This window comes from Pelobates fuscus, chromosome 12 (genome assembly GCF_036172605.1).
Source record: "Pelobates fuscus isolate aPelFus1 chromosome 12, aPelFus1.pri, whole genome shotgun sequence".
Lineage (NCBI taxonomy): Eukaryota > Metazoa > Chordata > Amphibia > Anura > Pelobatidae > Pelobates > Pelobates fuscus.
In genome coordinates, this window is record NC_086328.1 from 80,564,681 (window position 1) to 80,853,038 (window position 288,358).

The following is a 288,358-nucleotide window of genomic DNA, read 5'->3' on the forward strand; positions in this document are numbered from 1 at the left end:
ATGCGCTCTCTTATATTGTTATTGTATTGTGTCAATTTGATACTTGCACAATTTGAGCCTCTGTCTTGGAATACAATTACAAGATTTTGCTTGTGCATCACGGAGAGTCCTTATTTTTCTAAAGTCACTGATGTGAGTATTGTCCCACCCTCGGACCTTCTCGGCTACTGCTCTTTTCCATCCCCTTTTCTTCCTTCCTCAAAAGGTGATACTGGCATGGCACTGGTATGTTCATGGGGGTAACTATTTATATGATGATATTACGTTTCATATTACCTTCTAAGGTTCATATGTTTCTCCATGTTTACATGTTCTGTTCTGTATGTTTCCATGTATGGGTTATGCTCAGAATGTCTGTAGCCTAAGTGTTTGGCCTTCTGCAGCTATGTCAATTGGGATGCTGTTTGAGTTGAAGTAGGGTTTCTTGATTGCTCCTTTTTGATTGTAACGGATTCCATGTATGGTCTTGTGCTATGTGCTTTTCACCTGATGTATATTAGTCCATAGCTGTCCCTTTAACATCTAGCCCTTTCTTCTTCTTCCTTTTCAGTTTGAGACGTCTTTACTGACACCTCGTGGTTGCCATTTGGTTCTGTTCTACCTATTCACTACCTTCTTTTGTTGATGTGAGAGGTGGACTCTTCAAGTTCCGTGGATGGTTCTTCCTCCTCATTGGTTTTGTTGTTGTGGACGCTTCTTACAGTTGCAAAGAAAGAAGATGTGTATGGACATGTTAAGGGTTTATGGGGCTGATGTCATGGTGGGAAGGGTATGTGGATCATTGTATTTGTTTATATTTTTTTATATATATTAATTTCTTCGCTGCTATAGGAGAATACTTGTCTCTGTGTCTTTCATAACATCATGATTTTCTTTCACGGACAAGCAAAATCATTTAATTCTTTTGCATAGAATTGAATGCCAGGTGGGAAAAAAATGTTTTTAAATAGGTTTTCTCCCAAACAATACATTTGCTAGCAGACTGTTTAGATGAAATTGTGTGCTCTTTAAAAAGAGCATGATTATTTGGACAGGTGACAGTTTCCCTTTAACCTTTTTTAATATTTTTCAACCACTGAACTGGATTGACATAGGCAAAGATCATATTAATGATGGAAACCTTGCAGGGTCCATATTTTGATTGAAGGTTAACATATATTTTTTTGGCCATAAGAAGAAAAGTTGCAGACAGCGTTACTTGATTTTTATTCCAAAATCCTTAGTTTGCAGCCTTTCTTAATACATACATCTGCTACTAATTTAGCTATCTCAATGTGTAGATTAAAACTTCAATAATGATCTAAACACATTTGATAGTTGAAAATTAAAAAAATTGATATTTTTTACACTTAGTACTTTTTAAAAATCAGACCTTCTAAAGGACAAATAGTCTAACCCAATCCATACTTTATAATGTGTTATAATGAGAAATACTCATCCTCCAAAACAATGTTACCTTAACCTTTCACCCACTTCATATTTATTTTCCGTTTACTGTAAAATGTGTAATTCCTTACAAACGTATTAATCTATGAATATACGTATATATTTTTTCTGCCCATGTAACATATGGTAACTATTTAGTCTTTTTATTGGCTATACCACTGCAATCAAGGAACATTCAAAGCATTCTTCTTGCCTAATCATATAGAACTTTTGATCACTGGAACCAATCTGGAACTTTAACGTTCTGCTCATAGCAATATAGACTCGTTTTTACCATCCACAGCTTTCATCATTTGCCTTCCATGGTTCATGTGATCAGACAATGACGGGACATAAATAGCAGCAATGGCAGACGTTTGAGACCTCGTATTAACAGATGCTTCATTGCAAATGTTATCTTCTGAAATTAAATGATAGATTTCAGAAATATTAACTTTAAAGGGACACTGTAGGCACCCAGACCACTTCGTTGAAGTGGTCTGGGTGCAATGTCCCAGGTCCCTTAACTCTGCAATGGTAATTATTGCAATTTTTGATAAACTGCAATAATTACCTGCTAGGGTTACACCACCTCTAGTGCCTGTTTACCAGACAGCTACTAGAGGGACTTCCGGGTTGTTAGGCGACTTTTGGTCACCTAACCAACGCTGGACATCCTTACGCTATGCATTAGGACATCCAGCTTCACCCAAAACCTTACAGGAAAGTATTATACGATGATTTTCGATATGGGAAGTTCTAATGACACGCATGCGCATTGGGTCCCTGTCCTCCACCCGGTGACTGAAGTTGATGAGAGGGGAGCAAAGGCGGAGCCTAAACCAGCGCAAAGAGACATCAATGCTGGAACCAGGAAGTGACAGAAGGGGTTTTTAACACTTTCTGCACCATGAGGGTAGGGGGGAGCAGCGAGGAAGTGGGGCACCATAGGGAGCTTCAGTGAGTGTGAAATCTCCAGTTTAAAAGGACACTTAGTGTTAGTGTTGTCCCATAATGAGCGTTGATAGCTGAACTACAAGTCCCAGAAATCCTTACCGCTCTGCTTTCAGGAGTACAAATACTTGTGTAGACAGGGATAAATATGACTTCAATCTGTGACATATTTGAGTTTGATTGAGCTTATAGTTGCAGTGAGTGATTGCTTTTTTGAATACAATAGATACAGTGAGAATGGGACAAGTGAGCCCCGACTAATCAATATATTAATTATTGAAGCATCCAGCTGTTTTAAGATTTCCTATTACTTAAAGAAAGGGGTCATTAACCACTTTTCTCATCTCCCAACCCCTTTTGTCATGCAGTCACTACAAGGTTTGGGACATGTCTCATATGATCCTATGTTGTTTGCTGTGCTGATATCGGTGTAATCCATAATGTCCCTCTATTGCCTCTTTCTGAGGGCATAGAGATAGCATGAAGACAGTATTATATGTTAAATAGCAATATATTCTGCAGAACTGCATGAGTGTGGGATAGTTTACAAATGCCATACAAAACCATAATCACATACAATGTTAGATTAGTATCACTAACAGGGTTATTTGCTAAAAAGAGCATTCAAAGTTAATTTCAATTTCAAGGCCAGAGTAGTAGAACCGAAAGGCTAATTTTCCCAGTTCAATTATTGTGACCTTAAATTTGAAATTCACTTTGAATTGAGACTTTAGTGAATAACTCTGTTAGTAATACTAATGCAATATGCCTTGGAAAGTGTGTCCAAATGCTCTCAATTATTACTTCCTGTTCCTTTATTCCACATATTTTGGAAAAGTAAAGTGTAAGCCTCAGAAGCTACTTAGAAAAATGCTGAGGGGGCGTGGCTTGGACACGGAGCGCGCTAGATGCGTTTGCCTAGAGCTCCGCTCCGACCGCACCGCGAAACAGCTAACTTTAGCAAATAATTATACCTAAGAGAAGCCGAAACTGCTCCCGGGGATGGATAAGAGGCCCCCCAAGAAGAATCCCAAAAAGGGCCATGACTCCGGTGCCTCTGAGGCAGAGTTTTTTGCTGCTACACGTGCGGTAACCACAGACCACCAAGATGGCGGCGGCGGTGAAGATGGGGGAGAAGGGCCCGCTCACAAGACTGCAGCCACGGGACCTTAGAACACGGCTGACACAGCCCAAATTCTTACCACACTCGCAGAGGTAAAATCATTCCTGGCTGGGGAAATAGACCGCTCCACCAGGCTCCTCCGCGGTGAAATCCAGGCCCTGGGAGACCGCACCACGAGGCTGGAAACTAGGCTGGAGGCCACAACAACGGCACACAACACAGCCATCGCACAAGTAAACCAGCTAACGGATAGAATGGCGGCGGCTGAACTAGCCATTGAAGATATGGCAAACAGATCGCGCCGGAATAACTTACGCCTCAGGGGCCTCCCAGAAAACGCGGGAGAGGGACCAGTGGCAGCCATAGTGACCGCCATATTAAAACCACTGCTACCAGATATCCCCGACCACCAATGGCACATTGAACGAGCGCACAGAGCTCTGCGGGCAAAGAGATCAGATGCCAACTACCCCAGAGACATCATTATCAGGTTCCTGCACTACCAAACCAAAGAAGCCCTCCTCAAGAAAAGCAGAGGGGCCCGGATCACCTTCCAGGGTGCCGACTTATCTATTTTCTGGCGACCTGGCGACGGCCACTTTACAGAGGAGGCGGGAATGGAGGCCCATCACGAAGACACTGTGGGACGCAAGTATTCGCTATGCCTGGGGCTACCCCTTTAAGCTCTTAGCGTTCAAGGAGGGAAGAACACACGTCCTTCACCCAGGAGCAGATGCACGATCCTTCTTCACGGCCCTAGGGCTACCTGCCCCTGAGGGGACTCCGGGCACGGCGACAGGTTCTGGAGATCTACAGCCCCTACCAGGAGAATGGCATTCAGTCGGAGAGTAAGGTACAGGGGCACAGATACCATCAAGGGACAGTGACTTGTCCACATAACGTTAAATGGGGGACGATGGGAGGTCTGGGGTGGCCAGCTTTGGGAGGAGACTGGGATGGGGAGAGACACTTCAGCAACGGGACTGGGAGATCGATTGCATTGACCAGGAGGGGACGCTGAGCGTTGACTGCACCATACAGCATTCTTTGGGTGGGGGATGGGGGGAGGTGGGGGGTTCACTGGGGTCTACTAACGTGCCCTACATGCACCGGTCCATCGGGGTGTGTGGGGCAGAGCTGGCCCTATAAATGAGGTATCTGACAACACTCCCGAGTCCTAAAGCAGGGGAGTTAGCATCCAGGTAATCAGCTGTCCCAGCTGTTAGGGTTTCAGCGTAAAGCTATGCGCACACCTAGGGGGAAATGCTCCATCCTTCCCCCCCCCTCCAGTCCCCCAAACCGACAAAAAATTATTTTTTTTTTAATATATACATATATAGCTCCATTCTTCAGACCCTACTGCTGGGCCCCAGATCACTACGCGCGATGCAGTCAAAAGAGGCGTAGCACAGGCTAAGCGCAGGCGTTGCACACAACAGATAAACCCAGGAACCTTCCCACCAGCAAGCTAACACAGAGAGGTCGCAGCCGGCGACAGCCCTCCCTTAAGGGTCCAGGGGCTCTTCCACCATGCTCCTCGCAGCACTCACCACACCTGCGCACGATAGTATGAGTAATCACCCGGCCCGACCGAGCACAGGGCCATCTTGAGTGCATTAAGGTAGACAGGCCAAAGTGTAGGCGAGGGATACCTGAGCAGGACCGCTGCCATATACGCAGAGGGGTGCGGGGAGGGAGCCGGGACAACTTGATGTCTCGGACAGGCCTATAACCTGGGGGTGTGGGGGTGAGGTGCCGGATGGCTGGGTGGGGTGGGTTTTTGGGAAGCAATGTATTTACCATACCTCTGTCGTATATATGTATATGCTATGTATGTTTACCTGCATGTGAGCTTAGCCCCACCACATACAAGTGTACACATTGTAGTCCCGCAACGGAAAGGCGTACAACCTAAATGTACGGGGGGTGATAGCCCCCTAGCCAGATGGGACAAGTCCGAGGGAAAGTAATGTATGTCTTCCACCTTAACTAATAACATGTATTGGTGATGCCTATCCTCTCACACAGGCGCTTCTCCCCACCACAAACAGGTGTAGGTACTGTAGCCTCGCCACTATTGAGGCCGTAGATGAACGTGCCGGCCTCAGTCAGGCCTATAGACTACTGACACAGGGGACAATAACCCCCTAACCAGTAGGAGCGGGTCAGTGGACACAATGTATATAATATGCCTCATATATGTGTGTATATTTAGTGATGGCTATTTTTTCCCATACATGCGCCTATCTCTAGACATAAACAAGTACGCATATTGCAGCAATGCCACAATGAAGGCGGTAGGCGGGCACGCAGAATGATAGCCCTCTTAACGGATGGGAATGGTCCATGGGAAGTGATGTAACACACCTCAATTGGGTATATGTAATGATAATGTTTTATTTCCCACACCTGCGCTCCCTCTCACTAAGAACAAGTACACATGCTGTGGTCTGGGCCACAGTGGAGCCTGTGGTTGGGCGCCACCGCAGAGGTGCCCCCCCATGCTGGTCACCGGACACTCCCCCCCCCTCAACCCCCACATCGAAGCTACGATCCTAACCCCTCCCCGGAGGAGAAGCGGTTTTCCCTAGAGGGAAGACCTGGTACTGACGAACCCGAACAGTCTCACGAATGATTCTAACCCCACGGGGTCACATAACTCAGTCCTTCTTTGGGACGCACACGTACATGCGATACATACATAGCGGCAAACGCGGTGCGGTCCCGCCACGGCACTGTAACCCGAATTCCATATAGAACCCGGCGTGATACGGGATATGGACTCGGGGACGACACCCCTCACAGGACTGGCGATTAGTAAGGCCAGGCATTATTTTTCTCTGCATTTAATCCTTTTTCTCTTTTCTCTCCTTGCCTTATCCCTTACCCTCCCCCCCCCTATCATATGCGACGGTCTCAGATGCGGAGGAGCACTCTACAAAATCAGTACTCAGTAGTTATTATAGCAACAGTGACGGTGGGAGTGGGAGGCCATTAGCCGGTAACGAGCGACCAACACCACGATGGGTATGGCCCTAAAACTGCTCTCCATAAATGCCAAGGGCTTAAACGCCCCTAGAAAGAGACGCCTAATGCTCAGGGAGATCAAAAGGCTCAACCCCGAAAAAAGGCTCATACAGGAGACACACATCTCTAAGAACACGACACTCCAAATCAGGGACCGTATGTACCCCACATCCTATGAGGCTAGATCACACCGGAAAAACAACGGGGTGGCTATCCTGGTGCACAACAGGTGCGCGATACAAATACAGTCCAAGGACATAGACACCGACGGAAGGTACATCATCCTGTCAGGGACATTGTATTCCCACCCTGTGCATTTAATTAATGTATACGCCCCCAACACACCAGATTGAGCATTCTGGGGGACAATGATGGAAAAAATTAAGACCCTACCTCACGGTATGATACTCATGGGGGGCGACTTCAACGCCACACCGTGCCCAGCAGTTGACAGAAGCACCAAGGGAGGTATGCCGAGGTCACAGGGCAGGGGGGGACAAGATAGAATACTTCATAGCTTTCTCCAGAGTACTGGTTTGATTGACGTGTGGCGGGCCCAGCACCCCGGAGAACTCGATTATACATTTTACTCTGCACCGCACGGTACCTACTCGAGGATCGATTACTTCCTCGTCAATAACACAAGCATGGCAAAGGTAAAAGAGACAACAATCGGCTCGTTCACGTGGTCAGACCATGCCGACGTCACCCTGACGCTAGACCACCTATGCACGGCGGCGCCATGGAACTGGAAGATGAGCGCCCACCTGTTGCGCAATGAGGGAACCAAAGCTGAACTGCGCGCCGACATACAAAACTACTTCGACGAAAACGAAACGGATGATGTAGCCCCGAACACCGTATGGGCGGCCCACAAAGCTGTGATTAGGGGCACATGCATTAAATTGCCAACAAGGAAAAAGGCACACAAGACCAAAGAGGTGAGCAGACTTCTGGAAGAGCTGAGGAAAGCAGAGCAAAAACATAAAACTGCCCCAACCCCCCATCTCACGGAGCAAGTACAGGAGATCAGACGATCCATAACCACTTTATTAATGGATGACACCATAAAAGCTCTCAATTGGACGAAGAGAACATACTATGAACAATCAAACAAAATGGACACTCTATTGGCCAGAACCCTACGACCGAGGAGACAAAACCGGGCCCCGATCACCACGATCAAACACAGAGACGGGACGATAAAAAACACCCCAGCAGAGGTCGCACAGGTCTTCACCGACTATTATATGAAACTCTACAACCACACACCGCGAACTCAAACATCTCAAGAAGAGGCTATTACGCAAATGCAGAACTTTTTACAGGACCTTGACTTGCCAAAACTCTCGACAGCATCAGCACAGCTCCTTGACAAAGCAATAACGAGGGAGGAAGTGGATAGGGCTATAGCGGGCCTGAAAGGTAACAGGGCGCCGGGACCAGACGGCTTTGACGGGAAGTACTACAAGGCCTTTAGGGAGGAATTATCCCCGCGCCTGGTACGTTTATTCAACGACCTCATGGAGGGCGGTAACACGGAAAGCAGTATGTCTCTAGCTAACATAATACTCCTCCAGAAACCTGGCAAGGACCCACTACTCCCTGACAATTACAGACCCATATCGCTGATTAATCAAGATGTTAAGATACTGGCGAAGATATTGGCAGACCGACTGAACCCCACACTAAAAACTCTGATCCACCCTGACCAGGTGGGATTTGTGCCTGACAGACAGCTATTTGAGAACACCCAGAGGAACATAGACCTCATATGGCGCCAAAAGACCTCCAACACACCTACACTACTAGTATCACTTGACGCGGAGAAGGCCTTTGACAGGGTCGAGTGGCCGTACCTGTTTGACCTCCTGAAACACCTGAACTTCCCTGAAAGATACGTAACATCCATCAAGGCCATGTACAACCATGCTTCCGCACAAGTCAAGATTGCAGGAGCTGGGCCCCAACCCTTCTTTCTGAGGAATAGAACCAGACAAGGCTGGCCCCTCTCCCCCCTCTTGTTTGTACTGTCACTGGAGCCACTTATGCAAGCCATGCGGCAACACCCTCAGATTACTGGGATAAAAGTGACGGGGCATGAGTTCCTCGCCTCCGCCTACGCGGATGACGTTCTGGTGACCCTCACGAGTCCCACAGAATCCATGGCAGCGCTCAGAGGCCTACTAACACAGTTCGGGGCCTTCTCCGGATACAAAGCGAATCTAGATAAATCAAGTGCCCTCACCATCGGCATGACAGCAGAGGACATAACGACCCTAAAGGAAACCCACAACATTCCGATAGTAAGAGACCATCTAAAATACCTAGGGGTATGCCTACCTGAAGACCCAAACAAACTACACCTCTTGAACTACACCCCCTTGATCAGGACACTCATACACGACATGGAAAAATGGCAAGACAAACCCATATCCTGGATAGGGCGCATCCACACAGTAAAGATGAATATATTACCAAGAATCCTGTTTCTTTTTCAGGCGCTGCCTGTCAAGTTGCTCAAATCCGACCTGGCACACCTTCAAAAAGCGATAGGCGATTTTATATGGCAAAACCGCAGACACAGGATCTCCAGGAATATATTATTTAGACAGAAACAAAGAGGGGGGTTGGGCCTGCCACACCTCTACTCTTACTACCTAGCGGCGCAACTGGCACAGGTCGCAATGTGGCATGCTCCCCTAGAGGTTAGAAGGTGGGTAGACCTGGAGTCACTCATGACAGGGACCGACCTCCCACAGTACCACATGTGGGTACGCAGAGAAGATAGGCCTATCCTGAGAACGACATGCCCAGCCATACTGAACTCCCTGACCATCTGGGACACCTATGCCCACAGGTATAACCTAACATCCAAACACTCCCCCATGACCCCTATACTGAGGAACAGGGCATTCCCACCAGGCTTAGCAGCTAGGGAATTCACTAACATAGAGACAGCAGGGATCCAGAGGATCTGCCATATGTATGAACATAAGAAATTAGTCCCCTTTGACCTACTCCAACAGAGAACGCACCTCACCCCTACCGACTTCTTTCGTTATATACAGATAAGAGACTATGTCCAGCAGTCTGACATTAGACAGGCAGCGACAGCCCCCCTAACATTTTACGAAAGAATGTGTCTAAACGAATCTACGCGGAAGGGCTTAATAACCACAATGTACGCACACATATGCTCGGAATCAAAAGAGTGGGGTCCACTGACGTACACGGAGGCATGGGAAAGAGACCTGGGAGAGGTACTGGAGGGAGAGGAATGGAGGGACATCTGGGAGGCAAACCATAAAGTGTCTATATGTGTAACACTACAGGAGCAATCCTACAAAACAATGTTTAGATGGTACACCACCCCAGTCACACTACACCGCATGAGACAGACACCCACTGATGACTGTTGGAGGGTGTGCGGACATAGGGGTACATACCTCCACATGTGGTGGGACTGCCCCAAAGCTCGAGCATTCTGGGCAAAGATACACCAAGTAGTCAATGGAATATTCCACAAGGCGCCCGACCTAAACCCGTGGACATACCTCCTGAACAGACCCATAGATAACTGGACGAGAGACGAAAAATTACTCCATAAAATTACGCTAGCAGCTAGGAGATCGATGGCGCAAACATGGTTACAGGCAGATTTACCCACCACCCAGAGAGTAATAGGTAACATAAAAGAGGTACACCTAATGGATAGTCTAACGGCCAGATTGAGAGGAACCACACCTAAATTTGACAGATTGTGGGAGCCATGGCACAACTATATCCTTCCCGGTCCCCCCTAGAACAACCACTTAACAAAATATCCAGAAAAATAAACAATAACACGCTGCGCTGGGTCGTCGCATATGATCCATCCCCTCCCCCTCCCTATCTTTCCTTCTTGTCCTCTCTCTCCTTTCTTTGCTTTCTATCCCCCTCCTAATCCCCCCGTTCCAGCAAAATAGGGACGGGGAGAGTATGGGGGTTCTACACATAAAATCCAAAGCAATAGTGAATAACCACACAACACAAACCAAAACACACTATACACTCAAATCGAGTTACAAGATGGGTACACGGAAAAGTATACTAGGGTGAATCCCTATGTTAAGGGACAAGACAAACCTGTCTATTATGTTACGTTACATAAGGTTATGTTTGATATTGTTTTCCAATGGTTACACCTGCACAATGTAAAGAGGGAATAAAGGAAAAATCCCCTGACGGACTGTGACAAAGATGACATCAATACTCATGAGGTCTTGTTATAGCATTTCTGTACAGTCAGCGTGGATGTACTTACACTGAATATGTTTCGTGGCTTCTGCGTAAGCCCGCGCAATGTTATCATGTCACTTTGTCCGGAAGGATGCAAAAATAAAGTACTTAAAAAAAAAAAAAAGAAAAATGCTGAAAGACAGGTAATTGAATAATTACACATAATTTCCCATTTCTGGCTACAGGCCACAGTTCTGATGAGGTGAAATTCTCATTTTGTTGTACGTTTGTGTCTACACTGCCCAACAGATACATTTACCAGCTCACCTGGACAGTGACAAAGCAAAGATTTCTGACCCCAGGTAAATATAACATGTTTAAACAAAATAAACAGGAACATATGTCAACAAAATCTAAATTGTGCTTTGCACTGAAAGGGTTAAATGTTACTTTAAAATAAGCTTGTTGATTCATTGTACATATTGGAAGAGTATCTTGTAGCATCTTTAAAATAAACTGATAGTTTTATACTATCCATCTGACCATCACTTAAACAAATCATAATTTAGAATTTTGATTCAAGATAGCTTCCGATAAGGTTTTGGTCTGGTGATCAACCTATGCAATAAATTGTCAGTCATGCTATATATCAAGTATGAGATACATACTGTGTGATTTGATACATAGAAATTGCGACACATCAAAGCATATATGTGGAGTACTGTACCCTGAACTATTGTATGCACTGTGTATCAATCTGCTGTAACTACAGCTAGCCTTGCCACAGTGAATTAGATTTAGAGAGGAGCTGTCACTTCCAAGGAAATTACACCATTGAGTAAAACTTTGGAAACTATCTAGGGTTGAAGGACTGACATTTAGCATCTCCACACTCTGCATGGAGATGCTGAGAGCTCCCCATAATTAGATGATTAATTAATGCATCGCTATAAAGAGATGCTGATTGGTGCAGCACTGTCATTTGTAAACGAATGCTGTTTTGTAGAAACTGCAATGTCTACATAGAAGGCTTAAACAGACCTCTGTTGGTAGTCTTCCTAAAAGCCACTAGAGTTGCATCCTCTACAACAACCAAGTTAAGATTACAGCTGATAGGCGAATCCGGCAGGCAATTTGCAGAATTCGGTTTGTATTTCAGCCGTTTGGCGGCGTTCGGTTTTGCTTTAATCTGAACCAAATTCAGGGCCTCAATTGCAAAATCGAGACATTGTTCAATAGCATGAAGAATGACTAGATTTTGCAGTTCTAATGGACCCATATGCAACCAGATGGTATTGCCCATTCAATTTGGGGTCATTCGGACTCTAGTGAATAAACCCAAATATAAAAAATCTTGTACAGTGAAAGTCCAACTTTAATCAGGCTGAAATCAAGTAATGTGTGTCACCTCACCTCCAACTATACAGGGTCACTCACTAAAGTGCAGGAATTCAAAGTGAATTTTGGGCCAAAATAGCTGAATTATAAACATAGGTGACTTGGAGAATTTTTTTCCATTTTATCTATTGTGGTCTGAAATTTTAAATTCACTTTGAATGTCCAACAATTCAAGCCATCAGTGAATAATCCTAATAGTATCAATATAAATAGGCATCAGGCAATTCTGAAGACTCTCAAGGTTAATTCACTATGTTCGAAATTGAATGCTTGCATATTTTAGAAATCTCTACAGAATTTGATTAAAACACTTCTTTGAGCCTCAAATTACACACATATTTTCATTCTTATTGTACAGAAATCACTGTAATGAAATTTCCTTTCCAATTCTGGAAAGGTGCAGACCTATTTGTAAAGTGGACAGGTTGCCGGATAAGTGGTTGTGCTAGACTGCTGTGTGTGCACACCACACTAACGCATTTCTTAGGTCAAAAAATACCCAGGACTTAAGCCTAAAAAATAATTTAGTGACCCCTTCTTAATGCCTACCATGGGCCCTCTCTGAAAACCAACCCGTAACACGCCTCTTGAGAGACCCACAGTTACTTATAGACATACACATAGATACAGACAAGTAGACACAGGCGCAGAAAGAATAAGACGGGTACAGCCATGCTAAAAAAACACAAACAGGCATATAGAGATACAGACATACACACAGATAGGTAGATACAGGCACAGTCAGGCGCATACAGAGAAACAGTCAGGCACACATAGATACAGACAGGTAGACACAGACAGTCAGAGACATGTACACCTAGGCACACAAACAGGTATACAGAGATACAGAAAGGCACACAGACACAGAGAGGCATACAATGATACAGACAGGTATGCGCAGGCACAGGCTGGTACATCCAGGCACACACAGACACAGGCAGGCATAAAAAGATAAAGACAGCCACACAAAGTTACAGAAAGGTCGATACAGGCACACACAGACAGGCGTAAAGAGATACTGACAGATTCATACAGGCATACACACATGTATACTTACATGACATAAAATATTTAAAGGATTACAAACCCGTTTTCCTGACACTATAGTGCCCTAAGGTTGCCCCCACCCTCAGGGTCCCCCTCCCTTGGCGCTGAAGGGGTTAAAACCCCTTCAGCAGCTTACCTTAATCCAGCGCTGGGCTCCCTCGGCGCTGGTGACCTCTCCTCCCCCACCGACGTCAGCTCCCAAGTGGAGTGGAATGCGCATGTGCGGCAAGTGCCGCACACGCATTCAAACAGTCCATAGGAAAGCATTTCTCAATGCTTTCCTATGGACGTTCTGCGAATTTCGCATCCAGCGTCGCAGATGCGCCTCTAGCGGCTGTCAGGAAGACAGCCACTAAAGGGTTGGATTAACCATGCTATGTAAACCTAGCAGATTCTCTGAAACTGCTATGTTTACATCTGAAGGGTTAAAACCTGAGGTACCTGGCACCCAGACCACTTCATTGAGTTGAAGTGGTCTGGGTGACTATAGTGTCCCTTTAAAGTAAATTATAGTTACATAGCTGAAAAGAGACTTGCGTCCATCAAGTTCAGCCTCCCTCACATATACTTTTTTTCAGAAAATTATCTAAATGGCATTTTCGTCTGTGATCCTTATACTATATCCATATGTTCCGTTCTCGTGCAGGGTGTGGGAGAAGGCAGGAGCAGCAGGCAAGACCGGTGAGAGTTTCAGGATTGGAAGGCTTTTATAGGAAGCAGTGGCATAGCTAGAGCTTTTGACTTCTGGGGTGCTCCCTGAGTTTGCCGCTCCTCTGAGGCTGTACTCATCATTAAAGTCACTGCCGCGCCAGCCGTACTGTGAGGAATACAGCAAGCAGGGATATGACGTGATTCATATCCCCTCCACACAGCCTGCAAAATGTGTATTTTCAAGCAGTTGGAATGCAGGGGTGTATTAGTATGTAATATTGGTGTTGGAATGCAGGGGTGTATTTGTAAGCAGTATTGTCGCTGGAATGAAGGGGTGTATTTGTGTGTAATATTGGGGTTGAAATGCAGTGGTGTACTTTTGTGTAGTATTGGTGTTGGAATTCAGTGGTGTATTTGAGTGTAATATTGGTGTTGGAATGCAGTGGTGTATTTGAGTGTAATATTGGTGTTGGAATGCAGTGGTGTATTTATGTGTAGCATTGGTGTTGGAATGCAGTGGTATATTTGTGTGCAGTGTTAGCAGTGGATTGCAGGGATGTATATGTGTGCAGTGTTAGCGTTGGATTGCAGGGGTGTATTTGTGTAGAGTGTTAGCGTTGGAATGCTGAGATTTATACATTGCCGCACACATATGCACACACACTTAGAATCACACAGATACACATGCACACATGTACAGATAAACACACACACAGGTATACACACACTGACACACAGGTACATATACATACAAGCAGGTACACAGACACACTGGTACCCCCACTGATTCACAGACACATTAGTATACACAGACACACTGGCACACATGTACATATACACACAGTCAGATACACACACACACAGTTATGTACACACAGACCCAGGTACACATACACACACATTATAAAGAACAATTTACATATTTTAGTTACCCTTCTGTTTCCTTAGTTTTAGGGTACATATGGGTGGTTTCCCTGGGGTCCAGTGGGAGCTGGCTTACCTAGACTAATGGGAGTCAGACTTCAGTCTTCCTCTGTCCCTGTCCTCCTCCTCCGTTTCTGTAACTCCCTCTCCTCCCCACACGGCACCCTGTTTGCCGGGAGGAAGTGATCTGAACCCACCCAGTCCAGTGCAGTATTTAAGCGCCCGGCCCCTGATCACACTAAAGCAACATTGGCATCCAGTAACTGCACAGCCTGGTCCGGCCCACCGGGGAATTTCCTATGCTACGCCACTTATAGGAAGAGCAGGCAGTGTTCTGCCGACCCTGGTCTTCATTTTCCAGATGACCTGTCCGCTCTGCTGGGCTGCTCTCCACTGTCTGTGCGGCACCTGAATTGGTATCAGCTAGGACTGGAAGCAACACAGTAATAGAGATACAGGGAGTATGATAGAATGTAACATTCCTTGCATCTCTATTACCTTTTTTTACTGGGCCCACTCCAAGACCAAAGTGCCCCACCATTGGGGCTATAGATCTTGCCATCGGTGTCTTTGGTTTAGCAGTCTCTCTGAGCAGTCCCACTCTGTAAAGACCATGTGCAGAGTGCTTGTGCTATTCTCTAAGCATGATAGTCCTGGGGTTACACTAATAAAGGGCTTGTGCCGTTCTGATTTGGGACAGAGAACTGGTGTCCCCAGAGTACCAGGGAACTTACACAAGATGGTAAGACAGGACCACAAATTTGGGACAGCCCTGCCAAATCCAGGTCTATTGGAAGGTATGACATTGTTACCTTGTCTGTCTATAATTATTCCCAGGTCCTCCTTACTTACAGTTTTTGCTAAGTCATGACCAATAATAGCATAACAGTATAGGTGCTTGTGGGTTCCCAAAGTGCATAATTTTGCATTTATCTTACTTGAATCTCATCTGCTACTTGCCAGTGCCATCTCCTAATGTATCCAAATTTCTCTGAAGAGACGTAAAACCCTGTTACAGGTGACCTTATCTAGTTTTGTTAACAGAAAGTGGGCCTAAGACTGTGCTCCGAGGAACTCAACTTTACTCTTGTACAACTTGTACAATTTCCATAAAATACCCTCTGCACCATTTGAAGGATGGCAAAGAGGGTTAGGGGAGAATTACCATTTAGCCACTATCATAGGAAGGCTGCCAAGGGGATTGTGGGTGGCAATCTCAAACCAGTCTAAAAATGTAAATAGCATAAGGTCCCTTAAGATGTCTGTATGTGTGAAGAGAGTCCTCTATTATTTTATTTTACAAGCGCTCAGATTTAAATAGAACCTTGTTTACACCCCCTTGGTTGTCAATCAGACAACATGGTCTGTTATTTCCTGGTTTGGTTAGCTCAGTGGAGTTAAACTCAAGAGGAAGCAATAGCTCAGAGCACCTGCCTTGCAAAGACTTCTTATTAAGCTGCATTGAGAGGTCTATGGACTGTCACAGAAAATGTGGGCGGGATTATAAGGGGAGGATTGCAGTGGCTGTAGACAAAAGAAATCTGCAGCTTTTGTAAGCTGTTTTTAGATATACCCCCTAAATGATAAAATGCAGAATTAAATGCAAGCATGTTTCCATTGGGGTAGATCTACTAAAAAGTGATTTTTATCTTTTTGTTGTATTTAAGCAGTGATGTATCAATTTTGATCACTTTTGGTGAATAATTGAAAGGATTAACATGCTATGCTATCTGTTCCAGTAAACGTAAGCTGAAATTTTGAAATTTGCTCTTGTAACCTCTGTTCTTGAGAATATATGTCTCATATGCATTATACAGTAACCTCCTGTTTTTTGTGTGCATATTCTCTTGCAAGATTAAAAAGCTTGTTTTGAGATTTAATTGCAAGCAAAAGATGTAAGTTTATGTAATCTGTACGCTTACGCACAATAAATTATACCAGTGATTCAGCGTACCTTAGTGTCTGTCTTATGTATTGCCCCCCCCCCCCAACCCCAGAGTTGAATAAGGAGAATAGCTGAAGTGTCCTTCATCGGGTCTGAGAATAGGAGCCCCAACAATAACCATGAAAAAAAAAAATTCAGTCTAAAATAAAATTGTTATTCACATTGCATTTGTAGCGTGACAATTTAACAGACCAGACCAGCCTATGTTAAAATAAAGTGAAGTTGACATGATGAATGCCAATCTCTTGCAACATGCTATGGGGGCACCATGTGAGTGTTTTGGTTCCAGTTTTGGAAATAAATCTATGCCTATAGGAATAACAGGCTGATATGAGCAGGACCCAGTGAATAGAAAAGGATGGCAGACATTGGATTCCACAGGTTTTGTTTTTTTTATTACTACAACAACAACAAAAAAGCCTCCAACTCCAGTCAATAGACTCCATGGTCTTTGTGTTGACATTCAAGACAGCTACAACAATCACAACCTCTCATTCAAGGAGCTTTACTCCCCAACCTTTCCCCTGTTACCAAGGGATGCCCGTGACGTCACCAGCGCCGCCCACTGGCCAACTTTGCAAGTAAAAAAAAAAAAAAAGACAACCTTGGAAAAGATGGGCGGGGCCAACATGTCATAGGGGGCGTGTCCGAACGAAAACTCGCAGATAATGCTTCGCTGCCAGACTAAAGAAAGGATACAGCCGGGTGGGCGTGACTTTTTTTTTGATTGACAGGCTCTCTGCCAGACCAAGGTAGCGAATAAAAGCAGGGTATGGGCGGGGCTAGTGGGGTGGGCGTGGACGTGGCCGGTAAGGTGTGTATGGAAGGAGGGGGTGTGCCCTGTGAGCGGCTGTGGCAAGGGGCGGGGCGTGATCAGCGATGGGGCGGGGCTGCAGGAGGAGGTGGGTGCGAGGACATGGGAGCTGCTTGAGACAGACCCGGAGCGGACGGAGGGGAGGACTTGAGGGGAAAACACGACCGGGAAGAACATGGGAGTCCCTCTTGGAGCCTCGCTGCTCCTGTGCTGCTGCCTGGGGCTCAGCCGGGGTGAGTTCGGGCTCTCTCTTTGTGTCAGCGCTGCTGGGAGGGAGCGAGCGGAGCCTGCCATGTGCCCCTTGCTGGCTGAGAGGGGGGAGATCGGCAGCTGCTGTGTGAGGGCAGGGGGTGTCTGCACAGGGCCATAAAAAGTAAACTATGCAAAGCCCAGAGCAGCACCTCCAGGAGCCCTGCACTCACCCCGTGCACGCACTCACTCTGTCAGACAGCACTTTATATAACTTCACACTCACAGAGCTCCCTCACAGAGCTCACTCTGTTCCCAAACTTTAATTCTATCCATTGAAAAGCTCCAAGCACCTCCAGGAATCTTGCACTCAGGCTTGCTCTCAGGTCACTCTATCAGACAGCACTGTCTATAACTTCACACTATCACAGAGCTCTCTCACCCCAGCTCACTTTGTTCCCAAACTTTACCTCTCCCCATTGAATAACTCCAAGCACCTCCAGGAGTCCTGCACTCACCCTCTGCCTTCAACTCCCTCTATCAGACAGGGGTTTATATAACTTTACACTCTCACAGAGCTCAATCCAAGAGCTCCCTCCCCACAACTCACTTTGTTCCCAAACTTTACTTCTCTCCATTGAATAGCTACCAGCACCTTCATAAACCATGCACTCAGGTCACTCCATCAGACAGCACTTTCTATAACGTTACAAAGTCCCAGAGCTCCCTCCCTATAACTCACTTTGTTCCCAAACTTTACTTTCTACCCATTGAATATCTCACAGCACCTCCTGGTCACAGTCCTGCACCCTGAAGCTGGTCTCATGACATTCTTAAATCAAAGGGTGAGCAAAAAGCTAGAATCCCCATTATTTTTGTCTAAAAAGTCCCTTGATGCTTTGCCAATCTTCACAATGGCAAAGCATTGTGTGAGTTGTAGTCCTGCAACAGTTGGAGGGGCTACCTATTTGCCTATGATTGCCTTAACCCCTTAAGGACACATGACATGTGTGATAAGTCACGATTCCCTTTTATTCCAGAAGTTTGGTCCTTAAGGGGTTAAAGGAAAAGAAGACTTTGTGTTATGTAGTGGTAACCCAGTGGGTGCCACATCTGTGTACTATTTTATTTTGCTATTCCATTGCACACTCTTATTGTATTTGGTTAAACCTGATATTGTGGGAATAAAATACATTTTATTGGACACATAAAATACTTTTATAGAATACAGCCGTTTAAGACCTGAGATTTGTTCATGTCTACAGAGATTTTTAGAATTAAGAATTGCAGCTATAATAAAAATGATCTGTGTTGTTTAACTCATGCTTTCTAGGCAACTAGTCTGTAGAGAAAAACCAAAGTTGTTTTTGAAATCTTGAGTAGTTTAAAGATGCCATTCGGTGATCTGCTTACTGTTTTTCTTAGATCAAATACGGTTGTGCCATAATTTTCAAAATATAGATTGTAAGCTTTTGGGTGCTATTTTAGCTTTATCCATAACACTATTATACACGCATACTTATAAATTTGAACCGGCATTCTCTTATATTATTATGCTACATCCCTTTTGCGTATATGTATTCTGCTAAATATATAGATGGCTGGTATGCTGTTTGTGTTGTAGTACCTGGAAGGGTTAACACCTCATGTTATCTTAATACTCGTAATGCATTTTACTTATGTTTGTTTAAAACCCTTATAAGATATTGTGATTTTATGAAAACCTCAAACTGTGCCTGAAGGTTCATTGTGCTATTTATTTTTATTTTTTTTAATGCTAACAAATTGTATGTATTTATTTTGCTGGAATTCTTGTAAGATTTTTTAGGGTGCGTCCTTTTTTCTTAGGTAAACTTAATGTATATTTTGCAAAAATTCAATTTCTCTTTATATATAATTTTAATACTTGCATCAAGCAGCTTCTTCAGGCTTATTCCTTCTAAGGTCTACTTGCTTTCATCTGGACAGTGTAATTGTAGAAGTGTCAACCGAGCGATAAAACAGTTGCACTTTGTTTAACCACCCAGCACTTCTTGGCATTATCTAATTGTGTTTTCCTATTCTTGCACCCAAATAGATGTGTTCTGTGAGTGCTCTGGCTCTACTTATAGAGGGTGATGTGTATATGTGTGAGTCTTATATGTTTAAGAAGTTCTGGATAAATCCCAGCAGCTTAAGGAATATCTAATGTTACAATTCTGGCGCCTGGAAATGTTATGTATGGTGACTGTACTGCACAGTTGTAGTCTTCTACTGCTGTTTCTATGCATGTGCTGAGCGTTTGTGTGTGCATGTATTTTTATAAACATTGATACAGAGGAAGGCATTTTGTATGTGTGACAAAAATAAACTAAAATATCTAGGGGTTCTAAAGACCTAAACTAATCCGAACACTGATAGACTCAAACGATTGATTATGATGTGTCTTTTGTATTGCATTGTGTTTTTTAGGCTAGGGTTAGGGGTAGTGTGTTAAGATGCGGTGTTTACTTGTATGACAGCGTGCATGTCCCAGTGCTGCCTGAGATTAATTGGAGTTATATTCCCTGTCATCAACTATTTCAGATGAAACCATCAATTCATCACTAAAACGATATAACACTAATTTCGGGCAGTCAGGGACATGCATGTCCTGTTTCTTTTGAAAATCATGCCCCCTGAACTAGACCGAAGTGAACCAATTATTATTTTTAGTATTTACTGGTATTTATGTATTGCCAACATGTTCTGCGGCGCTAGACAGAGTTGTTTCCACCGTCATCCATGCAGTACAGCATTTGAAGTCATGATCAGTCCCTTATAATAATATCCAGATCACGATATACAATGTAAATTGTGTGTGTGTGGATGATTTGAAAACGAAATTCCAAACTTTAGGCCCAAACAGCCAAGATTAAAATATAGCCGAATTGTAAAAGCGTTTAATTGTTTCTGTTTTGTACTGTTGCACTGTTAAGTTAACAATCTGTTTTTCTTACTCTAATTTCTTCATTTCTCTCCATTATTTCTTTCTGTTATTCCTCTTGTCCTTGTGACATACGTATTATGCAGAATTTGATGCGATATCAATAAATTATGATAATTTATCATTCCTGATATTTGGCAATAATTTTTTTTTTTTTTTATCACTTTCCATGTCTATAGAATAGTATTTTTTATTTTTTAATATTGAAAAGTTTGAGGTTGTTTGTTTATAGAATGTCAATCACTGATTGAGTTTCAGTGATTATCTTCTCCCATCCTACTGACCATATACAGCAAACACAGTTGGCATGTTCATTCCTCAACTCTTATTTTGGTTTCACTAGGCAAACAAATATTTTCTGTTCTTTTTCCCAGCATGTCTAATCTAAAATTATTTTAACTGCGTTTCGAGCGTTCAGGTGGTTTTTGCTAAAACATATAAAAAAGGGCAAAGCGGTTAAAGCGAAGAGATACTGTATTCCCAAATTATTGTCCAATGTTTTGATTTGTTATATGGGATCTTCAGAGATCAGGGTTATCTCAGAATGCATTCATACTTATTACGTATCCTGCAATAGATTGCAGGGCTTGGCTGAATCCTGAGTTTAATCCCTTAAGGACCAAACTTCTGGAATAAAAGGGAATCATTACATGTCACACATGTCATGTGTCCTTAAGGGGTTCAAGATTTGGAAATGTAAAATAGTATTAGTGTGACACATACAAGTAAATAGTAAATGAGTTCTCTTTTTCTAATATATTGTTAAAACGTCAATATCCCTACAGCACTGCGGCTATATGTTGGCACTTCATGAATACAAAATATTTGCAGGTTATACATAAAATATAAATGTTCTAATATCTGGATGTTTTTTTTTGTGTTCATTTTGCTTGCTCATCACTTTATTTTCCTGAGTGGTCTTACCCCCTCCTATTGTGCTAAACATTCTATGTGGCAACAGATGTCAGGAATCTAAAGTGAATTTTGAATTTTAGTTCAGAACAGCTGGATTGGAAACATTTAACTGTGTTGTCATTAAAGGCATCTTAGTTTTTTTTTTTTTTTTTTTTTTAAATGAACACACTGCATAGGAAATCTAATTGACATGTATTGTTTCAAAAATAAGAAATGGCACAGTATTTTAACTTTGAACGTCATACAAATATTTCCCCATATTCAAATTTATTTTAGTGTTTTGTTACCGGTACTTTGTATTTTTACATTTTTGTTTGACAGTAAAGTTGGGTAATAAAATGTACATCATACTGTATTCTTTCAAATCTGAAGAATTCTCATTGTTTTCTTCTTGGCAAAATATTTAGACTTTTCTTGTCTTTTGCAGAGTATGTGGCTGATTTTATGAATTTTGGTGATATTGGCGCAGTTTTTACTTAAAGTGATTTAAAGTAGTCATAGTGCCTCGATTCTCTATGTGCAGTGTTTGCTGCCAGAGTTGCTTTAAAGGAATACTATAGTCACCAGAGCAACTACAGCTTAAGGTAGTTGTTCTGGTGAGTATAATAGCTCCCTTCAGGCATTTTCATGTAAACACTGCCTTTTCAGAGAAAAGGCAGTGTTTACATTGCCCCTAGGGACACCTCCAAGTAGCCACTCCTTAGATGGCCACTGGAGGAGCTTCCTCGCTCAGGGCTGCACAGTAAGCAGCCCTGCCGTTCAATGCATCTCTAAGAGGAGGTCCTTATTGGCCAAAACAGCATTTGGCCCCGTGACGATTCTAGCCAAACCATGTGGGAAAGCAATTTGGCAAAAAATCGGCCATTTTGATGTCACAAAGGGGCGCAGCCAGCACAGGCTGACACGCGCAGCGCTGGAAATGTGAGTTATTTTTTAAACTTTTTTTTTTTAATAGGGGGGGAAGCCACCTAAATGGTGGGTTTAGCACTATAGGGTCAGGAATACATGTTTGTGTTTCTGACCCTATAGTGATCGTTTAAGTCGATTTCGTCCTCATCCTTTTTATTTGACTGAATTTTGTATTGTTGCATAAACCATAGTTAGGGGTCTGGTGCATGCCTCCTTTTTAAATATTAATGGTAATTAAACCAATAAAAAGGAGCACACCACATACACATTGAGATATGCTGAATAAGTGGTTGCAGTTGTCTCACCTGTTTGTCATACAGCCTATTTGTTTTCTTTTTATTCCGCTAACTATGAGCATACTTGATGTTTTTCCCTTTCTTTTGCGTACAATAAAATTATTTTAAAGGGTAGCTGTCTTTTCCTTATGTAGTGCATCATTGAATAAAACATTGAAAATCACCTGTACATGAGATGTTCCTTTTTCTTTGAAATTTATATTAAAGATTTAGCAAATTACAACATAATCAAGTTCAGACAAGGCACAACCAATACACACAGTGCAATGAGAAGTAGAAACCTTGTTTAATTTGTACTGCTTTCTAGACTGACTGTGAGGCACTTAGGACAGATCTTGTATACGAATTATTGACAAGGAGCTAAGATGGAGGTGCCCAGTTGTAGGATTAAATGGTTTTGATTGTCACATTCAGCTTTCTCTTTCGCACCTCACAAACACATATTTGTTAACTATATAGGATCAATAAACCATAATAATAAAAATACTGGGAAGAGACATTTCCTCTTTAACTAAACCAGATGGCTCCCTTTTATTTTTTCTATTACATAAATGTTAGCAAGGGAAGGGGCCTTGAAGGTTGAAGGTTCTTTGTGCAGAGCATATTGTGTACATACATTGTAATCATTTTATATTCCTAGACAGTGATTTGATAACATTTTTGCAATGCATTTCTATGCCAAGTGCTGAAAGTTGTGGCATTGTGTGATATATCCGTTCAGTCTTCGGTGCTGGGGTGATACAGAACAATAAACATCATATTTAGCCAGGGAAGGCACCTTTTTAGCTAGTCGTTGGTTTCCGTGTAATCCCGGAATCTAGATATTTGTTATTTTAGAACTTTTAGTATACTAGAAGATTGTTTAAGGCATACAAACAAAGTTTGTTCAGTATTGTCTGCAGAATTTTTTTTAAAATTATATTTAAGCACAGCATATATTTTTATACATATTGTTTGTGTGTGTTTTTACTGCCACAGGTTAAAAAAAAAAAAAAACACAATAAAAAAACCATAATTTGAAGTCTACATTGTTTACGTCCTCTACAGTGTGTTTGTAAATTTTATCAAATTAATTAAAGCCAACTTCTTTGAATTTTTTTTTTGATAATTCAGACACACTGTTCTCAAATTATGTTTGCTTTTTTTTGTCTGTGCGGTGTTTATAAACAGGCACATTTTGTACTTTATCTTTTATTAAAAGCCAATATATATCTAAATTCCGCTTACATGTTTTGAGGATAAGGAGTGGAATCAGGAAAATCCTTTCAAAAATGCCTTAATGCAACCAATTAAAGTGTTAAACAGTCTTTTTGATGTACTGCTGCAAAATATCACGATTGCTGTTTGAAAAGAAACATAATTTTACAACTCCAAGCCCCCCACCCCCTATTCTTCTTTTTTACAGGAAACAGGACCCAGACGTAACGTGGTTTTTATTAACTTTGTCACTTTTTAAATGAAAAAGTGCTTTGTTACAGATGCTTAAAGGGTACTGTAGGGACCCAGACCACTTCATTTGATTGAAGTGGTCTGGGTGCACTGTACCGATTACCTTAACCCTAAATATAAAATATTCAAGTTTTAGAGAAACTGCAATGTTTACATTGCAAGGTTAAAGGGACACTATAGTCACCTGAACAACTTCAGCTTAATGAGGTTGTTCAGGTGCGAACTATAGCTCCCTGCAGCCTTTCTCATGCAAACACTGTATTTTCTGAGAAAATACAGTGTTTACATTGAAAGCTAGGAACACCTCCAGTTGCAGTCACTCAGACTGCCACCAGAGGGACTTCCGAGTTGATTGAGGCATAAAACTCCTCAAACCACTCAGATCTGCTGTCAGCAGAGCACAGGGCAGCACTGTGTCTCCTCCCTTTGCATGCAGACACTGAACTTTCCTCATAGAGATTCATTGATTCAATTCATCTCTATGAGGAGATGCTGATTGGCCAGGGCTGGGTTTGAATCATGCTGGCTCTGCCCCTGATCTGCCTCTTTGTTAGTCTCAGCCAATCCTATGGGGAAGCACTGTGATTGGATCATGCTACCACTTCTGATGATGTCAGCAGACTGTTTTTTTAAATTATTTTTATTTTTAGGCAAACAGCATGCAGAGTTACAGCTTCTGGCTTGAATACAGTAAGAGTTTTACTATATATATATATATATATATATATATATATATATATATATATATATATATATATATATATATATAGGCATGAGGGGCCCAGGGGGGCTAGATGGTGGTGTTAACACTATAGGGTCAGGAATACATGTAGTTGCACTGGTGACTATAGTGTCCCTTTAAGACTGCCTCTAAATGGCCACTAGAGACATTTTCTGCCATTGCACGGCGTTTAATGCCGCCATTAAACAACACTGGATGTCCTCACTCTTTGCATGAGGGCATCAAGCGTCTTTAAAATCCATATAGGAAAGCATTGATTCATGGCTTTCCTGAGGGAAACCCTAATGCGGGCGCGGTTCTCGCAGTGCATGCGCAATAAGTTCCCAGATCTCCACGACGCCGGTTGAGGGATCCAACACCAAAGGACATGTTTATTGAAATCAGGTAAGTATTTAAAGAGTGTTTTAACATGATGTTAGGAATACAGTTTTGTATTTCTAACAATATAGTGTTCCCTTACCCCTTAAGGACCAAACTTCTGGAATAAAAGGGAATCATGACATGACATTTCATGTGTCCTTAAGGGGTTAAAGGGAACCTATAGTCCCGAAGATAACTTCTGTCTAGAAATTATGATTGTTTTCATTATGTCCACCCTCCTTTGGCATTAAAAATAATTACCGTATTTATTCGAGTATAACGCGCAAAATTTTGTACCAAAAAAATAATTCAAAGTTTGGGTACGCATTATAAACGAGGGCTGGGGTAGGGTGGCAGTGGCGGCCGGTGCATTGAGGGCGCAGGCGAATTGTGAGTTCGCACTGCGCCTTTTCCGGGCTGCAGCCGCTCACTGTACGGCACAGAGAGAGAGAGAGGGAGGAAGGAAAGGCGGCAAGCGGCGGCGGGTAAGGGCAGCTGCAGAGAGTAGGCAGTCTGTAGTGGAGGTGGATCCCTGCATTAGCCGATAATACCTCCCAGGACCGCCGGGCTCATTACAAGCCCGGCGGTCCTGGGAGGGCGGGCAGCAAGCGTTTACGCAGCTCCTCCAGCTCCCCAGTGTAAATCTCGCGAGACCCGCGCCCAGCTCTGACGGCTGCGGGTCTCGCGAGATTTACACTGGGGAGCTGGAGGAGCTGCTGGGAGGTGAGTAAACGCTTGCTGCTCCCCCTCACAGCTAAGCCAATGCCACTGGACCCCCCTCCCTGGCAAGGCAACAAACAGGGAGGGGGTACAACAAAAAATAAATAATAATAATTAAACATATAAAAAAATTATTAATTTAATATAAAAAAAATGTTTTATGCATTTTAAATAAATATTGTTACTGGTAATTTTATTTCGGTATTGTGTTTATACCAGTTTAGGTTGTCAATAAAATGATTTTTATCATGGCCGCACGTGTTCAACAACGTTTTTTTGTCAATTACAATGCTTGGTGTGAAACAAAATTTTATACCGATTTTTTTTTTTTTATTTTTTTATTTTTTTTTTTTATCGAAAATTAGGGGTGCGCGTTATACACACGTGCTCGTTATACTCGAATAAATACGGTAACCAAAAAAGAGACTACTTGCCTCCTTTCCAGTGCTGGTACTCCTCTGCTGCAGCCACCCATTTTGCTTCCGAAGACCTTAGCATACCTGCTGACGTCTTCGCGATCTCTTCAATACACATTAGCGGCTAACTTCTGTGCTCCTCAGATGATCCCTGGTTTTACTCAGTCTGGAAGGGGAAGTGCCTCTAGTGGCTGTTAGGAAGACAGCCACCAGAGGTACTTTAACACTGCCGATTTTTAAAAAGCAAAACAAAAAAAACCTGCAATGTTTTACCTTGCAGGGTTAAAATGACAGGACAACTGCACTCACACCACTTCATTAAGATGAAGATGTCTGCGTTACTATAGTGTTCATTTAACATCTGCAGTTTAACTGTGCCTAAAGACATGAGAATCCATATGGTTCCAAATACAATATGTGACGATTCGTTTTCTCGTGTAGATGAATACTTTGCTTATGTTAATTATTATTATTTTTATTTTATTATTTCGTTAATGGTCTGCTCTCACTTAGGGCTTGAGTTTCTCCTTTTCATTGTTCGCTACTGTGCTCTGACCTCTCCTCTGATAGTCATTAAAAAGTTGGCGGGGAGATGAAGGCAAGTTCAAAAACACAATAAAATGCATTCTAGAACTTGCAGAAGTGTATTTAGTAAGAATGAAGACTAGAATAGGGCGAGGAAGGAAAAAAACAATCCTAGAAATAAGCATTCTCCTATTCGTATGGGTCATCGGAGTGTTTGGTTTCGAGGGTACTGTCATTTCTCAGGAAATCGATGTGACTGATGAAAATTGTGTTCCTCAAACCCAAGCACTGTGTGTGCCTTCTGGAAATGTTTCTCCCTTTTGGATATTTCTGTGCTCATAATTCTAATAATTTATTGTATCACAGCAGGCCACAGATAATGTAACTCATTGCCCTAAGCAATTTCCTGCACACTAAGTAATAACATAATTATATGTTTTAACCCCGTCAATGCCATGGGTATGCCACTCCTGTTTTTATGCAATACGCTGGTCATATCTCCTGCTGTCAAATGAAATGATATGAAGTGTTGTTTTTTTTTTTTTGACATTTATTTTATATATTTTTTTGAGTCTAATCTGTCAGGAGGTGGAGATTCCAGAAAGGGGGGTATAGTCAAATGCTAAATGGGGAGACTGGCACCCCACCGGCTTAAATATTCACCGGCTGCCACTGTTTGCAGCTGTCATTATCCTCAGCCAACCAGAGTTTGTCACTGTGCTTACTGTAGAGTTTACCTACGGCGGGTTTGGAACTACTATCATTAGCCTCAGCCAGCCACAGATTAGCAAAGATTGTGCTTGTTGTCAAATTCAAATACAGTTTGTTTGCAGTTATCTCCCTTCAGTCAGCCAGAGGTTTGCAGCTGCCCGGCTTGTAGTAAAGTTCAGCTCTCCAAGTTCCGGGCTCACACTGTTTAAATTTAGTCTAGACCGTAGTAGCAATGCGTGTGAGAACACAAGATTCCTATTAAACAATGACGGATACATATGTAGCTATGAATGCCATTTGTTAAAGTCAATCTATGCATTTCTTGTAGTGCCTTACAAACATGCTATTATATCCCAAGTTTTTTTTATCGCAGGGGAAATTGATAAAAATAGCGTGTACTCATACTCTGCAGAACCATTAAAAAAAAAAAAAAAAAAAAGTGCCTTTATATTTCTATATCGTTCATTTACTAAAGAATGAAATAGTTTCTTATATTCACTGCGTTTGTTAATCCTGTGTTTGTAATGTTGTTTATAGGCATGTTCACTTGTTGCTATACTGCTGGCAATGCCCATGGGAATCCTTCCTCTCAGAAAGGGAGATTACCTTTTCTTGAAACTGAAGTTCAGTTTTGGAAATGGCAAACAATAGTCGTCTACATCAACTTTACCCCACTGCTGGGACTGCAGGCCAAAATAAACTCAAGATCAGACTTCACATGGGGGGGAAGGGACGTGCTCCTCTTAAACCCAGCGGAGGGAGTGTTTTGAAACCAGAGGTAGTGCACTTTGAAATAGAAGCAAGCATAAGCTCCGTAAACAAAAGAGGAAAAATTGTTGGGTTGTAAAGATTTCAAAGTACTTATGCTGTGAAGAACATAAAAGCATAGATTTGTATTCAAAATCTACATTTTCACACTGTAAAAAAAGTGAATTTTTAGTGTTAACTCCAACCCTTTTTAACTAAACTATTTTTATGTAATGTAGATTGCCCTATTGGAAATTATTCACGAAGTCTCCTCCCGCTGTAGGTTTTGAAAAAAAAAAAGGAAATAAAATTTAAAAAAAAATCTTAATAAACTTTAAACGCACTGGGCAATGCTGCCCCATATGATGTCACTTCTTCCCTCTCCGAAGTCCAGTCAATTTAATTGGACAGTTCTCACAGGCTCAGAGCGCACTCTGAACCAGAGAGGAAGGTGTGGATGGTATTTTAAGCCTTTAAAAACAAAACAAAAAACAAACAAAAAAAAAAAAGTAATAATTAAAACAAACAAATTGGAGGAAATCGGTAAAAGCTGACCATGTCTGTCACCAGCCCACGGACAACCGATTACATTTTTGCGCAGATATCAAGTACAGGCAGCCCTGAACAGATTTATAATTGGGGATAGAAGAAGCACCTACTTGAATGTCAGCGGGGCAGTTTGGGAGGGTTTCTTCTGCTTTCGTGAGCTTTGCAGAGCATAGAAATGGCAGACACACTAAACTATTGCATGCCTCTCTTCCCCCACTTCTGTATTACAGCTCATTGAAAAGCATAGGAAAGCTATAATTGTAATTTGAAAGCTTCTGGCTGAAGTATCACTGAAAGTCTGTGTTGAGTGACAGCAGGAGGGCTGCAGCTCTTGTAAGCAGTCCCCCCCCCCCCCACACCCACCCACCCAAGAAAACATGCTGAAAAATACATAAATTTTTTGTTGGGAGGGGGGGGGGGGCTTTCAATAATAATTTTAGCTAAAACATGCCTGTGTCCTCAACACTTTTTTTTTTTATGCACGGTTGATGTCATGAGGTCATAAAATGTTTCTTGATCTATTCTTTTGTAGTGTGTGCATCCAGTCAGTTTTTGAATCTTTGAATTATCTGTATTTTATTTATTTGTTTGTAATTTCTTCCATATGAACATTGGCTTGTGTGTCTTCTGACAGGAACACAGGCACATCTTAACAAAATCTGAATTTACGAAGTGGGTGAAACCCCATGCTCCGATCATCGCTGTGGCTTGACAACACGTGCAGCTGTTTCCACTTTTGTATTTATGGTAGTAGTGTTTATATATAGGACCGACCCACAGTGTAAGCTGCACTTACAAAATGACAGCCCTGTGACAAAATAAGCGCAGAACATGAAGTCAGGCAAACAAATCTTTCTTCGCTGATAGAACAATACAGATTTTATTTTGTTTAGTTTTCCAAATCGGAATGGGATTGGATGATGCCTAGCTCTTGCTAATATAGGGCATCTTCATCTGTTTGGGAACCAGTAATGTGATCTACCGTAAGTGTATTATCCAGATCCGGGGTTTATAAATATTTATAGAGTTCAGAACAATTTTAGAAGCCAGACAAGATGCAAACTGTTTTTTATAACACCCTAAAATGGTAGTAGTATTATTAGTAACACTTGTTTGGGAAACTTTGCATACAAGTTTGTGTTGGTTAAAATTCATTTTCTGCTGAAATTAATAGGGAACCCTTATTCAGCCCTGTTTTCGAATGGACTATTTTGGCTTAAAACTGTAAATTTGCTTTCAGTACACTTTTTGAATTTCACACAATTCACTTTTTTAAATCATTTAACATTGCTGGGGGTTGTGTTCATTGTTTCCTGCATTCTGGTACTATTCCTGCTATACTGCTTAATAGTCACCAGAACAAATGCAGCTTAATGTAGTTGTATTTTACAAATACTGTGGAATGAACTGACAAAATTCTAAAATGATGACAAACTTCAGTAACCGTGAGCAAAATGTTATGAGGGCAGGGCTGGTCCCTGAGACTAGAAGTGACCCCACCCCCATTGTCCGTATGTACATATGTCCGTGTATTGTGTGTGCTTGCAATATAATGTGCATGCTGGGGTTCACGTGTTTTTGCATTGTCATTGGGTATGTTGGTGCCCTTGTGTGCATGCCACATAAGTAATTTTTATATTGGTGTTCCTCTGTGTACAATGTCAGTAAGTGTTTATCACTTCATTTAGTAGGTAAGCCCCACAGCAAATTTACACAATACAGCATGCACGTGATATGTCAATAAAATCTTTATTAAATACTGCTTCGGAGTAGGCATGTTTCACTCTAAGAGTCTAACTCTTACCTTTCTCGATAAATGATGTGAATTTAACCGTTATTTCAGCTGCATTATATTGGACTGCATATTGCAGTTCCTCTTTTTGGTTTTATTTTTTATAAAAAAAAAAAAAAAAGCCCTTGGTGTAAATGTTGATTTTTATATTGTTTAGTGAATACAATGAAATTAAACAAAAAAGAAAAGATGTACAGAAATCTAAAAAAAACAGATCAACTTATAAAAACACATGGGTTTAATTAAATTTGCTTTAGCTAGTAACACCTGGGTTTAATTAAGCTTTTTTTTAATTTTTTTATTTTGTTGCGGTAATGTATAGAAAAAAATTCACACAAAAGAACACTTTTTTTTGATGATCTGCCTTTTACTCTTTACAATGTGCCTTTGCCATTACAAAAGAGGTCTTGGGCATTATTGGTCATGTGGGGTCACTGCACTCATATTTGTTGAATAAGTGTCACTGCATGTAGTAGAGAGAGCATGGGGAGTCATTATCAGTGCATGTCTGAGTACCAAATCAACAAGATACTTGTATGACCTCAAAACAAGTGATAAAAGACAAAATGTGCTGTGTTCAAATGTTGGTCATTGGCATGTTAAAGGGAAACCCCTTTAACATGCTCACCATGGCAACTAGCAGTTCTCACCTGACTCCTAAAAATCGCTGTGACTATCACACCTTAAGTTCCCGCTGGCACTGTTCGTTATTTGCGGAATGGATGCAGGTGGCGTTCGGTACAGGTATGACGAAAATAACACACAAAGTGCATCGCTTCCCGATACTCCCTCCTGTTTCTCCTTGTGGTCCGCTCTCCAGGCAGTACAGTGTAGCAGATGCTTGGTGAGTAATGGATATGCAGAGAGTGCTGTACCAGAGACCAGTATATGATAAAGCATGGCGGGCAATAAACATGGGAAAGGGAAGAGTTTGTTGTAACCACACAGGATGAGTTTATCTGGGAGTCCGTGAGGGGAACCAGTCATGCAAAATTGATATCGTTCTCCTCTGTAATTGCTAACATTACAGCAGAGAGAAGGATCTCGAGATAATATGACTGTGTTACAAATTTCACCTGGTTCCAACTTGTTAGCTTTTTGCATTTGTCAGATGGTAATCCTGGATGGTTTATGTTTGTGGCATCTTCCCAAATACAGCCTTTGTAAAGTCATTGTCTGTGCAGAGGGTGATCCTTATGATATCAGTTGTATTAATACATTTTCTGCAGCACTGTCATTGAAAACACACCTAGGTACTGCCTTCATCCTGCAGAAGCTGAGAATATGAAAGAAAGTAGAAATTAATTTTATTTATTTTTTAATTTTGTTTGTTTCTCCTTTTACTTATATTCTTGCAAATTGCGAATAGTTGCTCATTACATGTATCCCTTCATCAAGATCTCCAAGCTTGCATCATCTATACCTCCAAATGTTAGGAGGTAGGTTATCAGGACTAGAGAGGGCGTAATATTAAAGGAGCTGACAGGAAGCCTTGCTGTTACTATTTTTTTATAAAACACCAGACGATTCTGCGGAAAACATACATTATAGCAGGATTATGTATAGAAGTTGTCGAAACACTCTCATCCCATAACCTCTAAAGCTCATTTAAACAGTTTAACATTTAACACTAAATCATGTATGTGTGCAAGGGGATTCCAGACTCCATAACCACTTTAAAGAGCTAAAATGGTGATAGTGCTTACATTGCCACTTTAATTATATGTCCTTCTGTGGTTTTCAGGGAATTTTCTGATATTCTCAGTAGTAGGTGACTACAGAAAACAAAAGGAAGCCCAATGCACTGTTTAGGTGAGTTGGACAATTAATACCTTGCATGCCTATCTAAGATCGTTTGCAAGGCTGTAGGGGATTGGATAACTGGATTTTTAAAAATGTTATAAATGTTGCTAGGGTTCTGGGCAGCAGATAAGTTAGATCTTCATCTTCACACCTTGCTCTGTGAATTAGAAGTAGTGTTTACTTATAACTGCCCCCCGGACGTCTGATTTGCTTGCCCAGTTGGAGGAATTTACCCATACCCATGGTGCTGTTGGACAGGGCTGTGGTATTTACTTGAAGGATGATGGGTTCTGCCACCTCTCCACCTGTGGTGGAGGTCAGGAGGAGGGCTTCCAATGAGATGGGACTGGTCTCACCTTAATGACCTTAGTCTTGACATATTAAATACGGGATTGCAGACGGGGATTGAGAGGGCACTGTCTGGTCCTGTCAGGGTCCAGACAGGCTGCAGTGGTGAAAGTTCATCCTGACCAGCGCCTGTTGAAAGGAGTAGCCCTGATTTGAAAAACCTGCTTGTGGGCCAGTTCCCTTCAGCCGGCAGTGGCTTTACCTTAAAGTGGTTTATGTTGATAGTTGGTTGGATTTTATAAAGGTGTGGTCAAGCATTTTACCCCTTAATCAGTGGCCTTGTTTTATATGTGGGAGGACAGTTTGGGGGTTACACATTATGTTTTAGACATGCCTTTGTCAATCATGGAATGGTGGGGAAAAGGGCCTTTCCAAATCTAGACTCTTCTGTGTGATCTTGGACTGTTGCAGTTTACATCTGCTCTGAGCAGATCGTAATATTGTTTTTTGAGTTTATTATAATTATCAGGCCAAAAGAATACAATTTTACATATTGCTTAGCTACAGCATGATGAATCATGGTTTGTATATATTTCTAAACATTCATGAATGTATCAGTTTGGATTAGAGTTGAGTAGAAAGCACTGCAGACCATGATAGACCTTCTGTACTGATTCACAAAGTGGAATAGTGCTTTCTTATATACATTAGTCTATTAGACATTTTTTTTTTGTAAGACTTCTTCTCAATATCAAAGCTGTTACTTGGCTACGACTTGACATCCAGATGCCAAGAAAGCACCTCCTTGCATTTACTTCTGTCACTTGTGACCTTTAAAGGGAATTTGTCAATAGTAAGACATGACAAGGTCCCCTTTAGGTAGATGTAGGAATGTCATAAAATGCATTGTCTCAGTGAAATTCCACCAGAGGTATTTGTAGATTGAACAGTAAACTTTACATGAAGACGGCAACAACCTACTCCAAGTTGACTACCACCGATGTGAGTGACGTGTGCACCTACCTACATGTATGACCTGTAAACTTGAAGTGCAATAAATGTCAATGACTACATTTTGAAATTTTTAACAATTTTCCGATCACTGTATAAAGATAAAATTAAAAGTGATTTTGTTTTATTTATAAAATAATTATATAAAATTACTATGTATAAAGAAACACTATCAGCTTAAAATGATCCACTATTTTTAATGCATTATGTAGATAATTCATTAAAAAGCCAGCCAAAAAATTAAAATGTATATTTTCAATTTTCTCTTGTTTAGCCTTTTCTGTCCCATAAACTTCTCTCCAGCAGAGATTTATAGGAAAATTAGCTTGTCCCTCCAAGAGCAGTTTCACTCATCACTTGGGACAGTGCTGCGGATTTGCTGGCAATATAAATAATAATAATAATTGGAACTACTGTGCACACTGATAGCAGCCATTCCACAGCTACTATCAGTTTACACATCGTTCTGTGCACTGTTCTGCAGAGCTATGGTCCTCGTACATCCAGTCCAGCTTGATTGACATCTCCAAGGGGCAGTCCGAAAATTCCAGTGATTGATTTATTTGAGCCGAGAGATTTTGCAGGGTACTTACTGCAACGTAAATGTTTAAATAATTTACAAATTGCAATTTGTGATGTACTATAGTTTTTTTTCTTTTTTTCTGGGTCTTACGCCATTAAAGCGCTCATTGTCTTTAGATTTCCTTGACAGCCTTTAACACTGTATCTTGTAAATCTGGTTCGGCTGGCTATTGCTTGCTGAGAATAGCCTTGTTGATGCACAACTGTGCTTTTATGTCTGTCAAGCTGTGTTAATTAAGCCATTTTAAAATCTCTCCTCAAGACACCCCAGTCTATCCAAGTCTAGTTTGATTTCACATACTGCATTTTTGAATTGTCACATCTGTACACCTGGCAAGAAACAAAAACAAAAATTGCAATCCGAACTTGATTAGCTGCTAAAGCATGTGTACGGATGGCGGGCCTTCTGAGAGATTTGGGAAACAGACCTGTGGTGTAGCTTTTCTACAAGTTATCACTAAAGCAGGAGCTGTGGACAATCGAAACGTTTGTTGTAAATTAAGGCAACCGAGACACAAATGATTGGAATTGGCTATTTTTCCAGCTTGGTTAGTTTGTTAAAAACGTTTTTCCTATGATTTGCCACTCTCATATTAAAAAAACAAACCCTAAACCAAGCATGCAGGCTTATGCCAGTCATATTGTTTATTTCTAAAATGTGTCTTTAAACAGCGCAACATATAAAGACAAACCTGAATGCACAAAGCTCATAATTATACACACAAACGTTAAAGTGTGGGATATTGTTTTTTACTATGTGGGAGGAGTTTTGAGCCAGCCTTCTCTCAACTAATTCTGTCCTTTTATGCTGCGAAGCTCTAGCTGTGGGATGTGGGCATTCCAAGTCTCCATCAAAAGGTTCTTCATGTCTTTTGCATTGTGAAAGAAAAGTGATTAGCAGAGGTGAGGATCATGCTTTGCTTTCCCTCCGGAATTCTATACGGAGCACTCCCACTGCTGGACTCGGTACTCCACCTGCAGTGATATACTGTACTAGTCATCACTGAAGGTCAGGCTCATAATGGCAGAGTGCTGGTTCTTCAGTGATGCATTTCAAACCTTGCTCCGAGCTGGCTGGCCACACAGCAGGGCACTTGAGGCTAGCAATAAATCAGACCCCGCACTAAAACAGTGTCCATTGCCAAGAGTACTCGCAGCAATGCAGAATGAAGTCTGAAACACGGTGCCTGTCTGCTCATTTACATGTCATGTTGGGAATTCTGGGATAGTTGTGACCCAAGTAGGACTTTCCAATCTCCAACTTGAGATATGCAGGTGATGCACAACATTAATGCTGTAGTAGCTGTGAGAGATTGTTTCCATAACTCTCCCAGGTTGCCACACAAAATTCTCATGTAACCTTGCACCATAACAACTTAATTTAGATGAAGTTGTTGTGGTACCTGAAGTGTTCCTTTAATGAAACAATACTCATGCCTATAGCTCTGTATGTAAAAGAACATAAAGCTCTGCGCACAGGTGTAGAAATTGCTTGCCAGTTCTATTCATTTTCATCTGCAAGTTTCACGTAATCAAACATGGTAAAAAAAAGATTGTACGCGCCCTTGGCTTATACAGTTGTATTCATTGTAGGAAATTTTGCTGTGTCTCATGTGAGAAATTTATTTAAAGGGACATCATAGCAATCAATGCTTCTTGCCTGTCCTGTCCATTACTTATAACTGCAGCAATTTGCCAATGTACAAGGGATATTCTTCTCCCCGAAATACAAGTAACAGTTCAAAAACTCCTGACTGCTTCCTAGCTTTGTTTGTAATAGCCTTTGTTGTGGACCCAGTTAACTCCATTCATGAAAATAAAATATAAATGGAGCTATTAGGCAAGGTGAAAAAGCTTAATTTATCTGTCTCATGATTGCCGTTTCTGTCTTTACAAGAATGTTAACTACATTTCCCATAATCCTTATGGGCCAGAGGTTTCTGGGATATGCTTTGTATTCCCGCAAAAGTTTCATTGGAATCCCAAAGACCACGCACCAACATTTTTTTTTTTTTTTTGGTAAATATGATTATTTATTGAATGGTTGTTGTAGTATACATAGACTTATGCATGAGGATCAGACAGCGTGTATGGAGACTCGCAGGTCTATATAATATATACCGTGCACCATATGCCTTTGTGTGTGCACGCAGGCACACCAATTTTTCCCTTTTAGGTTTATTTATTGTTATATCACAAGAAGAGTTCTGCATGGGGATCATATTGTGTGCATGGAGACTCGCAGGTCTCCATCGTATTTTCCGCATACCATATGTATCTGTGCGAGCACGCAGGCTCCATGTTTTTTATTGCTGTGATTTGGCTTGCGGGCCTCCTGTCTTGTGTGGTCTGTGTTCTCTCGTGCCCATGCTTTGCAACCTTCCCTTTTTGCTATCTGTGACGTGTGTTTCTTCTGTTGCTATGTAGGGTCTGCGTGACTATATGCACGTGTCCGGTGGCCTCTGTTTTATCTTTGGGGTCTGGTATTCCCCTGATTAATTGCTCTATTGCGGTCTGGTGTGTCTATCTCCCCACCTCCGTCTCCCTGTGTTCTTCTTGACTGTGAGTTAGTCTGATCAGCTATCGTCTATGGGTGTCTGGCAGTTTGTTATTGTGCGTGGGCGGTGTCGTGACGTGAGGTAACGTCCCTATTCTACTCGTCGTCCGCCTCATAGTTTTGAGCTGTTGTTGCGTTTCCTGCGTGTGTTATCTTTGTCTGGGAATCTGCTATTTTCGCCTCTGCCACCCTGATGTCTTCTACTCTGCGTGTCAGTTCTTCTATCGTGGGTGGGTTTTCCTGTTTTCAGTGCAGTGGGATCAGGGACTTGGCAGCGTTTAGCAAGTGCCTCAGTATCGACCTCCTGTGCGAGGGTATTGGTCGTTCTGTATGATGTAGAAGGGCCGCTGCCATCGTCGGGTGTGTGGGTTTGTCTATTATCTGCTTGATTTCCCGGTGGATGGTCTCCCAGAAGGGTTTTATTTTATTACAGTCCCACCAGATGTGTCTTAAGGTGCCGGGTTCCTCCCCGCATCTCCAGCAGGTGTTTGGTATTGTCGGGTTGTATCGGTTGATCAGGGACGGTGTACGGTACCAGTGTGTCAAGAGCTTATAATTTACTTCCTGGTAGGGGGAGCTGGAGGCACTTTTGTGTTGTAGGGTTAGTATCTTCTCCCATTGGTCGTCTGTGAAGGTCTCCTCCGTCCAGTCCTCCCATTGTCTTTTGTATAAGTTGTTGGCAGTACGGTTTGACGTCAGTAAATTTTGATATAATGCGGAGACCCTACCCTCCAGCTCTGGTGTCTGTGTGCATAGGTTTTCGTACCATGTTAGTTCTCTGTGTGTCTTGCTTCTGTGTGATAGGTTGTGATAGTAGTGCTTAAGCTGGATGTAGTGGAATTGGTGCATGAGCGTGGGTGTTGCTTCACCCGAGATTTCCCTTAATGGTTGGACTCCCGTATTGTTCAGGACTGTGTGTATTGGTATGTATCCATCTCGGTTTTCTGTTGGCCAGGCAGTCGGCGGAAGGCTGTCTCCCAGGTTCGGGTAGTATGTGATGGGTATCAGGGGACTGGGTTTGGGTGAGATCCGCTGCTCCTTTCTAATTGTGGACCAGTGCGTCAAGGTGTGCGTGAGGGGAGAATCTTCCCCCAGTAGCGTGTGGGCGTCCCTTTCCTTGTGCCACACCAGTGTATGCAGTTTTTTGTCTACAGTGTCCCTCCAAAGCTGGACCTATCGTTTGTGTGGCGTGTCCGTGTGTAGTTCTTTGAGTCTCTGTAATACCGTTGCCTGATGATATCTTTTGATGTCAGGTAGAGCCAGCCCGCCCCAACTCCTCGGAAGGCAGAGCTTGTCGTAGCTGATCTGTGTCCGTTCTCCCTTCCAAACATATTGTATGAATGCTGTTTTGAGCGCTGTGAAGAATGTGTTCGGAATTGTTTGTGGTGCTTTGTGTAGGATGTATAATATCCGTGGTAATATGTTCATCTTTAAGACTGCTATTCTCCCGATCCAGGTAATGTGGGTATAATTCCATCGTCTGAGGTCTTCTATGACGTGTGTCAAGAGTGGAGCGTGGTTGTGGGTGTAGATGTCCTTTGTTGTATGCGTTATCCATAGTCCGAGATATATCTCATTCTGTCTGTGCACCAGTGGAATGGGAACTGCCGCTTTAGTTGCTCACATTCATCATTCGGGACCGTGACATTGAGAATTTCACATTTGGTCAGGTTCAGTTTCAGTCCGGACATTCGCCCATAGTTTTCGAATTCTTCCATTAGTGGTGTAATTGAGTCTAGTGGATTTTCGAGAAAGAACAGCATATCATCAGCGTATGCTGCGACTTTGTGTTCCTGTTCTCTGTGTCTCAGACCCGTTATCCTCTCGTTTCTCCTAATGCTTTCTGAGAGAGGTTCCAGGGTGAGGGCGAATACCAGGGGCGAGAGTGGGCACCCCTGCCTCGTGCTGTTTTTGATGTCGAAACCGTCTGTAAGTGCACCATTCACCCTGACTCTGGCGGTCGGTTGTACAGCGCGGTGATCCATGTAAGCATACCCATGCCCATACCTGTGGAACGTAGTGTTTCCGTCATGAAGCTCCAGTCCACCCTATCAAATGCTTTCTCTGCATCCGTGGAGAGTAACAGCAGTCTCGACTCTGTTCGTTTGGCCAGATGTTGTATGGCAAACAGTCGTAGGGTGCAGTCTCTTGCTTCCCGTCCTGGTATGAAGCCTGTAGGTCTGGGTGTACTAATCGTGTCATCTGGTTTTGTAGTCTCAGTGCCAGGATTTTGGAGAAGAGTTTGATGTCCGTGTTGAGGAGCGATATTGGGCGGTAGTTGCCGACTTGTTTGGTGTTTTTTCCTGGTTTGGGGATCACTGTGATGGTGGCTGCCAGTGCTTCCCTGTGGAAGGTGTGTCCGTCTCTTGCTGTTGAGTGCCTTGGTCAAGTGCGGTATCAGTATGTGTCAGAGTTTCTTAAAGTATTCCACTGGGAAGCCGTCTGGTCCCGGGGCTTTGCCCGTTTTTGCTGTTTTTAGTGCCTGCCGTATTTCCTCCTCGGTGATGGGCGAGTCTAATTCCTCTGCTTCATCCGGTGTGAGGGTGTTTTGTTGTAAGTTGGTCAGGTATTCGGTCATGGCTGCCTGTCTAGTGGTCGGGGATTGTCCATCAATGTCTCCTCGTGTGTTGTACAACTTTGTGTAGAATTTCTTAAATTTGTCTGCGATTTCCTTTGGGAACTGCGTCATTTTACCCTGTGCCGTTCAGATGGTGTGGACTTGTGCCCTATGTTGTGTGCCTCTCAGCATCCGTGCGAGGAGTTTGCCCCCTTTATTAGCGTGCCTGTAAAAAAATGCCCGCAATCGTATCGTTCTGGCGTGTTTGCGTTCAAGGAGCTCTAGCAGTTGTCTTCTGGTGGACATTAGGTCTCTGTAGGTCTGCTCCTGTTGGTTGCGTTTGTGGGTTAATTCCAGGTCGCTGATCTTCTGTGTGAGATCAATGATCTGGCGGCTAGTTTCTTTCTTTCTTTCTTTCTTTAGGTGGCTATTCTGATGAGGTGGCCTCTGATGACGCTTTTATGAGCTTCCCATACCGTCTTGTCTGATGCTCCTTCTGTGACATTTTCAGTAAAGTATTGATTAAGGTGTTCCGTCACCTGTGCCAGTATTGTTGCATCTATCAGCAGGGAGTCATTTAGCCTCCACAAGGTTCTTGTCGGTCTGAACAATGGTGATGTCATACACACTTGCACCGCGCTGTGGTCCAACCACATCGTGGTGAGGATGTCAGCCCTCTGGAGGTATGTGAGCCCCTCTTGTTGCACGAATATATAGTCAATCCTGGTGTATCTGTGATGTAGCGTGGAGTAGTAGGTGTAGTCCCTTCCCTCTGGCTGTAGCGCTCTCCAGGTGTCTACCAGCCTTATGTCTCTAAGAGCTTTACGTATGGTTTTAATTGCGGAGTCTGGAACGCTGCTGCTTCCCGTGGTGGTATCTTTTCGAGGGTCCAGGGGTACGTTGAGGTCCCCTCCAAATAGAAGGGTTCCTTCCGTGAATCAGGATAGCTTCGCCATTGTTCTCCTAAGGAAGCTGGCCTGTCCACTGTTTGGAGCGTAGGCCGTAGCGAACGTGTACATTTTCAGCGCTATCTCTCCTTTGATGAAGAGAAATCTACCCCCCGCGTCTCCCATCTTATCCATGAGGGTGAATTGTAAGTGGGATGCCAATAATATCGCCGTCCCTGCTTTGCGGGAAGATGGGTGATTGCTATAAAAGTTTGTTTGGTAGTAGTTGTCCCTTAGCAGCTTGTTAGTTTCTGGTCTGAGGTGCGTTTCCTGTAGGAGGGCAACTGATACATGTTGCTGCTTGAGGTTGCGAAGAAGGTGTGATCTTTTCTCCGGGGTGTTAAGGCCCCTGCAGTTTTGTGTTTGGATCACTAGGGGCGTCTGTTTGTACGCCATTTTGCTAGATCACAGGATCTCCTTCTGGTTGCTGTTCAGTGAGTCCGCCTCTGCGTCCGCGAGGGCAGCGGTTTCCACATTCGGCAGGCGCGGGCGCCACTCCGAAGGTGGCCACTCTGGACAGAAGGGAGTGGGGGTGCGGGCTGCACTGGGGGGAGGGGAGCTATAAGTTGAGGAGTAGTGTGTGTGTGTGAGTGGTGCGGCTATGTGTGGGTGGTAGGTTGCGTCGGAAGCTGTGTGTGTCCCCGATCCGCCGATGGGTCGAAAGGGTATGTCCCGTGCGGTCGATCAGGGGTGTTAGGGGTGTCGCGGTGTCTGGGTAGATAGTCAGTGCCGTACCACCGTTCAGTTCTCCCTGCTAGGCTTCGGCAGTGGTCTCCCAGTGGGTTTTCTACACGGGTCGTGTGTCGGGTGGTGGCCTGTGCCTTTCGGGGTGTATCTCTCCCGTTATGTCAATTGGTGTGGTGTGTGGTAAATTATGTGTCCCGCGGGTCTGCGTTACCGCTATATTTGTCGTTTGTGAGATGCACATATGCTATTTCGTTTTGTTTCCTGAAGTATAACCTTGTCGATGGGGTAGGTATCTGGTACGCCGTGTGTGGATGGATGGCTCGCTTGTCTGCTATTGAGTGTCTTTATTGAGGTATCGTCTCCCTCCGTGTCAGGTCGTCGTCAGTCATGGTGTGTGTGCTGGCGGTCTGGTTTGCGAGTGGTGTGAGTCCAGTAGAGCATGGGATGTCGCAACTGTGTGCACGGTGGCCTTCCTTAACACTGGCTGAGCCGTTCCAGGGGGGCCGTCTAGCATGGTTTTCCTGGGTCGTCTGTGTCTGCCTACAGGTGGTTGGCCAATCTCTATGTGTCCCTTTATGTCGGGGTTGGGCAACAGCTTGGTGTGGCTACACGTATGGTGTGTGTGCTTCAGCATGTTTAAACAGTTTAAAAGAGTTGCAAGTTTATCCTTCATAGACATTCCAGGTATCCCGTGGCTTCCCTCCCCTCCCCCCCTTTCTTTCTTCTTCCTCCCCCTCCCTCTTCCCCCTCCCCCTTCCCCCCCCCCCCACCACCAAACTCCCAGGATTAGTAGCATATTATAACATTATGTGTCCCTTCTCCCTTTGTATCATCTAGTTGACTGTTGGCCACTTATTCCCAATGGTAGGCATCCATTCCTCATGTCTTCCTCTTCCCTTCCCATCTCTTCCCTCTCAGCCAGCCGGCTTCTTCCTGGGTCTCTGTCCCCTCCCTCCCTCTCCCTCTTCCCCCCCCTCCCCCCCCCCGACCACTGAACCTGTTGTTCCTCGTCTCCCTCTATCTGGTCGAAAGCCCTGCCTACATACAGTGTCTCATTGTCTCATGGTCCCCGCTCGAGAGTCATGCGTCTGCGACCGATTGTAGTCAGTCCATGCAAGCGGTCCATATGCTCTGGTCCCAGCGTTTTTTTTTTTTGTCTCTCATGTCCCTCATTTGAATGCCCCCTGCCCTGTCCCTCCCAACCTGCTGTCGTTCCCTGTGGCTGCTCGGGAGACGAAAGTTCTCGGTGACGGTAGGGGTCCAGTGTCTCTATTTGTAAGATGGGGGTTGATGCTTATGTCTCTTTGAGTCTAGGAGGTACTATAGGCATTCTACTTTCTGGGATCATATGCCATTGTCACTGTCGTTGGGTGTCCAAAAGTCAAAGTGTGTATAGTACTTATCTGTGCGTCCTAGGTCTTGAAGTTCGTCTGTTGTCTGCTGCGGGAGATTGTATACCTCTGCTGGTTCGTGCCATGGGGTCCATTTCCTGTTATGAGGACTATTCCACTCCGGGGCGTGCTTGTTGTATCGCTGGCTGTTGGTGTCTGCGCGCTTGGCGTCCTTGTGGCGAATCTTCTCTGCGGCGTCTCGGCGCTCTGGGAGCCATTTAGTGATTTCTCTGCTCTAGTGGGCCTAGGACCCAGTCTGTTACTTCAGTGTGGGGAAGACCCATGGTTAGTAGGAATGTGGGTACTTTTTCTGGCCAGCGTAGGGATTTCCATTTGTTGCCACTTTTAGCTGTCAAGCAAAAGGGGAAGCCCCATTTATATGGTATATTTCGGCTTCTCAGCAACTGCGTCACTGGTCTCAGGGCTCTTCGGGCCTCTAGTGTGAGGGGCGAGAGATCTTGGAACAGGGACACATCAGCTCCTCGGAACCGCCAGGTTTGTTTGGTTCTAGCCTTGTTCATTATAAGTTCTTTTATCCTGTATTCGTGGAGGCAGCATATAACGTCCCTTGGTGGGTGTTCTGCAGTGCGGGGTCTCAGCGCCCTGTGTGCTCTGTCAAAATCGAAGTGCTGCTGGGCGTCTGGTCCCAGAATTTCCCTGAACAGGTCTGTCAGCATGGCCTCTACATCTTCTTCCCCAGGGGCTTCTGGTATATTGCGGATCCTTATGTTGGATCTGCGCCCCCTATTGTCTAGGTCTTCTGTATGTCTCCTTATTTGCAGTAACATTGCCCCCTGTCTAGTGACTGCTGTATTTGTGGCCTCTATTCTGGTTTCAGCTGTTTGCTGTGCACCTTCTAGGGTCTGTATGCGGCCATCTTGGGCTGTGAGGTCTCTCTGCAGTGTGGCCACCTCTGATCTAATGACTTCATGTAAGTTTGCTGACAGTGCTTGAAGGTCAGATTTTGTGACCATGGCTGCTGTGAGGGCCCTAATATCTGCCCTGATATCTGCTAGGGAGGGTTCCTGTGTTTCAGGTACCTGTGCTGGAGGTCGTCCGTCGGCCATCTTGGATCCCGGTACAGCGCCTGGCTGTCTGGTCGGCGTTCTCAGGTACCCGTCCAGCGTACCAGTGTGGTGTGATTGCTGGGGTCCTGTCTCCGTCGGGTGAGAGTCGGACCGTTTATTGCGGCCCATCGGGTAAGGTATGCTGCCGTGTGTGCGCTGTTAAGTTGCTGCGCGGGACGGAGCTCCTCTGTTAGGCGGCCATGTCCGTCGGCGTCCAGGCCACGCCCCCCACCAACAGTTTTTAGATGTAAAACGTTTCACACCTGCTGAGTAAGAGATTTGAAAGATGTTCGGAGACCCTTAATTTTCCATTAGTATGTCCAACTGTTTTATGCATTCGAAGACCTGCGATTACCTAGTTTAACTATGAATATCCAGTTTTGTCATACACATTCTTTGAGAGAAAAAAATAAATACAAAATTTGCTTCTCAAATAGAAGTGGAATCCCGAGGTATTTGAAATATTTGCTATTTGCTTCTGCAACCAGTGTTTGCTGAACATTGCCTTGGGGTCTGTTTTCTTTCACATTGGGCCACCCAGTTTCCAGACAAGACCTGTAATTAGCAGAGCTGTCATTTAAAGCCGGCAGACTTGACCATGTTTATACGGACAGCCTGCTGCTGTATGTTCAATGGCAATGAGCAGGAGGGAGTGTTACTTTTGGGTGACATTAAAAGTGGTAGTTTTTTTTGTTTTTTAAATTGTCCAGATTTTCAGATTAATCACACGCACAGTCAGACCATTCATTGATGGTGTGTAGAAGAGGGGTCATTTCAGTTGAAGTGGTTGGATTGGGATAAAACTCTAGCTCCAAAGTATGCGCAATCATGTGTGGTAATGTATTTTCTAATTTTCTTTCTATTTTGTGCGTGTGAGATAAGGCCGCCTTTTATCCCCTTGAAGCATTTCCTCATTATTTTAATCTCTTTATATATTTTTTCCTTCCTGTCTCTCGATAGCCTCTCATTGCACCGCGTGACAGTGTGGTGTTGGAACACTTCTCTAATGGTGGTCTTTTATTACTTTATTCATAAAGCAGCAACCTATTCTGTGCAACTGTATAAGGTATAAAGAAATCTACAGTCTGCTAATCAGTTTAAATCTTCGATGCTTTCAACCCAAAACGCAACTCAATCTAAAACTTCTTCCATGCTGATTGTCACCTTAACATCTTGTGTTGTTCAGATTGTAACTTAGGGCCATACTATAAAGACGTATTGTATAAAAATGGAACACGAGCTTCTAGATCTGGACACTTAAATGGGGTCTCCGCACCAGGTTGTCAAACTCCACCAACACAACAAAGAATTTCTCCACTACAGCTAGGTGGACACTATTACAGCAGAACACTTCTCTTACATACCTGTAATGTAGTAATACTTCATAACAAACCAGCATTTAAAGACCCACTCATTTAACTAATGCCGGACTATATAAAGCTGCAAATGCACAAAAAAGTAATGACATTGAAGGACCTGATAATGATCTCTAGGGGGGTTATAAATGTAACATTTTGATTTATGAAGCAAATACATATACACACAGAGGAAAGGTAAAGGTGAGTTATAATTACATTATTATGATTATTTTACTATTTATATAGTGCTGTACATGAACCTACCCCTCACTTCAGCTACTCAGAGCCAATGTCAGCGCTGTAATATTACACATGCGCATTGAGGTCTGTGCAGGATCCTACACAGAGCATTTTCTAGGGGGACTTGACAAGCTTTGACTAGGCTTGGCTTTGCCTTTCGTCAAGCAGGGAAAAAATGCTAAGACAAAGTAGTCACTACTTTGTTTCAGTATATCTTTTGATTGGATTGGAATTTCAGCTAAATTCCAAGAGCGTCAATGTGAGTGATTTATCAAGATGTTATCTTCATGAAATACTCATTTTGAAAGAAGGGGGGCGGTTTGACAGAGCCACTTTAAATGTTCGTCTGAGCACCATAACCACTTCATATCAATGAGGTGATTATGGTGACTGAAGTTCCCAACTTATATTCAAATGTTAAACCGTTTGGACAGTTTAACACTAAAGAAGGGCCAGACTGCTACCCCTCACCCAGTACTTGGGCTAATGTGGAAGCACTAGTTTGAACAGTATAGAAGTAAGAGTTATAGTAATATCACCTGTTTATTTTTTACTTTAAATGCTAGTGGGCATTACATGTAAATTAGATTAACCCAGGCACTCGTACAGAATTTCTCTTTAGAGGAATCATGAGTGATGAATCTGCTGATTGCCGTGGAGGCAAATACGTCTTTCCAATCCTTAGTTCCCCAGTAAATTCTTCATTTAATAGTAAATGCTGCTAACGCATGTCAAATGTAAAGTAAAAAGAGAGTATGAATTATAGGGCCCTACTCTGGTTGGATTCTACACCTCCCAGAACTTTACTTTCCCTTCAGGTGCTGCATTTTAATTAGGATCCTCTCCCTTTTTACAGCTATGGTTTCATCTCCAAATCTGTCAGAACAGTATTATTAACTGCATTGCATAAGCTGTAAGGTGATGAAGGACAAATTTAATGCAGAATGCTCAGGGACTAACGTTTCTCTGTACTGGCATTTTCCATTTGCTTGCTTTATGCAGGCGATATATATAATATATATATATATATATATATATATATATATGTATGTATGTATGTATGTATGTTTTCTAATGACCCAACCTATATTATGACCCATTTTTATCCATTCGTTTACCAGGGAATTGACTGTTGGCATTTACTCTTGATTTGTGATCAAGAAATGGCTCTCTATAATGCTGTGTGCGCAACAGGAGCAATGATTGTTGTAGCTGAAAGTACTGTGCTCAATTGTTTTATTGGATCTAAGACAAGCTATTGAGACCTCCCAAGATTTCATCTGCTGTTTAAATCTGCATGGTTTGGAAGCCTAGCGTGTAGTTTGATCTGCGGAGTTCTTTTAAGTGTGTCCAGTCAAATGCATCACAGATCAGTCTCACAGATGAAGTCTCTCGCTGTCAGGTGTGGGCTGCAATGCGTTACAGTTAATGGTGTTATTGTTGAAATTATGTTTGAAATTTACTCCCTATTGATTGATAGGGAACTGCTTTGCATTTGTTTTATCCCCAATACATAGATTTCTGACCAGGTGAACCATTTATTTGTTCCCCTTATTTTTCATTTTTTTTTTTTAAAGGACCACTATAGGCACCCAGACCACTTTAGCTCAATGAAGTGGTCTGGGTGCCATGTCCCCCCTAGGCAGAGGGGTCGGTTGACAGAGGGACACTGTACTGTGAGGAATACAGTTTTGCATTCTTAACACTATAGTGTTTTTTTTTTTTAAGGTTAAATTAACCTTATAACCTAAGTACCAGTATAGCTGACTTAGATAATGTTTGCAGCTTGGATTTTTTTTTACATTGAATTTAAAATTCACTTTATATTCTCACTTTAGTGAATAACCCTGCCTATATTCACTGTTATGTTTATTTTCCAGTCTGTCTCTCTGTTCAAAGAGCCTTTGTGTCCTTTTGTATTTTGCATCCAGTAGTGCTATGACTCCACGGATCCATGGGTGTATATTTTGTCTCATATAAATCTTTACACCCTTTTAGCTCCATTGTGTAACCTGCAGCTGGCACAGAGGTTTGCCTTCCAGGCTCACATTTAGATTTGAATAGTATAATTGAATGCTAGCAATAATTACTGTGTTATTTTGTATGTATTGAATCTCTGTGGAAATCACCTTTCACAAAACAAAATAAACAGTCACATTGGGTCATTTTATTTATTTTTTCTCTCTCAAAAGTGCATTCAATATGCAGTTTATTATCTCCATGTTCTGATCTGTGGTCCCAACATTTAAAATATTCTCCCAGAATAATCCTTCTCATTCAAACGGGTCCCTCTCCTCCCATCCTTGTGCAACAAGGATTGAGACAGAATGAATCTGAACTAGAAAATTTGCTGTAAAATTTATAGACTTGAGTTAACCCCTTAAGGACCAAACTTCTGGAATTAAAGGGAATCATGACATGTCACACATGGTTTTGGTGTGTAGATCATGCAGGTAATAAAACTTCTAAAGCAAGTTAACATTTAGAGACTCCGTTACAAGTAAATTAGTCTGGAGAGTTTTAGTTAAAGGAAGACTATCGTCAGGGGCGTATTAGCCGCGAGGCAAACAAGGCATTTGCCTTGGGCGGCATTTTCCAGGGGGCGGCAAAAAACGCCGCCCCCAAATGCCCAGGACAAATGCCTTGTTAGCCTCGCGGCTAACTGACATGCTGGGCGGTCGGGCGGCGAGGGAGCACTTCCAGAGGTGTGTTTCCCTGGTGGTCCAGTGGCTGCTGGGCGGCGCGGCCGGCGAGGGAGAACTTCCTCTGAGCTCTCTGCTCAGCTCCCTCGCGCGCCGCCCGCAGAGTGAGGCTGGAAGGCGGAGCCGGAATATGACGTCATATTCCGGCTCCCAGCCTCACTCTGCGGGCGGCGCGCGAGGGAGCTGAGCAGAGAGCTCAGAGGAAGTTCTCCCTCGCCGGCCGCGCCGCCCAGCAGCCACTGGACCACCAGGGAAACACACCTCTGCAGAGACACCCCCCCCAGCATTCCCAAAGGTAAGGAGGCTGGGGGGGTGTTTAAATAAATTTAAAAAAAAAATGTTAATGTGGGTGAGTGTGTGAGTGTGAGAGTGAGTCTGTGAGAGTGAGTCTGTGAGTGTGAGAGTGAGTCTGTGAGTGTGAGAGTGAGTCTGTGAGTGTGAGAGTGAGTCTGTGAGTGTGAGAGTGAGTCTGTGAGTGTGAGAGTGAGTCTGTGAGTGTGAGAGTGAGTCTGTGAGTGTGAGAGTGAGTCTGTGAGTGTGAGAGTGAGTCTGTGAGTGTGAGAGTGAGTCTGTGAGTGTGAGAGTGAGTCTGTGAGTGTGAGAGTGAGTCTGTGAGTGTGAGAGTGAGTCTGTGTGTGAGAGTGAGTCTGTGTGTGAGAGTGAGTCTGTGTGTGAGAGTGAGTCTGTGTGTGAGAGTGAGTCTGTGTGTGAGAGTGAGTCTGTGTGTGAGAGTGAGTCTGTGTGTGAGAGTGAGTCTGTGTGTGAGAGTGAGTCTGTGTGTGAGAGTGAGTCTGTGAGTGTGAGAGTGAGTCTGTGAGTGTGAGAGTGAGTCTGTGTGTGAGTGTGAGAGTGAGTCTGTGTGTGAGTGTGAGAGTGAGTCTGTGTGTGAGTGTGAGAGTGAGTCTGTGTGTGAGTGTGAGAGTGAGTCTGTGTGTGAGTGTGAGAGTGAGTCTGTGTGTGAGTGTGAGAGTGAGTCTGTGTGTGAGTGTGAGAGTGAGTCTGTGTGTGAGTGTGAGAGTGAGTCTGTGTGTGAGTGTGAGAGTGAGTCTGTGTGTGAGTGTGAGAGTGAGTCTGTGTGTGAGTGTGAGAGTGAGTCTGTGTGTGAGTGTGAGAGTGAGTCTGTGTGTGAGTGTGAGAGTGAGTCTGTGTGTGAGTGTGAGAGTGAGTCTGTGTGTGAGTGTGAGAGTGAGTCTGTGTGTGAGTGTGAGAGTGAGTCTGTGAGTGTGAATGTCTGTGACTGTGACAGTGTGTCTGTCTGTGACTGTGACAGTGTGTCTGTGACTGTGACAGTGTGTCTGTGACTGTGACAGTGTCTGTGAGAATGTATGTGTCTGTGACTGTGACAGTGTCTGTGAGAATGTATGTGTCTGTGACTGTGACAGTGTCTGTGAGAGTGTCTGTGAGAGTGTCTGTGAGAGTGTCTGTGAGAGTGTCTGTGAGAGTGTCTGTGAGAGTGTCTGTGAGAGTGTCTGTGAGAGTGTCTGTGAGAGTGTCTGTGAGAGTGTCTGTGAGAGTGTCTGTGAGAGTGTCTGTGTCTGTTAGTCTGTGTGTGTGTGTGTGTCTGTTAGTCTGTGTGTGTGTGTGTGTCTGTTAGTCTGTGTGTGTGTGTGTGTCTGTTAGTCTGTGTGTGTGTGTCTGTTAGTCTGTGTGTGTGTGTCTGTTAGTCTGTGTGTGTGTGTCTGTTAGTCTGTGTGTGTGTCTGTTAGTCTGTGTGTGTGTCTGTTAGTCTGTGTGTGTGTGTGTGTGTGTCTGACTGTGAGTGTGTGTGTCTGCTAGTGAGTGTGTGTGTCTGCTAGTGTGTCTGTTAGTGAGTGTGTTTGTCTGTTACTGAGTGTGAGTGTGTCTGTTAGTGTGTGTGTATCTGTCAGTGAATGTGTGTGTGTGTATTTAGAATGCGGGGCGGGGGGAAGGGTTGGGTGGGGTGGCGCGGGGAGGGGGCGCCTGATTTTGTCCTGCCTAGGGCAGCACAAAACCAGAATACACCACTGACTATCGTGACATTATAGCTTTAAAAAAAAAAAAAAAACACTTCGGTGTTCTGCCCCCTTACCCCAGTTGAAAAGGTGTTAAACTCCCCTTATTTCAAGCAGCACCGTGCAGGTTTTGTTGGGAATGGCCCCGCCCCCTCCTTCTCCTTGGCCAAACTTGTAGCCAATCCAATGCTTTTTCCATAGGAAAGCATTGGGAAGCTATTGCGCATGCATGGCAAAACGTTGCACTGCACCAATCCGTATCTCTGAGGAATGTTTAGCCCCTCCGTGCAGACCGTGGTCTCCATGAATTGCCCACTTCAGAAACATGGGATGGCGGGTAGGAGGGAGAGGGGCACTGCAGGATTCTGCAGTGCCAGAAAAACGGGTTTGTTTTCCTGGCACTGTAGAGTCCCTTTAAGCTGTAACAAATATGCCTGTTTAGGTACATTCTTATTGAAGGGACTGTTAGGTTATTTAAATGCAAACCAACCATCATCTGTACACATACATCCCCTGTTGCCATGCTTCTTTCTCAAATACTGTTTTGTTTTGGTTCCGGTGATCTTAGACGTGAATTTCTTTATAGAGGAAGCTACTTTGTAAGAGCAGTTTGTTGTATATGAAGCAGGTTAGGACAGGAATAGTTTTGCAGAGCATGCATTTACATTTGTTTCATTCTGTGTACAGGCACCTCCAGTTATCTCCTCACTGAAAGGGCTATTTGTTTTAGCATCCTAAACACTGACTTATTTCTTAGTGTAAATGTGTAAATTGTACTCACAGTAAAATGTGACAGATGAGTAACAAAGTTCAAAGGAACACTATAACGTTGGGAATACAAACCTGTATTCCTGGCGCTATAGTGTCCCTGCTCCCTAGTTCTATATAGGTCACCTCCTTGTGCCGTAAAAATATCATAAAATCAAAGTTTGATTTACCTCTTTCTAGCGCTGAGGCTCACTTGGTGCTGCTCACCTTTCTGCATCCTTCCAACTTATCGAGGAGGCATGACTGGCTCCGCGATGGCCCAATTGCATTTATTGCATTTGGGATCTGATGCACATGTGTGGAGATTGCCATTTGAACAAGAGTGACAGCTTAAGTTTTCGACTTTTAAAATTACGCAGCTTAGTCCTGTAGTTTACGTGTCAGTTAAGTGGATAGATATTGTCAAATAAAGAAATGTGAGCTTGTTTCCATTTGCATTGTTTTCATAGTTAAGAAGAATATTGTAGTCCATATGGTAACCAATAGCAGTGCTGTTGTCTACTCACCATTTATATAGGCTATCTGATTACTAAACAACGAGTTGAGCAGATTATATATGGCCAGATTGTTTTGCACTGATCATAAACAAAAAAGGAAACTATACATTCAGTACCGATACCTGTATATTGATGTTGAGAATACATAGTTTGCCTTATTTGACAGCAAGTTTCTGTAAAGCTTCACGGGTGGTCTGTCATTTATGAAGTCCCTCCAGTTTTGAAATGCGTTCCCCCAATGCAGAAGTGGCTTAAATATGCAATTGGTTATCGTGAGAGACCCCATTAAAATGCAACAGCCCCTAAGGACACGTCAACAGGTCTTCCGTAGAGTGTGAGGGAAGATATTGAAGTTCTTCTCAAAATAAGTCTGAATGACAAGTACAAGATGTGTTGGCTGTGTGCTAAGAAAGAAAATACAGACTCTTGATGTAGGATATTAAACGCAAAACCAGTCAACCAGTTGGCATGAGCAAGATGTTGCTTACATTTCCTGAGGCGTGTATCCTATCCACATGTGGTACCTGGGGAAAAGTCCAGACAAGGGTTGAACGTGAATTCTGTCTAAAAGATAAGGAAAAATCAAATGTAGGTTCTTTACAAGAAAAAAATAAATTTCTTGATTGGTAACTGTTGCAATTTTTCACACACCCATGTCTTACGGGGAGATGATCATTAAAAACATAGTTTTGTACTTTTAATAATGAGCATATGAAAGAAAACCTGTTTATAATGTGTGTTTTGGCAATCTTTTTATTTTTACATTAGCTACTCTGCTGTTCTGTACCTTCTACTGACGTTCATAAACAAATAGTAACTAGTCCTGATTTGTGTGGCTTGTGTGCTAAATGCACAGCTGTATGCTAGGTTATATATGGCTTGCCATCACAATGTCCAGATGCTTAACTATATAGGTTGCACATATGCAAATGGCCTTTTTTTATTATATATAAAATCAACTTTAACCCCTTAAGGACCAAACTTCTGGAATAAAAGGGAATCATGACATGTCACACATGTCATGTGTCCTTAAGGGGTTAATCATATATGTATTTGCATGTACAGGAGAGACACTCTTACGACATTTGCTATGACATGATTTCAAAGCCAAGCAAACACTTTTGCTGATAGTATTTTTAGGATAGTTCAGTAAATATGTATGTGTGTAAAAATAAATAAATGTTGGTGTGTGTTTTTGGCCCATAGATATTCAGAATCTATGGTACTCTGGGTGTGTGTCTATGTTGTTTTCATTTCTACTTATACTTGTGTAGTCTAGCCATTTTCATTACACTGCAATATAGAGCCATCTCTTAATGTGTATCAACAAACCTCCAACTGTATATAAGGAAAGGAAGCTTGCCTTAAATTATATATACAGTCTTCATCCTGCATTTCCTCAGGCATTTTTTAGCAATGGACTGGTGTTTTAAACACCGCTCTTTCTAATCTATTGCACGAAGACTGATCCAAAAGGGCCAATCACTACAGATAGACTGTGTCGTTTTGACTTTTTGGTGACACACCAAATATTGATTAGTTTTATATTTTCTTTCTGCTTAATATTTTTTTGGTCAGTTGACAAAATGCAAGGCACGTAAAGGAACACTATAGTGACAGGAGTACAAACATGTATTCCTGCCGCTATAGCTGTAATTACACTATTAAGGCCCACGTCAGCTAAGGGAAAGATGATTTTACTTGCATTTATTCCAGTGGCACGGGGGTACTTTGTGGATGGCTCTGACACAGCTCTGCCATTTTGGCTAAGATCATCAAACCTAATGATCTCTGTCAATCCAATGCTTTCCAGTAGGAAAGCATTGGGAGGCTGTTGTACATGCGCGCAAAAACACTGCACTGCGTCAATCAGCATCTCCTCATAGGTGCGCATAGTCTGGAGAGTTTTAGTTAAAGGAAGACTATGGTGTCAGGAATACAAACATGTATTCCTGATACTATATGTTTACAAAACACCATTTAGGTGTCCTGCCCCCCCCCCCCCCCCCCCCCACGCAGTGTAAAAAGGTGTTAAACTAGCCTTATTTCCAGTGCCATACAGGTCTCGTTGCGGCTGGCTTCGTCTTATTGGCTGAGGTCATCAATCTTCATGAATGCAGCCAATCTAATGCTTTCCCATTGGAAAAGGCAGAGCTCTATGAGGAACGTTCAGCGCCTTCATGTAGAGTGTGGAGAAGCTGAACGTCAGTGGTGCATATTGTGCACATTATCCCAGGAAGCACCACTAGTGGCCATCTGAGTGTGTGCACCTAGAGTTGTTTCTAGGCAGTAATGTAAACACTGTCTTTTCTCTGAAAAGGCAGTGTTTACATTGAAATGCCTGCAGGGACAGACTATAAACACCAGAAAAACTACATTTAACTGTAGTTGTTCTGGTGGTGACCATAGTTTTCCTTTAGTTTTAACAGCACTTGTTTTCCACTCCTGCCTAAACCAGGGGTGGGGAACCTTCGGCTCTCCAGATGTTTTGGACTACACCTCCCATGATGCTTTGCCAGCATTATGTGTGTAAGAGCATTAAAGGGGGATGTAGTCCACAACATCTGGAGAGCCGAAGGTTGCCTATCCCTGGCCTAAACCAATGTTATTGTGTGTGTGTGTGTATATATATATATATATATATATATATATATATATTATATATTATATGCAGTGCTTGACAGCAGAATTATAGAAACCGGTATTGAGATAGCACTTCAGGACTTATTTCAGTTAGTTAAACTATAACTTGTATTACTATATAAAATAACAATAAACGTTTGTTTGACAAATAAAACTTTGATCAGAACAGTTTGATTTGACAAACTGAAATGTTGATTTTTATTTTTTGAGCAATAAGTTATATTTTAAGAAATTAAAGGGAAGGCTATCTCAATAAATGTTTTTTTTTAATTTATTTAATATATATATATATTTACATTCTAAGAGTTTCCACCCCCTAAACAAAGTAGAGACACATTTTCATACAATGTGCAATTTAATTGGAAAATTATTACCTGGTAAGATTTTTCTGTTTCTACCATGACTGTTGCCAGACTGTGTTCTGAGCCACTGTTACAATGTATGATAGCCAATGTGTAATATGATTGTGTGTCGATTTTAAATGCACATTTCATGTGAGTTTGAGAAGACTGGTGTATGTTAATTCTTCAAGTACGTCTACAATGAACTGGTCTCTTGCTTTTTTTTTTTTTTTTTTTTTTGAGTATTTTGTAGCCATTTTAATTTTTTCCTAATCTAATAATGAATACCATTGCTGCCTGGGCTTGTGACGCACATTATAATGAGAAACAAAGATTCCTCAGGGAAGGTTTGTGAGCATTTTAAGATGGGGCAGCGTGTTACCACACAAAGGCTGTCAGCGTTTAGTTGAACAAGCCTATAAACATAGTGGCATTGCTGATTCCTGCTGTATTTTTAGACAATGTGGTATCCTGTTTTACTTTCTGGGACACAGACCTTGCACAGATGTTGCTTTTAATAGATTTACTTGTTAATGTAACACAGATATTATGGTTTTGTTCCCTTCAAACACACACTCTGAATGTGTTACTGTGTAATATGCAGCTGAGAAAGAACGTACAATTTTAATATAGATGTTGCTTGCTAATATTTCCGCCATCTTTAGTTTTTTGCTCCACGTGTTTTGTTTTATTTTTTGCTAACATCAGACAATATGTGTCAATTTTCTTGCCGTTTACCACAATGTAAAATAAATTCCGGAATGCTGTAAAATGGGACACAACTATGTTAAGTCCCTCTTAACAGGAACTGTCACTTCCCAGGATATTTTAATATTATGTTTATCTCCCATATTTAACAAATGTCTTTCTAAGAGCTCAACAATAAAATGAAACGCAGAATTCCACAATTCTGGGTGTACCTCTCTCCTCCATCTTGGCTCCCTGTCAATAATGGTTATATACTATGCCCTTTGCACTTGCCAATCTCCATGGAGAAAGCAAAGAATGCCCAGGACTGAACTGGTTTGCGAAGTCTATTAAATAATTAGCAATTGATATTTTGAATTAAACCAGCGCATCACATTAAAAATGGTTAACGAAACCTAGGGATGTTCTTAAAAATAAGCTTTGTTCAATGGTGGAATTTCCACAGAAGGTACCCTTAAAGATTTTTTTTTTCTTTTCTTGGTTTATGTATCCTACAAAACTGTCTTCAAGTTTCAGCCTGTCCGTAAAACAGTTAAAACCCGCTTGGGACGTATTTAAATCTACACCGATATTAAAGTAAGACCTATGATTAGGCTCCTATGTGCAAGCAGTTAAAGAGGCTTGAGCTTTTAAAGTGTTTTTTAATGCACCGGAGAAACTAGATTGGCTGGTTCCTGCTTGCCATTAGGAAGCTAACAGTAATTTGATGAGCTTCATTCTTGCTCAGCACATTGAGCAGTACAATATGCTTTTAAATCCCGATCTCTTTCCTTTATTGTTCTTATGTTTGCTCTGTGAATCACAGTGAGGTTATTCATATGTAGGGGCTGCGTTAAAGTAAGCCTGCCAAACAAATGAGTTGCCGAAGCTACCCACCGTGACTGTGTGTTTAAAATGTCATTTATATGTTTGTGCTGCAGAAATTGGCAGCAAATATATTGATTGTAATATTTACTTGAAGCTGCCTGTTCAGTGAATCGTGCTAACATTCCCATGCATTTTAATGTGCTGTGGGAATATCCAGTGGCGTACACACAACCCATGGGGCCCCGGTGCGAAAACTGATCCGGGGCCCCCCCCTTCCCCCGCGCGAGCGCTTACTCTGCGCAGGCTGGGGCCGCAACACATGGCGGCGGGAAACTGGTCGCAGGGCTGCGACCCGTGCGACCGCGGTATGTATGCCAGTGCATGCATAAACACATACACTTAAAGGACCACTACAGACACCCAGATCACATCAGCTCAATGAAGTGGTCTGGGTGCCAGGTCTCTCTAGTTTTATCCCTGCAGCTGAAAACATAGCAGTTTCAGAGAAACTGCTATGTTTCACTGAGGGTTAATCCAGCCTCTAGTGGCTGTCTCATTGACAGCCGCTAGAGGATTTTCTGCGATTCTCACTGTGAAAATCACAGTGAGAAGACGCTGAACGTCCATAGGAAAGCATTGAGTAATGCTTTCCTATGGCGGTTTGAATGTGCGCGTGGCTCTTGCCACGCATGTGCATTCGGAGCTGAGAGGCGGATGGGGACGGAGAGATCCCCAGCGTTAAGGGAGTCCGGCGCCGCGTACTGATGCCGGCGCCGGAAGATGACGTCATCTTCCGGCTCCGGTTTCAGTGCGGTGCGCGAGGGAGCTGAAGAGGGAGCACCCAGGGGACAGTGCTCCCTCGCGCGCCCGCCAGCCAGCCGGGTGACAGCAGGGCCAGCCTCGGGGGGCCGGCTCCTGGGCCCCCCAGCAGAAGAGGCTGGCCCTGTGGGTACATACCTGGGTCGCAGGGCGGCCGGGCCCCCTGGTGGGCCGGGCCCGGTCGCAGCCGCGACCCCTGCGACCCCGGTATGTACGCCACTGGGAATATCTGTGGAAATCTATTGCTTTCGGCCCTGTGGCATGTATAAATCACATGTGACTTTTCTAGAGAGCATGATGTATCTGTCAGAACTGTTCTCACACCTGTTGTTTTTTTTGTTTGTTTTTTTAACCCCCTCCACCTCTTCTTTTGTATGTATTCCATCTTTCTACCTGTTTTATAATTCAACTTTTGTCTGCTACTCCCACAGCTGTCTGTTGTCTTCTTACACATCTTCAAGTAGGTCTTTCTCCCACCTCACATTCTCTACCCTTTTGTGCAATGTCACCCTCCTAAGTAACTATAATTATATTGACCGCATTCACTGCATCCTGTGTTTTAACCCCTTTATCTGAATGTTGGTAGAAACCTATTGTATGATAAAATAGAAATAGAAATTAAAGGCAGAATTGCCTTGATGGAGAGTATCTAAAATCTCTCCATATCAATCCCCAATATGTCAACCCACTGTCCATTTCATCTGGAGCCTTCCCTTTCGATTTTGACCTTACATGCCTCATTGATGATATTGAACTGTTGTGGTCATTAAGTCTGAGGATTTACTGCTTCATATGTCTATATAGTGCTGGGCATCTTTCAGGATATGACAAAATACACTGACACACTTCTTTTTGACAACATGCACAATATAAAGTATTTAAGCTATAGCCATTGAGAACTCCTAAATCTATGACATGTTCCCTTAAATTGTCTTGCATAAACACATCCTGTGCAGAGGTTTTGCCTGTTTCTCCTTTTGGAAGCTAGAAAGGTCTTAAAGGAGACCAAATAGCATTTGGGCAATACATTTTGCCATACAAGTTAGAACACACCTGCACTTGGTAGCGAAACACCTGTAATCCCCATTGACTTTATGTGATTCCGGCACCTATGCTTGTATGGGTAACATTAAAATGGATAAGAGAAGACTACATGCATGCATTTCCAGTGTGTCTGTCTTAGAGTACGATGACTGTAGTTGGTAGACAAAGTGATCGTAGACATGTTTGTGATAGGGCGGTGCTGGAATGATTTATGTGCAAATTCACAAAGTACTTTTCACCTGTTCGCATTGTAGCAGTATAAAAACAATAATATTCTCGTTGACAAGTGTCTCTCAACGGCAAAGAAAAGAGGTTCTAACAAAAATGTTGTTGTTTATTGATCATTAATGCAGAAAGAAAATCCAGCGATCAGCTGGGATAATTCTGGTCCAAACTCTGCAGGATACAGTCTCCAGCAGACTGTTATACAACAAAAACCACAAGCTTCGTCCAGGGATCATGTCATATCTAATGATGCTTAGATCAGTGTTAATTAATATTCGTTTTAGCTCAGCAACTTAAACCTTATGCTTCCCCAAAATTATCTAAGCACCAGCCGTTATTTTTCCCTTTAAAGGGAACTGTATAAGCATCAAAACAACTAATTAAGTCATTTTAATGTATATATTCTCAGCTATTTAGAAGTTAAATCACACCTAGCCTGGCTGTCACACTTCCTGAATGAAAAAGATGTATCAGATCAGATGTTAGCTCGCTTTAGAAGTTTTTTATTTGGTTGAATTTCTTGCTCTGTAAATTAATTAAATTAATCACACACATGAGACTCCTGCAAGGTCTAGAAGGCTATTAACAGAGCAGGGAATAAGAAATTATAAATTAAACAAAGTATAAGAAAGGAAGTTTAAGGGAACACTTTATAGGGTCAGGAACACAAACATGTATCCCTGCCCGTATAGTGTTAGAAACACCACTGAGCCCCCTTGGTCCCCCTAAATATAGTAAATTCTTACCTTTATTCCAGTCTGCTGCCGCCTCTGCCCCTGCCTCCTTGGCTGACATCAGAAGTGGTGATCTGATCCAATCCTAATGCTTTCCTATAGGAAAGCATTGGATTGGCTGAGACTATCAAGGAGGAGGAATTTCTTATAACATCAGGGGCAGAGCCAGCATAAGCCAATTAAAATTCTCTGAAAAACAGTGTTTACTGCAAAAAGCCTGAAGGGAATGATTATACTCACCAGAACAAAAACAATAAGCTTCAGTTGTTCTCATGACTGTAGTGTCCCTTTAAACATTAGATGTCCCTTTGCAGGAAGTGTAGAGGAAGGCTGTAAAAGTCACATGGAGGGAAGTGTGATCATAGCTGTATAAACAAAGTGATTTAATATCTAAACAGCAGAAAATCGAACAGTAAGACTGCAGAGGCATGATCTAAACACTAAAACCTCTCTGTTAAAGTACCACTATAGTCACCCAGACCACTTCAGCTCAATTAAGTGGTCTGGGTGCCAGGTCCTCCAGGTTTTAACCCCGCAGCTGTAAGCATAGCAATTTCAGAGAAACTGATATGTTTACATTGCAGGGTTAATCCAGCCTCTAGTGGCTGTCTTCCTGACAGCCGCTAGAGGTGCTTCCCCGACGCTCAATGCGAAAATCGCATTGAGCATGCAGAACGTCCATAGGAAAGCATTCAGAAAAGCTTTCCTTAGGCCGCTTTTAATACGAGTGCGGCTCTGGCAGAGCATGCACATTCGGCTCCACTTGGGAGCTGACGTCAGAGGAGGAGGAGAGGTCACCAGCGCCGAGGGAGCCTGGCCCTGGATTAAGGTAAGTGGCTGAAGGGTTTTTAACCGCTTCAGCCCAGCGAGAGGGGGGCCCTGAGGGTGGGACCTAAGGATTATATAGTGCCAGGAAAACGAGTAAAGTTGTTTTGGTGCCTATAGTGCCACTTTAATATTGCAAACATGAGTGATATAAAATGTATTTTGGACCCATCTAAAATTTCATAATGTGTATCTTGCACATAGTTTACTTGGTTATTGATATAAAAAAATACATACATATATTCTACCATCCCATCCCATCTAACCTAACAATCTGCAACTACTTCCAGACCCAGTTTTTAGATAGTCACATGTTGTCAGTCTTGAACATCCAACGTTCCAAATTATTTCAGTCAGTACAAAAAGTGGTTAAAGGTATAAGGATTGAGTTCAGAGACAAGATGCAAGTGCCTTAGGTCGCAAAAGTCATGCAAGCATAGAATCTTTCATTAAATACAAACAAGGTAGACTAACAATGAGCACAGATCATAGTCCCGACCAATACTTAAGGTTGTCCTCTATCCCTTACTAGTGTAGTTTACCTTTAAGCAAGTCTAATAATTCAAAATTAATTTTTATTTTTGTATTTTATATATATATATATATATATATATATATATATATATATATATATTCTTTATTTATGTTTTTCATTTTTCGGTGCATCCGTAGTAAGGTTACAGAATGAAAAAAGGAGGAAAGGGGACATTGATTAGAAGCTTAACCGTTACTTTGAACATAAATAACATATATAATAAGGCATTTTGCATTATTATATATGTTATCCATTGTAAACGGGCACATGAAGGTTCAATGGATGCCCTATTTGGTTGTGGTGCCGGCTATACGGTTCTGCCTCCCATCGGGAGAAAAGATGAGGGAAGGGAGTTGGGGTACACCTTCTCGTGCCATGTTTGTTGCTAGTGAAGCAGTGTAATGGATAGGCGTTTGTATGACAGATCGTGGCATTTCCACCTCAAGTTTGTGTCTATGTAATTAAAGGGTATAAATATTCTGGACTTTTGCCTTGACAATGTTCTGTGGTGTATAACTTGAGGCTTTTGCCCCGTGTGGATTTACAATTCTGTGTCTACTTTTTTGTCGGTTAAGGGCACCTGATTTGTTGTGTAGAGTTTGGGTTTGAATGTTTAAATCCATTGTTGGAGGTATGGGTTTGTGGCACAGTTTAGGTTGTCAGAGTGGTAGTGCAATCTTGTTGGTCGATATATGGAGTAGCGGGTGCCGTTTTGTTGTCCTCCTTACTTGTTGGGGGTGAGGCATCACATCTTGGGATGATGGTCAGATGGCATGTCTTCGTTTAAGGTCGTTGAGATCTGTCTGATTGTCATGAGGTGTGAGTAAGAGATGAGAAAGATGCAAGGGGTTAGGGAGGCCAAGGCCTCCGGAATGTCTGGGGACATATAGTGTATCCCTTCTAATTCTGGGTTTGGAGCCATTCCTTACAAAGTTATTCACTGCTGCTTGTAGTGCCTTGCAGTTCGATTTATGGAATGGTATTGGGATGGTTTAAAAGACGTAGAGGAATCGAGGAAGGAGGTTCATCTTTATGGAGGCGACCCGGCCCATCTCCAGATCCCGAATTTTTCCCATGCTTTGAGGTCTAGGTAGGCCTGCTTTAGGAGGGGGGTATAGTTTTCTTGATCTAGGCTGTGCACATCATTGGGTAGCTTTGGTTGCGGGGCTTCCATCGAAAAATTGAGAAGGCCAAGTTCCTCAGCGAAGGGTTGCACATTCGCTACATTGTGGAGCGTGTAGGTGCAGTTGTCTCGGTGCACAAATAATTTGAAAGGATGGCCCCAGGCATATCTTTGTTGCGCAAGAGCTTGTGTCAGGGGCTGGAGATCCCTCCTTTTGCGAAGAGTGCTTGGGGCTAAGTCCTGGTAAAACTGGACCTGGTGCCCTTCCATTTGCAGCGGTGTTTCTCTGGCCACTTTCATGATAGCCTTCTTAACATGGAAATAATGAAAGCGCACAATGACATCCCTAGGTTGTGCGGCTGTTGTAGATTGGGCACAGAGCGCTCTGTGTGCGTGGTCTAAGAGCAGCTCAGCAGGTGGGGCCTCTGGTAGTAGGCCACAGAAGGTCTCTCGCAGAAGGTCTCTCTTAATGTGGTGTGGAGCATTTCCAGCCTAACGGTTTCTGGGAGCCTCCTGATCCGGACTTTGTTTCTGCGAGATCTGTTATTGAGATCATCATGTGCGTCCTCTAGGGTGCTAATGCGGTCCCTTAGGTCCTGCAAGGTTTGGCTGAGGGCTGAGGTGGTTGTCTAGTAGTTCCTCCGACATCTTTGTGCATTTGGCTAGGTCTTTTAGGCTTTCCTTGATAGGGGCAAGGAGGTTCGTCAATTCTGTAGTCATGTTTGCTCTAATGTCATGCAGGAGGTCTATCAGGTCCTTCTTTGTGATAGGAGCCAAGTCAGGCATTTGTTGCGTCTCGCTTCCTACCGATTCATAGTTTGATTCAGTCTGGTCAACTGCATGTGCCGGATCCTTCTCCGTGCGAGGTTGGAATATCGGAGCTACGGAGGAGCCCTGTTTGGATTTTCGGCCTCCACCCCTGCTGTTGGGATGTGGGTGTCTTTGGGGGAAGTTATTTGCAGTAAGGTTGACAATTAGTGCTGTAGATAGCTAAAGTGTCGCCTGTTGGTGCGGAGCTTTAACAAGAAGCCGCCATCTGCACCGGAGGTCAGGCGCCGCCCCCTGTTTTGTATTATTTTTAAAACCCTCTGGTGTATTTTTCTTGTTTCCTTTTTCTTATTTTTACAATTGACAATCTCCTCCCTTTTTTGTTCCAAAAAAAAAAATAGATAAGCATTTCTAACCACCATTCAAGAGTCAAGCTAATCTTTTTTTTTAGGAACTGTTTTTATATTTCATACATAAAAATATTTAAACAACTGTACCAGCTTATTTTATTAATTCATATTGGAGAAACATGCATTCATTTTTTATTCTTTGATAATTTGCCAACCCATGATGCATTCAACATGATCTTTAAATTCTCCTATTGGTAGGATTTCAATTCCTGCCGTTTTGTTATTGCTTTTACTACTATATCTATCAAGTGTCAACATACTCCTCAACCCTTATATTCACTTAGAGGCCTGTGTGAGCCTAAATTAAAAACTCCTTGCAGTAAATAGAAACGTCACTGTTTTCAAAAACCATCCACTTGCTTTTCTTACCTAAAATTATTTCTTTATTCTCCCTCCCCCATCTCCCCCCCCCCCCCCTTATTCTTACGTTTACTCTGTATCATTTTCACCTTCTGATCCTTAGAGGACATGGGACTATCGGATAGTTGCTATGTATCCGGCAATTAATCAGATAGGCCTTAATATGGGCTCCAAAAATATTTATTCAAGCAGGTCTTTCATCTCATGTACGTAAAAATAACAGCTGGGCCCCATTTTTGCATCAATATGTGGCGGTTCTGTCTCACGCATAAGCCTTTTTGGTAATCCAAGAAGCTGGATATTTGATCAATTCCGTCACTTTGCTGAACGGGTCTGTTAGAAAATAAGATAAATTCCATGATCCATTATGGTGGTCTTACCTTCTTAACTTGATTGTTCAGATTGCCAACTTTTTTATTTTAAATAGTGTAAAACTATTAAAGTGCAGTTAAATAATTCATGGTAAAACACACTTAATGTATCTTAGGGTATCCCTGTATGCATCAAGTTATACAAGAAGAAATACATAAAAAAAAAAAACACAACTAGTCATCCTGTGTGTGTGTGTGTGTGTGTGTGTGTATATATGTATGTATGTATGTATGTATATATATATATATGTGTATATGTGTATATGTGTAGCACTCAAAGGACTCAAAATTTATTTAAGCATCAAATCTTTGGATACATAGTGTAGACGTTTCAGTCCCACTGAACTGGTCTTGATAAAAGTCCAGTGGGACCGAAACGTCGACACTCTGTATCCGAAGATTTGATGCTTAAATAAAAAGCACTATTTGAAATACATTTTGAGTCCTCCTTTGAGTGCTCTCCATCAAGATATCGTACATATTTAAGCCGGGGATTGCACCAAGGCAACAACAAGACCGGGAACTGTGAGTGCGGGACACGTGTGTGTGTGTGTGTGTGTGTATATATATGTATATATTTGCACTCTAGATTTGTTGGTGTGATAGGGTTAGACCGAGATTGGGTTCTGATTATCAGAGCTGATATTTGGCATATTTCTGATGAATGGTATTGGCCTTGTAATTTACCGACCTTACCGATAACTTGCTCACCTCTACCAGTAACTGCATGCCATCTTCCTCATCTGGAGACTACAGCCGCCAGCCAATGAATCTCTACATTACGACTTTATTGTAAATAATCAACTGTAAGGTACGGGGCTGGCTCAGAGAGAGTGATTGGAGTGTGATTTATATCTGCAATCACACTCCTATCAGTAACCGCACTGTATGTTCTGGGATTCCAGCATGTGCTGGCTTCCAGAAAGTGATAGGAGTGTGGATTCTAAATACAGTCCCACTATCGGTAACACCAGTGTACATGCTGGGATTTCACTGATCCCATCGTGCATTGGCTGCCTGACAGTGGTAGGAGTTTGATTGTTGTCAGCAGGTTTGTGTAGAAATTGTGTTCCTTTTACTTTAAATGTACAGAATATCGTCACCATTGACAATTGGCCCGAAAGGTGACCTATAGCATCAGCTCTGGAAAAATGATATTGGTCAATCCCTAATATATATATATTTTCCAGACCAGACTAAGATGGAGGCTATAGTGTGTTTAGATAAGAGTTCAAAATAACTTTCTCTCCATACAAACAGTAACAGGAAAAAAGAAAAAAAAATATCAAACCAACAAAAAAAGACTATGACATAAGTAGGTGTTTTAACTAAAACAAAAATAGTAAAATATTATGTATCCTTATGGGGGAAAAAAGGTGACACATCCAACTGATCCATACAACATCCATTGGATAGTAAAGGATAAAAACAAATTAAATATCAGACCAACTATAAAAAATAAAATCTTGAGTGAGAAGGATTACATTGATAAATAAAATTGTAGTCAAAGTAAAGAGGTCTGTATAATATCAAAGCCACAATAGGATCAGAAACCAAATAATACTGGTGTGTGGATGATCGTTTATAAAGTTAGAGGTATGCATTAGACTGAGTGAAGTTGAAGTATCATATAGTGAATTCTTTTTCTGTTGTCCCCTTTCTTTCGTGTTTTCCTGTTGAATTTTTCAGTCTCTTCATAGTGAGCTAGAATTTGGCAATTAGGTGTGATCTTCGACAGGTTTTATTTTCTAAGGAAGAGTGACCAGAATTTATATAAGGGAACATTGTGTTTTTTTGAATTTTTTTTTTTTTTTGTGGTTTTTCCAAATCAATTTCTGAGAGATATCATATGTCTGAAACAATATGTCCTACATGTCTATCAATATTGAATAGTGGTATTGTGCAAATTCTTTTGAAAACATTCACAATGTTTAAAAGAACACTCCAAGCACCATATTTATTGCATGAGGAACACTAAATCTAAAATGTAGCTACTTTGTATTAAAAATAAATACAAAATTGCTAGAATTTCACTGAAATTCCAATGCAATCTGAAAACATTACCTTTTTCCATAATTCTATTTTTATGGGAACACTTTTCTTGTGCCAAAACCCAGTGCCATCAGCCTCTCTTTGCTGGACAAATGGTGCTGGTAATAGTGGGTCATTTATAACGCGTGTGTTGCTCCTCTAATTAACGGGGGGAGTGGCCTTATCATCTAAATATTTGTGAGTCCATTTTATTTCAAAGGTTCCCACACTATACTGTCTACAGAGGCAGTGAGACACTTTAGTGTAAGGAATACAGTCACTATAGTGTTTCCTTTCTATTACATCTCCTGTATCCTTGTTAATCCCTGGTGGTCCAGTGGTGCTCAGTCTGAAGCATTCATGGGTTCAAATGTCTTCTTAACTGTGGTTTTTGTGCTAGCCTGGGTGCAGAGCGTTACTGTGTAAACAGTGGCAATGATTCTTCTCACTGAGAAGCGCTGGATCACCCCATCTTAGCCCATTTGGGTTGGCAGCCTCACGTGCCATGTAAGGGCACCCCATGTGACATGCATGGCACGCATGCCATATATTGCACACTCCTGGTCTATACCAAGGGCAAGCTACAGAGCTTTTGTCAGTTCTGTTTTCACATAAATTATGTTTTGGGTCATGTACTATTAAGAAAATGTTGATGTGGTGCACCAAGAGTTGTATATAATAGCAAAAGTAGATATTTAGGTTATAATCTCATCACAAATATTACTTGTACTTTTGGTTACATGTTTCTTGTAAATATTGAACCCCGAGCTTAAAACCGAATGAACATTCCATCTGATGGAATGCAGATATTTTGAGAGGCATAACTTGCCCTCTGTCCTATGCAGCTACTACCTAGGCTTCTGCCGTGCAGAGTAGTTCTGCATAGTTCCTGCACTGGTCATTGTGACGGACTACCTGGCACCCTGACCGGGTATCTCAATCACTGCTTCCTAGTACTTGCGAGTGCCATCAGCACTGCACTGGAACACCATATCCACCGTAAACCTCACGAACCGTTGCAGATTGGTTGGGGTCTCGCCGTCCTCCACCCACCCTGGACCTATGCCCAGGATCCAGCTTCCAGTAGGTAGACCTCTCCTAGTCCAGAGAGCGTAGCAGGAACAGCTTTTACAAGAGCTAGTGATTATAATTCCTGGGGAGTATAGTGATTATAGCAATCCCCAGGGTGTATGTAGTTCTCCAATCCCCCAAACATGAGCCTATGCTTCATGAAGGGTAAAACAAGTGTGTTTAATGGAAGCCACTGCTGGCCTTTTATGCAAGTCCCTAAGCAAGGTATACGCCCACATGGACCTTGTGGGGGACACGGACTCAAAGCTTACAAACCAATCAGAACAGTAATTAAATGTACAACACTCCCACATACAGCACACAATCCCTCCCCTCTGCATGGGAGATAAGTGAGTAAAGAACATTATGTAACTCCATTATCTCCAGGCAGAAACCCCCCCACATATTTTTTTATAAAGTCTCATAAGTAACTCAAAACACATATCCCCATAAATGTCACATTCCCTAATAGCCCTGATCTGGGTGAACAACATATCAACAAATCACCCAGAGCAGAGCAGGGGTTCAGGTAATTCCTGAAAGTCTTTTTTTTTTTTTTTTTTTTGACCCACCGTGCAAATGGTCCCATGCCCTAAACAATTCCAGAGAATTAGTGCTAACGGTAGGTCTCTCTGTCTAGAGTACAAAAGTACATACTTCACATGGACAGAGCCTTTTAAAGTATTTTAGCCAGGTCTATTGCAGGGTCATAGTCACAGGGTAGGAGGCTGGCAAACATGCCCCTCCAAAAACTCGTGGCAAACTCACAGGAAAAGGGGAGTTTGTGACCGTCCTCTTACTCACAACCAAAAATGTTTTCACTTTGTGTGCCCTCTAATGCCAATTAAAAGGGTGCACTGAGGGAAAACAAAACCTCTTCTCCTCTACTTTCATGAATGTCTGCCGAAGCTTTCTGTATATTTTAACAAGAATACAAATAAAGTTAGGATAATGTTACCATTATTTTGTGTCACGCAAGAGGGCTTACAAATGTTTTTTTTTGTTCTGTGTGTTCACATATGGATTTGAGAGTCTCCTTCATCGAGCTTTCTGCAGGATCATGAAAAAACACGTTTGGTAACAGCTTTACTAACATGCTATAGGTTTCTCTGATATATGCAGCCCTTTTGCTTATTTATAACTAAACTCCATTTGAAAATGTATGTAAATATATTTAGCAATAAAACTTTATTTAAAAAAAAAAATGATGTCACTACTCTACTCTAAAATTATATTTTCAGGCTGGAAAAATTAATTGCATGCTATATATATTTGAATAAAGGTCCATTTGTTGACTAGAACTTACTAGTTCACCTTTGTATTATGCGGGAACTTTACTTGGTTAATTGTATGCAACCTGCTGGATTTAAGCACCAGGCACATGATAGATCTCTTAGAACCTGTGAGTGAACTATCCTTGCGGATTAATTTATTATTATATAATTATATACGATTATTATTAATAATATATATAAAATTGCAAGAACTAGATCCTTAATTACATGCAGGATTTTGGGACACTACCGGCACCCAAACCACTTCAGTGGTTTGTGTATGTGTTATGTATTATCCTGCATTTTGATTCCCTGGAGGAAGTCATATTAAAGGAACACTATGGTCACCTAAATTAGTTTAGCTTAATAAAGCAGTTTTAGTGTATAGATCATTCCCCTGCAATTTCACTGCTCAATTCACTGTCATTTAGGAGTTAAATCACTTTGTTTCTGTCTATGCAGCCCTAGCCACACCTCCCTTGGCTATGATTGACAGAGCCTGCATGAAAAAAAAACTGATTTCACTTTCAAACAGATGTAATTTACCTTAAATAATTGTATCTCAATCTCTAAATTGAACTTTAATCACATACAGGAGACTCTTGCAGGGTCTAGCAAGCTATTAACATAGCAGGGGATAAGAAAATCTTACTTAAACAGAACTTGCAATAAAGAGAGCCTAAATAGGGCTCTCTATACAGGAAGTGTTTATGGAAGGCTGTGCAAGTCACATGCAGGGAGGTGTGACTAGGGTTCATAAATAAAGGGATTTAACTCCTAAATGGCAGAGGATTGAGCAGTGAGGCCGCAGGGGCATGTTCTATACACCAAAACTGCTTCATTAAGCTAAAGTTGTTCAGGTGACTATACTGTCCCTTTAATAAGACAAAACACATAGGGCAAACCTATTGTTCTCCACTGTTAGTTTTTTGTTGTTGTTGTAGTATTTGTGTTCTTTTAAAAAAAAAAAAATATATATATATATATATATATATATATAAATAATTTTTATTCATTATTTATTGAAGCATACCGACAGTTGGCAATCGAAATACAAAAAGGAAAGCGTACTACAGTTACAATATGGTCACAAAGACAACAGCACAAATATATAGAGGCATTTAGTTCAATTACAGGTGACCCCAACTTGAGGTTGAAGTAAATCAAGAAGGCAGTATGCGCAATAAACTAACCGTCAGCAAGTTTTTGTTTTATATGAAAGGGAAAGGAATAACCAGTATGGTTAAGAAAGCCTCCAGTGGCTTGAGGGGTGCTTCCTAGCCTTTCACAGTTTTGACTGAGTTTGACTATCAAACGACGCTGGACATCCTCATGCTTTGCATGAGGACCTCCAGCGTCTTCCAAAAACCTATAGTACCCTATAAGACCTAATGCGCACACTGACGTCGGAGGAGGATGCAACAACAGATCCAGCGCCAAAAGACCTCGGCGCAGGAATCGGTAAGTATTTAAAACATTTTGTCACTTTTTTTTTTTATGCCTTTCATATCGATGGGGGCAGTAGCAGAGGCAGTGGGACACTGTATTGTTAGAAATTAATCTTTGCATTCCTAACCCTTACATTTTACTTTATTAAAGAATTTGCTGTACAGAAAATATTTGCCTTCCTATTGTTTTATACTTTTTTTTTGTTAATTGTATATGTAATTTTATTCTCTATTATGTAAACTTCATTCCACATATTTTACTTTAATTGCTTTTTTAACTGTACCTCTCTATTTTCACCATTCTTTTTACATTTTACCCTCTCCTCTAAGCAGTTCTTCTTCACTTTTCACTCTTAATATTATGACCCTGGACCTTTGGTTGTGTCCTTTAGTCCTGTGTTTCTCTTTGTTCTCCCTTATCTTGTTCCTTTATTCTGATTTGTCTTTGTTCTGTCATCCACCCCCATTCAGGCAGTCTCTTTTCTCAGTTTTATTAACACTGCAACTATCCCCTGTCCCTACCGGCTCACTTCTGCCATTCCCCAATATTTTGCATTTTCTTACCTTTCAATCCAATATCGGGTTTTCATCCTTTTACTCTTCCATTTATCTATTCTTCATTCATCCTCATATCAATGATCTTTTCTCCTCCTCCCTACACTGCTATCCTGCCTAAATCTTTCCCTCCATCCATAACCGTCTCTCCATCTTTTGCCCGTGCGTCCCTTCCACCATTCTCCTTTTTTCACTTTATCACTCAGTTCTTTTGCTCACATAGTGTTTTTTTTCTCACCCTGATCTCCTTTTTCTTACTCTGGCTGTATTTTTGTCTTACTCATTCACACCTCCTTTGTGCTTCAGGATTTTCTTACTCCTCCATCTGATTCTGCTGTTTTCACAACAGTTAATTTCTAAAGTTAATAATTGCTTGGGGATTAAAGCTTCCTGTTGCTATTACCAGACGCGCTTTTGTCCTACTGTCAGTCTCCCTTTATAACTGCATATAGCATCTTTATTATTTTAAGCAGCACTCTAATATTAAAGGAACACTTTAGAGTCAGGAACACAAACTTGACCATTTAGGTGGCCGCAGCCCAGTTGCTTCTGACAAAATTACTAAGTGCATCGATGATGCTTATAGGTGACAGGTGTGTTTAATTGTTAGAAATGTGTTTTCAAATATTTGTAGCTGTTGAATTTGCAAAGTGTCCAATGTTTCCATTAAAGTGTTAATAACCTTTCTTCTGAAGGACTGTGCTGGCTAAACCATTGTTGTTTAACATAGGATATAATCGCCCCATTCATTGATAAGATAACGATAGAACTGTCAAACAGCATTGGTATGATGTGACTATGATCTCATCATCTTTGTTATTGACTCATTGGCAGTCATAAATATCTCTGTATATTGAGCATAAGATTAAAATAGCCCCTTTTTGATAACCGTTCCTTAGTAGTCTCCTTCTCTCCACCATATCAGCCTTAGACATCTTCATTATATCATTTCCTTTTTCCAAAATTTGTCCCATCTGACCTATTCTTCACCATATTAGTAGGTCTGCTCTTTTTTCCCCCTTTTTCTATCTCCACCAACATTGGGTGCCCAGCTCTTTTTGCCACCTTCCCATGGCCCACACCCACCCATTTTGCTTCTAAGGTTCTTCACTCTTGTCTGCTGCTGCTGCTTTCTAAACCCTGAAATATGTATTAGAGACATGTTTCCAACTAGTCAGACCATGGGGTAATAAGGGCTTGAATATGCCATGTTACATAGGGCTTAAAATATTAGCAAAAGAAATGAGAAGGCACATGCCCAGACAACCACAAAAGTGCCTCTCGACTAAGGAAGATTACTTCAGTAAGTCCAACAGGATATATGACGGGGCTCAAATTGGGGAAAGGTCCAAGGCAGGTTTACTGAATAATTGTAAACAACATTTTAGCTTTAAAAAAAAAAAAGGAAAATGGCTCTTTTGAGTCAAAAGGTTCACATTTATTCCTATATAAACCTGCAGTGGACCTTGAACTAATTTGTGCCGAGTTCTTTAGTGTTTGGATATTATATAGGGCTGACATTCGTAGCGACACTCCTTCAATGACCACTGTTTGTATGCATCCTAATACTTAACTTTTATTGAGAATCGTAGAGTACAGGCAAACTTCCATCAACAGAGGTGTGACTAAAAGTATATTATAACTTATTTTGTGTATGCAGATACGTTAGCCATGAATAACCCATTCATGACAGATCATGTTCCAAGATGGATCTTGTCTTGAACTGGTTAAAATGACACCTAGGCATGTTAGGCATGACAGGTGCACTTTAAAGTAGCAATTTTTTTTTTTTTTTTTGGTGGATTTTTTTCCGATATATAAACCTATACCTTTTAGCATTCTATCTATGGAGAGCTCCTATTTCAAGGCCAGCCTTTGTTCTGCAATGTTGAAGGCATTTTCCCGTCAGAATACTTGAGACGGATTTGTTCAGGTTTAATGTGCTGTCTCCACTTTGCGTGTCTTACACGGAAGTCTGGTCACCCACCTGCGCTTGTAGGAAGTGAAAGAACAATGAAGATCAGAATGCTGAACGCTCGTGTATATTTTACTCACCACTTGAAATATTCAGGGTGGCTCCCACAATAATGACACCTTTTTATTTAAAGGAAAAAAAAGTTGTTTTTTTTTGTTTCTGGAACTACAGAAAGGGATACTACATGATATATTTTTGTATTTGAACTCTAAATAATCTGTTATTTCAACGAAAGTAAAGCGAGTGCAATACTTTTCCCTTTATTTGCTTCCATGCTTGATGGATCCAGATGTTTGGGTCGTGTAGTAAAATCTGACTGGCAGCTACCTTGCTTATGTACATATGCTTGCTTTGATCAGTTTTTTTGTTTTCTTGGCATCCTTGATAGTGTACATTCTGCCAATGGCTTTTGATCACAGCTATTTATGTTTAAAGGTGCAGTTCTGTCTTTACTACTTTAACACATTATTAAAAATGTTCTTTCTTGGATGGCTTTTCAACAAGAGATAGAAAAACAACTGGTTAAAATTACTGAAACTAGTAGTTGGAAACGTTACATAATTATAATTTATCTGTAAGCATCATAATTACTACAACTTAGTGTAGTGATTACAGGATAATGAGTCATTGCCTTTACGACTCCAGAATTTTGTACCCTATCATTGCCAACCTGCGTTGAGTTGGTAATGATGAAATGTAATTTACATAGGACGGTTATCTGCTGCCGATAATCTATTTATCAGTTCGGATCTATAAAATCACCACCATTAAAGGTTTATCAGGAACTGATAAATATCAGTTTGAATATCGAAACCAATACCTATTGTGACAGATCCATCTGTAGAACTACTATTGCTGGTTTGTCTGTTTTATCTCCATTCGTGGAATTACCTGTCCGTATGCCCCTGTTCGTTTATTGCAGGATTATACCGAACAAAACTACCGAACGGACGGCCACCCAGAAGAGAAGTGTGCTGCTGGTTAACATCTTGGCCCCAATTAGAACGTTGTGGTTAACCGCAGACACCTCTTCATTCTAACCGTATGCAGGGTGGTCGTCGTTTGTATGCTGACCACGAGGCAGCGGCCATTTTAAACACGCGAATGAACAGCAGTGTTCGACGAAGAACTTATGGAACTATAAACGGACACTTTTTCCTACCGAACACCGCTGAAACTGGCGATCGCCCTCCTTTATCGTCGAGGCATACAAACACCGGTCCGTTCGGGAGTTTGGATTATACGAATGGACTTAACCCAGATAGCCATCCCATGGAGTCAATCGTATACCGAAAGACATGTGAAAGACTTTCACTCCATGGCGATTAAACTGTGTGCATTGGGTCTGAGTGCTATTCGGTAGTAATATGCGCTCAGACCCAGGCTATCTGGGGATACGTTACACGAATCCAATGTATTCGGTATTTTTATAGTTATGTATTTTTATGTGTTTTTAATATACCATGTAAGATGGCGGTTTGCCTCTATCGTTGGAGATAATTGGATTTCTTCCCAATTATCTCCAGGATAGAGAGGAGGGTTTTACTTGTGTAAAGGGGAGTGTTTAAACCCGGGCCACTGTGATTGGCTACTGTACGATATGTGTCCCAGTCTTCCATTTGGTCCCCTAGGGCTGTGTCCACCAGGTGGGAGACCTGCATAAATACCGGGCAGGTAGCCCTCATTAAAGCAGATTCCTGTTTTACCCTCAAGACGGAGCTTGGTCTCGTGTTTGGGGGGATTGCTACTTGGAAGTATTTATTTTGCCTGTTTTAGCCGTGGAAGGAGTTCGGCTGATTCTTTGTTCGTGGATTTACCACATTCCCTTGCACTCCGTTTGGGAGTTTGATGGTCCACTGTAATAGAACAACAAGAAGTTAACTGTCAGTACTATATAGCACACAGTACCCTATGTTTACAAGTGTACCCTTATAAACACTCAAAAACACTGTGACAAGAAAAGAGAAGAAAAAAACAAAGGTACAAAATAATGTGAAAGATACAAAATAATGTGAATCACCAAAGTGATATGTAAATACATATAATCCCAATTGAAGATATGTAGAAATGTAAAAAACTCAAAATGGTATCTGTAAAAAATATGAACAGTACATAGGGTAATATTGCTAAAGACCACTGAGCAGTATGGGTGGTAGAAAACTCACAAAAATAAGATGAATTCAGGCATATCTCCCTTTGAATTAGGGAACTGGATAGTATGAGAGACCTCCAGCGATGAATCTCAGTGGAAGATGGTAATAAATCTTCTAATGCACTCCAAAGATAGAGAAAAGAAAATGGATGGTGCAGATTGTATAAAAAAATAACAATTTTATTGCATATATTGCACTTACAGTGTATCAAAGTAAAAACAGCATGTCTCCACACTGGGTGGTATTCATAAGCAGCAACTGGACCAATCAGGATACAGGATCAGGAACAGCAATAGCAGCACCAAACAAAATACAAATAAAAGTTCGGTTTAAAACGAAAATAAAACAATTCCAACGCGTTTCGTCCTTCTCTGGACTTCCTCAGGGATACTGTAATAGAGCCTGTCTCTGAAAGGGGGAAGATCGGCTAAACGGCGGTTTCATCCATTTAAGCTGTGAGTGTCTTAACACCTATATTCCATTCATCTGGCACATTTATTTATTTTACTATTTGAACCCTGGCAGCACCTGCAACGAGTCGGCACATAGTTTAAAAAATGCCTACGGGGTCAATGTGACCCAGCATTGGTATAAAGGCGGATTAACACCTCCTGTATGCCCCCACCCACCATGCTGAGGTCCCCTGTCTGCTAAACAGTCAGCTGCTGGACTCTGCCTTTTCACTGTTGGCATTACGTTGGCAGTGCAAAGATTGATATTTAGGTTTTAAATACCTTTATTTTCGAAATATATGATTTAGATGTATTTCTGTATGTGGGTATTGTACTCAAATGCAGACATGTTTTACATTCTGCTGCCACTTTTAGTAAGCTGTACTGCAAATAATGCCATCAGCGTCCTTACAAATACCTATGAGCAAAAAGTATTTGGAAAATGAAGTTTTAGACAGTATATGATGTCCATTGTATGTTTCACACACTGTCTGAAATGTTGTTATAAAATAAAAAAAAATGCTATTTTTCTGACATACAGTAGGTGTGACAAAATAGCGAATAGAAATAACCAATTTTTTCCACCTACTGAATGTGAGAAAAATATATATATTTTTATTTTATAACATTTCAGACACTCTGTGAAACATTTGTAATATAAAATGGACACCGTAAAACTTTTTTTATTAATTTTCCAAATATTTTTATTTAAAGGTGCAAATAAATTAAATATAAAAATGGTGTAACTTTACATGCTTTTCATTTTTATTTCCTATGCACAACATTTCTGCATATGACATTTTTATATGCTAGCTATGTATCCCGTGTGTCAAATAAAAGTTATGCTGGTATTTATTTCCCCAGACAGGTTTATGTGATCAGTCTCTTGTAGCCTGAAAATGAATATCTCTCACTAGTGGAACAGTGAACGAAGCCAGAACACAAACTGTTGGTTGTTTGCTGAGCAGGCGATGTTGCATGCAGTCAGATGAAAGAACATCTGTAGAAGTATTTTTATATATATATATATATTTTTTTTTATACTTACATTGTTCATATATGCTATGCTGGTGTTATGTTCAGATGGTAGACTTTGGCTGATGGATAAGAACACTGTTCTGTTTCTGTAGAAGAAGAACACTGCACAGTTTCTGGTATGGACACTGTAACCTAATGCATACCAGAACAAAGAATATTTGCCTGTTACTGAAGTTGCAATGATTCAGAGTTTGGGAATTTGAGACGTTGCACTGTGAGATATAATTGCATCGCATGTTGTAATTGGCACTGTGCAGGTTAGGATCCATCACTCTTAGGGCACGACCTAGACGTGTACTCTCAGCCTGCCCAGTATTAGTAGAAGTCACACTCCTTCTGTCTTGAGGTTTGTGAGGTGTCGAGAACTTCACATCGACATTAATATCCAGTAAAATATACTTCACTGTTAATGTTTCAAGCGATTTGGTTTTTAATTAACCCCTTGAGGACTTAACTTCAAAAACTGGACGTACCTACGGACTTACGGATATACGCAATTTTTGCATTTTTTTTTTTTACATCTTTCATTTTTTGCACCAACACATATTATATACCGTGACATATACATATATTATATACCGTGACATATACATAGATAAATTCTCATTAATATATAAAAAAACAAACCAAAAGCATTTTTTTCACAGTTCTGGCAATAATAGCGTGTGCATAATATGTCCAGCTTAGAAAAAGTAATTCAAAATAAATTCATTTATGTGTCTTGATTTATAGAGTACTTAATATGTATAGGATTTCAGCTTATTTTGAAAGTTAAAGGTCACAAAATAAAAGGACTAAACTAAAATTTCAATGTGATTTTCAATGTGAAGTTGGTATGTTTGTCTTGTAGGTTTAGTAGCCATCACAAAACAACTAAATTGCCACACGAAAGTATATCTTTATATAAAGTAGACATCACAGGCTATTTACCTAGAGTTATTTTGACACTTTTTACGAAGCCATTTCATCGCCAATCTCTGCTAAATATTGGAGTAAAATTCTGTTTTGTTTTCTCTATTTTGGCATATACACATATAACAAGGTTTTTGTAATGTGTATTTCGTAAAGCTGGTGTGTGCTATTCCTGCACAGAACCCCATATTCTGTTCAGCTACATCTGCTGAGTATAACGATACCCCCATTGTATGCCTTTGGCACTTTTCTGTAAAGCTACAATACCATATAAGAGACAAGGCTATTTCAGTTTCTATAGTTAGAATTTTCATAGATGGATTTGACGAGCCTATGTCTCATTTTGGGGTATTTATATCAGTGTGAGTATTCAAATAATTCCACAAAGGGCTTCCATTTGATAAAGCAGACACCCAGGGGTTTCTTATATGGCGTATATTGTGACTTAACTTGTCACTATTTTTTCTCCAATTTTCATGGAGGGTTTTGATGCGTCCGTTTCACACTTTGGAGCACTTGAGCAAGCTACATATTACAACTACACAATAAAGGCATACCATTTCTTAAAGAAGACATCCCAGGGTATTTCAAAAGGCATATTCTGAACCTTAGCGTAGGATCATTTTCCCGCTAGCTTGTACCAAGTGTTTTGAGTGAATTTGCACAGTGTATTTTGCAAACCTTATGCGTGCTACAACTGTTTAATACTTCATATGTTGCTCAGCTATGTTGTCTGAGTAAAACAATACCCCCGTATGTATCTTTGCCAGGTATATGTGGATGTTGAAGGGGCACATTTAAGACGCAGCCATTCCGTTTTTTTCTAACTTTGAAGTTTTACGCTGTGTCAATGTTTCATTTCGGAGTAGTTTAGCTGGTTGGTTATTTAAAGGACCAATATAGGCACCCAGACCACTTAAGCTTAATGAAGAGGTCTGGGTGCCAGGTCCATCTAGGTTTAACCCTTTCTGCTGTAAACATAGCAGTTTTAGAGAAACTGCTATGTTTACATATGGGTTAATCCAGCCTCTAGTGGCTGTCTCATTGACAGCCGCTAGAGGCGCCTCCACGCTTCTAACTGTGATTTTTCACAGTGAGGAGACGCCAGCGCCCATAGGAAAGCATTGAGCATGCTTTCTTATGGACTGCTTGAATGTGCGCGCGGCTCCTGCCGCGCATGCGCATTCAGCAGATGACTGGGAATGGAGGAGGAGAGTCCCCAGCGCCGAGGGAAACAGGCGCTGGAAAAAAGGTAAGGGATTAACCCCTTCCTCACGCTAGAGCCCGGCGGGAGGGGGGCCATGAGGGGGTACCAAGGACCCTATAGAGCCAGGAAAACAAGTATGTTTTCCTGGCACTCTAGTGGTCCTTTAAACTACCCCACAAACACATACTTTTTATTAAAGAATATTTTGAACCTTAGCGTGGGATCATTTTTTCGCTAGTATGTTCCAGGTGTAGTGGTAATTAATGAGCATTTTTTATGTATTTTCCACTTTTTTAAACTATAGTAACCCCTAGCTAGCCTAACTCCAAATTCCTAAATTCCCCACTAACTTCCACCCATCCCAGCTAGCTAAATATATAATTTTAAAATATTTAAATTAATAAATAAAATAAATTTAACCCCTGAGGGTTAAAAAAAATAAATAAAACTCAACCCTTAGGGGTTAAAAAAAAATAAAAAATAAATCATATCACGGTAAAATGTAGTCCCTGTCAATTGATAACTGTAGGCAGTGATCAATTGGCAGGGAAGGGTTTCATTTTATTAAAGCAGGGGAAAGGGGGGGTGGGATTTACAATTTTTTTTTTTTTTTTTTTTTTTTTTTTTACAGGGTGAAGAGGATCATCACTGACCCGTTTCCCTGCACTTTACACTGAACTCACTGTAGGTGTCCTTAGGTGTCCTTAGGCAGCAATGTAAACACTGCCTAATGTCTGAAAAGGCAGTGCTTACAGCAAAAAGCCTGTATGGACTGACTATACTCACCAGAACAACTACCTTAACCCCTTCAGGACGGAGTCAATAGTGCACGTTCTGATCAAAACAAAATGTAAACAAAAACTGGAATTTGCGCTATATATATGTCTGTTCAACCGTAATTCACCGCTGTCACATTAAGTGCACCCACACTTATTATATATCATTTTGTTCAGGAGAAACAGGGCTTTAATTTACCATTAACTATCCATATATGGAACATAATTTATTATAAATAAAATTAAAAAAAAAAATTGAGAAAATAAGATGTTTTTAAATTTGTATTTCCGTCTGACATTTTAGCTGTGAATGTCATAATACTGTTAGATTTTACTGCAAAAAAAATGCACATATTTGTAATCAGTGATGTCTCACGAGTACAACAGTACCTCCCATTAACAGGTTTTATGGTGTTTTGGAAAGTTACAGGGTCAAATATAGTTTCAAATAACGTTCAAATTTTCAAATTAAAATTTGCCAGATTAGTAATGTTACCTTTGAGACGGTGTGGTAGCCCAGGAATGAGAATTACCCCCATAATGGCTTACCATTTGGAAAAGTAGACAACCCAAGGTATTGAAAGTGGGGTATGTTTAGTCTTTGTTAGTAGCCACTTAGTCACTAACACTGGCCAAAGTTAGCGTTCATATTTGGTTTTGTGTGAAAAAAGCAAAAAACGAATATTTGGCCAGTGTTTGTGACTAAGTGGCTACTAAGAAAGACTGGACATACCCCACTTGCAATACCTTGGGTTGTCTACTTTTGCAAATGGTATGCCATCATGGGGGTAATTCTCATTCCTGGGCTACCATACGCTCTCAAAGGCAACATAACCAATCTGGCAAATTTCAATGTCAAGAAAATGAAATGCAAGCCTTATATGCAACTCTCTAACTTTCTAAAACACCATAAAACCTGTACATGGGGGGTACTGTTATTCTCGGGAGACTTCACTAAACACAAATATTAGTGTTTTAAAACGGTAAAACATATTACAACAATAATATAGTCCATAAAAGTGCCGTTCGTTTGTAAAAAATGCAAAAAACTTCACTTTTACTTAAAATATCATCGTTGTAATACAATTTACCAGTTTGAAACACTAATATTTGAGTTCGGTGAAGTCTCCCGAGTAAAACAGTACCCCCTTTTTACAGGTTTTATGGGGTCTTGGAGAGTTACAGGGTCAAATATAGTGCTTGAGAATTAAATTCTCTGCACTTTCTCCCTGTGTTGTCAGGTATGTCAATCAAATGTGAATTAATCAAATCACATAATTATGTTAAAAGATTACTTAAATATACATGTAGAATTTTAATATATATGTATATGTGTGTATCTAAATTCTACGTGTATACTAATGTAATCTTTTATGTAATTATATGTATTTATATATATATATATATATATATATTTGCGGTTATTTGTATTTTATATATAGATATATATAGAATGTCATTCTAAGTGTATTTTGTTACCAATATATATTAATAACAAAATACAGTTAGAATGAAATTACATATGAATATATAATTTATATAAAATTTTGTTTCAATATTTTATTTATTAATTGTATTATTTTATTTATTTATTATTATAATTATACGTGTGTGTATATATAATATATGTGTATATATCATATATATAATATATATACATATTATATATGTAACGTCATTCTAAGTGTATTTTAATACTAATATATGTGCTTATATTAATATTAAAATACACTATGTATGACGTTACATATATATAATAGATTTATTTTATTTTATAACATGTCTAATATTTTATTTGTTTTTACTTTCCCACCAGCAGGGGGACTGTCTGACATTTTAGACAGTCCCACTGCTGGCAGATCCACAGCCAGCTATAGGAGCCATGTGATCGCTCTTTAAGAGGTAAGTATCCCGGGCGCTCCAGGGGTCAAATCCGTGACGGCGTTCTATGCCGCCGCAACGGCTTTAAAGCCCACTAAATGCGGGACGGCATAGAACGCTGTAACGGCGTTAACGGGTTAAGCTGTAGTTGTTCTGGTGACTATAGTGTCCCTTTTAATACTGAGCCACTCTGAAACACAAACAGTTTTCTATAGGAAATTCTTTGAATGCTTTATGTCAAGCTGAAATAAAATTGGCCAGAGACAATTCTGCTTCCTCTGCTAGTAACTCTGGAATCTGGAATTCAAGTATCTAAAGATCTGAGTATGTACCGGTAATAAACTACACACTTATATAGGATCTTCTCGAGTGTGTTATATTAGTTGAAGGAACAGACATTTTTCTTTTCTGCCATAAAAAAAAACTAAATTTTTCCGTCTCACACTTTCTAACAGAATTGTTAAAGCAGTAGAATATATGTGGGTTTCTAATTATTCAGGTATTTGGTTCCTAACTAGTAACTAGCCTTCAAACATGAAATTTGAGAACCTCACACGTGTCATCACATTAAAAGGTGTATCCTTCCAAAATCATTCATTGGTGGAAATCTTTTCCATCTGAATTTCACCAGAGGTAATGTTTTATTTAACAGATTTCTGTGTTCGATATAAGATGTATATTAAAACCCGATTCCTTGCATTTTTTTCACCAATACCTTTTTTTCTATTTAATTAGAGCTATACTTTAATCCCTACATGGCTATTTTTTTCCACTGTTAAATGACCAATCGCGCAGTGCGCTGCATTGAATACACAATAAATCCATTAAAGAGCTAAATCCAGGCACAGTCTGAATGTTTGCTTTAACCAGGGGAAGTAGTACTTGTGCTTTTTTTTTATTGGTGCTTCCTTTGCTAAATTTCATTTGCACAAGGTTTATAGAACCAGATTATTCTGACACCTCACTGTTTGCACTGCAATGCTTGCTTAATCGGACAGCAAGCTGCTTTTTTTAGATTATACTGTAATAATAATGTAAGTCAATGCCCTTTTCACTGTGACTAGACACGCAATAAATTTACACTAGACAAGTGGTGGCCTGTCTGCTTCTTACTTCTTTTTCGAGATAATAGAAAATGGCCAGTTATATTAAAGGGACACTATAGTCTCCAGAGCAACTACAGCTTAATATATATTTTTTTTCTGGTGAGTATAATCATCTCCTTCAGGCATTTTCATGTAAACATTGCGTTTTTAGAGAAAGGGCAGTGTTTACATTGCCCCCTAAGGACACCTCAAGTGGTCACTCCTCAGATGGTCACTGGAGGTGCTTCCTGGCGCAGTGCTGCACAGTGTAGCACTGCCATTCAGTGTCTCCATCCTCTGCATGGAGACACTGATCTTTCCTCATAGAGATGCATTGATTCAACATATCTCTATGAGGTGCAGTTTGGCTCACCCATTGTTTGGCCCGCCCCCACCTCATCCCTCCTCCTTGCAGATTTCAGCCAATCCAAAGCTTTCCCTATGGGAAAGCATTGGATTTGCCGAAATCTATTAATTCTGATGAGGTCAGCACTGCAGGTCGAGGGTGGGGCCAGAGGTGGCGGACCCACGCGGTGCTGGAAATAAGGTTAGTTTTCTTACTGTTTAAGGAGTTTAAGGGGGGGCAAGCCACCTAAATGGGAGTATTAACACTATAGGGTCTGGAAAACATAATTGAGTTCTTGACCCTATAGTGTTTCTTTAAAATATCTCTTTGTACGAATTATTCTGGTGAAGGCCAATAAACTGGTGGTAGCTGGGGTCAGGAAGCTATCTGCAGTGCATTTTCTCAATTATTTTTGGTAATCCCAATAGCAGTGACTGGTATGTATCCGTGAAGGCATACTTCCAACCTGTTACATACCCCCATACATACAGTCACATATTGCTGTCATTCTAGTTACATTAACCCCACCCACTGATTTACATGTATGCAGTCATTTACCAACATTTCTTATTAACCACTTAAGGACCAAACTTCTGGAATAAAAGGGAATCATGACATGTCACACATGTCATGTGTCCTTAAGGGGTTAATCTGCGCTTTTAGACTGGTTTTGGATATTTGGAATGAGAAGTGGGCTCCAACAACATCTGTAGTGTTTAGTCTTCAAATCTTGGAAAATGTCGCTAGAATTGATAACTCTAAGGAGGAGACTTACCAAAGAAAAGTAGGTGCATTTTGTGGGCAAAGTTTTAAATGTAGAGAGGCATTCCAGTAGTTTCCGTTGTGATTTATCCTCTTAGCACAGCTCACTCTCTCGCTCTCTCACTCTCTCACTCTCTCGCTCTCTCACTCTCTCGCTCTCACTCTCTCACTCTCTCTCTCACTCTCTCTCTCAAAAAGACTGTGTTCGGTGCCTGCACCAATATATTCGTATGCTTAAAGGAACACAATACATTTAGGAGTACAAGTGTTTAGAAAAACGGCCCTCACCTGAAAGGAAAAAAAAAGTAGTTCTGCTTAACCTTTCTCCCTCACAGGTCTCCACGACTTGTCCTGCCTCTTTGGCTGAGATTATCGAGATTTCCCATAGGAAAGCATTGGGAGACTAGTGATTTCAGGACCATCTGGGGAAGCCCCTGTAGTTGTTGCCTGAGTGACAGCCACTAGAGACACTTAAACCCTACAATGTAAACATTGTCATTCTGCAGGACGGCAATGTTTTCAGCTGCCCTCCAGGCGGCCTGACCACTTCATTGGGATGAAGTGTGCTGGGTCCCTTTAAATCACTTTCCCCAGGTACACAGGGTCCCAGCTAGCAGTGCAGTCTGTGTTCTAGTAGTGTTTGTATTTGAAACAGCCCTATTATCAAAATCCCTACACAGTGAGTAAAATCCCAGCTTGATTGACTTATTCTCGGGAAAACGCTGGTGTTTCCTGTTTCTTTAAGACTAGCGTTACTGATTCTCAGGCCAGTTATATTATCCAACAAAACTGAATTCTTTAGTGACTCATCCCCCCCCTCCCCAAGGCAGTTCATGAAATTATTCTTTCACAAGCACAGGTGGATCCGTCAGAGTGACAGAGAAACTAATTGATTCCCCTTCGCTCATTTGTGCTTGAGGACTGGAAATGGTTATAAAAGAAATACAAATTATCATACTACTTAAACCGCAAACATATACATCAATGTCCTGCAGAGGTCAGAGGTACAGCATGACATTTTCAGTCATATTAATAAAATGTGTTACTGCCTACAGTTATTTTGCATAGTACAGCCAGACAGCAGAGATGGCACACCACGATAAAGTGGAAGGGTCTAAGAAGCCTTGGACAGACACTGCTGTCCTCTGCAGGAAACCAATGCAGAATAAGCCCCATGCTTTTAGATTGCGAGTGCGTAGATGTATCTTCTGTCCTAATATGTGTTTTTTGTGACATAGCAGCATAGATAATATTTTCTGGGACATTTAGAGACAATGCTTCACCGTATTACAGAAGAGAAGGGGAGGATGTGATTTGGAATGTTATAGTTTGTGGTATTTATTATTACGGAATTCCAAATTATGTCTTGATGTGATTGTCATTATATATTACTAATGTATTTATTCATTTTTATCCTCAGGATCTCCACTATTGCTCTTTGCTAACCGGCGGGATGTCCGGATGGTCGACGCAGGAGGGTCTAAGTTGGAATCTGTCGTGGTAAGCGGCTTAGAAGATGCTGCTGCAGTCGATTTCCACTACTCACAGGGCATTATTTACTGGACGGATATCAGTGAAGAATCTATAAAAGAAACCGTTTATAATCAGAGTGGGAACTTGCAGAATGTTGTTATTTCTGGGTTGGTGTCTCCAGATGGGCTGGCATGCGATTGGATTGGCAAAAAGTTGTATTGGACAGACTCTGAAACTAACAGGATAGAAGTGGCTAACCTGAATGGAACTTACAGAAATGTCCTCTTCTGGCAAGATCTCGATCAACCAAGGGCCATTGCCCTGGACCCAGCTCATGGGTAAGTTTTTGTCTGAATGTATCTATCAGAAGGGACGAAAATGGGGCGCAGGGGATTCCCCAACAATCTAGTTGTCATGCCAAAAGCATGAGTTCTTGTTTGATGTGTGTTTATATATTAAGAGTTGTTTTTTTTTTTTTTTTTGGTAAACCGTGGGATGACCTTTATTGTGGTCTTTGATCTTGCACCAGGCCTAGACCATAAAACATCTAGATAGCCATCACCTGAGCTGGACACAAGTAATTTCATAGAGTGGGCAATAGACTGCCAGACCAACCCCCTCTGATCCCCCCCCCGGGGTCTGCCCACTGAGAAACAACTAGTTTAGATATATAATGAGGGTGCTGGACTATCCAGGGAGTTCAGTTATTCATTTTTCTTTTGTCAGTAACTTCTAGGACAGGGCTTCCCAAACTTTTATGGGCCGAGACCCACTTTTCAAAATGGTAATTTTTCGAGACCCACTTGCTTTTAATGCGTATTTTAAAAAGTGAACACCATGGCAATCCGCTTCAGAGGCATACGATTGGCACACCATGGCAAACCGCTTTAGAGGCATACAATTGGCAAACTATAGCAACCAGCTTTAGATGCATACAATTGGCACACCGTGGAAATCCGCTTTAGATGCATACAATTGGCACACCATGGCAATCCGCTTTAGATGCATACAATTGGCATACCATTGCAATCAGCTTTAGATGCATAAAATTGGTACACCATGGCAATCAGCTTCAGAGGCATACAATTGGCACACCATGGCAAACCGCTTTAGAAGCATATAATTGGCAAACTATAGCAATCCGCTTTAGATGCATACAATTGGCACACCATGGCAATTCGCTTAAGATGCAAACAATTGGCATACCATTGCAATCAGTTTTAGATGCATACAATTGGTACATCATGGCAATCAGTTTTAGAGGCATACAATTGGAACATCATGACAGCTTTAAATACATAAACTTGGCACACCATGGCAATCAGCTTTAGATGCATAAACTTGGCACATCATGGCAATCAGCTTCAGAAGCATACAATTGGCACACCGTGGAAATCCGCTTTAGATGCATACAATTGGCACACCATGGCAATCCGCTTTAGATGCATACAATTGGCATACCATTGCAATCAGTTTTAGATGCATACAATTGGTACATCATTGCAATCAGTTTTAGAGGCATACAATTGGAACATCATGACAGCTTTAAATACATAAACTTGGCACACCATGGCAATCAGCTTTAGATGCATAAACTTGGCATATCATGGCAATCACTTTTAGATGCATAAACGTGGCACATCATGGCAATCAGTTTCAGAAGCATTCAATTGGCACACCATCGCAAACAGATGCATAAAATTGTCACACCATGGTAATCAGCTTTAGATGCATAAACTTGGCATATCATGGCAATCACTTTTAGATGCATAAACTTGGCACATCATGGCAATCAGCTTCAGAAGCATACAATTGGCACACCGTGGAAATCCGCTTTAGATGCACACCATGGCAATCCGCTTTAGATGCATACAATTGGCATACCATTGCAATCAGTTTTAGATGCATAAAATTGGTACATCATTGCAGTCAGTTTTAGAGGCATACAATTGGAACATCATGACAGCTTTAAATACATAAACTTGGCACACCATGGCAATCCGCTTTAGATGCATAAACTTGGCATATCATGGCAATCACTTTTAGATGCATAAACGTGGCACATCATGGCAATCAGTTTCAGAAGCAGTCAATTGGCACACCATTGCAAACAGTCAGATGCATACAATTGGCACACCGGCATAACATGGCAGTTTTAGAGGCATAATTTTGATATATCATGGCAGTTTTAGAGGCAGAAACTTTACACATCAGTTTTAGAGACATACAACTGCTTACTCACAGACTCAGAATCAGAAATGTTGTTGTCCTGCTCTTTCATCCAGGCACCTCACGTTGATTATCCTAGTGGTGGAACTAATGTAGAGAGGACCGTGGTGCAAGTATGTTTTCTGGGCCCCCATCTAGTGAAAGTGTGGCCAAAAGGTAGATCTCCATCTGTCGGAGAACTTCAACAATTATATGCCAGATGGAGATCTACCATTTGCACATCATTGCAGGGTTATATTTGTGAGCAGTGTTTGAATGTAAGCATGTTTTTGTATTAAGTATATGTGTGCATGTATGGGTGTATTTGTATGTACTGTTGCTATTGGAATGTAGTGGTGTACTTGTTTGTAATGCTTGCGTCTGAATGCAGGGGTGTTTGTATATGTAGTGTAGGACTTTAAATGCAGGTGTGCTTTTTGTGTGTAGTGTTGGTGTTTGAATGAAGGGGTGTTTGTAGATCATTTTAGTGTTTTAATGCAGGGGTGTGTTTGTATGTAATGTTTGTGTTTGATTGCAGTGTGTGTGTGTGTGTAGTGGATGCAGTGTGTGTGTATATTGTGTTTATAAAATATACATATACACAATGTGTGTTTTAATGTAAGCATGGTTTTTGTATGGAGTATGTGTGCAGTGTAAACACACACACAGACACACAAATACACACATTGACACAGCGATACACACAATGACACTTAGTTTCCCACACACAGATACACAGACACTCATGTACACAGATACACACAGACACACAAATACACACAAATACACACACACACACCGACACAAAAGGACACGCAGAGACAGGAGGTGAGGGTGACAGTGTGGGAGGGAGTGTGTACTGGTAACAGTGTGGGGGGCAGTGTGAGAAAGGGTTACAGTGGGCGGGCAGGGGGAGAAAGGGTTACAGTGGGCGGGCAGGGGGAGAAAGGGTTACAGTGGGCGGGCAGGGGGAGAAAGGGTTACAGTGGGCAGGCAGGGGGAGAAAGGGTTACAGTGGGCAGGCAGGGGGAGAAAGGGTTACAGTGGGCAGGCAGGGGGAGAAAGGGTTACAGTGGGCAGGCAGGGGAAGAAAGGGTTACAGTGTGGGGGGGCAGGGGGAGAAAAGGCGACAGTGGGGGGGGCAGGGGGAGAAAAGGTTACAGTGTGGGGAGAGGGGCAGGGAGAGAAGGGGTTACAGTGGGGGGCAGGGAGAGAAGGGGTTACAGTGGGGGGTAGGCAGAGAAGGGGTTACAGTGGGGGGGGTAGGCAGAGAAGGGGTTACAGTGGGGGGTAGGCAGAGAAGGGGTTACAGTGGGGGAGGGGCAGGGAGAGAAGGGTTAGTGGGGAGGGTAGGCAGAGAAGGGGTTACAGTGGGGAGGGTAGGCAGAGAAGGGGTTACAGTGGGGGGTAGGCAGAGAAGGGGTTACAGTGGGGGAGGGGCAGGGAGAGAAGGGTTAGTGGGGAGGGTAGGCAGAGAAGGGGTTACAGTGGGGAGGGTAGGCAGAGAAGGGGTTACAGTGGGGAGGGTAGGCAGAGAAGGGGTTACAGGGGGGAGGGCAGGCAGAGAAGGGGTTACAGGGGGGAGGAGGGCAGGCAGAGAAGGGGTTACAGGGGGGAGGAGGGCAGGCAGAGAAGGGGTTAGTGGGGGGAGGGCAGGCAGAGAAGGGGTTAGTGGGGGGAGGGCAGGCAGAGAAGGGGTTAGTGGGGGGAGGGCAGGCAGAGAAGGGGTTACAGTGGGGGGAGGGCAGGCAGAGAAGGGGTTACAGTGGGGGGAGGGCAGGCAGAGAAGGGGTTAGTGGGGGGAGGGCAGGCAGAGAAGGGGTTACAGTGGGGGGAGGGCAGGCAGAGAAGGGGTTAGTGGGGGGAGGGCAGGCAGAGAAGGGGTTACAGTGGGGGGAGGGCAGGCAGAGAAGGGGTTACAGTGGGGGGGAGGGCAGGCAGAGAAGGGGTTACAGTGGGGGGGAGGGCAGGCAGAGAAGGGGTTGCAGTGGGGGGAGGGCAGGCAGAGAAGGGGTTGCAGTGGGGGGAGGGTAGGCAGAGAAGGGGTTACAGGGGGGAGAGGGGCAGGCAGAGAAGGGGTTACAGTGGGGGGTGGAGGGCAGGCAGAGAAGGGGTTACAGGGGAGGAGGGCAGGCAGAGAAGGGGTTACAGGGGAGGAGGGCAGGCAGAGAAGGGGTTACGGGGGGGGGAGGGCAGGCAGAGAAGGCGTTAGTGGGGGGGAGGAGGGCAGGCAGAGAAGGGGTTACGGGGGGGAGACAGAGAAGGGGTTACATTGGGGGGGAAGGGGGCAGACAGAGAAGGGGTTACAGTGGGGGGGAGGAGGGCAGGCAGAGAAGGGGTTACAGTGGGGGGGAGGAGGGCAGGCAGACAGAGAAGGGGTTACAGGGGGAGGGGGGCAGACAGAGAAGGGGTTACAGGGGGAGGGGGCAGACGGAGAAGGGGTTACAGTTGGGGGGGAGGGCAGGCAGAGAAGGGGTTGCAGTGGGGGGAGGGTAGGCAGAGAAGGGGTTACAGGGGGAGAGGGGCAGGCAGAGAAGGGGTTACAGTGGGGGGTGGAGGGCAGGCAGAGAAGGGGTTACAGGGGAGGAGGGCAGGCAGAGAAGGGGTTACAGGGGGAGGGCAGGCAGAGATGGGGTTACAGTGGGGGGTGGAGGGCAGGCAGAGAAGGGGTTACAGTGGGGGGTGGAGGGCAGGCAGAGAAGGGGTTACAGTGGGGGAGGGGGGCCGGCAGAGAAGGGGTTACGGGGGGCAGACAGAGAAGGGGTTACATTGGGGGGAAGGGGGCAGACAGAGAAGGGGTTACAGTGGGGGGGAGGAGGGCAGGCAGAGAAGGGGTTACAGGGGGAGGGGGGCAGACAGAGAAGGGGTTACATTGGGGGGAGGGGGGCAGGCAGAGAAGGGGTTACATTGGGGGGAGGGGGCAGGCAGAGAAGGGGTTACAGGGGGGAGGGGGGCAGACAGAGAAGGGGTTACATTGGGGGAGGGCAGGCAGAGAAGGGGTTACAGTGGGGGGAGGGGGCAGGCAGAGAAGGGGTTACAGTGGGGGGAGGGGGGCAGGCAGAGAAGGGGTTACAGTGGGGGGTGGAGGGCAGGCAGAGAAGGGGTTACAGGGGAGGAGGGCAGGCAGAGAAGGGGTTACAGGGGGAGGGCAGGCAGAGATGGGGTTACAGTGGGGGGTGGAGGGCAGGCAGAGAAGGGGTTACAGTGGGGGGAGGGGGCAGGCAGAGAAGGGGTTACAGTGGGGGGGAGGAGGGCAGGCAGAGAAGGGGTTACGGGGGGCAGACAGAGAAGGGGTTACATTGGGGGGAAGGGGGCAGACAGAGAAGGGGTTACAGTGGGGGGGAGGAGGGCAGGCAGAGAAGGGGTTACAGGGGGAGGGGGGCAGACAGAGAAGGGGTTACATTGGGGGGAGGGGGGCAGGCAGAGAAGGGGTTACATTGGGGGGAGGGGGCAGGCAGAGAAGGGGTTACAGGGGGGAGGGGGGCAGACAGAGAAGGGGTTACATTGGGGGAGGGCAGGCAGAGAAGGGGTTACAGTGGGGGGAGGGGGCAGGCAGAGAAGGGGTTACAGTGGGGGGAGGGGGGCAGGCAGAGAAGGGGTTACAGTGGGGGGAGGGGGGCAGGCAGAGAAGGGGTTACAGTGGGGGGCAGACAGGGAAGGGGTTACAGTGGAGTGGGGGGGGCAGAGAAGGGGTTACAGTGGAGTGGGGGGGCAGAGAAGGGGTTACAGTGGGGGGAGGGGGGCAGGCAGAGAAGGGGTTACAGTGGAGTGGGGGGGGGCAGAGAAGGGGTTACAGTGGAGTGGGGGGGCAGAGAAGGGGTTACAGGGGGGGAGAGGGGCAGACAGAGAAGGGGTTACAGTGGAGTGGGGGGGGCAGAGAAGGGGTTACAGTGGGGGGGGGTGGGGGTAGGCTTAGAAGGGGTTACATTGGGGTGGGGGGGGGGGGCATTGTTTGGGCTCTGTGTCCTACCTTCATTAGACATCCCTGGTGGTCCGGTGGGTTAACACTCCGGTCTGAAGCTCCGCCGGGTGCAGAGCTGCAGGCCGTGTAATAAAAGTCTCGCGAGCTCCCTGAGTGTTGCCATGGTAACGCTCTGGGAGCTCGCGAGACTTCTATCACACGGTCTGCAGCTCTGCACCCGGCGGAGCTGCAGGCCGGTGTGAGCTGCTGGGCAGACTGATTGGAGGGAGCCCGGCGGCATACAGGGCAAGCCGCCGGGCTCCCTCCTGGTGTCAGTCTGCCTGACTGCCCGGCGGCCCTGGATGTGTGGGTCAGCGCGACCCACTGGGGATCGCCCTGCGACCCACCAGTGGGTCGCGACCCACACTTTGGGAACCGCTGTTCTAGGAGATCAATACCATCTAAGACTCCCACAAGAATTCTATATGGGGTAAATATATGTAAGGAATTTCTTGTTTTCTCCTATTTTATTTTATGTACTGTTTTGCAATTTGTTATCTGGATGTCATTTATTTCTGTATTTTTTACTCAGCACTGAATATTTTATTAGATTAAATATTTACTTAATCAGCTTGTGTCTCTGTTCTATAAGAGCTTCACTCTCCAGAGGAAAGCAGGTAACACGTTACCAAAAAGGGTTAATTATATGTGTTTGATCAGTAAAAGTAGAACTGTGATTCTATAATTCTCCTGTGTGTGGGGTAACCTAAGACGCCCGGGTTTAAAAGTCTTGGTGGTGGCAGTAAAGTGTGTACTAGGGGGTTAGTGTAGAAGGGATTGCAGGGGTTAATTGAGTGGTTGCTGGGACTAGCAACAGGTAGCCAGGGGTCTGGTGTCATTAACCCTGTCACTTCCACACTCTCCCCACTGTCTCGGCTGGGCCTATAGCCCACGCTCGTGACACTAGTGTTATAAATAATTTTATTTATGATGCTGGTTTGTTCCTTTAATATAAGTGGCTTTTATATTAGCACACAAAGACATAAAACATAGAGGGGGGGAAATCATAAACTTTTACATATACAATTCATGTATCTAATTCATTTATTACAAGATTATTGCAGTCCTTAGCCTTACGATAAGTAACAGTGAAGTAGCTTTAAGTAAAAAACATATATTTTTTCCTGAAGAAAAAACAGGGTGTATAGGCGCTCGCTATAACATAAAATAACAATAGGGGCTGCTGTATACAATACAAGGATTCCCAAACCTTGTGTATGGGTGAAACAGAAGCATTGCCGAAATATAGAAAAGGGCTTTGCCAACCACGCTGTTTCTTCTCACTTTTGCATGCACAATAATAACCCTAAACTGCTTACTTTCACGGGCATTGCAACTGTCAATAAACACTGGAGAGGTGGTGATATCATTAAACAGATTGGAAAGACAGAGATGAAATGGGTATACTATTTAGATACCCTGCACCCTAAAGGATTAAATATTGATTTCGATTTATATAACTTTTTATAACTTCTTTTTACATTTTCTATTTTATACAATTTTATTAAATATATATATTTTTTTTACCTTTTTTCCAAAAGTCTGTTACTATATTAATTATTCCCCTTTTATCCATATTATTAACATTATTATTTTCATATCCATATTTCCATTTTTATATTCTTTCCATAACCTTAGGGTTAAACCTCCCCTTCTCCTTTGTGCAATGTATCCCCTCCTCTCTTATCACAATATACCCACCATGTTTATTTGCACTGTATATCTGCTGCTAGATTGTCCCCCTGTTTTAAGGATATCAGATATAATGCTATATTTTATTGTACATATCTCTATCTTACTTATAGCCTATATACTGTATAAGGCTAGATATACCAATAGACATTCTAGATATGTGTTATGATTACTGTGTATATGTTACTCTCCCCAGATCATGTTTTTATATGATGTTTTATACCATCTCCATGTTATACTATAACAAAGGTTAGCCTATTTACACTTATTTCGCTTTCTTGTATTATCTCCCTATGCTTTTATATGAGAGATATAGGTTTTTTTACATTTGGAACGCAACGCACACCATTTTCGATGCGTGCGTTCCAAACAGAGGACATGTGACCGCAAAGACTTTGAATATGCCGCGTCACTTCCGGGTATGACGCGTGCGGTCCACAGCGAAACGCAAATCGAGGCCAGCACTCACTGATCGCCTCCCCTTCTGCCACATCATTTCCGGTACGCATCACGAAACCGGAAGAAAGACTCAGGTAGCGTTCTGCAATCAACTCGCCCATACATATACAGGACATTGAGGAACCACCCCACACTTTTGATAAAGCCTCTGGAGAGGCGAAACGCGTCAAGTGGGACCCCCTTCTTTTGGACACTTGTACCTATATTTATATATGTGATATTTTATAATAAATAGTCTATTTTAATTCATTTAGACATCTACCTTTTATTATTTTAACTATTACTTTTTTATGTCCTGCTAACTACCTGGTGCCATCATATCCTTAGGTGGGGATAGTACCACCCATGCTGTGATAACTAGAGCAGGTCCTTGCTCTACAAATTGTAAGTACATTACTTTATCCTATTACCCTGATTTTATAGTACTTACTACACCATCAGAGCGTTTTTTTTTTTTTTCTCTTTCATCCCCATTGTGCATTTGGAAGACCAATACCATCGTTTACCATCCTGTATCCTTAGACGGGGATTATACCGTCCACGCTGAGAAAAGTAGAGCTCTTATATAGCTCTACCGTATGTGAGTGTTTTTCTTACAGTTACCTAGCACAAAAATTTGCACTGTTATATACTGTATTGCACTATTATTTTTTTCTGTTTTATTATTACGAGGTATTTTACCCACTTTTCCTCGCAGAGGTGTATGTACGTATAATTTTTGGGCGCAGTATACGCCATATTTTACATCATATATTTTTTCCTCCCCAGAATTTGTTTTATTTCTGGATAATCAGAAATTGATATATATCTAGTTTAAGACTTAAAGGGACACTATAGTCTCCAGAACTACAGCTTAATGCACCTCCAGCGTCGCTGAAATCACCATAGGAAATCATTGAATAATGCTTTCCTATGGGGAGGTCTAATGTACGTGTACGGCCATTGCCGAGCATGCACATTAGGTCTCCCCCGCTGGCTGACGTCAGCGGGGGAGGAGAGTAGGCGCTGGACTCCGGTAAGTCACTGAAGGGAGAGGGGCACTACAAGATCCTGCAGTGCCAGGAAAACAAATGTTTTCCTGGCACTGGAGAATCCCTTTAAAGAAAAAAACAAAGTCTTCTTTGTTTATTGTTGCATAGTATATGCAACAACCGCTACCAGGTACTTGGGATGCTCTAGGTTGGACTTTCACAAATTTTTCATGTGTTCAATATATGCAGAAGTAAGAAAATAAAAATAAATAAGCATATTTGCATGTGACGATGTGCTGTAGCAGTAAAAATGCCATGTTTCATTATTTAACTTGTGCATGAACTTTTCTGAATGTGCAGTTTAAAGGAACACTATAGCATTAGGACTATAAACCCGCTCCGCCTCCTGCAACGTCACCCGGCAGGTGTTGCTCTCAATCAGATAAGCTAATCCAATGCTCCTCTTAGAGACGATTAGGGACTGGTGCGCAAGAACGGCAAACGCTGCATGCACATCCAAATGCTTCTTGTAGGAAAGCATTGAATTCAATGATTTCCTCTGATCTAAATTTGGTGAAGTAAACGGAGTCTCACTCAGTCATTGTAGAGGAAGCATCTCTAGTGGCTGTCTGGAAGATCGTCACCAGATATGTGTTTAAAGGGACACTATAGGCACCCAAACCACTTCAGCTCATTGGGTGCAGTGTCTGGAAGACAGCCACTGGAGGCGCTTCTTGCATCGTAACAGATTTTTGGTCCGGTTTGCAACGCTGGATATCCTCACACTCTGCATAAAGACATCCAGCGTCAGATTTTTTTCACCATAGGAAAACATCTGCCGCACATGTGCATTAGCACCCGCTCGTCGCAGAACACGGGGCGTAGTGTCGACCCAGCGCCAATGGACAATGCACTGATTCCCCATTGCCTTTTTCATCTACGTCGCCAATTCACCAGGTGCCGAATTGGCGACGTAGATGAAAAAGGCAACGGGGAATCAGTGCAAAGGGTGGAAAAGCGTAATTCCTTGAAGACCAATCTTGGTAGAAAACATTCGTAGCCAGTGCTGTCAGATCTGGTCTCCAACTGAAAAAACAGGGAAGTTGAGCATTCAAACGAGAAGTGAAAAAGTATTTTTCCAATAGACCCCATAGGTTCCAGATGTCTTGGAAGAGCATGGAATCCAAGTTTCAGTCGCTGGAATCTCTGAGTAGGCATGAATACCAGTTCGCCGTAGTGTTGGAGAGACCTTGAATATATTCTGCCATGACTAAAATGCCGTGCATCAGGCAAAATCGCCAGAATCGTGAGCCATGAATGTCAGAATTTAGTATTTTGTGCCTCCAAGTGATTGATGTAGCGGACAGCTGACACATTGTCCATCTTCTGAAGGATAGCACATTGGGCTTGAGTTGGGGAGAAACTGCGGACTGCAAAGGAACAGGCCAGAAGTTCCAAACAATTGATGTGGAGTGTCGATTCCAGGTCTGACCATCTGCCCTTGGTGGAAATATTTCCATATTGAGCTTCACAACCGTGCAAACCTGCGTCTGATTTGATTATCCAATCTGGAGCTGTACAGAATATGGTCCGTTCATTCCAAGCTTCCATGTGACGAAGCCACCATTGGAGTTCATCCTTTGCTTCTGAGTCCAGAGTTACCATATCCGTGTATGATGCACTGCCCTTGAGATGAAGTTTGTAATCGTTGTATGGCTCGATAGCCAAGAAGACCTGAAAAAAATTACTTGCATAGAAGGCCTAACATTCTCGATAGTTGTTTGAGAGAGAATTGAGAGGTTGCTAGTGTTCGCCTATCTCCTTCTTGATACTGGCTAATTTTGCCACCAGGAGGTCTAGAGTTTAAAGGGTAGATTCTACAATAATCCAATATAACCCAGAAATTTGATTTGTTGCGTTGGAACAATAATGAATTTCTCCCAATTGATCAGAAAGCCTAGGTTCTCTAACAGAGTCAAAGTCCATGCAAGGAATGTCCGGAGTCATTGAATAGACTGAGCCAGAATGAAAATGGTGTCTAAATGTATTATTATACATTCTCCCCGACTCCATAGCAGGGCAATCATAGGTTTCATGAGTTTGGTGAAGCACCATGGAGCCAAAGACAGTCTGAACGGGAGGCACCTGAACCTCCATTACTGCCCTACCATGGGAAATGCAGGAAGTTCTTGTTGTTGATGGAATCTTGATGTTGGACTGCGATAGGCACTGTGAGATATGCATCCTGCAGATCCAATTTGGCCATCCCATCTGCTGGTTGGAGAAGATCCCTTAAGCAATGCCCTCCTTCCATCTTGGAAGTGCTGATGTGCCTCATAACCAATAAGCTGTCTGCTGTTGCGCACGTATCTGGAATCTCTGCGATGGCTTGTTTGTGCATCAGTTCTTTTATTTCAACGGAGACCAGGTCTGTGTTTCGTTGGGGAAAAAACAATTTCCCTCAATGGGAACATTGAACAAGTAGAGAAAGGAAGTCTATGCCAATACCCTTTTACAGTGTGAAGAACCTAAGCATCTGATGAAATGAGGGACCATAAATGTGAAAAATGTGTGAGCCTGCCCCCCACTATCAGTAGGAAAGAATGGAGATTGTGAAGACTTACCATAAGGTCTTCATCCTGAAGGAGCACCTCTTGGACCACTAACAACCCAGGGTCGATCACGTCATGGGAAGAAGGTTGGTATTAGTGCATTGTTCAAAGAAATTGGCTCGGCCAGTATAAGAGCCTTGGTTCTGTCTAAAATAACTTCTGTTTATTCATTGTTCATTTATTTTATTATTCTATTCATTTATTATTTATACTGCACCTTGCTTTTCTGGCCCCAGCAAAATCTCTAGGGGTTAAATAGCTTGCGCATCTTGGATTGCGTTTTATCTAGAGCAGTCAATGTGTGGACAGAGGAGCCCAATTCTTTTACAAAGTTGTCCCCAAAGAGAGAACCTTTTGCCTGTATGTCCGGCTCGTTCAGAGCCATAGTTACACGTATGGGCTCAATCTTGAGCAAGATCGATTTGTGGCGTTCTGACAACTGCATTGTTGGCGTTGCTTAAATCACACCCTGTATCTAACCACTTAAGATGGCGCAATCGAATTCTAGATCATTCTATACTGCTTCAAAGATTTTATCGTGACAGTTTTGCAATGAAAATCTAAGCCTTTAGTAGGTGTCCATTCTGTCTTACTCAGGAATTGAATGATCTTAGGATCAACTGATCGCAGTTTTACATGCATCATGAGGGACTGTTCGGCATAGGCATTCAGCCCTCAATTTATTTCACTTTGCCTTTTTAAAAGGCTTACGTACTCAGGATGCAATATACTTGGCTACTTGGTCTGAGGAGACCACTGGGTGACATAGGTTGTCAGGTTCGAATAGGGGTTCGCCTTGAGTGTCCAAGATCCTATCCGTGTCCCCTGAGACCACATGATCTACCTCAATCTTGGTAGGTTTAATAGGACATATATCCCGCGCGGGATTAGCATCCTCTCCATCAGTAATTTCATAATCCGGATCAGAAAGATTCTCTGAATTCTTCATAAAGGACTCCGGGAACTCCTCCTCAATATCACTGAGCTCAGATTCAGAGTTCAGTTGGGCTTTTGCCCTTTTCCAAAGTCTAGTTGACTTTGCCCGACTAGTGGCTCTCTTGCGAGGTGGTAAATTAATCACGCCATCGGTGACGGTTATGGTACAGTCCATCTCTATTGTTTTGGAGGAGTGTTTATCCTTATGAGGCCTTGCGGCTAGGCTGAAGCAGTGCAGGTGTGAGTACAGGTACTGCCACCTGAGTAGTTGGCTGAGCCAATTTCTGTGCCTGTAACACAGTCTGGGCAAACGTCTGTGAAAAGTGAATCATAATACCTAAAGGAAGGGGCTGAGTAACCCTCAAGTAAAAAAATAAATACACAGGGTAAAGAAATTAAAATACTCACAATAGTGAAATAAAATAGCAATTGTAATAGGAAAACTAAACTATAGCTAAACCCCAACTTAGATTTCTGGCAGTTGGGGTCAGAGCAGCGGCCAGACAGGTGAACGGAGGGAAAAAAACAGCGCAATAGCACTTTGCAGGGGATAAAGATCCTCAAAGATGTCCCTGAGCCCCAATGGATGGTAATCTTTGGGCCAGGGAGGTCGAGGGGAAAAATTATCAAAGGATATACAATAAAGCATATAACTGAAACAAATGAAGTGAATACATCAAATTAAGTTAAAATGAAGTAACTAAATTATATTTATAAATATATTATAATTAAAATGTAATAACTATACTAACCACAGTAAGGATATGAATAAAAGTAAAAGATCCCACAGTTAAGAACCGTGGGACCCAGTGTCACTTAACTGAGGGAGCAGCAAAGAAAGAGGAAGTAGTATACTGGACACTGTCTATTATGCTATGAAGAGGATGCTGATTGGCTGTTCCTGTTGCTAGGAAGATCTACCTCTCATGTTATTTACTGGTTCTTTTTATACTGATATAATGTTATTTTCCTTTGCTGCTGAGAAAAATAAAGAGTGCAACATAATAGGAGCCTACGTGTCTTAATAAAATCCAAATTTCATGCCATGCAGGCAGTTGGATTTCAAAATAAATAAATAAGTAGCCATAGCTAACTTTTTCTTAGCTCCACAGTTGTGCTAATAATATATCTTATGTGGCATGTCAACTTTCAATACATTTCACCTAGGATGAGGTAGGTTTAAGGGATACTATAATGCTAGGAATACAAACCTGGTCTGGGTGCCTATAGTGTCCTTTTAAAGTAATCCATACAATTCCAATATAAACGATGGCCAAGATGGTGTCACTTACTTCTATGTCCTGTTGCTCCGTGTCACTTCTGTATTTGTTTTATCAGGTACACATACTACCAAATATTCAAATTGAAAGGAATACTATAGTCACCAGAACAACTACAGCTTAATGTAGTTGTTCTGGTGAGTAGATTGGCTCTCTTCAGGCATTTTCATGTAAACACTGCCTTTTCAGAGAAAAGGCAGTGTTTACATTGCCCCTAGGGACACCTCCAAGTGACCACTCCTTAGATGGCCACTGGAGGTGTTTCCTGGCTCAGTGCTGCACAGTAAGCAGCCCTGCCGTTCAGCGTCCCCACGCTCTACATGGAGACACTGAATTTTCCTCATAGAGATGCATTGATTCAATGCATCTCTATGAGGAGGTCCTGATTGGCCAAAACAGCATTTGGCCCCACCCTATGTCGATTTTAGCCAATCCAATGCTTGGGATGGGAATAGCATAGGGATGGGAAAGCATTGGGTCGGCTAAAAATCTGCCATTTTGATGTCACAAAGGGGGCGGAGCCAGCGCTGGCAGACCCGCGCAGCGCTGGAAATAAGGTGAGTTTTAAAGGGTGGGGGAGGGGGGCAAGCCACCAAAATGGTGGGTTTAGCACTATAGGGTCAGGCATACATGTATGTGTTCTTGACCCTATAGTGAACCTTTAAAATACTTTTGAAGTTGCAGCCCTCCCGAGGATCATGTCAATATGTGCTTGGACGCTGCGTGACTCTTCACACTAAAGTTGCATAGCAATTATTATTTAGCAAAATAGCCATGATGTACTTTACGTAAGAATTTACAGATGTTTGTTTCCCCAGTTTCGCAATGTAAATATAAACAATCTTATCTGTTTGATGACTGTTGCTCTGAACATCTCCTACCTTGAACTCCTTTGCACCATCCCCCATGAATATTACTTCAACAAAACAGTTACTGTTAACTTTAAGGTTATACATTGATCTATTCTCTGTTGTGCAATATTTCTCAAGTACTCCTTTATGTAAATATTATTTTCAACTGTTGGCTCTTTGATATCTGATTATGGTCAGTAATTGTGATGTGATTATTACGTTGTTGATGAGAACTTTCTTACCTTATCCTTATTTGTCCTTCATGACTAATTAGAGGAGTGGGCAGCTTCAATTAAAATAAGTTAATGTGATTAAGAAAGGAGTTGCTTGTCAGTGCCTACCCTTTTTGTTATTGTATAAATATTATTATTTTTTTTTTTACCATGGATAAATTGGATTTTTTAATATTTATTTATTTATTTATTATTCCTCTTTATACTTTACATTTTATGAGTTGATTAGAGGCCATTTTGGGGGATCTCTATCATCAAGGTTCCCTTTCAGGCTGCACAGTGTGCACAATTCTGTACACTATCAGATCTACACATTGTGGAGAAAGGCACACTGTTTTTCTCCCAGTGATGTGTAGCTGAGCGCTGTGAGTTGCAAATTATTCTTTGTTGATAAAACTGACAGTGTGAACAGACAATTGTGGGTTACTGGGAGAGCGTCTCGTTACACTCTGTGGGTCTCTCCCCTGATATCCCTAGTACTTCAGAGACAAACACAGATGTTAAGCAATGTATTTTTCAATGGGATGTGCCCACACTTACTCTGAGTGCTTGGCCATCTGATCTTTCAACTTGGGACTTTTCCTGTTTACGGAGGGAGCTTCAATGTCCATTGATACCTGTACCTATTGGCTTCCTACATGGATGCAAGAATTGTTTTAACTCTGCTTGCCCTAAAACTTAAAGATGTTCAAAGCAATTGAACCATTTCAAACTATATTGTTCAGTTATGATTAATTCATAGGTGACCTGTAGCAGACTAGATAAACATTGATGAATCCAAAAACATCTGCTTTTTTTTTTTTTTACACTTTTTTTTTTATTTAAACAGGGTTTCCTTTAGTAAAATGGTTTTCGAGGAAAAAGAAAACAAAAACATCTAAAGATATTTTCCTATTTAGGATACAGTCTAGTCCAAATGTTATGGAGCATGAAATATGGATTTGTTATGCAGCAAGAGGCTGTAAATTCAGGCCATATTTTAAGTTTTTTGTGAATTAATTCCATTAATTCAAGGTAATTGCACTTGTGTCCGTAGTAATAACATGCACTTCTTCAGTAAAAAATGTTATAAAATAAACACACAGTTCAGGAAAACATGTTAATCTCATTGTTCTGCAAATCTATGTACACACAATGAACATCTTTAATTTAAAGGATTGCTCCAAGCTACAGCCCACCGTACTCTGGTCCAAATTGGGCAAACTGTTATACTAATAATAGTTTGCCCTCTTACCTCGGCCACCTCATCGCTCAGTGTCTCCTTACTGCTGCGGTGACGCTCTTCTGCAGCTCTACAGAAACTGGAAGCCAATTAATTTGCCATTCATTGTCTGCCAATGGATAGTGTACTGTGCAAAAAAAAACAAACAAACAAACAATATGTGCACAGATTTTACATTTTTGGGCTTTCTGGCTTATGACCCCCTATAACACTGCTGGAGTTGCAGTTTCGACTCTGGCAGCCAAAGGGTTAAACTCTCTATGTGCAGCATTACATAGCGAAACGCTGCACATACAGACTCCAAAAACTGTGACCATTTCAAATCGCTGAAGTGGTCATGTTGCTAAAAGAAACCATTTTACTTCTCCAAATATGAGTGATAAACCAATTAAACTGGAGATTGTTCATCATTATCTACCTATGTCATTTCTTATTTTGATTTAACTATTAAAATAATCTGAAACGTTACATCTTCATCTGATTTGCAAATATTAAAGATTATAACAACCAGCCAGAATGGCTATTTACGTTTTTAAAATGATAAATTAGAAGAGACACCAGTGATTTCAAGTGACTTGCCCAAAGCCGGGTGTCCCCAAACCACCCACTGCATGGCCCCTCACTTGCTGCTTAATTGCTGCATTGACACTCTGAGTGTGTCAGCTGATGTAAAAATGTAGAATCCTTAGACTGTCCCTTTAAGGCGTTTGACTCAGATTGCCAAAATTGGTCGTAATCCAACTTGATCCAACAGCTGGCCAATTATTGACACTACTTGTCCCAAATTTTTTTTTTTTGTATGCTTTTTGTAGAATTATATCTAGATTTACAAAGCTAGACTAATTAAGATACTTCTGCATGTTTTAGAGAAGTAGTAGTCATGGTTAAAGTACTATTTAAATGGGAAAAATCATACTTAAAACACATGGGACTACTATTAATTGCTGTTTAAATAGCACACAATGTGTCATCTGTTTACGTTGGACATAGAGTAAAACTCTCAATGACGCTCTAGGATTTAAAAAAGAAAACTGCAGTGTTTTACAAACCAGTCTACATGAAATATCTAATAACCCACCTATGTATTTTCAATTGCTTGATCATTTGCAGTAAAAATAAATCAATAAATAAAAAATGATCCTCTGTTTGTAGGTACATGTACTGGACCGATTGGGGAGAAGCACCACGTATCGAACGTGCAGGAATGGATGGGAGCACCCGCAAAATCATAGTAGACTCGGATATTTATTGGCCCAATGGGCTAACAGTTGACTTAGAAGAGCAAAAGCTTTATTGGGCTGATGCCAAGCTAAGTTTTATTCACAGAGCTAACCTGGATGGATCATTCAGGTATTATTTTATTTTTTTCTGTTATTGAAATTGTGGTGTTGTGTGTTCTTAAAAATTTTTTTTTTTGAATATATATGAAAATGTATGTTTTGCAAAAGTATCTTTAATTGCGTTTTTTTACTGTGATTGGGGTTATTTTGTATCAGTCTCTCTTTTTAAAATGTATTTTAAAAGTACAGTTGCATTTCTAATAAAAGAAGAAAAAATAAACAAGCTTATAGACTGCTTTAACACTAAAAGCCTTAAAGGAACACTTTAAGCACGAAAACCACTTAATTCTCTCCAGTTTCTCTGTCAATGTGGAAATGGCAGCGTTTACATTTGCCAGAGAACACCCCTCTAGAGGCATTTTACACTCGACATTCGATTTTGTTTTAAGTAGTTTTTATTTTTGAAGATAACATAAAGTACATTACACATTGAGGCATTTGAAATGAATTTGCCTACGCAGAGGCTTAGCATAGCTGTGGAAAAGCTAGTGAGCTGTCAAATGCAATAAGGAATCAGATCCACAGTTCCCATATACTTTTAGTAATTGTGAATAGGCTGTTGATGGTGCTGTGAAAATAATTATTCTAAGCTTCCTGAGAAAACAATTAGGCGAGAGCATGTGTCCGCTTAACTCCATCAAGTGAGCTACAATCGTAAATTCAGGTACATATGCACTAATACACATTCAAATGCATGACAAATATATGAGTGCATACATTATCAACAAAATGAAAAACAGTATTCATTTCAATTTCCTTCTTTGTTCAGTCGTTTTATTTTTTTGTGTGTGTGTGTGTCCCCCTTTTTTCCTTGTGTTGGATTTGGCGTGTATGAAATCTCCTGTTGGCAACAGTGCATAGACGCATCATCTATCCAAACTATATAAGCTTGGGAAGAAAATCCTAATAATAAATCTTAATGCAGTATAATAAGCCAGACATGTAAAACTCAGTGAACATTGGAGGTGTGTAACATTACGCAGTGAAACGCTTGTGATTGTACCTAAAATATGTACTGCTGACTATGAGCTACTAAGTCACAAAGACTAAAACAAAGATAATAAGGGAAGCCCTCAAGTAGGGCCACTACATGAAAATCCTCAGCCTGTCACTTGCGGGAATATTTCCCAGTGCCACCAGAGATCTTATTTCAAGCACGTTTGGCCGGCCTATAAAATAAAAAGAATAAAAGCTAAAGTATTAGTTAGGACACCAGGCTCCCATGCCAAAAAAAAAGGGGGTAAACTTTGGACGATGTGCAAAGGGACAAAGGGTCAGTACCCCATAGTCAGAGAATTATACATAAAGTTTAATGTGTGGGCCCTGTGAATGTGGATCCACCGCATGGCTTCCCACGCCAGTCATTGCTTTTCCACAGGAATCCTGTGGCACAGCAGGCACTCGGAGGACCCGCAAGTCTATGTGCCCCCCCTCAGAGTCCACCGACCGGCCGTCTCCTGCACCTCTACCACATCAGCAGGCTCCAGTAGGTCGTATCAAGTGCCTCCACTTGTCTTACCCTTCAACGGCCACTCATCCAGGGGAAGGAGTATCCAGCTTCGCAGCTACCGGACCGTCGCAGGTCCCGAAACTTGCCCCAGCAGGGGCACTCTGATGGGGACTCTCCAGGCCCCCCTCAAAACCAAGAGACCCTGTTATGAACGCTGGCAATTCAGATACCCTTTCGATTTAGTTTCCTTTCCTGCTGGAAATAGTTGGGACACCCATGCAGTGAAGCACCTCTGGTGGAACCAAAATCTTTCTGCTGTGGTATCTCACTTTTCCAGGATCGTCGGTATGAAAGCTTACTTATAAGCGGTCGGTGAATGGTATTTTGGCATATTTCAGGGGCTCATAACCGGAGCTCTGCAAGTTGGCCTCCAGCTCGATGGTTCAACCCCACCCCCAGACATTTGATTTTGGAAGGAGTTCACATTCGGTGTCATCATGGACAGCAAAATAACACTGAAAGCTGTTTATGCTTCTCTTAAAGAAGCACTGTGTTCAGTGCTTCTCCATGAGAATCATCTGATTCATGGGATGCGGCCATAGCCGACAGGTTCACAATGCGTTCTATGAAAAATAATAAACTTCTAAAAGTATGCAAGATCAACATCTAAAAGAAACCTGACATTAGGACTGGTGACCACACACTGTTATAATGTAATCCTATAGGAAAAGGCCAAAAAATAGTTTAACACATATGTTTATTCACAAAAGTGTGAATTGTTGAAATTTAGGTGAATTTCATGTTTTAGACCAAAATAGCTGTATTGAAATAAAAGCTAACTTTTTTTTCTCTTTTCATGTTTGGCTGTTTAGATCAAACATTCGAAAATTTTCAGTTCCAGACAGTTTACTTCGCAAATAACCTTGACAATGTTTTGCATGTGTTTGTTTTTTTGAATGGCACACTGTGATTTCAAATATTTGATTAAAGAGCAAATGAAAAAAACAGTAACATAAAGGCATAAACCTTTTAACCTGTGTTTTGCAAAACGAGTATTTATTTTGCGAATACATACTTACATACTAAACACAGCTAAATATTGCCTCTCTTGTTAAACCAGGAGCACTTAAAAAAAGTTTCAGTTACTAAAAATGTTGACTGTTAACCCACTCATGACTTTTCATGAAGGGGCCTCAATTTTGTGTTCCACACAAAGCATTTTCTTTTTGTGTGGAATTTCACAGAACGTTTAAAGATCTTCGATTTGTATGGTACTACTGCCTCCGAATAAACCAATGCACCACGTGCAGGCCCCTGACAGATTTTTGAGACCATATAGGGTCAATTACAGACATGGCAATTTAAGTAACTATTTCTGTTGATTTATTTATTGGGCCTATGTCAGTAACATTCATCTGCCTTTTGTCCTCATATCGTTTGTAAAAGAAGATAAATTCTTTAGCCATGGTACCCTCCTCCTTTTGGGCTTGTAATATGTCATATCTGAATTTGGAGCCTTTTCACTTTTAAATGTCTTATTTATATATATATATATATATATATATATATATATATATATATATATATATATATATATATATATATATATATATATATATATATATATATATATATATATATATATAAATATGTGTGTGTAAAAAAACAAATACTATTTGTATCTTGTAATACCTTTTTTATTGGACTAACAGAATTTTTAATGACAAGCTTTCGGGAGAATTACATCTCGCAGCAGCAAGCTTTCTAAAAGCCAACAGTAAGTGCCGGCCATCCCCAGGTAATAAGAGACCCACTGGGAAATTTCTCTGTATCCCGTCAGGCTCAGAATGACCGGCAGCACCCGAACTTTGCGCCCCCCCCCCCCCCCCCGGCCGCTGTATTCTAAGGTGGCAGTTAGTGCCGTCATATGGTAGCGCAGCCCCTGAATTTACCAGTAAATTTGTCAGAAAGTGATGCAGCACACTCACTTATTTACTGTATTTACTAAACTGCAAATTCAAAACTCATGAATGTAGTATTGTTATTTTTTCCCCCAACACCTAAACTTGGTGCTATTATTTACACATGCATATATACACTGTTCTAAAAAAAATGTATACACACTTTGAATGATTATAAAGTCAGTATTTATTAACAGTTAATTTTCAAAATTTAAAAGAAACTACAGAAATTTATATATTTTTTGTCAATGCCTGTTTTCAAACTGATGATTGTTCTAGTATATTCTGCGCAGTATCTTAGCTGTTCCTAGAACTGCACTCCTTTATATGGCTGTTAGAGGTGCTGTACAGTGTACATGTCTGACATTCAGTGTCTCCACCCTCTGTGTGGAGACACTAAACTCCTCATAGGTTTCAATGCATCTCTATGAGGACATGCTGAATGGCCAAGGCTGTGTTTGTCTTGTGCTGGCTCTGCCCCTGATCTGTCTCCATTACAAGCTAAGCCAATCCAATGCTTTCCCATGGGAATGCATTGTGATTGGCTCAGATCAACACTTCTGATGATGTCAACCAAGCAATCTGATCAGGGGCAGAGCCAGTAGCAGCAGGCTGGAATAAAGGTAAGATTTATACTATATTTAGGGGGCAAGTGGGTGGGGCTAACAGAGGGTGCTAAATAGTGGTTTTAACACTACGGGGTCATAGGTTTGTGTTCCTGAACCTTTAGTGTTCCTTTAAATATGTAAATTTCATAGGCTTCCTGTGTCCTACTAAATCCCTAGATCTGTATTCTCCCGCATTTACATTTGCCAATTACAGCAATACCTTACATATTTTTCTCTTGCCTTTTTTGGGGGAACTTTATAGGTTCAAATTAGAGACATTCCTGTTTGTTTGCGTCCTAGAAATGTTATTTGGTAAAGTGACACAGCCTGTTTTACCATACTGTTCAAATGTTTATACTCTTCTTAACACTATATAACCCTAACCCACATCAAACTATGCTAAACTATGCAAACATAACATTTCCAACAGACAAGGAGTAACGCTTTAGGGGTGTTATTTATAGACATAATTTTATATTTATAAACTCAGACACATCTATTGTATGGAGCTCCTAGAAACGATAATCTTTAGGAGAGAAAAGAGGGACATAGTTTGAGTTGATTGGCCCCCAGGCTGTGTCTGGTTATTGTGATAGCCAGTCACAGTTGCCTTAAATGGCAGCTCTGGCAAATTATTATTTTGACCGGCTCGCAGGATGATCCGACAGCTAGGAACCAATCATTGGTTATTGCTGGACTGCCTCACTAGTCCATTAACAGCTGCAGTCCTATGGAGTCTTGGAACCATTGAGGATAATACTTAATGCAGTCGTTTTGGTATTTATAGTGTCCTTTATAGTTGTGTTCATGCAGTTATCTGAATAAAAGCAAACCTCCATTGAGCCAGTAAAAAGGTTATTATGTTAAGCTACATTTACTTATTATATCTGTGCTGTGGGATCCTGCTGAGGAAACCACCTGAAGTAAGTTTGGAAATTGATATTAAACCATGTCTTCCCGGTATGGGGAATGTAAAAGAACCTTTAGGAATATCTTAAAATCCAAAGGATCAATGTGAATATTTGCAGGATGCAGCCAAGTAAAATCTCTATCTCTCCAATACCATGATGCCTATACTAAGTCAAACCTTTTTCTGCACAGATGGTACACAGCATGTGTTGGGAGCCAAGTTACCCAAAAGGCAACGCCTTGTAATTGTGCACATCACCTTTCTCTCTGCGAGTTTCTGTCCTGTCTGTAGAAGAACTAATTATTCTCTCCATTTGTCATACGACATGTAGGCAGAAGGTGGTTGAAGGAAGCCTCACACATCCGTTTGCTCTGACGGTGGCTGGCGACACATTGTATTGGACTGACTGGCAAACTCGTTCTATTCATGCTTGCAATAAACGCACCGGGGAAAAGCGAAGGGAGGTCATCAGCTCACTTTACTCTCCTATGGATATTCAAGTGTTTAGCCAGGAGAGACAGCCGCCTTGTGAGTATTGTTGTATGTCTATGTGTATACTATACATAGTTTGAGAAGGGTTTAAACCCTTAAATGAGTCAGCGTCAGGGACCTCTTGGCAACATAACAACTTTATTTAGTTTAAGTTCATATGGTGCCCAAATTGGTTGTAACAGAGCTCCACTACCCCGACTGGGTATCTCAGCTGAATTCTCCTCATAGCTGGAAGAAGCGCAGTTTAATGATTATAACCCTTTCCCCTAGTAACTAGACAACCCATAGTTCTAGGAGTACAACTGATTTTTATTTGGAAAGCACAGTCTTTTAAATACCGACCCCCAGCATGGGGTCCGTATTCATCCTAGAGTAAGCCCGCCCTGGTGCCTCTGAGTCTGGGAGAAATTTGAGTTAGCCCTTGCTTTAGCTAATTATCTCCCAGATACAAAGGACACAACATGAAAATACCCCAAAAATGCATGAAAATAAGCAGGAACACCAACACATCATATATTCCCAGATATATCTGATCCGAGAGCCCAATTTGGAAAAATATCGCCCGGATCCATGGAGAACAGACACCGAGGTAAAGATCGGACCAGCCACTAACAAGGTCCATGCCGAGAATAGTTCCATTGTAATTGTCCCTTCGGCCGGTCAAATATCGAGAGCTCCTGCAGACAAACAAAAGGAGGCTCCCCCTGGCTCTCATGGAGCTACTACTCCTTTTAGTCCATAGTACCTTTCCTCCAAATAGCGCTCTCCTGGCAGGTCAGGGAGTGTGGTAAAACTGAGGGGTAATTTGACCGGCAGTGGGAAAGTGATGCGGCCGAGCCGGAGTTCCACATTTTTTGATACTAGGTCTCGTTGGGGACCTCGCAGCTCTATAGAACCGAATAACTGGCAGGGAAGAGGCCCTCTTGGGTGCACAGCATGGAAGGCGGGAACCACAGATCCAGGGGTAGTGAAATACTTATTTCATGAACAAATGATGGGGACATAGTAAATGCTTTGCCACACTGGTCTTTAAAGATGGTGTTGCATGAAATGGTGATATGATGATTGTTTTGCTGTAAAAAAATAATTTATTTATTTTTATTTTTTTGTAGTCCATACTCCATGTGATGATGGTAATGGGGGCTGCTCACATCTCTGCCTTTTGTCCCCACGGGACCCATTTTACAGCTGCGCATGTCCCACTGGAGTGCAACTGACTCAAGATGGCAAAACTTGCAAGACGGGTAAGGCATGAGGGTTAATGCTGAAAAAAACTAAATGTGCTCAAAGTTTCAGGATTCAGCTGAGATTTTATTTTATTATCAACATGGTACATTATCTTACTTAAAGGGACACTATAGTCACCTGAACAACTTTAGCTTAATGAAGCCGTTTTGGTGTATAGAACATGCCCCTTCAGCCTCACTGCTCAATCCTCTGCCATTTAGGAGTTAAATCCCTTTGTTTATGAACCCTAGTCACACCTCCCTGCATGTGACTCGCACAGCCTTCCATAAACACTTCCTGTAAAGAGAGCCCTATTTAGGCTTTCCTTATTGCAAGTTCTGTTTAATTAAGATTTTCTTATCCCCCTGCTATGTTAATAGCTTGCTAGACCCTGCAAGAGCCTCCTGTATGTGATTAAAGTTCAATTTAGAGATTGAGATACAATTATTTAAGGTAAATTACATCTGTTTGAAGGTGAAGCCAGTTTTTTTTTTTTTCATGCAGGCTCTGTCAATCATAGCCAGGGGAGGTGTGGCTACGGCTGCATAAACAGAAACAAAGTGATTTAACTCCTAAATGGCAGTGAATTGAGCAGTGAAATTGCAGGGGAATGATCTATACACTAAAACTGCTTTATTTACCTAAATTAATTTAGGTGACTATAGTGTTCCTTTAAATTGTAATGTCACTAGAAGAAAAGAAAACCGCTTTAAGAGGAAATGTCAAATTTCTTGAAATTATATGCTTGAATAAATCATTGAGAAATCACGTATAATGTGTTAACCGTTTGGTTTTATGTGATACTCTGTTTTCTTTTAATATATTCGAGAAATTACTACTGATATCACAGTCCTGTTCAGATCTGGCAAATTCAGGGTACACCTTGCATTAAAGAAAGGGGAACTGGCTTCTCTTTGCTGCATACTTTCTGCAAAGGTCAATGCTTATAACAATGACTTACACTTTGTCCCAACCCTTTAAAGGGATTCTAAAATGTTAGGAATACAAACCTGTATTCTTAACACTATAGTGCCCTTTGCCGCCCCCTCCCCCCATGGTACATAATGGGTTAAAAACCCTTTATTCAGTTGATGTGCTTGGTTGCATAGTGAAAGGTATTGGCAGTAGAAAGAGGGAAGTGCTGGTGAGACCTCACTTGGAGTATTGAACGCAGTACTGGAGACCGCATCTTCAGAAGGATATTGATACCTTAGAGAGAGTTCAAAGAAGGGCTACTAAACTGGTTCATGGATTGCAGCATAAAACTTACCAGGAAAGGTTAAAGGATCTTAACATGTATAGCATGGAGCAAAGACGAGACAGGGGGGATATGACAGCAACATATAAATACATAAAGGGAATCAACACCGTAAAGGAGGAGACTATATTTAAAAGAAGAAAAACTACCACAACAAGAGGACATAGTCTTAAATTAGAGGGGCAAAGGTTTAAAAATAATATCTGGAAGTATTACTTTACTGAGAGGGTAGTGGATACATGGAATAGCCTTCCAGCTAAATGGTAGAGGTTAACACAGTGAGGGAGTTCTATGTCTCTTGAAGCTTAGTTGGTGTTCCGCCACCTCCAACGTCATCCAGATGTGTGCACATTAGGCCCTTCCCATAGGAAAGCATTGCGGACTATGGATTTCCTCATGCAGAAACTCCCGGAAGTGCCTCTAGTGGCTGTCTGAGTCATGCAATGTAAACATTGCAGTTCCTCAACGTTTTACCTTACAGAACTAAGGGGAACAAGGACAGTGCATCCAGACCACTTCAAGGAGCTGATGCGGTCTGGGTGACTGTAGTGTCCCAAAACAAAACCTAGAATTTAAGCTATATGTCTGTTCAACCATAATTTACCTCTTTCATATTAAGTGTACATGTATTAAGTGCAAACATATTATATATCAATTTGTTCAGGATAAATAGGGCTTTCATTTCACATAAAACATTTATATATGAAACAATTTAAAATTAATAAAATAAAAAAAATATTAAAGTATGAGAAATTAAGAAATGTTATTTCCAAGTTCTGCATGGCATTTTAACTGTGAAGGCTGCTAGCCTACAAATATGTGCATTTTATTGCAGTAAAAGCTGTCATGTCCCATGAGTTACAGGGTCAAATATGAGACTTGCCTGTTTCACATTTTACACATTGAAATTTGCCAGATTGGTTTGCTGGGCCTATGTTACCTTTGAGACCGTATGGCAGCACAGGAATGAAAATTACCCCATCATGGCTTACCATTTGCAAAAATGGACAACCCATGGGGTATGTCCAGTCTTTTTTTTAGTAGCCACTTAGTCACAAATACTGACCAATGTTAGTGTTCATATTAGTTTTTTTGCATTTTCACCCAAAAACTGCACTTTCACTGATATCTTGATATCATCGGCATAATAAGTCTTACTGCTCTAAAACACTGATATTTGTGTTCATTGATGTCTCCAGAGCACATCATTACCCCCCTTGTACAGGTTTTATAAATGTATCAATATAGGGTTTGCGAATATGTCTATCTTAATTAAATACTTATTTTTCTGGGAGGGGTAACAGTGCAGTTTAAATGTTAAACTAGGGCTCGACAAATCCCGGGTGCCAGGTTGCCATATTTGTCCTGCCGCCTGGGATTTGTGAGCCTGTTTAGCCCCTGAGGCGACCGACTTCCCGAGATTGGATGGGGGCAGTCGGCTCACGCAGGTTTGGGTGGGCAGGCAGGCGGACGGTCGGCTCATTGAGAGCTGAGGGAGGCAGTCAGCAGAATGAGGGAGACGGGCCGCTGGCGGTGGAATGAGGGAGGAGTGCCATGGGCGGCGAAATGAGGGAGCTGTAATCTGCTTCCTCGCACACCCTCCAGTGATGCCAGAAGCCGGAATATGACATCATTCCGTCCCAGCGTCACTAAGCAGCGCTCTAGGAAGCAGAGCAGAGATGACAGCAGCCCCACTGGACCACAGGGAAAGTTAATCCACTCCAGCGTTCCCAAATGTAGGGAAGCTAGGTGGATTTAAAATCAGAGAGAGAGAGAGAGAGAGAGAGAGAGAAAAAAAGAGAGAGAGTGTGTGTGTGTGTGTCCTGCTCCCCATGAATAACATGGCTGTGCTGGTGACGCCACGGCTGGCCTAACCTCCATGGCTGAGATAATCAATCTTGCTTTCCCATAGAAAAACATTGGGAGACTATTGCGCATGCGCGGCATAATGCCATGCTGCACAATCTACTTCTCCTCATAGAGATGAATCCCTATGAGGAGCATTAATGTAGGTGCTGCACAATGTGCAGCACTGCCTCGGGAAGCACTTCCTGAGGCCTTCTGAGTGAATGTCACCAGAGGTGTTACCAGACAGCACTTGTAAATCCTGCCTTTAGTCTGGAAAGTCATTGTTTACATTGAAAAGCGTGCAGGGACAGTATATAGACTCCAGAGCAACTACATTAAGCTGCGGTGGTTCTGGTGACTATAGTGTCCCTTTAAGAATTGTATTTTTTACATTGAAAAATCTGGCTCCTAACTTTTTTAGCTGGCCCCTAGATTTCAAGCAAATTTATCAAGCCCTTAAATTGTATAACAACTTGCTGGTTAGTTGCTTTCTCATTGAACTATACTAAAAAAAAAAAAAAATTCCTTTTAATATAGAAGGTGTTATCTCTAAATACTCATCCAGGAAAACAATTTCCACCAAATTACTTGAGACGTCTGAGGTCTTAACACAGAGAGAAGAATACTGTCAACACCTTTAAAGGGGCACTTTAAGCACCTTAACTACTGCAGTCGTTACGTTTAGTTTAATTGGTTGAATAGCACTCAAAGCACTATATATGTTACAATGACTTGAAGTAGTTGGTGCTTATAGTTTCCCTTTAACAGCAAGTAAGGGTAGTCTAATGCAGGGAAACGAAACAGGGAGGTGATAATGACAAAAATAAATTGATGTGCAGTTATATTAATTTATGTAATTTTAGCTTCAGTTTAAATGTGTTTATTATTATTAATATATGAAAACAATCCTAAAAATAAAACTATATGGATTAACCATAATGTATCTGTCTTGATAATTTATTCAAGTGAATATGAATATATATATATATATATATATATATATATATATATATATATATATATATATATATATTATACATACATACATACATACATACATGTTTGGTTTTTTTTTTTTTGTAGTATTTTTTGTTGCATTCTCTAATGTTGTCCCAATCTTCTAAGGAAGTTATACATAGTAATAATGACTACACGGTAAAGTACACCGTACAGATTTAAAAAAATTAGATCATACACATATTCTTTTTCTTGTAACTTTTTTTTCTCCCGTACATCTGGCCTCGTATTGAAAGCACTGGCAACCACCATTATACTTGCAAATACGTTTATTCATGTTCCTTCAACAAATGGGGTTAATAATATGCTGTGATAAGTAAAGTAGCCATCAAACGATCCACAAATCAAATAAGAACCTTGCGTTTAACACCCTTTTTTTTTTTCTCAAGGAGACCCGGGGGTCACTGTGAGGCGTGAATCCTTTATTACACATGTCTGCCAGTAGTAAACATTTGCTTTAGAAATCACACAGCTAATTTTCATGCCTGGACCATTGCAAATCCTTGATCAAGGAAAGAGCAGGATCATTTACAAATGAACAGTGCTATTGTGGAATGGCAAAGGTTTGCAGCCATTTGTCAGTCTGTATAATTGCTCAAACAGCCCTTTTTATTTCCACAGTTGTCCATGGATACACTCTGAGAATTCACAGGGAAACGGGGAACATTTTAGAGGTTTTATATTTAATTTTTTTTTTTTTTTTTCTAAGGTTTATGCATTCCTTCCATGAATAAAATGTTTTTTTCTTCTTTGGTTTTAAGTTTAAGAGTGGGAATGGGATTGATATAGCTTGCTGTCTTAAAGGGTCACTATAGTTTGGAAGTGACTGCCATTTTTTTTCTGCATCATATAGAGGAAGAAAATAACAAACTTTATTAACTAAAGGAACACTATAGTGTTAGGAATACAAATGTGTATTTATAACACTATAGTACTCCAGTCACAGTTTAGGTGACTTGGCTTCCTCTGCCACTGTTGAAAAGATCATTTTAGTTATGTTTGATTACTCCCATGAACACTGTTCCCCTGCGTTTCGCTTCGCCTCTTTGTAGCATCAAGATATCTGTCAATCCTATAGGGAAGCATTGTGAGGCTATTGTGCATGCACAGCAAAATGCTGCACTGCGTCAAACAGATGGTTTCTCTGATGCCCTATGATTGAACGAGGGATCACGTGGTACCCAGACCACTTTGTTGGGATGAAGTGGTCTGGGTGCCTATAGTGTCCCTTCGAGATATAGATCCATAGAAACATAGAATGTGACGGCAGATAAGAACCATTCGGCCCATCTAGTCTGCCCAATCCCTCGTTACTGATTCTGCTTATACATTGCAAGCAGTAGCTTCCCAGACCAAGAATAGGCAACACCCACCAATCAGGAGATTTCATTATATTGCCTGTTTTGTTTTATTTAATTTTTTGTGAGGGGGGCAGAAATCGGATATGTGGGACTGGTCACTACTTTAACTGCCACAATGAAGCTTATAGTTAATTCACAGCCCTGTAATAGGGAAGACATGTGCATGGAATATACATGTAAGATTTACAAATTGCATAATGTATATTTTATAAGTTTCTGTGTACAGGAACACAGTGATAGGATGATTTCATGCACCATAACTTCAATGAAGATAAGTTGTTTAGATGCTAATGGTGACCTCTTAATTTCAATTATCTTATAATTTTATGGTTATGTTTAAAGGATTACTATAGGGTCAGGAACACAAACATGTATTCCTGACCCTATAGTGTTAAAACCACCATCTAGCCCCCCTGGGTCCCTCATGCCTCCATAAATATTGTAAAAATCTTACTGTATTCAAGACTGAAGCTGTAACTCTGCATGCTGTTCGACTCAGAAAAACAAGCAGTGTGCTGACATCATCAGAAGTGGTAGCCTGATCCAATCACAGTGCTTCCCCATAGGATTGGCTGAGACTGACAAGGAGGCAGATCGGGGCAGAGACAGCATGATTCAAACACGGCCCTGGCCAATCAGCATTTCCTCATAGAGATGAATTGACTCAATTAATCTCTATGAGGAAAGTTCAGTGTCTGCATGCAGAGGGAGGAGATACTGAATGTTTGGATGCATTTTAGGCAGCCATGACCCAGGAAGGATCTCGAACAGCTAGCTGAGGAGTGGCCAGTGAAGTTATCACTAGGCTGTAATGTAAACACTGCATTTTCTCTGAAAAGACAGTGTTTACAGTAAAAAGCCTGAAGGTAATGATTCTACTCATCACAACAAATGCAATAAGCTGTATTTGGTCTGGTCACTATAGTGTCCCTTTAACATGTATTACTAAGCAATCTGTTACATAGAGACCATCTATTATTAGCCACTAAACTGTTTCAGTGTAAGTAAATATCTATCATGCCTAAAATCAGCTAAAGTTTTCTAGTTAGAACTACTGAATCACATCATAACCATAGATTCTCCGAATATGACCGTCACAGGACCACAATACCATATTGACTTTAAATCCCACTACCTAAGTTGCACATCCTCGTGCAACACATTGTTTGTGATCCCACAGATGGCATCCAATGCATTATGAATATATGTGCATCCCATGTATTAAACTTTGGGTCACATCGTCAGTGGATTTATAGATTTTTCACACTGAGTACTGAAAGGTAGCCTCTGCAGAAATACAACCCCCATGATGATTTGCCTTCATTAATGTTGGCACTCCATCGTGGGAGGTGTAGTTATACAACATCTGGGTGTCTTTCTTTTGGCTACCCGTCATACAGTTGTTCTGCTTGAGAATATTCTCCCTTCCCGTATAATTGGTCTTTATTTACGTCTGCATATAAGAAGGCCAAGTTCTGAACTCTCTTTGAACTAGTTTTCTTTGCCATGGAATGTGTAGTTCTTATGGTCAGAATATTTTAATTAATTAGTTTATTATTGTTATATTTGTGAACTTACTTAAATGATATTTAAGTAACCCTTTTTTAAGATCTTCTAAACATTTAAAGGAAATAGAAGTTCATGGCAAGTTTAAGGCTCTTCTTATACACTGAAGAAAAGCTTTGAGAAAAATTGTTTCTAAATAGCGTTTTTTCACTGTAATGTATATTCTTCCAGTTCCCCACATAAGAGGGATAAGGGTTGCTCAGGAGGATCAATGACATGGGTCTGAAATACTTTATCTGGGGATAATGGTATTTGTATTCGATGGCTTGACTGGGTAGTGTGAGGTAAGGGCATTGACCACTCAACTGGTATGGAAAGTTGGGGCATGGACAATTTGGCTGAGGACTAATGTTTCAGGGTAAGTGATATGGCTGGGAAGGGAGGTAGGGACATGATGGTAGATTAGCTTGGGGATACAATTCTAAGTGATTTTTTTTTAGGTGTTTACAACTAAAATTTTGAATGTGCATTTGGCTAAACCATACACCAGTGATGGCAAACATATTTGAGCCAGTGTGTCCAAAGTGCAAAACCATACAAACTTAATTATTTTAAAGTACCAACACTGCAATTTGTTTTTTTTCTTTTGAAAAATAAATTAAAGTCAGATGTCTATCATAAGTGTTAATTTTAAACTGTGTCTTCGGGTCCGAGTGTTCAAACATCACACACTATACCAATAAACTTTCTTACTCTGTTTTTGTCACGTTTTTATGTTTAACAAAAAAATGTTGTTCAGCAGTCGGCTTTGTAACATGCGTACAAGCATTTGGATGTCCTTGATTCATTGTGCTGACTGTTTTATGTGCGCATTTTTTATTTAATTTCTAACCCACAGAGGAATGAATAATTTAGCAATGAAAAAGCAAGGGGGAAAAAAAAATTCTGATTAGTCTAGTTTATTCTCCGCACCCTTTGTGGCCACCGCCAGGAAATGCAATTTGTAAATTTTGCCTTTGATCAATGATTTGTTGCTTGAAATGTAATTAATCCTCTCACCTCTAACAAACGATTTCTCCTCCTCCCCCCGGTGACATGTATGTTTCATGTTGTGTGATATCACTTTTCCTAGGAAGCACATCTGATGCTTCCTAACAGAGACTCCGCTTCTGTTCTTAATCTTTTGATGAGATATGAGGACTGATGAGAGGTTTTTAGGTTTCTGTATTGGCCTGCTGCTGTGAAAAACAAAACAACTCAGTCTGTTCTGTCATTGGAAATATTTTCTATCACAGGCTTTCGTATCTATTTCTTATCGCTCTAAGATCTTTAGAAAGGTACAGGTGGGACCGAAACATTGGTCTTTAATGTAAATTTCACAGATTGCATTAAACGCAGCTGTTGTATTATTTTTCATATATATATATCCGAGAGAGAGAGCTGTAACCCTATTACGCAATTAACCCTTAACAGTGTTCTTTATCCTTTATCAATGGCAGGACCATAACCATTTACCATAGGACCTGCTTTATTATTCTTCCCCTTAAAGTTACACCTTTACTTCTGTACTAGTTTCCTCAGTGATGGGTCATTGGTGCTAGTTATGCATGTCTTGCCCCTTTTGCTGTTAACCCCTTAAGGACACATGACATGTGTGACATGTCATGATTCCCTTTTATTCCAGAAGTTTGGTCCTTAAGGGGTTAAACCTCTTCTTCATTTTTTTTTTTTTTCTTAAAGATTTTTTTAAGATTTTCTGACATCCATAAAAATTGCCTGCACTCGGTGTTGAACATTTCTCAAATTTTCAGCGGTGCATTATGAAAAATGAGTGGAATATTTACAGCTAACCTTTCTACGTCCTTGGCCATCTTGGGTGAACAATATCATTAAAGAGTTAAGAGAACCTTTTCCTACAAAGTGGAAAGGTGTGAGCTGTTGAGCAAATCACAGATCCTGATTAGATGCTGACATCTTATTTTCTCTGCAGTTTTGTAATTTATATTGTTTTTATTTATGGTGTGTCTACGATCTGGGCGATCTTAGTAAATGGTTCAATCTGAAACAAATATTGTATTCCTGTGACTTTCTTTTTCTTTTCTTTTTTCTTTTGCACAATCTGGCAGCTTTCTACTGGTAGTTTAATGGTTATTATTTTAAAGGAAAACTAAAGTGGTCCTTTCAATTTAACCATTTAATGTAAAACATTGTTGTTTTGCACAAATGGCAATGTTTACCTTGAAGGGTTAGACACGCCTCTATTGGCTATTACTGACATTCACTGGAGGAGCTTTAAAGAGTAAAGCCCGGTCACATGACGCTGAAGCCCCTACAAGAAAGCATTGATTCACTATTTTTTATGAGATGCTTGTGGCGTGTGCACATCAGGTCCCCATGAGGACAGGACTGCCCCGTATGCGTAAAAAGCCTTATTTTGTTAAGTTTTATTGGTGGTGGTGGTGGTGATGAGGTTGTGTTCTTATGTTCTTAGGGCAGTAGTGTTCCTTTACGTTTGTTGTATGTCTAGCAGTACTGGCCCAATCAATGCATAACATACTAATTAACCAGTATGCATGTGGACTTTTGGAGTTTGATGATACATTGCCTCGGACCCAGAAGTGCTGCTGAGGTAAGTATTTTTACTTGCCTCCTATGTGTACCTCTCTGCAATATGTGCTTCAGTAGCTCTTGCTAGGATGCGTAAACGCGGAGCTTGCACTTTCACAGCGCCAGTAACACTATTAAATTAATCTTCAGAGAGAAAAAACAACAAAACAAAACAAATCTTTTAAATAAAAACTTAGGAGTATAGAAACCACTCCTCTAGTCATGGACATTGCTAAAATGGCTGGGGATATATATATATATATATATATATATATATATATATATATATATATATATATATATATATATATATATATATATATATATATATATATATATATATATATATATATATATATATATATATATATATATATATATATATATATATATTTTTTTTTTTCTCTTTATTTGCACATTATCTGACCAAAACCAAGGGAGATGAAAGAATAACACTACTGTTATAAATAGTGCATGATAAATGCCATTTGCATGAAACAGTATGTTAAAAGAGCACATTACCATGTATTTTAATGTGTGGTTATCCAGCATGCTAAAATAGTTCTGTTTTCTGAATAAGTGTGTGTGTGTGTGTGTGTGTGTGTGTAGATATATATATATATATATATATATATATATATATATATATATATATATATATGTATGTATTTATGAACCACTATTTATTTGCTTTGTAAATTGCTACAAATGCTAAATGTAAATAAAAAAAAAACAATAAAATAGTGGTTCGCTTTTTTTTTTGTTGCAATTTTATTTGTGCATTCCTCCAATTGTTGCATACAGCTAATGGTAACCATACAGTGTATATTCTTTTTTTTTTCTGTTCTAAGTGGCAACAGCATTCCAGAATCTAGTTTTTAGACCGGTCTGATATATTGCATGTGTACATATGTATAGATGTAGAAGTTTCTTTCTGCGTTTTTTTGTTTTGGTTTGTTTTTGTTTTTGGCTGATGTCTCCATGAGCTCAGCTAACGTTTGCACAAGCATGCCATTGTGAACAGCTGTCAAGCGAAAATTTGATGGGCAATTTTTCCCCATTCACTGTATTATTCTGCTCTAGAATAAGGAATCATGTTGCGGGCCTTCCTGCTGCGCAAAGGTTAATACATATAAATAAATCCCAGCTCTCGCTAGCTGGTGAAAACCTAGAAGCGTGTCCCTTCCTAGCATGTCTTCATGAGACACTTGTGTTTTCCTTGCACAGTGATATAATGTCTAGACACTACCTCCTCCCCGTCCTGTAATATAGAAGTGCCAAAGAGATTATTTTCATTAATATGCTTTAAATAAAAATCTTTTCACTTGCTTAAATAACTGTGTCTTTGTTACTTAGAATAAGGCCGAGCTAATACTTTTTTTTTTGTGGCTATATTAAACTTCCATTCCATATGCAATTTCTTTCTCAAGTTGATATTTGGCACCATATTTTGTGGTTTTAATTATAATTAAGCTCTAGATTTTAAAATTGTTGCATGTTTAGTTTATGCCCTGAACTGCTACCATTTATATAGTGTTGTATTTTTGTTTTCTTTTACTTGTTTCTTGCAGATATACTATTTGTAATACGTTGACTGATATGCGAATGATTGCCTTGACATCTTTCAATGTCTTAGTTTCAATATAATTCTTGTATTATTGAACAAAGGTATATGTTTACTTGATTTCAGGTGCTGACGATGTTCTTTTGCTTGCACGGAGGACAGACTTGCGTAGGATCTCCTTGGACATGCCGGACTACACAGATATTGTTCTTCAGATTGATGACATCAAACATGCTATTGCTATAGATTATGACCCAGTAGAAAGGTACATTTATTGGACAGATGATGAGGTCAAGGCAATTCGTCGTGCCTACTTGGATGGATCAGGAGCACAAACTTTGGTGACCACAGAGATCAAGCACCCAGATGGAATAGCTGTGGATTGGGTGGCTGGCAATCTTTACTGGACTGACACAGGGACCAATCGTATTGAGGTCACTAGGTTAAATGGAACATCAAGGAAGATTTTAATCTCTGAAAATCTGGATGAACCTAGGGCCATTGTAGTGAACCCACTGACTGGGTAAGTGTAAATATTTCACAATTAGTTGCTCAACATAAGCATGTCTTCCCCATACAGAGCCAAACACTACAATTTAAAGTCAACGGCAAACTGTGTGGTCTACTTTTAGATGTAATTATCTTTTGCTTATATTTCCTTAATAAATACATGAAAGCAATTGGCTTTTTGGTATCTTGAGCCACTGAAAGTCTACATTTTTCATGTTCAACTGCAGTAATATAAGAAAACAAATTCCTTATCGTTGAGGGGTAGACTTGACATCTATCCTAATAAAGTCTATTTTCTAGCCTTGACTATCTCTTTTCTGTTTTTATATCATAATACTATTGTGGAGCATAGAGGTAGTCTTCTGTATAGATGCATTCTGTCTTAAATGTTGGTATCCGCCGCATGTCTGTTATCCTTGAAGGCTTCAATGTAAGTTGATTTTGCACTGTTATTTGGATGCTAATACTGTTGCCCCTTTTTACTGAGCACTTGCAAGTATTGTAGCTGCAGGATTCTGTAACGTGGAAGGACGTAACTGAAAGCATTAGCCAAGACTTAAAATTTCCACTGGCGAGTGAAAGCTTAGCCCTGGCAAGTAGAAAATAACCCTCTGAGGGTATTCTATGGCTTGCAGTTACATTGTAACTATTAAGGCCTGGCTAGTAGCATTGCGCTACAAATGAAAAGCCCTAAAATAAAAAGGGACTTTGCGCTTACTAGCTTAAGGTCTAGGTATGCCTTATGAAAAATAATCTCAGACTCCACCTAATAATAGATAAGTCCTTCAGAAATGTTCCTCGGCATATGAATATCTAAAGTAGTTCCAAGTTGTAATCCCTGTTTGTTCGGTGTCCTGTCAGTCTCTGGATAATGGGGGCAATTTCTTACAGTGAAATTCCGTCACGCCTTCCTTATTTCGGTAGAAACTCCGTGTAAATTCGCTATCAAGGGACTTGGTCTCAAATCCTCATTTGGTAAAAATTGGAACACTCTTTCCTTGTTACGATAGAAATTCGCTGTTGAGGGACTTGGATACAAACGCATTTCACCGCAAAGGACTTTCTCAATTGTAATTGTAATGGGCGATGAAACTAATTTTTTCAAAGTCCCTTGACAACTAATTTCTATCAAACTGAGGAAGAGTGATCGTATTTTCACCGAATGAGTAATTGAGTTTTAGTCCCTCAATAGCGAATTTACACAGAATTTCTACTAAAATAAAGTAGAAATTCTGTGACCGCATTTCACTTTTACTCATATTTCCCAGACTGACGGGACACCGAACAGACTGGGATTACAGCTGTAATCTCCTTTAGACCTTGATATGCCAATGAACGACATAAGTAGAATTTCTGAAGGACTTGTCTATTAAGTGGAGTTTGCTATAACTTTTCATAAGGACATACCTAGACCCTAAGCTAGGAAGCAAAGTCTCTCACTTTTTTATTTTAGGTGTGCTTATGTTGGGTTGGGATGTTTTTCCTATTCGAGTACTGCTGCCCCCCAGTCTATTGTGATATTATTTTTGTATTTATTTTGCTTATATACAGGTTTTTGGTTTTTTTTTTTCGTTTTTTTGCCCAATGTAATACTGCTGCCCCTAGTGGCGAATAGTGTAATTACCCCAGTAATCTTAGTAATACTGCTCCCCCTATTGGCGAATTGTGTAATTCAGTGGTATAATCAAGTATGTTTTGAAAAACACTTCATACTCTTCAAAGGGGGTGCTCAAAGTACTGTAACCACCTGCTGCATGACCCTCTCCTCTCTTGTTTTTTTATATTTGCGTAAATTGATCTAAGAATCTTTTAAACATAGCCGAGTTAAACAATATGTGTTGTCTTTCACTAGTTACATGTACTGGACAGATTGGGGAGAAAACCCAAAGATTGAATCTGCTTTCCTGGATGGCACTGAAAGGACTGTGCTTGTAAACTCATCCTTGGGCTGGCCCAATGGTCTGGCCCTCGACCTGCTGGAAGCTAAACTCTATTGGGGAGATGCCAAAACGGACAAGATTGAGGTAAGAATGACGATAGAAAGTAATCTGGGCTGATCTAAACTGCATCTAACGTGCAAATGTGACACAGTGTCTCTTTATAGGACCATATGCCATCCAGTCACTCTTCACAGATAAGTGGACATTCCCCTGAAACATTTGATTTGTCAATTTTGACCCTCTCAGGATTTAATCCATTGGATAAGAGCATCAGCTTACGCGCTCAGCCAATTAATTGTGTCCAAATGGAAGAAAGAAGTGTCAGGCAATGCACTGCTGAAAAGGGCATATTTATTTGGAACACCGTGAATCCAGCAACATTTTGACCCAAATGGGGTCAGCTTGACAAATACCGTACCTATTTGGATTGAAATGTTGCTGGATTCACTGTGTTCCAAATAAATATGCCCTTTTGACCAGTGGAATAGCTGGACCTGCTTACTTTTCTTTTCCATTTGAATTAAACTATTTTGGGTTTGTGCTAGCCCCTGGTCTGGTAGCACACATTTTTTGCTCATTTGTTTGAGTGCAGTTACTTTTATATTCTGCTCTTATGTTATAATTATGTCCAAAGATGATAGAAATGGATAAATCTAATATGGAAGGAAAATGTATGTGAATATCTATGAAGAGGGGTCAGGGTACAGGAGCACAGATTACCTAGGTAAGTGTCAAACTGAAAATTGTTTGATTCTTTACCGTGGAATGGCAAGTGGGGGTGGGCTCCTATCACCCAAACCTCTTGCTTTTTACTTTATGTACAAATGTCTAAATGCTCACTGCATTGCACTCTCCCAGTGCATATTCCCACCAGTGGTCCACTGACTGCAGGTGCATGAAATTGTAGCAGGGTTGGCAACTCCAGTATATTAGTTTTGGTTACAAAATGAGTATGTAGGGTGTTTAGTATCCTGTTAATTCCAACCAAGCAGTCATTCTTTCCCATAGACATTTATCAATGCATGAGTCCTGCTTTTCCTGCTGTGGTTGACTTCCTTTTTTTTTTTTTAAAGCTTGTACGCTTTGGTGTGCTTTGAAAAATCTTAGACCTGAACCATAAAAGCTTTTCAATAAAGCTTACATTTTGCCACTTAAAAAGCTAAAAGAAAAAAGTTTCTGTATCGACCTCTGGACTTGAAATTTGCAACATGGTCATGAAGTTGAAGAATTTCATTTATATATACATGGTTAATGGGACACTATAGGCTTCAAAACAACTTTAGCGTAATAAAGCATTTTGTGTGTATCGAACATGCCCCTGCAGTCTCACTTCTCAGTCCTCTGCCATTTAGGGGTTAAATCACTTTTGTTTATATTCATGCAGTCATAGCCAAACCTCTCTTGGCTGTAACTGACACAGCCTGCATGAAAAATACTTTAATTTTTAATCAAGAGTTGGCTTGTTTATAAGTTTTTATTTAATTCTGTTAAGGCTATTAAAGAGCAGAAGTTGTGAAATTCTAAATTAAGCATAATATTTAATAAAGGAAGTTTAAACATTAGATGACTCTTTACAGGAAGTGTTTAGGAAAGCATGCAACTCACATGCAGGGAAGTGTGACTGGAGCGTGACTGGAGCTGTATAAATAAAGTGATTTAACTGCTAAATGGCAGAAAATTGAGCAGTGAGACTTGCAGGGACATGATTTATACACCAAAGCTGCTTCTTTAAGCTAAAGTTGTTTTTGTGCCTATAGTGTCCGTTTAAAGATTTCACATAAAATCTTGTAGTTATGTTCTTATTTAACACAAAATGATAGTTATTAATGTATTGGTTATGCTACTTTATTCTAAATACATTGTTCCATATGCTTAGTACATCTTGTAAACAAATGTTTTACATATTGGATGTAAATGTAAGTTTAAAAAAAAAATATGGCTTCCACACCAGAAGCCAATAAAAAAATCTGTATAATTTTTCAGTCTTTTTAATAATAATGTTTAAATATAACATAACATAACATGGAATACATTTTGTCATTTGTGACAATTAAGCTTTAGAACACTTTTTCAAACCAGTAGAGAAAAGAATTGTTTTATTTCGTCGATATGCACCCAAAGTACTCCAGATCTCTGTAGCACTTTGTTCCCTCATTTGGCTATTTGTATGTATCAATTTTAGTTTTGACCTTAAAGGGACACTCCAGGCACCCAGACCACTTCTTTTTATAAACTTTTTATAAACTGCAATAATTACCTTGCAGGGTAAAGTCCTCCTCTAGTGGCTGTCTTTAAGACTGCTTCTAGAGGGACATCTGGCTTCTTAAAACATGCTATGCATGAGGACCTCCTGTGTCGCTGGAATTCCCATAGGATAGCATTGAATAATGCTTTCCTATGGGGAGGTCTAATGCGCGTGCGAACAGCGATTGTTGGCGGGAGAGGAGCGTGGGCGGAGCCTGATCCAGCGCTGAGGGACATCGGTGCTGAATTCAGGTTAGTCACTGAAGGGGTTTTAACCCCTTCAGCAACATGGGATGGGGAGTGGGAGGGAGGGGGGCTCTGCAGGATTCTGCAGTGCTAGGAAATGGAGAGTCCATTTAATAAATATGGAATATTTTTCTTTGTATACTAGATGTAGAATCATATTGAGTTGAATTAGATAATGTACTGTCTAAGGAAGGCCTTTTATTATGGCCGTTCTGTTCTTATTGTTCTCATTGTTTCTAGGTTATGACTTTTTGTATGTGAGAAAATTGCTTCACCTTATCAACCGTAAAAGTTTATTTTTTACAATATACTATACCTCTAATTTCTTAGGATCTACTATTCATTAAGGAGATGTGCAGGAAAGTCTGATGGTTTATTAACAAAAGTATGAATTGTTCGCAATTATAAATGCATTCAAAGTACATTTCTAATTTGCTTATAGTGCCTTAATTTGAAATTAATTTTTAATTCTCCTACAATTCACACTTGAGTAAATAATTTTGGCTCTCTTATGCATTTATTCTCGTGTGTAAACATTTACGTGAAGAAACAATTAATTAGGTTTTTATTTATATTTTTAAAAATACACATGAGATTGTTATATTTATTTATATATATATTATTTGGCAACAGATTTTTTTATCTGCAATGTTAAACTAGAACACAAAGGGCCCAGTCACAGCAGTCTGTGGAGCCATTTGGCAAAACTTACCCCACCCCGGCAACATTGTTCCCTGCTTCTAAATGTCTTGCTATTATCGCTGGCAGACAGTTGGAAAAATGAGTCCATTTCTTCAACATATGGTTTTTCACTTTGTGGCTGAAGATTTATAGACCTATACCTTAATTGGCAGAGATTCATGTGGACTCAAACCCAGCGTGAGAACATCACACGTGAAAGGCGACTTGGGATCACATTTATGCTTTGAGACACTTTCATAGACAAACTGTAGATTAGTGAGGATTACAAGAGTCCAGCAGAGAGGGACGCTAATAGCTAGTGATACGCACGTGCATGTCATCCACATTTCTACTCTGCTCTATTAGGGTCTTAAAGGGGCATATCATAATTTATCATTATCAGCATGTAAACTGCATTGAAGTTTATAGGCATCAGCTTGAGGAGGGTTGAAAGCTGCAATTGTGTTTGAATCTTTAAAAAAGACTTGCGAGCAAGTGTATCTTTTATATTAAAGGGAAAAAAAATGTCTGTTTCCCTGCTGCCTATGCAGTGTGCATGATACACATTCCAATGAGAATTTTATAAGGAAAAGTACTTTTTAGATGAAACTGAATTCTCATAAATAACTGCATTAATAATCTAAAAATGCATTAATAATCTAGTTGAAGGTGCAAAAGTAGTAAAGAATGACAATGTGTTATATACATCAAGAAAATACCATGGTATAAACGGGTAAAACAGTAACTTAATTCTAAATTTATAGCATAATACAGGGGTTCATTTTCCCATGGAACCCTTTGACATAGTGTATCAACATCGTGGAACCCCCCCCCTCCCCGAAAAAAACCAATTTTTTTTATTGTACGTGCCGTTGTGTATCTGTGTTTGGATGTGCCAGGATGTGTATCTGTGTGTCAATGTGTGTGTGTGTGTATGTATCTGACACTCGGATACACACACACACACACACACAGTGGCACACAGATACACACACTTTGACACACAGTGTGTGTGTGTATGTATGCATGTATCTGTGTGTCAAGCTGTGTGTGTGTGTATTTATCTGACACTCAGATACACACACACACACACACACACACATACACACATACTGACTCACAAATACACACACACAGTGTCATATACACACTGACACTCAGGCACATACACTCAGGCACATACACTCAGGCACATACACTCAGGCACATACACTCAGGCACATACACTCAGGCACATACACTCAGGCACATACACTCAGGCACATACACTCAGGCACATACACTCAGGCACATACACTCAGGCACATACACTCAGGCACATACACTCAGGCACATACACTCAGGCACATACACTCAGGCACATACACTCAGGCACATACACTCAGGCACATACACTCAGGCACATACACTCAGGCACATACACTCAGGCACATACACTCAGGCACATACACTCAGGCACATACACTCAGGCACATACACTCAGGCACATACACTCAGGCACATACACTCAGGCACATACACTCAGGCACATACACTCAGGCACATACACTCAGGCACATACACTCAGGCACATACACTCAGGCACATACACTCAGGCACATACACTCAGGCACATACACTCAGGCACATACAAACACACTGATACACACTGGCACATACAAACACACTGATACACACTGGCACATACAAACACACTGATACACACTGGCACATACAAACACACTGATACACACTGGCACATACAAACACACTGATACACACTGGCACATACAAACACACTGATACACACTGGCACATACAAACACACCGATACACACTGGCACATACAAACACACCGATACACACTGGCACATACAAACACACCGATACACACTGGCACATACAAACACACCGATACACACTGGCACATACAAACACACCGATACACACTGGCACATACAAACACACCGATACACACTGGCACATACAAACACACCGATACACACTGGCACATACAAACACACCGATACACACTGGCACATACAAACACACCGATACACACTGGCACATACAAACACACTGATACACACTGGCACATACACAAACCTTGACACACAGATGCACACACTGACACACATACTCTTTAACAGACACATATACACTCTCACTGAAAAACACACTTTTTTACAGACACACAGACAAACACATATACATTCTCACTGACAAACACATTCTCACTGACAAACACACACACACACACACGCACTGACAAGCACACACATACTCTTTGACAGACACACAAACACATACAAACTCCCTAACAGACACACATACAATTTATTATTTAAAAAAAAAATTATTCCACCCAGCCCCCATACCTTTGGGAGTGCTGGCATGGAGTCTCTATGTCCCATTGGTCCAGTGGGGCAGCTGGGCGGAGTGTGCGGTCCCTGGGGTGGCTGAGCGGCTGGTGGACAGGCGGCGAGGAAGCAGTGATCTCCCTGTTCAGCTCCCTCGTGCGCCTCTTAGTGATGCCGGAGCGGGAGTGATGTCATATTCCAGGTTCCAGTATCACTGCTGTGCGCGCGCGCGCGAGGGAGCTGAGCGGGGAGATCACTACCCATTGCCATTTTTCTGATTTTGGCGGAACCCCAAATGTGTTCTCGCGCTACGCCAATTGAGAAACGCTGGTATAATACATTATGAATTCTATTATTCCAGGCCCTAGGATCCTCTTATGGGGGCAAAGAAGGAAATAAATACGCCCCTCTGTCTCATCTTCCATTGACACTGCATTATTTCTTCTTCTCCCAGAAGCAACATCACTGTTCCTCAAAGATTGTTTCTGTTTGTTCAATATAACTCCTTATGGCAAATGGAATTTTCATTAAATTGAAAATAGTGGCAAATTGACAAGAGGATTGCAAATGTTTGGCCCAAACAGCCATTCTGGAAATATAGAATATCCACTTTATCCTAAAGTTAGCTTTTTCTCTGGTAAATTCTCCACTATTGACACATTAAGGACAGCTATACATTAATCATCTGCAGCCAACTCTCAGGATTATTTGCTAAAATATTTTGCGTATTCAAAGTGTTAGGTTTAAAACAAATGGTAAACCCAATATATATTTTAATTCTACTATGTAACAGTGCAAAATAGGGAAACATTCAAGGGGGAACCACAACATTATCTGCAAGAAAAGTCTCTACTTTTTTTTCCCTCCAAAACAAAGGAAATCTCTGGTGATCTGTGCATTTCTTGAAAGGTCCTCCACAAGCCATACCAGATTCAAAGTAAATCATTCAGTAATTTGATTGAGGACGTCCCTATTGTGGGAAAATGAAACTTGTTCTAGGGCATGAACAAGGCTCACTTTTTAATGCTTCAATAAAAGCATAATAGAGAATCCTGCTAGAATTCATTACAGCCCCCTCCCCTATGCCATCTGTGGACTTCACTCTCAAAAGTAGCTTTCGTCCTCTATTCAGTATTACACTTCAAAGCAAACTTGGTTTAAAAGGCTTTCTCAGATATCCCTCCCTCTCCGCTTTTTTTTCTTCTCTCTAGTTACTCTCCTCAAGTCATGTCATTTTGGAAGCAAAATTGTTAATGATATACCCATCCCGGCCTCTACTTCCCCATGTATCCTCTACCAGACAGAATTAAAGGAGTGACATGTGTAACTGTTATATATCCTTTCAATGTTCTATTTCTTGCTATTTTGTTTCTGGGTGCTAGGAACCTTTTTATTTTTTTTTTATTTTTTATAATTGATTTTTTAAGACCTTTGATGTAGTGCCAGTACTCAGAAAAGTCTTTTAAAGATACGGTAAGAGGTGTGGTGGAAGTATGCATAAAACACTTCTGGTCAAAATGGTTCCTTCATTACCCTAAGATACACGATGCTTCATGAGCATCATTTTCCTTTGAGTGTCATTAGGTGGCCTTTGTTTAGAAATGTTTTGGCATTTGGAATTTAAATAGAGTGCCATCCTGTGCCAGGACAGATTCACATGTTGTACTACATTGGGTGGAGTGTTGGGGCTATCATTTCCAGGTTGATGTTGTTTTTAAAATATTAACTTGGAATTCGTAACATTATGCATTATAACTTTTACTCTGGATTTTTTGTTTGTGACTACTTTTGAGTTATATTGTTAAAAAGCCGTATTGAGGTCCAGATCTGATTTTTAAAGTTTCTTAATTGGTAATCTCAAAACCCATCATTTCTTCTCCCCTCTTTTCTCCTCTATCTTTTTTTTCCTCCCTCTCTGTCTATTCATTTTGCACTTGGATTGTTTTGCATGGTTTTAACTTTGACACACAAAACCCAACAAATTTAAAACAAACCAGCTCACAGTCAGTCAATGATTACATGTCTGTACGATAACAGATAGATCTCCAAATTGTGGTTATTTTACCTTTTCTAACTTCAAAGTTTCTCTCTGCACTTGGAGATATATATTTTGTTGCATCCAGTCCTGATGGCATTGAGCAGTCTGAGGACTTTGCATGGTCTTTGTGTTTTGATGTATAGCTCTAGAGGGGCAGTATTTTTGATTGAAATCTGCAGTCAAAGGCCATTCTTACCATTATTCTAGCTAATGTTAGGCATCCTGAAATTCATTTCACGGTGGATGTAAATCAAGAGGTGTGGGAACGTGCACTTTTAAGGTGGAGGAGGTCACCAAACTTGTTAATTAAATGATTTTGTGAAATTGGTAATAGTTTTATAAAGTTACGATGATTGGTCACAGCGTAATCTAGACGGAAAGCAGTGCTATTAATTACTTTGTAAACAATTTTATGTAAAAAAAAAAAAAAATTACTTCCCCCCCCCCCCCTTCTTTTTTCTGTTGAACTGTGCCATATTTCGAGTTATTTATTCTGAGTGAGGATGAGGAGGTACATTGCATTACACATGCACATATATATTCAAGTCACAACCAGCAGTATACCCTGTTTTCAGCAGATCTTATGCCATTTCAATGAAATTTCTGGCAACCTACTTTCATGGACCAGTATGCTCATGAGGCAGTGCAAGGTTTAAATGAGATGCATGTGATAGGGAGGGTGCACACCAGGAGTTTTGGAAGGAGTCCGAAAATGTTTGGTGTATGTACATAGAACGCAACGAGATATTTCATTCTTGTAGCCTACACTGTCTCCATAATCTCCTTCCTCCTCACCCATCCCCCTCCCCCCATCCATCCATCCATCCATCCAACCCTCCTTAACTTTCTCAAAAAGCACAGGCAACACCTTTAATCATTACCTATATTTATTCACTACTTCCAGGGATTCTTGCACATTCTCAAACATATAATTCAAGGCAAATAGCCACACATAGGACTTGTTTGCGGTGGAAACTCTTGTCACGTGCACTATTTAAAAAAATATATATTTTATTTATTTTTTTATTTACAAGTGAATATAAAAAATGTGATCCTGGGAAAAGAATTATCCTGAAAATGGTGGTAATCACTACTTGCTTTAGACAGTGACGATTTAGCTTTTATTCCTACACAAAGAGTGGCGGGTTTCCCATTAGGTAGAGTAGGCACCTGTCTGTAGGGAGTTTCAATTTTCAGCACTTAAAATGTACCTTTTTTTGAAGCTTGATGGATCACTATTGTGTTAGGAATACAAATCTGTGTTTGCAACACTAGAGTGTTCCTCTACCTAGCTAAATAGTTCATGCTGAATAATCTTTTGGAGGCTGTGGGAGTCACAGCCAGGGGAGGTGTGGCTTGGACTGTATAAACAAAAATAAAATTATTATAGGTCCACAATGGCTGACAAATAAGCAGTAAGACAACAGGGGCATGGTCTATACACCAAAGCAACTTCCTTAAAGGGATTCTAAAGCCAGGCAGCAAGACAACTTTACTTTAATGAAGCAGTTTTGGTGTATAGCTCGTGCCCATGCAGCCTCACTGGTCATTTTTCTACCATTTAGGAGTTAAATAACTTTTTTTATGCAGCTCTAGTCACACCTCCCCTGCATGTGACCTCGTAGTCTCCCTGCACATTCCATGTAAAGATAGATCTAATATTTACACTTCCTGTATTGCACAGGTAGTTTAATTTAGAATTTGTTACCTACAGCTCTGTTAATAGCTTGCTAGACCCTGCAGGATCCTCCTTTTGTGTGATTAAAGTTCAATTAACAGAGCAGGAGATAAAACCTTCTGAGGTAAGTAATTATCTGAAACATGCAGGCTGTGTCGGTCACAGCCAGGAGAGGTGTGGCTAGAACATAAACAAAAGTAAGTTAAAGGGATCCTTTAGTGCCAGGAAAACAAAGCTGTTTTCCTGGCAATATCAGGTTAATAGGTTTCCCCCCCCCACCTCCCCGTGAACCCCTTCAGTCACTTAACTGAATCGAGCGCCAATGCCCCTCGGCAATGGGACAGGCTCTGCCCCATTCTTTCCTATGGGGAAAATCTGGAGGTCCGTGAGGGCATCCAGCGTCAGATAACAGACCAAATGTCTATTTAGATTTCGGAAGCGCCCCCAGTGGCTATCTGGCAGACAGCCACTGGGGTCAGTCTTAGAGCTGCAATGTAAACATTGCAGTTCTCTGGAATTGCAATGTTTTACATTGCAGCATTAAGTGCAAAATGGTCACAGCACCCAGACTACTTCAATTAGCTGAAGTGGGCTGGGTGCCTACAGTGTCCCTTTAACTTCTAAATGGCAGAGAATTGAGCAGTGAGACTGTAGAGGCATGACCTATACACACAACCTGCTTATTTAACCCCTTAAGGACCGCTGACGGTTCAGGACCGTCAGCGGTAAAACGTGCGTTTGGACCGCTGACGGTCCTGAACCATCATAACGGTTTTGGGCAACTTACCTGATCGCCGTCGGTCCCACGGCGGCGATCAGCTCTCCTCCCGGTCCAGGGGGACTGCCTGTCTGCCCGGGCAGTCCCCCCTCGGCAGATCAGGACCCCACGGCCATGTGATCACTCGATCACATGACCGCAATAGGTGTCTGTGTATCTGCCTGCAGGGGGACCGTCTGTGCTGACAGGCAGTCTCCCTGCAAGTCATAAAATAAAGTAAAAAAAAAAAACAATCAGTGTAAAAAAAAATATAATGTGTGTGTATATATATATATATGTATATATATATATATATATATATATATCATATATATATATGATATATATATATATCATATATATACATGTATTATATCTATATATACCTATATATAATATATGTATATATATCATATATATAATGTCATACTAAGTGTATTTTTATATTTATATATACGTATATTAATATAAAAATACACTTATATTTAAATTACACACGAATATATATAATAAATATATATGGTGTATATATATATTATAAAATACAAATATGTTAATAAAAATAAATAACAAAAAATAAAAATAATTTTTAATAATAAAAAAAATTATATATATATATATATATGCAATTTTATTCTAACAGTATTTTGATATTGATATATATATATTTATATCAAAATACACTTAGAATGTAATGATATATATATCTATGTATAAATAAATAAATAAAAATAATACGAAATATACATATGTCCACATACATAATTACATAAATAATTTCATAAATATACACGTAGACGTCAAATATATAAATATGTATATATATTAAAATTATACGTGCATATTTATGTAATATTTTTACCTAATTAAGTAATTTTAATGATTGCAATTCGAGGGACCTGCCTGCCAACCCAGGCCAAAAGTCCAGATAATTTAATTTGCTAGCACTGTGTTTAACCCTGTAACTTTCTATGACACCCTAAATCCTGTACATGGGGGTACTGTTTTACTCGGGAGACTTCGCTGAACACAAATATTAGTGTTTCAAAACAGTAAAACATATCACAGCGATGATATTGTCAGTGAAAGTGAGGTTTTTTGCATTTTTCACACACAAACAGCTCTTTCACTGAGGATATTATTGCTGTGATATATTTTACTGTTCTGATACACTCATATTTGTGTTCAGCGAAGTCTCCTGAGTATAACAGTACCCCACATGTAGATGTTTTATAGTGTTTGTGAAAGTTACAGGGTCAAATATAAGGCTTGATTTTACTTTTTTTTTTTTATTGAAATTTGTCAGATTGGTTAGGTTGCCTTTGAGAGCGTATGGTAGCCAAGGAATGAGAATTAGCCCCATGATGGCATACCATTTGCAAAAGAAGACAACCCAAGGTATTGCAAATGGGGTATGTTCAGCCTTTTTTAGTAGCCACCTAGTCACAAACACTGGCCAAAGTTAGCGTTTTTTGCATTTTTCACACACAAACAAATATAAATGCTAACTTTGGCCAGTGTTTGTGACTAGGTGGCTACTAAAAAAGACTGGACATACCCCATTTTGAATACCCTGGGTTGTCTACTTTAAAAAAATATGTACATGTTAGGTGTGTTTCGGGCATTTATGACAGATAACGGTGTTACAATGTCACTATTGATACATTTAAAATATATATATATATTGAAACAGCAATTTCTTACTTGTATTTATAGGCCTATAACTTGCAAAATAAAGCAATAAAGCATGTAAACACTGGGTGTTTTTAAACTCGGGACAAAATTTTGAATCAATTTTGCAGTTTTTTTCATTAGCTTTTGTAGATAAGTAAAAGATTTTTCAAGTAAAAGTCCAAAAACATGTTTTTTTTTTCATTTTTCACCATATTTTTTTTTTTTTTTAATACAATATATGACATAATACAAATAATGGTATGTAAAGAAAGCCCTTCTCGTCGTGAAAAAAACTATATATAACTTGTATGGGAACCGTAAATGAGAGAGCGGAAAATTACAGCTAAACACAAACACCACAAAAGTGTTAAAACTGCTCTGGTCCTTAACGTACAAACATCGCAAAAACAGGCCGGTCCTTAATGGGTTAAGGACCGGACTGTTTTTGCGATGTTGTACATTTGCGACCAGGCATCTTTTTACACTTTTGTAGTGTTTGTGTTTAGCTGTAATTTTCCGCTCTCTCATTTACTGTTCCCATACAAATTATATATTCTTTTTTTCAGGACAAAAGGGGCTTTCTTTACATACCATTATTTATATAATCTCATGTAATAAAATTTTAAAAAAATGAAAAAATATGATGAAAAATTGAAAAAAATACATGTTTTTTGACTTTTATGTGAAAAATCTTTTACTCATCTAGAAAAGCAAATGAAAAAAACTGCTAAATAGATTCAAAATTTTGTCCTGAGTTTAAAAATACCCAGTGTTTACATGCTTTTTGCTATTTTTTTTTTGCATGTTATAGGGCTATAAGTACAAGTAGGATATTGCGGTTTCAAAACATACATTTTTAAAATGTATCAATAGTGACATTGTAACACTATTATCTGTCATAAATCGCTGAATAACACCCCACATGTACATATTTTTTTTAAAGTAGACAACCCAGGGTATTCAATATGGGGTATGTCCAGACTTTTTTAGTAGCCAGTTAGTCGCAAACACTGGCCAAAGTTAGCGTTCATATTTGTTTGTGTGTGAAAAAAGTAAAAAACTAAATTGAATGCTAATTTTGGCCAGTGTTTGTGACTAAGTGGCTACTAAAAAAGACTGGACATACCCCATTTGCAATACCTTGTGTTGTCTTCTTTTGCAAATGGTATACCATTATGGGGGTAATTCTCATTCCTTGGCTACCATACGCTCTCAAAGGCAACGTAACCAACCTGGCCATTTTCAATGTAAAAATATTTGACCCATATATTTGACCCTGTAACTTTCAAAAACGCTATAAAACCTGTACATGGGGGGTACTGTTATACTCAGGAGACTTTGCTGAACACAAATATTAGTGTTTCAAAACTGGAAAATGTATCGCAACAATTATATAATCAATAAAAGTGCTGTTTGTGTGTGAAAAATGCAAAAAAAGTCACTTTCACTGACAATATCATCGCTGTGATATGTTTTACTGTTTTGAATCACTAATATTTGTGTTCAGCGAAGTCTCCCGAGTAAAACAGTACCCCTCATGTACAGGTTTTAGGGTGTCGTAGAACGTTACAGGGTAAAATACAGTGATAGCATATTAAATTCCCTGGACTTTCGGCCTGGGTTGGCAGGCAGGTCCCTTAAATTGCAATCAATAAAATAACGTAATTATGTAAAAATATTACATAAATACGCACGTAGAATTTAAATATATATGCATATTTATATATTTGAAGTCTACGTGTATATTTATATAATTATTTATGTAATTTTGGATATGGACATATGAATAATTTGTATTCTTTTTATTTATTTATTTATTTATATATACATAGATATATATACAATTTCATTCTAAGTGTATTTTGATATAAATATATATATTAATATCAAAATACAGTTAGAATAAAATTTCGTATAGATATATAATTTTTTTTACAATTTTTATTATTTTTACATGTTTAATTTAATTTAAATTACTTATTATTTGTATTTTATAATATATATAGTTATTATATATTATATATATATATATATATATATATATATATATATATATATATATATATATATATATATATATATATATATATATATATATACGTGTGTAATTTAATTATAAGTGTATTTTTATATTAATATAAAAATACTTAGTATGACATTATATATATATATATATATATATATATGATATATAGACATATATTATATAGGTATAGTATATGTCTATATATCATATATATATATATATATATACACATATATAATTTTGTTTTTGTTTTTTATTAACTTTACCTTTAATTTTTTTCTGATTTTACAGTTGCAGGGAGACTGCCTGTCAGCACAGACAGTCCCCCTGCAGGCAGACACATGGACACCTATTGTGACCATGTGGTTGCCCTGTTGAGCGATCACATGGCCACAGGGGTCCTAATCCGCCATGGGGAGACTGTCTGGGCTGCAGGCAGTCTCCCCACACTGGGACCAACGCCGATCGCCGCCGGGGGAACGACGGCGATCGGGTAAGTAAATCTTAAAGTTAGGACGGTTCAGGACCGTCAGCGGTCGGCAATGGAAAAATGCCGATGACGGTCCTGAACCGTCCTGCGTCCTTAAGGGGTTAAGCTAAAGTTGTTTTGGTGCCTATAGTATCAATTTAAAGGGACACTATAGTCACCAGAACAACTACAGCTTATTGCATTTGTTCTGGTGTGTAGAATCATTACCTTCAGACTTTTTTCTGTAAACATGGTCTTTTTAGAGAAAATGCAGTGTTTACATTACAGCCTAGTGATAACTTCACTGGCCACTCCTCAGCTAGCTGTTAGAGATCCTTCCTGGGTCATGGCTGCCTAAAATGCATCCAAACATTCAGTATCTCCTCCCTTTGCATGCAGACACTGAACTTTCCTCATAGAGATTAATTGAGTCAATTCATCTCTATGAGGAAATGCTGATTGGCCAGGGCCGTGTTTGAATCATGCTGGCTCTGCCCCTGATCTGCCTCATTGTCAGTCTCAGCCAATCCTATGGGGAAGCACTGTGATTGAATCAGGCTACCACTTCTGATGATGTCAGCAGACTGCTTGTTTTTTTGAGGCAAACAGCATGCAGATCTACAGCTTCTGGCTTGAATACAGTAATATGTTGCTATATTTATGGAGGCATGAGGGGCCTAGATGCTGGTTTTAACACTATAGGGTCAGGAATACATGTTTGTGTTTCTGACCCTATAGTGATCCTTTAAGCTAAAGTTGTTTTAGTGCTTAGAGTGTCCATTAAAGGTTTCCCAGTCAACCAATTTTACCTTTCCTTCATCCTTGATAGGTTAGGTTGTATTTTGTCTTTTGCTCATCCATTACATCATGATTTGTCTCCAGCTTTCAAACATCGGTCCCCATTTAGTTATTCTCTTCTTCTTTTTGTGCTTTCCCACTCACTCTTCGTCTTTTCCTGCATGCCCTCTCTCCTCCTCTTCTCTTTGTTCCTTATTTTTCTGTCACTTTTGTTTAATTAGATGTTTCATTGTTGCATGCCTTTTTTTTTTTGTACTATAAATATACATAGTTGTTTCTTTAAACTATTTAGTATTAAGGGAAAACATCTGCATTTTCATAGAATGTTGTTTGAACATAGAAGAGTGGATTATTATAATTTGAATGATCCATTTTTGACAAACGTGGTAAATTGTGGCATACCACAGCATTCATTTCAAGGCCCATTTCTTTTTCATTTATTAATTAATAACATTTAAGTGGTTACTCAACATAGTGTGCATAGTGTAAAACAAGAAATGCAAATGTTTAAACCTACAAAATGGCTGACTAGTACTTTACAACATCCTCAGTCCACTGTGAGCTTCTCACATAATCTTTTAATAAACCTCTCTAATAATTATATTAATGTTATTGTTTAAGATATTAATATAAATACAGCTTGGTGGCACTACCTGCAACATTGCAGCATGCCTCCCAATTGTCCTGATTTAGGAGGCACACTCCTGATTTTATAGTCCTGTCACAGGTTTGTTTCATAGTTTTTCCACTTTTCTGGATACCAGGGAATTGTCCCCAAAAAGCGTAGCGTGAGCGCATGGTTAGACGCGCTTGAAATACTCTAAAGGTGCTAGGACCCTGCACAGAGCCTTGAAACCGTGCTCCCTGCATGTGTAGCCCTTAGTAGGCTGGACTTGGGATTGACTGGCAGGCTTGCCAATTCTTCGGGCGAACCAACCTCTTTTGTCCCTTCTACACCTGCTTGTGTGGACCAAGAAGTTGGCATGTAGCAATAATCCCAGGCACCTTTGCGTAAGAACACCTCTATTAATAATTATATAGGAATGAAAAAATTCCTGGGAGGATTCCTACGTATCCTCAACACTGTGTATTGCCCATCTCAAAATAGAAATATTGCAAAGTACACAATATTGTGGGTCCATATTGGCTGTAAATAATATATGTAGATGAACTTATGTATTCTATTCCCACAGACCGTTGCATTTCTGTGCATCAAAGATCCATCTGAAATAATTTCCTTTTCTCCTCCAGTTTCTTTTTTTTTTTTTTTTTTTTTCTATGGCACACCTTCCCATCCTTCTTAAAGTAGAACTAGTTACCGGTCTGTCTGGTAGCCACTAGAGGAGGAGTTAATCCAAGAAGGTAATTATTGCAGTTCATTAAAAACTGCAATAATTACCTGCTCAGGGTTAACCCCTTAAGGACCAAACTTCTGGAATAAAAGGGAATCATGACATGTCAGACATGTCATGTGTCCTTAAGGGGTTAAGGGTGCTGGTACACTGCAGCCAGACCACTTCAATGAGTGGATACAGTGCCCCTTTAAACCTGTCCCTCGCGGATGCCACCATCCTCTTCCGGCCGGTCCTCTTCAGCTCCTGGTAACGAGATCACTTCTGTTTTCTCATACAGTGCCACTTTGACTTCTCTGTTCCTTTTTCATTCATTTTCTTTTTCATCCTTTCACTATGCTCCTACTTTCATCTGACTGACGCAATTGCAGGCCATCTACCTTCACCTATGTCCAACAACACGCTCTTCTTCTCCCTTCATCCTTCCTCATCCAGACATTGCCCATCATTTTTCCTTCTTTTTCAATTAACTGTGTGCGGGCTAAAAAAAAGTGTTAAAAGGAATGGAGCATTTTAATTATGACGAAAGTTTAACAAATTCAGATCTCTTTTGTTTAGAAAAACAGCTCCTCGGAGGTGTTATGATAGCATTATACAAATCTATACTATATTTTTGTTTTCTCACTCACATAACTTTATTTGTGCTTTCAATTCGTGGATACATTTAGAATGCTCTTTGTTTTGTTTTTTTGTCAGGATTTTTCCCACAGTGTACCAGTTCCTGAGCCCCCTGGCAAGCTCGATTTGCTTAGAGTGTAGGCAGGAGGTAGCTAAAATATGCAGTCGGACTCCTTTTTATGAGTGGCTTTGTTTTTATGTTTTAAAACTGGTTTTAGCAAGAGCAAAGTGAGAGCTATTAACAGTGCATTTACTGTTTGAAATGTGCTTTGACTCAAGATTGAGTAATACCCTTTGATGCTAATATGGCGCAACTAGCTTTGAATAATAGCAGCTGGTATTGTTTAGTATTGTTTCCTCCTCCCTCCCCCCCCCCCCCCCCCCTTCTTTCCATCCCGGCATAGATTTCTGTCAGAAAAAATAGGCATGCTGGTGTATAAACCCCCAAGTTAAGGGATTGAAGTAGAAAATGCTGCCAAGATTGAGAATTCGCTATTTTATTCTGGTATTTGCCAACATGGATGGGAGATAGTTAAACTCTTGTTTCTGACTAAAGTGTTGTGGTTGCAGCTTTTAATAGAAACATTTTGTGCCAAAGTACTTTTATAGTGTGGCTCTTGATTGACTCTCAATTTAGGGAGGTGTCGGTAAAGCTAAGGGTATTGCTATGGTGCATGTAGTTGGAAATTTTAGAAATGGACTGAAAACACGTAAGAAAGAAAACTATAATGGCATAATGTCTGACTCATGCGGGGGGCTTTTGGGTTGATTTTCTCCCTCTTCTCACTATTTCTGTATTGTTTTTTTGATGGTCTGTATTACTTGCTGGGTTGTTTTGTTCACGTATCCTTATGAATTTGTAGTAGTAATAGTTCTATTGTATTTTTTTGCTATCATTTATGTATGGATGTAACTGCAGAGCATCTTGTATATTTCTTGTACTATTACTGTGACATTTATGCTATGATCTTCTGATATGCATTTTGTGATACCTGGTAATGTGGACCCAATTAATAGTGGTTTTTTTTTTATTTTTATGGTTGTGTTCCTCATTCAGTAGTATTTGTATTTTTTTTAAGCTCCTTAAAAGGAAAAGCACCCTGTTTTGGTTATTTTGTTTCTGTGTACCGTATATACTCTTATATAATTTGACTAGTGTGCTTACCTTTTCTTAAATAAAGTTGTCATCCGTTTTACCTACCAGGTAACAATTTTGATGTGTTTATTATTATTATTTTATTATTTATATAGCGCCAGCAAATTCCATAGAGCCGTTTGTCATCCTCAAGCAGAACCTCACACTCGCATTAAAGTATATATTTAAGACTTTACAGCCATGTTTAGTTCTTATGGTGAATTGGCAACTGACTTGCAAAAATCATAAGTGCCAACCTGCACAATAAAAATAAAGAATAAAAAAAAAAAAAAAAAAAATCATAAGTGCCAACAGTCCTGAATCAGCTGGGACAGTCCCACGTTTTTGGGTTCCAGAAAAAAAAAAAAAAAAACTCCTGGTGATCTGTCTTGCATTTTCAAATCTTGTGGCAGATTTAAAAATGCAAGTGGGTACTGGGCACTAGCATCATATTGAAAGTGCTTCAGCATGTTTGGCCTTGAGAGGGCAAACTTTTAGTCAGCTTTCAGTCGTGGTCGTCCCCCTCCACCTGGCAATTAACATTTGCATTTCTGAAAGCCGTTTCACATGTATAAAAATGTATTTAAACCGAAATAACGAAACAAGGGTCTTGTTTTGTTTTTCTTTTAGGTCTATGCTATTTTGGCCTATGTGTTATACGTTGTGTGAATGTTTGTCATGACTTTTATTGATATTGGTTTCAGTATCCTTAGCTGATGTGCTCACCCTGTCACTGCTGGAGATTATATTAAGTGAAGTGTACATTGTGAATTGGCAGTATGGCAAGCAAGAGAATTTACCCATTCTTGTTTTAAATGCACAGGGTAGATAATGCATTAAAGGATCACTGAAGTCATCCAGGCCCTTGTCATCTCAATGAAGTGGTCTGAGTGCAGTGGTCCTGTCCTTTTAACACTTCAACATGAAATATTGCTGTATTTAAAAATGTTTTTAATTGTTTTACATACCACACAAGTCCACCTCTAGTTGTTGTCATTGGAGGCGCTTCCGGAGCACTGCCAACTAAATCTCTGTCATGTGATATGGGAGCCCCCATAGAAAAACAATGTTTTCTATGGGGAAGTTTGACTCTGCATGCGTATCTATGAGGAGCATTGAATTAGACAAACTATGGAGGAAGCCATGCCTTCTCCATGACATTGGAGGATGCAAAGAGGTAAGCAGTTCCAAGGGAGCCTCTGCACTAGAAAAAAGGGAAGTAAAGATGTTCTTTTAAAAAAACCAAAAAACATTTCATTCTTTATTTTTGTTATTTTTAGCGAGGGTTGCAAAATATAAGAATACAGTTCACAGTCATTTATGTGACAATAAGTGTGTACAAAACATTGTGATATGTTTGGAACTTTGGATTTAAGTAACATTGCATTGATATAACATTCGTATATAAGGTTTCGGAAATCACAAAGTAGGTGGCCACGGGTATGTTGGTCACGGCTATAGTTGTGCCAAGATCGTATGTGATTAGGGGTTAGTTTTTTGCACTCGCCTTATAAGAGTTATGCTTTTGTTGTTTTTTTGTATATGTGTTTCACTGCGAGTTGGGTTAAGTGATCAATGATTTACTTCATTCCCATGGAGAATGAAGTGACAGGAGAATAGTAGGAAGATAGATAGAGAAGGTACAGAGAAAGTTACTAGGTAAAGGGGAAGGTTTGGGTCGTAATCTGAGCCGGTAGCGAGCAGGTCAGCAGAGGGGCAAAGGGTAGTCCCGTGGTATCCCCTGGGCGCTAGGGTAGCATTTAGGTGAAGCGCTAGGTTCCCTCCCAGCATCCCCGAATATGGCTCCCAGATTCGAGTGAACTTTTTTCATGTCCCGCTGACATGAGCCGATAGTTATCTCTAAGTTTTACAAGTACCATGGCCATGGTTGGGGTCGTGGGTTGCAGCCATCTCTGTGTTAGGGCTCTACGGGCCGCTGGTGTAATGTTAGGTAATAGAGCCATCTCTGGTCCCGCCCAGCCATCTATTGGCCTAGATAGTAGGGACGTCACGCCCATGGGTAAAATGTTCTTATTTTTAAAGGCACACATGGTGGGGGTAGATAACTTGGGACAGGGAAACTAAAGTGTCCTTTTAAACATAAGAACATTTTCTATTTGTTGCTGATATCCTAGTGTTGAATTGGCTTCAAATTAAATGAGTGCATCTCGTTTATAAGAACTGCAACAACCACAAAAGGGCAGTAAACCCTTAATGGTCAAAGAGGAAACTATCCCCCAATTGTTATCAAATGGCATCAGTTTGGATGTGTCTGATGATGCAGTTATGCTCGTTTGGCTGCTGTTCACCTTTGCCGAATTTATGTAAATTGTCATTAGTATAAAACAGAGCTGTGTTTTACACGGTTGAGACAACACTGTTTCAGATGGGTAAGCATTCCTAATAGTTATTACATTGTGTAAGTAATATACATTGTCTAAATGTCTAAAGCTCAGAATAAAATATAGTTGTTTCCAGTAAAGACCCACCCTCAAATTACACCTTGAGAACACATCCAGATGGGAAAGGCTAATTTACTTCCCCATGTTGGAGATGTGGGATCTTGGATGCGAGTGAGTGGTCTAAAAAGCGGGTGGCAATGCAGGACAGGTCTGCCTGGAAAAGGGGACACATTCACCTGTAAATGAGGAGTGTCATCTTCTTGGTGTATGCACAGATGGCTGATAAACATCTAGTCTAGGCAACCCATCTGCAAAGCTCTCCTGAAGCATTCCGCACAGTGTGAGCACATCTGTTGAACTAGTGCTGCTCTGAGTGGGGATCAGTTCCCTGGTGTCACACATCTGGCTACTTCATTGAGCTAAAGTGTGGCCTTGGTGACTTTAGTGGTCCTTTAAGTCTATGGAGTCTGCAAAGCATCTTTATTTATTTGATAGTAATGAAACTGACCTTGAAACAGTGGTACAGGACACAAAATTTGGAATGTTCTTGCTAGACATGGAACAATTGGCATGTATATACATGTCCTATCTGTCCCTTTCACTAGAGGTATTGTGGGGCACTTTGAATTCTCCTGCAGCTTAGTATTCCGTAACAAGTTATATCAGGGCAACACAAAGGAACTGCTCAGATCTCAACCATTACAACAATCTACCACTAAACACACACACACACACACACACACACACACACATGTTCACTTTTAAAGAATTGGGGCTGGAGCAGTACCTCATTCAATAAAGGGTAAACATATTATTTTGATTACTTTGTTGTGTACTACTCAGTAGTTGTGGAATCCAGATTTCGATGCAAGATGGGGACAAGAAGGCTGTCATTGCTATCTAAGGAAGTCTCTCTCCTTATGCTGGCTACATAATCGGCATCCCTGGCAGGCTCTAATTTTTTTATTTTGAATTGACATTTGGAATTTAGTTGCTGATCTGGCAACACGGTTGGAATATCTTTGCCGATATAATGCCAGAATGTGCATCTTGAAACCTGCGCAGCGACTGGCAGGCTTAGAGTTAAAGGTTACATACCAAGCTTTTTATATTCATCTGCTAGGAGGGGATTCTGAGAAATGAATGCATTCAAAGTATTTGCAAGCTATTTTATCACTGTCTTGTGCCATCCTGAATGCAATCTGGCTCACATATGGAAAGCATTGTATAACAGATTTCTCAGCAGCTGTGTCAGCTGCCGTGAACCACAACATTATTGTACGACAGGAAAAAAATCCAATCCCAGTTTTGCTGCAATTATGTAAATAAGCCACAAACATAACCACCCTCTCCTGCTTATAACATCAGTTCCTCTCCCCCTGCAATCGACTTGTAGATCAGTGAGATATCTGAATTAGTCTGTGGATTCTGGGAGCTGACTAACCTTGACTATCTGAGCCTCGAGTGGTCCTCGTGTCTTTTTAAGGAAGATATGGCTAATGTCATAGCATTTTTTATCATATTAAGAACATTTTTCAGCATGCAGAAGGACATTGTCATCATCAAAGATTGTGGTATTGAGCACTGAGAGGCAACATAGAAAATTAAGAGTGCAGCACAAATGAAATTCCTCCCCAAAGGATGGGAAAAAGAAATTTGTGTACTGTGTGTAAATATATATATATATATATATATATATATATATATATGTATGTATATGTATATGTAAGGCCTTGGCCTGTAGTTGTGGGAGAGGCTTGAATTCCCTTTAAAAGGGCGGCCAATCCTCTCCCACCTTACCGTGGACAGTCTGGCGAATTTTTATCTTGAAATTATGTATTTACAACATTTTTAAGTTTCCTGCAAGAGTTATACACCTTAATAATATGAGATGTAAGCTAGAATTTTATTTTATAGACCGAACATAAATAATTTGACCTAAAATGTGTGTGTATGTGTGTGTATATATATATATATATATATATATATATATATATATATATATATAACATTTATTTGTATACAGACAAGACATATACATCATCATGCACATTGTAGATTTAATATTCCTTTTTTGTTCCACATATGTGGGCCAGCCTTTTGCCATGCCTGAATTTCTCCTGGCTTAGGAAAAAATATAATTCAGTAAGGCACAACATGTCTAAAGGTTTCCGATGTCAATACCTTTTAAAACCAGTACTCCAAGACCATTAATGGTTTAGATTTGATCACTATCTCTATTGGACAAGAGTGGGGTAATCTTAAATTATTGATCTCTTGGTGATCCTTTAGATCGGATTCAAGAAGTACCGTCATTGCTAAATAAATTGTCCAATGCTCACTTTGTAGGGAAAGTAAAGCCCAAGGGTAAAGTATACCATGTTTAAAGGTTCTCAAGACTGGACCAAAATACTCACAGTCCCCAGAAGTCTAGGCTCAAGGGTTCTCCAAGACAGTTTATTTGTGATGCAAGGTGTACAATCCATGAAGGTTCTCTTGGCAGAGTGTAACATTTTGAGTCTTCTGGCATAGTAAACTATTTGGTTTTCTTGTTATGTTCGCTAAATGAAGCAGTTTTGATCTATAGCTTATGCCCCTGCAGTATCACTGCTAAATCTCTATCATTTCAGAGTTAAATAACCTGCATCTGACTTGCACAATCTTCCTAAAAACTTCCTGTAAAGAGACATGTAATGTTTAAACATCCGTTTTCGCACATTTTGTTTAATTTATACTGTCCTATCTTCTACTCTGTTAAAAGCCATCTACACCATGCATGAGCCTCCTGTGTGATTATAGTTAAATTTACAGAGCAGGAGATAAAAATGTCTAAAGCAAGTTAACATCTGATTGAAAGTGAATGCGTTTTTTTCATGCTGGCTGTGTCAGTCACAATCAGGCGAGGTGTGGCTAGGGCTGTATGAACAGACACAAAAGTGATTTAACTCCTAAATGTAGAGAATTGAGCAGTGAGATTGCAGGGGCATGTTCTGAACACCAAAACTACTTCATTAAGCTAAAATTGTATTGGTGGCTATAGTGTCCCTTTAAGTATGGCTTATGCCATTTTTGTTGTTGGTTAATGGAAAAATGGTCCAAGAACATTTTGTGGTTTGTTGATAATTTTCACAAGTATTTTGTAAAAAGGAAATTTGTATCACAGCATATTTATTTTACATGTTGTTCCCTGAACTCTGGGAAAAGGTTATTTAAACTATTGAATGATATGTTACTTATTTGTAAACCTTGATTATAAAAGAATTGGCAGCCAAATTGCAACATCTAGGCTAAAGTTTCATAAACAAGTTTTATTAACAAAACGATAGAATTTATCAAAATTGCTCACTTCTCACCTAATTATGCAGTTCGGCTGTCAATTCACAATAATTGACTACTTAATGACCAGGACCCAAGTATTTTTACATAATGTATGTATATAACAATTGGAAGGGAAAATATAACTTTGCAAGAACATCTAAAGTAACATCACTTCCTGAACATTGAGGGTGCAGAAACAAAACCTTAATAGCTTTCTCCCTGTGGTTCTCACTAAGTTTTACTTACTTACCACATTCGCCATTATAGAGGAGCCCTATACCATTTACATATCGGAGTGATCATACAATAGCTATAGCTACTACATTCACTACTTATGAGGTCTTACAATGAATTAGTAGGGTAAGAAGCTCCTCCACCATTCACCTTTAGTGTGGGGTTCACCTCTAGATTACCTGTTTGGATTAGAGACAACCTATAATTCAAATGATCCAAAACAGAGCAAATCACCAGTTTACAGAGTTTCTGCATTTGGCATGCATTAGTAAAATATATGTACTATTACGTTTTTGGTTAATCGTTCTACAGAGAAATTTCTTGGTGCAGGTTGTCCTGTGTGAGTCACTCTTTCACCTTACTGCCAAAATTCATGCAATAAGAGCATTTTGTAGAGGGAAAAAGAACACTCATTGCTTTTCTTAAAAATGTCTTATTACGCAAGTTCCTGATATTTAGGATTAAATTTTATTTGTCTTTTAAGTTCTCATAATTTCCTTCTCTCATTTACTCAATGTCAGACTCTTGTCTAACTACTTGGTAGCATGTCATAACCTCCAACATCGGCGTCCCGTAAATCAGGATGCTTGTGTGAGGGGCCTGTGATACAAATTGTGCCACTGGCGCCACTCAAGGGAAAGAGAGCGGGTCCACCTAAAGAACTGGCAGGTTAACCTGGCGTGAGCATTGCAGGCTCCTTGCCAGTCACACAGCCTAGCCCACTGCGAGCAGATCATGCAGGGAATGCTGGGGTCCTAATGCCCTTGGCATAGAGTGATCACATCTAATGATGTGCTCGAGCTACGCTTTTTGGAGACAGTTGCCTTGTGTCCCCAAAAGCGGGATGGTGGGACAGAATCCTAAAATTGGGACTTTATGTCTGAAATTGGGAGGCCTGGTATATTGGGTTTTGTTTTTTTCTAAAAGATATTTTGCATTTAGGGAGAATTGACACTTGCTTTTTGTTAGCAAAGCAGCTTCTAAATGTCCTGAGATCCACTTTGTCATAGTTCGTCCACATCTCTTTGTCCTGAAATGGTTAATTCAACATCAACAACCATTTACAATGTTACTAGGACAGAGTTACATGATCCTACCCAGGCTCATACTAGACTCTGCACATATCTTGTGCCATGAGGTAAAAAAGGAGACACGCTATGCTTCAATAGGTCAAGGAAAGCAAACATTTGGTGCAAAGCTGGGCAGCTGTTGCAATTTCTTGGCAGCTGCTTTGAATGTAGTCCACAGTACGATAAACTCAAGGACTGGAGTTCAAGAGCAGTTTTCTCTTTTTGGGAATTGTGTTCACTTAATTATTTTGACTCTGTCATGTTAAACTGATTATTTAAAAAAAATAAAAATATACACTTGAATTAAGACCGCTATAGTTTAACAAGCATGCAGAATGCTGAGAACCTTGGGATATGTATTCATCACTGTGGCAAACCTAGCCACTTTAGATTGTACTGTCATAGGTCTAAAGGTTGTCTTCGAAAAGCTGGTTCTATTCTGTTAATGTATGTATCCATGTATACCTGTAATAGAGAGCATTCGTATGCTAGCAGCCGAAAGCCGCTAACATTCATATGGTAGTTTCACGAACAGTGACTTTCCACACTGTTCGTGAAACGAATAAAGTACCGAATGGGAGCCCACACACAGGGGGTCGTGTGGCTCCCATTAACCGATTGCAACATTGTAGCAATCGGCGGTTAATTGATTTCCCGGGGGGCCGTCGTTCGGCTACCGACCACGAGGTGGCGGCCATCTTGGTTTTTCCTTTTGCCCAGCGGTGTTTGGTCATCGAGTGCCTGGAACTAAAATCAGCTACTCAACGGCGCGAACACCGCTGGACTTCCAGGCCGTTCGGGAGCATCGGTCTTTCGGTATTTTGTTCTCAATGATGTATTCGGTACTTTTAAGATGAATATATACTAAAGTATGTTTCGTGCGGTGTTCGGTTATTTATGCTGGGATCTGAGCGGTACTTTCACAAAGTGTGCGCTCAGACCCCAGCTATCTACCGAACGGTCATTTGGTATAATAGCAGGAATAATGTTATGGATTTTTGTGTAAAAAGCTGGTTCTGCTGTACGGAGGGATAATCCACTTAACAGAATATTCTAGTGGGAGTATCCCTCTCGTACAGCAGTGCATGGTGGGATAAATGTCCTGTATATTTAGTTCCCCATGTAGTCCTCTACTGTATAACCCCTGTAAAGTGATTAAGGAAACCCCTTGCATGGGGAACCACATAAATACTGGAGCTTGTGAATAAATTGTCAGTTGACTCCCAGAACTGTGTTTCGTCCGGTTACTGGGGGATTTGGGATATTGCCTTTATTTCCAGCACTTCACTTGGATTATTTTCTGTACCAGCGGAGATATTGGGATTTAATATTGCAGCTCAGCTACAATCACTCGTACTCTTGCCGCTTCCTCTACGATGAGACTTTTGTTGCGTACCATGTCTGATTGCGTACCTAAATGCAGAGATGTACTTTTGACTGCCATGTGCTTTGTTATTGAAATCAATAGGGTATATAGGAGCATGAGCATTAGAACTCATAACTGGTTTCTATTCATGTCTTCGGAGCCGTCATGGCGTTGATGAGCGTAGACAAGTACATCTTATTGTTATCAAAAGCGAGTTGCTGACCACATACTACAGGGATTATTCATGGTTCTTCACTAGAGTGGAAATTGCCAGGAATTAAAAGTGAATTAATTTAAAAAATGAAACCACAATAGCGGGTTTAGAAATATTCAGTTCGGTTTGGCTGAACACATTATGAAGTTTTGGTCATTTTGAATTCCCATATTAGTTTATAATCCCGTAAATGGATCCGCTTGCTGTTGAACCAGTGGGATTCCATCGACATGCATGTTGCAATTTTCTTCGGTTTTAGTGGGATATTATTAATTGGCAGACACTCTCAGCCAATGTGCTAACCATGCTTTGGAGGGCTTAGCTCCGAATATCTAATGGAACAGCCTAGCAAGAGCTTCCGGTTCTCTGGCTGAGGTAGTAGAGTCTGGGCGAGGTGCCTGGGGAAACCCACGTAAGAAGTCAAACCATTTGACTATTAACAGGGCCGGCCTTAGGGGTGTGCGAGCTGTGCGGCCGCACAGGGTGCCATGCCAACAGGGGCGCCGGGCAACCAACACAGCTCGCACAACCAGGTCCTGCCTTACCTCAGAGCGCACTGGTGGGTGAAAGATTGCGCCCTGGCCGGCCCTTACAGAGTGCGCTCTGCTTTGGTATTGGCCGGTGAGGATATTGAGGACCTCCCTCACCGGCCCGTTGTTTGGATGATGGGAGCGAGCAGTGAGCGCTTTGACTCTGCCCTCCTCTCGCGAGCTCTGCAACGCTCTCATACTATCAACGCAGAGCTCGCGAGAGGAGGGCTCCTGTTCTGCAAGGTGCAGAACTTCAAGAGCTGGCAGAGACCGCTGGACCACCAGGTAATCGGTATTCTCCCACCCCTGCCCAAAGGTATGCAAGAGGGAGGGGGGCAGAAGGGGGGAATCAACATTAATTAATTTAAGAAAACAAAACCTAAAATTGCTCTCCCACCTCCTAATTTAAAGCCTTATGTCACCCCCTACCCACAAATATCCCACCCTTACTGTGTTAACTGCACACACTCCATAACACACACACTACATAATCTACACACACACTACTTAATCTACTCACACACACACACACACACACACACACACACACACACACACACACACACACACACACACACTACATAATCTACTCACACACAACGCCCCCTATAAACACACTATGTTCTCTACACACATACACACTAGATAACTCACAAACACTACAAAATGTACAGACACACTATGCTCCCTATACATACACACTACGGAACTTGCACCCATACACACTACATTCCCTATACACACACACTATGTTCCCTAAACACATACACACTACATCCCCTTTACACACACACTACATACCGTATACACACACTGTTTCCTACACACATACACACTACATTCCCTTTATACACACACACACACACCATAACCTACACACATACACACTACATCCCCTATACACACACACTACATCCCTATCCCACACCACACTATTTTCCCTACACACACTGCATCCCTATTCCACACACAACATAATGGCATGGCAACTTCAGGGAGCCAGGACACTCTTGTTAGAAATTTGTTTTTACTCCTAATGCAAATCTATACATGTGGGAGGAATTCTTCTAGCCCATATATATATAGAATGTTCTGCTCTTTAACCCATTAAGACCAAACTTCTGGAATAAAAGGGAATCATGACATGTCACACATGTCATGTGTCCTTAAGGGGTTAAAAATACCAGACATTGTGTGTACCATAATAAGTACAATTTAACATGATTTCTGAGAGTAATATTTAAATATGCATGTATATTAATATGGGTGTATTATTATTATTATTATTATATGTGTTATTACGCCTATAACCTTTACAAATGTATTAATATACGTGTATATGCATGATATGCCCAGAAATCACATTAATACGTAACACCTATGTAATGGAGGCTTAGCACTTTTTACAAGATGGATGAGGGCAAGTGACCATGGAGGGGCGCTGTGAATATTTTTCGCACAGGGCGCCTAAAGGCCTAAGGCCGGCCCTGTATGACTAATTACAATAAGGGGTAGCAGGGCACTCCTGGCACTATATAATCACTATAACATTTTTGTTGTGGTTATGTTTCTTGAAATGTGCCTTTTAATATATTCATGTACTTAGGCCCATCAAAACTTTCAGCTCAACGCCCATGAGGCCTTTAATCTGGCCCTATCCAAACTGGAATTTTCACTTCCTTTTTGATCGGTAACAGAAACAGATATGTGAAAGGTTGAGCTAGACAGATCTGATTTTTTAATTTATTTATCTAGCCAAAGTACTATGTAGCTAACTAACCTACCTGCTGCAATCACTATCTTAGGTTGAAGTCCATTCTGACTGCTCTTTCTGCATAGCTCAGTGGTGGCTTACCTTCTCATTTCAAAGGTTTGCTGACTACATTTTTCTTTCAGAGTGGCTGAGCATGATGGGAAATATAGGCCAGATACGTCTGCAGTGCCAAAGTCAGCCATTACTGGCAAAGCCTGCGCTGCTATCAGGCATTTTTAAATGGAAGTTGAGCTCAAATTTTTTGTTTATTATAGTTATTTTTCTTTTCACTAGGAGATTAAATCAATAGGATGTAACTTTTTTTTAAAAATCCATTTAAAAATAAATTGCCTGTCCCAACCCAGTGATAATGTGCATAATCTTTGTATCATATCACAAGTAATGGTTTGCAGGAGCAACTGTATATTTTTTTTAAAACCAAGGTTTATTTTTGAGTAAAATGTATTTTGTGTTATAGGCTGCTATGTTAGGTTTTTGGCAGCCACGTTGCATAGCATTAAAGGCCTAGCATTATTGAGGTTTGGGAAAGGGCAGTTGCGTGAGTTCAAGTTGTTTTCTTTTCCTTTGGATAGTGAACATTCTAGTCACGGATCATACTATTAACTGCAGTAGAGCCATTTAACTTTTCTGTAAGGTTTTCAGGGATGCCTCACGTGTGGACTTGCAGCCATAATCTGGATAGGAGAACAAGGTTGTAAAATGCATAGGAGATGGGAGTCTCCGGAACATATCAGTTTTAGATGTCCCCTCACTTGCCTTTGTATCCTGGCATGAATACGTACACATAGCATGTAATTTAAAGGGGCACTAAACAAAAGTGCCAAAACCTTACTGTATGGGGAGATGACATGCAGTTTTTGTGATACCAGTCTTTTATAACCCCTTTTCTGTTGTCACAATCTGCTATCTTTAGACCCTTTGTAAAAATTGAATGCACCAGTCAATTAACTTTTGAAGCTCTATAAAGCCTGGCAGCAATTAAAGGGTCACTTTACCAAGCTAAAGTGATCTAGGACAATGAAGAGCTTTAGGGATTAACTGTATTCCCCCACTGGCCTATTTTGCAAAAATATGGAGAGAAGTTAGCCCCTTTTTTATAAATTACCTTAAAAACATCTGTGGCTCTAAAGCAGACTGCCAGGAGGGCTTCCTGCTTCACTCACTCTTAACTGTAATCTCACAGGCAGGGTTCTCTACCTCTTGTATCGGTCTCTTCTTATTTTGTTTGTCTTTTTTGACAATTGTACAGCGCTGCTGAATTTGTTGGCACTTTATAAATGCCAGTAATAATAATAATGACTATAATGAGAAGTATGCTCTGCCTTTTTCTATGAGAAGCATGTTTTGCCTTTCTCCAGGAGAGGCATCTGATTAGACAAGTTATCTCTAATGTTGACTTTACAGGAGATAGATTAGAGCTACAGCAAGGTTACTATCCTTGTGCTGGAATAAAATGGAGAGTGGAGCAATGCTGAAATGGAGGGGTCTAAATAGAATAGGAACACTAAGATTAAAAATATACAAGAAAAATGTATTCACTACCAAGACTCAGCCAGGATCACAGCTGAGCTAATCTCTACGCATTCCATAAAAATGTTATAGAAATGTTCATTGGAACTCCTTGATGAAGCTGATGCTTTTAGTTTAAAGGACCACTATAGGCACCCAGACCACTTCAGCTTAATGAAATGGTCTGGGTTCCAGGTCCAGCTAGGTTTAACCCTTTTTGCTGTAAACATAGCAGTTTCAGAGAAACTGCTATGTTTACCTATGGGTTAATCCAGCCTCTAGTGGTTGTCTCATTGACAGGCGCTTCCGCGCTTCTCACTGTGATTTTCACAGTGAGAAGACGCTAGTGTCCATAGGAAAGCATTGAGAATGCTTTCCTATGGACTGACTGAATGCATGCGCGGCTCTTGCCGCGCATTCAGCCAGGGACGTCAGAGGGAGGTGAGTCCCAGCGCCGAGAGAGCCCGGCGCTGGAAAAAAGGTAAGGGATTAACCCCTTCCTCCCCCTTCAGCACCACGGGAGTGGGACCCTTAGGGTGGGGGCACCCTCAGGGCACTATAGTGCCAGGAAAACGAGTATGTTTTCCTGGCACTATAGTGGTCCTTTAATTTCCATCAACCAGATTCAATGGTTTTTAGATTGGTGTCCTACGAGAGACAGTTATATGCATCATAGTCTTCATGAGATTTTGATGAATAAAGTTTTGTAGTGTCCAACTTCTGGTGGAATCTGTACATTTGTGACAAAGTAAACGGAATAATATTCTCTGGTAAATACCCTGCCCATGTTATTAATGTATAAGGCACACACGTTCCTCTGGGACGGGATTGTCACAAAATGAGGATGGTAGCTCGTTACTGCTCTCAGGCTTTAGTACGTGCAATTTGTAATACACAGACAGGGTTATTTATTAAAGTGAGAACCAGGTGAATTTCTATATTAAGATAAAAATAGCCAAACTGTAAACATTCTCTACGCCATCTATGCTTTCAGTTAAAATTTGGAATTCACTTTGAATTCTCAGTTCAGTGACTAACCCTGATAATCTGTAGTGTGTCGATGCTTCATCACCTGGTGAGCCATGCATAGATGGGAGTATTTTGGATGTATTTTGATGGATAAAGAACAGTATTGTTTTAGTTTCTAATGAAATGCTGTATATTCTTATAAGAGAACTTTTATTAAAACACCGGGCCAGTTATTTTAAAACAAAATTGAGTGGGCTGCTTGTTACATCAGCAACATTCAATTTAATAACCAGAATAACAAGCAGAGACTGGCTGCTAGTAAAACCACAGATTATGTATTTGCAAAGGTTGTCGAGAGGACAGGACCCTCCTGGCGCATTAACCACAGGGCATTGCGTTGAAACGGTTGCAAAGTAAACTGAGCTTCTCTATGTAGCCCATGTGTCCAACCCTGAAGTGCGAGGTTATGATTGAAGTTTGCATCACAATTGGTATTGACAGAGCAGTAACAATCCTATTGGATATGATGAAATCAGGTCTTTAAATGTGAAGTCCTATGCTACTAGCTAGGATTAAACACTGCAAGCCATAGTATGTGGCGCTCAGCCTCTTCCTATGTCATCAACAGCGCATTAGGCCATCCCCTATGGGGATTTTACTGATGCTGGCTGTACTCATGCAGAGTAAGGCCGTATAATGTCAGTTAGGCGACCTAAAGAATGGTAAGAATCCAGAAGTGCCTCTGATAGACAGCCACTAAAGGCTGACTTAGTGCTGCAATGTAAACATGGAAGTTTAGTCCTGCAATTTTTTACATTGCAGGACTAAGTGTGAGAGGGACACTGCACCCTGACCACTTCAATGAGCTGAAGTGGTCTGGGTGCCTATAGTGTCCCTTTAAATTATGAAGAGGTAGTTTTTCAGGGAGACCAAGTATCAAGAATGACCACTATACATTCTTCCTGTTTATAAATATATATATATATATATATATTTTTTTTTTTTTAAAGTGTTACATTTTAAAGTAACACTTCAAACGCCTAAGTGGGGCTTCTAATCAAATAGGACACGATGGCTTCCCCATAGATCAAATGTAAGTCAGGAGACGCAGAGAGAAAAAAATGCTTTATATATGCATTACAGAATAGTAAAGATGGAAGCTGCAATAAATGTAAACTTTTATTTTCAGTAATAGAAAAAGATTACTTTTTTATTTTTTTATTAAGATGAAACATTTTTTAATCTTTCTGGACTATTTAACATGCGTGGCACCATAGCCACTACAGCAAATCCTGACCATCATTTTTCCACAAAGTAACTTCCAAATCCAGCTTTAAGTACTGCTGGCACTGCACCTCTCTAGTAATGGGTGCAATTGGCCCGGCACATAGGCTGGCTGCATGTGCCACCAGCATTAGCAAGGGAAATAAAAATACATTTAAGCCACAACTCCAACATCTGCTGAATTCCTGGAAATCTGCTAATGTTCATCTGTGTGGTTATATTTGTTTTGTATTTTGAAGGTGAGTGTTATGTTTACCCTTGACACCTTTCTTTTAGATTATTTTAGACTAAGCTAGTATCATTTATAATAAGACATTCTCCATTTATCATTCCAATTCCCACTCATTTTTGCCCGAGACCCTTTTCATTTGTCTTTGGAAATCCCTGCATTTGATACCCCTAGGGTCATACGTGTAGTTTAGCAGATTTTTGACAGGCAGCTCACAATCATTACAATTACATCTTTTTTTCCAGTAAGGAAGGTGTGGCAATATAGCATTTAGAAGATTAACTCACTTATTTCATCCCGGAAAAAAATAAGCAGGATTAAGTACTATCACCGTGCACAGTGATGCTCCTTTGTTGAAAGCCTCTTAATTACCCTGAAATCTCAGTTTAGTGACTTAAAAGGTGTAATCCTTGCTACATTAATGTGTAAATTACGTTTTGGTATATAATGACACAATGTAAATAGTATGTGTACAGAGAGCTGTTTTTTACTTGGTTGTAAACCTGAGTGTAGCAAGACCAATCATTTGTCTCTAAAGCTATGATAGCTGCTTTTATCATCAACGCCAAAAACACATTTTTACACAAAATGTGATATTTTTTTTTTTTTTTTTGAATAAACGTGATTCCAATTATTATTTTGGATTTTGGCATTATCTTTGTTTCATATACATGACTAAGTGGGGCTAATGGTTACCCATGACTCCATTGCCACGTGTGACTGGTGTGTGTTACTGTCGTCCACTGCAAAATATCTCAGTGGGCCTGTATAGTCCAAGATAGCAGTGAGATGGTGGGCCATTAGCTTACACACAAACCCACACAGTGCTTCGCTAACAAGCGTTGTGCGCAGTTCCTGTCTGCTGCCTCGCTCCTGCAATTTGCAATTTGACAACAAACAGTCCAGTCCATCTCATGCTATTTTAATACATAGAAAGCAGCGTGAGATTGCAGCCCACAATCCATGTATGCAAATTGTCCAGGGTTTAATTGCCCCCTTACCAAACGTCCTTTGTTCCCTTTCCTCCAAATATATGATTCTAATAATGCTAATAATTGTTGCAGTGCATACACTTATAGGAATGTCTACAGAGTGCAAACAAGCTCTCATATGGGCTTCTGCAAAAGTAAGCCTTTCCAATTTTTTTCCAATATCATCTGCGAATGATGAAGTAAGATCCTTTCAATCAAGACACAAATTTTGTTATTTTTACCTGCCTTCTTTAATATCCTTACACATTTGCAATTTTAGTCCGTAGTCCGTAAGCTTAAAACCTTAATCTGAAGCAAATAAAAAAAGGCATGGGGTTTTGTTTTTCTTTTGATAATTTGTGGGGGTTTTTTGTATTTTGAAAGCATTTTGTTATAACCATGGCTTTATTTCTGTTTATTGCTGAACAGGTTATCAATGTTGATGGTAGCATGCGGAGAACAATTCTTGAAGACAAGCTTCCACATATATTTGGATTTACACTTCTTGGGGATTACATTTATTGGACAGACTGGCAAAGACGAAGCATTGAAAGGGTTCACAAAGTGAGGGCAGGCCGGGAAGTCATTATTGACCAACTGCCGGATCTGATGGGGCTTAAAGCAGCCAGCGTGACAAATACATTTGGTATGTTCTCACATCACATACAACAAATAGAAAATATGTTACATTTTAAACACATGTAAACAGAATTTTGTGAAAAGTTGCTTTAGAACACTGCACCAGCAGAGACTCCATGTCCACATTGCTGCAGTATCAAAAATGCATTTTGAAGCCAGGGTCTTTACACCACAACCACTTCATTGAGGTGAAGTGGTTTTGGTTCTTAGAGTGACCATTTGAAATGTGTGAGCGATGTGATCATTTCATGCTTTTAAAAAAAAAAAAAATAACTTTTAAATCAAGTTCTGTTTTGTATAATTACCTCGCATGATGTTCTAACTCTATGACCAGCACCATGAATAAAAAAAAAATAGTGTAATAGTTCAAGATGTATGTAATCATACTGTATATGATAGAACAGACAGAAATTTCACTTTTCTTAAGTGAATTAATTTAACAATGTTGCGCACTTTGTATTTTTGTTTTGTTTGTTTAAATCTCCCTGGGACTGTTTGCGGGTCAAGAAATTAAAATTGATCATGTCTTGGTCAGACTTGCATTGAGAAACCTGGCTGATTTTACTCTCCTGACACTCCTGTCAAACATCACCCCTCTATCAATCATGTATTGGCATTGTGTGCCCTATAGAACTTAATTCAAAATACTAACCCTTACCTATAAAGCTCTTAAACAACTCTAGCGCCTGTTATATTTCTTCACTAATTGGGAAGAATGCCCCTTCTTGTCTCTCCCCTCTGCCAGTGACCTTCTGCTGTCGGATGCTCGCACCCTTACTTCTATCTCTCTCTTGCAGGACTTCTTGTGGACAGCTCCTTTCCTTTTTAACAGCCTGCCTACCCCCATTAGACTCTCTCGTAGTCTTCAATAATTTAAGAAGTGCCTCAAAACCCATTTCTTCAGAATCGTTTAAGCAGAGTTTATTGTTCTTGTGACATTTTGTAATTGCCATATTTATTAAATTTCCCTTTTTTATACTATTGTAAAGCACTGGGTAATAAGTTGTCACTATATGGGGAGAAACAAAAAAATACATACAATGTAGGAGATGATTCACACTTCTAGACTGGTTAAGCCTAGAGCCAAATTTCTGCATATGGCTCTCATGGATAGCGCTGTGGGACTTTTCAGGATGTCCCTCTCCTATTCCCAGATCACTTATATGATGCTCCGGTTGGGTAATAATCCAGGTTCCACAACTTGACTTGACTTTTTTCAAGAGAAAACTTTATTGCTCCCAAATGTGGAATAAAACATGGATCAAATTAAAATTTCGATAAAATAAATAAAAAAAATAGAGTAACTGTATACAGTCCTGCCAATTGGCAAAAAGTCCAAGTGTCCGAAATTTTGCCAATTGGCAGGACTGTATACAGTTACTCTATTTTTTTTATTTATTTTATCGAAATTTTAATTTGATCCATGTTTTATTCCACATTTGGGAGCAATAAAGTTTTCTCTTGAAAAAAGTCAAGTCAAGTTGTGGAACCTGGATTACCCAACCGGAGCATCATATAAGTGATCTGGGAATAGGAGAGGGACATCCTGAAAAGTCCCACAGCGCTATCCATGAGAGCCATATGCAGAAATTTGGCTCTAGGCTTAACCAGTCTAGAAGTGTGAATCATCTCCTACATTGTATGTATTTTTTTGTTTGTATTTTATAGAGTGGTGTAAGGGGTTCCCACTCAGGTGATCTGTGGCATTTATTGCCACCACACTTAATCCCACTTTGTTTGTATATTTTCTGTGTTTCACTTACTATATGGGGAGAAGTGATAAATATTTCCTGATTTCAAGGAAAATGTTTAACGAAGTGTTATCAGATTTCTTACGTTAACATCAAATTTACAGATTTTTATAGAATATACCCTTCCTTTCCAAATATCAATTTCCTTTCCATTCTGTCCTAAAATAGTTTGCATGCCTGCCCTATGCGTAGGCTTGCAATAATAATAATAATAATGACCATTCACATTGCACCTCATTCCATTAAAGGAACACTATGGTGCTAGGAATACAAAGTTGTACACCTAAGATTAGTGTCCACCTGCCCCCATGTCATTCTCCCTCCCCTCGCGCTTTGCACTCAATGGGTTAAATAATCCTTTAAACAGCTATCTGGTTCTAGTGCGGAGTTCCTTCTGTGTTGACCCCATCTCCTCCTCCTCCGACGTCATCTCAGGAGGAACCTAATGCGCATGAGTGGCGAATGCTGCACACACATTAGGCCTGCCCCATAGGAATGCATTGAATCTACACTTTCCTATGAGGATTTAGAAGATGCTGGATGTCCTCATGCAAAGCTTGAGGACGGTCAGTGTTGTTACACGGAGAATCTCACTGAAACAGCAGGAAGCCCCTCTAATGACTGTCTTAACCATGCATTGTGAAAATTGCAGTTTCTCTAAATGTTTTCAGCTGCAGGTGATTTAAGAGGACATGGACAGTGCACCCAGACCAATTCAATGAAATGAAGTGGTCTGAATGCCAATAGTGTAACTTTAACTCCTCACCTGCAAGGGCCATAACCTACATTTCTTCGATGAGCTTGTCACTCTCTGAGAGCACTTCTGCTCAACTATCAATTGCAGGTATATACATGTACCATCAAAAAGGAACAATGATTTGCTTTTTATGCGATTAAAGGATTCCTTTACACTGAGCCCATTCCTCTAGCAAACATTACTGTACTTGCAAATTAACAATTTAAAAGGGTTTGCCTCATTTCAAGGATTTGTGGGGAGTGTGGGGACTGTGTGGAGCCTTGCTATAATGGGTTTGTTCCTTTTAACTTACAGAATCCGTATACTGCTGTTTTTGTTTGTTTTTTTAATTTCTTGGCTCACAACATTTCTGTGCAATGTGATATATTTATTTCATACATCCTGAGTTGTATTAATGGTACCTTTTTGCAATTTGGGTCCCTAGATGACCTTTACTACGGTAAATATTATTTTATGAGTTTCAGTAAAGATTATAAAACTACGGAGCTGAGTTTACAACCGAGATCCAAAATGTTGGCAAAAAATGTTTTTTCAACTCTGAAATAGTGGTTTAAATTTTAAACCTCTGTTTTGAAATCACCATAAGAGATATTTAGTGAATACACCACTATAAATGTTAATAGAAGGACATCTGCTTAAGATAGAAACAATAGTCCAATGCATAAATGGTGTTCTAATTTAAAATTATATGGTTTCTTTTTATTCCTATTGTTATAACCATACCATACCATTCAACCTTTTATAAACTATATAAAGATATATTTTTGTTTACAGTATTGCATTTATTTTATTTAAAGCAGCTCTGTCATCATCTGAGTCTTTGCATAATTTGCAAAGAGCCCCAACGCAGACTGCTCCACTGGGAATACGATAAATAATAATTTAAAATAAAATATCAAAACTACTCCTCTCTCACCACCCACAGAACACAGCCCCTATCCCACTCCACCAGTGCACACATATATACACACTGTATTCACTAGAAACGCACACACACACACATTGCAAAAAATAATTTTAATCTTTTTACTGTTTAGTAGATAACTTCCTAATTTGCTACCCATATGTGGACTTGTTATAATTTAGGATAGCAAATTAGGGAGTTATCTACTAAACAGCTGAATGAGCAACATTAAAGGGACACTATAGGCACTCAGACTACTTCAGCTCATTGAAATGATCTGGGTGGAGTGACACTGTTCCCCTTAGTCTTGCAATGTAAAACATTGCAGTTTTTGAGAGTTTTAAGATGTCCTAGGGTAGCTGTCTACCAGACTGCCACTAGAGGTGCTTCCGAGAGTTTAACGGACTCTCTGTCTGTTAAACGTCGCTGGACATTCTCACGCTCTGCATTAAGACATCCAGCTTCCGTTAAACCCGCAAAGGAAAGCATTGAGGCAATGCGCAACAGCATTAGGTCCAATCATCGGATGATATCAGAGGAGGCGGAGGATCTGACCCAGCATCGAGAGACATCGTCGCTGGAATCAGTTGTGTAAATAAAGTGTTTTTAACCCTTGATAGGCCATGGGAGGTTGGGGGGCACATAAAGAGCGGTGAGTTATACAAACGCAATAGAAAGGAAAGTGTGTTGGATAGGAACCACGTGACAAGGTGGAAAAGTAGCAGAATTGGAAAGTGAGCGTGAAGTGGAGAGTTGACCTAAGATTTGCCGTGATTGCTCTGTGTGAACTTGCAGCAGTTGGTCAGATAACAATAGACTCTGACCCAACATGTCTGCTCAGCCAGATAAAAGTCAAATTTTATTTAGAAAAAAAATAGTATACATGATTTAAAAAAAAAAAAAAAAAAAAATCATTAAGTTTCATCAAATGTAATAAAGTTTAAAAAAATGAAAAGTGAAAATTTGATGACAGTTGTGCCTATAAGCATTTTGTACACTGTGCACTAGCCACTCAAAACATATGCTAAAATATCATCCCTGCAGATACTTGTGAACTTGTGAAGTTTTTCGATGGCTTTCTCTTATCGTTTTACTGCTATAATCACTGGTTTTTGAGCCTGCACATCTTTTTGTAGTAATTAACTGCTATTAAATCCTAAAAACCCATTATTATTCAATGTTTCCTGAAGTCCGTCCTCTCTCTTCCTGTTTTTTTATTTTTGTTATTGGTCACTTATCTCATTTGGGAGCAATCATCATGCTTCCACTTTTACTACTTCTGTCCCATCTATATTTGATTATTTTCCTTCCACAGAAAACTCTAATTTCTCTCTATTAAATCCCCACTATTCACCTTCATATCACTTCCACTCTTACCCTTTTTTGAGCTCATTGGGCATTCTTAATTTCAGTAGATGTATAAAAACACATGCATATATTTTGTTTTTGTTTTGTTAATGATCGTTTTGTACAACTCTTTAGTGACCAGACGTCAACCTACTAAAGATTAAAATAATACCTCCTTTGTATGACTGAGTCATATAATATTGTTGTTTTTCTGAAATGTCTACTGAATGCTAACATCAATGTGTGGTTTTGTTTCTAGGTACCAATCCATGTGCAGATAATAATGGAGGCTGCAGCCACTTGTGTTTCTTCTGTCCCCGAGGGGTACAGTGCTCTTGCCCAATGGGGCTGGAGTTACTGGGTGACATGAGGACTTGCATCATTCCAGAAGCATTTTTAGTTTTCACAAGCCGAGCAACCATTCACAGGATTTCCTTGGAAACAAACAACAATGGTGTTACAATCCCACTCACTGGGGTCAAAGAAGCTTCTGCCCTGGACTTCGATGTGTCTGATAATAGAATCTATTGGACAGATATTACATTAAAGGTGCAGTTATTCACTGAAAACCTTACATGATTACTTAAAGGAACACTATAAGGTCAGGAACACACCCCCTTAGCCCACTTTAAATAATGTAGCAACTCACCTTATTTCTAGCGCCACATGGGTCTGCCGACACTGGCCCATCCTTTTATCCGCCTCCTTGGTGACATTAAAATTTCCCATTTTTAGCGGTAAAAGCATCAAGGAGGCTAGGCCAAACGCCATTTCGGCCAATCATCACCTCCTCATAGAGATGCTCCTTTGAGAAGTGGCCAAAGGAGGTCTCTCTAGGGGGCAATGTAAACTCTGCCTTTTCTCTGAAAAGGCAGTGTTTGCATGAAAATGCCTAAAGGCAATTATTACACTCACCAGAACAACTAACTATATTAAGCTGTACATTATGGTGACTATAGTGTCCCTTTAATTATTTTTACCTGTACTATTTGTTTACTGGGGTATGGAATCTTCCCAACATGTAGTACGGTAAATTTATATATATATATATTCATTTTTAAAATAGAAATGCAAAGCAAAATGTGTCAAATTTTTTGTATTTTGTATTTGTATTATACACGTACATGTATGTGTATAATTTAGGCTTGCTTTTTCAGAGCTTAAAGGCATCAAAACATTTAAGCTTAATGAATCTGTATTGGTGTACAGATCATGCATCTGCAGTCTCACTGCTCAATTTTCCATTTGGGCGTTAAATCACTTTTGTTTGTGTACAAATAGCCATAGCCACACCTCCCCTGACTGTGGCCGACACAATCTGCATGAAAAAAATGGTTTAATTTCAATCAGATGTTAATTTACCTTACTCTTAACTGTGTAAGTTAAACTTTAATCTCACAGGGGAGGCTCATGCAGGCTATAAACAGAGCAGGAAATATTACATTCTAAATTAAAGACACTGTGCAATACAGGAACCTAAAATATCTAGGTTCCTTTTCAGGAAGTGTTTAGGAAGGCTGTACAAGTCACATGCAGGGAGGTGTGCCTAGGACTGTATAAACAAAATAACCAATAAGTGAGCGCTAGATTCCCATACAGAAAATATGGCAGCGTTTGAAAATACAATACACAAAAAATGTGGAATAAACAAACTGAAGTCTCAAAGGGAAAAAAAAAACTATACTTAAACGTGCAGCATCTTATAGACATGTTATTTGATCTTGTTTAATCATTCTAAGACCTAATTTTTCCCATTATTTCTGCAGACCATAAGCAGAGCTTTCATGAATGGGAGCTCACTAGAGCATGTGATTGAATTTGGTCTAGACTACCCAGAAGGCATGGCTGTAGACTGGATGGGAAAGAACCTTTATTGGGCGGACACAGGAACAAATCGGATTGAAGTTGCTCGTCTTGATGGACAGTTTCGGCAAGTTCTAATCTGGAAAGACTTGGATAACCCTAGATCCCTGGCCTTGGATCCTGCTAAGGGGTGCGTGATATGCTATCTAAACTAATCAGTGACATCTCTGTGTGGAGATGCTTTGCTTGCTTCTTTTTTAGTACGAAAACATTCTTCACTGACGGTACCAGCAATGTAAGCTTACCAGCTGCACATTGTGTTAAATGCACATGCTTTTATATTAGAATATGTTAAACTTTTTATGGAAAAGTTGAAGATTTATTAAAGGCACACTTCACTGCCCAAATAAAAATGAAAAAGTACAAAATAAAAAATCATTGCTTAGTAGATATATCCCCAATTAAAACATGCATGCATTATTTATTTATGCACTTTTTAGTGGGTTCTGTCTAAAAACAGCTTTCAAATGCTTCAGATCTCTTTTCTGCAGCCATTGCAAGCCCTCCCCTTTTAATCCTACCCAGACTGTAGCTGTCCAGCCACAGACTTCCCAATGCAGCTCAATGAGAAATCTTTGAAAGGCAGGTTCTCTAGGCAGTTGTCTGTCTCTTGAGTTTAGCTCCACAGCGATAAACAACCAGGAAAGACCAGGACTTCTGATTGGCAGCCAAGGGGGTGTAATAATGTTAATTTACAGATTTGCCAATTTCTTTTGAAATCGGCACTTGTAAAATGGGGGGAGGAAAAGAGGGCATACTTTTCACACATAATGGACTTTAGCAAGCTGAAGTGCTTTAAAGATATGCAGGGTTGCTTTAAAAACTATGGATTTCTATAAGAATCAATGGGCATGTAAAGTATAAAGCATCAAACATCAGAATTGGACTAGATAACTGAAATAAGAGCATATAATGACCGGACTAAGAGTAGGGAATGAATGAAGGAATCGGGTCATATTAGAGATTGAGTGCTAAGAATTGTCACAGGATGGGTATTGGTTATTAGATTGTCAAGAAAGACACTTTATTTTGTGTGTTTTCAGGGTTTTGTACAGGAGAAGGCACATTTTATTTAAAAGGGACACTATAGTCACCAAAACAACTTTAGCTTAATAAAGCAGTTTTGGTGTATAAATTATACCTCTTACGACTCACTGCTCAATTCACTGCCATTTAGGAGTTAAAGGAGCACTATAGGGTCAGGAACACAAACTGTATTCCTGACCCTATAGTGTTAAAACCACTATCTAGCCCCTTTGGCCCCTTTTGCCTCTCTAAAGATAGTAAAATCTTACTTGTATCAAAGTCTGAAGCTGCTGCCTTTGCCTGTGAACTTCCTCTGACATCATCAGGAGTGGTGGCCTGATCCAATCACAATGCTTCCCCATAGTATTGGCTGAGACTGACAAGGAGGCAGATCAGGGGCAGAGCCCGCACAATTCAAACACAGCCCTGGCCAATCAGCATCTCCTCATAGAGATTAATTGAATCAATGAATCTCTATGAGAAAAGTTCCGTGTCTGCATGCAGAGGGAGGAGACACTGAATGCTTGGATGCATTTTTGGCAGCCATGACCCAGGAAGGATCTCTAACAGCCATCTGAAGAGTTATCACTAGGCTGTAATGTAAACACTGCATGTTCTCTGAAAAGACAGTGTTTACAGCAAAAAGCCTGAAGGTAATGTTTCTACTCACCAGAAAAAATTCAATAAGCTGTAGTTATTCTGATGACTATAGTGTCCCTTTTGTTTCTGTTTATGCAGCCCTAGCCACACCTCCCTGGCTGTGACTGTCACAACCTGCATGAATAAAAATGGTTTCATTTTCAATCAGATGTAACTTACTTTTAAAGTTTTTTTTTTTTTTTCTTTTTTCACCTGCTTTGTAAATTAAACTTTAATAACACACAGGAGGCTCCTGCAAGGTCTAGCAAGCTATTAAGCGTGCTGGAGATAAGAATTTTATCAATTAAAATTTACAATAAAGGAAGTATAAACATTAGATCACTGTTTACAGGAAGTGTTTAGGAAGGCCGTGCAAGTCACACGCAGGGAGGTGTGACTAGGGTGCATAAACAAAGTGATTTAATTCCTAAATGGCAGAGAATTGTGCAGTAAGACTGCAGGGACATGATCTATATATGTGATATGCAACTCATGTCAGTTCTTCTATCTTTGATGTGCAATAAGTTTATTTTTTAATTTTATTTTTTAATAAGAATGTTTCTTAAAAAATGTGTTACAGTTATGTATAGTTCTAGGTAGACTTCTGCAAATATTTATTTCCTATACAATCCTGTCAGTTCGTCTAAATCAAAATCCTTGTAATCCACACCAAAATCAATTGATTGGTCTGGAAAATAAATTATTTCTCGGAATCTATTAATTCAGATGTGGATTAAAGGATTTTGATTTTAACAAAAAAGATTTAATCATGCAGAAAACGAATTTTTGCCCCAGTCTGAGTAAAAAATGTACAGTTTGAAAATATTTTTTTTTGCAAGCCGACAACCCAGGTACAAGGTACAATAAACAACTTAAATACGTTTACAGCAGAACTTTTACAAATGGACTATATTTTTTCCTCCTAAACTTTGCAGCGGAGTTGTCCATTATCCTCAACTCATTGGTTAATAAATAAGTTAGAATACTTTACTGAGTAGTGTGTAGTTTTCTTTGTTTTGTTTTTTTTCTATAGGTTTTATTTACATTTCGGCTCAATGGTTAAATATATTGTTTGGTACATAGAAGTTCTGTAAATTCTTATTGATTTGTTGACATAATGTTCTGTTCTCTAGCATATACCACAACAAAACTTGAATTTCCTGTTACTACTCTGTATGGCACTCTTTTTCAGATATATGTATTGGACGGAATGGGGAGGAAAACCTAGAATTGTTCGTGCCTTCATGGATGGAACCAATAGTATTACGTTGATTGACAAATTGGGTCGAGCCAATGATTTAACCATTGACTACACTGACCAAAGGCTCTACTGGACTGATCTGGACACATGCATGATTGAATCCTCCAACATGTTGGGTAATATTAGCAGATGGTTAATCTTATTCCCGTTAGTGTACTAGAAGCATTGAATTGTTTTTAACATTTGTTAACATAAGACTTTCAAATACAATGCATGGTACATATCCCAGACAGGTTTCACATGTGTTTTCCCATAGAACTGCTCAATGTACCACACTTCCATTACAATAAGAGATTATCTGTATGAATATGCAAATGAGGTTCCAATGATTACTCTTAACCTTTGTATCTGTTTATAATTGGACCCATTCGGCACATGTTCTCTGTTTGCCTTGATGCATCCGTTATGGCTCCTAAGGTATAAAGTTGAAGATTCATTTTCAGACAATTTTGAGGCTGTAAAGATGCGTATTTTCCCACTTTTCTATTTCATAATGCCTTATTTTAAAGTGTATGTATTTCACTGTCAGGCAGTCCCATATAGGTGAATTATATTGTTCACTAATTTGTGGGACATGGAGTGCTTCTAACATGAATGTTGTATCCATGTTCTCCATTACGCAAAATTTGTTGGCTACCCCTATACCATAGGGGAGGATTCTCACAGCTGCCGGCTCTACCACCCTTGAGTGGCATTCTCATCCTCCTTTGTTTAGCCATATCGTGATATGGAAAACAGAAGTAGACATCATGGCATCTGGTTTGCATACCAAGCTCTCAATCTCAAGCAATAGAGACTGGAGTGCTACAGTTGTATCTTTCTTCATCTGTAGCTAAATTTTCTGTCTGTAAGAGTATGTTTGCCGTGGATACCCTCATACAGAAAGCTGTCTACGGTTGCATTCACAAGCTATTATAGGTCTACCAGTGTCTTTGGTATATTGGGTATTTTAGAATGCCTACTTGTCACCCCATATTTGCTTGACTGATTTTTGTTGGTAGATTTGAAAAAGTCATCTTGGAACCAATGTAATCTTTTTAATAAGCAGTGGAACTTGATGGAACGGTTATGAATTCCAAAACTTTCTAAATAAAATGTGGAGGAAACTGAATTTTGTTTGGAAAACAAAAAATAATCAGGATAACACACAATTTGCTTAAGCTTGCTGATGTGCTTTATGTGTCTAGAGTCTGTCATTTGTTTACAGTTTATAAAAGTGCCAATTCCAATATTAATCTACACTTATGTAATTGTGGGAAGAAACATTTTTCTGACTGTCAATCAAAAAAATTCTAAAATGTCAATTCCCCCGCACAGGCTGAAAGTTTGCTCTGGGGAAAGGGAGCTGCAGCTTTTACAATCTGTTTTCCAAATACTACCAAATAAAGCATGCTGAATGAATATATATATATATATATATATATATATATATATATATATATATATATATATATATATATATATATATATATATATATATATATATGTTTGCTTTGGGGCTTTATCTACTAGATTGTTTAAAAAAAAAAAAAAAACAATGTGTAGTGTTCCTTTAAGTATTGCTCTTCTTTGAGCAGGACAACTTAATTGTCCTGCTATATACAAAGACCCATGTCTTGGCAAATGTAATGTAGATGCAATGCAGTTATAAAAATATCAGCACTGGCTTGACATAGTTACCCAATGGCCAAAACAAACTGAGCATGCTCAGCTCTTTTGTAGCATTGCAGGATATCAAATTATAGTGTGAGAAAGTTGGCCATCGGGACGGAAAGTATTTTCACATAGAAATGAACTTTTAATTCCTTCCTTACACTGTTCATTTCTGCCTTAATACTGTAGGAGATCAAATGACACCCGTGCAAGCACAGACTATAGTCGCCTCTATTCGATCACCGTTTTTCAATCATGGTCTATGTGCAGTAGACCTTTCCCTTGTTCCCATATCCTTCCTTTTAATTAAGCTAATATTTAAAGAATAGTTTACCTCTTTGGTTGTTTTACAACCCCACATACCTTCTGCCAGTAAAATGTTGACATCTAATATGTTATAAGCACTAATATGTATAGAAGGGAAACTGGGTGTTATGCCATTCCAAAGTTATTTGTAATGTTTATTATCTGTTGTTAAATAACTATTTATTCCACAGACAAATTGAGACTACAGAAAAATGTTCTTCCCTTTAGTACATTCAGTAACTTGGATGATTCAGGGCTACAACACCTGCGTTTTATCTGTAGGTCTGATTTAATCGTCCAGATCTATATGTTTCTTAAAGTTCACGTTGTTATATAGATCATGCAATGCTTTGTACAGTAAACAAAGTTTTACTATGGTTACTTCCATCATAAAAACAATAGGTGGAAGCGTATAGGTTAAGTTACTTAATAAACTAGAACTGTTGCTTTTTTCTTCAAAAAGTATTCTCCTAATTTTGCCTTTGTATGGTTATGTTTCTGATTCTTTGTAATTTGTTGCATCTTGAAGGTATTGTTGTGTAAATGTCAGAGCTAGAAGAATCATATGCTTCATGTCTTGGTTGTAATACCAGACCGTTAATTGCTTTCACCTGCTTTTATTTTAGCTATTTATTTTGTGAATATCATTTTTATTTTATTTTGTCAGAGAAACATAAACAAAGTACAACATCACATATGGTAGTGCACTGTCCTTGTCTGAGGGGTCTTGTTGGACTATAAGGACTCACAAATTATTAGCACGGAAAGGATTTCTGTAGATCCTATGTTATATTTTGTGGATGTTCATAAACATTAAGCAACTATAAAAGAGCAGAGTAGGGGAAGAAGAAGGAAAGAGGGGGAGGGGTGGATCGTCCAGTCTGTGAATCCCTGCGCAGGATCTAGCCCAAGACCATTTGAAAATCCTCCTTAGAGGTAGCAAGTATCCAGTGGTGCGACTCAATTGGTGTTTAGAAGTTCATTTTAACTGAAGCTCCAAAATGTAATTCTTCTAGAATGCGTGCCCTTCCACCTGAGAAACCAGGTTCGTAGTGGGGGATTAACTGTTTGTTTTTTTCCAGCAAAACTGGGGGACTACCTTTTGAGCTACACTTAAAAGTTGGATCGCGATGGACCTCTTGTATTTTTCTCTAGTGGTTTTAGTGTGAAGCAGCAACATGGGGGCCGGTTTAAAAGGAGTCAATGAGTCTGAAAGTTTTCCTAGCACGGAATGTATTCGCTCCCAGAAGGACTAAAGTGTTTCGGGTTCCTGCCCACAGCTCCAGCATAACCCAGTATGTGCTGGATTTACGAGCAACTCATACGTTTGTATGATGTCTCTTGGGACTTACTGGAAAATGAGCAATAGTGTGTTAAATTGCACATTTTCTGCCACTTGGTCTCAGAGGAGGTTTCAACTGTGTATGTTTCCCATTCTCCCATGAATGATGGGGAGCTGGAACTAGATGCGAGGCGAGTGCTGTACGCATACATAGGAAGCACTGTTTTCCTATGAGCGTTCACATCATGTGAGAGTGTTTTACTCGGTCAGCGCAATGGAGGCGCGCCTGGTGGCTGTTAGGAAGACCGCCACTAGAGGCTGCTTTAACCTTGCCATGTAAGCATTGCGATTTCTAGATAAGTACAATGTTTTACATTGCAGGGTCCAAAATGACATTGAGATGAAGTGGTCTCGGCGAATTTCTTGGTCCTTTAGGTAATTTTGCCAGGGCTTGTTGGAAGCAGGCCTAATTTAAAGAAACACTCCAAGCAACATAACCACTGCACTGTAGTGTTTCTGGTGTCCCCCATTGTTTGGAGTTAAACTTTTTTTCCCAAGCAGTTTGACATCTTACTTGTGGTCCACTGGTCGCCTCTCCACACCACCTCTACAGCTCAGCGAGAGTCGGAAGCCTCTACTGAGGAGCTTCCATTGGTTCTCCTGAGCACATTGGTTGAGGGCGTCAGCTGATAGCTCTCGGCCAATGAGCTAAGACCTGCACCACCATGCTTAGCTCAGTGAAGAAGGCTTCTGATTCTCACTGAGTTGAAGTGAAGGCAGGAGCACCATATGTTTTTTTTATTTGTAGAATATAAGTGAGTGTTGGCATTGCCAAACCTAAAGGACGTCTGCATCATTTATTTTCCTCGATTGTCTCTAACTGATAGAGATAAAGACACCTAGTTACATTAATGAGAACACACATAGACTGAAGTTCTTATAAAAAATGCTTTATTGCTTTTTAAATGGTGTAGGAAGGAAATCTCAAGTGGAAATGCAGCTGTTGTCTCACAGTGCTGTTTTTTTCTTGCTTTCAACACAGTCCTTTAGTGCTTTAGTGTATTATGCCTTGTGAATTCTTTGTTTAAAAGCAGACCTATTCTTTGGTATTCACGACTTTCCTAGTAAGAGACCTTGTGTTCAATTTGCTTGATTCTTGAATAGTAGAATATATATATATATATATATATATATATATATATATATATATATATATATATATATATATATTAAAATCGCCAATACTGTAGATTCCAAGATATACTCATGTTTTCTCCCTGGAGTCTCTCTCCTTCTCCTGACAAAACATGTGCCTTGTGTCTGTAAATGAAGATAACTACATCCCACAATTCTTAGCTCAACGTATGCTCTGTGGTGTAGCCTGTTCAAATGCAGATAATAAAACACTAAATATTTTTTATCTTTACATTTGCTAGCCATTTGGCCTGCTCAGTGTCTGGCTAAAATCTTATTATTTTATTTCTTTCAGCGTGGAAATAAGGCTTGTAATGCACGACAGTCTCACTGTAACGTTATTGCATTTACTTTGTCTTTAGTTTCTCAGTGACCTCTGTCCAGACCAGGAAGTGGGTCACCCAATCTGAAGACCATTAATCTGTCCAATTTGTAAAACACTTGGCAGCAATTCAATTCACCAGCTAGGACACATCCGGTGATAGTGGTTGTGTTCCATTCACAGTTAGTGAGTAAAAATGCCAGGTACGATCCCATTACTACAGTTTCGGCTCCTTCACAGTAAGCTGCGAAGGTGCTTGTTAGAGGAGCAGAGGTTTGTATAGCATGTGCAAGACACACAAATATTTAGATGGTAGAGGAGGAGGTATATTTGTTTATAGGAGGCACTGAAAAAGGCTATTTTTATAGCTGCAGCAGTCTATTTGTAAATGATTGCCCTTATGAGTAATTGTGTCCAGGGAGATCATGGCAAGGGGTCACTTTGTGCCATACAAATTGCCTTTGTTATGGTGCTTGACATTTCCCACTGAGCTCAGGTTTGTTTGTTTTTTGTTTTTATGTATGCGTGTGTTTGTGTGCTTTTTGCTTTGGAAACAAGATTTCATCAATTTAGAAGATGGGGATTGTGTTAACAGTAATGCAGGCATTGGCTGCAAACCTAGAGACATTGTTTAGAAGTCAGCAGAACATGATGTTTTGAGAATACATTTCAGAGTGTCCTTGTAATTTCCAGCTGCACATACCTAGAGTTTATAATTGAGCAATATTGAAAGGCAACTGCTTTTGGATTTAATGAAATCTCAGTGGTCATAGTATTACTGATATTGTTTATTTGAATGTATACACTGTAGACAAATTGACAAATAGCCAAAGGCACATTAAAATTGTCAGTGACAGTGGACGTGTGTTACGCATTGCAATGTATTGGAAAATGTTTTGGATTTCTGTTTGTTAATTTCCTGGCTTGAATGAAGGTCAGTTGAGCGTTCATTAATGTGTTTTTTTTGTGTGTTTTTGGGGGGAGATTATGGAACATTTAATTATGAATGCCACTTGTCAATGGTAACAGTTACAGTTAACTTCCACAGGACTAATGAACTGTTGAAAAGTGCACACATTTAATTCAACAGAAAGCAAGCATCAGAGCCACATTCATTCAACATAGCATGAACAAACAGAAGACGTGGGAAAAATTAGAACAGGCAAGAACACACGACAGCTTGCCCTTAGTCCCTGCTCTAATGTCAAAGCAACTAGACTTGTTGGATATCAGTCTGATTCCATCAACAAGAGCGGTCCAGCTCCGAAATGGCGCAAGCTTAATTCAAAATAGACTGTATTATAGAACATACTTGTTATTATTTAGTGCATGATGCAATGATGTAGTTTTCATAATTGCCTGGTTATCAGAGATTTTATAGAATTTTTCTCTGGGTGTCAATTTTCCACAATCTTCGAGGTCAGTGACACATGTATTTAATGTTTTCTTTCAATATAGTTAACAGGAAGCAGGCAATCCTACACACAGACCAAATGGAAAGAGGACTAGGAAAACAAAAAAGATTAATATATCAACCCTTCCTCCTAGTCTAATAAACATTCCACTTCAAGTCCCATGACTGTCTCCTTTTACATGCTTTTAATATGCAGACAGACACACTGTCTCTAGTGCAAACAAATACACATACCTATTGCACAATACCTATATACAATTCGATCCCAACAATCCCCAGACCCTCTGTCTTCTAAACCAACCAAATATTTAATGATGGGTAGTACAAAAGAAGCGGTCCTTATTCCGTCTGTTAGAATACCTGCAGGATGTGTTTCACTTTGTAAACTTTTATTAGTGATAAGGATTCCCCAAATAGTTAAGATAATATATTGTTCAATCTAAAACAAGGTGTTAGTCCTGTTAAAGTAGCACTCTAAGCACCATAACCACTACAACTCCCAGTAGGGGTGATGCCTGGAGTGCCCTAGCAACACCTCCAAGTGTAAAGGCTGAAACTGCTGTATCCCACTTTCACTACTTCATATGGAGAGCCAGAAGCACTCTATCATAACTAAGCCCCAGCAGTGTAAGGATTAGGTCATTGCCTGAGATTGATCAGCTGAAGCTTCGGCTGAAGAGCGAACCCTTCTCAGGATTGCACTCAGAAGCTCCTGCCTAGAGTGGTGCTTGGCTGCTTAGAGTGGATCAGTGTGAGAATAATTATTGCACCATAGCCACTACAGGGAGCTTCAGTGGTTATGGTATATGGAGTGTTCCTTTAATAAACTGCAATACTAGCTGCTCTTGAGACTCACGTCTCCATGGTAATGATACTAAATAAGACGTTGTAATGCTTATTGATATTTCAGCACTGCTGCTGGGAGAAGATTTTCCAAAGTTTTGCTGAGAATTTTTTTTTTAACATGTTTTCTTATCTGTAATGTTGATCCTTTGAATGTGGCTCATATGATTTATCTTAATAAAATATGTGCTTTCTTTCTCTATGGTTAAAATAATCCACATTTACTTACTTGTCTCTTCCTTTTGAGATCATCCAATTCATAGCTAGTTATGTAATCGGCCTGTATATTTTTCTTTAATGTGATAAATTCATAAAAGGCATAATTTCTTTTTAGCCGATTCCTCCCCACGATTTACATCTGATCATCCTTGTATCAACAGGCCAAGAAAGAGTGATCATTGCCGATGATCTTCCTCACCCATTTGGTCTTACCCAGTACAGTGATTTTATCTACTGGACGGACTGGAATGTCCGTAGTATTGAAAGAGCAGACAAAACCAATGGGAAGAACCGTACCCTGATTCAAGGCCACTTGGACTTTGTGATGGACATCCTCGTCTTCCATTCCTCTCGGCAGGACGGCTTTAATGACTGCATGCAAAGCAATGGTCACTGTAGTCAGCTATGTCTGGCTGTGCCAAGTGGATACAGATGTAGCTGCTCGTCTCATTACACCTTGGACTCCAACAACCGGAACTGCAGCTGTATGTACCTTTTTTAATATATTTATGTTTTTTTTGTTTTTTTTAAGGGTAAGTTAGAAGTACAGGTGCTTTCACTTAGGGTGAATAGATAGAAGAACCCCACCAGAATTTACTGAGCAGATAGTCCCAGTTCCCCTCCTTTCCATTTCTTGTGTGCCGTGAACTAAAGAGTAATAATTGGATGAGTCCATCAAGTAACACATTCCTATGTCATGTCCTATTTACAGTGGGATGGAAGGGTCTACACTAGCCCCCTTTGGTCTTAATACATCTCCATCTTACTTAAATACTGGACTAGAATGACCTATTAGCCATCCCCAGATTGTGTGTGCAAATATTTGATTATCTATCTAGATATAGATATATATATTCCAAAGTTCGGCACTCTACCTGTATGTAGCCAAGAAAAAGACTTCTGCCAGGGTGCAAACCCGCAATATATATAAAGAAAAAATTAATCAAAGTTGCATTCCTGGACTGAATAAAGTTGTTTTTTTTTTCTATTTATTGTGCAAAAAAGAACGATGAATAGGTCGAAAACGGTCGCAGTTTTAGTCCCTGCGTAAATGCCTTGTGTACAAACAATGCAAGTAGGGCATTGTTATGCATGACATGTTATATTGTGTCATGTGAGGAATACAGTTTTTATATTCTTTGAAATACAGCGGTAAGACCCTGTGCAGTGACATTTTGACCAGAGGCTTATAAAGTTTAGAACTGGGGAAAAAAAATTGTTTACTGGAATGGTAGGTTTTATTTATGAATGAAGGCTTCTATTGTAGCATCTGCCTACAGTAGGAAAATGAACTTTAGTAGGGACTCATACATGCATAGCAAAATGTTGCCCTTTGAAAACTAGTTGGTTAAAGGAACACTATAGTCACCTACATTTCTTTAGCTAAATAAAGCAGTTGTAGTGTATATATCATTCCCCTGCAATTTCACTGCTCAATTCACTGTCATTTAGGCGTCAAATCACTTTGTTTCTGTTTATGCAGCCCTAGCCACACCTCCCCTGGCTATGATTGACAGAGCCTGTATGAAAAAAAAACTTTCAAGGTTTCACTTTCAAAAAGATGTAATTTACCTTAAATAATTGTATCTCTTTCTCTCTAAATTGAACTTTAATCACATGCAGGGTCTAGCAAGCTATTAACATAGCAGGGGATAAGAAAATCTTAATTAAACAGAACTTGCAATAAAGAAAGCCTAAATAGGGCTCTCTTTACAGGAAGTGTTTATGGAAGGCTGTGCAAGTCACATGCAGGGAGGTGTGACTAGGGTTCATAAACAAAGGGATTTAACTCCTAAATGGAAGAGAATTGAGCAGTGAGGCTGCAGGGGCATGTTCTATACACCAAAACTGCTTCATTAAGCGAAAGTTGTTCAGGTGACTATAGTGTTCCTTTAACAGAACTGATTAGGTTAGGTTGAGCCTGATGAAGGTGATGTGGCATAAACATCCGGGTGTTCTGCACCAATAAACCCTGCTCTTCCATAAATGAAAAAAGCTGTCGATCTGGAGATTTTACTATATTTCGATTAGTGGGCCACTGATTGTGGTGCCTGCACCAACAGGTACTATGACACAATTCAATCTAGACTGTCCAATTCTGTAATGATACATTGGACACATACAGGGTTGTTTGCTAAAGTGACAATTGTCAAGAAACCAAAGTGAATTCCAAATTTTATCACAGACATGAGGCTCATATTATGCATAAATTCTCTCTTTACTACTCTAGCAACAAAGTAAATATCAGTCAAGTTTGAAAGCATTAGCATTAGCATTATTTTTGAAAAGTAGACACCTAGGGTATTTGTGTTATTTTTCTCTCACATTGTACTTTAGGCATGGATTCTCCATTCCTGTTATGTGTTACTGACACAGAACACCCCAATATGTGTTCAGCAACATCTCCCAATGTACATGTTTTATGGGTTTTTGCAAACTTACAGGGGTGAAATGTAGGGCTTTCCCCTTTTCCATGTTTGCACATTGAAATTTGCCAGATTGGTTTGCTGGGCCTATGTTGCTTTTGAGACCGTATAGCAGCCCAGAAATGGAATTTAACCCCATCATGGCATACCATTTGTAAAAGTAGACAGGTTTTATGGTGATTTGGATAATTACAGGGTCAAACATAAGATTTGCCAATTTCTGGGTTTGTAAATTGCCAGACTGGCTATGTTGGTTTGGAGATGGTATGGCAGCCCAGAAATGAAAATGAACCCCACCATGATATACCATTTGAAAACGTAGACAACCCAGGGTATTCAAAATGGGGTATTTTACAGTCTTTTGTAGTAGCCACTTAGTCACAAACGCTGGCCAAATTTAGCATTTTTATTTATTCTTTGCATTTTATTTTTACACAAAAACTGCACTTTTACTGGTGATTTCATTGTCGTGATAGGTTTTACTGTTTTAAACACTCATATTTGTGTTCAGCGAAGTCTCCAGAGTATAACAATGCACCCCATGAACAGGTTTTATGGTGTTCTGGAAAGTTACAGGGTCAATATAGGGCTTGCCCAATTCAGTTTGCCTGATTGGTTTGCTGGGTCTGACACAAGGCGATTAGGTAAGGGAGCTCGATGCTGGAGGACTTCTATGGGAGGCAGATGTGTTCAGATGAAACACATATGCATCTAAATTGCCTAGAAATGATGGAAGAATTGTTCGCACTACGCAGTTTCACAAAAGACAACTTCAACTGCTGTACCCATTTCAATATTTCAACGGTTCAGTATGCAGCCGTTTAAGAGGACCAAAGCCAAACTACTTGCAGACATTGCTACACAGCCCCATTCACAGCATTAGGGGTTTTTTTTTTAAATCAATTTATAGCTACAGTAGCTCTTCTGTTTGATCACATCAGATGGGCTAGCCTTCATTCCCCACATGCATCAATGAGAATTGGGCTCCCATAACCCTGATGACGGTTCACCAGTTGTTCTTCCTTGCACCACTCTTGGTATGTACTAACCACTGCATACCAGGAACACCCCACAAGATTTTCCATGATGGAGAGATGCTCTTGTCTTCTAGCTGTCATTATTTGACTTTTGTTATAGTCACTCAGATCTTTTCACTTGTCAATTTTTTCTGCTTCGAACACATAACATTCATAAACTTCATGTAAACTTGCTGCTTTATATAACCCACCACTTGACGGGTACCATTGGAATGATAATCAATGTTATTCACTTCACCTGTTAATGGTTTTAATGTTGTGGCTGATCAGTGTATGTGTAAATTTTTTTTTTTTTTTATAATTTTCTTTTTTTATTCTTTATTTTTGCAGTGCATAGGGTAACAAATCAGCTCTCCTAGACATTGCATCGAAATATTCAAAATAACAATACATAGTAAGATAAGCGTCACATGAAATGTCAAGGACATTGTTTATGTAAATGGCAAAGTAGTGGTATGGCGAATACGCTTGTTTGGTAAGTATGGACATGTTGGGCATAGTGTCAATTAGTAGTGCTACACAGCACAATAATAAAATGTGATTAATCTGGTCACTCGACTTGTCTCACTATGGTAATATAGCAATCAAGATGTAAGTATCAGGCTTAGAGGAACAGTAAAATGAGAAATGGTAAATAAAAATATAACACTATTACCATATCTTAGAATGGCTTAGCATGCCCAATAGGAGCAGGATAGCGTGCTCTGAAAGCAGGATGATTCCTGTGCCATGCTGTGCAGCCACATGGCATAGCTTGTCTAGTCACCCAATTGCCACACTTGGGATGCATACTGGCAATGTGAGGGCGTTGGAGAAGGTAGAGGCACCGTGAGGGTGAGTTGGAGCTTCCTTCCAGCCCCGGGCCTTATTGGGCACCGGCATCCTCGAGCCATGGACTTGGAGGCTCTGGGAGTTCCTGCCTTGCCTTGTTGGGAGACTCAGAGGGCCTTGATGGACTTGCGCTGCGGATGGACAGCCCTGCGTTTGTGCTGTTAATGCTTTGGGTTCGAGCCCCTGTTGGCACTCTGCCTAGGTGGGCTTGTGCAAGCGGTATTAGGAGCCACAAGAAAGGCTATGCCTGAAGGAGGTCTGTTCACCTCTTGGCTATCACTCCTCCGTTCTCCACTCTGAGGCTACTGTAATGCTATTGCTGCACAGTTTTCCAGCTTCGCCCAGATCATCGAGCCGCTGCAGAGATCGCTCCACTGAGCTAGGAAAAGTTGTGTCGTGGTGGGTACATGGTGTTTAGGCACATCTGCCATCTTCAAGTCACTCGATGCGTACGACTAGGCGCTGTGTGCAGGAGTCGGCTCGGGTAAGTGACACACGTGTATCAGGCGTTGTGGTAGAATGGACTGGGATAACCTCCACCAGTCCAAGGTGGCGAGGATACGCGACGCTTCTGATAACCCCGCAGGATTTCACGACAGAGGTCAGCCGCAGCTCCTGGCTCACCCCCCACAAGACCTTGTAGCAATCTGGTCGGGTCACGGTCAAGGCAAACGGAGCAGAGTTTCTCCAAAGCGCTTATCATCTTCCTGACTTTTTCTGGTATCAGTTAAGCCAGGTTAATAAAGACTGAAGGTGAATATTATCCTTCTCATTACACACAATATATATATCTTTCAGTTTAAACCTCTAGGATGCTGCTGGTCCAGTTAAGTTATTTTCTTGGTTGAAGTTTCATTTCTACTCTTTTCTTCTATGATCACAGTTCGAAAGAGGAAGGAGTTTGGGGGGTCATTCCTTATATGCACTTTGAGGAAAGCTAATTGGTTACTGAATGTTCTGTATTGTCAACATGTTTGGCTGTACCTTGTTAATTTCAAACTTAATTGGCATTTACTTTGTTGCCGGAGAGAATTGATGCACAATATGAGCCCTCCTGACTTTAATAAAATCTATATTTTATGATTTCAATAATAGGAAAATCTTGAATTTTAGGTTAAAGTAGCAGAACTGGGAAAATTCTTCAGGTCAACTATGCTTCCAGGTTAGCTTCTTTGGCCTTAAATTTGAAATGCGCGTTGAATTCCTGACCCTTCTTACTTAAGTAAATAACTCTGCTAGAGTCCATGAAGCATCTCAAGAAATCTCAAGACGGGAGATTTCAACAGGTGAAATTTTGGTAGAATGAACATATAGCAAAAGTATCAAAAAGACGTTCACAAATGTCACATCTAAAAATAGCTTTTGTCCACAAGAGGTTAATATTATCTCGATTTGTATTACTCGGTATTTGTTGATAATTGTTTTTGCGTAACAGGATATATAATAGCGATTGTATGATTCTTTGTTGCAGTGCCTTCCAGCTTCCTTCTGTTCAGTCAGAAGACTGCCATAAGTCGCATGGTTTTAGATGAGCAACAGAGTCCAGACCTCATACTTCCTATCCATGGTCTGAGAAATGTCAAGGCAATTGGTTATGACCCTCTAGATAAGCTAATCTACTGGGTGGATGGACGGCAAAATGTAATCAAAAGAGCAAAGGATGATGGCTCCCAGGTAAGTTTTAATATCTGGTATATCTTGGTTTATATATTTGTGTGTGCACCATTCATTTTAAAAATATAACCATGTTTAGAGAGACCATTAAATATTGCTCTTGTGCAGAAATATTGCCAGCAAACTTCTGTATGTAGGCAGGCAATGATACAGTTGCTGCATACAGCTAGCATCACCCATGATATCGAAATAACACGCTTTTAGAGTGTGAAATATGCCAGGGACTCTTAGTGTGAAAAGAACATTGAGAGCTCTTTTGGTGTGTAGATAGCACCAGTGGTTTTAGGATGCATGCAATGCTATTGGGACTCTAGCTGTGTAAATAGAATTTGCAGTGATCTAAGAGATAAGTAGGAAATAAAACAGGTTAACAAATTCTTGAGCATTTGGAGCTCATCTCTTCTTAAATAACTGCAACTTCACGTATAGCACTTGATTTGCTGTAGTGACATGTTTGTTTACTCTCAGAGCTGTCTACAAGGCATTGTGCCAACCGATTACTCGTGTACTGTCTGCATTATGTGGCATTGTTTATACCATGTAAGGTATAGCCATAGGTCCCAAAGGAGAGACATCAAAGGCCATTCCCATGCGGAGGTATTTTGGACGGTCCTGAAGCTATTAGTTTTGCATGCCTGGTGTTTCACACACTCTAAAAAGGAACATGCCATCATTAGAATAGTATTGGAATTGAAATGAATCTGGGTTGAAAGGATGCCAGCTTTTATGGGTATAAGCCAGAGAACAGATGGATCTCTTGGGACAGAGTGGGGGAGGGAACCTGTATTCTGCATATGACAGCCATAACCTCAATTCTTCATGTGTTTCCTGCTCTCTTGGGTCAGCTGTGTACAACATATACAAATACAGACTTACAGCTGTCATTGAGTTCTTTAAAAAGATAAATTGTCCCTTAATGGGACATCTCTACAAAGCATGCAATATGCACAGACAAATGAAAAAAATCAACTCCCCAAGACACTACTTAATCTAAATATGCAGTTATTTCATATTTCCCGTAAAAGGAATTCTACCCCACACACCGAAATCAATTTTATCTTTTCTTAACATTTCTGTAACCATAACTACTCATGATTTAGCTATAATTTAGGCTTGAAGAAAGGAGATTTCATCTAAGGCAAAGAAAAGGTTTTTTTTACAGTAAGAGCAATAAGGATGGGGGGCGTGGTCTGACCGTCGATGAGACTAGACGTGTCTCACTAGAGCTCCCGGCGAAACGCGCCCAAAATAGCCAAAATCAGCGACTTTACCAGACTATTGGTTACCCCAAGATACCTGCGGACATGGAGAAGAGGCCCCCCCAAAAAAGACAGCAAAGACGGGGCACGGAATCGGGCGGATCAGTCCTAGACCTCATGTCGGCACAAAAACAGAGCCGGTCGGGGCCCCAAGATGGCGCCGGAGCGACCCCTCAGGCATCACCTCGTGCGGACAGGGAGGCCTCCCCCGACGACCGGGACACTATACTGGCTACACTGGCCGAAGTAAAAACGTTCCTGGCAGGCGAAATAGCCAAATCCACAGCGGTCCTCCAGGCCGAGATCGGGGCCCTGGGAGAGCGTACCGCGAAACTGGAAGATCGCATGGAGGCCTCGACTCAGGCCCACAACGCAGTTGTCGACAGGCTCAATGGCATGGCGACCCAGCTGGTGGCGATGGACCTTGCCTTTGAAGATCTAGCCAACCGGTCCAGGAGAAATAATGTCCGCCTGCGGGGCCTACCTGAGAGCGCTGGTGAGGATTTACAGGGGCTCCTGTTCACCGTCTTGAAACCGCTCCTTCCACAATTGCCAGACGATCAGTGGCACATGGAGAGGGCTCACAGGGCCTTTAGGGGCCAGAGGAACGACGCCAACTCCCCGAGGGATGTAGTCGTCCGCTTCCTGTACTACCGCACCAAGGAGGCGTTGATGAAAAAGAGCCGAGAGGGGCCCATTAGATATGCCGGTAACGAGATTACCCTCTTTCAAGATCTAGCTCCCTCCACGCTGCAACGGAGAAGAGATTGGCGGCCCATCACCGAGGCCTTACGGGCAGCCGGCATCAGGTATGCATGGGGGTTCCCCTTCAAGCTGATGGTGTTCCGGGGAGATCGAGTGCACGTACTCGCACCGGGAGGGGACCCCCGCCGCATGCTCAACGGCCTGGGCATACATCCGCCTGCTGACCTACCCGATTTGGCGATATACCCGGAGGATCTCCCTCGTTTGGTGCCGGAGTGGAAGGAGGCAGGATCGCGAGGTCGCAGTTGAAGGTAGCCTGCATCGTTTTTTCCCTTCTAGCTGGTTTCCCTGGTCTCCCAGGCCTATGCCAGCCAGTGCCTTGCGGAAGGCTGGAGGTTTTTTCGTTAAGTTTAATTGGGGTGGGGTACGGGATGGAGCCCAAAGTTGTGGGTTTGTTTTTCTATTTTAAGGCCTGGACCCCCCCCCCCCCCCCCTGTGGACGCTGCCCAGCTATGTCCTTTGGGCCTACGGACTTGCCTACCTCGAGTTGCAGGAGTGCTGCGGACTGCCCTTCTCCTCCTTTGTCACCGGGCTGTATTTTTTCTTTTTTGCCCGTTAGGGTCTGGGAGGGCTTGCCGTTGGTTTGGGAGGGGTTTCGGGCTAGGCTGCTTATACCTATAGTCCTTTCCTGCAACACGGGGTGTTACTTACCTAGGGAAGAATCTTCCAACGAGAGAGGATCGGACTGGACTTCTCTGGGTTGGTGTTTGCTTGTTGGTCCTTTTCCCCTGCTCCTGTTCCCTAATAATGCTCTCTTGACCTCTCTGCTTGCTCCCCCCGGGGGGCGCCATTTTCCTGGTTGGGGCTGTAGGGGCTTCGGTCCTCTCCCCGTCTATCAGGGCCTGGTCTCTGGCCTGGTCCTTTTTTCCTCTGCTGAGGCCCTGCGCCCCCGGGGGGGAGTGGAAGGGGTCGGGGTTCAGTGGGAGATGGTGGCTACACCCTTGCTGAGTCTGAGGTGTGACGGCTATGCACTTAACGAAATTGTTTAAAATTTAAAATGTTAATTTGTATTTGCTAAAATGGTATGGTAAACGCCAGAGCGGAGAGAATACAGAGCGGAACACTTCGATAGCCTAAGGTGCCCGGTTTACCAGGCTCTGTATTGCTCACCGTTACCTAAATCTTAACAAAAAAAAAAAAAAAAAAAAAAAAAAGTTAAAATTTAAAAAACAGAAAAAAGGGGAAAAAAAAATAAAAAAAAAAATGATGAAAAATTGATAACAAAATATGTAAAATATATATCTGTTTAGGGCGGAATTGTTTGACGAAACTAGAGCAAAGATGACGAGGGGCACAGCAGTTTGATAGCCCGGTCTGTACGACTAGTCTAGTTACACTTTGCTTCCCCATTTAAACACCGGAGCATGGGGGACAGGGACCGGGTCAGTATTTAGAACCTGAAGTAAACTGTTAGCTTAGTGCTATATTGCTTATCCCCATAATATTAAAAACAAAACGACAAAAAAAATAATAAAAAATAAAAAACAACAATAAATAAAAATTTATAATTGTATATATGTTAAATGTTCAATTCATACGGTAAAATTAGAGCAGAGGGGACGGAATGCTAAGTAGTCTCAATAGCTTGATGTATACCACTCGCCAAGTTACATTGCACTTTCTGTCACTACCTGTGTATACGCTTATGGTAAAACTGTGGGATGCAGCTGGGGCACAGAAGACATGGAGCGATGTAGGTTGATAGCCTGCTACGTGCTCTTGGCCTAGCTGCATTTTACTGCACTACAGAAAATATAAAAATAACGAAAAATAGCAAAATAATTAAAAACGAACAATGAATGTATATATGTTCAGGGTAAAATTGTAAGATGACATGGGGGCAAGGGGGACAAAGAGCACCCTTTGCCCTTCCTCAGATATGGAACATCTCCAAGCTTGTGTATCGCTACTAACCTACGTTTTCTTGCGTGTTATACATGTTTTTTAAATTGATTATCGCTACATATAGTTGTTTGAGGGCCTGATGCATGCTGGTGGCCGAGTCGCATTTATCCTATCGAAATCCAAAACAAACAGGGGGAGAGAATATGATCAGCCAATGTGTAAAAACCTAATGTAGATACTGTAAACGCGACATGTGTTGGAATGGTAGTGGTGGCTTAACCGGAGGCAGGGTGCAGCGGCCCCTCATTAGCTGAGGGGTATTTTCAGGGGTGAGAGATTAACTGGCGGTTGGAGACAGTTCAGTAAAGGGGTTACCGTAATTTATGCTCATCGGGTGGGATCCGGGATGGTAGGGGGCGGGATACCACTATGCTGGTAAGGTCTCTATAGCATGTTTAGGGCGCGGGTGGGCGGGGCTTTAGGGATCCTCAGTGTCCTCCACACGTTGATCGTGCAGGGAACGAGGGCCCTCGCTACCCAAAATGTTCTGGCGAGTTGTAAGACCAGAATCTTCACCGCATCGGACTTTGTCCGGATGCCTTTCTTCTTTCTTTCTCTTTTCTTTTCCCATCCTGACCCTTCCCACCCTTTTTCGCTCCTGGGGGGGGGCGGACGAGTGGACCGTCCCGACGCGGATCCCGGCTGCTCAGGAGATCCTCCCTAATACAAACAGTGGCAGCAGAGCGTTAGCGGTGAGTAATCTATCACAAGATGGCGATTAAGATTACCACTCTAAATGTTAAGGGTCTGAACGCTCCCAAAAAAAGACGTCTAATGTTTAGGGCCCTAAAAAGGATGAACTCCGACGTTGTATACCTGCAGGAAACTCACCTACCTAAACAGGCTACTTTTCAATTACGAGACCATGTCTACACGGGCTCCTTTGAAGCCAGGTCGCATCGCAAACGGAACGGTGTCGCTATAGTTATCAAACGCTCTTGCCCCTTCCAGCTGTCTGCCCAGGATGCGGATCCGGAGGGACGATACATTATAGTTACCGGGACTCTCCACTCACACGTTGTACACCTGATCAACATTTACGCCCCGAATCAGCCTGATGCTGGGTTTTGGTCTACACTGCGGGATAAGGTTGCCGCATTGCCACACGGAATGGTCCTTATGGGGGGAGATTTTAATGCTACACCCTGTCCGGCGATGGATAGGAGCTCCAGGGCTGGAGGACCGAGATCGCAGGGACGCGGGGGACAGGACCGCCAGCTTAAGACCTTTATTGCGGAAACAGGACTAGTGGATGCTTGGAGGGCGCAACACCCTATAGACAGAGAGTATACTTTTTACTCTGCTCCCCATGGCACCTATTCTAGAATAGACCTATTTTTAATAAATGCAGCTAGCCTTTCCAGGCTCTCGAGCTCAGAGGTGGGAAGTATATCCTGGTCTGACCACGCTGACGCATCTATAGTCTTAGGTAATCTTTGCACGGCGAGCCCATGGTCCTGGAGACTGAATTCATCGCTGCTGAGAGATGAGTCGATTCTAGACAGCATTCGGAAGGCTATTACGGATTACTTTCAGGTCAACACCACACCTGACGTAAGCAACAGCACGATTTGGGCTGCACACAAGGCGGTCATAAGAGGGGAATTGATTAAACTGGCCACAAGAAAGAAACGACAAAAACACCTCCATCTGGAAACTCTGCTTAAACGGCTGAGGAACCTTGAGCAGCAACACCAGGCTACCCCGGACGCTGAAATACACGGTAGACTGGAGACAGTCAGACGGGACATACGCACACTTCTGCTAGATGACACGGCTAAGGCCATGACATGGTCCAGACGGACCTATTTCGATAAAGCCAATAAAATGGATACGCTTTTGGCCAGGACGCTTAGGCCCAGGCAACAACGGCCCCACATCACGGCCATCAGACACCCAGATGGCACGACGAAAACAAAACCGACAGACATCGCAAAGGTATTTGAAGAATATTATAAACAATTGTATAATCACTCCCCGAACGGTCACTTGATGGGAGGCCAAGAGGACCGAAGCATAAAACGATTTCTCGAGGGACTAGACTTGCCCAAATTGTCAGGGGACGCTGCCGAGAACCTGGCGGCGGAGATCAGTGCTGAGGAGGTAGACAAGGCCATATCGAGCCTTAAAGGGAACAAGGCACCTGGCCCTGATGGATATGATGGCTCATACTACAAGGCCTTCAGGGAGGAGCTAGCACCTCACCTGGCCACGCTGTTTAATTCCTTAAGACAGGGAGGAAGACTGGGCCCTGATATGTCATTGGCTACGATCATATTACTACCCAAACCGGATAAGGATGCACACCTACCTGAAAACTACAGGCCTATATCATTGATTAACCATGATGTGAAGATCTTGGCCAAAATACAGGCAGACAGGCTGAACCCACTTCTGACTACTCTTATACATGCCGATCAGGTGGGGTTCATACAAGGCCGACAATTGTTCGAAAATACAAGGCGAACGGTTGATCTGATCTGGAAACAGGTGGCGACGAATACGCCCTCCCTGGTAATATCTATCGATGCCGAGAAGGCCTTCGACAGGGTCAAATGGAATTTCCTATTCGCTGTATTGTCACACCTGGGATTTCCGGAAGAGTTCGTGCACATTACGAGGGCAATGTACCATGATGTAAGGGCTCAGATACAGATCTCAGGGGCCCCGCTTACTCCTTTCCACCTACATAATGGAACCAGGCAGGGGTGCCCTCTCTCTCCCCTCCTCTTTGTGCTGGCCCTCGAGCCTCTTCTACAGGCGATTCGCAGGCATCCGAACATCCATGGAGTAGAAGTCGGAGGGGTAGAATTCACCGTATCTGCCTACGCAGATGATGTTCTCCTCACCGTTACGAACCCGCTCGAGTCGATGACCGCATTACAGAGAGTTATAGGAGAATACGGGGACCTATCTGGATACAAAGCAAACATTCCAAAATCCAGCGCGATGCCAATCGGCATGACAGCTGAAGATGTGGCTCAGATACAGACCGCTTACCACATGCGAATGGAACCACACTCCCTCAAATACCTGGGAGTTCATTTGACGGCAGACCCGAACCGACTGTACTCTAGTAATTATGAACCCATGCTACGGGCTTTAATGAATGACATGGACAAATGGACCGATAAATCTATCTCTTGGCTGGGTCGTATTCACTCCGCCAAGATGAACATCCTCCCTCGTATTCTATTCCTGTTTCAAGCCCTCCCCGTCCGCGTCACGAAATCTCAATTACAACCGCTACAAAGGGCGATATGTAACTTCGTATGGCGGAATAAGCGGCATAGAATAGCCAGACAAGTTTTGTATAGGCGTAAAGATAGAGGGGGATTGGGGCTTCCGAACCTGTACTATTACTATTTGGCGGCCCAGCTGTCCCAGGTGATTATGTGGCATTCCCCTGTGGGTGACAGGAGATGGGTGGAACTAGAATCTTTGATGGTCGGTCTTGATGTTCCCCAATTCACTATGTGGGTCCCGAGAGAACATAGGCCCATGGTCAGGGTAACCTGCCCGGCCATCCTTAATTCTCTACGATTATGGGATGTGAACAGCACCAAATTCGGACTCACCTCATCCCCCTCCCCCATGACTCCGCTACTTAGGAATCGAGCATTCCCCCCTGGTATGGCCCCGAGGAATTTTCGTAATATAGAAAAAACCGGGGTTCAACGGTATTACCAACTCTATCGAGGGGGGACCGTGATCCCTTTCCAAGACCTCCAACAAATCACCCACCTGACTCCCACAGATTATTTTCGATACCTCCAGGTGAGGGACTTTGCTAGGAAACCAGATATTATAGCCGCGGCCAAGGGGCAGTTTACCTTCTACGAGAAACTTTGTAGAGATGCTTCTGCCCCCAAGGGGATGATCACCCTCATATACGCTCACCTTAGTACAGAAACTAGAGAATGGGGTAGACTGGCGTACATTGACAAATGGGAACAGGACTTAGGGGAAGTACTCGAAGGTATCGAATGGCAGGAAATCTGGGAAGCCACCAAGAGCGCCTCCATATGCGTCACACAACAAGAACAGGCATGGAAAACCATGCTCAGATGGTATACTACCCCGGTCATTTTACACAAAATGCACAAACTAGACTCCGACGATTGTTGGAGGAGCTGCGGTTTCCGGGGTACGTATCTCCATATGTGGTGGGAATGCCCGGCGCTCCAGGGTTTCTGGAAGGCTGTTGAAAACCTAATGAGACAGACATTTGGCAGACCCCTCCCCCTAGACCCATGGATCTATCTTTTAAATAGAACTATAGAGGGATGGTCCAGGAAAGAACAGAGATTGGTGAGAATAATCACCTTAAGTGCGCGTAGAACTATAGCAGCGGCTTGGTTAACACCTGGAGGACCGGAGTTCGGGGGGGTGATCTCTAGAATAAGGGACAGCAGGATTATGGAGGATCTTACTGCCAGGATGCGAGGGACTGTGGCGGCCTTCCAAAAAGTTTGGGAACCGTGGGACACTAGCGCCCCGGGCACTGGGGATACTTAATGGGATGGGACCACGCACACTACTTCGGGGGGTCCCTAGCTCGTCTGCCCTCCCTCCCCCCCCCCCCCCCTCCCTCCCCCCCCCCTCTTTATTCCTTAATCCTTGTTACTATTTCTTTCTTCTCTCTTCTTCTCTTCTTTTTATACTTCCACAAAACCCTTGATATGATAGGGGTTTTCTCTTCTATTATTCTTTCATTTGTGTTGTCTCAGTTCAATTGGAAGTGGTTCCTTCCTAGCACAGACATGGGACATGTTGGAGAGACGGGGATCCCTGGGGCTCATCCTACTTTGGGTGGCCTCTGGGCTATTGATTAAGGTACAAGACCTGTCTAGTAGTACAATATACTTGCAGAGAGGCGGATAGCCTGGAATGCCGGAGGTGGATTATCTGTAGAACTGGTATTTGGTACGATAAGAGCTTTGGTAGGGGTTATCTAACATTGTATACTATTGCACAGGATTTGCCTTACCGCTATTTCTCGCTATGCCTCTCCTGTGTAACAGTAAGGAACTTAATTGATGTTACACACAAAAAAAAAAACAAAATCCCTCGATAGGGGGCAGGTATTACAGACTGCATACAGTGAATTGTTGTGAGTGCCAAAGGTGTTATGTATTTGTCTTTGATTATATGTTCCTGTATAATTTGGCTTCTGCGCAAGCCTACATGTCGTATTGCTTCTGCCTTTCCTGTCGAGTGCAAAAATAAAGAATTAAAAAAAAAAAAAAGAGCAATAAGGATATGGAATTCATTGCCGGAAGAGGTGGTTTTGTCAGAGTCTATACAGATGTTTAAATTGCAATTGGATAAATACTTGCAAAAACATAACATACAGGGATATAATTTCTAATTAGTGGGCTTATAGCTGCTTGATCCAAGGAGACATCTGACTGCTATTTTGGGGTCAAGAAGGATTTTTTTCCTAGTTTGTTGCAAAATTGGAAGCGCTTCAGACTAGGTTTTTTGCCTTCTTTTGGATCAACAGCAAAAGCATATGTGAGGAAGGCTGACTGAACTTGATGGACGCAAGTCTCTTTTCAGCTATGTAACTATGTCAAATCATTATTTACATGTTTTCCCTCCTACCTAATTGGCTTTGGCTAACGCTGGAAATACTTGATAAGAGGGCACGTTTATGAAAAAGAAAGTCAACACTTTTTTTTTTTTTTTAGCTCAACTTTTATAGCTACAGTATCTCACAAGTGAGTACACCCCTCACATTTTTGTAAATATTTTATTATCTTTTCATGTGGCAACCCTGAAAAAATGACACTCTGCTACAATGTAAAGTAGTAAGTGTACAGCCTGTATAACAGTGTGAATTTGCTGTCCCCTCAAAATAACGCCACACACAGCCATTAATGTTTAAACCATTGGCAACAAAAGTGAGTACAGCCCTAAGTGGTAATGTCCAAATTGGGCCCAATTAGCCATTTCCCCTCCCCGGTGTCATGTGACTTGACAGTGTTACAAGGTCTCAGGTGTGAATGGGGAGCAGGTGTGTTAAGCTTGTTATCGCTCTCACACACTCTCATACTGGTCACTGGAAGTTCAACATGGCACCTCATGGCAAAGAACTCTGAGGTTCTGAAAAAAAATTGTTGCTCTACATAAAGATGGCCTAGGCAATAAGAAGATTGCCAAGACCCTGAAACTGGGCTGCAGCATGGTGGGCATACAGCTGTTTCACAGCCAGGTCTTACTCGGAACAGGCCTCGCCGTGGTCGACCAAAGAAGTTGAGTGCATGTGCTCAGCGTCATATCCAGAGGTTGTCTTTGGGAAATAGACGTATGAGTGCTGCCAGCATTGCTGCAGAGGTTGAATGGGTTGGCGTGTCAGCCGGTCAGTGCTCAGACCATACGCCGCACACTGCATCAAATTGGTCCTCATGGCTATTGTCTCAGAAGGAAGCCGCTTCTAAAGATGATGCACAAGAAAGCCCGCAAACAGTTTGCTGAAGTACAAGCAGACTAAGGACATGGATTACTGGAACCATGTCTTGTGGTCCGATGAGTCCAAGATAAACTTATTTGGTTCAGATGTTGTCAAGCTTGTGTGGCAGCAACCCGGTGAGGAGTACAAAGAATAAGCCTACAGTCAAGCATGGTGTCATGGTCTAAGCCTGCATGGGTGCTGCCGTCACTGGGGAAATACAGTTCATTGAGGGAACCATGAATGCCAACCTGTACTGTTACATACTGAAGCAGAGCATTATTCCCTCCCTTCGGAGACTTGGGCAACATAACAACCCCAAACACACCTCCAAGATGACCAGTGCCTTTCTAAAGAAGCTGAAGGAAAAGGTGATGGACTGACCAAGCATGTCTCCAAACCAAAACCCTATTGAGCATATGTGGGGCATCCTCAAACGGAAGGTGGGGGTGCGCAAGGTCTCTAACATCCACCAGCTCCCTGTTGACGTCATTGAGGAGTGGAAGAGGACTCCAGTGGCAACTTGTGAAGCTCTGGTGAACTCCATGCCCACGAGGGTTAAGGCAGTGCTGGAAAATAATGGTGACCACACAAAATATTGACACTTTGGGCCCATTTTGGACAATTTGCCAACAGTTTAGACATTAATGGCTGTGTGTTTATTTATTTTGAGGGGACGGCAAATTTACACTGTTATACAGGCTGTATACTTACTACTTTACATTGTAGCAGTGTGTCATTTCTTCAGTGTTGTCACATGAAAATATATAATAAAATATTTACAGAAATGTGAGGCTACTTGCTAGGCTGACCGCTATTGTCCCCTCTTACATGCATGCAAGGATTTTTGCAAAATGCAGCATATACAGAGATTAACACCTTCACTTCCAGAGGTGTAACTCCACCTCCGGCAGTATTATTAGCCCGCCTAAAAACCAAGTTCTGGGCTAGCTATTGTCAGTTCTTTGCAAAATTGCCATCTGATAACCGCATGCACAGCATGCAGTCACCGTACAGCTAATATCCTCATCTCAGTACGTCCTCCCTGCTCTCCCACCCGCCCCCTCCTCTGATGATGGAAGGTGATGTCAGACATGAGGGATTGAACTGAGAGGAAAAAATAAATAAATTGTGTTTTTTGGTATTTTTTTTTTGTTACGGTCTTTCTACTTACTTGAAAGGCCTCTTACGTAGAAGACGGCACATAACCATTCGGCCCATCTCGTCTGCCCAATTTTCTAAATACCGTATATACTCAAGTATAAGTAGAGTTATTCAGCACATTTATTGTGCTGGAAAACCCCAACTCGACTTATACTCGAGACGATTGTCTGTATTATGGCAACTTACATTGCCATAATACAGACAAGGACCGCCGGGCTTATTACAAGCCTGGCGGTCCTGTTGGGGGCTGGCAGAGAGCTGTTACTTACCTTTACAGCAGCTCCTGTCAGCTCACTTCTCCTCCGCGCTGGTCCGGTCAGCTCCCTTCTCCTCCACTGGAAGTCTCGCGAGAGCTGCGGGGTCAGAGCGTTGCCACGGGTTACCGTGGCAACGCTCCGCGCGGCCGTGAGACTTACAGTGGAGGAGAAGGGAGCTGCACGGACCGGCGGAGGTGAGAGAAGGGAGCTGACAGGAGCTGCAGGAAAGGTAAGTAACAGCTCTTCCAGCCCCCCGACTACACAGCCCATCCACTGGACCACCAGGGAATGAGAGCCCCCCTCCCTGGCCAGCTAACAAGCAGGGAGGGGGGACGAATAAAAATTTAAATAATAATAAAATAAAATAGTAATATTAAAAAAATAATAATAAAATAAAAAATACAAATGCCCACCCCCACCAAGGCTCTGCGTCACACACTGCATTCATACACACACACTGCATTCATACACACACACTGCACTCATACACACACACACACACACACACAGCATTCATACACATATACACAAACTGCACTCATACACACACACACTGCATTCATTCTATACACACACTGTAAATAAATATTCAATTAATATAATTTTATTTAGAAATTTACCAGTAGCTGCTGCATTTCCCACCCTAGTCTTATACTCGAGTCAATAAGTTTTCCCAGTTTTTTGGGGTAAAATTAGGGGCCTCGGCTTATATTCGGGTCGACTTATACTTGAGTATATACGGTACTTCAATTAGTCCCTGGCCTTATCTTATAGTTAAGATAGCCTTATGCCTAGCCCACGCATTCTTAAACTCCCTCACTGTGTTTACCTCTACCACTTCAACTGGAAGGCTCTTTCATCCATCCACTACCCTCTCTGTAAAGTAATATTTCCTGAAATTATTTTTAAATCTTTGCGCCTCTAATTTAAGACTATATACTCTTTTTCGCTTTGCTTCTTAACTCCATGAATTAATTCTTTTGGACCTGGCATCTACCATTGCCTTTGCCGTTTGTACTGCCCAAAAATAGGAACCCTAATTTAAAAAGATCTAAAAATTCTTTTAATATGGAGGAAACATGTTGCTGAAACATGTGTGGTAGAAATGTCATCTTGACGTTTTAGAGACATTCACTTGATCTTTAGTCTCTTGGTTTATTGTGAGGTCCATATAACCCTTTAGTTACATTATTTTGCTAAATTTGTGTGCCCAAGACCCATTTTATAAAACTCCCAGTTGAGATGTGAAATGTGACCTCAATAGTTGTGCTCTCTGTTATTGTTCATTAAACTTTGTTACAAGTTTTCCTTTGAGTACTGCTTGGAGATTACACTGAGGGAGTTGAATTCTACCAGTGTGTCCCAGTATAGTATGTTTGTGTGTGAACATTGATATAACTGATTAAAGATAAATTAAATATACTCCTGCTCCACCATAGATATATACTAAACTTGTCTTGTGTTAAATTACATAACCTTGATACAATAGAACATTAAGTAACTTTCTTTAGGTCTGCTTTTTGTATCATGTTTGGTTTACTCCCATTATTGCGTTTAAATGTTGGTTAAGAGACTTCTTATTTTCTTTCCACAGCCATTTGTGGTGGTATCCACTCCGAATCAAAGCCAAACACAGGAAAAACAGCCCCATGATCTAAGCATTGACATATACAGCCACAGTTTATATTGGACTTGTGAGAGCACCAATACCATCAATGTCAACAGACTTAATGGTGAGACTTTAGGAATAGTCTTACGTGGAGACCATGACAAGCCAAGAGCCATTGCTGTGAATGCAGAACGAGGGTAAGATCTACTGTAAATATTTGAAACCTATGTATTTGCTTAAGTTCATGAAAATGGTTATAAGAAGGATATTTACATAGCCATGACCACAGTGTCTTCAATTCCCTAGCCTAACCCTAGTGAAGATCTGATTATATTTGACAGATATAGGAGACTGAAGTTGTTAAAACTAAAAGTAAGAATTCTGTAAACTTTCAGGTATATTTTATCGCTTTCCAATTGTTAAAACACGCTACTCCATATTGTATTAACAACATGATAAGATTAGAGCTTCAAAATATTCCTGTAGAGTTGATCTTTTAGGGGTAAATTACAATCAAGTGTCCATATCTCATCAATCAGGCTGACGATGATTTAACACTGCGATCACAATTCAGAATTGACGTTAAAAATCGTTACCAACTTCAAATCAGCTATTTGAATTGGTCGTGCTTGGAGCTTGTATTGTGCAGCTGAGCTTCAGAAGTCCTTGTTGTGCAATATTTTTTAGATTTGCATTGTGTTTCCATTGAAAACAATGGGAAGACTTCCAAACTGTCATTAGAAAAGAAGCAAAACCTGGGTCTTTACAGCAAGGAAGGGAGCTTCTGAATGTGAATATTGTTTAGTTTAACAAGGAATGCCCGCTGTACACAGGAAAAATTGCATAGGTGAGGGGTATGAATGGAGCCCATTGACCGCATGAGACAGGATATCATGTTAAACAATAGGACAGATAAGTCCCCCATCAGGCTCCAAATAGGTGAGGAGGGTAAGTGACCAGGAGCTGTGGATGGTCCTTGCTGTAAGCTCAGTTTATCCAATGTCCACCATGGGCAGAGCAAGTACTGCATCAAAGAGCAGTAATTTAGGACTCCATGCCTAGTAGAGGACAGGCTGGTATATGCAAAGTGTGAGGTCAGGATTCCCCTCTGTTCTACACGCTCATCCCAGTTCTCATTTATTTAAGAACTGGGAAGTTTGATAGATATACACCACGTGTACATTGTTTAAAAATGCAGATCATCTACTGCCCTATCCATGTTAAATTATTAACGTTGTACCAGAGAACGCACCCATATCATTCAGTGTTACATGTCTGTCTGATTATCTCCGCTATGCGTGGTGAGGAGGGGGGAGCTACTTAATAGGAGCGAGCGTAAAGAATTTACATTATTTTCTCAAATATGTTACGCCAATATATTCCCTGAAGACAAATAAACAAGCAGGCAAAATGAAAACCATGTGTAGACCAGCTGGTGCGAGGCTAGGATGGGTTTGTAAGGCATGTGTTAAACAAATGGACTTTTAAGCTTGTTGGTTGGTTTTGACAGGGAAAAAAGGGGGTTTGATGACTGTAACACTGATCACATGACAGAATTCTAATTACTTGTTAATAATTGGCTTTATTTAAAACCACTTTAATCACCCTCGTTGGAAGCTTTGTAGTTCCTCATATCCTTTTATACACTTTATTAAAATAGGATAAAAAAGGAAATTGATTTTAAATGTGTTAGTCACCGGGCTTAATGTTTCTGTTGAAAATATAATTCACAGTTTGCTTTAATGGCGTAAATATATATTTTTTTAATTTAAAAAAGGCTTTTTTTTTTTTTTTTTTGACAATAAACATTAAAGGAAGATCATACACACGTTTCTGACTGTACATATTGACACAGCACAGATGGTGACTGAGATGGTTTATAATACTCAGAACACCTACACCCAGGAATACAAGGGAGAATGTAGGCATTGGTTTACTTGCCAACTCACTGATAATTTGTTTTCCTCTCCAAGAGACAATGGAGGAAGAAGTAGAAACACAAATGTATCCATGCGACGTGCGGTTAAGTAATGTGGTTAGCATGGAAGCAGCAATTGATTGGTGCTTTTATGTGATAAAAACTACCGAAGAATTAATAAATTGACAGAACTTTATTTTCTTTAATGCACTAACACCCAATGTAATGTTTTGCCTAGTGGTTCCCTTTAAGCATGATATGATAACAGGTGTAGTTTATATTCTTTGAGGATTGACTATCTAAAATGTACCTTTGTCCATCAGCACACTAATAGAACAACGTAGACATTCCATCAACAGTGCCTAGTAATTAACACTTATCCATGAAGCCAAATGTATTAATTTTTATTTTTTTCCCTTCTCTTTCTACATTACATCATGCATTTTGTCTGTCAGCACGGACTTGCACAGTGAATTTTCAAATGACAGCCTGGCAGAAAAGTTAGTGAAAATGGGTCCACAAGGCCTGGTTTGGTTAGTTCTACTGTTAACGAGGGAGCAGAGAATAAGAATGCATTTAGGAACGTCTGGACATCTGCACGCAAGATTGACATGCAGCCTTTATTACGAATCTGGAACAGCGACCATATGGATTATTAAAACTTTTGCAACTCAGATGCTTGTTTTTTTTCTCTATATAAGGCCCTAGGCTGCCTGAAAACCTTTTGGCGTGGCCTTCCAGAATGTGTTGTTTCATACAGCCTGAATCTGATTTGCACTGTAGGACTTAGTTTTCCAAAACCTGCTATTTTTATGTTGGCTACACTAACGCTACTGCTATTCCAGATGTGCTATCTCTGCTTTTACTAGCAGTTCAGCTCGGATCTCAGTATCTTTCTTCACAGGAGAATTCGTAGACTGTGGTCAGACACCTAAATGAAAAATTAGTTCTCTTAGATCAGACCTCTCAACACTCAGCATATTGAGTCGTCCAAGCCCATATCAAGTATTCTCTAGAAAGGTCCTGTTTCCAGAAATTATCAGTATTCCTTACTAAATTCAACATTACATTTTACTCTTAAAATATTCAAATAAAAATAATGGCACATATTGGGAAGCACATGCAGATTTATCTTGCCCCAACGAGCTATTTAAAGGATCACTATAGGGTCAGGAACACAAACATATATTCCTGACCCTATAGTGTTAAAACCACCATCTAGCCCCCCTGGGCCCCTCTGTGAATTCTGTGAGTTGATGTTTGAATTGCTGTATTTTCTGTAATTTTTTATTTTTTTATTTTCCTAATAACATAAATAGTGCATATTTGTTTTCTTTATTATCCATAGTATAGTTGGGAAGCTACTGTGAAATTGTTGTAGCTGATGTCTTATATACCAGTATTACACTGTAATTTTTAACTTTAGCTTGTTCGTAACTTTGCAGGTATATGTATTTTACCAACATGCAAGATCGCTCCCCAAAGATTGAACGAGCTGCATTAGATGGGACAGAGCGTGAAGTGCTATTCACAACAGGACTCATCCGGCCAGTCGCTCTTGTTGTAGATAACAAACTGGGGAAGCTGTTCTGGGTCGATGCAGATTTGAAACGTATAGAAAGCAGTGACTTGTCAGGTAAGTGAAAGAAAATGTCACAAATGTCCTGCACATCATTTCACAGGGCTGTTCATCGATTTTAAAGTGAATTTTAAATTCAAGGACTAAAATTTAAAAATACCAAAAATTTTATTGTTTCAGTCTACTTTGGCTTTTAATTTGAAATTCATTTTCAATCATCACTTTATTGATTAGCCCTGTCTGTCTTTTAAATAATTTGTAATCTTTGCTTCTGAAAATGGACTTTGAGGGGTGAGGGGGACGATAAAAAAGAAATGTTAAGGTTCCATAGTAATAAAACACTTACATTCATTGTTTAGCTTTGTACTGTTGAACACTTCCCAAAGGGAAAAAAATATATAATTTGAAAATCAGTTGCAGGGATTGTGGTGGAGTAGATTATTTAAAAAAAAAAAAATAAAAAAAAAATTAAATATTAAATTTTCGATTGCCTTTCAATTATTTCAAATCATTGAGCATAGTTTGTGCAACAGGAAATAAAAAAAATGCAATAGCTTGTTCTGTAGATTTTCTAAAAACCAAAAACTTCATAAATTTGATTTAAAAAAAAAAAAAAAAACTCTGCTCAAAGTATTTTATAACAACTTTGCAGCTACACTTGCCAGCTTATGTAATGTTAAGCTTCTCAATTGCCTGCGAAAAAGTGGTAACACATTTATATTTCCCTATGTTTATAAGTATATAAATAGGGCAACCCGGCTTTTACATGCTATAAGACTTACTGTTTGTAATATAATCTTCATCTCTCCCATATACTGTCACTCTCCTCCCAGCATAAAGCTACTATGGATAGGGCAGTATATTTTAGTTGCTGTCTGTTCTCAGAATACTCTTGCGACCCGTTTTTTGCTTTCCATAAGTTTAAAGGGTAATCCAGACGTGGACCCCTTGCTCACGGTGCCTAGAGAGATATCAGCTATGCCTCACTGATGATGCCTAACAAGGCTGAAACGATCGCCTGGGGTTGCTGTATCTCTCGTGCAGAGGGAACTTGCTGGCATTTCCGATCTGGACTACCCGCATGGATGGGACCAGTCTGATATGCTTAAGATATGTTCTCTCTGTAATGGCACAAGATGAGCTAAAACCAGCTTGAGTTCTGAGCGGGGATCCACCGAAGGGCCGGCTATTTCATTTGCTGTCCATTCTCAGAATACTTTTGCGACCCATTTTTTACTATGGATAATGTTGTGAGACTGTCTCTCTGCAACATGCAGAGAGATTGAAAATATGTTGTATTTCTTTTTACAGTTAAACAGAATGATCACTTGTTTGATTGGAGTACAATAGGTTTGTTTTTCGGCTTTGTTTTTAAACTCTATTTTCATGTTAGAAGCAAAGGTTTTTAATACACACAAGAAAAGATAAATCTTACACGGAAAATCATATTGCAGTGGGGATTTTTATATACAAGGATTGGTTTGATGTTTGAAAATCTACTAGGTCTTATCGAAGATTCTCTCCTGGTCTTGTCACCACTTATGTAGAAAGAGGACACTAAAGAAAAAAGCCAGGATGGAGAGATAGGGGTCTCAAATGTAGACTGTTTATATTTCTGGGGTTGCGGGGAGGAATCTTTTGACAAATTCATTACCTACTGAAAGCCATTAATGTAACTGAGTTAACTTAGAAACAGACAAAATGAATTAGTTTTTACAAATACACAACTTGTTTTATTGCTGTAGCATACCTCTGAATAATCCCAAATCCAACAAAAAGATCCCAATTTAAAAATCTTGTCCTGCTGTCGTAGAAGTATGCTTTCTGCTGTCTTGCTCTTGCTTCCGGGGACACCAGATAAATTACCACCAGAAACTGCATCTTAAGAGTGACTTCTGCAGAACTTTGCACGTGTGCAAACCTACTTAACTGGCTAGAAAGATTCTGTGTCTTCATAATAATGTACACAATAGTGGCACTTATACCCCATGCTGAGATGTCCACTTTTGGTTGCACTTTGTGATGACAAGCATCACTTCCATGCTTTATCATGGTTGCACGTTGTGATGAGAAGCATCACTTCCATGCTTTTCTCACGTATTGGTGGAAAGCATGTTGATGAGTTCTTTGATGCCCCATACCACATATTACCAAAATTCTCATTGTTGTGTAGCTCTGCAATACACATACAAAATATTGTGAGCTCTTATAAATGAGGGCATGGGCATCCTAAAAATGTACACTTGGGTGTTATTGATTAACACTGATAATGATGTCCATAACTGATGTAAAATGGTACCATTCTGGTGGACTGTTCCATTTAATTCTCAAGCTCCCCTAAAATGTATTTGAGTTAATGTCTTTAATGCTCGTTCTCCTAGGAGCACTGCGGTTAATGTGTCATGATAATACAAGATAAGGGAACAACTAAAGCAGTCGCCTTTTGTGATAGCAGTATGTTTTGTAACCACAAGTGTTCAGATTGCTGTAAAATAAGATGAAAGATGGTTGATCGGCAAGACATCAGAAGACCTGCATCACTTAATCAGAAAATTATGTTTTGTTCTGTTTGATCCATTCACGCTTGTTTTGTAATCCATGCTATTGAGTGAATAATGAACATGATTGAGTGCATTTAACAGCAAATCTTTGTGACAGCGCATTGCCAAGAACAAAAGGCATACAGCTGCCAAAGGGAGCTCAGCCGTGGAATGTGTCTGCAAAACACAAAATAGAAACAATATTTAAGGCCTATAGTAAAAAAAAAAAATCCAAAATCTAAGCTCCGTTTTATATATATATATATTTTTTTTTTTTTGAAAGCTGTTTAAAATCCCTTGTCATGTTGGTGGACTCGTGACAATCAGAAATGTGTTCTCAAAACTGGATGGAATACGTTTCAGGATATGTGATGTGACCAAGTAGTGTCAATGCATACATACTAATCATCAATTCCTGTCTAAAAACATTTTGGAAAACAATGAAATAGAAACCGTTATGTATACCTTATGTAATGAAGGGGGGGGGGGGGGGGAAACCGGTCAGGCGACAGAATACCCCTCATAATCCTAAACATTGTGACCTAGACAACTGGACGTGGCAGACCTTTGTCCATCAATTTATTTTCCTTAAAGGTATACTGTAGGCACAGTAACAGATTCAGCTCATTGCAGTGTTTAAAGTGTCTAGAGTTACCTGGTGCCATCCTTCCTTTCATTGTTAAACCATTTTTAAGTCCCCATCAGGCCAATCCTAATGAAGTGGACTAGGCGTATTGGTCCTGTATGTTTAACCCTTCAAGGTAAAACATTGCTGTTTCGCATAAAGAGCAATGTTTACCTTTAAGGGTTTTAACACGCCTCTAGTGGCTGGCAGTATGAGGTGTCTCCACTGCACTGCCAAAGTAAAACGTGATTACTTGATGCGGCAACTTATTGGAAAGCATTAACTGCAATTGTTTCCTTTTGGGAAGTTTGAATGCGTGTGACACTCATTGACGTAGTGGGAGACCAAGAGGTGAGCAGCGCTGAATGAGTAAAAAGCTTCATTATTTATTTATTTATTTTATGGCACACGGAAAGGAGGTGGGGGGGAGCTACTTTAGATAGGGACAGAATGCAGGTTTGTTCTTAAGGCTATAACATTCCTTTAATGCAGAAGGATTAACCTGAACAGCAATTGGTGGTGGTGATTGAGAATGTCAGCTGATCGCTGTCAGCCTATCACAGCCACTCCTTGTTGGTCTGAATTGGTTTCACTAAGGAAGTGTGTAATCTTTGCCATAGCCATACTTTCACTGGGAGGAGTGCTGTGGGTGGCCAGGGACCCTCATCCAGTGTTTAACTTCTTAAAAATGGTTGATCACTGAAAGGAGGGAGAGCGCCACTGGACTCCACTTACTACCAAATAGGAGTACCACACGTGTGTTTAAACGATCTTTCATCCTGACAGATATGCGGAAACAATTATATTAATCACCTTTATATACCCTATTTAAAGTGTTGCATGAGATCACAGATACACAGATGTGTTTTAGACCCTAAAAGACCTCAAGCTTTTTCCATACTTTCCATAAAGGGGAAACATTTATATATACATATACTCTAGACCTGTTTCTATAAGAGGCTAACCGCACAGAGGAGGCTTGGTGACTTCTAGTCTACTAGGTTATATTACTTAAACAAAAGACGAGATATGAGAAAGGGCAAACCTCAGTTGCTCCCCCTTCGGTATGTCTTCACTCAGATCTAAAAAAAAAAATGTTTTGCTCACTTGTGCCATTGCAGAGTAAACCTATATTTTAGATATTGCATCTCAGGCTGATCCCACACATAAAGGCAGTCCAGAACCAAAATTCTGGCAAATCCTCTCTGCACAAGATATACAGCAACCCCGTGCAATCGTTTCAGCCTTCTGTGGGGCTCTCTCTGTAGTGGCACTAGTGAGCAAAAACATTTTTGAAATCTGATTGAGGACTAGCCGAAGGGCAAGCTACTACTTTTTTCTAAGCGTTTACTCGTTCCCAGAGTTCTCATTTTGTCTATTTTTCTATTATTTAAACATCCCAGTGCCACTTTATCATGATGAAATGGTGGCGTGAGTTTTCATGTAGTTTAAATATTTTTGCTTTTGGTGCCTTTTTATTTTATTTTTTTTTAACTTGCCCTATGTATCTGTGCTGGTACCAATTTGTTTTTCATTATTCCAGCATTAATGGACCCAGCTCTTTGCATTTTCCATTAAAATTTGGTAAAGCATCCACAAGATGAATGAATAGCAGCATATATATACTTAATGAACTGGAAATTTAGCCTAGTAATTTATGCATGTGTGGATCACAAAATAGCCTGCTTTACATTTACTAATAAAATGCAGGCAATGCTTAAATTAATTAGATGATATATGTGTTTGTCACATCTGGTTGACTAATGCACAACTGAGTTATATTGCTTTAAAGCCAACTGAGATTATTTTAATTTATTTTATTTGAAAAAATTTAAAAAATCGTTTTTTGAACGTGGGATATTCAGGCTAGTTCTGTTACTTAAACCATTGGAGGAACAAATTGAGCTTCTTGACATTGGTCTCAAACCTTCTTTTTATTAGGTTTTTAATCTGAGCTAATACATCTTTTGATAATCTATTAGTCATTAGTCACTAAAGGGAAATGTCAGCACAATAAGCTATAATAATGAAGTCCTCTTTGCACGTGATCATTTTGCTAATACAAAACAATTCTTTAGATTCTTCTACTTCAGGAAATTGCTGAGGGAGGGAGAAAGAGAGCGTGTGTGTGTGTGTGCGCGCATGTATGTGCGCAAACTGAAAGTCTTACAACTATTTTTCCATACTATAAAACAAATGCTGCCTAATGGTCTATCATATGGGATACGTTTGCCAGCTATATCTGGCAGACAATTATATGAATTGTATTTAAACAATATTCAAATTAAGGAGGAGCACTCTATTTAATTCCTGATAAACGCACATACATAGTACAAAATTAAGGTTTATATAATATATCGCATATTTTACAGTGATGTTCCATTTCCAGTTTTGCAGTACTTATTTGTATGGTTCTTTGTAACCAGATCAATTCCTATTTATCTTACATTATAAACATCCAAACTATTTTCTTCATTTCTGTCTATTTCAAACAGCACCTCCAAAATCGAAATCATAAATGTAGCAAAATACTGAAATCTACCATAAACCCAGTATTTCACACACCCACTCCAACACACTCACACTATATGGAACCATTTAGGGACAGCTCTAACTATTAACAAGCATCGGTCTAGTGTTGAGTGCCCTATCCTCACTAATAAAATCCTCTTTGAAATACACCAGGTATGAGTGTGCATATAGTCCATTACTCTTGGTACTATACAATAAACTGCTTACTGGTGATATACTTTCTGAGATTGAGCTGAATATATATTCTTTTTAAAGCACACTATAAAGTATATATTCATATGCCCAATAAGGCAACCGTGCAACCTGTGTAATGCATTGTAAAAAAGTTAATTTGCCTTGGTTCAGACCTTTGCTCGACAGCAACAATGTTCACATTGGAATATTGTCAGGTTCACTTTGTTGCAAGTTTTAATAAGTGACAATCATCAAATAAGATGATACTGAGTTTTTATTTCTACTGGTGTCTCTGTGGATTTGGATTTGTGAGATGGTTCCTCGCAGCTACAAAATGTTCTTACTCAAAAAGCTGTTTGGGTAATGAAATTCTATTGCTACGGCCACAGTAAGCCAAAAGCTTAAGGTAGCTAAAAATTCTATTAAGAGTCTGTGTCTCTCTTGTTGTATTCTGTTAAAAACAAGTTGCTCACTGCAGGGTACCACAAGCAATTAGAACTGAACGAGACAAAGCAACAATGCCTAAATCGGACTCCAGATGCTTAAGAAGTATAAATATACACAGTCCTGTAAAAATACACTGTGGTATTACACTTTGTATAAGTGAATAATAGGTTTCAGCTCTCATCTCTGATTATTAAACGGTTAATTAAGTGCTAATAGTAAGTTTAAGGCCAAACCAGCTAATTATGCCCCATGTCATTAGGAAACTGCCGTATTAAAGAAGCAACGGCTTGTTACACGCTTCGCTCAATGAGTATTCAAGTTTGTTTCGAGGAAGCAGTGAGCTCCTTTACAGTATAACAAACTAGTCTAGTGTCTATTATTTTTCTCCTTGGCCAGAAAGGGATGATGGAATTCAAATCTAAAAGATAAGCAAACCTTTCTGGGTTGCTCACAATATTGAGGTTTTAAACAGATGTTTGTGTATCAGGGACGGATGAATGAGTCTGTCCTTTATAAAACTTTTATGTTGATACTGGAATATGTTTCAAGTGGAGCCAATGTAAATGTTTATAATGGCAATAGAAGAGCCATTTACACCAGGCTATGCTGTACACTGCAGTGAATTCATTGTTATAATGACGGTACTTGGGTTAAAAGAGCAATGTCATACCGGCTAAAACAAAAAAGGATCTAAATATGTTCGGCATATTGGTTTTTCCCTCTTAATTTTTTTTCATTGAAATCGTAACTGTATTTTTATTTACTTTGAAAGTTATTTCAGTTATTCGGTTTAGGATTTATTAGCACTGTAAGCCAAAACAGTGCAGGACAAATTCTTTGTTGGGTCCCCACTCAGGGCTCAAGCAGGACTTAGCTCACTCTTGCCACTACAGAAAGAACCCATGTCATCTGGTTACCAGACAAGTGCAGCTCCAAACTGAAATGCAGACGGCTGGATCCCATAAACTTATTTTGACCTTCTTTGAGTCTTGTCAGATAGGTACAGCCTCTGTAATTTGTTTTAAATTTACATTATGTGACTGGAAATGTATGGTATACAACGTATGCCAATTAGTTCAGCGCTATAAAATGGGGATAGTGCAGGGGTTAAACTTACCCCATCAATTTAGCATGACTACAAACTTGAAAAATGCAAACTGTACATATGGAAAAGAAAAACACTTAATGTTTATAGAGAAGATGGTCTCGGACAATAATCGGTGATGGGTAAATAAATAGAACCACTCCCATGGTCTGGAGCCTATATGGTATTGGCTCTGTAAGGTAAACCTTTTTGCTCTTAGGGCAGCAACACACCACTCCCTCACTGATGTTCCTTCAAGAGAAATACAAAAATAGAAGAGAGAGAAGCAACCAAATGTGCGGTACTATACTGAATGCAGGTAGTACACCTATGGTAGGTATTACGCTTTTTTGGGGACTTTACAACCCTGATCTGACTGATCTCACCCATAAGGGCAGTCCAGGTCCGAAATGCCGGCAAGTTCTTTTTGCTTGAGAGATACAGAAATCATGGATGATTGTTTTGGCTTACTTTGGGCCTGTTTAGTGAGTTGTAGCTGATACCCCTCTAGCGGTACATCACTTCTGGCTATCTTCATGAAAGCCACGAGAGGCTCTCACAGCTAACCTCCTCAAATGCTTCTCATAGATAGCACATGCCCTTCTCATCCACAATTCTTATCTTTGAGAAACATTGAAATGAAAGAAAACTGTAGTCCCCAAAACTAATTTTGCCCTCTCTAAAGAGCATAACAATCCATCTATAGATTGTGCTAGCAGTTTTTCTAGCAAATGTGTAAATTGGGAGAAAAGCTTATTTAAAAATATTGTATTTTTGTCCCAGCTGTCAATAAATTATTTTGCATAGACTCTATACTGAAGAATTAATTAATATAGGAAAGCAGTAGAAACCACCCAACGCAAATGCTGCGGTTGCTATTGTAACTCCCTAGCCGGTGCTTCTAGTGCTTGTTAGGGATCATAGGAACAGAGTGAGGTATCCCTAAGAAGAGCATATCAGCAAAGACTGTGGGAGGCAAGGGGGACTGACTGGAGGTGGGTGTTAGAGATTACAGCGAGAGAGCGGATTGTAAGGAAAGTCAGTACAAATTTCCTTTAACCTAAACTCTTCATCTTGTGGTTAATATTGGTTTTCCTTGTTTATTTGTGTAATTGGGAAATTAATTTTTTAGATGCATTTGAAGCAAATAATAATACTTTTATTTTTAATTATTTTATCTGTTCATGGATTAAATATATCTATTATCATAATAGATATTTATTATATCACTCTATAGTTATTATATTATATCATTATCTATACTAAAGATTAACTCCACGGTGAAATGCACCTGGATCTACTTGAGCATTGCCAAAAGGACTGCTAGAAATCGAGAAAAAAAGCACTGAATTATTCTAGTTTGTGCAATCATGTTATCCAGGACTTGACAAAATCTTGGTTGCCGTAGAGCCTCAGAAATGGTAATAGGTGCTGAAATGTTGCCTCCCTGTCAGTCGAGGGAGTTATTTTGACCTCTTCTAATGGTCCTTCATAGGCCGCAATGGAGCAGGTATCTCTGTATTTTCCAGAGGGCCATTAATCTCTGCATTTAACCTCAGATGCCGTCCTTGCATGTGAGCACACTTCCAACAAAAGGAGAGTGGAAAGTATTAACACACACAACAGCAGTGCTCTCGTGAACTGCAAACCCTCCCACCCTTTTGACTCTCAGTGATGATTTTATTTTTTTTATTCATGTATAATCCCTTTGAGTACCTGGAGAGACATTGAATGCTTCTGTCTGGTTTTAGCTCTTAATGGAAATTAAATGCACTTTTACTGTTGACACACTATAATTGCTATTTCCAGGAGCAAATCGAATAACTTTGGAAGAATCAAACATCCTCCAGCCCATGGGACTTACAGTTCTTGGAGATCACCTATACTGGATTGATCGGCAGCAGCAGATGATCGAAAGGGTAGAGAAGACAAACGGTTTCAAAAGGACAAGAATTCAAGGCCGCATTGCTCACCCTACCGGCATTCATGCAGCCGAACCTATGGATATGACCGAATTCTGTAAGTTTTAAAACCTTGACCCACAATAGTTAAGAAACGTCTTTTTAATGTATTGCAGTGTTGAGAATCGGTGTTCTTGACTGCAAATATTGCCAGATTATACAGTGTTTGGTTTTCCTATAAATGTACTTATATAAGCTAATTTAATGTCATTAAATTGCCAAGCTTTTAATTACGTACATAGTCATATTTCACTTCCCTTAGTTTAGTTCACTCCATGTTTAAATCTCATAAAGTCAGTTAAGTGTACATGGTAGTGAATTGGTGGCGCTGAGATGAGGATCAGTTAATTGGTGGTATTGTGATATTAGAGTGGGGAGGGTAGTGAGATCATGACACTGGATGTAGCTATGTAACTGTAAACTGCTACCGTATTTATTTATACAAAGATGTATTCATTGCACTATCTCCCCCTGCCTGCCCCCTCCCTCGCGGGCCCCCTCACCTTCTCCCAGGGCCGATGACCCTCGACACTTGGTCAAAGCTCCTCCCCATCCGACGTCCCGCGACAAGTGGGCTCTAATGCACATGCACGGCAAATGCTGCGCGCACATTAGACCTCCCCATAGGAAAGCATTGAACCAATGCTTTCTTATGGGGAAAAAAATCTGATGGAGGAGTTCCTCCTGCAGAGCGTGAGGATGTCCAGCGTCAGATACCAGACCAAAGATCAGTTTCGATTCAGGAAGCCCTCTAGTGGCAGTCTGGTTTCTAAGTGCAAAAGGGACACTGCACCCATACCACTTTAATGAGCTAAAGTGGTCTGGGTGCCTATATTGTCGCTTTAAAGATACTGTATGATCTACATGTGTCAGTGCAACCTTTTAGGGCATAAAATGGGGGAAGGGTTTCTGCATCTATTCAAGGAATTTATGTTGCACAGGGAGGAATACAGTAAGTTAATCTTATATTCTATGTATTCTCTGGAAATATTGACAACACAATGTATAGACAAGAAGTACACCTACCTGAAGGTGACCTTACAATCCATAAGGGGCAGAATCTGGGTAAGGACAATAGGATCATAATGTTAAAGGCCAAATCACAGCCACTACATTAGCTGTCATTTAGATATATAAATATACTAGAGTTACACACTATAATTCTGAATGTTAAATTAAATATCATTCTTTTTGACTTTCACAATATACAGATGAAATTTTAGTATCTATTCTTTACAATAGCACATGTACGTAATCTCATTTTCAGGTGGATTTCTGAACGAGATAAAGAAGATCTAGTTGTACTAAACAGACTAAAAATTATTTATGTATTTTTAATATCACAGTCGGGTACTATTTAAATTGTGGTGACCATCTTGCTTGCACGTTGACTAAGAGCAGGGCATGACATTTCCATTAGTCATCAACTAGTAGAAATTTAACATTGGCAAGAACAAATTCGCTCCTGGTGCATGGATGCTCACGATGTACAAGTACTTGGCAAGTTATTTCTATTAGTGAAGTAGTGTAGGGATTAAAAGTTTGTATTGGGCTGGAGGACTACCATTGGGGTACCTCACAGACAACTGTTACTTTCTTATGCACAAGAAAATAAAGAATTCAAAACAAAAAGTGTACGTTCTGCTGAAAGTAAAGCGGTGGTTACGCAGAGTCATACTGTTTTGTTGCCCTTTAAGGACACATGATGGAAATTTTCTGGTATTTGCTTTTTTATTATTATTAAAAAAAAAAAAAATTTTTTTTTTTAAGGATCTGAATATTATTTTTACTGGGTTCACGAACAATCTGGAATTTCAGATACTTTTGGATCAGAGATTGGGTGAAATCTTTTATTTTTCTAAAAAGAGACTTTCAAGCATAGAGGCCATTTATCTCTGAAAACATTCTCACAGCTAGTAAAAATGTGCTTGTTTTTCATTTATTTTTTCTCAGGCAGAACGTTTTGCTTTTATTTATATAAAATCGGTTAAATGAAAAGTGAAAAAAAAACACAAAAGGCTATTTTGAATTTAAAATATAGTGAATTTATTCAACTAGGTATGACAAGAAATATGTATATAAGAATAAAAACTAACATATATGTATGTAGATTTAAATGTTTGATAAGACCAATAGAGGAGGATAGTTCCCACCAAAGAAATACCTGCTATCGGTATAAGATAATAGTCCATAGATGTAAATATGCACAAAAATGTGTGTATGGTAAAAAAAAATCCTAGAGCCTCCTGACCGCTACGTTCCAGCTTGTGGAATCAACCAACCTGTTTGAACGAACAGTGCAGTACACCATTTACTCAGGACATTGAAAATGGGCATCTATTTTTATTTTTGACTTTATTTTTTACTTTGATTCACCTCCCTATATCGCTCATTTGAGGAAATCTGCGACCCCTTTGCAAGATCTACACAATCAAAGAGGATTCAACACATCTATACGTATCCCCAAAACCGGACCGAGCAGGAGTGCACTCCATCTTTTGGACTCAGGTTTTTTTACCATACACACATTTTTGTGCATTTTTACATCTATGGACTATTTATCTTATTTTATCTTATACCGATAGCAGGTATTTCTTAGGTGGGAACTACCGGTATCCTCCTCTATTTGTCTTATCAAACATTTAAATCTACATACATATATGTTCGTTTTTATTCTTATATACATATTTTTTGTCATACCTAATTGAATAAATTCACTATATTTTAAATTCAATCTAGCCTTTTGCGCTTTCTTTCACTTTTCATTTATCTCTATATATAGGAATATTGAGGATATTTCCTGTTGAAGGCAGCATTTGGTTTTTAGATATTATATTTCACTGTTTATTAATTTATTTTAGATTGTACATTACATTAATTCTAGTATTTCAACTGTGGTGCGTTTTTTTCACCCTTGGAGTTATTGTTAACCCCTTGGGTTCACTATTTATATAATTCAACTGCAAAACAACTCAATATTCAGTTTAAAATGCAATTTCCTAAGAAAATTCACCTGCCCATTATGTCTGTTATGGAAACAAATACTGACATTGGGGCTATTTTTACTAAGCTAGGTAAGGTTGGCACATAAATAGTTCTTTCACTGTCGGGGTACATTCGCCCCTATACCATCTCATATGGATAGAATATTAGTAAGAAGTTGTTGCTTTTAGAGGTTATTGATGGATACATGTTTGACACTAGGAAAATGGACCAAAAGGATTGGTTATGTCTGGTATTTGCTTAGAGAAACATAAGGGCTGCTTTTTTCCCCAAAACTAGTAAATATAATTAAGTATGGATTAATTAATACTTCAGGCAGCCAATGCATATATTAAAAATGCATTTTCTGTATTTCTTACATGGTAAATAATAATACTTTTATTCCATATATGTATTTTATATCTGAAATGTATTCATTACATGTGTAACGTCAGAGTATGTCCTAATGAGAAAGCAAACCAATAGCAGTTACATAAATATATGTAAATTATCCTCTTAATTATTTAATTTGCACCAGGGAAGAACATAATTTGGGGGCCAGTAATCTTTGACATTTACAACCGCACGGCTGGCTCTTAAATGTTTTATTATTCATTATTTTATGAAGAACTCTAAAGCTATACCTCATCTCTGTTGCTTAAATGCCCTCAAGTGCATATTATGCAACTAACTTAAACATGTGATATATGCTATGTGCCAAACATCGCACAGCAAACCAAAGGGAAACCAATTAAAATTAAATAATCTGTTCATCAGGGAAAATATCCGTCCCAACTCAAAAACATGAAATATACGTATCGTATCAGAGGTCAGATTACAAGACATGTAGAACAGTTGCAATTGCTCTAGAATGACTGTCCAGATACAAAGTACTTAATGTTTTCAGCGTCTTTGAATTTCAACTTCCATAAATTTATGTCACACAGAAGACTGAACACTGTGAAATGTATTTTATGTGACTCACAGTATTTGTTCTTTTTTTCTAGCTGCTCACCCATGTTCTCGAGATAATGGTGGCTGCTCTCATATATGCATTGCCAAAGGAGATGGTACCCCTCGGTGTTCCTGTCCGGTTCATCTTGTTCTGTTACAGAACCTTTTAACATGTGGCGGTAAGTTGTGTTTTAGGAATTCTATTTATTTACTCAACATGTCATTCCTACTACTCTTCTTTGTGAAATTTGTCCTGAAATATAGTTTGGTAGCCAAAAATGTGGCATGAGTAAACCATATTAGCTTGGCCATGTTGAGCTTATGTTGCAGATGTTATAATGAACAGTACATAGTCTTGTTCTACACCTATGGTTACAATTGCAGCAGGGTGATGAACAGGTATGATTGTAAAGTGCAAATACAAAGGATACAGATACAGGTGGCGACTGATAATGCCTAGAATGCTGTAGATGGGGAAATAATTATCAAGACAAGTAGGTGTTTTCTGATAGTGATAAATTTCATTGGTTTCTATAGTGATTTCTTTTTCTTTAGCCATTTACCCCCGGGAACTCGGCAAAGAAGTTAATCATATCGGGCAGTCTGAGCGCAAACAAATATTTATTTATAGAGGAGATTTTTGGGACAGTATAGATTCTGACAACTATCTGATCCAACAGAGATCTAAGAATCTTAAATCTTTTTTTTTTTTAAAATCAAGTGAGTGGAAACATTACAAAGCCCACAAATATAGCTGACATATAGGCTGTTGGCTTGATAAAATTACTTTAATTAAATCTGCATAACACTAGCTTATTTATTAATATGTGTCTGATCATATGTGTGTTTTCTGTACACACATATGATCAGACCGTATTGTGCCATGGGAATGTCTTCGAGTCCCGTAGACACAGTTGGTGACACTACAGTGTGTATTGATGCACTATTTTTTGTTTTTTTATTTTTTTTATTTGTGTAGTGTGTTATATTTATCTTTGCTGGGAAATAATTTTCTGTTGATGTGTAATCTGTATAAATCATATATATGTCTCTTTTAAATAACTCACATTCCATTGACATTCTGTCGCAGACACTTGGAGGCGACCTTCTGCTGATAAAATGATGGGAAAATAATAAACTATGCCTTAACAGGGAAAACTAATCACTCATCCTGCATGCAGTTCTCATACGCAAACTATATTGTGTAATTATGTATTTATTAGTGTTAAACCTACAGGGGCTTTTACAAAGCCTTTGCCAGACATATTGATTGATGAATTGGTAGAAATTGTAAGTACTGTGACCATTGCAGTTAGCAATGCTTTTAGCGTAGGGGATATGAAAACTATGCGCAATGCTTTGTTACTTGCAATACTTAAGTGAGTGCAGAACAGAAAGGGTAGTGCATTGCATTATGTTACAGATGTTTGATAAATTAATATAAATTGCAAGTCTACTTCAAAATGAAATATTGGCTTTAAATTCATGCAGTGTAACTTTGTGTCCTCAAACATAATAAATGTATAGAAATGATCGTGTCACTTGAGATGCTTGTGAACTGGCAGGTTATCATGGGAAATGTTTTTCCCCCAAAATCACCAAATATCAAACGCGTATTCTAACAAACTGTCACAAACAGAGCTGATCCTAAATATGACTCAGAATATCACTTGACAAAGAAAGAATGTGTTCTAAATGCACAGACGTTCCTATACAGATAACTTGCCTTAATATATTGTTATTAATTTATAAGATATACAGAAGTGGTGACTTTTCTTAGAGCCCTTCTTTCTGAAGGTTAATTAAGGACCAATAAATGTTTTTTATTTTTTTATTTTAAGTGCTTCAACTATGTTCCTTTTACACTCAACTTCAGATGTTGTAGCTTCAGAATGGAATCCAGCATCAGCTATCCATCACGTTACAATCCAGGGACAGCCAGGGAATGAGCCCCGAAAATAGTACAGATAATATTCAATAACTTTAAAAAGATAAGACAAAAAAACAAGAACATAGAAGTCAGATTTCGTTAAAGACTTTTACCATGCTAAAAATAAAGCAGATTCTTATTAGAAATCACAACACTTACTTTTCATTCTATTTTTTACTGTATAACGCAAAACTTCTTTCATTATTGTGCTGTTTAATTTAATTGCGACAACATTGCCACTCCTTTGTCACTACAAACACTGTGGATGTCATACTATTTGAATGTAAGATAAAACGTAATGCGTCTTTGATAACCCGTGTGTTTTAATGTTGCTCTACTAGACTGTTTGACATGTTCTATATTGAGTAAATGTTTAAGCAAATAATGTGAGAAATATAATTTCTATAACTAAAAGTAGTCTAGCGATTTTTCAGAATATATGGTACACCGTAAATGATCATCCATGGAAAAGTATAGAAAAATATATAAGAAAAACAAAAAGGAAAATATAAGTGGTCACTGGTTTTCCCCGGTACAACTTTATAGCGGTTGTAATTAAAACTATATCTACATTGGACGGGGTCCGACCAACAACAAAAAAATTCACCATTTATTTAGACCTTACTTTGGCCTTGTATGATTCCCCATAGATCTCGAAATCCCCAATATTCATATAAGATGACAAAGGGACTTAACCACTAGACAATTTCTGTTAAAAAATAAATACAAACCCTTTGGCTTATTCTTAACACTGTATATATATCCCGGTTTTTGAGTCCTATAATGTGCACGTACTATAGGATTTTGACTTATGCAGCTAGCATTTTCGCTATCTGCATCAATCATTTATCTGTATATATATATGGTTATTTATTTAGAGCCACCCACATGTTCACCAGAACAGTTCACCTGTGGCACTGGAGAAATTGACTGCATCCCCTTGTCCTGGCGTTGTGATGGTATTTCTGAGTGTGAAGACGACAGCGATGAGAAGAATTGTCCCATGTGTTCCCCCAACCAGTTCCAGTGTGAGAAAGGACAATGCATTGATGCCCGTCAGAAGTGCAATGGAGAGTATGACTGTCAGGACAAGTCCGATGAAATGGACTGTGATTGTGAGTTTCATGTTTTGTGATTTCCTCCCCTCCTATTCATTATTTGATTACTTCCGAACACCTCTCTTTAAAGCTTCACATTTAAGGGTCACTCCAAACACCATGACCACTTCAGTGATTTGAAGAGGTCATGGTAGTTGGAGTCTGTATGTGCAGAATTCCAGTTTTTAATGCTGAATATAGATATGGTTATTTACTAAAGTGAAAAATTGCTAGGAATTCAAAGTGGATTTGAAATTTAAGGCCAAAGTAGCTGAACTGGAAGTATAGTTGACATTTGTCGGTGTTGCTGCTATGGCCTTAAAGGGACCCTAACCCCTTCATCTTATTGAAGTAGTCTGGGTGAAGAGCCCCTGTCACCTTAATCCTTCAATTTAAAACATTTCAGTTTCATAGAATTGCAATTTTTACATTGCTTGGTTAAGACAGCCATTAGAGGTGATTCCTGGACTTTAATGTAGTTTAACTCAGTGAATCAGTTTCAAATTCCCCATTGATACAATGCTTTCCTACGGGTTTCTCCATATGCATGACATTGTGGGAGGAGGAGACCAAGCCAGCACCAAGGGAGCCTTGGCACTGGATAGAGTTAAGTTAAAGGGACACTATAGTCACCAGAACAACTACAGCTTATTGAATTTGTTCTGGTGTGTAGAATCTTTCCCTTCAGGCTTTTTGCTGTAAACACTGTCTTTTCAGAGAAAATACAGTGTTTACATTACAGCCTAGTGATAACTTCACTGGCCACTTCTCAGATGGCTACTAGAGGTGCTTCCTGTCTCCACCCTCTGCATGCATACACTGAACTTTCCTCATAGAGATGCATTGATTCAATTCATATCTATGAGGAGATGCTGATTGGCCAGGGCTGTGTTTGACTTGTGCTGGCTCTGCCCCTGATCTGCCCCCTTGGCAGTCTCCGCCAATCCTATGAGGAAACATTATGATTGGCTCAGGCCACCACTTCTGAAGATGTCAGCAGGCAGGTCTAAACTAAACAGAGGCAGAGGCAGCAGCTGCAGATTTGAAAACAAGTAAGATTTTACTATATTTATGGAGGCAAGGGGGGGGGACAAGGTTGCTAGATGGTGTTTTAACACAATAGGGTCAGGAATACATGTATGAAGAAAAAAAAAATTATTTCAGTGTTCTTCAGAATGGTTTAGCAAATAAACAAATTTATTTTGAATGCACATTTAATTTCAGAATTCTAGATATATATCTCCTTCTGGCTGCCACAAAAATAATTTGTCTGGGGTTCGTTTTTTCTTTTTTTTTTGCGTAGACTTTGGAATGTTTAATGAACATTTTTCTTAAAACAAAGTAATTAGTTAACACCTACTAAAGTTTCATCTTTAGTCATTAATTGGGTAAAGGAAAACTCCAGTTTGAAAACGAGCACTTTTTAAAATAAATTTAAAGGGACACTGTAGTCACCAGAACCACTGCAGCTTAACCCCTTAAGGACCAAACCTCTGGAATAAAAGGGAATCATGACATGTCACACATGTCATGTGTCCTTAAGGGGTTAATGTAGTTTTTCTGCTATTTATAGTATGGCCCTGCAGTCTTAGTACTGTAAACACTGCCTTTTCTTTTATATTGCAGCCTAGGTACATCTCTAGTGGCCGTCATTAAGACGGCCACTAGAGGTGCTTCCTAGTCCAGTGCTGCACAGTGTGCCACACTTGCATTCAGCGTCTCTCCATGCTCTGAATGGAGGCACTGAACGGTCCCCATAGAGATGCACTGATAAAGGGGCGGCGGGGAACCTAGACAGCCATTCCAGAACTATGTCAGAAATACATGTTTGCATTCCTGAAACAATAGTTTTCCTTTAATACATAAGCATTGGAACAAAATTTGCATTTAACAGTTTAACAATACTTCTTTTGAAGGAAAAGTATTAATATCAATCAATGAAAATCACTTCTAACTTGTGTTAACTTATTTATTAATTTTAATTTTTAAGAGATTCACTTTTCTTTTAACATTTTTATAGAATTTTCAGCAAATTACATCATAATTCAGTTCAGATAAACCAAACTCAGGGCAAAGATTGCAAATAAAGAGGAGAAATAGAAGCCTTGTTTAATTTCTACTCTTCCTATACTTTCTCTATGCTGACTGCTGGTGCAAAGGACACAGCTTATAACATAGTTTCTCAGGGAGCTAAGATGGAGGTGCCCAGATGCAGGATAAAGAGGTGTACATTTCTAAGTTTCATTAATTTTTTCACACTTGAGAAATGCGTATTTTGAAGAAATAAATAAATAGGCATAAGTAAACATAATGTTTAGAATCCTAGAATGTAAAGGTTCCTCTTCAGATTTGTGTGGGTGCCTCGAGTATCCCTTTAAGACTCAATATATCTTATTTAATGTTTTGAGTGATAAAAAAATAGCTGTGGCTTTTTACCTTAAAGTAGCTAAAAGTTTGACTTCTCACCTGGGCGCTGACAGTCACAAGCTCTCTAAGGTGCAGGGCTTAGCTCATTGGCTGAAAATGATCAGTTTAGATCAGTAGAGCTTCCTGCTCTCCTTAGAAGAAGTGTCTGTTGCCTAGCAGATCCCAGGTAAGAAGTCTAAACTACTCCTGGCACCATGCACTAAACTCCCTTCTGGCACCATAACATTACAGCACTTTGTAGTCTTTTTTTGTACTTGGAAAGGTTTTTTTTTTTGTTTTGTTTTTATGGGTTTTGTCATGCTTAATGGTATTTTCTTTAAGTTTCTTTTTCCATTTGCTTGTCTGCATTGTGAACTGATATCACCACTGCCTCCCCCTTGCCATAAAAGCTGAGCATGCCTGCTGTTGTAGCCTACAAAACATTCTGCTCTGGTTCAACCAAAGCACATTGCATTCTCTCTGTTAATGGCTCTTTGGTGTCACATGTCACCTAGTAGTAGTCTTACATTGATATGGCATGTTAACATACTCTTACTCTGTTGCAGCAAATTGCCTCCCCAACCAGTTCCTGTGTTCTAATGGACAATGTATAATGGCAAACCAAAAATGTGACTCTTTTCCCGACTGCAGTGATAGTTCCGACGAACTTCTTTGTAATGGTGAGTATGCCTGATGCTTGCAAGTATATGGACAACATAACTGTTCAAATGCAATTCTGTTGTGTTTTATTTTCCATTAATCCATTTCTTGCCACTGATGTGTTGTACTGTAAAAATTGGCCAAGACGGTCGGTTTTCTAATGTAAGACTGTCTTGGCAGTAGCAGATAAGGCACATGTGTGACGCTATTTAGTATGTATTAAAATAGTATACCTTATACTTGATATGCTCATTTAACTTATTTAGGGGTTGAGATGTGTGTAAAACATGTTTCAAGCTACCATCACTCAAAGGTCTACGTAACTTAACCTGCATGTTTTTTCCCTTTTAAATCCAGTGTTTTTGATTGATTATTTCTCAGTTTTCAGAATCATTGCCCGAAAAGTGTTGAATTGTAATCCAAGTGTATCTAATTTTTACAGAAATTGGTAAGATGCCATTAGAAGAAACACCTTCTCACAGCAGTGCCATCGTTCCAGTGATTAGCATCATCCTGTCCGTGTTTGTGGTGGCCGGATTGTATTTTGTATGCCAGAGAGTTGTGTGTCAGAGATATACAGGTCCAAACGGACCTTTCCCGCATGAATACATCAGTGGAACCCCACACGTCCCTCTGAACTTTCTAACAACTAGAAGTTCTCAACCCGGTACTTACACAGGTACGTACACTTGTTCTAGCAGGAATATTTTGCAAAAAGGTAAATGCTAAGGTCATGACTTATTTATTTTTAATTGGAAACACTGAGTCTAATAACTCCTTGATGTTTACAGTTTGAATATATTTAGAACTGGAACATATTAACATAAGGGTTTGCAACATTAAATGAAATTGTATTGAACTTCGCTTGTATTGGCCGGTTAGCAAAAGACAGAGCAGCAGACCAATATATATTATGGAATATAGGTTCAAAATTGTAATCATAATTCATGCGTTAAAAATGGACAGATACACTCCATATAGGAGTAACAGATCATAGTAAAGAAAACAAAATGCTCTAACAAGTGGCATCTTTCTATGTCCAGACAAATTTGCTTAACCCCTTAAGGACACATGACATGTGTGACATGTCATGATTCCCTTTTATTCCAGAAGTTTGGTCCTTAAGGGGTTAAATGAATTGTTTAGAGTGCCAAGAAATGAGCATAATGCGTTGTGCTTCTCTCGTCCCCCTATGGAACTCAAAGATATAGCATAAGGTTTCATTTTTTGACAGGCCAGACTGGATCTCATCTTCAACTGCACTCATCTTCTTGTGTCCAAAAACTAATCTTACTGTTATTTGTTTATGAAGCATATGGTGCTGGAGATCAGTGTCATCTCTCCAGCTCTGCCTTTCCAGACGTATTTTTGATTACCGTTTTTAACACTGGGATAAGTTAATAACAGGTCTTCTATGGTGAACAAGCAGATCCACATCGGACCGCTTGTAATTATGGGCTCAGAGGGGTTCTGCTTGTGTAGCTGCTCAAGAATCCTCCGTAGCAGCTGGAAAGCAGAAATATAGGATCAGCTGAAACACAATCCGATAAAATCTCAAGCATTGAGTCATATGGATTACTCGGCTAAGCTTTAATCACTTCCTGAGCCTCGGTTTCACATACGCTGTTTGACACAAAGTACAACATTCATTTTCAGTATTTTCTCATTGAGTTACTTATTTTCTTTGACTTGTGCGTTCAAGAAAAGTTTTGTTTACCCAAATCATTCATTTTGACTTTTTCTTGAATTTTGGAACTTCTTTTTTTTTCTTTTTTTCTTTTGAGGGACCAATTTATTACAACTCATTTACCTCATTAAAGGACCACTATAGGCACCCAGACCACTTCAGCTTAATGAAGTGGTCTGGGTGCCAGGTCCCTCTAGGATTAACCCTTTCTGCTGTAAACATAGCAGTTTCAGAGAAACTGGATTAACTTTAGGGTAAATCCAGCCTCTAGTACCTGTCTCATTGACAGCCGCTAGAGGCGCTTCTCACTGAGAATGCTTTCCTATGAGACTGACTGAATGCGCGCGCGACTCTTGCCGAGCATGCACATTCAGCCGATGACGGGGGGAAGGAGGAGGAGAGTCTCCAGCACCGAGGGAGCCCGGCGTTGGAGAAAGGTAAGTGTTTAACCCCTTCCTCTCCATCCAGCCTGGCGGGGTGGGGGCACCCTCAGGGCACTATAGTGCCAGGAAAACGAGTTTGTTTTCCTGGCACTATAGTTGTCCTTTAAGTGCTATATATGGTAGTTTTAATTTGAATAGATGCAAAATATATCCATTACTTTTTCCTTTCTGTTTAATTACTGGACTTAACAACAAATATCATAAGAAACAATATTGGGGATCAACAGAAAAGCATGTTTGTCTTTTTATTCAAATTCCACTAATAAAACTAATAAACATGTACACTATTTATAAAATGTCCAGAATTCAAATCCAGCAAAATGAGTTATTAAACACAACTGCAATGCAAACAGGAGCTTTTTGTGAAACCTAGGCAGTGATAGCTAACCTTGGCTCCCCAGATGTTTGTAAACCTATATTTCGCATTACATTGGCAGAGCATCATGGGAAATGCACCTCCCAAATATGTAGAGCGCTAAAAGTTTCTATTATTTCTGCAGAGGAACATGACTTGAAAAATAGGATTGTATGCATTTGTGGCAATTGAGAAACAATTTTATACTGGTTAATGTTTATAAACTGAAAATCTATTTTTGTTTTGTTTTTTTGTATAGGTATTTCCTGTGGAAAACCAATAATCAGTTCAATGAGCATCATAGGAGGCAGCAGTGGAGCACCTTTGTATGACAGGAACCATGTAACCGGAGCCTCTTCTAGCAGTTCATCCAGCACAAAGGCTACACTTTACCCCCAGGTAAAATATTACCTCGTATATCCAATGAATCCAGAGAAAATATGAGAAGATAATCTGGTAGTAGCAGTTAAAGAGGATTTGGAGTGTTCATTTTGTAACATGAGATTCTTGCTCTTTTTTTAAAATGTATTTGTGTCTAGTTTTCAAATGATATTTTTCCTTATAGCTTAGTCTTCCTAAAGGCCCTGCAAGGCCTAGATAGAACATCAAGTAGCTTCCGATTTAGCCGTTACATCATTTAACTTAACTCTGTGACGGTTGACTGATCAACTGTCAATGACCTTGCACTGTAGGTCAAGGTCGTTAACATTGGGCTACCAGATGCAAGACCTGTGATTTTAAATAAACCGCTTCACTAATTTACTCAAGGAGAGTACCATCTACCATTCCTTGACCCCACATTTTTCCTAGTTTGTTGCAAATTGGAAGCACTTTTTTTTTTCTTCTTCTTTTGGATCAACAGAAAAGACAAATGTGTGAGGCTAAATTTGCTGGACGGATGTCTCTTTTCAGCTATGTAGCTATGTAATACACCCATAACATCTGTACGCAACGTGAAATATGAAAAATACAAGTTATAGGAAGAGTGAAAGGGACAATTGTATTAGGCAAATGCTGTTTTCAGTATATATATATATTTTTTTATACATAATTCTTTAAAGGGAAATGTCACGGTTGAGGATGTCCCGATATTAAAGGGACACTATGGGCACCCAGACCACTTCATCTCATAGATGTGGTCTGGGTGCAGTTCTCCGTCTGCTTAATATAAAATAGCAATGATATAACAAAGACTTACTCTGTTAGACAAAGTTAGATGTCCTCGTGCTTTGCTTTGCATGAGGACATCCAATATTTTCAAATTCCTCTTAGGAGCGCATTGATTTAGTGCTTTTCTATGGAGAAGCTTTAATGTGAGTGCTGCACATGCACATTAGGTCCAACCATCGTCGTGACTTCATGGGAGGAGGAGACCTAGCCAGCTCCAAGGGAGTCTTGTTGATGGAAAGAGATAAGTTAAAAAAGGGTTTTGACTCTTTAATTGGTTAACGGGGGAAGATAAACACCTCTAAAACTAGACACAGGGACATGATATCCTAAATTAGCATATAAAAAGTAAGATTATGAAAACTCTAACAATATTATAACTATATGTCAAATGAAACATCTTTTTATTCATTGGTAAAATCACAACTGTAAGTGTCAGAGCAAGTGGTGAGGGTAACAAGCCTGCCTTTGCAGTTTATGCCTGAGCACGTTATGAAAGTTTCAGCTGAATCATTTTGTATTGTGAACACATTGGGGGAGATTTATCAGTGCTACAATAGAATCTGCCATTGGTTCTAACTGGTTGCCATGGCAATTTGGTACCCTTTTAGAATTTTAGACAACTATCTCCTCCTATATACCTTAATCATTTGTCAGTCTGAGTGTATAATCCTTTTTTTTTTTTTTTTTAGAACTGATTAGTGACTTTAAGAAAATTAATCATTTATCTTAAAAAAAAAAAAAAAAACTATATAGTGGCTTCCTATAATTTTAAATGTTTTGTGAACAGAGCTCCATGCGGCGATAAGCCCTAAGTCATGCATGCCGGAGAGCACAGCGACAGGATTTATGCACCATAACCACTTCAGCTTGGTTTTGGTGTATAGAGTGACCCTTTAAGTAGTACAATAATATCATCCTGAGATAAAGACACAATCATAAATTGGTGTAGTTTAAAATATTCCACATTTAGTTAATAATTTAATAATTTTATAAGTTAATCATTTTCATGCCACATGGTAGTTTGTATAGAAGTATAGGTAGTGTTGAAAATCTAACAGTTATTGTTTTATTTGCTTTTTAAAGATATTGAACCCTCCTCCATCACCAGCAACAGATCGTTCCTTGTACAACACTGAAGTATTCTATTCATCAAACAGTCCGTCCACTACAAGATCATACAGGTAAGTTAACAGGTCCTATAGGCATTTATAGACATGATCAGGAAACACCCAGTATTGTAGAAAGAATGAAAAAAATACGTAAATATAATTTGAGTTCAGTACTGAGTATGGAGTTATTTAAAGGCAGTTAGCAAGTTCATGTTTGACCTGTTCCTGTTTAGAAACTGCAGTTGACTTTAGTCTATGTATAACCCAGGAGATGCCCAATTTGTCAGCAACTTTGGATTGTGAGTGAGTTGCTTCATATTGGTGTCCAAGCTCTTTGTTTGTTACTGAGCCCACATTACCCAAAGTATTACATGTATTTTAAATATGTATATTATGAAAGGGACACTCTAATCACCACTAGCGCTACAGCTTATTGTAGTGGTTCTTATACTGTAGTCTCTCAATTGTAAAAACTGCCTTTTCTGATAAAAGTCAGTGTTTACAGTCAGCCATAAGGTAATCTCTAGTGTCCTTCATTCGGACATTCACTAGAGGCACTTCCTGTTGTGGTCCTGCAATTTTTGCCGGACCAGCATGTAGTGTCTGCATGAATGTGCCAAAAACTCCTCAGAGATGCATTGAGTATACTATGGCGATTGCCGCAAATACGTAGTAGTCCCACAATGCTTCCCTGTGGGGAAGAATTGGATTCTGAGATCGTCATTACTAAAGATCTCCGCAATGGACCGAGTGACAGCAGTGCAAACCTCCTGCAGGATGCAAACGTTTTGGCTTTATTGCGAACATAGTGACTTAATTTACTCTTTTGCAATACTCACTAGCTAGTGCCAGCAGTGTCGTCTTGGGAGTTGGCGTAGCAACCACTGCACATCCATTGTGGTTGCTATGTGTGAAGAGCAGAAGGACTGCCTGTGGGTAAGGTCTTTTCTGCTCTCCCTTATCAGTCATTTTTTAGACATAGAGTCAATGCCAACAATATGACTGATAGGTGGGAGAGAAACCTATTAATTTTCTTGAAAATGTATTGGCACAATGTACAGATACCGTTTGCAAAAGAGCACAAGTGATAGCGGGCATCACAAGTACACCTATACTATGAGCGTTGTGATGCTTTCCAACGTCTGCTAAGTCTGATAGTTGTATTTACCCAGTTGGACATTATGGGCACTGTAGTCACAAGAATTACTTTTCCTGATTGACCACTTAGTTTGGGGGACTTCACACGGCTGTTGTTTTGATGCCTCTGTACTGAAAGAGCTTATGACTAGAGAAGTGGGAAGCAGCTGATATTTGTCATAAAGGGCTTATTTGTTATTATAGACTTAATTATTATTAACAGATTGTTGATGCTGGCAAGTTCTTTCCTGAAACATAATGGCTTCCATTTGCATTTTTTACCAACACAAATTCGTATGATTTTAAGGGGGAAAAAAAATTATAATTATATTGGCATTCACTCATTAGCATTAGTTGTAATAGATTAAGAAGTGTTTTCTATAGACAAGAAAGCTGTAATCGGGTAAGGAGAGGTCTTCTTTTTCAAACCAAACTTAGCTAATAAAATTGAGGGCGCAAAAAACAAGCAGTAAAACATTCTATAAGTATATTAACTACCAAAAATATAAAATGCAATAAAAAAATTATTAAAATGTGTATACATAATGTCTGTGTATTGTAATGCAGGAACAATTGGGTTAAAAAAGAAATAGTGAATCTGGCAAACATATGGATTTGACACCACATACTGCATATATAAATGGTCAAAGCAAACCAAATGCAACCCAGTACAGAGGATTGCCAAATATTACAATGCAAATTAAATGTTACTTGGATAAAAGAAATAAAAAACGTCCGAGTATCAAAATGTTAGTGCATAAATGTCAAACTCATGCTAGTGATGGAACAACAGTAGGAATAACCCATGCTAGTGATGGAATAACGGTAGGTAAAATATTCTGTACAGTAAGCAAGTCTAATGTCTGAAAGTCCCATAAAGTTGGTGTAATGCCCAACAGTCAACAAAGGATGAAGATTCAAAGTCATCAGAGAGCCGGCCAGTTGCTCAACAGGTTGTAAACCGGAGCACCATGTTGGCTGTCACATGATCTTACAGTGATGGATAGACTGGGATGTATTGCAACAAGTCACATTCAATACAAGCTTACATGTTTCATCCAAACAATAGCAGTTAATCAAGACTGAAAATAAGATCCCCTGGCGGACACAGACATATATGTATATTTTATATATTAGTTTTATATTTTTGGTTATTAATTTAATCGATTTCCTGTTTGCTTTTTGTGGCCTCTAGTTTATTAGCTAATTTTGCTTAAGATTTTTTTTCACTCCGTTTATCAGGAATGGCTGCATATTTATTTGTAATGCTTTATTTATTTTTTTCATATTTGGGCTCTTTCTCTTATACATGTGTCTCCTTTTTCTAACTCTCGATAGCAGTCATCTGCTAAATTATTCAAACCATAAATAAAGAACAGTTAATTCTGTATTGTTGGCTGTTGTATTACAGGAAAAATCTCCCTCTTCTTCATTGTAGGCCTTACATTACACGAGGAATTGTACCACCGACAACACCATGCAGCACCGACGTGTGTGACAGTGACTATACAACAAGTAGATGGAAAGCAAATAAATACTACATGGATCTGAATTCGGATTCTGACCCGTATCCACCTCCTCCCACTCCTAGGAGTCAGTACATGTCAGCGGAGGAGAGCTGCCCCCCTTCTCCCACCACAGAAAGAAGTTACTTTCACCTTTACCCACCACCACCCTCCCCATGTACAGACTCTTCATGACCCCAACAGAAAGAAGCCAACACCTTTTATTGTAAATAGTTTTAAATATGAACAAAAGAACAAATATATATAAATATTAATAAATATATTTTATGATTTTAAAGATAAACCACATCTGTTTTTTTCTACAAAAAATAAAACAAAAGAAAATGGAGAAAAGTTTGGGGAAAAAAAATTAAATGTGAATACAAATGGGTTGGGGGGGATTGTGAAAATTGTACAGTTAAATATTTATAATTTGCTTTTAATTTGCTTTATTTTTAATTTAAATGCCACGTGCCATGTTTTTAATAGAAGCTACAAAACTTAAGTGTATTTTAGGCAGACTTGTGAAATCGGACCACGTGTTCTAATTGGTGCTAAGTCATGAGGTACAAACATTCTAAGAACCACGTGTCTTATATTTAAAGTGAACTATAGCTGATGTCTAATCATTTCTTATATTTTTGAATATTTTGTGGTCTTCCAAATTCATGCGGCATGTGTTCTGTCAAAGGTATTTGAAATATTCATTATTTTGTCTTGTGTTTTGTTTTTGTTTTTTTTGTAGCACGACAATTATATAAAATGGAGCAATCCCAACTCCATTGTTTAGAACTTTGCCCTAAAAAATATTCCCTAACATTAAAATTTCTTTATGGAAATTATGTCTTCTTACTACCAAAGCTGGATTTACGTGTCAGATGCCTATAGGTGTAAACTTTTTAGGTGTCTATACCTTCCTCAAATATTTCAGCTTTCATTCTGATGCTTGCTCTATGATTTAGAGGACACCCCAGATTATTGGGAAGTACATCTCTATGTACATCAAAATGTAATAGTGTATGTAAATATATCTCAAAATTTTACATTTGTACGAATGGCGGGAATGTTTTGTAGACTGGCGATGTTTGAAAGCTGCCTATTCTGCCTATTTGTAAAAACCAGTCCTGGTTAATTCAGCACAAACTTTTTAAGGAAGCTCCTCTAATAAACAATAAAACCACGTCTTCACAAAATATTTGACAATATGTTAAAATTAATAATATTGTGTGTGTGTTTATATTTATGTATGTACATATAGATATTTACAAAATGACCAGATTCACCTACATATAAGAGTCCATTGTACAGTATATAATAAGTTTTTTTTTTTTATTCGAGTTGCATTAACATAGTGGTACAGGGAGCCTTTCCAAAAGTCATGGCTTTATTTCCATTATCTGTACCAATGGTCTGTCTATTTAATGGATGTGTACATTACCTTAATACTTGGCACCAATTAGCAAGTAAAGCTCGTTACCTCTGTTTAGTTTGTTATTTTTACACAAGCCTTTAGAGTATATCATGCAGTGTAACTGTTTGCTGGTAAATATAAAAAAAAAAATAATAAATGTGCACTTGTTGCAATGCATGTGAATCATATTAACGATTTGGTAAATTAAGACTGCCTTTTTTTGTAAAAAAGAAAAAAAGTGAAGTAATTATGTTTCTGGAAAAAAGCACCATAAAGAGTTATTTTCCTGTAAAATGTATTTGTGTTTTTATTTTTAACATTAATGCCTACATAACCTCACAAGGTAGAGCAATGCTTACAGGTAGGTCATTAGAGCAATGGTGCTCAACTCTTCTTTTTTGACTATGGGATCCACACAGAAACTTCTTGAAAGGTGATGATTTCTTGTGATACTGTGTCAAAAGTACAACATTGCCTAATCTCCTGTTACTTCATGTTATTCCATGTTTGTATATATTACTTGCTCAGTTGACGACAATATGCCGTCGGTTTAATGCCATACTTACGAGCAACCACGATAATACTCTCAGCCAGTTAGGCAAAGTTAAAATGGCTCTAATTGCTACTGTACAGGTTGGAATCATAGCTTGTAGTATGAATGAAGCACCGTGAGCCACCTCAATAGACAGGCTATGCTAGCCAGCACACAGAATGTTTATAAACCTAAATGTGTTACTAGCCTGTGTTTTTATATCCTTAAAAAAAAAAAAAAGTTATGCCATGACTATGTATGCCAATGAAACGCCTGTAAACGCTGTTGTGGCGCTACAGGTATCTCTGTTGTAAAATCTAATGCACAAGAAAAATAAAGAATAAAAAAAAAAAAAGTACAAAGTAGAACAAATACCAAATATGTGAGGACTAAAAAAACATAGTGAGTTCATACACCATTGAAAAGTGGTAAAGAAAAAAAAAAAAAGACTGCTGGACGCATTTGCGTCAACACTAGAAATTCCAATTTTAATGAAGCAGCTTATTTCAAAACAAAACACGTACTTGACTACATTCTTCCTGTTACTGTCCACAAGATGTGTTCATGGTACACTTTGATGTGGCTTAAGGAACACTAGTTAAAAACCCATTGCTTTAGAGAATAATATAATTATTACATAGTGTATTACTGATTAGTATTTGGGCCTGTTTAACATGGGCCTGTTACTCGCAGTTTAGAAATAAAAATGATGTGGTGCCCACCTCAATATAACTCTTTAGTAGTAGAGTTACATGAAATAATTGCTTATCCTGTCCAAGGCTATAAGGTATAGGAAGGATAATTAAATCCCTTATAGAAATATACTGATAATTACATTTGGCATATTTCTGTTAATACTGTAGCTTTTTTCTTAGCTTCGCCAAGATTTTACTAAGTAACTTCATAGTTATATTGGTAAAGATGGGTTTTTATTTATTAATTCCCCAAATGTATCCCAAAGAAGAAGTGGGTTCTTGCTGACATTTTGTATGCTAAACAATTGTTCCATTTTGATCTGAAATCAAAGTTGGTTTTTACTTGTGACCAAGAAATATTTCTGTTTTTCCAGTTTTCGTGATATGACAATTTTAGTAGCTAAAAATAAGTGGGTTATGATTAGTTTGTTCACCAGGGAGGGCCAGGTTAGGCGGAGTAAAGCTACTTCTGGAGATAGCTTTAATTTGAAATCTAAATTAGTTAAAATAAACTTATATATTTCTTCCCATAGTTTATTTTTTATTTTTATACAGTTCCACCAAATATGAAGATTTATGCCAGTAGATAACCCACATCTCCAATATAGATAATCTTCTGTAAGGAACATCTTATGCATTCTCTGTGGAAGTAAATGCCATCTGTTAATTACCTTAAAATGAGACGTTATTAGAATTAAGGAATGAGCGATTTTAGAGACATTTGTCAGATAGGACCCCCAATCTTTTATTTCTATGTTGATGTTTAATTCTTTTTTTCCATATGTTTAAGGCTGTGGGTTTATTTTCCTTAACAAGGGACCTACTTAAAAATAAAGCTTTTGAAAACTTTTTTTATAAGGGATTTGAGTTAAATAGTGTTTTTATTCTATTCACCAATACCAAATCTGATTTTATTTAATGTGATATTAAAAAGCTTTTTAATCTTAAAAAGCTGAATAGTTCTTTTGATGGTAAATTGAATTCACTCATTAATTGGGAAAAATATTTAAGTTTTTAATAACTGAAAGATCCTATTAATTCCTAATTGTGTCCACTTATTTAGATTTAGATCACACACTTGTTTTTCGATAAATTTCTGATCGAGATGGATTGGAATTTTATTTTTGATCTTTTTCCCAATTCCGCAGCAAATGTGTTATAACTGTATTGAGATCTTTTTTACCCTATCGATGTTGTGTTCCAGACCAAACCTTGAAATTTTTTAACTTCCCCTGCTTAAGCTTCCATCATATACCATCCTTCATTGCTGTTATTAGTTAACTGCATTCTATAAACATGCAATATTATAGTTGCAATATACCGTATATACTCGATTATAAGCCGACCCGAATATAAGCTGAGGCCCCTAATTTTACCCCAAAAAACTGGGAAAACTTATTGACTCGAGTATAAGACTGGGGTGAGAAATGCAACCCACCAGGAAGACCCATCATTTCGGGCATAGGTTCAGTGTCAGCCCCCTTGTCGGAATATATCGACCTATTCTTGCAGCCTATAGTTAAAGAGACCAAGGCTTATTTGAGGGACACCGGTCAGATCCTCCGACTGTTGGAGGAGGTAGAGTGGAGGGATGGGGATATTCTGGTTACAGCGGATGTCTCATCCCTCTACTCGATCATTCCACATCAGAAAGGCATTGAGGCCGTTAAACATTTTCTGTCCACCTCCAATTTATCCTCTAACCATCAAGCCTTCATTTTAGAGGGCATCCATCTTATATTGACCAACAACTATTTTCATCATATAGATTCGTTTTATTTGCAGATCCTCGGGACGGCGATGGGGACCAGATTCGCACCCAGCTATGCAAATTTATTCATGTCCCATTGGGAGGAGTCCTTCATTTATGCGGTACATAGCTGGGTGCAGAATCTGGTCACCTATCGCCGTTACATCGACGATCTGTTTTGGATTTGGAGAGGCTCTAGGGAGGAACTTACTGCATTTTTTTCATATTTAAATTCAAACTCTTGGGGTGTTAGACTGACCATGGACCATAGTGACAGCCAGGTCAATTTTTTGGACCTGCGAATTTTTATTTCTAATACCAAGATCTGCACTGAAACCTTCTTCAAGAAGGTAGATGTAAATAGTTTTATTTTTTACGACAGCTGCCACTATGGTCCCTGGTTGGATAACATTCCCAAAGGACAAATGATGAGGATTAAGAGAAACTGCACCAATACAGACTCTTATGAATCCCAGGTGCACAAGCTAATGAATGACTTTACAGTCAAGAACTATCCAAATATTGGACAAGGCATATAAGGAAACAAGCATTGTAAGTAGGGATGATCTTTTAAAGAATGATAAAAAAGCAAACCAAAGGGGGAGAGAATAAGATTAATGAGGTCCCACTTATTTTCGATTATTCAGGGAAAAATAAAGAATTGAAGAGAATTGTAAATAAGTATTGGTTTATTTTACAGGAGGACCCTCTTCTGGATCAAATAGTCCCCAAAAAGCCTAGGATCATTTATAGAGGGACACCCAGTATTAAAAATCATCTCGTGAGAAGTAGCTTTAAACAGGGTAATCGTACTAAAACCTTTTTGGATCAAGGCGTGGGTTTTTTTTCAATGCGGATACTGTCTAGCCTGCAGGACCACAGGAGCGCCGAAAGGTGTGAGAAAAGAATTAAGAGGGGGAAACACAAAACAGATATATCAAATCAAACAGTTAATAACGTGTCATACCACTTATTGTGTCTATGTCCTCACATGTCCATGCAACATGCACTATGTGGGGAAAACTACTAGACAGATACATATCCGCATTGAGGAACATCTACGTAACATTAAAAGGGGCTTCAAGGAGCACCCTTTGTCTTCGCACTTCATACACAAGCATCAAGGAGACGCGACCAAACTCCAGTTTATTGGAATTGAAAGGGTTAATAGAAATTGGAGGGGGGAGAATTTGGATAACAAACTAGCAAAACAAGAGATGAGGTGGGTGTTTAAGTTGAAGTCGTTATTCCCTAGAGGTTTAAATGGGGATTTTGAGGTCTGCCATTTCCTCTAATGGATAATTAAATCGCAAAGCCTGTTATGTACTTTTGTTATGATGTTTAACATTTTTTTTTTTCTCTAGAGGAGAAGCTGTCAATACTTGCATGTTAGTTAGATGTGTGCATAATATATACCTGTTGAGAATAGAGTTTGAAATTGGATGAATTCCTTTTAAGTGTACACATTTTTGCCATATCTATAGCACTCCTCTAGTATAAATATTATTTGAAAAGATATAATATAGTGTAACTGCATTTATGCAGAAAACTTTTTCTCCAAGACAGCAGAACTTCTCCTATAGATCTAAAGTGACCAGAGTTGGTATCCATTACTCTCTTGGGATGGATAATCACAGATCCTTATATTGCATTGAGTCATGTATCGGTATGTAATAATAATGCGTGATAATTTGAACTGAATATCCCTTTAAATTATGTAATATAGTAATTTTGATTTTTTCACTATTCAAATATTTCTTACAATTATTATCCAGCTTCCTACACTTGGATCTCTAGGTGAGGTTTCTGCCCACATAAGCTGTATATTATACTGTATTGATCCTGTATCTTATGACATAAGTTTTTTTTATTACATATTTTTTGTATCAATGTAGTCTTAACATGATGACAGATTTATATATGACATTCTGTATGAGTAGTTATGTGCAATAATAGGTTGGACACTAGCCCTTTAACGTTGGTTACCTGATTGAAAATTACACACGTATGAGTAAGCTGGACTAGAGATTTAAAATCCATCGGATGTATAATACCAGCCTTTCTGAGGAAACCACGCCCCCGGACCAATGAAATAACAGAAGGGGAGGAGTGAGACACTTAAAAGACAGGGCTGGACACCAATGACGTTGTCAGAGGAAGCCTGTGGAGGCGGGCGAAACGCGTCACACACGTCACGAGAGAGGCGGACCCGGAAGTGATCACGTGATCGGGACGGACGAAACCAGGAAGTGATTTTATACTTGCTGTTTACATGCTTTTATGTGGGTAGCTATGTTGGCATAACCCACCACTCGCAAAGTAAGAGTTTTTAACCATTTACTTTTAATAAATTGTCTTTGATACTATTCAATTGGAGGTCCTGCCTCTCTCTGTCCTATATTGCACAGCTTTATCGGTTTCCAGTGAGCTTGGAGCCTAACCAGTGTGGGAGTCTTCCCTCTTAAGTGGAGCATTGCAAACCCAGAGCCTGGGGTGATAGGGCTCTGGTAAATGTGAGGTTTTTTTCCCCACATCCCCCATTTTCACATATTTTGGACCTTGTCCAGATAGTCTGCACTATATGTTGTTATTCTCTTTTTACAGATCAGTTTAGCGCGCTTTCTTTGGTAAATATCTGAGAAATGCAGCAGCTACTGGTAAATTTCTAAATAAAATTAAATCCTAAAAAAAATATATTAATTGAATATTTCTTTACAGTGTGTGTATATAATGAATGCAGTGTGTGTGATGCAGAGCCTTGGTGGGGGGTGGGCATTTTTATTATTATTTTTTAAATTATTATTTTAATATTTTTTGTTTTATTAGTAATTTTTTTATTATTAATATTTTATTACATTTTTATTTATTTCTTCATCCCCCCTTCCTGCTTGATACATGGCCAGGGAGGGGGGCTCTCATTCCCTGGTGGTCCAGTGGCATTGGCTGTGTAGGAGGGGTCTGGCAGCGAGCGTTTACTTACCTTTCCTGCAGCTCCTGTCAGCTCCCTCCTCCTCCGCGCCAGTGTAAGCCAGTGTAAGTCTCGCGGCCGCGCGGAGCGTTGCCACGGTAACCCGTGGCAATGCTCTGACCCCGCGGCTCTCGCGAGACTTACACTGGGACTTGCAGAGGAAGCTGACCGGACCGGCGCGGAGGAGGAGGGAGCTGACAAGAGCTGCAGGAAAGGTAAGTAAACGCTCTCTGCCAGCCCCCACAGCCCCTTGTCTGTATTATGGCAATGTAAGTTGCCATAATACAGACAATTGACTCGAGTATAAGTCGAGTTGGGGTTTTTCAGCACAAAAAATGTGCCGAAAAACCTCTACTTATACTCGAGTATATACGGTAGTTATTTTTACTAATAGGATATCCCATACCTCCCTTATTCATTTTCTGGGCTAGGATGATTTGGTTTAGGCTTGTTTTTTTGCCTCTCCATATATATCCCATTGTACAGTGCTATGGAATTTGCTTGCACTATATAAATAATAAAATAATATTGAATACAGCTCTTTTGGATAATTTCCAACTAGCTATTAGAGATATTCAATGGCAACATCTGAAGCAAATCATTCCATTTAGAATGACATATGCATTTACCACATTAACTCTTCCCAAAAAAGTTCTCTAGATTTTTGCATTCTTTTAGCCATCTATTGGTATTTTGTAAAAGATCCAAAAGAATAATCTCCATGGTTCTATTGAGTTCTCTTGTTAATCTGATGCCTAAATAATAGATTTTCTTTTCTGCCCACAGGAACTCATATTTGTTTCTGATTTCCATTTTACTTCTGTTGTCAAGATTAAGATCCAATATTATAGACTTGTTAATGTTTAATTTATAATTAGATACCATACTGTATGTAACGGATCACCTGGCACCCCGACTGGGTACCTCCGTTAATGGATGCTCCTAGTGCTTCCTGAGGACTCCAAGCACTCTGGCAGACACCACAATCACCGAATCCGAGAAACCTTTTAAATTCTCCCAAGCATATGAATGCTGTAGACCATTGAATAGGAACCATACGAATAGGCTTGTACTCCTAGCAGTCAACTGGAACAGCATGCAATAAATCCTTCCCCCCAATAATGAGACGACACATCACTTTGAGGGTAAAACAGGAACTCTGGACTGGCTCATCCAGCCCGGCTTTTATTACAATAATACACATACAGTCCACACCCAGGGGGAGGCATAAAATATCCAATCACATACATGGTTCAGCCCACACATCCCCTCCCCTCAGATAACATTAAACCCAATTATCCGGTACACCTTTTCAGCCAAGTTCTGGATGTACCCCCTTATTCAGGGGGACAACATATCCAAAATTCAAGTCATTCGGATGAATGGTTCGGGAGATATGGGTTTCCAAAGACCGACCGCATGGGTAAAGTATCCGAAAACAGTTCCATGCATTTTGGCCCTGCGGTCGGTCACAGACAAGGGAATGAAAACAGACGAATTGCTTGTGTTATAGAGCCTGGAGAGGGTTTGAATGAATTCCCTTGTTTGTGGGGTTCTTTCTACCGAACGGCGGGTCATTCGGTAGTTTCTATACGAATTTCTGGAAGTATGGAGGTCTCAGCGGTGTTTGCCTAGTCAAGTGTCCGATTTTAGTTCCAGACACTCGACGGCAAAACACCGCTGTTCGGTAGTTTAAGATGGCCGCCGCCACGTGTTTGTTTCCCGAATGGCGGCCACCCAGAGGACAAAGAATACATTACACTGATTGCCAATTACCCGTTTGCAACATTGTTGCAAACTGTAATTGGAGGCACACTTATTCCTGGGTGGTCTGGTTGTTCGGTAGTTTCACTCAATATAATGAATGGAGTGATTCTACCGAACAATCAGATCAATTCTGCATACATATCCCAGGTTAAACTCAACACATAAATACATATGTAATATTAAAGGCAGTATACTGGAATATGCTCCACAGTCTTAAAGGGACAGTAGTCCCAAAAGTCCCAATATGTCCATCGCTGATTTTAAAGGGCCAGTAGCAGCAATATAAAGTACAATATGCCCCAAATAACCCAGGGGCCATAGTCAGCAGGTAGGAGGCTAGCAAACAGGCTTCTCCAGGGCCCAGTGGCGAGGTTGGTTTCGCCACACTGTATCTCTCTATTTCTTTCATAAGAATGGTTAATGATTTGCTGGGGTTTGTAAGTGTAATTAAAATGACTGCATACAGACACTTTTTTTTTATCATTATCAAGAATTTTATATCCACTGATTTCCTTGTTTCTTATGTTGTTAGCCAGCGGTTCAATATAAAGCAAATATAATATTGGAGAAAGTGGACACCTTTGACGGGTTCCGTTTTTCAATAAGAACCATCTACAGCATATATTCAGACCCTTTGTGGGTGCTGTTGGATTGGCATGTAAATCCATAAGGGCTTTCTTTATCTAACCCCAGAAACCATATTGTGTTAATGTTGCCTCTAAATAGTTCCAGTTTTTTTCTATCACAACCATATGTAGTATTTCAAGCTGAGCTATAAGAAGGGAAGTGATGAAGGAATGAATTTGTGGCATCTTTAGTTAAATTGTAGGCTAGGAGATGAAATATTAAATAATGATGCAAGGATATGTTTTAGCTTTGTAAGATCTATAGTAATGTCAGCAGTGAAGGATATTTTGGGTAATTGGGAAAACATTTTGGTGAGGATATGTTTAAAATACATACCGGATTCAAAAGTAGACCGCTAACAACAAAAGTTGTCGGAAGATCAGTAAATAAGATGTACAATTACAACAAAAGTAGTTGGGAGATCAGTAAACACGATTTAGACATAATTGCCTTATAGATGTCATAAAATATTACTATCTGATTTTCGTATCGGCTTTTTCTGTATGATGTAATTCATACAGAGACAAAAGTTAATGCTTTTATCTGTATCCAAAACTTGAAAGTGATGGTGTTATTTTAACATAATCTCACCCTCTCAAATACTAAATCTAATAACACACCCCATAATAAATCACGTGTTCTCACTACTTCCTCCCCAGCTTGCCATCTAACATCGCTAATCTATACTTAGACATCATAGTTACATAGTTACATAGTTAGATAGCTGAAAAGAGACTTGCGTCCATCAAGTTCAGCCTTCCTCACACCTGTTTTTTGCTGTTGATCCAAACAAAACAAAACAAAACCCAGTTTGAAGCACAATTTTGCAACAAGCTAGGACAAAAAATTCCTTCTTGACCCCAGAATGGCAGTCAGATTTATCCTTGAATCAAGCAGTTATTACCCTACATTGAAAGATTATATCCTTGAATATTCTGTCTTTGCAAGTATGCATCTAGTAGCTGTTTGAACATCTGTATGGACTCTGATAAAACCACTTCTTCAGGCAGAGAATTCCACATCCTGATTGTTCTTACAGTAAAAAAACCTTTCCTTTGCCTTAGACGAAATCTTCTTTCTTCCAGTCTAAACGCATGGCCTCGTGTCCTATGTAAAGTCCGGTTTGTGAATAGATTTCCACACAATGGTTTGTATTGGCCCCGAATATATTTGTATAATGTTATCATATCCCCTCTCAGGCGACGTTTTTCTAAACTAAATAGGTTTAAATTTGTTAACCTTTCTTCATAGCTGATATGTTCCATTCCTTTTATTAATTTTGTAGCCCGCCTCTGCACTTTTTCTAGTGCCATGATGTCCTTCTTTAGAACAGGTGACCAAAATTGCACAGCATATTCAATATGTGGTCTTACCAGTGATTTATAGAGAGGCAAAATGATATTCTCGTCCCGAGAATGAATGCCCTTTTTCATGCATGACAATACCTTACTGGCCTTGGCCACTGCTGATTGACATTGCACATTGTTGCATAGTTTGTTGTCTATAACAATTCCCAAGTCCTTTTCGTGTGTTGTTATCCCTAATTCACTTCCATTAAGGGTATACGTTGCTTGTGTATTCTTTACGCCGAAGTGCATAACTTTGCATTTTTCAACATTAAATTTCATCTGCCATTTGAGTGCCCAGTCCTCCAGTCTATCTAAATCCTTCTGCAGCAAAGTAATATCTTGCTCACATTGTATTATTTTACAAAGTTTTGTGTCATCTGCAAACACTGAAACATGACTTTCAATGCTGTCTTCAAGATCATTTATAAAAATGTTAAATAGAAGGGGTCCCAGAACAGACCCCTGAGGGACACCACTTGCCACCTCTGTCCAGCTTGAAAATTTACCATTAACGACAACTCTTTGTATTCTGTTTTTAAGCCAATGTTCTACCCAAGAACAAGCATTTTCATCGAGACCGATTTCCTTGAGTTTGAACACTAATCTTTTGTGTGGAACTGTATCAAATGCCTTGGCAAAATCCAAATAGATCACATCCACTGCCACATCACATCCATGTCATCTTTGTCTCCAAACTACCACCTAAATCTTTCTCTAAAGTTTTATCCAATCTCATTAATCCTGCCCCCTCCTTCCCATAATCTGTCACTCACCTCCTGCCTAAACTCACTAACTACTCCGCAACCCTCCATCAAATTTCACGCATGCACAGGCATTCCTTCTAAAGTGCTGTATGTGCACATGGCACATCATTTATTTGCATGGCATTCTCTGTCTGTGAAAGGATAACCTAGCACACAATGAAAATTAGAAATTGCAATTTAAAAAAAAACAAAAAAAAACATCCATATAGCTAAGTTTTAGTTAGTTATCAGGTTGCACAAAAATTGTATATGTTGTGACAGGTCATCTTTAAACCTTAGCCTGTTGGTTATTCTAAGAAGCGCTTTGGAAAACTCCTTGCGTGGACAGTAATATGGACAATTTGACATGCTTCATATGTCTTCCCTTTAAATATCATAAAATTACCAACTAGCTTAAAGGACCACTATAGTGCCAGGAAAACATACTCGTTTTCCTGGCACTAGAGTGCCCTGAGGGTGCCCCCACCCTCAGGGACCCCCTCCCGCCCGGCTCTGGAAAGGGGAAAGGGGTAAAAACTTACCTTTTTCCAGCGCTGGGCGGAGAGATCTCCTCCTGCTCTCCTCCTCCGATCCTCCTCTTCTCCTCCCTGTCGGCTGAATGCGCACGCGCGGCAAGAGCTGCGCGCGCATTCAGCCGGTCACATAGGAAAGCATTCATAATGCTTTCCTATGGACGCTTGCGTGCTCTCACTGTGATTTTCACAGTGAGAATCACGCAAGCGCCTCTAGCGGCTGTCAATGAGACAGCCACTAGAGGACATAGGGGGAAGGCTTAACCCATTCATAAACATAGCAGTTTCTCTGAAACTGCTATGTTTATGAAAAAATGGGTTAACCCTAGAAGGACCTGGCACCCAGACCACCTCATTAAGCTGAAGTGGTCTGGGTGCCTAGAGTGGTCCTTTAAGCATCCCCAAACTGTAAAACACACATTTATGGCAAATAAAGCATGTGTCCTGAAATGCAGTTTGCACAAAAAGTAGTTATCCAGTGCTTTTGCTGATGTGAATCATGATACCTTGTTGATTACACACATTTCAAGAGTTCCACCTTCTTATCTTCACAGCTGGATTTAGAATTATTATTGTGTAACAGTTTATTGGTTTACTGTCTGGGTGCAAGATTTAGTCCATTCATCATGCGATTGTCCTATAATTTATCTTCAACTTATGTTTGGTGAATAAATATTATGTGATTTTTTTATTTTTATTTTATTTTATATGTATATTTGCTGTATTTTTTGTAAGTTACTACTCATTCACTAGTAAGCATTCAATATTTTCAAGCGCATTCCACAAGTAAGATTTGTCAGGAATTCGAAGTGAATTTAAAGTTTAAGACGAAAATAGCTGAACTGGAAAAATTCTGTCCGCTATGCTTCAGGATTGGCAACTTTGGCCTAAAATATGGAATTCATATGGAATTCTTACGTTAGTTAAAAACCATTAAACTAAAATACTATGGTGTTAGCATAATAATCGAATAACCACCAGGTTCAGCAAAGAGTTTTGAATGTGCAGGTACCACCTGTTATCAATGTTAGAAAAGATCTACAACATATGATTTGGAGATTGTTTGGGGGGGGGGGGGGGGAGGGGGAGGGGTCTTACATCACAATATATTTTTTTGTCTCTTTTATTGAGATTGTGTTTTTTGATTGAATAAATTGTTATCCTTGCATTCATCTGGTATCCTGATGTTTTGTAAGCTGATAAGGAATTACAGGACAAGCTGGGCACTGCACTTTTAACCATCTCTAAAGAAACATCTACCTCATCCTTCCTTTAATACAAGGCTTTTCAGTCTGAGCCAGCTACTTAAGCTGCTCAGCACCATGTGAGTGATACCAAATAGAGTATAAAAAAGTTATTTTAACTGTGCTACTCTATGGTTCTACCTTTATATTATTTACAGGTGTATTGGGATAATTACCTGTGGTAAACTTTTTATATATTGAGTGCTCTCACTGTTTTTTATCGTAATTGGTTTTAAGGAGGACCATCTTATTTTTAAACATGTCCTACTTGGTCCTTCCATGGACTTTCATTAAATATGTCAGATGATGTGTGACATTGGTGCTCGGCTAGGTATCGGAGTCAGCTGTCAATGGCGAGACATTCCTGGCCTGGTTATTTGCTGGATATTATCCAACGAAAGATACTACAGAGATGTGAGTGATGCAACATTAGCAGTTGTGAAAGGTTCTAGTTAATTTGGCTCTAACACTGGAACAGGGTGCCAGAACTACTATATCCATGTTTTAATTTCCGTGTCAGGCTGTCGGCAGCACTTCACCTTCTTGACCTCTCTTCCTATTTATTTTTATTCAGGGATGGAGAAGCATACCGTATTGTGAGCTGATAAAATAAATTATACTCTCACTTTGTCCCTGTATGCCTTGCTGCTAATCCACATGGCCTTTAAATGAGGGGGAAATTACATTTCTGTAAGTGCAGAGTACATTGAATAATATGATTTTTTTTTTTATTAGATTTTTTTAAAAATAAAATAGAAGTATAAAATAAAAACTGCTCAAAGGAAAGCATGTATAATAAAATTGCAGAAACAAAAGAAGAATCATGTTTCACAAATTACTGCCACTGTAATCAATTTCTGTATCTTAAAAGGGAAGTTCAAACTTGATCTATTTAATAAAGCACTTAAAGCGAGAATAATAAAAAATGTCATATATTGAAATAAATCAAAACATTTGAATAAATGTATTTTTTTTTTTTTAATTCCTACATTTTCTGCAATTGGCATCTTCTACTTGCATTTGGCATCTTCAAAAGTGAGTATTTGTCATTCTTCTATGAAATCCTCCTCCTGTTGATCGAATGAGGGTTTTTTAGTAAATCTTAGACCCCTTGGAGTAATTTTTTCTTTGGTATATTTATTAATTGTGGAAATTTCCCACCTGATTTTAATCTCCCTTGCCAGTAGTTTTTCTAATTTATAGCATGAATTACGTATTTTTGTTTAAAGTTCTTGTTCATTACTTTCCCTTGGTGTTACAGGATATTGAATAAATCTTGTCAAAAAAAAAAAAAAAAAAGTATTTGTGTTACAAAATGTTACAATTCATGGGAATAATGGAATTTTTACTTCATTTCTGCAGCCAGATTTCTGCTGAAATTGAACAGCCAGCACAAAGTTTCATTCATACAAACTATGAATGAAGCTACTAGTACAAGGTAATAGATTGAGATAGGTGCTGATAAATTCTTTAGTGTTTAAGAATTTTAGCCATTTGTGTTAAGAACACGCGTATCAGGCATTTCTCCTCTGCTATACAACTCCCACAACATTTTCAAAATGCTGAAATTTACTATTGGTTTGTGTATGCAAAACATATCTATTTCAAAGTGACTCTCCAGTTTGGCTCCAGCACCCAAAATAACTATTGCAATGAATTATGTGGACTGGAGTCTGTGGTCACTTTCTTAGCTTATGGGGTTAAACTGTTTTGAAATTGTTTAACCGAAGAAACTAAGATTGTGTGCCCGTCTGCATTGGTTTATTTATCCTTTCTGCCACTGCACTGATCAGGAAGATTGTATTTGGGTGCCACTGATAGGCTGAGAAAGCCAGCTGACACTCAGCCCATTGATGGCTGCCACTTGTGAGCAACAATATGTACAGATTCACAATTATCCAATGCAATCCATTGCAGAGTCTCCTAAGAATTCACGAGACACCGTGACAGTGGGTGCCTGATGTGTCTAATTAAAGAGATATTCCAGTGTGTATTTATTACTTTTCACAATGCATTATAAATAAGTTTCTAATACAAAAAATCGTCAATATCACAAAGGAGAGACCTAAGGGGAGGCAAGGCCAATGTTGCTTCTGTATGTTAGACATTCTGCTTGAACATTGACCTCTTCCTGTCATTAATTTACAACTTAGTGTCATGAATGCCGTGTTGGGTCCAGATAGTGGTTCTAGAAAAAGAATAAACAACAAAGGAGATAATGGGCAACCCTGTTGTGTGTAATTTTAAAGGAGTTGAAGTCTGTTGTAAATATTTTAGTAATATATTGACAATGTAAAGCCATAATATCCTGACTCATGGAATCTGGAAAACCAAATTTGGACAGAACTCTTTGCATATATGCCCAGTTAATGATGATGGCCATTTCTGCATCTAGAGCCCCAAAAAAATGTTTTCTCAATGTATCCCTGTTGTATTATCTGACCCCCTGTCGAGATTTTATAAAACTATATTGATCGTAATGTTTAAGAGAGAGCCTGTCTGCAAGTACTTTAGCATATAATTAATTATCTCCATTTAGGAGTGATATAGGTCAGAGGTTTTGACAGTGGTGAGTAGATTTCCCTGGTTTGGGCAATTTGAGGCGTTAACATTTCCTATGGTAATCATCCCTAGCTAAAGTCACTATTAAACAACCTAGACATTGACAAGGGTAAGACATGTTTAAAATGTGTGATAGAAGTTATTAGGTAATCCATCAGTTTCCAGAGATTTTTGGGGGGTGGTATGGCTGTTATGGCTTATAAAATCTCTTGGTTGTTAAATGTTTTTGTCAGTTGATCATAAACTGTGGGGGACAGAGTAGACAAATTAAGGGAACTTAAAAAAGGTGGAAATATCTTTTGTTGCCGGGATATGTATAGAAGGGTTATCTTTTGGGTTATATAAATTTGACTAAGAAGTGGCAAATGCATCGGAAATTGGAGTTTCCGAATTTGTGTGCCACTGGGAGAAAGGATAGATGACATTTTAGTATGGACAAGCTTTTTAAGTTGAGAGGCTAATATGAAATTGCTCTGTTGTCTTTTGCAAAATAAAATTCCTCAATTTCTGAAACATTAAATTTGTTTTAGAGAGCTTCAGGTGCTATTTGTATTCTTAACAATAATTTTTTTCTTTAAGTATTAAAGGGAAGAGTTAGTCTTAATGACTTTTTAGAGGTCCAAAAGTTGAGTAGTAAGGCTGTGGAACTGAGCTTTTCTCTGTTTAAGTTGGCTAGCATGTTTTATGAACACGCCACAAATATATGCTTTATGAGTTAACCATAAAGATTCAATGGAAGAATCAGGGATGTTAGCCTGAAAATATAATTGGAGCTCCTCTGAGACAGTAGAGGCAATATGAGAGTCTAACAGGAGAGGTAGCTCTTTTGAATGGTTTCCTGCCCACCCCACCCCAAGGAGCTCAGTACATTTATAGATAGCACAAATTACCTGACTTTCCAAACAAACTAATTATGTATCTCAAACCCTCATCACCTGCTCAACTATCACTGTCCCTACCTGCAACCCCTGACCTCTCTTAAAATCTCTTAAAATCCTAATTTTCTTTTATTATATAAACTTTTATTTTCCTTGAGAATGCTCTCCCTTATATTCTTTATTTTCACTCTTACCTCTCTAATTAGAAAAATCTCTTTATCCCTCTGCTCACCTGTCCCTGCTGACACCATTTTTATTGCTCCCACTTTACTTCCCTCCCCTCTCGTTTCAGCCCGTGCACTCTACTTATCTCCACCAACCCTTTCTAAAACCTCTAAATACACACCCTCTCACAAAACCTTTAAATCCTACTCCTACCTTCTCTTTCTCTCTTTCTTTCTGCTCCTAGCAGCTGGCGATGTCTCTTCAAATTACTAGCCTTAACAGAAATTTGGCTCTCTCCCTCTGACACTACTACCTCTGCCTCTCTATCCTTTGGTGGTCTTCAATTTTCCCACAACCCAAGACACTCTGAAAGCAAAGGTGGGTGTAGGGTTTCTGCTCTCGCCTCACTGGTCCTTCAAACCTCTACCCACCCCCTCTTCCATCTCTTTCTCCTCATTTGAATTTCATTAAATTTGCCTTTTCAACCCCATCTCTGCTAACATTGCCATTATCTATTGACCCCCTAGTTCCCCTCTCCTCTTCCTTGACCACTTTGCTGCTTGGCTTACCTACTTCCTCTCCTCTAATATTCCATCCCTAATTTTTGGGGACTTCAACATTCCCATTAACCTATCCTTGTCCTCAATAGCCTCAAAACAGCTTTCAATGACCTCCTCCCTTGGGCTATCACAGTGGGCCCCACCCATGTAGCTGGCAATACCCTTGATCTTATTTTCTCTCATGAATGTACAATCTCTAATATCTACAACACTCCATTTCCTCTCTCAGATCACCACCTTTATGATTTGCTCTCAATAGCCCACTACCCCATCATCCTCAACCTAACCCCCTTCAACTTAGAAGAAATCTGAATTATATTGACCTCCAGTAGCTATCAGCGAATATTGATTCCCAACTTCTATCCATCCCTACTTTCTCCTGTCCCTCACTGGCTATCTCCTCATGTAACACTTTCCTCACCTCTGCCCCGCTCCAAACATGCACCTTGAGGAGAACACGCCCCTAACCGTGGCACACTAAATCAACACGCTACCTGCAGAGATACGCCCGCTCTGCTGAACGTTGCTGAAGGAAGTCACGCACCCAGTCTACTCCACTACAAATTCATGTTGCGTTCATATAGCACAGCTCTTGCCCTTGCCATACAGTCATACTTTTTCTCCCTCATAAGCTCATGCTCCCACAATACCAGGCGTCGTTTTAATACCTTTAACTCCCTTCTTTGCCCTGCTGTGGCCACCCCCCACTAACCTTGCAGCCAATAGTTTGCATGCTACTTTACCAACAAGATTAAACAGCTAAGGAAAGAAATCTCGAATCTCTTGCCCCTCTCTTTCTTAACCACACCCAGGTCATGCCTTTCCTACCCTTCAGACTTTTTCCCAGGCTACTGAACAAGAGGTGGCTGTGCTTTTCCTTTCCTCTTGACCCGCCACTTGCCCACTTGATCCTGTCCCATCTCACCTTATCAGATCTCTGTCCTCGTCTTGTGCCTTCCTTAACACACATCTTCCACTTATCTCTTTGTTCTGGTGTTGTCCCTGCTGCCCTTAAACATGCTACTGTAGTACCCATTTAAAAAAAAAAAAAAATTCTCTTGACCCGTCCCCCCTTCTTACTATCGTCCCATATCCCTGCTCCCTTTTTCCTCAATGCTTCTGGAAAGACTTGTCTTTACCCGTCTGATTTGCTTCCTCAATTCCAACTCTCTCCTTGATCATCTTCAGTCTGGCTTCCGCCCCCTCCACTCTACTGAGACTGCTCTTATCAAAGTTACTAATGGCCTAATCGCAGCTAAATCCAAAGGGCACTACTCTTACTAATTCTTCTTGACCTCTCTGCTGCATTTGACACTGTTGACCATGTTCTCTTCAATCACTTGGTCTCTGTGACACTGTCCTCTCTTTGTTTTCCTCCTATCTCTCTCAACGCTCATTCAGGGTCTTCTTTTCTAATGATACCTCCTCCCTTCGTCCTGTCTCTGTTGGAGTCCCCCAAAGCTCTGTAGTTGGTCTCCTTCTATTTTCTCTTTATGCTACCTCTCTTAGCAAACTTATTACCTCTTTTGGATTCCAATACCACCTGTATGCTGATGACACTCAGACATACCTCTCCTCCCCGGACCTCTTCCCTGCCGTCCTGCAACGTGTCACTGCTTGCCTTTTTCCCATCTCTGACTGGATGCCATCTCGCTTTTTGTCTCCCTAAAACTCCTTGTCTTTCCTCCTCCTAATACCGATCCCCCTCTTTCACTCTCCCTTTGTAGCGGTACTTACCTTATCCGGGGGCAGGCCGAGGTCCTCAGTTCACTCCACTCGGGGTTCGATTGACGGCGGGCACTGACCGCGTGATGCGGTCACGTGTCCCGCTTAGCTCCAAGAGCGCGCCGTGGGCACACTCTTAAAGGGGAAGTGGGAGACGAAAACTAAAACAGTCTCCCATTGGCCCCTGTCATCCCACATTCCCCATACACTCACATTTTGGGGGAGTGGATATGACAGGGGCCAATCAAATTTAATGTTAGGGTATTTATACTTACCTCTCCCTTAACTCCCTGCCCTATCGTGGTTTCTGTTTCAGTTCCCTTTAGCACTTGTTGTGTTCAGTTGTGATTTTTCGTACTTGACCTTGGCTTTGTATCTGACTCAGTTTCTCTCTTTATCCCTGATTTGTCCTGTTTGCCGGCTTACTGATTACTGTGTACCAGACCTTGGCTAGTTCTTGTTTTCGCTGTCTCTTTGTACCCTTGACCTCGGATCGTTCCTGACTCTGTATTTCTCTCCTCTACGTCTAGTCCGGCCATTCTAAGGTCCGGTAAGACGTATCTCTGCTCTATATTGTCAATTGCTGGACTACATCTTGCGAGTTGGGGTAAACTACCGTGACATTACGATAGGGCCATGGACCCCGCAGATTTAGCTCAGCAAATGGCTTCTCATGAGGCATGATTTGTAGAGCAGGATCACCGTATGGATCAGATAGTCCAGGCCCTCCAGACACTTTTATCTAGAACTACTCCGGTAACCGTACCAGATCCTCCTGCACCTCTTGTCCCAGATGTATCTACCATGCCTAATGCACATTTAACCCCTCCTCCTAGGTATGGAGGGGAAGCTAAGACATGCAGGCGATTCATTAATCAAGTGGAATTCCACTTTGAGATGTATCCACATTCTTTTCCCACTGATAGGTCTAAAGTTAGGTTCCTTATGCACCAACTTACTGATAAAGCACTTGAGTGGGCAAATCCTATTTGGGAGGCTAATGGACCTACGGTGCATGATTTCAATAGCTTCCTTACGGCTTTTCATAGAACCTTTGACACAACTAAAAGGTCGAAGAATGCCGCCAGAGCATTAATGAGAATTAAACGGGGATCTAGGTCTGTTGCTGACTATGCTATTCAGTTTCGTACCCTTGCTTCACAGGTAGATTGGACCAACAATGGGCTAACTACTGCATTTACGGAAGGTTTATCTGACACTATATTGAATGAGGTAGCGGCTAGGGATCTTCCTATCCCATTAGAGGACCTTATCGACTCTCATTGATATAGACAATAGGATTCGTGACAGACTCTATACTAAGAATAGAAATAGACGCTTTGTTACATTAAATACTCCTAGAGTTACTAATCCTGGGAGTTTCAAGGTATCAGAGGAGGTACTCATGCAATTAGGGGTTGCCAAACTCTCTGATGCTGAAAAACTGTATAGGAGAAAGGAGGGACTTTGCCTGTATTGTGGTAGGAAGGGCCATATGCTAAAAGAATGTCCCGTATTCCGGAAAACTATTGCACCTAAGACCATATAGGGGACTGGCCTTGGGTGTGATATCTAAGTCCCCAAAATTGCCTCTTAACCGATTACTTCTCCCTGTTTCTCTGCATATGGAAAAAGAATTGCATAGCTGGGAACATACTAGCCCTGGTCGATTCAGGGGCAGCTGAGAATTTCATAGATTCTGGTTTTGTTAGGGAAAACAACATACCCATTAGAGAGAAGAAGACACCCTTGGCCGTTGAGGCCATAGATGGTAGACCATTATGCTCCCCAGTTATTACTCATGAAACCGAACCGTTGCATATGTATACAGGGATTTTACACTTGGAAACCATTCGGTTTCAGGTCATTACCTCTCCTTCCTCTCACATAGTGTTTCTCACAATCCCATTTTTTTTTTTTTAAATTCTTTATTTTCATTGTGCAATAATCGTCAACTTTGCCTCTTTAGCCCCAACAGCTTCTGCAGGCATAATTATAACATTTTGTACAATTTCGTAACGTAGGCAATGTTAGCATTGGTTTCACAAGTATTAGCAAACACATCATGTAACATGTAAATCAATAAAAATAATCAATAAAAATACGATCTTGACTCATGGATATGCCTAAGCTACCTCTATTCCGCAGGCAGCTTGTGCGTCGGGCTGTAGTGTAGTCTGCACTTTTTTGGGGGGGAAGTACTGGGCTAGTCGGTCGTAGCGCATGTATTGTCTGTGCCACTAGTGACAGTGTTGGGTAGTTGTGTGGCCCTGGCATAGAGGATTGGCTTATGGGCTCCCAGCCTGTATCAGAGTAGTCGGTTTGTTGGATTTGGCGTCTATATATGGGCTGGGGGTCCTTGGTTTGTCGCCGTGTAGTCGAGTCGTATAAAGGAGCTCGGTCGACTGTAGGTCCCTTGGTCTAAGCTGACAGTGTCTGCTAATCAGGGTATTGGCTATGGTTTGTGAATAAGGTAGGAGCTCCAGTACTTACTGTGCCCTTTAACCCCAGGGCATTGGGGGGGGGAGGGAGAGGTCTATTCTGTGTCTTGGGCATTCGCCTCGTCTTTTCGGGGCGTGTTGGCCTAGGCCGTCTGGTGAGTTGGGATCTAGGCTTTAAGTCTCCATCAGTTTCATGGCACAGTCCCGTGGTGTTCTGCAGGAGTGTCCACAGCGATGGTAGGTAGCCCCAGTGTGGCCATTAGAGCTGGAGCGTCCCCCAGTGAAGAAATCTTGTAGTGGTTGTTGCCTTTGGTCACCCATAGTGTTCTTGGGGTCGCCCATTGGTATGCTATGCCTGCTGTCTGGAGGGTGGACGTGACAGGTTGTAGGCTCTTCCGCCACAGCAAGGTATCCCTGCTTAAGTCCTGGAAAAAGGTAAGCCGGTGAGCCTCGAAGTCATACGGTGTTTTCTCTCTGACTGCTGACATTAGAGCTATTTTGTCCGTGAGGGACTGACATCTCAGGATGACATCTCGTGGGGCTGCTTGTGGTGCTAGTCGCGGTTTAGCGATGCGATACATGCCATCGAATGTAAAGTGTTTGGTTTGCTTATTTGGTAGGAGGGAGGCCACCAAGCGCCTTATGTAGTGGGGTAATTCGTCCAGCGGAACCTCTTCAGGTATACCTCTTATTTTTATGTTTTTTCTTTTACCTCTGTCCTCCAGTACATTCAGTTGTCTGTGGACATTGGCTTGTGCATTTTGCAGCTGAGTGACTGTGTCTTTTAGGGATGTGAGGTCTTGGCGCAGGACTCGCACCTCTTGCTTGTACTTCAGTTGCTAGGCCTTTTAAATCCGCCTGCCACATGAGTTGGAGATTTCGCTGGAGGCCGGTCAGCATAATCTGAATGTCCTGTTTTGTGGCCGGGGTCGCCTCTTCGGCGGGTGACATGGTCGTGCTGTCAGTGGCCGCCTGGGCTGTGCTTTGTGTAGAGACTCCGTCCTCTGGTTGCTCGGGTGAGACTGCCATGGCGGTTCGATTCCGCTGTTGTGTGGGAGTTTGCAGCATGCTGCTGATGTCCCTTTGCGGTAGGGGGTTATTCAGGGCTGGTTTTTGGGACCTCCGTCCCATTTCTTCATGGGAGTAGAAGTCAGCGTCGGCTGAGTATAAGCTCGCCCCAAGCCACGATGTTAATTCCCTGTTAAGGGTCTGCTCGCGTGTATGATAGGCCCCAGTACCTTTGGCGTGGCGTTTCGTGCCCGATTTTTGCATAAACTGCATCGGTGGGATCAGCTGGATATCGGGATTATGTGCCCGCCCCTCGTTTTCTCTGGTGCAGAGTATTTTCGTGCCTTTTAGCCGTTTTTCCGCACCCGATTATCGGAGCTGCTGGAAATGGCGTCTTTCCCGCTTCGCCGCTAGCTCCGCCCCCCTCACAATCCCATTTTTGACTGGGAGTCAGGACAAATAGTATCTTGGAGTGATGCATGCCAAGAGTCTTGTATCGTTAAAATCACCCCTTTCAATTCTATTAATGTTCCTACTACTCCTCCTTTGTCTACTGTTATACCTCCTCAGTACTTATCTCTCAAGTCTGTCTTCGATAAAAGGGAGGCTGACAAATTACCGCCTCATAGACCCTACGATTGTGCTATCGATTTATTGCCTGGCACTATACCTCTTAAAGGTAGGGTGTATCCTTTACCCCCTCAAGAAAACCGTGTCATGGAGGAATATATTAAAGAATACAAAAGGGGTTTAGAAGGAGATCCTCTTCTCCGGCTGGGGCTGGGTTCTTCTTTGTGTCGAAAAAGGAGGGCGATTTGAGACCTTGTATCGATTATAGGGGTCTAAATAAAATCACCATAAAAAATACTTACCCTATACCTTGAATCACGGAATTATTTGACAGGCTCAAACACGCTACTGTATTTACTAAACTGGACCTTTGAGGTGCATACAATCTAATACGTATAAAGAAGGACCATGAATGGAAAACTGCATTCAATACTAACACTGGTCATTACGAGTACACTGTGATGCCATTTGGTCTTTGTAACGCCCCAGCAGTGTTTCAAGAATTTATTAATGACGTCTTACGAGAGTTTATTCACACATTTGTAATAGTGTACTTGGACGACATATTAATATATTCAACGGATTTGCATACTCATCATATGCATGTTAAAACAGTTTTGAAAACCCTTCTTGTTAATGGACTTTATTGTAAACTAGAAAAATGCTTATTTGATCAATCCGAAATCCAGTTTTTGGGGTATTTAATTTCTGCTAAGGGTTTTCGTATGGATCCCCAGAAGCTTTCTGCTGTCATAGAATGGCCTCTACCTCAAGGTTTGAAAGCCATTCAGCGTTTTCTTGTTTTTTCTAACTATTATAGACGCTTTATTAAAGGCTTTTCTTCTATTGTAGCGCCTATAACCCGTATGACTAAAAAGGATGGTAATACTCGTGTCTGGTCCCCAGAGGCGCTTGAGGCTTTTGAATTTCTTAAGACTACGTTCGCCTCTGCTCCTATTTTACAGCATCCTGTCCATTCTTTGCCTTATATTCTTGAAGTTGATGCTTCTGATATTGGGGTAGGTGCTGTCTTATCTCAAAGAGAATCACCTGAAAAGCCATTACATCTTTGTGGCTTCTTTTCCAAACAGATGTCCAAAGCCGAAAAGAATTATGACATAGGCAATCGAGAGAACTCCTTGCTATTATTTTAGCACTTAAGGAGTGGAGACATCTATTAGAGGGTACTAAGGATCCCATTCTCATTTTTACGGATCACAAAAACCTTTCCTACCTTAGTGAAGCCAAAATATTGTCTTCTAGGCAGGCCAGGTGGTCACTGTTTTTATCTCATTTCAATTATATCATTACCTACAGACCAGGTGATCGTAACACTAAAGCCGACGCTCTGTCCAGACAATTCAAAACTACCGACAAACAAGAGTTTGATGATCCCCCTGTCATTTCCCGGACAGAATAATAGCTACTACGGTTCTATTTCTTTTTCACTCTTGCAAGTTATACAGGCTAAACAAAACTTGGCACCTAGAGAGAGACCTGCTGATAAACTGTTCGTTGATGTCCCCGAAAGACGGGACATTATGTCATTATATCATGACACCAAAACTGCTGGACATCCTGTTATTTCTAAAACCTTATCAGCAGTTTCTAGATATTTTTGGTGGGCTTCCTTACGCAAGGACGTCACCGATTACGTATACGCATGTACTACTTGTGACAGTATGAAGTCTTCTCAGAGTTCCTTGTGGGTTGTTGCACCCGTTGCCCATACCCGAGAGGCCTAGGTCCAATCTATCCATGGATTTTATTGTTGAATCGCCTCCTTTGAATGGTAAAACAGTCATCTTGATGATAGTGGATCGGTTTTCTAAGATGGCTCATTTTGTGTCTCTTGTCAAATTGCCCTCTTCCAAGGAACTTGCTTCTATCTTCGCCAGGGAGGTGTTTCGGTTGCATGGTATTCCTGAATCGATTGTATCCGATAGGGGTAGCCAATTTATTTCCAGATTCTGGAAAGTCTTTTCTTCAGAGATGGGTATTTCTCTCTCGTTTTCCTCCGCTTACCACCCCCAGTCTAATGGAGCTGATGAACGTGCCAGTATCTTCGTTGTTTCGTATCCCACCATCAGAACAATTGGGCTGACCTTCTTCCTTGGGCTGAGTTTGCTCGTAATAACGCTGCTCATGAATCTTCCGGTAATAGCCCTTTTTACGTTGTTTATGGCCAGCATCCTGTTGTTCTTCCAGCTGCATTCTCCTTACAGGGCATGCCAGTTCTGGATGAGCATTTGGCTGGTTTATGTACTACTTGGGAGCAGGTTCAGCGTTCTTTGGTGGACTCCCCTGCTCGTCAAAAGGTTCAAGCTGACAAGCATCGCAGGGCGGCTCCATCCTATGTCGTGGGGGAGAGGGTTTGGCTTTCCACTCGCAATATTCGCCTTCGTGTGCCTTCTATGAAGTTGGCTCCTCGTTTTATCGGTCCTTTTCGTATCTTACATAAAGTTAATCCTGTTTCGTATGCCTTGGATCTTCCTAGGAACCTACGTATTCCTAACGTCTTTCACACCTCCTTGTTGAAACCCCTCCTGTGTAACAGTTATACCCGGCATGTTCCCCCTCTCCCTCCTGTTTCTGTGGAGGGTCATGAGGAGTTCGAAGTAGCTGCTGTGCTTGACTCTCGTTTTCTCAGGGATCGCCTCCAGTACCTGGTGCATTGGAAGGGCTATGGGCCTGAGGAACGCAGTTGGATTTCCGCTGACGCTGTTCACGCTCCTCGCCTTGTGCGTTCCTTCCATTCTCGTTTTCCTGCCAGGCCAGGCCCTCCCCGCCCGGTGGGAGTGTCTTCAGGGGTACTGTAGCGGTACTTACCTTATTTGGGGACCGGCCGAGGTCCTCTGTTCCGGCCACTCGGGGCTCGAATGACGGTGGGCACTGACCGCGGGATGCAGTCACGTGTCCCGCCTAGCTCCAAGAGCGTGCCACGCATCTTGTGCACACTCTTAAAGGGGAAGTGGGAGCCGAAAACTAAAACGGTCTCCCATTGGCCCCTGTCATCCCACATTCCCCATACACTCACATTTTGGGGGCGTGGATATGACAGGGGCCAATCAAATTTAATGTTAGGGTATTTATACTTACCTCTCCCTTAACTCCCTGCCCTATCGTGGTTTCTGTTTCAGTTCCCTTTAGCACTTGTTGTGTTCAGTTGTGATTTTTCGTACTTGACTTTGGCTTTGTATCTGACTCCGTTTATCTCTTTATCCCTGATTTGTCCTGTTTGCCGGCTTACTGATTACGGTGTACCAGACCTTGGCTAGTTCTTGTTTTCGCTGTCTCTTTGTACCCTTGACCTCGGATCGTTCCTGACTCTGTATTTCTCTCCTCTATGTCTAGTCCGGCCATTCTAAGGTCCAGTAAGACGTATCTCTGCTCTATGTTGTCAATTGTTGGACTAAATCTTGCGAGTTGGGGTAAACTACCGTGACACTCTTCAAGTGAGTGGTATTCAAATCAGTCCATCCTTGCAAGCGCGCTGTCTTGGCGTTCTACTTGATTCTGGCCTCACATTTGAGTCTCACATCCAGTCTGTTACCAAATCCTGTAGATTCCACCTTAGAAACATAGCTGCATCAGCCCCTTTATTACACAAGATGCTACTAAGGAGCTTGTCCATGCTCTAGTAATCTCTCGCATGGATTATTGTAACTGTCTCGTAGTAGGTCTTCCCACAAGTCGTATTGCCTCACTACAGTCTGTAATGAATGCTGCAGCTAGACTGATTTTCCTCTCCTGTCGCTCCTCTCACAGCTCTCCCCTCTGTCAGTCCTTACATTGGCTTCCTGTGTCCTATAGGAGTCAATTCAAGGTACTAATCCACACCTATAAAGCATTGACCAATTCTAGCCACTCCTATATTTCTTCACTGATCTGCAGGTATGCCCCTTCTCCTGTCTGCTGCTCGCACCCGTATGGCTAACTCACGCTTGCAGGACTTCTCGCGGGCGGCTCCCTTCTTTTGGAATAGCCTGCCATGACCATCAAGTTCTCCCCTAGTCTTCAATCATTTAAAAAGTGACTCAAAACCCATCTTTTTAGGAAAGCTTATGGCCTCCCAGAGTAACCTCTACCTCACATACCTGTCCCTTGCTCTCTCCTAAAGGGCAGCACTCTATTCTCTCCTCCAGCTGTGCTTCACTCCACCTTGTTTGATTGCTACCTCCTGTCCTGTTGGGTTTTACGCCCCACCTCCTATAGACTGTAAACTCGTTTGAGCAGAGCCCTCTTCAACCTATTGTTCCTGTAAGTTTTTGTACTTGTCTCATTTATTGTTAACTCTCCCCCTTTGATAATATTGTAAAATGCTACGGAATATGCTGGTGCTATATAAATACTAATAATAATTCATGCCTGTGCCTTTGGTTGGAAAATATTATCTTTAATTGGTGGTTAGGGCATGATCATACCAAGAGATAAGGCCTATGCTGGTAGAAACAAGTCTTGCATGGTAGATGCATGAATCAGAAATCTATCTAGCCAGGAATATGAGATATAAACTGAAGAATGGAAAGCATACCCATATTCAGTTGGATGAGTAGTGTGTCAGAGATTTGCACAACTTTGTTCAAAGAGAAGGCAGGTGATATCTTGCTTGAGCTACACCTGGTGAGTGAAAGTAATTTGACACATCCCGCGTGAATGAGAAATTTAAAGAGGATAAAACAAATATCACCCATTATGTTAACTGCACCAAAAGAATAGTTGGTCAGAAGGTGGAACAATTCCTTTAAAAATGTATTATTTATTAGAATTGCTTATTATATGGACTATGTAGGTTAATTAAGGTATTTAGAGAGAGTTATTGATATAACATTTGAGCAACGATATCTACTTTTTTCACATTGATTCTTATCTGAATAGAGGTTAGGCGCTTTTGTGTTTTTTGGAAGAGTGAACGTTTAGTGGGTATATTGCAGAATGAAATGTAGGCCTATGTCTTTATTAAAATATTGTCTCCTGAAAGAAAAAAATTATGGGTTTTCTCCTTTTATGCCTCTTTTAAAACCATGCGTGTTGAGAGACAGAAGTAGAGATCCCCCAAAAGCCATCTCACTGATAATAAGCAGATACCTACTGGCACCATCATGCATCAGACAATGGGAAGAAGAACTTGACCTGGTGCTCACGGAGGCAGAATGGGATAAGATCACCACCCACGTCTGGAAGACCCCAATTTTGGCATGATTACAGGAAGACGCCTACAAAGTCTTCACGGGATGGTATATCACCCCAGCCACCCTGCATGCACGGGATTGCTCACAACCAGACACTTGCTAGCGCTGCGGAGAGGAACGAGGGACCTTCACCCATATCTGGTGGGACTGCACCATGATCAGGCCACTGTGGGAGGCGATTCAAGAGGTGACAGATAAACCCATACCACAGTCACCGGCCACGATCCTCCTCCACCACAACGCCAGCGCCAACTTATAACAGATCGGTGATCCCACGGCTTCATAATGCGACAAAGGCAATCATACCTATATACTGGAGACAATCACGCACCCCCCCCACTCAAGAGATGGATGCAAGAGGTGGTGGATATAAGGAAATTCAAAGATTTGAAAGCAACCTCCTTGAAAGCGAAGGACAGATATACACAACAATGGTTCTACTGGCTCCGCCACATAGACTCGGATGAATTTGCACGCCACCTGACCAACAATTGAACATCAGGGAAGCGACCGCAAACACACATGGGGCAAGGCAGACTGGGGGCGGCGACCAGGGGCAATGCCATATCGGCGAGTCGCCATCCCTACCTTTTTTTTTTTCTTCTCAATTTACCCTCCATTGGACCCTGTTCTAGACTATACACTAAGTAGTGAAAGGAAGCCGCATCATCTAGGTACACACGTGCACCTATCCGAAACATACAATAGCCACACGTTATCTGGAAGCACAACACTACGCAAACCATTATTGCCTCAGCACAATACCCTACCTCACTGGTGTAGGCCATGTTATATTACGCTAAATAGGGTCTTGTGCTTGATCCCCACAGACTAAAACCACTACACAACTACGTTACTATGCTGCACCGTACTGTCTCTCTCACCGCCACATTTACACTAAAGAAGTGCACCATATCTTTTGCGAAAAAATTATTGACCTTAATTAGCTGTAACGATCGGGACAACCCCTAACCATTGAAAGCAATGGGCCTTTAAGCCTGGATCCAATGGGGTGCAAATATACTGCAACCAGTCAAGTTCACTAGAGCGGATCCCTGAAGTCCGACCACTATCTTATTAAGCATACAAATGATACCCGCAAGAGGGTTACACCTGCATGTATAGCTAATAGACAGCTAGTCTTTTCCAGACACAGACTGACTTCGACCTATCATACCCACACACTACTTTCCTAACATCTGACCCACATACAGGTTGACGCCACTCTGTGCCAAGATATTTGCTGATCGAAACCAACACTCTTACAATCCGCCTGCATGGTCACAAACACTTGTCATTGGGGTATAATGGTTATTAAGAAATTATCTAAAATGATGTTCACCGTACCTTAGTATCACACAATACACATCTGCGTAGGCAGCAGTGCTTGCTACCAAGGTAAACAGACAGGATAGTAGTAACTAGTGAATGCTCAATACTACATATGCCGGCATTGATATGCACCGATGAGAACAAATTTGACATGCTATTTGCTTTACCTATGTTTGACACATTATGCCTCTGCGAAGGCAATAACGCAATCATTTTGAATTTTTCTCCAACCATTCTATTATATTGCATGCATAATAAAAAAAACTTTCACACAGAAGTGGAGATCATCATTGAAAATCAAAAGTGGATACGGATGTTATACTTATTGATATACAAGCAGGAGCTGCTCCCAAAAGTGACTAAATACATAGACATGCCCCTTCCTCACCCCCTCCAGAAATAAAACCATATATATGGTAAACCGAAAAATCTAAATTATACTAGAACCTATTATGGGTGGACTGCTTGAAGGTAAATTGCACCGAAAATATGAAAGGGAATTCTGATAGCACTAACAAAACATACACAGTGGAGCACTATATATATATATATATATATATATATATATATACACATATATAGTGCACTAGAACATAGTGTAGTGTCACTTCTAAAACATATTTAATAGTTACTTGTCTTATACATTGATAAAAAATATTCTACTATATGTACGTTTAAACACAAATGTACACAATAGTATAAAACCTTTATATAATATTTTAGAAAATGTTTAAATGGACCACTCACATATTAAAGACCTATAGATAGTGATGTCGCGAACATGAAATTTTCCGTTAGCGAACGGCGAACGCGAACTTCCGCAAATGTTCGCGAACAGGCAAACCCGGCGAACCGCCATAGACTTCAATAGGCAGGCGAATTTTAAAACCCACAGGGACTCTTTCTGGCCACAATAGTGATGGAAAAGTTGTTTCAAGGGGACGAACACCTGGACTGTGGCATGCCGGAGGGGGATCCATGGCAAAACTCCCATGGAATATTACTCAGTTGATGCAGAGTCTGGTTTTAATCCATAAAGGGCATAAATCACCTAGCATTCCTAAATTGTTTGGAATAACGTGCTTTAAAACATCAGGTATGCTGTTGTATCGATCAGGTAGTGTAATGGTTATGGAACACTCTGCTACAGTATGCAGAAACCAGGAGCTAACCTATAATGTTGACTGAGTATGGTAAACGGTACAAGTATAGAGATTGCAGGTATATAAATGTGTACTGTGCCTTTAAGATATAAGAAATGTGTGCTGTGCCTTTAAAACTCACAAAATTTGCGTGGCAGGTCTATTAGCAAGAAAGAAAATAAAATAAAATAAAGAGAACAAAGGAAGAGTCCAATAAGTCACAGAAAAAAAGAGATGAAAAAGTAGGGAGAAAAAAGATGAAGAAAAAAATGATATGGTGAATAAAAGCACAAAAAATAAGAAAAATAAATAAAATAAAAATAAAAATAAGAATACAAAATAATAAATATAAATAAATATAAAATATAAAAATCAAAAATAAAATAAAAATAAAAATAAAATAAAAATAAAAATAAAAATACAAAATAAAATAAAAATAAAAATAGATAGATAAAAATAGGTAAATAGTGGATAACGCAGCCGATGATATGTGCAGTGCAGATATCTCTATCCCTGATATAGCATAGGGTAGTTGATATCTGCTCCAAATATTATACTTTGTATATCTCAAAGATGTGGTTCAAATGTTTAAAAGTATAGTAGCAATACAGTATGAGGAACTGGATGCTAGGGTGGTACAAGAAATGTATCACTAGATATAGAAAGCAATGGTACAAACTGGATGTAAATAACATAAACCAGTTTATTGGTAAAATTTATAAAAATATAAAAAATATATAATAATATAATTCAGGAACAGTTCATGCAGTGGTTACCAGTCTAATGAGGCTCAGAAAAGTGCAGAAACCCTTGGATTTGGCTGGGATTGATGTGGATTGACTTTGGCCGATGAGCTTCAGAAATCCTGCTGCCGGTGAGGACGGCGGGCTTTTCTGTGTGCGTCCCGATAAGGATCTCTCTCCAGGGGACGTGCTCTGTAAACGGCTCCACTCGGCAAAAACACAAAAGGTCCTGTGCGAATGCTGTTCTCTGCTGGTAAACGCTCTATGTGCTGGAACTCAGTCCTGAAGGATTACTGTGTCTTGTCTAACGCGTTTCGTAGGAGGGTGCCCTACTTCTTCAGAGACGGGATGTGGACCATTGCTATCTAGTTACTTAAATATACATGCTTGTAATTGCTAATAAAGCCTTATAATTATACATTACATTCTCATTATTGAAAGGACTTCAAAGATTCATCGGTCTGTACATAATACATAAACCCCACATAGATTTCCATGTATGTCATGTATAAAAATATAAGTTATAACATAATTATGTGAAAATTTGAACCTAATTGACAGTTAAATTAACAGTGTGATTCTTGATACTTAACAGTTATACAGGGTAATATGACAAATAACTGAGTGTGTGTGTGTGTTAGTGTTAGAGTGTGTGTGTTAGTGTTAGAGTGTGTGTGCGTGTGTGTTAGTGTTATAGTGTGTGTTAGTGAGTGTGTTAGTGTTAGATTGTGTGTGTCTGTTACTGAGTATGTTTGTGTGCGTCTGTCACCGAGTGTGTGTCTGTCAGTAAATGTGTGCGTCTGTTCATGAGTGTGTGTGTGTGTGTGTGTCTTAAGCACTTACCTTTCTCCAGCGCCGGACTCCCTTGGCGCTGGGGATCTCTCCGTCCCGATCCGCCTCTCAGCTCCGAATGCACATGCGTGGCAAGAGCCACGCGCGCATTTAAACCGCCCATAGGAAAGCATTACTCAATGCTTTCCTATGGACGTTCAGCGTCTTCTCACTGTGATTTTCACAGTGAGAATCGCAGAAAATCCTCTAGCGGCTGTCAATGAGACAGCCACTAGAGGCTGGATTAACCCTCAGTGAAACATAGCAGTTTCTCTGAAACTGCTATGTTTTCAGCTGCAGGGTTAAAACTAGAGAGACCTGGCACCCAGACCACTTCATTGAGCTAATAAACACAGGTTACTGGTTGTGGGGGATAATGTATAATAAACACAGGTTACTGGCTATGGGGGGGATAATGTATAATAAACACAGGTTACTGGCTATGGGGGAGATAATGTATAATAAACACAGGTTACTGGCTATGGGGGGGATAATGTATAATAAACACAGGTTACTGGCTATGGGGGGGATAATGTATAATAAACACAGGTTACTGGCTATGGGGGGTAATGTATAATAAACACAGGTTACTGGCAATGGGGGATAATGTATAATAAACACAGGTTACTGGCTATGGAGGATAATGTATAATAAACACACAAAAAAAAAAAAAAAAAAAGCGTTATGATTTTTTTTGTCTCAAGAAAATCATCTATTGACTTATCCAGAAAGGACTTGATAATGTCATATATCCACTTGTGACACACAATAGCTAATGTTTGAACTCTGGGAAGATTTATAAGCAATTTTCCATCAAAGATTTATGCTGGTTTCCAATCCAGTTTCAGTTGCAGATTCAGCTGAATGAGTTGTTTGCTAGTCACTAGAGAGAATATAATGTTTTGGCAAAGTGAGCAGTTTTACATCACATCAGCCTTTTCATTTCACTGACAAAAGTGATTCTAAACTTGTAAATTATGTGTGCATGAAAATAGGAGTTTTTTATACATTGTGTGTTAACAGTGACTCCTCCTGGTCATTCTCCGTATTGTCTTATTATATCAAATTATTGTAAGAGTAGCAAGTTTAAGAAAGATATCCGATACATTTGAAAAACATTTTGAGTGAGAGGTGATAATAAAGATACATTATGTCTGTAAGATTCCTTTTGTCCATAAAAATTATTTGTCTATACATACACTGTTCAGCCACAACATTAAAAGCACTGACAGGTAAAGTGAATATCACCAATACAAAAAAACTTCAAAAGAAACTGAATTGGAGTACACAATAACTCTGTGCAAGAAGGAAAAATGAAAGGGCTGCGTCACATACAAAGGAGCGACTAAACAACTAAATAAAATATAAACCAACAATGGTATGTGAGCGCTCCAAATCAAATATGACCACTAGAAATTATACTCCAAAGCAGCAGCTGTTGAATAAAAAATGTAAATATACACAAAGTATTTATTTATACATATATAAGCAATAAAATGAATCAAACATGAATACAATGAAAAAAAATAATGTTACCACAAAAATATATGTCCAGACCAGAGGTTAAAGGTAAAGTGAATAACATTGATTATATCTTTAAAATGGCACCTGTGAAGGAGTGGGCTATATTAGGCAGCAAGTGATAAGTGGGCAAGCGAAAAGATCTGTGACATTGACAAGGGACAAATAGTGATGGCTGGAAGACTGGGTCAGAGAATCTCCCAAACGGCGAGTGTTGTGATATGTTCCTGGTATAAAGGAAAAGGAAGGACAACCAGTAAACCAACGTCAGGATCATGGGCATCCAAGGTACATGAATACATTTGGGGAATTAAGGCTAGAACGTCTGGCCTGATTACACAGAAAACTCACCATAAAGCTCAAATCTCTGAAAAATAGAATGCTGGCTATGAAAGTTGTTGGAACACATAGCACATCGCAGTTTGCTTTGTATGGGGCTGTGTAGCCACAGACTGGTTAGAGTGCCCTTGATTACCCCTGTCCACTGCCAAAACCGCCTTCAGTGGGACATAAGCATCAGAAATGGACCATGGCACAACTGAATAAGGTTGTCTGGTCTAATGAATTACATTTTCTTATAGATTAGGTGCATTGCTGGGTGCCTGTGCATTGTTTACTTGGGAAAGAGATGGCAGCAGGTTGCACGAGAGGGAGAGGGAGAGGGAGATATATCCCAAGTAAGTTGGTTAATCTAATAAGAGCAGGCATTAGGTTGCCAGAATTGGACCTGGAGTACATTGGTGCTGTAGCAGGCTTATGCAATATATGATTATAAGCTGTAACTAAATCCCCATTGTTTTTGCTTTTCAGTTAATTTTGTTTATAAAGTTTGTACACTACACCCTACACTACACCCAGGTGAAGCAAAATTGCAGTGAAAATCAGTATAACACGACAAAATGAAGAGTAGCCCAAAAACATGTTATCATATAAATAACAGTGCATTCTCAATGTTATGACCATATATCACATAGAAGGCAAATTTAATGACAAGGGTTTGAGAAATTGTACCTTCAACTGAAGAGGTCATTAATACCACAGAGCAAATCTCCACTTGTCATAGCCGTTTCTAATTGGTGGTTCTGTGACTTTTAGCAGCATTATGTACATGTTGTATAACACCAAATCGGGACAGAGTATCCAAAACATTAGTAAGTCTAAAGCTATTTTTTAGAGATAGTATAGGAATCATGTTAATCCTGGCACTGCTGGTATGTATCCATTCATCATTTTATTTATTTTGTTGCGCTTAGTGTTATTTGGTTTTATAGAGTATACAGGATTTTGGGTACACTAGTATTCTCAGTCTACTGGGACACACAATTACTTAATCAACCAATGAGTAAGCATTTCTAAACATAAAATAAGTAAAGTGTTTGGGCTCATGGTTTAACCCTATCCACCCTTCCCCCTTTCAATAGCACAACCACAAATGAGTACTTTATATGAAATATTAATAAAGAAGTATTTTCAAGAAGCGAGACATTGCATCTACTCAATTTTTGGATTGTATATGTTCCTGCTATTCCATGTTGCTGGATTGGGTAGCCCTATGTTGTTTTATTAGCTGTTTGATCACTGCTTGGGAATTTCACCTCAGTAGGCAAATTTTCCTACCTACGGTAAAACCACTATACTACAGTGACCTGAAGATATGCATTTCTCTAATGCAGTACCATGCATTTGGCTTACATGTTTTCTTCCCATATCTGCTCATTCTCCTCTCTTATTGAAAACTATTTTGGTTGTTTTGTTTGTTTAATTTTTGTACAAAATTTTCATCAAAAGCAATCACATACGGGGTGGGGGCGGAGCCTGCGCCCGTTCGCGATCATTTGCGGAAGTTCGCGTTCGCCATTCGCGAACGGAACATTTCATGTTCGCGACATCACTACTGTAAAACCAAGATGGCAACGGCACTAGAGACGAAAGAGACTTTTCTAGGCTTCCCCACAAGATACCATGTAAATCCAAGGTGACATATTCCAAAGAATGCTGGACGACATGGCAGCCAAAATCCAGGCTATGGTACAATCTGAGGTGAGACGTACTGGGTTTGGGAAACTGCACTGCCCATATCGAAACTAAAATGGCGGAATACACGGAAGCACACAACAGCTTTGCAGATAAGGTAGAAGAAATGGAAGCTAGGCTAAAGAGGCAGGAACTAAAGGCAATGGACCTTGAAGACAGATCCCAACAGCAAAACCTTAGGATCAGGGGTATCCCAGAGAAGGGATCCCCCTGATCGGCAGACCTGACAGGCCTATTCCAGGCCCTACAACCATCGATGTTCCTAATCGACAGGGCACATAGAGTGGCAAAACCACATCACCTACCTACCACCACTCCAAGGGATGTGCTGACTAAACTTCACAACTTTCACGTAAAGGAGACCATCCTCCACTCCAACAGGTCGCAACAAGACATACCAGAGCCATACAGACACATCCAGGTTTTTGCGGACCTATCGGCGGAAACACTACGGAGAGAAGGACATTCCATGAAGTGACTGCAAAGCTGGGAAACAGAAAGATCCCATACCACTGGGGCTTCCCAGCTAAGCTCCGAATTTCCAGAGAAGGCAAAACGCATGCAGTATCAGACATCTCAGAGGGCACTAGATTACTCCGCAACTGGGCCTCCTCACCACAGCTCCAGGTGAAAGTAACAAACGGCAAACAGAGATCCAACAGGAATGGAGGACCATCAGGTGCCCGAAAATGCCAAAGATCACGGCATAATCACCTCCACTGGCGTAGACCACGGAAAGAGGACATTACAGAACATGCAGCAATAGCCCAGAGATAGCACAACAAAATGATTTGTCCAGGACTTTAATGCCAAGATCAGAGAGGCACAGCGGATAAGAAGTTCCGAAGAGACTGGGAAATATGATAAATACACAGCTATCTGGGGGATATGTGGCAAAGTAATTTCAATACCCTTAACCTTACCAACAATTCAGGGCGAGAGGCGGGAGGGACGAAGTACACTGGGAGGCTGGCAAGCCTGACCTGTCTCCTTATACCCCCCGTAGATTATAGCTAGCAATATTAGCTAGCGGAACAGAGATCAACCATAAGAGTTAAGGAAGACCAACAAGGTCTAACAGTTTAAGTTTAAATTTACTTTAGTTCCTAGTTCATTTGTTTAGATGGTCAAAAATGTAAACGTCTATGTGATTATGCCTATTTCAATGCCGCTTCACCTTACAACTGCCATGGCACAACCACTGCCTAAAATGTATACACAATACAAAATAAAAGCCCGAAATACAGAAGGGGTAACACCAACATACAATCCCCCATGCACAACCCGGGAGGTACAAAGTTCTAACAAAGCTCAAAGTAGTTCAGGTAACTTAGTATAAAAATATATTCCCATAATGTACAGGGACTAAACAACCCCTATAAGAGACTTATCTTAGCCAGGGAACTAAAAACAGCACAAGCAGAGATAGTAAGCAATAGGAGACACACTTTCACACAAACTCCCATCCAAATTTGGGACTAACCCAATACCCGCTCCAACTGCACGCCACAACACCACAAATCCAAAGATGTATCTATTCTCCTCAGCAAAGACCTCACAAAACCAAATCACAGACCCAGGTGGTAGGTAATGATATAGATTATACCATACCTAATGTATATTCCCCTAATGTCCACCAAATAAATTTTTTTACACAAAGTCCTCACAAAAGCTGAGCAGGTGAGAAGGCACCCTCATAATTTGCGGTGATTTTAACCACATATTTGACCCGCGTCTAGACTCCACGAGACCCACTTCCTCCGCAAACTATAGCACACTCAAAAAACAAAGTAAGGCCCTTAGAACATTAGTGTCCTCATATGGGCTACAAGAAGTATGGAGAGCATTACACCCAGGAGACAAAGAGTACACCCACCACCAATCATACTCGAGAATCGATTGGTTTCTAATGCACGACTCCTCCTTGACCAGAGTGATAGCATGTGACGTTACCCCTACAGGATGGTCAGACCACACACTGGTTACCCTCACAATCACGAACAATTATGAATATAAACATAGAAGCCCATGGCGCCTCAATGAGAGCTTAGTCACGGATCCCCACTTCTGCACACAGCTAGAAGCAGAATTAAAACAGTATTTCGACACGAACATGAAGTCAGTCCAAAACCCACACGTGCTCTGTATGGCACACAAAGCGGTGTTACGGGGAACACTGATTAGCCGGGAATCCCTCCTCAAAAAACAGGAAAACTACATAAGAAAAATCAAACCACACCCTCCATGGACATAAAAACACAAATAACTACCCTCTATATAAGATAAAGGAGACACAACTGACAACATTTGGGCATATGCTGAAAAGATTGAAAACCACCACATAAGTCCAGGGAAATAAAGTAAATTATTGGCACAAAGACTGAAAGGCAAACAAATGCAAACACGTATAGCACACATCATAAACAAAAAGAGCCAAAAACTGCTACTGCCGCAACAAATTTTCACAGAATTCGCAAGCTACTACAGTCAGTTATAAAACCTTGAAAACTAACCAGACACTAAATGCCCAACAGCCTAGGGAATAAATAACTAACTATCTAGCGAAGATCCCTTTACCAAGGCTAACAGAAACACAAAAGCAGGCACTAACAGCTCCTAGTAGAGATGACAAAATCCTAGAATGTATAAAAACCCTACCCAAAGGGAAGGCCCCTGGCCCAGACGGCTATACAAACACATACTACGCAAAATTCCAACACCTATTAATCCCACACCTGATCAAGACATTTAATCACGCAACACAAACAGGGACTTTCCTCACTGAATTCCTATCTGCCAGAGTAATCACGTCCCCAAAACCGGGAAAATCTCCCACACACTGTTAGAACTTTCAGCCGATATTGCTCTTGAACTCAGACTCAAAACTATTTGCCAAAATTCTGGCCACCAGACTTAAGACAATACTACCCTCCATCATATCAGATGATCAGGTGGGCTTTGTACATGGACGACAGGGACCGGACAACACCAGAAAAGTGGTAGACATCCTACACACAATACACAAAGACAAAAAATAGGGGGGCGGGGCCGGGCCGCCAAGCTGGACGGTCGCATGTCGGACCGGCTCCTGGCATACTACAAAGAAAGATCGCAAAAAACACGTTTTATTACCCCAAACCGGACCGACGGCGAAGCTACCCAGAGCCAAGGGACTGCGGGACCTGGGGAGAGGCTGGCTCACTGGGCTTCAGTCCCCCAGGGGAGAGGAACCGGTTGCAACAACCCGGGCCTTCTTCAGCAGTGAGTGGGGCAGACGGCCGCTGCCTCACTATCCTGCACCACAGATCCAGACTAACGGTACAGACCGGCGCGAGTCCGGCTCCGTTCCCCCCCCTATTGACCGGGGGGGTGATCCCGGTCCCCACTCTGGTTGTGACCCCGCAGTTAAGGCAGAGAAGCCCGACCGCTGCCTCCAAAATGGCGGTCGCCATGCGTGCAGATGGTGAGCGGAAGTCCTCCTGCCTCCTCTTGATCTCGCCAAAATGGCCCCTACCTCCCGATCCCCACACAGGGAAGCGGCAATCACAGCCCTCGCAGTCTCTCGGGCCAGCACCTAGAGGGAGCATAACAACGAACAGCAGGAGACCACAGCTGCAACGGAGGGACAGAACCTTAAACAGCACTTATCCCAGCGTGACTCCTTTGCCGGAGGACCGACCATACACCCACTCAGCCTGCAACAATCAGAGAAAGTGCTCCCATCTTACCTGGACTCTCACTCTGCTCACACAGAGCGGGCATAACACGCAGGCTCCCTCAGGTTCCCAAGGCTGATGCTAACAAAGCATAACAACGAACTCACACATGACCAGCAAGTACTGAAACAATATAGCACCCAGCAGGAAACACAAGCGACACAGAGAGAGCTGAGACCCAGCACAGCTGCAGCAGTAACCAAGCAGAGGCTAACTATACAGAAAGATGATCCTGCAGAGTACTGTATATACTTGGGTTTTGCACTGACCTTTTAATATCATATATGAGTGTAACACAGACGATTTTATCACTGTAGGGCAAACATTTACACCTGTCTATGCCTGAAAATATGCATTACCCGGCAAGCTCAGTGGCTCGCTGCCCCCTGGTGGTCAATTTAAAAAGTGCGGAGCTACTTACACTTAACGCTGTTTACTATAACCTGCAATTTATTAATTTATGTTATTAAGCATGCCTTTAGTTTAAATACTGCTTTTATCTTGTGTATTAACTATTGGTAGTATATCAGACTCCCTCTGTTTTCCTTTTACTTTGTCTTAACACACTAAGCACTGAACCATTTGTCCTTGACTTAATCTTATAAAGCGATGCCTTAGCATGTTTTTTCTACTCCTACCTTACCCTAAACCACGTCACTAATCGATGGGCAAAGCGACGATCCCTTCTAGGTGGTTAGGAAGAGCACAATGTAAACCTGTCATATCTTAAGATGCCAGCGTAGCCAAGCGGAATTACTAGTACCATTGAAATCTAAGCTCTCACTTTATATTTTTCAACCGTTATTATACAAGCACTGATTTTATTCTCCATACTAAACGTAGACAAAGCGAGCAAATCTAGTTATAACACGTAACTGATAGTATATTATGTTCTGTTTCTGCAAATATAAAAATTGTGCACTGTTCAAATGCCATAAATGTAACGCTACCGTGATATATCTATGCTCATGAAACTATTGTGGCGGAGTAAGCTGTCTTGTTTAACCATGCACTCAAAAATAAAGAATTGAAAAAAAAAAAAAATAGGGCCTGTTAAATTTCATTACACGCAGAAAAAGCATTTGACAGACTGAAATGGCAATTATTAGACGCAGTACTCAAAAAATTTGACTATCCCCAAAACTTCCTGACAGATATTAAAGCCCTATACAGCCACCCAAACGCATCAGTCATAACCTCAGAATTCCTATCAGACCTGTTTAATATTACAAACTGTACAAGACAGGGCTGGCCCCTTTCCCAGCTGTTATATGTCCTAGCCTTAGAACCCCTAGCACAGGCAATCAGAAGAAACCTAAATATACATGGCATACGGATAGGAGAAAAAGAATAGAAAACTCAACTTATTCCACAGACGACGTCCTACTGACCCTAGCTCAACTGACCATATCTCTTCCAAACCTACTGAAAGAAATACAACATTACAGCACACAATCATATTACAAATTAAATATCACAAAAACCCAAGTTATGGGAAAATGCATCGACGATCACACAACAGATAGACTTAAACAGGCGTTCACCATTGAATGGCGACAAGACTACCTGACCTTTCTGGGCGAAATCACCAGACTCCCTGTTCAAAATGAATTACCTGAAGCTGCAAGCAGAGATAGACAGCACACTTCTGCAGAAATGGGAAGGAAAATACATATTGTGGGTTGGCAGATGTACGGCAATCAAAATGGTAATACTACCCAAGATCCTCCACATTTTTCACACGCTGCAAATCCCAATCCCGTTAAAATATCTCATAACCTAGTAAAGTTCAGCTGGCAGAATAAGAAACCCAGGGTACCCTGGTGGCTTCTGTCTCTCAAGGTACAGGAGGGCTGGGTTTTCCCAACTTAAGGGAATACTACAGGACAACACATATGGCCAATGTACTCGCTTGCCATTCCCAGAAATACACACCCCAGTGGGTCGACCTGGAGTCACAGGGAAGGGGTGGGGGGGGGGGGAGAGGGACACTTATCACACTGTATATGGATCCCAAAATAATTAAGACCCAAAGCGCACCGGCTTCTACCGACCACAAAGTTGATGATGTCCATATGGAACAACAATAGACACAGAGTGTGCTCCAATACACAGTGGTCACCAGCGACCCCACTGAAAACCATACATGTAATTAACCCTACATTCAACTTTAAACAATGGGCAGAACATCAAATGACCCATGTACAGCACATATTCGACAAGGGTAACATCTAAAGCTTCCAAAACCTGCAAACTCAGTATCATCTCCCAAAGGCTGCCCAATTTTCCTATTTACTAGATCCTATGCTCAGACCAGAGAAAAATCTCAGGGACCATGACACAAGCACGGCACACTCGACCAGGTTCAAACTCATCTGCATGAACACACTCAGGCAGGAAAAAACTCTATCATTCTGTTACAACACACTCATAGGGAGGGTCACAGGATACTATGTGGGCATTCCAAAAATAATGTCACAAAGACATTGGGAGAGAGTTGACACCTCAAGCCTGGAAAGAAAACTTCTAAGGGAATGTCATTCTGCGCATCCCACTTAGAGACATCAAGAAAATTGCTATACCGGTGGTACCTAACCCCAGACAAATTGGCCAAAATATATAAACTACTAATCAGAAGTAGGCAACACTCTGCAAATATTGTGGACGTGCACAATAATAGCATCATATTGGTCGCATGTAGAACCTTTGATAAAAGTCAGCACATTAAACCAATAGAATGCTACTTATTACACATATGGCCTCTGGGCCTTCTGAAACCAATACCGAAACTAGCATTTCTCATACTAAGAGCAGCAGCAACACTGGTAGCAAGGAATTGGATATCGACAACCATACCATCCATAGAGGAACTAATTCGCCTGACCTCAACTAATGTCGAATATGAAAGCTTAGCAACCGTACACTGGCAAAAAGGGACAACTCAGAGGGAAGTCAACAAGCTTTGGCAAACGTATAAGGAGAACAACCATAAAGAACCACCCCGCGTGCGCCCACGGTATTGACGACGTCAACGTGCGTTTGACGTCACGCAAAAGATGCGCACGCACTTTCTGGGGTCAAAGGCCTGCTACGGCCAAATCGTATCTAAAGGAGGCTTATTTAAACAAATTTTTACTTTTTCTCATTGCCCTGTCGTGGTTTCCCTTAGATGATTATCCGAGAGTGCGTTCCTGATCGTGTGTTTCTGGTTATTGACTTTGGCTTTGTTTTGACTTCCCTGACTTCTGGTATCCTTGCTTATTGCCTTTCCCTAATCGCTGTGTCCCATTCTGTGTCCCTGACCTCGGCTAGTACATTGACTATTCTTAGGTAGGCATGTGCATGGGGAAACATTTCGGTTCGGCATAAAAGGCCAAATAATAAACCATAATAACCAACGCAATTACATGGAGGGCTCACCCATGGAGGGCTCCGCGCAGACTGAGCTCTGCAGGGCGGGGAAGGCTTATAAAGCCTTGCCCCGCCCTGCAATTAGGCTCAGAGCACTCTGATTGGTGGGTTTAAGCCATCCAATCAGAGTGCTCTGACAGGTAAATGAAGAGACTGACAGGTAAGAAATCCACCAATCAGAGTGCTCTGTGTCATTTTACAGTTCTTTGGAATTTTCCCACGCTGTGTAATTTGACTCATAACTCTGATTGGTGGATTAAAGGGACACTGTAGGCACCCAGACCACTTCTGCCCATTGGAGTCGTCTGGGTGCCAACTCCCAATACCCTTAACCCTGCAAGTGTAATTATTGCAGTTTTTTATAAACGGCAATAATTACCTTGCAGGGTTAAGTCCTCCCCTAGTGGCTGTCTATTAGACAGCCACTAGAGGGAACGTCCTGCTCTATAGCACAGGTTTTCTGTGCTAGAGCGTCGCTGGACGTCCTCACGCTGTGTGAGGACCTCCAGCGTTGCTCAATTCCCCATAGGAAGGCATTGAAAATCGCTTTCAATGCTTTCCTATGGGGTGCGCTAATGCGCATGCGCGGCATTGCCGTGCATGCGCGTTAGGTCTCCTCGGCCGGTGGGCGGGATCAGTCTCGCCTACCGGCTGACGTAGGCAGAAGGTGGAGCGGCGGGGGAGGAGCAGGCAGCGACGTGGGACATGTCGCTGCCTCAGGTAAGTCACTGAAGGGGTTTTCACCCCTTCAGTAACTGGGGATTGTGGGGTGGGAGGGAGAGGAATCCTGCAGTGCCAGGAAAACTGATTGTTTTCCTGGCACTGGAGATTCCCTTTAAGTAAGAAAGAAAACATTGAATGGTAAGTTATTTTTTTTTTTACAGGTTCTTAAGTTAAAGGTCCCCCCCTCATTATTTTTAGGGTGAGGGGGATCTTTTTTTTTGGGGGGGGAGGGGGTGACTAGGGGTTTGGGGACCCCTAGTCACCTGGGGGGCGGGACATTTTTTTTAGGGCCCCCACCCGCCGCTCAGGGGTGGGGGCCAGGGGGGAGGACCTTAGGTCCCCCCCTTTTTAGGATTTAGGGCCCCCACCCGCCGTTTAGGGCTGGGGGCCAGGGGGGAGGACATTAGGTCCCCCCCTTATTTTACTGTAGGGCCCCCACCCACTGCTCAGGGGTGGGGGCCAGGGGAGAGGACATTAGGTCCCCCCTCCTATTACTATTTAGGGCCCCCACCCACTGCTCAGGGGTGGGGGCCAGGGGGGAGGACATTAGGTCCCCCCCTTATTAGTATTTAGGGCCCCCACCCGCCGCTCAGGGGTGGGGGCCAGGGGGGAGGACCTTAGGTCCCCCCCTTATTAGTATTTAAGGCCCCCACCCACCGCTCAGGGGTGGGGACCAGGGGGGAGGACATTAGGTTCCCCCCTATTATAATTTAGGGCCCCCACCCACCGCTCCGGGGTGGGGTCCAGGGGGGAGGACATTAGGTCTCCCCACCTTATTTTACTGTAGGGCCCCCACCCGCCGCTCTTGGGTGGGGGCTCGGGAAGGGGGACCTTTTTTTTTTTTTAACAGTGAGCAGCCACAACTGCTCACTGTTTAATAGACATGCCCATACTCGCGGTATAGCGAGTAGGGGCATAATTTACTAATACTAAGTAATCTTTACTTAGTATTAGTAAATTTGGCTGAAAGACCAATTTAGGCCTTTCAGCCTTTTAGTCGATAGCTCCCTAATACCGTGGGAATTCGGGAGTTATCTACTTATTCATTCCTGTCCTTACATTGACTGGCCAAGTAACTTACATTTTATATGAATGTGTGTTACCGGATTGTTGTAAGTGTTGCAAATGCTTACAGGTGAATCCTGGCTATGTTTGTATACTTTGTATCTAAAATTGTATACAATGTAACATTTTTCTTCTTTCACTGGGTAAGTATATTAGTACTTAGGCAATACTGTGCTTCGGAACTTCGACACTTCCTACCTCACAGCACAATAAGCCCAGAGGGGCAGTAACACACAAGGCAATAGGCACAACATGGTGAGCACAATGACCAACCATTGTAAATAAGTTATTACAGTTAGATAATAAGTCATCTTAGTTAATAAGTCAATGCTGTTAACAGAAAGTTAGGTGACAAAGCAAGAATAAAAGGATATACAACAGCAGTATAACAGAGGTGTACAAGAGGTAAAAAACATGACAACACAGTAATATGACTAGGCGGCAGTAATTGAATCCAAAGAGAAGCATTGTTTGTTTGATCAACATGTTACTTGTCTTATAAAATGTATTGACGCACAAAGGAGCACATCCAAATGTTCCCCCCCACCCCTTTTATTTTCTGTATCCCATATTCCATATTTCACGCTACATAAAACAATAAAAATTGTTAATTTAAAATAAAAATAAAAAAAAGCTATAACATACATTCATCCATACATGTCTTACCTATTTAATTTTGCATACACTAACTTTTATTCTAACACAAGAGTCACTAGTAGACTTGTGCATGGCAAAAAAAAATTGGTTCATCTGAATACATTTGCAAAAATGTTTTGGTTTGAAGAAACTGAACTTTGTCCATGTGATAGTTCGGTTCAAGACAGATGTCATCCATGTAGTCAGTTAGTGAAAAATTATTTGCATTAGACATAGCACATACATTGCACAAATCGTATGTCAATGAATCACACTCATTATACACATCACTTAAATATTACATGCACATTACTTACATATAATATGTAAAAGTCACAAAGGCTAACCTTGCTTACATAAAATATATACACATGCGTTTATATATATACACACACACACAAAATGTAGTACAGATAGCACTCCAGGGACTCTCCAGTTGTAAAATTAAAACTTTACTTTATTGCTCAAGTAATAGGATCGACGTTTCAGTTTGTCATACAAACTTTCTTCAGGATATATATATATATATATATATATATATATATATATATATATAAATATAGACATATATGCCACACATCACCTACCCACTTGTCATACATTTAATTCTCTAAGACAAACAATGCATGTACTCTATATGCACAGCATACATCATATAGCCATTCATTACATCTGCATCACGCATAGACACCCATAATCCAATCAGACTCATAAAGTGAAGTATTAATTAACGTGATAGCTCAGAGTCATCATTGAATGCCATCTACAGGATATAAATATTGAGTAGTTTTTAATAACACAAGTGACTGGGCAATATCTCCCACCCATAATCTACGGTCCACTTTCCCCTTAAGCATTGCTGGATAAGTTGGCAATATTTCCAGTTAAAAATAATCTACTTGCCCTTGTTATCAAAGGTAGCAAGAAATAACAAAGTGGGCACTTTAGAAACTGAAGTGGATTATGTAATTACGCAGGAGGTTGATATAACAGAGTCACGATTAGAATTTCCAGTCTGAAACAGTTCCTGTTATTTATTATTGTAACGGACCGTTTCGCTCAAAAGGGGATAAAACCCAGTTTAGGCGATAATCCCCTTTAGATAGACCAGCAGCTACTATAAGCACCAATTCCCCGAACTCCCAAACTGCACGGATTCACCAACTCTCGAACAGCAGACACACGAACCCTGGAAGCAGCCGAACAGGAAAAGCCATACGAACAGCTTACACTCCTGGCAATCGGCATACAGTCCCCTTCCCCCAAGAAAGAGACAACACTTCAGCTTCAGGGTTAACCCCTTAAGGACACATGACATGTGTGACATGTCATGATTCCCTTTTATTCCAGAAGTTTGGTCCTTAAGGGGTTAAGCAGGAACTCTGGACTGGGACACCCAGCCTGGCTTTTATTACAAACAGGTACATACAGGACACTCCCAGGGGGAGGATGAAATTAACCAATCACATGGATGTACCTCCCACACATTTCCTCCCCTTAGATTAACACTTAACATAATTATACCGTACACCCTTTTCCCCAATTCCTGGATGTACCCCAAATACCTATGATACACCCTTAAATCCAGCATCGCTGGATAGTCCTTATTCAGGGGGACAACATATTCGAAAATCAAGTCATTCGGATGAATGGTTCGGGAGATATGGGTTTCCAAAGACCGACCGCATGGGTAAAGTATCCGAAAACAGTTCCATGCATTTTGGCCCTGCGGTCGGTCACAAACAAGGGAATGAAAACAGACGAATTGCCTGTGTTATAGAGCCTGGAGAGGATTTGAATGAATTCCCTTGTTTGTGGGGTTCTTTCTACCGAACGGCGGGTCATTCGGTAGTTTCTATACGAATTTCTGGAAGTATGGAGGTCTCAGCGGTGTTTGCCTAGTCAAGTGTCCGATTTTAGTTCCAGACACTCGACGGCAAAACACCGCTGTTCGGTAGTTTAAGATGGCCGCCGCCACGTGTTCGGCTCCCGAATGGCGGCCACCCAGAGGACACAGAATACATTGCATAGATTGCCAATTACCTGTTTGCAACATTGTTGCAAACGGTAATTGGAGGCACACTTATTCCTGGGTGGTCTGGTTGTTCGGTAGTTTCACTCAATATACTGAATGGAGTGATTCTACCGAACAATCAGATGAATACTGCATATCTATATCCCAGGTTAACTCAACACATAAATACATACAGGATATTAAAGGCAGGGTTAAAGTACTATGTTCCACAGTCTTAAAGGTACAGTATCACAAAAGTCCCAATAAGTTCACGGATGGCCCTTAAAGGCCCAGTAGCAGTAATATAAATTATTACATGCCCAAATATAGTTTTTATAGAGCAATATGTCCAGGGGCCGTAGTCGCAGGGCAGGAGGCTAGCAACCAGGCCTCTCCAGTTCACAGTGGCGAAGCTGGTTTCGCCACATTTATCTCTTGGAAAACAAATACGGGAAAAAACATATTCCCATTTTTAAAGATGTGACATATACCATCTGTATGATTATGATCTAGATCCTCTGTAAAACCATTGTTTTTCCTTCACAATTACTATACAATGTCAACACAGATCACTGTCAGCTCATTTCTCAGTTGTAAACTTGTGCAAAAATTATTTTAACCCGGTTTGTGCATACAAAAGGTTTCCTTTAGAAGAACCAAACTGGATCAGTATTACAACAGACACCAGCCTAAAAGGTTGGGGAGCCCATTTTAGATCCACCAGGACTCAGTGAACTTGGTCTCAGAGGAAACAACATTCCAACATAAAAGAGTTAATACTATTCACAAAGCTTTGAAAGTCTTTCTTCCAGATCTTGTGAAGAAATGGGTGTCAATACGGACAGACAACAGGGCAGTAGCAGCGTATGTCAATCATCAGGGAGGGCACCAAGAGCAAATGTTTTCTTCCAGCTATGAAACCCTTCATGATCCTGGCCCAGAAACACCTGTTAGGTCTGAAAGCCCTGTACCTACCTGCAGTGGACAATGCCATAGCAGACTATCTGAGCAGAGAAGTTATTCAACCAGGAGAATGGAGCCTACAGCCTATTTAGGATGATCACTCAAAGGTGGGGCATACCCAGAATCGACCTCATGGCAAACAGAAAGAATGCACAAGTACAGGAATTTTTCTTCCTGACTCTAGATCCTCTGTCAGCAGGATGTCCTGTCCCAACCGTGGGATTTCGATCTGGGGTATGTGTTCCCGCCCCTACCTATCATTCCTCGCCTATTCAAGAAGATTGGCAAAGAAAGGAGAAAGATCATTGCCATTATCCCCATATGGCCAAGGAGACCCAGGTATCCCCTTTTACTCAAGATGGCCATATCCAAACATTGGACACTTCCCCCCCAGGAAGGACATTCTAATCCAAGGCCCAGTAATTCATCGAAACCCATCTATATGGAATCTGGGAGCATGGCATTTGAGCGGTCATCTAAACAGGAAGAAGTAATTGATACTCTATTAAAATCTATGAAAAAAATCTACTTCTTACTGTTATTACAAACTCTGGGAAACATTCAAATCATAGGCTGGTTCAGTCTCCATTGGCCCTATAAATCCATTACACACATTCAAATACTGGAATTTTTACATTCGGTACTGGATAAAGGACTTATTCTAAGTACACTCAAGGTCAAATCTTCAGCCTTGGGGGCGGGGCCGGGCCGCCGAGCCGAGCGGTCGCAGGGAAGAGCAGCTCCTGCAGACTGAGAAACATATACGCTATAACTCGCGATTTACGGGGCACCCAGCGACCAACAACCTTGATCCGTAACCTATGCGGGCTACCGAAGTCGGGGTGAGGCTCGCTCTTGGAGTTCCAGTCCCCCAGAGGCGGGATCCCTGCAGCACCAAGCGGGACCCGACCTGGCGGTGAGTGAGGTGGACGGCCGCCACCTCGCTATCCTGCCCGACGGAGCCGAACATGCGCATAGCACATCGGCTGGTCCGGTCCTGTTCCCCCCCCACCGGACCGGGGGGGTGATCCCGGTACAAGCCTCACGACCACACTCGGAGGCACTACTTGCCCACCAAGAAGGCCTGAGACCCGCAGTCAAAATGGCGGCGGCCACGTGTGCGGGGCCAGACCGGCAGACCCTGAGGCAGACTGCAGACAGGACCCAGCATGGAATACAAAGCTGCAAACCTGTGGTGACCCATACCGTACAGCAACACTTAAATCCGGTAACTCACCGAAACGCATCACTCTACTCCTGTAGACGGAGCTACCTGTGGGACCACACACCCCTCTTCTGGGCTGGGCGCTCACCAAGAGGATCCCCTCTACAGCCTGCCATATCCCCCGGGGACAGACCGCAATCCGGCAGAACCCGGGGCCCAAGATCCTGTTGATGGGATCAATGGCGCAAGGGCGCGAGCGCCTGCGAAGGCCCCAGGCCGAAGGCTGGTGACCCATGGTGCTGGCACTGTCACAACGCCGGGAAATCCTACGACCAAGCAGCTGAGGCATCACGGCGCACCCGGCGCGAGATATAACCGAGATGACCGGACACACCGACCACCATCAATGGACTCCCTAAAAGCTTACCCATGTTCTGGGCCACACAACCCTGATACCGCCTACAGGAACCTGTCTATGGGCTGCTTTGGACTGCCTGACAGCCTGACCACACTCGATCCATGGTTCAGCGGACAGAACCTATATACCCCGGAGCACAGCAGGCATATTCCACTGGACAATATGCAGTAACAGACGGGACATTATTAATCCAGGCAGTTACCATGCATACTGTCCTATATTTCAGCGATGTAATACATGTCTCCTCAATATGTCCAATGACTCATGAATACCCTTTAGCCAGTCCTGCCCAGCGATATTTTTTAGCTGCTTGCTGCTCTCACTAGTGCAACTATGCTGGTGTATTCTGTTAGGCTCATAGCCCACATGCATCCGAGCGCTAATTACCACCATGCGGTGCAAAAACCATAGGCCACTCGAGCGGTACCCTTACTGGCGAACCGGCTTGTAAATAGGCTGCTGGAACCTATATAAGCCCTCTATCCCGGTCAGGCTGACATAGGCTGTTAAACATCATACCTAGGCTTAGCTGCACGAGACACTAAGTGGCATATTGTACAATGTATTGACCTACCTGTTATTTGTTAGCATAACTAAACAATACAACTGTCTTAATCATGCGGTCTCAGTTTAACGTGTTGCTATCTTGGCCTCCACGGCTCAGTCTTAGCTTGAATCACCTACCTTAACGATGCTCCACATGATAATACTCTTAAATGTAAAGCTTTTATTCGCTGTATTGCATCTATTTCTAGCTTGCTTAAAATCGTCTCCACTGAACGACTCATAAAAAATAAAAACAAGGCATCACCTTTCTAGAAATGTAACTAACAATGTCTTAATGTAATCACGTTAAAGATATGTACTACATATGCATTTCCCTCTCCTTATCTTGTACCCCTCATAAATGCCTTAATAAAAGAAAGATTTACAAATCTTCAGCCTTATCTGTGCTCCACGATACATCCTGGACTTCACACCCTCTTAGTTCAAGATTCTTCAAGGCAGCTTTGAGAATGAATCCCCCAGCAAGAAATACTGCTTCTCTAGTTCTTCAAGTGTTAACGGAACCACCATATGCCTCTCTCTCACAGATCTCTGTCCAACATCTAACCTACAAAACTATTTCTGGTTTCAATTACAACCGCTAAATGTATTTCCGAACTCCAAGCCTTTTTATCTCAAGACTCTCATAATCTTTCAAAACAGAGTTGTTCTTAAACCTGTTCAAAAGTACCTAAAGTGGTATCTAATTTCCACACGGGTCATGAAGTAGTTTTACCATCATTCTTTCCGAATCCTAAAACTCCAGAGAAGGTGAAGCTTCATGAACTGGATATTCGAGAGTATTTAATAAAATATTTGGAAACTACTAAAAACTTTAGGAAGACGGAAAAACTTTTATTATTTTACCTAATTGTTCCAGAAAAGGAGAAGCAGCCTCTTCTTCAACACTTAGATGTTGGATAACAGCAGTTATAGCAGATGCATACCTAAAGTATAATAAAACTCCACCGGCCAAGATCAGAGCTCATTCTACAAGATCTCTTTCTACAACTTCGGACATTATTCACTAACCTAAGCTTAAAAACGTATCCCAAACTCGCTTTTTAATGTGTCAGTGTGTTGTCTTCAGGGCCGGCGCCACCTGTAAGGCGACCTAGGCAGCCGCCTAGGGCGCAACTTACCAGGGGGCGCCGGATCCCTGTCCCCGCTGCGCCTCCTCATGCTGCGCCGCCTGAGCGCTTTAGCAAGCCCCAGGCGGAGCAGCACTGCTGCGTGGAGGGCGGCCGGGTTTTTGACCGGCAGGAGGGAAGCGCAGAGCGCTCCCTCCTGCTGGTCTCTCCATGTAGTGTGGCCGGGCGGCGCGGAACGCGGGACAGGAACCTTTGTTTCCTGTACCCGGCCGCCGGCGGAATGACAGGAAGTACTCACTCAGTGAGCATTTCCTGTCATTCCGGCGGCCGGGTACAGGAAACAAAGGTTCCTGTCCCGCGTTCCGCGCCGCCCGGCCACGCTACATGGGCAGGAGGGGAGGGTAAGGACCACGGGGGGGGGGTTTAAGGACCACAAGGGGGGAAGGGGGGGGGTTTAAGGACCACTAAGGGAGAGGGGGGGTTTAAGGACCACTAAGGGGGGGGGGTTTAAGGACCACTAAGGGGGGGGGGGGGTTAAGGACCACTAAGTGGGGGGGGTTAAGGACCACTAAGGGAGGGGGGGGGGATATAAGGACCACTAAAGGGGGGGATGGTATAAGGACCACTAAAGGGGGTGGGTGGTATAAGGACCACTAAGGGAGGGAGGGGGTATAAGGACCACTAAGGGAGGGGGGGGGCTATAGGGACCACTAAGGTGGGGTATAAGGACCACTAAGGGAGGGGGGGGGTATAAGGACCACTAAGGGAGGGGGAGTGTATAAGGACCACTAAGGGAGGGGGGGTATAAGGACCACTAAGGGAGGGGGGGGTATAGACCACTAGGGGAGGGGGGGTAGAAGGACCACTAGGGGAGGGGGGGTATAGACCACTAGGGGAGGGGGGGGTATAAGGACCACTAGGGGAGGGATGGGGGGATATAAGGACCACTAGGGGAGGGATGGGGGGGTATAAGGACCACTAGGGGAGGGATGGGGGGGGATAAGGAGCACTATGGGAGGGGGGGATAAGGAGCACTATGGGAGGGGGGATAAGGAGCACTATGGGAGGGAGGGGGGGATAAGGACCACTATGGGAGGGAGGGGGATAAGGACCACTATGGGAGGGAGGGGGGATAAGGACCACTATGGGAGGGAGGGAGGGAGGGGGGGGTAAGGACCAGTATGGGAGGGGGGGGGGTAATGACCACTAGGGGAGGGGGGATAAGGACCACTAGGGGAGGGGGGGATAAGGACCACTAGGGGAGGGGGGGATAAGGACCACTAGGGGAGGGGGGGATAAGGACCACTAGGGGAGGGAGGGGGGATAAGGACCACTAGGGGAGGGAGGGGGGATAAGGACCACTATGGGAGGTTGGGGGGGATAAGGACCACTAGGGGAGGGGGGATAAGGACCACTAAGGGGAGGGGGGATAAGGACCACTAAGGGGGGGAAGGACCACCAAAGGGGGGTAAGGAGGGAGGACTACTAAGGAGAGGGGAGGAGGGTGATTACCACTAAGGGGGTGGGGGGAGTAGGGGAAGGTCTACTAAGGGGTTTGGGAGAGGGAGGACCACTAAGGGGTTTGGGAGAGGGAGGACCACTAAGGGGGGAGGGGGGAGTGAGAAGACCACCAAGGGGGACTGCAGAGGGACAGGGGGCCAAGGGAGAGCACTAAGTGACAGAAGGGGAGAACACGGAGGGACAGAAGGGAAGGGGAACTCAATAATTGAGGGGAGAGCACTATGAATTTTTTTTTTAAAAGACAGCTGTCCCTATCCTACCCCACAAACCCTCTCTTTTACACTACACACATACACAATGCATCCCCCCCACACACACACAGAAACATACAATGCATTCCTACTCACACACAGACACACCCGAAACACACAATTCATCCCTTACGTTCTCTTACATAATTAATGCACCCCTTACAGACACACACTGCATTCAATTACATACACAGAAACAAACCTTGCACCCCTTACACACACACACACACACACACACACACACACACACAGAAACATACAATGCATTCCTTACACGCAAACACACACTACATCCCCTATAAACACACTACATCCCTTACACAAATTGCACACATAAAACATCCCCAACTCATGGATGGGCCATGTAGGTGGATTTATGGGTGGGCATTGTAGGCATATGCCCCCTGGGGGCCCAGACCTTGAGCTGTGTAAGGGGCCCTAAAAAATGGAGCCGCTTCCTGTTCGTTAATTGTTGTGAGCACTGTTAAAAACAGTCTCCAGAGAGCGTCTTCTACACCAGACCTGTGGAGCCAGACTGAGCCCATCATCAGCCTCTTGTCCTCATCTGGTGGTAAGTAGGCAATCCAATATATTATTAGTGGCACTAATCTCTAATTTACCTCACATTAAATGGATACTATAGTCACCAGAAGCACTACAGCATAATGTAGTGGTTCTGGTGTCTATAGCCTGTGCCTGTAGGCTTTTTAATGTAAACACACTGTCTTTTCAGATAAGACACTTTGTGAAGACTGGCGTTGGCCCATATGGCAGAGCATATGGGCGGGGCATTGTGATGTCACATGATGGGCTGGACATATGGGGGGGGGCGGCAAAATTTTTTTTGCCTAGGGCGGCAAAAATCCTTGCACCGGCCCTGGTTGTCTTGTTTTTGTCAGGTCTTTTGTATTGTTTTTTATTTTATTTTTTTAAACTCACAACATGAGTTGAGTTTTCTGTCTCCCAACTCCCCTCTATTGCTTTATAGTCATAGCATGTTGATGAAGGTTGATGAGGGGGGACTTGCAGGCTCTACCCCATGATTGGTGCTGCACAAGCACAAAACCACACACATAGCGATCATCACAGAGACAGCACCAATCATCACAAGACTGCAAGAACAGTGTCAATTTAGCGTAACTATTTCAATAAGATGAAGTAGTTATGGTGCCTATAATGCCCATTTAGTAAGGAAATTAAGCAGACATCGGTGCTTCACTGCCTGTGACAGTATATTACTGCGAACAGAGCAGAGCAGACTAAAGCAGGTATAATTTTAAAGACAGTGATAATGTACAATGCATTTGGGTGCTACACTGCCCACCGTGGTATAGATGTCCTCCGAAATTACAGCATTCTCGAATATTACAGTGGATATGAGCTACAGGAGACTGTGTTTGATGTACACTAAATTTGCAAGCGTTTGATGCTGAGAAAATTCAGTGGAAGGAATCCAAGCTTTTTGAGAAAAAACAAAACAAAAACCATGTCGTTTAGATCCTAGTTTTTTCAACCCATGGTACACTTACCTTATGGGATCACGCACCAAATGCAGGGGTACTTAGGATTTTATTTTTTAGATCTGCAGGTGTACTTCTCTGTAAAAGGATGAGAAACACTGGTTTATATGGTGGAGAGCAAATCTCCATTCCGAAAATATTTGGCTCATAGAAACATAGAATGTGACGGCAGATAAGAACCATTCGGCCCATCTAGTCTGCCCAATTTTCTAAATACTTTCATTAGTCTCTGGCCTTATCTTATAGTTAGGATAGCCTTATGCCTATCCCACGCATGCTTAAACTCCTTCACTGTGTTAACCTCTACCACTTTAGCTGGAAGGCTATTCCATTCATCCACTACCCTCTCAGTAAAGTAATACTTCCTGATATTATTTTTAAACCTTTGTCCCTCTAATTTAAGACTATGTCCTCTTGTTGTGGTAGTTTTTCTTCTTTTAAATATAGTCTCCTCCTTTACTGTGTTGATTCCCTTTATGTATTTAAATGTTTCTATCATATCCCCCTGTCTAGTCTTTCCTCCAAGCTATACATGTTAAGATCCTTTAACCTTTTCTGGTAAGTTTTATCCTGCAATCCATGAACCAGTTTAGTAGCCCTTCTCTGAACTCTCTCTAAGGTATCAATATCCTTCTGAAGATACAGTCTCCAGTACTGCGTACAATACTCCAAGTGAGGTCTCACCAGTGTTCTGTACAATGGCATGAGCTCTTTCTACTGCTAATACCTCTCCCTATACAACCAAGCATTCTGCTAGCATTTCCTGCTGCTCTATTACATTGTCTGCCTACTTTAAGTCATCAGAAATAATCACCCCTAAATCCCTTTTCTCAGATGTTGAGGTTAGGACTCTATCAAATATTCTGTACTCTGCCCTTGGGTTTTTATGTCCAAGATGCATTATCTTGCACTTATCCACATTAAATGTCAGTTGCCACAACTGACCATTTTTCTAGTTTATCTAAATCATTTGCCATTTGGCTTATCCCTCCTGGTACATCAACCCTGTTACATATCTTAGTATCATCCGCAAAAAGACATACCTTACCATCAAGACCTTCTGCAATATCACTAATAAAAATATTAAAGAGAATGGGTCCAAGTACAGATCCCTGAGGTACCCCACCGGTGACAAGTCCAAGCTTCGAATATACGCCATTGACTACAACCCTCTGTTGCCTGTCACTCAGCCACTGCCTTACCCATTCAACAATATTGGAATCCAAACTCAAAGATTGCAGTTTATTGATAAGCCTTCTATGTGCAACAGTGTCAAAAGCTCCACCCCTTTCTGTAAGCCATCCTAACCTATTGAACTGTGTCCATTTGTACTTGTGTAGGGGGACTGCATTGAAGCAGTGGGATGGGAGAGGAATTGGTTAATGGGTCTCAGTATATTTAGTATTATATCATTATTATATCTATAATTTACCATCATTGTGACATGTTAAAAGAGCTAAACTGTTGCTGGAATCCCGATGCATTCTTCATCTTCCCAGCCTTGTGCATAAAAGCTTTTCTGGGTAGCTCCCACCCTACCTGAGTAGAATGCTCTCCCCATCTGTTCCTACCTCCTATAAACCTCCGATCCAGTACTAGCAAGATATTTAGCATACCGCAATACGAAAATAAAGTGGCTTGAGCCTCATTTTCCTACAGAGCACCGCAATTATGGAATAACCTCAAGGACACAGTCAAAGCTTCATTCAATCTAAGATCTGTGGCAATATACCTCAATACAGAATGCATGTATCATGGTTGACTATATGTGTTACATTCATATGTGTGTATGTATATATTGTGACCTGGGACCATATAACCACAGTCTTTATGATAGGAACACCACACAAATTATATTACATCAGCAAATGCAGTATTTCTTTATTAAGAGGTCTGGCAATTAAATAAGAATAAAACAAACAAAAAGAAAAGCCTTGCTCTTCTGAGCACTAACTGACGGTTTTTACTAACTGCTGTTGGGCGGCTTACCCGCTGCCAACAATACAAAACACAAATTGAGCACAGACCTTTTTCATGTAAATGTTTCCTTTCTCCTTCAGAACATGCAGAGAGAAATGCAGTCTCACACACTGCTTGTCCTTCTCTCTGTGAATACCCGACAGGGACATTTTATAGCAGTCTTGTGCTAATCATTGCCAACAGGTGAGCAACTATCTGGGTGATCCAGAACTCCTGGACTGGGTTGCTCACCTGCTGTGCTTTATGTAAACTGTGGAGTGGAGCACTGGCCTTCCCTTCACTCCAAATGCTCAACCCCAGGAACCCATATTAAACTGCAACATTGCTCTGACTAAAACAGACAGCCCTTCTTCCTGGGCTATTAATTCACACATTCCAATACTTTTGGAGAAATATACACTCCATCCATAGTTTTATTGTTTTGTAATATTGTACCCTTATGTAACAATGCAATGTTTTGTATACCCAGGATGAGAGAAAGCTCAATGTATCCTTCGTGGTAAAAATTTTTCTAAATAAATACATTTCAAGGTTACAAAAATATGTTTGACTGCTGAAAGATTGGCTTATTGTGCCACCTAGTGGCCAATTTATGATCTTTTTTCCCCTTCATAATCAATAAAAAAAAAAAAAGATATTTTTATGCTACGAGTCCATTATGCCTTACCTTTCATGTGCACTATATTTCTCATGATGCTCAGCTAGATGAATGGATGGCTGAATGTAATGGGAGATGTAGTTAGCAAGAACTGCACTGCTAAAATAAGTCATTACTATCAGACGTCACTTCTAGTAAAATTGAGTTTCTTTTTTTTTTTTTTTTACAAATATATCTTTATTTGATTTTAAAAAAAATTTCTCATCATATCAAAACATTATTTCATATAAACATGTATACAGTTTCCACAATATTAGTAGACATCCAGTCCTCCAAACTAAATCATAAGACATATTTCACAGTTCATTCATACATCATACCTCATACATTCTTACATTTGTGGGAGTAGGCAGCAAGTTACAATAGAATTTAAACATACAAAGTCATTTATATCTGTTAACATTTCTGTGTATACATCACAAAAGATTACTATTGTTGCTCATTAGTTTCTAAGAGTTTTAAGCACTTTTCCCCCATTTCATATTTCTGTACACTATCCTTCCTCTTAAAAAGCCCTATCTCATTATTAATCTGAAGTTTTAATTGTTTCTCCCAATGTTTGAACTCAATTGTCACGGAGCTCTTCCACCCCCTTGCTATCAATATCTTTACTGCCATAAAAGAATGGCAGACCAGAAATTGTTGGTATTTTAATAACTCAGGCCATTGAAGGTGTAAGAGGGCCCTTACTGAAGATTGTTCTATAAGAATTTTGTCCCAAACATACAATTTTCTAAAAACCTCATCCCATAACCTCTTAATTAATCCACAACTCCACCAAATATGGACAAAACTTCCCAAATTACTTCCACATCTCCAACATATTTTAGATTCATTGTGATCAATTCTGTTTAGTCTCATTGGCACTAAATACCAACGATAGCAAACTTTATACTGAGTCTCAAACAATATATCGTTGTGAACATTTCTTTTTAACTGTATCAACATATCCCCCCACTTTGTTGGGTCTATTTTTATATTACATTCTTTTTCCCAACTTTTTATTTGTTTAGACCTTATATTTTTGGGGGTCGCTCTTATAAGGGCGTAGCATTTTGCCATGTTTTTTCGAGTACTATTATTTCCGAAGATCTGTTTTATGAGGATACTACTACTTATATTACTCTTAGCAAGTGATTTATCCAAAAAGGATTTTATTCTTAAATATCGAAAAGCCTCATCCTGAAGAAGACCAAATTCCCCAGACAGAGTTACAAAATCTTTGATTCTATCTCCTATTATTATATCATCCAAAGTTTCAATTTTCCTATCCTTCCAAGAGTCTATTTTTAAGTCTGGCAATAGGGCTTCTAATATTTCTATTCTCATAAACCCAAAAATGTTTCCCAGGATATTTAATTTTTTTCTAATCTTATTCCATTCATTCAACAGATATTCTAGAATTACACTGCTGAGTTCTTTTTCAGTTTTTTTGGGTTGCCAAATGTACCTAGTCAGTTCTTTACCATTTAGGGCTCGGGTCTCTAAGCGAAACCAGCCCGTTTTTTCAGAATCCTTTTTATTTAATAACTGAGTATGGAATATAATAGAGGCCTCATAGTGGCTTATTATGTTCGGGAAGTTTACCCCTCCCTGCTCTGTATTATTTGTTAATTGATCTAATCCAATCCGTGGTTTTTTCCCCTTCCAAATAAAGTTTTTAATAAGCCTCTGTGTTATCTCCAACCATGGTAGAGGGATTTTTAACGGAACCATTCTAAAAAAGTATGTCCATCTAGGCACTATGTACGCATTAATTACTTTTATCCTTCCTAACCAACTCAGAAACAAGGGGTTCCATTTTTTTAACGATATCCCAGTGGATTTCAAAAGCCTAGTAAAGTTGATCTCCACCATTTTATCCAAATTCTCCGATATTATTACCCCAAGATATTCAAAACTCCCCTTCGCATCCACAAAGCTATAAGTTTTCAAAAATTCACTTTTCCACTCTTTGCTACAGTTTTTAAATAAGACAATCGTTTTATCTGAGTTTATTTTGTAATTTGAGATAATGCTAAACATTTCTATTTCTTTTATCAAATTATCAATTGATTTAATTGGGTCTATTAGAGTCAAAATGGTATCGTCAGCGTACATACTTATTTTTAGTTCTCTATCCGTAGTTGGTACTCCCCGGATATCCGGGTTCTCTCTTATTCTGATTGCAAAGGGTTCCATTGAGAGAATGTATAAAATAGGTGAGAGTGGACACCCTTGCCGTGTGCCATTTTTCAATGGAAACCAGTCTGAACATAAATCTATGCCCACTACCCTCGCCATAGGATTTTGATAAATAGAGCCTATTGCCGACAGCATCCATCCATCTATGCCCATTGCCCTCAGTACTCCCATCATATATCCCCACCCGACCCTGTCAAAGGCCTTTTCTGCATCCAATGACAGGGTCAGGAGGGGAATTCGCATTCTATCACTCCAATCCAGAACATTAATCATTCTTCTTATATTAGTGCTAGCTTGTCTGGTTGGGACAAACCCTATCTGGTCTCTGTCTACCAATTCCATAATTACCCTTTTCAACCTATCTGCCAATATAGATGAAAATAACTTTGAGTCGACGTTGATAAGTGATATCGGGCGATAATTCTTTAGATCTTGCGGATCCTTATCTTTTTTATGGATAGGGATTATATTTGCTTGTAATAGTTCTCTAGGGCCTGTACCTTTCAGAGAGATTTCATTATATGTTCTAGTCAAGTAATCTGCCAATATATCTCCATAGACCTTATAAAATCTATTAGTCAGACCATCTGGGCCGGGAGTCTTATAGTTCACAAGTTTTTTAATTGCACCTGTAAATTCCACAATTTGTAAAGGGGCATTGAGCATTATTTTCTGTTCTTCCGAAATCCTAGGGAACCTAATCTCCCTCAGATAATCGTTTATAGCTGCTTCTTTTGATTGATTTGGTAAATTATACAACTTTTCATAGTATTTTTGAAACGCCTTAGCTATTGTTTCTGGTTTTCTACAGATTCCTAATTCGGTTCTAATACAACTAATCCTATTTTTACCATTTTTTGTATTTTTAAGTTTTTTTGTTAACCACTTATTAATCTTATTATTGTCATAATAAAAATTGGATTTCATCCTCTCCAGATTTTTCTCTATTCTTTCTTTCTCCATTTTTTCTATTTTCATTTTAATCTCAGAGAGTTGCTTGAAAGATTCATTACTTAAAGAACTTTTGTTTCTTCTGGCCAACTTATAGTACTCTATATATAGTTTTTCTCTGGTCAGACCTCTATCTCTTTGAATCCTTTTCTTAAGTTTAATCAGATACCCCCGTACCACTGCTTTGAATGCGCACCAAATAGTGGTTATCGGGAGTTCTTCTGAGATATTCTCACTAAAGTACAGTTGAATCAGTTCTCTAATTTGTAACTGATCTTTACTATTCTTCAAAATACTGTCGTCTAAACGCCAGGTCGTCTTAGATCTGTACTTTTTAACGTCGATTATAGAAAAAATTGTATAGCTATGATCTGACCAGACATTCTCTTCTATATATATGCTTTTTATTTGTTCCACTAAATTAGCTTCCCCCAATACAAGATCAATTCTGGAAAGTGAAGAGTGTACCCTTGAGAAATGTGTATATTCTCTTCCCTCTGTGTTATATACTCTCCATATATCCAATAAGTTATTTTCTAAAAGTGAGTTTCTCAGAATCCTAGCTTGATTTATCAAATATTTAGTTATGGGTTTATTATTTTTTGTTTTTTTATCCAAAGCTGTATCCACCACACAGTTAAAGTCTCCTGCAATAACTAATAATCCTGTCTTGACCCTTTCTACCTTTTCCATAATCTCTTTAAAACATTTAGTGGGTAGTACATTTGGGAGGTATACATTTACCAAAGTGTAAACTTTCTCCTCCAACTTGCATATTAATATCTGGTACCGTCCTTCTATATCTATATCTTCATATATGATTTCTCTATTTATTCTTTTTGAAAGGATTATGGCCACTCCTCTTTTCTTTTTCTTAATCAAGGCTGCTTGTGAGATTATCTCATATCCTTCATCATTCCATCTAGTCCTATCTTCCCGTATCCAATGTGTCTCTTGCACCATCGCTAGATCTATTCCTTTTTTTTTTAGCAATCCTCTCATCATAGCTCTTTTATATGGGGTATTTAGCCCCTGTACATTTAGTGAGATACACTTCATGGTTTATGTTTTCCTGTAACACCTATTCCTGCTGCCCTCTCTCCCATTTCATTCACACACGTCTGAGCTCTCATAGTACAGAGTAACCCATTCCCAAACATTCTTACTTGTTGTTTCAAGAGATAATAAAAATTAATCATCTCTTCAACCTGTAAGCCTTGACAATATCTTATGTCTAGGGCTAAGGTCTATCTCTGACCTTAAAGTGGTAGCTACTCAGGGGGAATCCGAGCAAAAGCAGCCAATCTTTCTCCTTCCCTCTGTCTGTCCCTCATACTGGGCAGAGAGAGAAGGAGGAAGAGAGGGAGAGAAAAAAAAAAAAAAAAAAGGAAACCCTTACCTCTCATTCCCCCCCCCATTCTAATTATTTATACTCTTCCATAAATCACTGATTCTTCTCACAGGGCTTTTGGTGAAACTGTATATTTTCCCTTGGTATTTAAGTGTTCGTATTGTTTTACCCTTAGTCCCTTATTTCACCTTATCCATGCAAAATTTTTTATTCTCGTGTTCATTTATCTCCCCTACACAGCACTCCATCTATTCTATATTATATTTAAGCCAATCTCTTACTAATTTATCTATTTTTTATGTATCCCATATCAAAATATCACGAACAGACACCCCTCCGTGTTATACAGTATCATTATAACCTTCGGATTATTTATGATATCTCCTATGCAAACATCTTCCCTTAATCCCGGAATGCATCTTCCCATTCCATTAGTGAAAATATACTGTAAATCTTAATATTTAAGTGCTCACATTTTTTTTTATATTACTCCCTTGTTACCTCTTATACTTATAAAGATTACCTCTCATATTTTATCCGTAAATAGAATTCATTCATTTCTATCCCCTGTACCAAACTCTATCTATTGTGTAGTTATGTTTAACCAAGCTCTTATTAATGTTATCTCTTTGTATATCCCTTATCAAAGTATCACACTCAAATTCACGCCCCTCCGTATATACAATATCATTTTATCCTTCTGATTTTTGTGATACCCCCTGTACAAAGCCCCTTCCCTTAGTCCTAAAATGCATCTCCCACCTCCATTAGTGATTTATACTGTTATTCCCAAAAAATTCCTTTTAAATTATATCCCATCATTCATCTATTGTATGTACATTAAAAATCTCATATTAATTTATCCATGGGATAACATATCCCATACATCATTTCATATTCAGCACTCTTGTCGGGGGAGAGAAAAAAAAAAAAAAAAAAAAAATCCTTCCTCTCTCCCATCTCTTATCTCTTTCTCCCCTCCTCTTCCCCTTTTTTGCCAAAGTTCTTGCGTTTTCTCTCCTTATCACTTAAATTGTTGAGCTGTCCATTCTTCTAATTCTTTTGGGTTCAGAAGGACTTTCCTTGTATCGTTCCAATTTATTGTAATGGCCTTGCCTGGTCCCCATCGATATCCGATATTTCTTTCTTTCAGTGGTTTTAATTTTTCAAAATATCTTTTTCTCTCCATTCTTACTGCTCTGGGTAGATCTTGATAAATTTGGATATCTTTAAATTTATCCTCTTCTGAGAATTTTTTATTTCTTATTGCATTTATTATTTGCTGCTTGGCAATCAGGGAGTGGAGAGTAACCATCGTATCTCTAGGAAAAGCATTCTGGATTCCCTGTGGCTTCTTAATTCTGTATATGTTTTCCATACACACTGCCGAAACTTGAGTTTGTAAGTTTAGTGCTGCAAACAGCCCATTCAAATAGTCCTTGATTTTATCCTGAGAGATATCTTCTGGAATATTTTTTTATCCGTATATTTTTAGCTCTCATTCTTTCTTCCATCATATTTACTCGATCTTCTAAACTGTTTATTTCCACCTTTATTTTGGTTTGTTCTTCTGTGATTAGATTATAATGGTTAGTTATTTGTTCTTGAAATTCTTCCACTTTTACTATTTTTCTGTTAATTTCTTCCATTTGTCTTGTCATTTGAGCTGTGCTATTTTCTAGTTCTTTTTTAAAAATTTCAGTTTGATTGTCCAGGCTTGTTTTTATAAAATCTTGAAAATTGGTTATTGAAACTCTTTTATCTTCAAATGTTGATTCATCCAGAAAGGATAGTTCCTCATTCTGTTTATTATGTGGTGAGAAAAAGTTAGAAACCACTTTTTCATTTTTGTTATCTTTTTTGACCTCCTTGGTTTTTTTTGAGATCTTTGGCATCGCCATCTTTATTTACTATTGTGTCACTTTCTCACCAGCTTCTCCTTTTCTTTATCTTATCTTGAAAACAATCTGTCTTTGTAGTCAATATCTCTGGTCTTGGCTTTATTGTGCTTTGACCTTTATGACCTTTATGCTGTTTTTTCTCCCCCCAATTTCTTGGTCTTATTATCTTCACGTTTTGCAAGAAGTCTATTGATCCAATGATCCAATTAGGGATCCAATTAAAGGTCCAAAGATACCAGTGATGTCGGTCAGGGAAATCAAACGTTATAAAATTCACATCTATGATCTTGCAGTTCCAACATATATATTTTAAGTGGTATCAGCCACCTTAACAAGAACAAACCAAACTGAAGCACCAAAAATAGCACCAAAATAGTAAATTATTTACCAACTGAAAGTAAAGCTATAAGCTGTTAGATTTCTCCTCATCTGTTTCTCAGACAGTTAGCCATCAAATCTTGTGGTCATAACCTTTCCATTCTGTTAAACCACTTTATTAAGCCACTGATTATATATTTGATTATATATTTGATCTTTGTACTGTCTTTCTCATCCAAATTTTATATATTGCTATTATCTAATAGGTTATTTGTAACAAAAAAAAAAAAAAAAGAACAAACCAAAAAAAAAAAGAAGTTCAAGGTTATTGAATTTGATCTATATTTGCAGTTTCCAGATTTGCAGTTTCCAACAGTTATATCATTAAATGGTATCGGCCACGTTACGAAGTAAACCGAGCCACATAGAAATCGCTGCAATTATTTACCAGCTACTGCTCCGGTATACGTCTGGCTGTCCGGTTATAAATCCACATAACATTGGTTGCCAAAATTAGTATATACCCCGATTCTTCCTCTCCTTGTAGTTATGTAGTTATGTGTCCGCATTTCTCCGAACAGATACCAGGCAGCTGCTGCTTCTCAGTTCCCCGACGGGCTCTACACGGGCTCAGCACAAACGCCATTTCCTCGTGGCTGCGCCTTCCTCCGATACCCCCATTGAGCTCCACCTCCTGGTGCGTGCGTACGCTTACGTCCCGCCGCACTCCTAGTAAAATTGAGTTTCAATCTTTTTATTGTCCTGAATTACTTGCTACATTCAGTATAATAGGTACAATTCACATTTTGTAGAATGCAAGTTAGAATGTTTTGTACTTCGCATCTTGCATGACATTTGTAAAAGAGGAAATAGGAAAAAAAAAAAAAAAAAGATTAAGACAAGACTATTGTAAACCAAATATAACAACAAATTAATATAAACAAAACATATATTACTATGCTCTCCTCCAAGTGTTTTAGCTGTTTAACACTAAGTAGCTTACTGTTAAGGATGGCTGTTTTGAAATAATTTGAGTTGGAAGGTTGGCGTTATTCTGGTTTGGTTGGCCTGCTATTACATTGGTCAAGTACCAGTCTGTGAATTAAAATATAGTTTTAAATTTCGCTTGGATAGTTCTAACAAGTTAATATATGTGATACCGGAGAAACTGACGGAAGCCAAGCACAGAGAGATGGACACAGGTTTCTTCAGG

At 40.6% G+C, this 288,358-nt stretch overlaps 1 protein-coding gene across 1 annotated transcript; it reads left to right on the forward strand.

Annotated features, from left to right (window-relative positions):
* Positions 1-17,616: 17,616 nt before the first annotated feature.
* On the forward strand, positions 17,617-224,261 carry LRP5 (LDL receptor related protein 5). The gene is made up of 23 exons (XM_063438121.1): positions 17,617-17,762; positions 83,342-83,732; positions 100,972-101,169; positions 106,420-106,616; positions 107,693-107,824; positions 119,095-119,491; positions 121,331-121,502; positions 155,773-155,989; positions 161,001-161,290; positions 162,508-162,734; positions 165,462-165,646; positions 172,925-173,248; positions 178,529-178,731; positions 192,130-192,341; positions 195,508-195,698; positions 204,853-205,062; positions 208,994-209,119; positions 211,749-211,985; positions 214,940-215,053; positions 215,476-215,712; positions 217,778-217,917; positions 219,772-219,869; positions 222,373-224,261. Exons 1-23 carry the CDS (start codon positions 17,705-17,707, stop codon positions 222,632-222,634), a joined length of 4,818 nt encoding a protein of 1,605 aa, XP_063294191.1. The 5' UTR covers positions 17,617-17,704; the 3' UTR covers positions 222,635-224,261.
* The last annotated feature ends 64,097 nt before the right edge of the window (positions 224,262-288,358 follow it).

Excerpts from the sequence above, each read along its gene's own strand:
- LRP5 (XM_063438121.1), top strand. The coding sequence starts at position 17,705 with ATGGGAGTCCCTCTTGGAGCCTCGCTGCTCCTGTGCTGCTGCCTGGGG. Across the intron at positions 155,990-161,000 it reads CAGCGTGACAAATACATTTG|GTACCAATCCATGTGCAGAT; the intron begins GTATGTTCTCAC and ends TTTTGTTTCTAG. Across the intron at positions 215,054-215,475 it reads CGACGAACTTCTTTGTAATG|AAATTGGTAAGATGCCATTA; the intron begins GTGAGTATGCCT and ends TAATTTTTACAG.